Genomic DNA, 256,771 nt, shown 5'->3' on the forward strand with positions numbered 1-256,771 from the left:
CACTGCTAGTGGGAGTGCAAAATGGTCCAACCACTATGGAAAGCTGTATGGAAATTCCTCAACCTGCTAAAGATGGAGCTTCCATATGATGCAGCAATTTCACTCCTAGGTATTTACCCAAAGGGCACAGAAACATTAATTCCAAAGGGCACCTGCACCCCTATGTTTATAGCAGCACTATTTACAATAGCTAAGCTATGGAAACAACCCAAATGCCCAAAAACAGATGAGTGAATCAAGAAAATGTGGTACATATACACCATGGAATATTACTCAGCAATCAAAAAAGATAAACTCATGCAATTTGCAGCAACATGGATGGAGCTGGAAGGGATCATGCTCAGCGAAATAAGTCAGAAAGAAAAAGAGAAATACCAGATGGTCTCACTCATAGAAGGAATTTAGAAAACTTAAATAAGGGACCAGGAAAAAGACTAATAATAAAGTAAAAATATAAATCATAATAAAGTAAATTATAATAAAGTAATTATAATTAAATTAAATTATAATAAAGTAAAAATCAAAATCAACAAGCAACTATAAACCACAGACACACTATGGGGGCGGGAGGGAGGAAGGATTAGGGTCAAAATAAGGGGGTTGGGAATTGTATGGGGAATATAACCAAGATGAAAATGCATACATTGTGCAAAAATTAAAAATGATGTTAAAAATATATAAAATAAAAAACAAAATGAAAAAAATCAGAATATTGAAAGAAAGGAGTTTTGAATATAGGATTTTATTTCAAGCCAAGCTAGCAGCTAAGTGTAACAATGAGATAAAAATTTCACAGGCTTATAAGGTCATAAGAAGTTATCATAAATCAACTTTGAAAAAAACTCTTGAAAAATATACTCCAACATAGTAAGGATCCAAGAAGAAACAATGAAGCATGAGAAGGCTAAGGCAAAATGTAATTTATTGCCATCTAATACATAATAGATAGAAAGGTATATCCATAAAACCTAAAGCTAAAATTCTAAGCAATAATAATAAGATAATGAAGTTTGAGGGTAGGTACCAGAGGAAGGTGAGAATTTGGAATGTCCTAATGTTCTTGTCCTATTCATTGAAAAAGGCATACCTATTGTTAAACTCTCTTGCTATTTGACAAGGAAAAATTAGCACAAAAGAATCAGGGTACACAATCCTACAAACTCTATTTTGACTTTCCCTGTCCACCTCTATCTGAAAACAGAACTCCCCCACACGCATACTTTCCAATTAAATAGGAAAGTAAATTCTCTTTTCTTTCGATATATTTTTAATTGTGACATTTTTATTAAGATGACTTTGGTTTTCTTTTCTTTTTTAAAGATTTATTTATGCATACAAGATCTGGGGCACAGGATAGAGGTGTGGGGGTGAGAGGACTCACCAGAGACAGAGTGGGGAACAGAACAGGAAGATTGACCAAAGTACACTGCTGAGGGGGTTAGCGGGTAAGTCAGGAGAGGTCTGCTGCGCCATGTGGGTTGCTCCCTGGCCAGCAGGCTGGGGGATTGAACTCAGGCTGTGGGATTGAACTCAGGCTGCAGAGGCTGAGGAAGCTTCATAGGTTGCGTCTTAATCCCTTGCACCACCAGGGAGGCCCTGATTTTCAACACTATATGTGATTTAGAGGAAGAGATTCATATTCCTTCAGAAGTAGGTTACCATACCATCAAAGCCCCAATAATATACCATAGTCCATAGGGCCACTTCTTCCTTGTTCTCTCTCCCTTCCACCATTCCTTCTGCTTAAGTCATTTGTGTGAGGTTTTTTTAACTTTCACCCAAAAGCTCTGATAATGTGACTCTTACTCCCATAGCTCATGAAAATTGCTTTAAAAGCAATTCCAGAAGAGATACTGAGAAATATTTTGAACCATGAAAGTATAATTGAAATGAAATTTTCCGAACATAATGTGATATGTCAATTATACCTCAATAAAAAAAAAAACACATTTTTTTAAATATTTTAAAATCTCCCAAAGTGATTACAATGGAAAGAGATATTTATATAGAAAGAATCTTACATAATTGGTAAAATGGCAGTTTCTGTTCAACGTTAATTCACATTTTAGAAATTCTAGATCACATACTCCTCTTGCTGCAACTTGAATTATATGCCCATCCTTGTAACAAGGTGATAGGCAGGATTACCAGAAGAGGGATAAAATGAGTGTCTAGGCAGATAAAAGTAATAGTCACTATAATTACCTTTAAACAAGCCTGAACATTGTAAGAAAACATTTTAGTTTTTCACCATTCATCGGGTCATAAAAAAAATTTTTAAAGGGTCTGTACTGTATAGCAAATTTTAATGTAGACTCCATCAATTATTACAGGATTCAGATTGTAAAACTGGATAATATGCAAAACGTGTGTGCTTGACCATATGGAGATTTGGAGAAAGGAAAACCATAGTTTTTATTAGGTTTTCGGAATAGACCATAATGCAAGAAATGATTAGGAATAATAATTTGCAGGTTGTGAGATGGTTCTGATGCCTAATGAATATGTTCCAAGGAAGTATATCCAACTTTTGAAATGACGCAAGATGGAACAGACAGAATAGACAAAAAGGCGAACAGTGCTCATTTCTGGTGATAGGATAAGGTCTAATTTCTCTTCTTTGTACTTTGTCTGCATAGTCCATGATACATATGAATTATGTCAGCAGGTTAAATGTTAATTTAAGAAAAAGGAAACATCTACCTATATCCCCAGGTCTACCATAAAATTCCCAGGTCCAACATAGCAATTAAGCCATTTCAATATTTAAATCAATGGGAAGTATCAGAATAAAGCATCAAAATTCAAAAGGCATTCAAAACTCACTCCATATAATCAGAAAATCCCATATTCTCTGAACTAAAATTTTGCAATTCTCTCAAACTTACTAATTGCCTAAACATTCAAGAAAGAAAAAAGTGAGGGAAATGTGAACCACCACTCCTAAATCAATCCTGCTATCCAATTCTATTCTCATTCAAATGCTCCCCCAAGAGCTTTAAAACCTCAGTGGTGAGCAGTGTCCTCCAATAAAGTGCACCACTGCGCTCAGTGCCAAAAGATTAATAAAACTTAACCAAGATAATTACTTAAAAGTAGTCTCCATTGAGTGAGTCGGGGTGGGAAAAGACTCATTCCTGCTAGTAATAATTATCCCCAGGTAAATTATTTCCTAACTATGCTCTCCCAAAGGTGCCTTCTTCCAAAGAGCTCTTACAGAGAAACCAATAGCCTGCTAGGGTTTATATTAAGGCCATAATCCACTTGCTAGCCTATGTCAACCGAACAGTCTTTCTGTCCATCTTCCTTTTTTCCCCAACTGTTCTAGAATGCTTTCTTCAGGCCTCTCCTCCAACTAAAAAAATAACAGCAGTAACGACAAGTAGCACTAATGCAGTACTTCGTATAATGTCCAACATAGAGAAAGGGCTTTATAGTTATTCATTCATTTATTCATTGTTTTATTCACTCAACAAATATTTATTGAGTACCCACTACTTGCCAAGCATCTTAGCACATTCTTAGTGTACATTAGTGACAAAAATAGATAAAGACCCTGCTCGTATGGAGTTTTCATTTCACTAGGAAATGGGCCATAAAGGAGAAACATAATAAGTAAATTATATAGTATGTAAGACAGTGATAATAAAAAGTAAAGCAGGGTTAGGGGTTGGGAGTGCCATAGGAAGGTGTGCTTGTGCAGAGAACATTGTTAGATGGGGTGGTAACCAAGACTTTGTTGAGAAAGTAAAATTCGAACAAAGACTTGAAGGTAAGTCGGTTAGGCATGAAAACATCTAAAGGAAGAACATTCTAGGCAAAGAAAATTATTAGTACAAAAGCTTTAAGTGAAAGTAGAAATAACCCGTTCAAGGAAGAAGGCTGCACAGACTTCAGGGTTAAACAGGAAGAGAACAATGGAGAAGCAGCCAGGAAGGTAAAGTGATTGCAGGTTGTATCCAGCCTCGCAAACTGTGTAAGGACTTCAGTTTTCTTTTTTTTTTTTTTTTAATTTATTCATGCATACAAGAACCGGCGTACAGGCAGACATGTGGGAAGGTGAGAGGGTTCACCAGAGACAGAGTGGGGAACAGAACAGGCAGATTAACCAAAAGGCACTGCTGAGGGGAGCAGCAGGCAAGACAGAAAAGGTCTGCCGAGCCATGTGGGCAGCTCCCTGGCCGGCTGGGATAGATCCCACACTGCAGAGGCTGCAGACAGACTCACAGCACTGCGCTCAACCCGCTGAGCCACCAGGGAGGCCAGGACTTCAGTTTTCTGAGGGGAAAAAAAAAGAAATCCATTGGACAGCACCAGAAGAGTTGGACCTGACTTCCATTCTCAAGTATCCTTCTAGTAAGCACAACCTATACTAAGAGACTACAGAGGGCACTGCTAGAAACAGTGTAGGAGCTGAACTAAGCTGGGAACAGTATCAGCAGAAGTGATGAGCAGAGGCTGGCTCAGGATATTCTTTGCAGGCAAAGAGAAGTGGATGTGAAGTCTGAAAGTACGAGAATAAGGATGATTTCAAAGGTTTTGACCTTGACGACTGGATCGAATTGACATCAGAGAGATGGGAAAGTCTGAGTAAAACAGGTATGAGTGGGAAGTTAAGGATTTTGGTTTGGGATATCACTAGCTGGAAATAAATATTAGCCATACAAATGGAAATGTCCAATAAGTGGGAGGATATATGGGTCTGAAGTTAGGGAGAAAGGCCTGTATTAGAGACCTTGATAATAGTATTTATCAGCATATGAATTACATTTAAAGCTTGAGGCTGGCTCATGGGGAGAGGACAGAGAGCAGGGGGGAGAGAGGAAGGTCAGAGAAGGGGAGGGGACGGAAGGGGATAAAATAAAGCATAACAAAATCCAAGCCATTAAGACACTCCAATGTTAAAAGCCCAGGGAGGCTGTAAAAAAATCAGTAAAAACACGAAGGATGAGAGATCTGTGGAACAGGAGAAAAAACACCACAGTATTTAACCCATGTAGTAACCAAATACCATTATTATTTCCCATTTTACAGACGAAAAAAACAAGGCACAGAAAACCTAAACAAGGGACCAGGAAAAAGACTAATTATAATAAAGTAAAAATCAACAAGCAACTATAAACCACTATGGGGGGGGGGCGGTGCTGGAGTGGGGAGAAGGAAGTAGGATCAAAAAGAGGGAGGTGGGAACTGCATGGGGACTATAACCAAGATGAAAATGCATACATTGTGCAAAAATGAAAAAAGATGTGAAAAATATACAAAATTTTAAAATAACAATAATTTTTTTAAAATTAAAAAAAAAACAAAATGCACATCAAAGTTACGCGGCCCGGGGTCATCCAGCTCTCTAGCCTGGATCTGACTCCAGTTTTGTCTGATTATGCAGTACATGCTCTAATCCAGAGTGCTAAACTGCTACCTACCTAGTCTTCAAGGCATGAAGTCATTCCTAAAAATATTGCTCTTTAATGTACCTCCCAAATGCTCATTTTCCAGCAGTGCCTGTAGTTTAAAGTTAAAACATTTGGATATAATTCTCCAGCCTCCCACTACTGTTTAAGGATCTTTTTTGCTCTTTCCACCCTCACTTACAAAAATGTGCCTTCATTTCTAGGTACAACCCCATAACTCTGGACAGCCCTCCCTGTTATTATCATCTACTGGCATCCAAATCACTTCTCAAAATCCATTAAGGACTTTGGAAGTTAACAGTAGCAGTGCAAATGACTACCCAAAGTTCCCTTTCTCCTGCAGAGACCTGATTCAGCCTAAGCACCCAAGACTCTGATATTCTCTTCTACCCGAGCAGACTCCTGGATGTCCACACAGCCCTCACCCTCACTCCCACTAACGGTCAGCTTCTTCCAGTTCTCCAATCCCTGACCCTTAATTTTCCTCATTTCTCCAGATGCTCTGACTTCTCTTGCTCCCCTGTGGAATTGCAGCTCCCGTCACAATTCAGCCTTGTGGCCTGGAGTCCTGCTCTTCTCTTACATCTCAACTGCTAAGGATTGTTGGGGGAATCACCCCCAAAATGAATTCAACTGCATTTATATCCACTCCTCATGCTTTAGAGGAAGAGATATAGCTTTTCTCATCTAGAATTAACCACTCTGCCTAGGTGCTGGGTCCCATCACATCTTACCTCTTCCCAAGCAATACTTAATTAGCGATGTTGTCTGGCTCCCATGTCTTCATTCAGCCTTTCTTTCTCCCCTAGCTCCTACCTGCAGGAAACAGACATACTCAAGTGCATTAAGACAAAATAGTATATGGGGACTTCTGACACTCTTTGAATCAGGAGCGCTTTTTCTTCTGTCATTCTATTGAAACCCTCCCTCACAAGCTTGGCTCAAATATTCCTTGGCTCTGTGATCACCTCCAGCTGGAACATATCTTACTATTTGAATTCCCACAGGATTTCCTGCTACCATTCTTAGATCATATATCTGATATATTATTTTTTGCTTGTTTTTCCCCACTATCATCCGTTACAGCCCCTTATCCCTTTTTCGCTACCCCTCCCTCTTAACATCGGAATCCTCACTTCATTTCTGAGTGTCCACTAGTTCTTTGTATATATTTTACCTTATCAAATCATCCACTATGTGAATGTCCAGTATTTGCCTTTGTCATTCTGACTTGCTTTATCACACATAATTCTCTTGAACTCCCTTTTTGATGTAAAGGACAGTATTTCACCTTTCCCTAAGACTGAATTTTATTCCATTCTTATCCAATCTATCCATGGGCATTTAGGCTGTTTTTGTGCTCTAGCTATTGTAAATCTATCTACCATAAACACTGTGGAGTGTATAGGTTTTTGCATTGATGGTTTCACATTCTTTGGATATATGCCCAAGAGTGGGGTACCTGGGTCATGTGGTATTTCTAGTTTTAGTATCTTAAGGAAAATCTAGATCACTTTCCATAATGACAGCCCCAGCTTACATTCCCACCAACAGTGTATTAGGGATTCTCCACATCTCCAGCACGTCTTGCGCCACTCTCACAGGTATGAGATGGTCTCTCCTTGTGGCTTTAACTGCCTCTCTTATTGAAAGCAATGTTGTTTCTTATAGATTACTGATCTTCTGGGTATCCCCTTTGGTGAATTTTCTGATCATTAACTGCTGCCTATTTATTAATTGGCTTGTTGTTTTTTCATTGTAGAACTGTAAAAAATTTTTATATATCTCGGATATTAACCCCTTGTCAATTATAAATTATGTGACTATTTTCTCCCATTAAAGGATGGCCCTTTAATCTCCTTATCTTTCTTTCCACCATGTAAAAGCTTTCGAACTTGAGGTAATCCCAATTGTTTATCTTTACATGTATGTGTCTTGCCATAGGGGTGGAGTCTCCAAAAATATCTGTCAGTGATGGAACCTGTTGCCAATGTTTTCTTCTACGTGTTTTATTGTTGCAGGTCTTATATCTAAATCTTTAATCCATTTGGATGTTATTTTTATATATGGGATAAGAGAGTGATCCAACTTCATTATTTTAGCTGTGGTCTTCCAGTTTCCCCAGAACAATTTATTAAAGATAATCTCCTACCACTACTCCATGGTTATAGCTGCTATATCATGGAATCATTTCTGGGATTTTGACTCAGTTCCATTGATACATGTATTTATTTTTCTGCCAATACCATATTGTTTTCAGTACTGTTACTTTATAGTACAGCTTAAGCTCAAGTAACATGACATTACTGTTTCTTTTTACCTCAGGATTGCTTCTGCTATTTGAGACCTTTTGTGGTTCCACATAAATTTCAATTTTCTGCTCAATTCCTATGAAAAATATTGTTGGTATTTTGATGGGGATTGTGTTAAATTTACATATAACTTTAGGCAGAATAGTCATTTTGATTATGTAGTCTTCTTTTCCATATACATGGTATGGCCTTCCATCTCCTTCCATGATCTTAATGGGAAAACTTTGGTTTTTGCCATTAAGTATTATATTGATTGTTGGTTTGTAATATAAGGCCTTTATTGTATTAATAGGCTCCTTTTATTCCCATCTTAGAGTTTTAATCATAAATGGATGCTGAATCTTATCAAATGCTTTCTATGTATCTACTGATATTATCATATGGTTTTTATCTTTACTTTTGTTGATATGATGTATTTCATTGATTGATTTTCCAAATATTAAACCACCCTTGCATCCCTGGGGTAAATCTCACTTCATCGTGATGTATAATTCTTGTGACATATTTCTGAATTCAGTCTACAATTATTTTGTTGAAAACTTTTGCATCAGTATTCATCAGGGATGTTGTTCAAGTCCTTTCAGTAGGTCAAAGAAAAGCTGGTGTTCCCTTCAGCATTGCAAGAGACATGTTTACTGCTAAACGAGGTAACTGATTTGTATCTTATAAGACAATGATGTAATTTTAAATCCCAGAATCATTTCATCTGGTGAGATCCTCACACAATGAGAGGCAGGTGGAAACTCTAAACTGAAATCAGCCTACAAAACTATTCCTGTTTCCTAATCACATCACTTTCAGCATATGCTTAGCCAGTGGAGTAGCAGGTAAACTTGCCGAAATTCTTTGTCCTACAAAATTTCATTGAATCTGAAGATGTTAACTATAACACATGTGATTTTATATCCCATTAAGAAACTTTGAATGATGCCAATTAAACTATATCATGCCATCAACTATACAAAATTTTGGAAATGCTAAAATGCATATCCTAGAATAAGTACAGTATTATTCTTAAGATAAACTATAAGATTCTCAAGTTCAAGGAAATTTATTTTGTGTACCCTACAGAGCCTTGTATACAGTAGACAATAATCTTTTATTGACTTGAATCAACTATATGTAAAAGCCAGTTAAAACTTTCCCGGTGGGTTAGGGATCCTCTTTCAATCTATGAAAAGACACAATAAATTGGTGTTTTATAATGTCACTAAAATAAATTGGGAGGAAATTTCAAGAAAGCATGTAAGCAGATTCCTCTTTATTAGAAGCATAAAATCCAAAGATAAAGCATTTTGATCCCTAGCACCCTTTTACAAGTGTAATCGTATTAGATAAATCCTAAGAACAGTCTGCAATGATAGGCATCAGGTTCCTTGAGAATTGAAGGTAGAAGCAAGAAGATAATCAGTTGACTAAATTTAGCATGTTTACTATTTAAATATGAACTGCTGGGGTTATGGGTATTTCTACTTCACTCCTTGTATTTTTGTTTCTGCCTATGCTTTCACCATCACGCACTTCCTTATTATCCGAATTCCACTTCCCCACACCATTCCTCAGGGGCCAACTGAAAAATAAAATGCTCCAGGTGATTAGTCAGAGTCTGCAACTGACCCTGGATCCATTTCACAAGTAGACAGGATTACCATCACAAAATTAGAGACCTTAATTCCTCATAACTGGGTGAGTCGGATTGGGACCTCCCTGTGGTCAACCAGCAGGTATGAGGGAATGGAAATGTCCTATTAAATTTCCAAGCCCATGTCCTATGTGTCATCATTTGTTAATCAGGAACATAAGTCAAATTATTATTTTCTATTTAAAAGTACTTCTTTGTGTCTGTGATCCGCCTTTTGAAAATTCTAGAAAAGAAAAAGAAATGAGAGGGATCCAGCAATAGAACCCCATCCAAAACCATTAAAATGAACCCCTCACCCCATCCCCACAGCTACCCCTACCACTCTAGCATTACCAGACAGTTCTAAAGCTCCAGGTCAACATCCACTTAATCTGGGTGCCCAACCCCACTTCCTTCCTCCTCCATCCAATTGTTATGCATGGGAAGACTGGAAAAAATTCTCTAGGATTAACATATTATGGGAACAACCTTGACCTTCACACACAGAAAGTAAGTGAGAAATAAGCCTCAGCACCAAAGAAATTTAATGACCTTAAAGAAACTTCACAGATGCTTCAAAGATGGATGGATGAATAGACTGAATAATTAATCAATCATTCAATCAAGAGATAGAAATTTGTGGTGAAGGAAGAAAAGTTTTAAAAAGTCATGGAACTATTCAAAAAATATTCCTTTTCAATGGGTAAAGGTTGATGTCAAATATTATTGTTCTAAGTCTGAGACTTCTTTGTCAACTTTGCTATATATCATTAACTCTATATCATAATATGCTGAGATAAAATTTAAATGAAGCATGTTATATTACTTTAATAAATACAGGATTTCAATTTCCCTAGGCACCTGGGATTTTAGAGTCAGAAAGGACACTAGTGATCATTAAATTCACCCCAAACTTAAACAGACATGGAAGCCAAAACTGAAGGATGGTCCATGAGTTGCCTAGTACATTTAGCTACAGTTGCATTAGGTAAATATGATTTTACAAAAGAACCTCAGGCACAGAATCTGATGCTCAGAGTTAAGAAATAGAATGAAAAAGACAAATTTTGCTCTTTAGTTATTTGTGTGATGGGAGGGTGTATAGGAGGAGAATGAGAAAAAGCACAGAACACAGACAAATGGAATGTTAGCAGGGACACTTGAAACGCTGCCCAAAGAAACACTCCAGGAGGTTGGGAGACCCACGTAGTTATTGTTTAATAAAAATCAGTTTGATATTTCAATATAAAAGCAAGAATGGCTGAAAAATGATCAAGCATCTCATTAAAAACCACTCTTAAATTCTATTTTTCAGGCTTCATCAGAATATCAAAGGAAAAGAACATTTTTTTCCTTTATAAGCTATAAGAATTTCTTTTATGGGCATGCTTGATTTATTCTGAAAGCCCCTAAGTATTTAAGTGCCAACTTTATCAGTTATGTGTCCATATTCTGCATCTTTAGATGCATACATTCAAAAATGTATTTAAATATACAAACTATTACCACAATTTTGCGTTTCAGGAACTCAATAAGTTGTATAATAATGCAAATTTTAATGTTTTTCTTTAATGCTGCTATGTTTGTATAGCTATACACACAAATTACATGGACTTATATTTCCAAAAAAAGAATTTTTAATCCCTCGCATACACTCCCCTTAACAGAATCAACTTAATTTCATTTGACATTGTCCTTTCCAGAACTGCAAATTCAATGAACGCAGCAGGTCCTGATCTTGGTTTTTAACAGATGGCCTCAACAATATGACTGTAATAGCATCTGACATGTGTTGTTTCAATGATCTCTTTTACTCTTGGAAAAGTATGGAAGCGTTAGATCCCGTGTGTTCCTTCAGATTGTTATTTCTGGCACGCTCTTCTTGGCATATGTTATGATGAACCATTCACAACAAATTAAATTTTCATTAAGGTAAAAAAAATCTTTATAATCCATAAGCCTACAATTTGTCTCAGTTCCCAAGGTAACATACTCTACTCAAAGGGGCTACAATCTAGTGTGGGGCCAGTTTAAATGTTTTTTAAGAATTAGTTTTTTTGCTAAAGGGGAGGGGGAAGAGGGTGGGACAAGTCTGGAATCTTAGGAATGGGAAAGAAAGGAGATGTCTCAAAGGTCTGTCCCCTTGCTCACAAAGGATAAGGACACAAAAATCAGAGGCTTTCCCCACCCCCCCAAACACATCAGAGGAAGCTGAGCCACATGATACCACTTGAATGGCACCACATGGGCTGGATATAAAGACCAGCTGGTGCAGAATTCCTGCACCTTTAAGGTAGAGCTCTAGAGCTGATTGTAGCTATAATTAACAGCTTCCTCTAACTGTGCAGTGGAATTTTCCTGAAGGACTCAGTGGTTTCACTTACTGGCAAATTTAGTAAAATGGGATTTCAGGCAGCACAGTGCTTTCAACTCAAAGTATCTAAATCTAGTTAAAGCAGAAACATCAATGATTTTCAGTGAGCGTGCATCATAGAAATGTCTGAGCATCATAAACCACTACTGATTGCTTCTTTCAGAAGCAAGCTGCAACTAAAACGGGGACCAGAGTAGGAGAGAAAGCTAGGCTAGGCCGCTCTTTTCCTGTGCTGGCACTTAAATCCCATATAATTTTGTCCTATAGTAATGTAGTCAGGCCTACTTAGTAACTGGTAGACCACTTTATTTTGTTTTCAATCCACACCAGAAATATTGATTACCATCTGGGAAAGAATTTGAATTTTATTCTTTACCTTGCCTGACCTTTAACGCAACCTTCACTCTGGTGGTATTTCAGAAATTGCAGAAGAGAGAATCCCTTCCTGCATGAATCTTTGGCTATAATGTACTTCATTAGACTCTTCAGTATTTTCTTTCTGATTAAAACTGAGTTCATCAACTTGCAGAAAGAATATAAAAATGGGGCCTCCCCGGTGGCGCAGCGGTTGAGCGCTGGGTTGCAAAGCTACCCGCAGCCTCTGCAGCACCAGTTCGATCCCCGGCCACTGGAGGAGGGTCCCGCATGGCACGCAGACCTCTCCTGCTGCCTGCTGCTCCCCTCAGCAGTGTACCTCGATCCTTCTGCCTGCTCTGCTCCCCGCTCTGACTCTGGTGAATTCTCTCACCCTCCTGCACTTCTGACTGTACCCAGTGCTTGTATAAACAAATCAACAACTAATCTTTAAAAAAAAGAATATAACAATGTGTAAAGTTCAAAATAGTGTAAAATAAGTGAAGATATTTGCTATTGAGTATCTTTTTATAATGAGTGCACTAAGATTACGTGGGCATACTTGTAAAATAAACTTTCTACTTTCCCAAGGAGTTTCATGTACAACCCTAAAGAGAAAAAACATGGAAAAAAATAGGTGACTACAATGATAAATTGGAGTTAGGTAAGTGTTCTTCGCTTGACCGCTTACAAAAAAAAGAAGGAAAAGGAGGTTAAAAGGGCCCATAAAAAGTGGTAGTAATAAGATTGCCACTCTATCAAAGAGCAGCTGCAAAATATTTCACAAGAAAGGAAAATTCCAAGAAATGTATGTGCATGAGATTCAGTACTTAATAGATTCTATCAAAGAACTCAGGGAAATGAGCATTTGTGAAGGAAAGAGAAGACGAAAGCATCTGAGGGAATCCAAGCAAGTACACACTTGAGAAGGGAGCGTCTGTGATGGAAAGAGCAGCATGTCCCTGGAACCAGCAGGCTCTGGAAGGCTCAGAACAGAGATGTGTTGTGAGACTCTGTGACACCCCCACCTTCAGTAGCTTAGGTCCCTTGAAAGAGGTCAAACTTCTTTGGACAAAGTCCAAAATGGAATTGCATTTTGTCCAAGTCAGATCTAAGTAAATGGTTCTCTAGCAAATTTTGACTGTATTCACCTGAAGACTCATAAGTGAAAAATAGTCTGACGTTATCTTCTCGTGAGATTAATTTTGTATTAAGTATTTTCACTGACAGAACAAATCAACCATTATTTTAAATAGAACAATAATTCTTCTTAAAGTCATTTGGATATGAAACTTTGATTGGTCTTCTGAGACATGGAAGTCTTTGTAAAATGAAATTGAGATAAAAATATGTACTTTTTCCAAAAGAACCAATTTTTATACTAAATACAAAAAAAAAGCTCAATGAATCTATGAAAGCAGAATCTGGACAGATTCCACTTTCTAAAAATAATGCAATAAAATAAGTCAATAACAAACCCAGACATACACAGATACTCTACAAAATTGGGTCAAAGAGGAAATGAAAAATAGACTATTGAAAGGAAATCATCAAAAAATAAAAATGACACTCTGAATGAGATGAAGACAGAAATACTACCAATATTAAAAGAAATAATAAATGAACTAATCATACAATTTAAGAAATTAGAGAAAGAACTTAAGCACAATTGATTCTACCTGAAACTTAACCCTTTATTCTTTTCATTATGCCCTAGATGACACCACCATCTACCCACAGCTTCAACACCAAGACTGTGGGACATCCTTGATCCTACCCCTTCTTGTTGGTTGGAATACAAATTATTCTTCTTCCATTGCCATCTCCCCATATCAAGGCCATCGCTCATGCAAATAACTGGCTTCACTCTTGCCTACCTAGAAACCACTCTTCACACAGTGGTCAGGAGTTTCCTTTAGAAATGTGAGAGTAGACCACTGCTACTAAAAACATTCCATGATTTACTACTGAATTCATATTAAAATCCAAATATTCTTCCAAGATCTTATCTCAAAAACTATGAAGTGGAACCTGTGAACAGAATTTGTCCCACAGACCTGTTTTGTTTATGCTGAAGTGCTTCAAAATTTCTTTAATTCATGGGTGATATTGAAAAAGGTAAAGTTGAAATTTTCTGAATTTTCTTGAAAATTTGAAAAATGTCAAAACTGAACCTCAGTTTCCATATGGTGAATAATAACTACAGTTTCTATCACCCCATCTAGTCTGGTTTCAGTGGTTCTTTATCATCAAGCACATACCATCTCCTCTTCATGTGATAGTCATAAATATTTTCCTATACATTTTACAACATGAAAAAAATGAAATCTGGAATAACAGAACCACTTATTTTTTACCCCGTTGACATTTTGTCTATTTATGATACCTATTCCAAAACTGGATTAAAATTGAAGGTCTGTATGTGTCTTAATAATATACCAATGTTCAAAAACATTTGGATATTTCTCACCACACAGAAAGAGAAAACTTCCATCATAAATGTTTTCAAATACTAAATATCTATATTTGTTTATATATAGCCCAAACAGTACTTCATTTTATAGTTTTATATTCTTAAATGCATAGTTTCGATTATGCAAGATAAATAATTTCTGAAAATCTATAACACTGTGCCTCTAATTAATAATACTATATTGTATAGTTAAAATGTTCATGGATGGTAGGTCTTATGTTAATGTTCTAAGCACACACATCATCATCATCAAGGAGGTAAGAGGAAACATTGGGAAGTCTATGATCTTGATAGTGGTAATAGTTTTATTATCCCTAACTCATGCAGTTTTATACATTAAATACTTTTCATGTGGCATTCATACCTCAGTGAAGTGATTGAATTTTTTTCATCTTAGTTAATAACTGCTTCGAAAAAGGGGAGACAGGGAGTGGAGAAGGAAGGAAGAAGCAAAGCATATAGCAAAACATAGAAACAAGAAAATGTAGACGGATAATGCAAGAGTACTTAAGACAAAATAACAATAAAATGAGATGTCCAAATATTATATACATATTAATAAATACTGACTTACATTTCTAAATGATGGTGCTGGGGAAGAAAATGGTCTGCCATCTACAGATTTCAAGCTCCTGGAGAATGGGAACCATATTATCCCTGACCCACCTGTTCGTTTGCGACATCTTTCAAAATCTCCCTGGATACAAAACAGAAAGAAATGGTAGTGACAATGCATGCATTGTCTCTAGAGACAATCCATTGTGAAACAGTTGGAAGAATCTTACAACAAAAAAATAACATGTATTCTTTTGTCTCCATGGGTAGGGAGATAAAACGCTTTCATCTGCAATTCAGAAGGATGAATAAAGGTGTTAAGTGACTTGTCCATGCTATGTTTCTGGCTAAATTTCAGATGACTCTCTATAATTATTTTGCTTTTCAGGTGCTTTGGAAATTTCCCCTCCTTTCTCCCAGCAGAGTGCTTCCATTGTCTGCCCTCTGCCGCAGCAGGGCTAACAGGTCTGTGATAGTAGGCTGCAAGGGTGTCATTAGCCTCTTCCCAGTCCATCAGTTCACCTCTCATCCAAAAAGAACTTAGAGTAGTTGTCTAGAAGTTTCCTCCTTGATTTTTTTCCTTTTTTTTAAACTTTATATACTCTGATCTTCCTGAACTAAGACTACACATAGAAAAATTCATCTGGAACCTGAAGGTACAATTTGATCCACTCAAGCATCCCATTTTGAGCACAAGTCAAATTTTCAGCTACCCTGATATACAGGAAACCAATGGTTCCAGGGTAAATTATGAGTCAATCCATGTTTTTAGCTCAATTGATATAGGAGAGGTATTGAAATTTTAGATTCTCTCCTTTTCAGTCAATTCATGCAAATAAAATTATAGTCATTCTCTTATATTGAAAATAGAATAAACCTAGAAGTCAAGAAGCCTGAATTTTAGACCCAGTTCTGCCATAACTTGCTATTTGATGAAATGGAAATAGCACTAACTATGCTGACACAGAGGAGGTTACTTAACTTCTCAGTCATCTGTATAATAAAAATAATACTGTTTAATTCAAAGGGGATGTATAAGCATCAGATGCATTTGCTTTCAAAAAGCAATTAACAGGTGGTATTTAATAACATTAGTCTCCTTTCCTGTAACATGAAGGAGTTAAATTAGGTGAGCATTAAGTTCTCTTCTGGTAGTAACATTTTATATTTGTACTTTGTTTCCAGGCAGCATAAACTGTATACCAGCTTGGTCCCCTCTCCCAGCTTCCAAACTGCACAGCTACCAATAAACTCAAAATAACTCCAGGCTCTGAGACTTATGACCAAACATCCACAGTGTACCCTCATTCAAGAACTGAGTTGCTGCCTGATTTCCTGCTTTATACCCTAATCCTATAGGACTTTAATCCCATCTGTTTCTTCCCCATCCCTCTGGTGAGATCAGGCCAGTGCCTGAGCCCTATTTGCATGGCATGGTCAGTCTACCTGCTCTAAGTACTCCCTGCACTCACCACCTGCCTTCTTGGACATGTACTGCCTACCTGCTGCCAGTGTAAGAGCCCTAACCCACCAGCCAGGACATCTGCTTGCAGACCACTGCCAGGCCTCCTAGATACCAGCTACCCACCTTCTGGCCTGCCTCAGAGTGCTCATTTTCCAAAAGCTAACCCTGTTCTCTCTTGCCCAGCTGAGCTAACCCACTTGTGGGTCTTGTATTATCAGTCAAAACCTGGACAAAACATAGACTTGGACACTGATATTAACATAAGGATATAAATTATTTTTTCTAAAAAGCATGTTCCTTACACATTTGAGATGAACTCTCTTAAGCTATATATTAACCTATTTTTTAGGCTGCTTGTTGTCACCCATTTTGTTCTTTTCATTAATTTATACTTTCATGGAGATGAAACACATATTCAGAAAAGTAACATCACCAAGCAAACACACCCATGAAGTCAGCAGCCAGAGCAAGGAATAAAATGCCAGCCTCAGAGAACACCCCACATGACCGTTTCAATCTCTTTACTTCTCAACCTAGACTACTACCTTGACTTCTAAACCCATAGTTTGGTTTTACCTGTTTTTGAATTTTATGTAAGTGTAATAAGACATTAGGTATTCTCTTTAATCTCCCTTCTTTTTTATGTCCTGTTTTATTAGTCTGCCTGTTTTATTAGTCTTTTGCTCAGCTTCAGATTTGTAAGATTAATCCATGTTTATTTGTGTGGCTGTAGTTCATTCATTTGCATCATTATTATAAAAAATTCCATTATAGGGCCTCCCCTGGTGACGCAGGCCGTTGAGTGCAGCGCTGTGAAGCTGTCCGCAGCCTCTGCAATGCCAGTTCGATCTCGGCTGGCCAGCGAAGGTCTCACATGGCACGGCACACCTCTCGTGTCTTGCCCACTGCTCCCCTCAGCAGTGTATTTCGTCAGTCTGCCTGTTCTGTTCCCCACTCTGTCTCTGGTAAATCCTCTCACCCTCCCATGCATCTGGCCTGTACCCCAGCTCTTGTATGGATAAATAAATCTTTGAAAGAGAAAAAAATTCCATTATATGAACCTACCACGATACACACATTCATTCTACACTGGTGGTTACTTGGAGTTCTTGATCTACACTATAATTAATAGTACTGCTGTGAACATTCTTAGGCATGACATTTAGACCACATATGCTTGTATTTTTGTTTGGAAAATACTGAGTTAGAGGATATGCATAGCCTCAGCTTTAAAAGAAAATACCAAACTGATTTTCAAAGAGTTTGAACTAACATGCCCACAGCAGTGTGTGAGGATTTCTGTTGCTCCATATCATCACCATTAAGTGAGTTGAAGCTTAATATTCTAGTAAAAGAATACTACAGTCTGATGGTTTTAATTTGCATTTCTTGATTACTAATCATCTACGTAGCTTTTCCTATCTTCACTAGTCATTTATATGTGCTTCTTTTAAAGTGCCTGGCAAATTTTTCTAGTATTTCCCTCCCTTTATCTTGTCCTTCTCTTCTGTGTAGTTCTTTTTATAATCTGACCAAGACAGTGGATTTTCTGTACTGAAAATATCTTCTTCTACTCTGGGCCTTCATGTCTCATCTTATAAATGGTGCCTTTTGATGAACAAAAAATATAAATTGACTTTGATGTAATCCAACTTATTATACTCTCTTTTTTAGTTGCTATATTTGTGTCCTGTATAAGGACTCTTTCCTTATTTCAAGGTTATCAAGATCATGTCCACTTATACACTCCAGAATTGAACTGTGTGTTACAATAGACGCTAGCAACATGTGGCCATTTAAATGTAAATTTATATCATCTGAAATTTTAAAGAAGTAAACATTAATTTCTCAGTCAGACTTAAAACATTTCAAGGGCTCAGAAGGCACATGGGTCTAGTGGCTACTATAATGGAGAGTACAGTTATAGAATATTTCTGTCATCACAGAAAAGTCTATTGAATAGCCCTCTTCTAGAAGCTTTATTATTTATTGTTTTGTTTTTCATATTTACACCTATAACTCATGTAGAATGGACATTTGTGAGATACAGTATATTGTTTTCCATATGGATAGACAATGGACTCAGCACATTGAGAAACTATCCATTCCATACTCCTCTGTAATGAAATTGTTGTCATAAATAAAAATATATAAAATATATATAAGTATATTTTAAATATAAGTATACATTTCATATGTACCTTGTTTTTATTTATGACAACTATTGAATAAAATGAGTCCACCTATGTCTTGCTCTTCAAAGAAGACTTGGCTATTCCTGATAATTTGCCTTTCCACATAAACTTTAAAATCAACTTGATACTTTTCACTAAAGAAAAAATTTCATTTTTAACAGGTATTTTATTGACCCTCTAAAGAAATTTGGAAAGAGTTTTTGTATTACACTGAATCTTTCAATCCATGAATATGGCATAGCCATCAAAATATTTTGGACCTCTTTAATTTCTCTCAATATTTTATGTCTTTCTGTGAAGAGTTTTTATACATTTGTCAGGTTTACTCTAGGTTGGTTAATACTGTTTAATGCAACTGTATTTTCTGCTCTTTTATTGCTGTTTCATAGAAACAATTTGGAAATTTTTGATGATATGCTGAATGACTTATTTTTTAATTCTACAGATGTGATCATGTCATTGCAAATACTTATCTCAGCTTTTATTACTATTTCAGCATTTCCTGAATTAGTTAATACCTACAGTACATGAGTTTGGGGGGTTTTCAAGAGCCCTTATAGGTTTTGTGTGTTACAGGGAGGACTTACAGCAGGCAACATTTAGTCATATGGAGTTATTACAAGAAGCAGAAAGCAAACTCAACAAAGGGGACAGGTACAAGGAGTGAATTGTGGAAGAAAGGAGGGCAAGTTTCCAAATGTCCTCTCCCAGTGGGGTCAGGCAGGACAAGCTTAATTCCTCTAGCACTGAATTGTGACAACTCATGTGAAGTGTTGTCTGTCCAGAAAAGCTCATTAGAGTCCCGGTGTCCAGTATTTTTACTGGCGGCTGGTCACATAGGCACTCTAGCATATACTAAAATTCTAGGTTTCTAAAAGACGAACAAGAGGTGTTCAGCATAAACCATATTGTTTGTGCAAACAGTTGAGGCCAAGCAAGTCCCTTTGATCAGTTAGGGAACCATGGGAATACTCCTGAAATCCAAGTTTCCAGATGCCAGCCAAGGACCAACCAGGCTTCTCTAAAGCTAGCAGTCTCAGACCTTGTGTGTTTCCTCTTGCACACTGACTGACACAGACCACTAAATTTCCTTTGCAACATTGTCAGGACTTACTATTCTTATATATTCTCTTTTATCTAAGTGAGTATATATAAAATAAACATTTATTATTATTTTTGATTTAAAAAAAACTAGTGAAATCATTTGAACTGGAGTTTTATTTGCGGGCAAGCTTTCAATGGTGGACTTAATTTTTTAATAAGGATAGGACTCTTCAGATTTTATATTTTTAATGTTGGTTTTAGTGAGATTTGTTGTAGGATTTGGGGGATTATCATCCTCATGCCATTTATAGATTAATAAAATGAGGCAAATAATTTGCCCAAAATTGCATGGTTATAAATTAGTATAACTGGAATTCCAGCTCATAAATCCTATGTCTACAGCACAGGTAAAACACCATTATACCACATATTTTCTTTATAGCATGTTATATATACAGCAGCTTCACTGTAAATCCATAAATCCATATATTTAAATAATCAGACTCCCGTAGGGCCTGGTGTTCTCTAGATGAAAGTGTGATGTATTTGAACATACTTCATAACATCATAGAAATGTAGACAATTTGGAAATATTTTAAAATTAGTACATTACGAACTTAACAAGCCATTTTGAGGTATTTTTGTCAAATATACATATTACAGGGTTCTAGCTGATCTAGTCAATCAAAATATCTGGAGACAGAGTCCATAAATCTGAAATTTTTTAAAATCTCTCTGCTACTATAGGCTACCAGACTTATAAAGCATGTTCCAAAACGAATGAAACCGGAAGTCAAGAATACTTAGTTCATATGATCAGAGTATCAGGTATAATGAACATGTTCTTGTTCTGATGGACAAAATATCTCTCTCTGACCAGTGTGACTCCCCACATACATGTAGCTACTCACATGAAAAATCAAGTGAGAATAGAGATTACTTGATCCAAACTCATCACCAATAAAGTTCTATATCACTTCCTATTCTTCCAGGGGCAATAGCCCTATCAGATTAGCATCTTCCTCTTAAGACCTCTTTTACCCTTAATTAATTCCATGAGCCCCATCTCCAAATATAGTCACAGTGGGAGTTAAAACTTTAACATAAGAATGGGAGCAGGGGTGGACATGATTCTGTCTATAACAGTTGCAATAAAAACAATATCATCAATTACACAAAAGTAACAAGAGTTATGCTGTGGCAGGCTCTATATCTAGATGGATGGATAGTAGATGGACACAGATATGACAATGCCAAGTACTTTGTTTGCAATATCTCATTTAATCATCTGACATCCTATCAGTTACTACATTAATTACCCACTTCTTACATGTAAGATCCCCAAAGAGATTAAGTAAAAACCAGAACACTCTCCTGGTTAAATTTTCTACTGCCTTCCTATTATTCATAAGTTATATCAGACTCTTTGCCACGGTGTCCATGTCCTTCCTCAACTGGCCCTGCCATGCTCCCTTTGTACCCCCAAACAGGAGGCCTCTCTATCCCAAGCCACACACTGTTTCCCTCAAGGCCTTTTTCTATCTCATTCTTCACAAATTTCTGCATGTTTGGCTACTTTGTCATTTAAGTCTTAAATGAAATACATCTTCTCAAAGTATCTAGTGCTGCCCCTCCCTTCCCCACAACACAATGACCTTTTTTTTGGCTTTCTTTACAACAGCATTTCAAATTATTTTATCTGATTATTTAGTTATGTGTTCTATTTCTGGTTGCTGAACATGTCTTATTAGAAAGTATCAGATGAATAAAGGCCTTGACTTTCTCCTCCACCTATTTATTCCCAATACTTAGCACCAGGTCCATAATGGCACAGATTCCATTGAATAAATGTGAGCAGATGAATGCATAAATAAATCACTTGTCCATGATCCTGTAGTTAAGTCAGTGGTAAAACCTAAACTCAAACAATTCCTTCTCATTTCAAACACTACAAAGTATTTTTATAAGAATTTTTTTCAAAAGGACTCCCTGGTAGCGCAAGGGGTAAAGACAAAACCTATGAAGTACAACAGCATGAGTTCGATCCCCAGTCAGGGAGCAACCCACATGGCGCAGCAGACCTCTCCTGACTCGACCACTGCTTCCCTCAGCAGTGTATTTCAGTCGATCTTCCTGTTCTGTTCCCCGCTCTGTCTCTAGTGTATCTTCTCACCTCCCACACCTCTGGCCTATACCCCAGTTCTTGTATGCATAATCTTTTTTTTTTAAAGCATTTTTTTCAAAATTATACATCAAACTTAAAAATAAGGAATAGCTTCATTCCCAGAAGTTGCTTCAGTAAGAATTATAAATACCATTCACTAAGGGCTAACCCTGTGCCACACACACTGATAAGTGCTTTGCAAGTATACATTTAACCATCAAAAACACTCTGCAAAGTTGCTGTTATTAGCCTTATTTTTGCACTGTGGAAACTGAAGGTCACAGAGGTTGAATAATTTACCCAGGACACACCTAATAGGTGATCGAGCTAAGATCTGTCTATCTCCAGAATTTAAACTAATACACTCTACCATAAAATTTGAGTGATTTCAAATAACGTGTCACGTTACATATATTTCCTGATCTAAATATGTAGTTACTTGATACTTCACAAATAAATTTAAAACTATCATCACTCCTGACATTGTTCTCATTTTGAATACTTATCCTCCATAGAGAAGCAAGATGTTACTTCATGGTGAATTTTTCCCAGCACTAAAATCTAATATGTTATATAGAAGGGCAGTTCCACTAGATAGAAATTATAGATGGCAGATGTCCAGGGTTAATTCATTGCCTTTTAAATGAAATAGCAAGAATGTCTTTGAAGGGACATTTATACCACCTAATAAGTTATCTTCCAAAGCGTAATGTGTTCGTGATTATTAGCCAGCACAAACTGCTGAGGTTAATGAATAATGCTAATCTGAATCCATCTGCATAAACTTCTACTCAGGAATTGTTTTTAACTAGTTTTATCTCGAGGTGACTATTTACAAACTAAAGTAGGAATTGGAGACTTGCCAAGAGGGATCAGACACCTACATCCTTTAAACATCTACAGGTACAGAATGCCAAAGATGAGAAAAACAAATATTGAACAGTCTCATGACTGTTTCTTATCCAAGAGTCTGTCTCTAACAGGCCTAGAAACCAGCTTTCAACAGAAGCAGATGAGTTGTGATCTGTTAAAGAATTCTACAGAGCAAAGGAAAAATTACATGCACACACAGTGAGACAACCTGCCTAAGTCATTCAGAAAAGATGGCAAGAAAGCAAGTCAATATGAGTTGCTAAACAGGACAATAAAGTGAATAAAACAAAGATGACTTAATGCTCCTAAAAAGATGGAGGGGTGGGGGGACTTTAAGCACTTCCACCAGCAGCATATATTATCAACAGCCTCTACCATCACAACACTGCTGAATCAGCACACAAATCCAGCGCACCTGATCCCAAGAACCTCAGGGCATCGGGTGGCACCATCCAAATGGATTTCTCTTCACACACCTTTTCTAAATAATAACTGTTAATCATTCTGTCCAGGGTTTTCGCTTCTCTATGTCTCATGACGGAGGGATCAAATTCAGTCCTCCAAAAGTCTTTCTGATTCTCCAGAAGAAATCTACGGCTTAGATCCAATACTACCTTATTACATACCTCTTTAATGCATAAACAACATAAAAATCCACCAAAGACAAGAGGACAATGGAAAACTGACCTGAGTCTTAGCTTTCATTTGCATGTGTTGGGTATTTTCCAAATGGGCACACTGATGTCCTAGCTCAAGTCAATTCCCCCTTCCTTACTGCAACGGCAGGAAGTGACGGAGCAGGATCTCTATGATCCGAGCAGACAGGTGAAGGAGGACAGTTCTGGAGCCCTTGGTGCCTTTTGCAGGCTTTTATTTGGGATTTACCAGGTATACAGCAGGCAGGGCTACTGGGGGGCCGGGATGCTGGCAGGCCTCCCAGCCCCCAGCAAGTCTTCACTCTGTCTGGGCTCTCCAGCGTTCTCTGGTGATCTCTGCCTCTCTGCTCTCTGCTCTCGTGGTTCTGCTGGTGTCCCGTGATGCTGCCCTTATAAGCCCAGTCTCTCAGCACAGGTGTACCCACCATACATACCCACACCCTACTCCAGGTGCCCGCCATCAGGCATGCATTCAGGACCGCAGGGATGCATCATCAATCCTCATGGTGGGAGGGCAGAAAAGCCTGATATCATTTTCACTTACCCTACACTTACCCATCATGCTGACCAACATTAAAGGAGATTATTCTCTGCTTAAACTCAAAACATCCTATCTTCTCCCTGCCTGTACCCTCTGAAGATATTTATTTGCCACAGAATAAAATTCAATTTCTCCAGTGTGGTTCTTCCAGCCCTCTCCAATTTGGCAATTTCCTACCTCTACAAGCAAAAACGTACCATGTTTCAGCCAGTTATATTCAGTCCCCCTCAATGAACTCCAGACTTAATTTATCTAGGCCAACATTTTTCAGACCAGTGCTCCAATGAACTTCCCAGAAGCTGTTTAGGAAATAACATGCTGGCCTTGGCCCTGGTGTTCCCTCTGCCTGGATGCCCTCTTACTCCACATCCCCAAAAATCCATCCTTCTACCAAGGACCTCCTTAAGTATACCTCCCCCGACACTTACGGAGAATATTGAAGCTCTGTTTCATCGCTTCATCAAGGACACAGGGATGCCCGGATTTGGAAGCTGGTGTTATGCCACTTTATTTGTACAAGTGTAACAGGGTAGTACCCAGGAAAGGAGGAGGTTCCAGGTTTCCTGCCCCACCCAAAAGAAGGGTGGAGCTGAGCAGAGAGAGAAGCTGCAGAGGAGACTGAGGAAGGAAGGAAGCAGCATGGAGAGCCAGAAGGAGACCTGGAGGAGGCACGTGGAGCAGAAAGACACTTGAAGAAACTGCGCTTGCCTTTTTGGTCGTGGACTGGTTGACACAGATGCGGGTGAGAGACCCGTGGGGAGGTGACAATGGCCGTTTTTGTCTTGATATTGATTTTGCTCTTTTCCTTCCAGACTTGTCTGGTTGTTTCTGATCCTTTTCTGTGGGACCCCACGGGAAGGTGCTTTAGACTTGTGGCAGGCTTTGGGGCCTTGCTCTGGGCCAATCCTGCGTGGATGGACTTTTACCCACGAGGAGACGGGTAACTTTGGGTGTTTGATTTAGAAACCAGATTCTTTGCCTTTCCTGTATTGTTTCCTAATTGTATTAAAGTTCCCTTTCATTAAAGTCTCATATGTTTTGTGTTGGTGAGGTGGTTGGCAGATATTTAGAGCAGGCAAGTTTGTGGGGCCTGCGGTGCCCCTCTCCCTGCCCTGTAACACAAGGACTCACATCCTTACCTGTTTTCACTAATGGAAAGAAAGAGAAAGAGGAGTCTCAGGTTTCTGGCAAAGCCAGAAGTGAAATACCACCCAGCATTTGGTTTGTGGCTGCTGTTAAAGAGGCAACATGCAACCTGTGCCCCTTAGTGCAAGCTGTTGTGTTGTCACATCGTTCAGCACTTACTGTGTGTTAGTGTTAGCTTAGGTTTAATATGCTGTTTGGTATAGTTTGGCAGATTACTTTGATGTCTGAGAATAATCAAAAAATTTCCCATATCAATTAATGGTAATTGCTTCTTTGCTTTATGCCATTTCATCATAAGGAACGTTTTGCAGAACAATCTACTGTTAAATATTACAGGAATCCTGTATCAAAACAATGTTTTAGATTTTACAAAACACTTTTGCATATATTATCTATTTAAATTTTTACAAAAGTCCTGTGTTTTCAGAACTATTTTCTTGGGGAAAGAGGAAGTGATTTCTAGAAACTCAGACAAATTACATCTATCTGAACTACATTTTTATATCTAAAATAGAAATAATAATATAATTAAGGAATCACTGAGATATTGCTATTATGGAAACAAGGTACTTATCCCAAAGGACCTTAATACTTCTCACACAGAGAAAAATTTCTGATAGACTGCAAATGAAATTTGACTAGCACACATGCCAAGTTTGCTCTGCACAGTATTTTTTTAGTTTAACCAACATTTGAAAATTAGTAATTCATGATGGGTGAGATGATGGTGGGTGTGTAACAGGGTGGTCCCAGGGAAAAGGGGAGGTTCCAAGCTCCTGCCCCACCCAAAGGAGGGAAGAAAGAAAGCTATAGAAGAGACTGAGGAAGGAAGGAAGCAGGATGGAGCCAGAAGGAGACCTGGAGGAGGCACAATGAACAGAAAGACACATGAAGAAATTGTGCTTGCTTCTTGTTCCTGGACTGGTTGAAACAGATGTGTGTGAGAGACCCGTGGGGAGAATAACAATGGTATCTTTAATCTTGATTTTGATTTTGCTCTTTACCTCCCAGACTTGTCTGAGTGTTTCTGACCCTTTTCTATGGGTCCCCACTGGAAAGTGCTTTAAACTTGGGGCAGGCTTTCAGGCCTTACTTTGGGCCAACCCTGTTTGGGTGGACTTTTACCCACGAAGGGACAGGCAACTTCGGATACTTGATTTGGAAACTATATCCTTTGTCTTTCCTGTATTGCACACTAATTGTATTAAAGTTCCTTTCCATTAGAGGTCTATACGTTTTGTCTTGATGTCAGAATCTATTTAGAGCAAGGGGCTCTGGGGTGCCCTTCTCCCTGCCTTTCACTACTTGATGGGGGTATCCCATTATTACCTCAATTAAAAATAAATAAAATATATATTTTTTAAGTAGTGAAGGGGGGGAATTAGGAGTTCATATAAAATCCAAATCAGTTCTCGAACTTCTTCCTCTCCTAGAAGGGGTAGGGGGAGAAAGAAACAGGTGGGGAGGGTTGGAGTGGGTGAGAGGGGGTGAGGAAATGATTTGACATTCCTATAGAACAATGCCCTGCTGTTCCCTTTGGAGAGGGCATGTATCTGCAGTATGTTACAGTTCCCATCTGTCCCTATTGCCTCCTTCACACTAAAACCAAGAATTAGTGCCCATTTATCATCAAGTATTCACATGAGAGAAATATGTCCCAAATGTGTATCTATTAAAATTGGCTAAGGGGAGGATATCCAAGAGGAGCTCATGTTTCAAGAAAACCAAGAATCAGCGCAAGCTCTATGGACATAAAAACTAATTTTATACACCTTTGTTAGAGAAAAGTGAGTCCATGTCTTATACCTGGTATCTAATTTTTATGTCGGTGTCCTCCCAAAATTCATATGTTGAGGTAGAGCCTTTGGAAGGTGATAAGTTTATGAAGGTGGAACACTCATTAATGGGATTATTGCCCTTAAAAGTGGCCCCAGAGACCCTGCTTGCCCTTCTGCCATGTGAGGTTAGAGTGAAACAATGACTGTGAGTGAGGAAGTGGCTGCACCAGACTCTGAATCTGCCAGTGCCTTGATCTTGGACTTGCCAGCCCCCAAAATGTTGTGAAATAAATGTTTGTTGTTTATAAGCTATCAGGTCCATGATATTTTATTATATAGCAGCCTGAATAGACCAAAATACCCTAGCTGCTTGCTCCACTCATTTACATTACCAGCCTAGTCCTAGGAGTCATTGGGTTTTCCAACCTCAGATGTAGACTGTGAACTCCATAGGTTGGTTTTACAGAAGTTTCCACAAAGTGAGGTGAGAGGTTTGCAGGGGTTGGCTGGACACCCAAGCTCACAAAAACTCAGGTTCCAACTTATAACAAAAGCAGCAGTAAGAAAGACAAATGCCATGTGGTATCATTTGAATGTGGATTCTAAGAGGGAAAAGTCAAACTCACAGAAAGAGTAGTATGGTAGTTGTCAGGAGCTAGAGTGGGAGATATAGGGTAAATGGAAATTGTCAGGATTTTCCGCCCTCCCTCCATTATTATTAATGATAGACCCCTGCGGTCCTACACGTGTGCTGATGGTGGACACCTGCAGTAGGGTGTGGGCATGCACAGGCGGGTGCACCTGGGCTGAGAGACTGGGCTTATAAGGGCAGCATCATGGGGACGCCAGTAGTAGTAGAAATAGCAGAGAAGCAGAGAGAGCAGAAAAGAGCCAGCAAGAGAATACTAGAGTATCAGAAAGAGTGAAGACTCACCAGGGGCTGCGAGGCCTGCTAGCCTCCTGGTCCCCTGGTCCCCTGGTCCCCTCGCCAGGTGTGTACCTGGTTGCCACACTATATACATAAAAAGCTCAACAAAAAAGCCTGAAAAGGCCACTGAGGTCTCCAGGACTCTCCTTTACCTGTCTGCCCGATCATAGAGCTCCTGCTCTGTGCCTAGCTGGCACTACAGGAACATGGGGAGATGTTGGTCAGAGGGTACAAACCTTCCCTTGTTAGATGAATGTGTTCTGAGCATGCTGTACAGCAAGGTGGCTAGAGTTAATAACACGATGCTGTATATTTGAAATTTACAGAGAAAGTAGGTCTTAAGATTAAACATATACACTAATTATATGAGGTAAAGGATCTGCTGATTTACTTGATTGGGTAATCATTTCACAATATATATGTATATTAAATAATATGTTGTATACTTTAAATACATATGATTTTATTTGTCAATTATGCTGGTCAAATAGTCAAATTTACATCAGATAGATTAGTAGGGAAAAAAACTAATTTAGTAGTGAACATTTAGGGAATCCTCATTGAAAGACCAATGAAGAAAAATGGGGGTACATCTCCTGAGCTAAGGAATGGGGTAGGAGTCTGGTGCTTCAAGGAGAGAGGAGAATGCCTGTTGACTCATATGAAGAGTAGATGGTCTATAATTAGATATTTACCCTGCCATAGACAGGTTTCTTCAGTAGACAAGGGATTTCTGGCAAAAAGCCTAATTCTGGGTAATACCTCAATTTTCACTCTTCTAGATAGTTAAAGAAGAGGTAAAAGTTTCTCATAAATCTATAAGGCCTCAATTTACCTCCACTCTGAAATAATCTCATGCCAAAGTGACACGTCGTGGGAAGGCCTGTTCTGAGCAACATGGGGAGGCCTACCTAAACACCTGAGGGACATCTCTTCTTCAGAGCAAATAGCAAATTAAAATCCCTCGGCATATCCTCAGTCTAAGTCTCTTTTTCTTTCCAACACAATTTCAGCAATTATGTTTATCACTTAAATGCCTCCTCTTGTCCATAACTTTGATGATTCTCACATAACTTTGATGATTCTCACATGGGCTGTAGATTGTTTACTCTAATTGTGTTCTTATTAACATTCCCATTTTAAATAGCTAAAAATAAGACTTTGACCTTCCAAAGAGAATGCCTGCTTACAGTGCTTCCTCTGGGAGAAATTAACTGGAAATATCTGCAAAGTCTGTCCAGAGTGATATGTCTGATCATTTTTCTTCCTGATTGTTTCTATAGGGTAAAGTATCCTATCTTCTTTCCAGAAGAGACATGGGCACAAAGGACCGCTGAGCCCCAAATAAAATATCACAAGATACTAGTGACAAATGGAAAAGGTATCTGTAGAAAAATGCTGGAGTGACTATTCTTGCTGAACGACCCACAAACAATCGCTTTCAGTTTTGGGGAAAAAGTTTCTCAATAGATGCCAGTTATTAAAAATGATACTATTTAGGGGCCTCCCTGGTGGTGCAGGGGTTAAGATACAGCCTATGAAGCTGTCCACAGCCACTGCAGCATAAGTTCAATCCCCGGCCAGGGAGAAACCCACATGGTGCAGCAGACCTCTCCTGACTCACCCACTGCTCCCCTCAGCAGTGTATTTCAGTCAATCTGCCTGTTCTGTTCCCTACTCTGTCTCTGGTGAATCATCTCACCCTCCCGCACCTCTGGCCTGTACCCCAGTTCTTGTATCCATAAATAAATAAATCTTTAAAAAAACAAATAAATAAATAAAGTGATACTATTTAAATTCAATTTTTTTGCATAAGGAAAAGCCATCATTTGATCCTTTCAGAGGAAAAAATTAAGCATTCCTACCAAAAAAAAAATGTCCTTTAAGACATAAAATGTGAGATAGTGAGGATTTTTTTCTGTACAGAACTGGAGATTACAATATGAATTTTATAACAGACTGTGGAAAATAGAGTGGTTATGAAGAAGGGGAATACATGGTAGTGTATTGGCACAAGAGGGAAATGGGAGGGGAAGTGAGGAGCAGTGCCTTGTCTCTGAAGTGTCAACACCCTCCACTCCTGCCTCAAGAGGAAGAACACAGCTCATCTGATACTTGAGGGAAGAGCTGTAGTAAAGCAGCTGTAGGGGAAGAGAGGCAATTTCTTACTCTTCTGGGTTCTAGAGCTTTGGTGATGAGTGAAGTACATGCACAAGTTGAGAAGAAGTTATGCTCCCCAAATTATGTAGTTATGTAAATTAATGTATGGGGGGGGCAATTTCCCCACCTTGCTTGGCTTCTTCTAAAGCTGACAAAGAATTAACATCAGAGTAGTAGGAGAAAAGTTCCAAACTTAATAGAGATATATATTTATAGCTGGAAAATTTACATGGTTGTAAATTCTAAAGAATAACTGGATGGATCAGAAATATTAATCCTGCATGTAGGGACTGGAGCATCCAAGAGGGTCAGGGGGACAGTTCGTGAAAGATAATAAGGGGTTACCTTATCCTGACTCTGAAAGTTAAGATGAGATTCTTAGAGGACATGTTTACAGATAAACCTGCACCTAGATAAGACCCTCCCCCAAAGTATATTCTAGGTCATAAAAGGGAGAGCAATAATGCTTCTCCAGTGAGGAAAGGGGCAGAAGTTTATCACAGGATCATCTCTTCTTCCACTGGAGAAAGGTGAAGGACTAAAGCAAGGATAGAAACTTCTCCTCAGATTCAAGGGATTTCATTGCTTTTCACTCAAAACACTCTGCATGCCAGAGCAGGGCATCTTGAACAAACCAATTCTGAGCATCTCAAGGTAGTTTCATTGTGGCAAAACAATACAATTTGATTTTAAAATATATGAATTTTTAAACATTTACATATAAATGTTTCATAGGTCAAAGGTCAAAAGAGATATCTATAAAGACGATGAAATCCTAACCCAACATATCCCCTGTGCCTTTATAAATGTGTGTGATAAGTGGCAAGTGTCAATGTCAAATAATAATTCTATACATTGTATTAATAATTGTTTTCAGGCTGACATATGGAAGGAAACATAATGGTTGCAGGGGATTGCAGCAATATATTTCGTTCCTTTAAACCTCTACTTCAATCACCTTTCATAAAGTAAAAGAAATGAAAAGAACTTTGTAAGATATACAAAAGAAACTAAACTTAATGATATATGCTATGAGACCCAAACCAATTCCTTTCATCCAGACACACATAATTCTTACTGCAGACCAGGCTCTATTTTTTGGATGAGTAGTCACTCCCTCCCATGAGGATGGGGAAGAATGACTATCTCTGATCATGTATCACTATCATTAAAACTAAGGAAATATGCCCACCCTCCCCTTGCATATGAAAGGCAAGAAAAGTAAAAAATAATCATCATCAGCTTCCAAGTGCCGACTTTTTATGTCTTTTACAGGGATCCATGAATCTTCCAAAATTAATGACAATGGATAAGCTTCCTCAAAGATTTTGCAGAATGCTGCTGGCACATTTTCTGCCAGGTAAAGCGATTTACTTTGCCCTCGGAGGAGGGAAAAAAGGGAGGGCTTAAAAATAAACTAGCTTGAACATAAAATTATAAAGCTGAAGAAATAACATAGGAAAGAAACATCCCACCAATTCTCAATTTTAATCATCTCAAAACCTAAAGGAAAGTAAACTTATTTATTTCCCCAACCAAAGCCATTTTTGCTGAAATTACAGAATCAGTCATTTTACGAAAGAAAGGAAATAATAAAGATTTCCTGTTGTCCAAAGCGAGTACTAAGGATTAAAGGAGACAAAGTAAGGATGAAAATGAAACTCAGTTGAAAACAAGTAATTTCAATGAATATTTTCTGCTGTGTATTTTAATAATAATCCATTGAGATCAAATTATAAACATTTTCTGACAAATTAATTCCTAAAACCATGCCTGCTTCTGGAGATTATAAAATATTAACAATTTTCTAAGGTAGTCACTGGTAAGTATTCACAATTATGCAAAGAATGATCTTTCTGGCCATTTTTTGCTAAATACTAATGAAACAGTAAAATTCATTCAATTATTCTATAATTCAAAATATATTTATTGAAGATCTACTACATGCCAAAACAGTGGGGGGAAGGGTGGAATAGCAAGCAGAGAGGGGAAAATCTCAGCTAGAAGGATAAAAGAATAGTGCTTTTATTCTAATAAAGAAAGCCAAAAAATAAATTGAAAATATATGCAGTGCTAAGTATTATGGCAACATAAGCCAGGACAGGGTGATGGGCAGTACTGAGGGTAGCAAAATTTGGGAAGCAGTGGGGGTCAGAAAACTGAATAATCAAGGCTTCTCTAAGAAGGTAGCATTGGTGCAAAAACCTGAAGAAAGTAAGAGAGCAACACATAATGATATCTAGAGGAAAAGCATTTCAGGCAGAGGAAACCACAGGTGCAAAGGGCCTGAGGCAGGGGTACGGTTAACATTTTCAGAGTCATTTTAATATCAAGGGGTACAGCAAATGTGTCAGGATGAAGTAAAGATGATATCATAACAGAAAGTCATAGGTTCAATATAAGGTAATTTCTTTAAGCCCATTACTAAAATTTTGAAGACTTGCAAAGGATTTGAAAAGAATGACAAGACCTGATTTACATTTTAACAAGATCACTCTGGTGGTCATATGAAAAAAACCATAGAGAGGGACAGCCGCAGATAGATCAGCTAGAAGACTAAATCAATTATTCAACTATATTCAATTATTCTTTAATTCATAATATATTTATTGAAGATCTACCATATGCCAAAACACTAGGGGAGGGGACAGTAAAGAGGGGGAAATCTCAGCTAGAAGAATAAAAGAATAGTGCTTTTATTCTAATAAGGAAAGCCAAAAAATAAATTGGGTGGCTGGGACCGGAGTGTTAGCAATGAAAGTAATAATAAATAATCAGAATTTAGATGTATTTTGAAGGTGGAATCAACAGGATTTACTAATTAGATGTAGGGGAGGGGTAATGTGAGAAAGAGGAGTCAAATACGACACCGAAGATTTTAAAGATTTAGTCTTTATTTATTTATGCATATAAGAGTTGGGGAATAGGCCAGAGGTGCAGGAAGGTGAGAAGATTCACCAGAGACCGAGTGGGAAGCAGAATGGGTGAGACAGGAGAGGTCTGCTGCACCATGTGGGTCACCTCCCTGAATGGGGATCAAACTCATGCCACAGTGGCTGCCAATAGCTTCATAGTGCTGAGACTTAAGCCCTTGTGCCACCAGGAAGGCCCATTATGATTTTAGCTGAGTGTGGTCAATCAAATTATTGATACTGATTCTTCATGTGTCCTTTGAATGAACTCAATGTGGGCAGCACCTGTTTCCCAAACCCATAGGTTCAACCACAGACTTAACTTTGGCCAATGACACGTGTGTAGGAGTGACTATGTGTAGCTTCTAAGCCATAGGAGACCTTGGACTTTTTTTTTTTTTTTGTCCTCTTAGGTATCTGCCATTAGCATGAGAATATGCCCTACCCTACCTGCTTGTTCTGGGGATAAGAAACAAGTTGAATAGAGCTGCTGGGGACAACAGACCTGCAGTGGGAAGCAGAAGTGCATTAGCCTCTGAAGCCTGCAACAGGTGCCAAGTCAAGAGAAGTCTAGACTATTTGATCTCAAATCACCCTTCAGCCATGTGAATAACAAAATGTAAATTATTGTTTTATTTAAGCTGTTGAGTATAGGATCACTTTTTATAAAGTAATAGCTAGCTAAACAACTTAAAGGAAGGAGTTGTGTTTACTAAAAGAAGGAAGGAAGCCTACTTCCTTTGGGGAAGTTTGGGGAAGAAAATAAAATCAGGATCTTAGTCTTCAATGTAATAAGTTTCCCATTTAACTTGAAAGTTGAAATCAAATAGGAATTGCACATACCAGGGGCTGATGTAAGAGTCATCGTTATCTAGATGGTATCTGAAGAAATAAGATTAAACTCTCTAAACAAATGAGTGTAAAGAATCAATGAAATCCAAGCCTTGGGGGCCTCCTCTGGTGGCGCAGCAGTTGAGCGCTGGGCTGCGAGGCTGCCCGCAGCCTCCACAGCGCCGGTTCGTTCCCCGGCCACTGGTGAGGGTCCCACAAAAAAAAAATAATAATAATAATAAAATAGGGCCTCCCCGGTGGCGCAGCGGTTGAGCGCTGGGTTGCGAAGCTGCCGGCGACCTCTGCGGCGCCGGTTCGATCCCCGGCTGCTCCCCGGCCACCGGAGGAGGGTCCCACATGGCGCGCAGACCTCTCCTGCCGCCCGCTGCGCCCCTCAGCAGTGTACTTCGGTCCTTCTGCCTGCTCTGCTCCCCGCTCTGGCTCTGGTGAATTCTCTCACCCTCCCGCGCTTCTGACTGTACCCAGTGCATGTGTAAACAAAACAAACAAACAAACAAATAAATAAATAAATAAAACATGCCTCTATTAAAAAAAAATAATAATAATAATAATAATAAAATAGAAAAAAATCCAAGCCTTGGGACACTTCTGTGTGAAGAGGTTGAGGAAATGAAAAAGAACCAGTGAAGGAGATCCAGAGATCTAAGAGGAGGCCCCAAAGATGGTGTTGCTGGAAGACTAGTGGATAAAGCAGTCTACAGAATCATGGGACCAAGTGCCATCCCTAATGAAGTTGGATGAAGACTCAAATGTTCATTAGCTATAGTAATGTAAAAATCTGGTGATTTTACTCTTTGGTAGAGAGTGGTAAGGATAAAAGCTTGATTGGAATGATTTCAAGAGACTGAAAAGAGGGAGAGTCAGTATATATAGATTTCTCTTTATATATAAATTTCTCTTTAAATTTTGTTTAAAGAGGAACAGAGGAGTGGTAAAATAACTAGAAGAAATGAGTTTAAAAGAAGTTGTTTTGGGGCCTCCCTGGTGGTGCAGGGATTAAAATCTCAACGCTCTCAAGCTTTCACCAACCACTGCAGCATGAGTTCCATCCCCTACCAGAGAGCTAACGTGCATGGAGCAGCAGCATGGAGCAGTGGTGTATTTCTACCTGTTCTGCTCCCCACTCTGTCTCTGGTGAATCCTCTCACCCCACCCCACACCTCTGGCCTACACTCAGTTCCTGTATGCATAAATAAATAAAAATAAATCTTTTTAAATAAATAAATGAGTTGTTTTTATGATGGGAGAATAACTTTTCTCTTTCATATACTGGTGAGAATGACTCAGGAGATGAGGGAAACTTCATGAAAGAGATACAGATAAATATTATAAGGCAAGTAATTTTGGATGGGAACTTTTAGGAACTATTTTGACTGTTTTTATTTTTCCTCAATATAATAGAAACCAAGGTTAGCTAACAGGGAAGGTAAGGCAGGAAAAAGTGCGAGTTTAGAGAGGAGAAAATATAAAACAATCTAAGAGTTGGATCAATGGACTACATAAAACTGGGCTGCACAAACAACCAAAGGAGAGGAAAAGTGGGGGATGAAGGTATCACACTTCCAGACTTCAAACTATATTATGAGGCCACAGTGCTCAAAATGGTATGGTATTAGACTAAAGATAAACACCAGGTTAGTGGAACAGAATTGAAAGCCCAGAAATAAGCCTACGTTTTGGACAGTAAATCTCCAACAAAGGAGCCAACGGTATGCAATATAGAAAAGAACATCTCTTCAACGGTTGGTGTTGGGGAAAACTAGTTAAAAACATGCAGAACAATAAAACTAGAATGCTCTCTCACACCGTACACACAAAAATAATTCAAAATGTATTAAAGACTTAGATGGAAGGCCATAATCCATTAAATACATAGAAGAAAACATATGCAAAATACTGGATCAAAGGAATCTCAGAGTTGAAGTTACCAAAGGGACCTGCAAAGTTCAGGTGTTGGGGGCAGGAGTAGCTGTCTGAACAGAACTTACAAAGAGGTTGCAGTTATCAACAAAATTGGGATATGACTTTGAGAAGAAAAAACTGCAGAAAGATTGAGGACAACCTGTGTGGAGAATGGGGAGGTGAAGGAGATGAGAAGTCATTATATTGGAAGATGTGTGGGGGCTTGGATATTGAAATTGCCGAGAATTACATCAGCAGGCGTGTTAGAGAGAATGCTACTGGATTAAATGATAAAATCTTCTAGAAAGTCAAATCAATGAATTACAGTTGTGCTTGGATGCAGGAGGTGATGCAGAACTCTAATCAGGGTGCCCTTACTATAAATGAAGAAGGCAGATCTATCGACATATATTGGTGAATGAATATAAATGTGTATGTTTGGAGAATACGTAAGATCTTTAAGCTGTCTTTTCAAACTAATTTTCTGTTTTAACCAACTTTTTCAACAAACCATTTTAAATACTGACGTGATTGCCTCAGATTAAGGGGCTCTTTCTGATGTTAGTTTAAACCAGATCAGATTTTAGAAAAGCAAACCACAGAGATCAAATGATTCATTCCTAAAGAAAGGTTTTTATAAACATGGAGGCAAATTACCTGGTGGACCTGGGCAGTGACTTTGATTTTGTTGTTATCTGTGTAGTTTTATCATTATTGGCAAGATGCTCCTGAATCATTATTGAAGGCAAGATGCTCCTGAATTCCTAAATAAATGAGAATCTCTGTATTGAAGTTTCCTTTTGATTCTTTTCATAACAGAATAAGAGTTTTGCTGTAATAAATGATGTTTTAACTTTGTATTCATCATTCACTAATGTAGGCTGCATGAATGTGGTTATGAAGTTGGTAAATAATTAAACTCACCTGACTTTATTTCTGTACCTTTTCTCCTCAATAAACTTTTTCTTTCTCTAAACATATATAAATAAACAAACTGACCTGCTCAAATCCTTAAGGTTCTGTATCAGCATGAAAGAAGAAATCTAACAGTGATTATGTTACTGCACATTTTGACCTAGTATTTCTGCCAAATATAGATCATTAAATGAAACCACCATAACCAGGCAGTGCACCAAATGGAGACTCTACCCAGGACCCCAAAAAAACAAGGAGAACATCGCTACTAGTAAGAACAGATGAGAAGTATTTATCCTGGTAAAAGAAGAAAATAGTCTCTTTTTTGAACACTATGATGGACTCTATATTTTAAGAAGCAGAAGGAAACTTAAAATTTGCTGCAAATAGTAAGAAATGTCCTGTTCAAAGGAAACAGCATTCTAAAGTAGAACAAGAACACCATGAGACACACAGAAAAGGATCCAAATAAAAAAATTGGACAGCACAAGAGAAACAGGAACCAAACTGTTTGCTTAATCACATTTCGCTAAAGTCTTTACTCACTCTTTTGTGAGGATAAATTGAAATTCTGGTCTCATTATCCCCATTAAAGTTTATCATATATAATTCTATTTAGGTTGACCAAATACTAACTCTCTATGGTTTTCATTAAATAGCATTAATTCAGTCAAAATTAAAGTTCAAAGTTAAAGAACTCTTCCAGGTATGGTAGGAGCAGGATTCAAGAGTGAGTGGGAACCCTATTAACAACAGCACATAAAATTCTAGTACCATGGCTAATGTCATCTCGTTCACAACTTAGTGGAATATATCAGGTACTGTAAATTTTTCACACCTATGTACCAAGCAATATGACATGTAGGAATTTAGCTTAGAGAAATGGAGGGTGAACATTTATACACAAAGACTTAAAAACAACCCAAATTAACAACATTAGTGAAACTGTCACATTATGGTTTTTATTTAATGCTAGTGTTGGACTTCAATGGGAACAGGGCAGTTGCACTGGGGCACTCTGTATGTGTACAGGAGAGGAGATCTGTTATTTTGAGAGTTGGGCACTGAGTTCTTAATAAGATAGAACTGTTTCTGCAGGCGAGAGAAGCAGCAAGTTCAAGTGTTTAAAAGAGTCAGGCAAGAGTCATAATGAAGGGGAAGGTCCAGGTCTAGAAGATAACATGGAAAAGCAGTTTGAGGAAGTGGTTCACTGCAGAGCACTTGCTCATTTGCAAAGACAACCAACATTCCCCTCCTTCTGCTTATGTCAGCGCTGGCATCTCTTCTAGTCTTTTTTTTTCCCCCCATATAGGAGCTACCCACCAGCATTTTCTATGCTTTTCATGTAATGGCCAACACTGTCAAAGCCTGCTGGTAACCAAGGGCTTTCAGGGTTTATGTTGTCATTACTGTTATTGTTGTTGTTGCATTTGACTGAGAGCTCAGAATAAATGTGTGTGTGTGTGTGTGTGTGTGTGTGTGTCAGGGTAACTCCCTTAGATAGCCTAGATAAGCTGGGACTAGTCAACGGATAGCTAGCTAAAGTACCCTGAATAAAAAAAAAAAAACTCTAATTTAAGAGTGGGTAGAAATTAGAAAAAGGGAGAGGAGGAGAAAGAAAAAGTCAAATAATATATAGACATGGAGGGAGCAAGGAATTATGATATAGAATTTTAAATATCCAATTCTTTGGGGCTACTGCAAACCTTCAGTAAAGCATGCTAAGCACAGTAATTCAGGTTTCACTTAAACTAACATAGAGGCCATTAACAGGAAGACTCTCGTGCATTTCCAAAGTTGGAAAAGCTTCAAAACACACCAAAATGAAGCAAAGATAAGAAAACATTGTCTTAAAAAGAAATGAAGAGAATATATGTTATCGCTGTTTGTTCAATTACTAGTAGCATTCTTTATCGGTGTTCTTGAACTTTATGGACGTTCTTTCAATAAAGGTCCCTTTTTGCTTGAGCCAATTTGAGTGTCTATTACTTACAGACATAAAAGCCTCTAACTGGGCCTCCCCGGTGGCACAGTGGTTGAGCGCTGGGCTGGGAAGCAACCCATGGCCTCTGCAGCGCCGGTTCCATCCCCGGCCTGAGGGTCCTACATGGCGTGCAGACCTCTCCTGCCGCCCGCAGCTCCCCTCAGCAGTGTACTTCGTCAGTCTGTCTGTTCTGCTCCCCACTCTGACTCTGGTGAATTCTCTCACCCTCCCGCGCTTCGGACTGTACCCAGTGCTTGTATGAAAAATAAATAAATAAATCTTTAAAAAAAAAAAAAAAGCCTTTACTTAAGACAGAGCACAAATGAGAGCAAGAAATACACCTAAATATCAAAAAATGCTGTGTTTATGAGGCAGGTGTACATAACCATAACTTTTTTTTTTTTTGTGGGACCTTCGCCGGTGGCCGGGGATGGCACTGGTGCTGCAGAGGCTGCGGGCAGCCTCGCAACCCAGCACTCAACCGCTGCGCCACCAGGGGAGGCCCATACATAACTTTTTATCTACTTTTTATTTTTTAATTTCTTAAACATCTTATAATGGAGATGCTTTAACAGCTGAAAATTAAACTTCAGGTAGATAATGGACAACTGTAGTATGTACAATGCAATACACCTGATGCCTTATGTTAACCAATGTTTCCTCAATTAAAAAAAATTTTTAAGAAAAGACATGACTTTTCTAATAGGGGAAAGGTTTTAGTGAAAAAGTATCAAGTACAAGGGGTAAAACAGAAAAACAGCCCTTCTAATAGAATTCTCCCTTAGCCATACTCCTTGTCTGAGTGTACCAGACATTACAGATAAAGTGATTAGAGGGAATTGCAATTAGGGATGAGCTAAAGAAGGGAAAGGATTGATATGATATGGTGGGAGGACACTGAGAAATGTTCAAGAGTGCTAATGTACCTTCTATCAGTTTCATCCATTCTGGAGACCTTGACGGAGGGTAGGTAGGTTTTTTGGAATCTGGGAAAAATCTGGCCTCTATATATTGGCACAGAAACAGAATCACAGAATGATGTTACAGGAATTGGGGAAAGGCAAGTGTCTTAGAAATTATATAGTCCAATCCTTCCTTTTTCAATTTGCTTTTATTTTAAACTAATTTATTATAATCAATGAACAAAAGTGCACACATTTAATGGATATGATTTGTTTAGTTTGGACATATGCAAACAACTGTGAAACACAGTCAAAAATTTCCGTATGCCCCCCCTTTTTTTCAGATAAAACATGTTTAATGAAATCTACACTCTTAACGAAATTTTTCAGTGCACAACTCAGTATTGTTAAATATGGGCAGATGTCTAGAATTTATTCTTTCATAACTGAAACTGTATACCCACCAAACAACCACAATTTCCCCCTTCCTCCAGTCTCTGGAAATCTCTGCTTCTATGAGTTTGATTATTTTAGATAGTTAATAAAAGGAAAATCATGCAATATTTGTCCTTGCAGTATATGTCACATTTTCTTTCTTTATTCATCCTCTGAAGGGCATTTAGGTTGATTCCATATCTTGGTTATGGGAAATAATGTTGCAACAAACATAAGCATGTAAATATATCTTCAAGAATTTGATTTCAATTATTTTGGATGTACACTCAGTATTGGATTGCTAGATCATATCATCATTCTTTTTTTAATTTTTATAGAAATACCTATACTGTTCCCATATAGGTAGAAATATCTCAATTAATATTTTGAGTGAGCAAATTCAATGAACTTTACCCTTGACTCGTAATGAAATAGTCCATGGAGGCTACACTATTTTATATCCCCACAACAGACCATAAGGGTTCCAATTTCTGCACATCCTCTCCAACTTCTAATCCTTTCTCTACATAAAGGGAAACTGTGGCTCAGTGAGATAAAGCAAGTTAACCAAAGCAGCTAATGTCACAGCCAATACAAGGACACAGTTCTCCAAATAAGCAGGTTTCCCTAAAAGTGTAATTTCTGGATACAACTCCATGCTGTTCTAAAAGTAAACTCTAGGGGAAAAAAACTGTTGCCTCTGGATAGCACAAAAACCAAAATTATACTAAACCCAGCCAAACGGGGGTATTAATGTTGACCAAGAAGGAGACATTTTAAGCCTCAAAGGCCCACGTCTTTGGGAGAAAAGCACCTTTTTCAGAATCTTGGTAGCTAACTAAGCACCATGAAAACCCCAAGAAATTGTCCCAAACAAAGTCCCTTCATCTACCTGGGAATGAAAAGGAGCCCCTTCAAGACCCTAGAAAAAGTCTTGTTCCTTCAGTGGGAATTATAGACCAGTCTCAACCAACCTTAATAAAAATGGGAAGGATAGTAATATCACTTAAAATTATTGAGCACTTACTACATGACATGTACTATGTCAAGGTTTTCACACATATTATCTCATTTAATCCTCACAGTCGTCCTGTAAAGTAGAAAATAACATTATCTCCATTTTATACACAAGGAAATTGAGACACAGGGAGGTTAAGTAACTTGTCAAGAGATATTTAGCTAACATAGAGTTAGAATGAGAACCAAGACAAATATATAATTCCAGAGCTAGACTGTGGCCAGGCTCAGACATAGCTCTTATTAGACAATGAACTACATGGGGTCACGAATCAGGTCTTAATCTTTGCATTTCCAGCATGTGAAATAGTTTCAGCACAAATAGGAAAGAATAGCAAAGAAATTCAGAGAAGGGCGATTATTAGGGAGAAGGGCAACTTAGAGAAGGGCAATTATTATTAGGGAGCCAGATACTCCAAGTTTTAAGACACTAATGCCCAACATGACCTTAGGAAGTTATTTACTTTCTCTGAATTTCAGATTATTTATCCGAAAACAAGTAGAACAAAGATATCTACCTCATAAGGTTGTTGTGAAGATTGAGATAGCACATTTAAATGGCTTAGCCTAGTACCTGAATATGATAAGCAGTAAGTCAGACTCTGCACAACTGGGAGTTGTTTTTGTCATCTTACTTTGCCTTTCAAAATTATTTTTTCAATGTACCAAAAGCCTGTTCAAATTCCCTTTCAAGTATGGTGAAAAGTCCACTTACAGACAACTAAAGAAACTTTTTATTACAAGTCAAAAAAAAAATCATTCAAAAGAGTTTGACTTTTTTTAAGCCCAAAAAGGAAGTAAAGCTATAATTTGGCAAAACTGGGAGTGACAGTGAAAAAGAACTCAGAAAATACAGAGTTTTGTGAATGTCTATAGTAGTGCATTAAGTTGGGTAATCGACAGAAATCACTCAGATGGTGGAAGACAATTCTCCTACCCACCAGTGGATATTCTTTTGTGTAAATCTCCCTCTTCCTCTTGCTCATATGCCTCTAGTTTCCAGAAAATGCTTTATTCTGACCTACCGTCAAAAAATATTATTGAAATCCAAGTTGTATTTGCATTAAAATTAGCATAAATTGAAAGAGTAAAAGTGTCTCTATACAAATATGGTGTGGAAGGACTAAGAGATTGTGAGAGGACCAAAATCTCCCTAAATCACAGGTTGACAATTGAATTTATAAAGGACAGTGATGGGTGGGGGAAAAAGGGGGGGAATGTTCCTATTTTGCTCTTTACTCTTTTCTTTCCCAATTAAAAATAATGTACCAATATGTTTATTGTATAATAAAAATTAAGATAGACCCATACACATAAAAAAAAGAACAATGTGTAGAATAATCATAGCTCACATTTATTGGATATTTATAAATGCCATGTGCCAGGTAATGGGTCAAATGCTTTTCATGTATTATTCTACTCAGAAAAACCCCATGAGTTATGTGATAGATGCTACTCTATGTGCTTTAAATATATCATCTCTTTTAATGTTCATAGTCACACTGAGATCAGTACTATTACTAGTTCCCACTTCACAGGTAAAATAGAGTTATTAAGCCAATTGTCCTAGTTAATAACAGAACTTGGTACTTAATGGGTTATCTGACCCCATCTTCTACACACTGAGCCACTCCATCATAAAGAAAAGAAATCAACACAACTGCTAGGTCTAAACAAACCTATCTTCTCAGCCATACTTAAAGAATAAATTTCGACCTGATTCAGGAAAAAATATATATATAAGGAAAATTAGTCTGTAAAACAAAAGAGAGCCAAGTTTACATTTTTGTGTGCCTCTAAAAAAATAGGGCAATGTGATGCTATATTCAGACAAATCCGCCACTACTTTCTCTTTGACTTCTCATCTTATATATAGCAATTATACTAAAAATAATGGACATTAAAGTAATTGTGGCAAAGCAAGTTAATTAATATTAGTGTACAGTTATTTGATTTTCCCTGGTCTGAAAGAGGTAATTCTAAGCAACAAACTATGATGAACTAGTAATTCAATTTTTTTAAATGCTACAATCTCATGAGAGAGAATAAATCTATAAATATATTTAAAAATCAAATGTGGTCACTCAAAAACATTTTTAGTATAGGTAGAGGCATCTATTCTGATGCATTAGTGAAAGTGATGAGTCAACTTCCAAGATTAAAGGAGGCACTGCACAGTCCTCTGAGACTTGAGCTTCGCCCTTTTTGTCTAGGTTATACAACCCCAGACCAGCACAACTACAAGGTCACAGCACACTAATGGGAGATATCCTGAAAAGTCTAAGATAGAAAAAAGGGAACAGGATCAAACTTTCCCATGGTAGCTATCACAAGGCTCTCCATTTGTGACACCTTCATAGCCCAATGAGATTTGATCTGCTATGTAAGCCTTCCTTGCAAGTAGCAACTTAAAAGAAACTAGGTCACAATAAAATTTACTTTGCTTTTCAAAGACAAAAAATAGCACTCCCACCATGAGGCAGGAATCCCTGTGGGACCACATAGTCCACATGCATGAGACTTGTCTGGTTTTGCTTGTGATTGCATCCAGTAGAGGTGCTCCATCTACACCTCTGAAGGGGTGAAGGTGGGGAGCTCAGCTCTTTGGAACCTACAGCTCCACAACTCTTAAAGCTCCATGTCGACTTCAGGGACCATTGCGCAAGGTAATCAAGAGAACATGACCACAGGTGGGCCCCAGAGCTAAATCCAAGCACCCAGAGGTTCCTCGTCTCCTTCCCTCACAATGAGTGTTACAGTCTGGCCCCTTGGAATGTACCTTATAACCTCACCTCTTGGTATGGGTGATCTCAGAATCTGCTCCAAGGATTCAGTCTGTTTTTTTTTAAAAAAAAAAAAAAAAAGATTTATTTATTTATTTATTTATTTATTTATACAAGCACTGGGTACAGTCAGAAGCACGGGAGGGTGAGAGAATTCACCAGAGCCAGAGGGTAGAGCAGAGCGCAGACCGATGAAGTACACTGCTGAGGGGAGCAGCGGGCAGCAGGAGAGGTCTACACGCCATTTGGGACCCTCGCCCGGGGCCAGGGATCGAACCGGTGCTGCAGAGGCTGCGGGAAGTTTCCCAGCCCAGCGCTCAACCGCTGTGCTACCAGGGAGGCCCCCAAGGATTCAGTCTTGAGAAAAATGTGCAATGTGTTGTTTAGACTACCTAGACTAAATGTGAGTGAACATAGTAAAAGCCTCTATACAAATTTTTGATATTGATAGGGGAGGATGTTAAAGGGGGCAGAGATCTACCCATTGGGTTGCCACTTAACATATAGCCTCTCCAGCAAGCCCCTTTGGTTTTAAAAACCAACACCTCCAAACCCAATTTAGAGTCTTCTGCCTTTTTCTCCCATCTCTCCTTACCCTCAGTCAAGGGTGCAGAGATGGAGCAGTAGGGGGGGTGGAGTGGAGGGGGAGAGGAGGTTCTTACACCTGAGACACTCCTAAGGTTGTGACCTAAAAGGGACCCCACATTCCTGACCCTCCTATCTCCCTTGATGCTCCTCCCACTTCTACTGTCCATCCTCTCTGCCCACCACTTTCTCTCAAAATCTCCCAAGGTGCCTTGCATAGAGATGACATCAGGCACCCCACAAGGAGAGGAGGTAGGATAGACTGGCCACAGGCAGTGTTTACCACCAGCATGAGCTCACTTCACCCACTTCAACAAACTCTGACACTTGTATAAGAAGCCAGTGAATCCAAAAAAGGGTAATAAAAATGAGATATGAGATAAAGGCCCACACCAATTCTGATCATTTAGGATCTAAGGACAAGCCCCATTAAGCACAATGATTTTTAAAATGGGGCAATAGTTGTAGTCCGGACTATAAATCCTACTTGGGTTTTTGCCAGTCCATCTTCTTCCTGAATTGCCTCCCCACCAAAAAGAGGTCCTCTACAGTGATGTTTAATCCACCTCACCCCTCTGTTCTGACTGCTGTCAAGTGGACAAGGAATGAACACACTGGATCAATCAGATTCTCTTTCCCAAGAATCTGAGATTTGAATTTGGAGGAAATAAGTCTGTCTTTGGCTAAAACTATAACAAATTAAACTCAGGCATTGTGGTGTCACCAAATTCTGCCATAAAGTAAGATAAATAGAAAAGGCCTATCTACAGAGGAAAAAAGAAAAGCAAACCCCAGATAGTACAAAGAAAGAGACCTGCAGAGAAGGCAGAAATGAAAACAGAAAATTCTGATGTCTTCTCAGTTACCATCTTGAGTCCCTTTTGGAGGCACGAGTCCTCTCTTGGCTTCCATGTGTCATATGTCATAAAGTTCCCCCCCCCCATTCACCAAGCTGACCCAAATTATATGAATAATACAGAAATTAAGGTCAGCAAAGAAAATGCTTAGGAATGGAAAATAAAGCTAATGGTTGATGGATCTTTGACTATGATCCCTATTAAGATGAAAAATTAGGTTTTGTGGAAGTTCTCCATGCCTAACCTAGCCACTCATACAAAGGTTAAGCCACAAGAGAGACTGCGTTGCGTCCAGGCCCATGGTTAGAATTCACACTGCAGTCAAAGTTGTTTCCTCTACAACAAAGACAAAAGGAGGAAAGAGCAAGCTTCAAAGTAAAATTCAATACAGCTACTATTCCTCTCCCCATATTTGAATATTTTTTAAAACTGAATTCTCAGGCCTCCCCGGTGGTGCAGGGCTTAAAGACAGTGCTATCAAGCTACTGCCAGCCACTGCAGCATGAGTTCAATCCCTGGCTGGCCAGGGAGCAACCCACATGGTGCAGCAGACCTCTCCAGTCTTGCCCGCAGCTCCCCTCAGCAGTGTGTTTCAGTCAATCTGCCTCTTCCATTCCCCACTCTATCCCTGGTGGATCCTCTCATCCCCTGCACCCCTGGCCTGTACCCCAGCTCTTGTATGCATAAATAAATAAATCTTAAAAAAATTTTAAAAAATTGAATTCTCCAGGGAAGAGGACATCAGAGGAAACAGATGGTTATTTTAAGGCAAGTAGGAGACACTCCATGTTGGCTTTCCCTCCCTCCCTCCTTTAACAGGAAGGATTTGAGCAGTTATGGTTATTCCTACCATACATTTCAGTCATCCTGTTTATGCAATGCAATAGATAGACAGATAATTGTACTATTGCACTACAAAACAAGCAGCTGAAATGTGGAACAGAACTTAAAAATGGAAACCTTGTCAGTTAGTGTTAGTGAATCATCACATGAAACAAATTGTTCACTTTTTGTTCAGTCCATTAACAACAAGGATGAAAAGAATTGCTCTTCCAACACACGACATTCCAATTTCCTATTTTCACTTAGTACCTCCCTTTTCAGCTCTGCAAATAAAGGCACTTATATTCTTTACTTAATTTGTTCCCTCTGACCAGGACTTTATTTCCATCAGAAACAACCATAAACAATTGTTCTTAGAAATGGAGCATTGGGAATGAGTCCCTCTGACACAGGGGGGTTGGTCTGGCCTGCCTTTAGCAGACGGACTGTGGCCACTGGGACCAACTCCCCAACACACTGCCCTCTACTTCAGTTTTTCTGAGATAGACAGTTGGGGAATGATTCAGAGCCAGCTTTGTTCCCCCAAAGTTCCAACCTTTATATTGTTTCCTTCTTTTGAATAGATTTTTATATTTTTTATTCCCATTTCATGTGTATAAATTTTGAGAGAGAAATGCAAAACATTGCTAAGGTCACTGAATCGGTTAGTATCGATTGCTTTTGAATTTCCAGGTAGTGATTTAAAGCCATCATGCAAATGACCACAAGCCTGCAGATTCACATCCAAATGAGATTCAGTCAGTTGTAGTAAAATCTGCTCAAATAAAAGTATGAAACTCACAGAAATAAAAACAATGACCCATAACTGGTGTAGTGTTTTTTGGGCCATTAAGGTACAATGATTTCATCATCTAAAAGTGCAGGGGAAACAAGATGCTTAAGGGCTGGTAGGTTTCAAAACAAAAAGAGAAGGAAATTAGCTTTTGGTAAGTATTTCTTAAGGTTAGACATAGATAATTTAATTTTCCTGATAATTCTGTAAATGAGATATACCTATTTACAGAAAATGAAGCTGATACTTAGAAAATATCAGTAAGTCTGTAGGGATCACCCAGCTAGTAAGTGAAACATGAAAATGTAAGTCTCTGTTGACTTGATTCCAAAGTCTGTACTCTATTTACTATACTCTGGGAAGGAATTTTTGTTTAAAGTTACCCAGTTCTAATGAAAGCCAGATCCTCTTAAGAGTTCAGTAAAAAATCGAAGGCAGCAAAAAGTCTTATCCAGTTATCTTAAGTTTAATTTGCCTTGACAGTCTCTGCCCATGGAACAGATCAATGGCCTACAGACTGAATCTCAAGTTGTCACCTGAAATCCAGTTAAACACTTCTTTTGAGCAATTTTGCTAGCCACATGTCAGTGGAAAAAGTCACACTGTTCCCAGCACTAGGATAAACAGATCAGGCATCTCCTATTTCTATGGCACAGATTAAACCAAAAGGACATAAACAGTATTTCTTCACAAAGTTGTGATTTCCAAAACCAAAAGGAAAAATGTGAAAAGGGCAAATCTAAAATGCCCTGCCACTTCTCTTGCACTTTTATCCTGGGTGTTAACACTTTTTTAGTGCCAGCAACAGCAGCAGGAAAATTAGAGCAGGGGAGGAAGAGCCATTTATTAGCTGACAGACCTGGAAAGTCCAAAGGTCTACCTCACTTCAGGCATAGCTAAATTCATGAGCTTGACAATGTCATTCAGATATTCCCCATCTCCCACTCTTGGCCCTACATTCCTCCATCTGTGGTGACCCCCATACCACAAACTTTCTATTACAAAAGACAATAGCATAACTTCTTTCCAATGGTTCCAGAGCAGGTTGGGGTTTGGCCTTAACTCACTCACCCCAGAGCCTAGCCCCACTCTCTCCCAATCTTGACCACCAGGGCAGTATAATATCTCATTGACCAAGTCTTAGCCATCGTCCACTCCTGGAATAATATCTACGCAGATACTAGACAAGGTATGGATTCTGAACAGTCAACAGCTGCCAGGATAAGCAGAGAGACAAGACCCTCAAAGTCATTATTTCCAACATGGAAACAATACCTTTATCCAGGCTAGGTAGGAGTCACAAGGATTTTTCCTCTGTTCCCAGGCAGAAGCTCAAGAGGCAACTCAGCCTAGCAATTAGCTGTCAGCTGATCACCAATTCAAATGTGCTGGAGTGGGCCGTGCTGATGATCTGTACTTGCGGTAATCATTTGGCTGGGTGAATCAAATTATACTTTCCAATGCCACTTCAAATCAGGATTGCTATGTCTGCACTCGTTTTCAGCAGTAAGTATTACCCTGCATGTTATTTTCTTTGATATTGACTATATGTGGGCAAGGGAGGAATTTAGGGTGCTTTTAAGTTCTGCTCAACATGAACGACCAAAAGTTTTCAAGATTTCTGAGGAGGCTAATTAGGATCCATTCCAACTTAATGGCTCGGCTTCCACACTGAAATGAATAGGGGAACATGTTCTGCCCTTGCAAGGTGGAGATTTTTCTTCCAGGTAACTATCTGATTTGGGGACCTCATTCTTTCATAATGCCGTGTGCAGAGATCAATCCGATGTAATGATCAAATGGAAGTTTGCCTCAATCAATCCCAATAAACAAATAAATGCTATAGTGGCAAACCTAATGTGTTCTTCACTTCAAATTCACTTGCCAATAATTGGCCTCATTAACGTCTGTGAAGTTAGCTGTTCACTAAAATTGGGCAAGCTGTACATTAGATGTGTTCAGTGGTTTGCAAACCTTTGGGAATAATAGACCTACTGAATCAGCATCTTGCTAGTTCCATGGAAATTAACAAGCTAAGGAGTAAGGAGAATGCAAGGGATCTGGAAGGAGTCAGAGAGAGACCAGGAAATTCCTACCACCTTCCTATAATTAATATTATCTTTCTCAACCTATAAAATGTGGGCTAGCTTTGCATCTTTTTTAAAGATTTAATTTTGACAGAAAATGAATTTGATTTCTTTGTGCCATCTAGCTTTCAAATTACCCTGCCCACATCTGTCAGATGTGTTCGTTGTTCAATTATAAAAACTGTATCCAGACTGGATTATGAGAATGCTGTTTGCAGGCACCATAACCACAGATGCCCGTGGGTTGAACATCAGGCTTACTACAATCTTCCCAAAGAAGGAAATATACTTCCAGCTGCTACACCAGACCCATCCTTCTTGGAAAGAGAAGAAAATCACAGCAGTGAACCTTTCTGAGGTCTCTGAAATGTACATTAGGGGAGATGGGAGGCAGCAAATAGAATAGACATAGCTAATTCTGTTGCATTTATATGGCCTCTTCCTACAGAAATTTCCAGAGTGGACAGTGAATACAACTATTCAGTGTGCCCGGAGGTGAGTGAGCTTTTTGGTTCTGATTTATCCAATGTCAGTACCACTAGCATAGGCCACAAAGCCCATTCTCTACATATTCGCTTATGCAAATAGTATCTCTGAGTCACCAAAAAAAGGAATAATTGCATTTGCCTTCTAGTCTGGCTTTCTGCCCTTTAAAGCTAACCAGGGAAAGTTTCATATGATGTTGTTTTGCAAAAAGTAAGTTTTAAATATTTGTGAAGATCACAGAATATCATTGGATGTCTGCTTCTCTAGCCAAATAATAATCAACCCACAACCAGTTATTGTCATTTCCCCTAGTGTTTCATCCGCTACTTCTGATGCACCCACTCAACTTTGTAACTTATTTAATTACAACTATTATTACTAAGGTCCCACATGATCCAGTAAGACATTGGCTTTGCAGATCCTCAGTATGGCAATGGCTTCCTACTTGGTTTTGTCACTTCTTTTAACTCTTGTCCCCATCCCCAATTTCCAGCTCACCTAGCAATTTCCAAACAGTACCCTGAGAAAACTCTTAAAAACATAAATTTGATCATGTCACTGTCTTGGTTACAGTCCTCCAGTCTTCCTGCTGCAACTCTTTCTACTCCAACGCTATACTATCTCATCCCATGCTGTCTTCTTACCTTCTCTCCAGTCCACCAACAATCTAGCTCTTCCCCAAGCACATCAACTCCTTTTCTGCCTTAAAGCCTTCAATCTTGCTAGCCCCTCTCCTGGAAACTGTCTTCTTCCCGCAGCTGTCTTCATGCCTCCTCCTCACCCCATGGCACTTTATCCGATGCCATCTGCTCAGAAAGGCCTCACTGGCCACCTGTACTCCCTCCCTCATTGTTCTTTATCACCACAATGATGCTTTTCATCTAATTTGCCATGACCTCCAACAACCTGGTTTTGTGTCTGTATCTCTCCACTAGAATGTTAGTTCCAAGTGGCCTTAAATTTCCTGTCCTGTCCACCACCATACCCTTGGTGTTGATATACCCTGATAAGATGCAAACCACTTAATGAATATTTTGAGACCCCCAAGTTACATTATATAGAATCACCATCTCAGGTTCCAGAACTAGTTTATTTTGCACACACACAAATCCCAAATTAGAAGTAGTAGTATCCCGCTATTAATTCCCTTGACTCTTTCCGGATTATGGCAATCTACGTAAGAATCATTTCCTAAAATAAAAGCATGTCTATCGAACTTGAAAAAGAAAAAACCCAGACACATTGAAAAACTCTGGGAGGGTTTTTTTTTTTTTTTTTCATTATAAGTAAGACAAGGTTCATGAGAGTAAGCATCAGCGCTTGATTCTTTAGAAGTTGAAAATTAGATCAAATGAATTGGAGGACAACTACATCTTGTGTTAATGTTTTCCTCCTCGAATGAAGAAAATGAGATGATGTGAGCCATGACTCCATTTGAAAATGAAACTTTGTATTTCTATTTGCTTCCTCGTTAAAGCACACTGTTTTTCATTTTAGACTTTCATGTTGGTAAATGTTGCAATACTTTACATTCATTAGACTCAGGCCCATTTACTATGTGCAAGCAAGACAAGCACAGATATATCATCCCATAAAGCATCATTTCTAAATTACACAGTAAATAAATGAGACTAAGCCAGAAACCCAAGTTTTGCAACCCCTACCACTGATGTAAAAAAAAAAAATGTTTTTACCACCTTGTGTAAAAAGTTCCTTACTCTTAAAAAGCTTGATTTATGAACAATCTGTTATATTCTTACTAGGCCAAATAAATTGATCATCCAAGAATACACTGGATGCTGACCCTAACTCATAACAGACAAAAATGCTTCAAAAAGAAAACTGGACTAATTAGATTCTGCCTGTCTTTGCAAAGTGTGATGCATAAGAAACCTGGTCTTACTAGGAACCTTGTGCTGATTTTTGATTAGCTTATTACAGAAGTCAGCAGTAAAGCCAAAATAAAGTCGTGATTCACAATGAGATGACAATGAGCAAGTGTCTTTAAATTTATAATTGCCCTTGGATCTATTTAATTTAGCTTGAAGTCATGAAACATAATTAAGATAAATGGTTACACTAAGCAGGTATCAGATATGACAAGAAGCTGGCTGTGATTATTTTGCTGTAATATTTCCATTTGGGGACTTTTTCTGCCAACACATTTCCTATGATGGCTATTAAATTTTATAGGATTTTTTCCAGCATTAGTTGTAATGGCATTTGCATGTTAAATGCTCACGACAAATGAAAACCATGATTGCATTGTTTTGCACGGTGAAAACCATGGTTACTGCTATTCTGAATGGATAAAAAAAATGTAAAAAGAATCAAGTAATTCTTCCTCATCGTATGATACCTACATAAGCTCTGCGGGAAAGCCTATTTACCCTGCAACTCTTCTATTTTTGAATCAACATAGATTTTGCACATGTAAGAAAACTGCACAGGCCACAGTAAGTCAATCAGAAGACAGCTCAAATGTTATTTTTGTTGAAGGAAATTTGTCCCTTCAATAAAAGGGGACAGAAGGAAGAGAAAAGCTCAATTACTACTTATAGGTGTTTTTTATAATGTCATCTACAGCAACACCAAATTAGAGAAACAACACAGAGAGCAGACATTAAAAGAATTTCTTAGTCAATTTTCTTCTCTGAGCAGATTCAGCAACTAGTTCTCAAAATTTTCTGATTATTGACCTTAGTCTCTTGTTACTGTTTATTGGAAATTTCTGGATTTATTGTTCTGGTTATTATTCTGAATTAGTATTTTATGAGTAAATAATTAGTGTCATCTAGATCTGATAAAGCAAGAAACAATAAACTATGCCTCTATATAAGTATTAAAACATACAGCCACTAGATAGATCATTATAGAGTCTTCTAATTTGATTCATTCAGCTTGCTCATCATTTCTCTGTACCAATCAGTTTTGAAGGCACTTTCACCTAGAATAGCTTTTAAATTGTATGACTATCACATTTTATCCACCAGATCCCTTCTTCAAAGTTCAGTTGGAGGTTTCAGTTCAAGAGGGTAACATGGAAAGAGCCTAAACTCACGTCCTACCACAGACACAATGAATCTACACATACACATAGAGCAATTTCTTCCCTTAAAAAAAAAAAAAAAAAAAAAACCTAATGCTAGAAAAAGTCTACACACAATCTCAACATAATGTTCACTCCTACCACGACAACACATAATTGAGAGGGAACTCAAAATATGGAGCTTCTGCCTGAGGAATGAAGGATTCAAACTCCACATCAGACACCCAAAATTTTAACACCTGTACCTGAGTGATGAGTTCCCAAAACATCTAGCTTTGAAAAGCAATGGGGGGCCTCCCCGGTGGCGCAGCGGTTGAACGCTGGCTTGCAAAACTGCCAGCAGCCTCTGCAGCGCCGGTTCGATCCCCGACCAGGTTCGATCCCCGACCAGCGGGCGAGGGTCCCACATGGTGCACAGACCCCTCCTGCCGCCCGCTGCTCCCCTCAGCAGTGTACCTCGTCACTCTGCCTGTTCTGCTCTCCGCTCTGGTGAATTCTCTCACCCTCCCGCACCTCTGACTGTACCCAGTGCTTGTATAAAATAAAATAAATAAATCTTTTTAAAAAAAGACAATATCTCTATTAAAAAAAAGAAAAGCAATGGGGTTCATGTCCACAAGACCCACAAGATGGTAGCAAAAGAGAAGTCACTCTTAAGCAGACATTCTCACCCCAGGGCCTAGCATGGAAGCTGCTATTTGAAAAGCCTGCAGACTTCATGTGAAAATTCAATTGCTAATATGAATGCACCAACCAAATGGGTCAGGGGCCTGCTAGGCTAATGTCCCTCTTTATTTATTTTTTTTTTTAGTTTATAATTGAAGTTTTTTTAATATTTTATTTTATATAATTCTTACATCATTTTTCATTTTTGCACAATGTATGCATTTTCATTTTGGTTATATTCCCCATACAATTCCCACCCCCCCCCTTATTTTGGCCCTAGTCCCTCCTTTCCTCCCCCTCTCCCCCTGTAGTGTGTCTCTGGTTTATAGCTACTTGTTGATTCTTATTTTTTCTTTATTATAATTAGTCTTCTTCCTGGTTCCTTATTTAGGTTTTTTAACTCTACTTTGGCTAGTCCTCTTCCTTGCTAAAGCCTGTGAGCATCATTTTTCTTTCCCTTAGATTTTTTTTCTTGATCATCTCAATAGATACAGGAAAAACATTTGACAAAATTCAGCATCTATTTATGATTAAAACTCTCTCAAAGTGGGTATGGAAAGAATGTACCTTAACATAATAAAAGTCATATAAATAAGCCCACAGTTAGCATCAAACTCAATGGTGAAAAGCTGAAATAATTTTCTCTAAGATCAGAAACTGTCATTCTTTGCAGATGACATGACATTATACATACAAAACACTATAGCACCAAAAAACACAATAGGACAAATGAATTCAGTAAGTTACAGGATACAAAATCAATATCCAAAAATCTTTTACATATACACTATAATAAACTGTCAAAAAGAAAAATTTAGAGTTCTCCCCTGGTGGCGCAGCGGTTGAGTGCTGGGCGGTGAAGCTGCCCGCAGCCTCCGCAGCGCCAGTTCCATCCCCGGCCGCCGACGAGGGTCTCACATGGCGCGCAGACCTCTCCTGCCACTGGCTGCTCCCTTCAACAGTGTATTTCGTCAGTCTGCCTGTTCTGTTCCCTACTCTGGCTCTGGTGAATTCGCTCACCCTCCCATGCTTCTAACTGTACCCAGTGCTTGTATAAATAAATAAATAAATCTTTAAAAAAATAAAATAAAATATCAGTAGAACATCTAGATATTTTTCCAAAGAAGGCACAGATATGGCAAGTGGGTACTATTATCAAAAAAACACAAAATAGTGTTTGTGAAGATGTGGAAAAAAGGAAAACCTCATGTGCTATTGGTGGAAATAGACATTGGTACAACCATTATGTGCAATCAAATGGTAGTTCCTCAAAAAAAATAAATAAATAAAGATAGAACTACCATATGAGCCAGCAATTCCATTTATGGGTATTCAAAGTAAATGAAAACACTAATTGTTCACTACAGCATTATTTTCATTAGCCAAGATATGGAAACAACTATATTATCCATACATGGCTGAGTTGATTGAAAAAAATTGTGACAAATGATAGATAGATAGGTAGATAGAGAGATAGATAGGCACATACACAATGGGATATTATTCGAACAAGAAAAATTATGAAATCCCTCCATTTGTGATAACATAGATGGACCTTGAAGACATAACGCTGAGTGAAGTAAGTCAGACAGAGAAAGGCAAATACCATATGTGAAATCTTTAGGTAGAAAAAAAAGAGCACATAGATACAGAGAACATATCACCAGATTGGTTGCTGTCAGAGGCAGTGGTTTGGGAATTAGTTAAAAGGGAGGTCAAAAGCTACTAAGTACCAGATAAGAAATAAATCATGGCAATGTATGTTATGTGTCGCATAGTGACTATAGCTTATAATACTACATTGCAAAACTGAAATTTGCTAAGAGATTAAATCTTGAAAGCTTTCATCACAAGAAAAAAATATTTTGTATGATGATGGAGGTTACTAGACCTATTGTGGTGGTCATGTTGCAATATATACAAATGTTGAATTATGTTGTCTTCTAAAACTAACAATAAAAAAATAAATAATAAAAATTCAGTACTGTGAATCTTTCAGAAATGAAAGGTCTTCAGGAGATTAGATATCCAATAGATAAATCTCTGAATTTAACCTCTGATATATATTTTAAGCTGTTTCTTATGTTCTTCCTAAATATACTTAGTCCAAAAATTTCTGACTCATAAAGGGTCCATGTAATAGTAAAAATTAGTTTGAAATTCTGAGTAATTTTTTATTAAAAGAACTTCCTCAGAAATTGCTCAAGTACATATTTGAGAATTGTTAACGTAAAAGTCATTTCATCCTCATTTTCTTCCCTACTTCTCATCTGCCCTTTCATCCATTCGGTATTCTACCAGAGCAGAATTAGAGGACCAGTGGTAGCATTTGGTGAAGGAATCAGAAGATGAAATTCATGAAATTCAATCAGAAGATGAAATTCATTCAATATTTTTATTTGTCCATTTAATTACCTGAATACACCTCTTACGGCACAAAAGAAAAGTTGAAATCTGGTGTAACACTATTGTTTTCCCAAATTGACCCAAACTAAGGAGACAAAATCCTAGAAATCTGGTGTTGTTTGGGATGATGAAAGAGACATCCACATTGTTGGCAACCCTTGGGCACAAACCAAGGCTGATTTAGTGTTATACATTACTTTTGACAATTGTTAGTTTCCCCTCTCTGACTACACATAAATACATGTATATACCACATGGAGCTTCTCAGCAATTCAGAAAAGCAAGGTGCAATGGGCTGTACGTTGGTGTGCAGCTAACTGTGCTACTTTTGGCAAATCACTTAACCTCTTGAGATTCAATCTCTGCACTTTTTAAGTCAAAGTTCTTGATTTTGTTGTTCTCTAAAAGAAACAGGTTAAACACCTGCAAAAGATAATTCACTTTATTCCAGCATAAAATCCATAGTCCCGAGATTTATTCCCCATGGTTTAGTCATTTCTAATGTCCTTCCTAAACGTTATTTCTTCCAAAATAATTTGAGAAGTGTGCCACAACTCAGTTTATGCAAGGTCAATGAACCTATATATTCTGCTTGTTAAAAGTTCTCTTTCCTTACATTGTATAAAGTCTCAGCCTAAAAGCCACTGCAACTGTTGTGTTCAACATTTTCAATATCTGAAAGAGAATGCTGAATCTTTTGTTCATGTGAAATTTCATACAACTCTGGGTTTATCTCAAAAAATGCTGTGAAAACACTGATACTGCAGGAAAAAGAAACAGCTTCACTGCTATTTTCATTTTATCTAATGAACACAGAGGAAAGGCTCAGATCGAAGAGAAAAGGTCATAAGCTAGAATTATAAGAGTACTATTTGTTACACACTTTAAATAGATACAGCTTGGTTAAGGACACTGGGCAGAAATGTTAAATCTATTTAAAACATTGAAATGTGTTACAGTCTTTCATACAATGAGCAGTGATGTGTCATGGGGTTTCACATATTAACACAGTAAGTTACATAGGTCAAGATACACAGAGTTGCATGCTTCCTAGCCAAGGCAGGGCACAGAAAGTTATTGGTGTTCTATGACATTGACTGAATTGCTGCTAAGCCCCAAAAAGATTGTGCTGGCATCAACACTGTTCCCAGGTATCAGATCCCCAGATACTGGTTCATTTTGTTCAAGGCATCACACACTGTGTTCAAATCACTGCGGAGGTCCTGCACCACGTTTTCAATACTCCTGGTGTCTTTCAGAATTTCAATACTCTGAGTGTAGGGATTGAAGTATACTGAGAAGGGACGAGTAATTGACTTTGCAAAGTCCCTGCAAAATAAACAGAAATGGAAGGAGATGCCATCAACTCCCTCTGGCAAGAGAAAGAGAAAGAGAGAGAGGGGGAGGGAGAGAGAGAGAGAGAGAGAGAGAGAGAGAGAGAGAGAGAGAGAGAGAGAGAGAGAGAGGAGAAACAGAGGCAGAACAATAAAAAAGTTATTTTCTCTAGAGGAAAGAGCAAGTTTACCTCATCTTTTCTTTAGCTTCTTCAAAACTTTCTGAAACAAAGTAGGCTTCCTGGAAGGTAGTGATAAGGCATTCCTGTAAGCAAGTTGTCTTTGGGTCAAAGGCTTTCACACATGCCTTGTCAGAAAGAGCGTGCTGCAAAACACACCGCAAAGCCGTTAAACTCCGTCGTGCACAGGCCAGAGCGCTATGACGTCATGTTCCGACAGCACATCAATAATTCACCAGGACTACTCAGTTTCTGGTCTGCCATGAAGTACAAAACTGTCCCAATATGCAGGGTAAATGGAGTGTTAGGTTTTAGGTTTTCTTTCTTTCTTTTTTAGTCCATTAGGTAATGAGGCAGAAATGAGATTATGTCATTATTTTATTTATTATCAGCCAGATTCGTACTGAAGGACAGTTCAGAGCTGTGTCCCAACAGAAATGGAATTTTAAATTTATACTATGAATAGAAGCAGGGAGTGCATAAATATGGCCCTAAATTTATTGCTATAAGCAAAGTACTGAAATTTCATTTAAATGGCAGAAGTAATAATTACCTGCGTGGAGAGGTAATTGGGACTCTGACTGAACTATTTGTGGACTCATTGCTAGACATTTTGAGGCCAAGTACCGTGGCTCAACAGAGTCTGGAGTGGGCCTGTGTATTTGAGGTTACTTGCAAAGTATTCATTTACCTTCCACTTTCATGGCAGAGCAATATACAGCAGATAAATATTGCCAGGTAGGGGGAAAAAGAGCTAATATTAATAGCTATAGTTATGCCCAGACCAGTCATTAGAAAAATGAATGAAATTACTCTTTGCACCATTATTATCTCTGTTCAGCTCACTCCATGACTAGCACTAAGAGAAGCAAGAAACAATGAATGGTTGTATTGATGGTTGAATTTATCAATGAATGATAAATTCATTCAAATGATGTTAAGGAGGACTCCCTGGTGGTGCAGTGGTTAAGTCTCAGTGCTGTCACACTATCACCATTACAGCCTGAGTTTGATCCCCGGCCAGGGAGCTATCCTACATGGCACAGCAGACCTCTCCTGTCTCACCCACTGCTCCCCTCAGCAGTGTATTTCAGTAGATCCACCTGTTCTGCTCCCCACTGCATCTCTGGTGAATCCTTTCACCCCGCGAACCTTGGCCTCACCCTAGATCCTCTACACAAAAATAAAATTAAAAAAAAATGTTTAATTAAAAAAATGATGTTAAAAAGTTAGTGGTCACTCCCTGTCACATGCCACTTGCCCATTTATGCACCCTGGACTCTCAAGCATAAAGCACAGAAGGATCACTAAGGATCTTCTGGAAAATGCAGATACCCAGGCCTCAATTTTAATTGGGAGGTCGAGGTGAATCCCAGATATGCACTTTAAAGGCATCCAAAGTGATTCAGACATAACTGGCTGTGACTATATTTTGAGAAATACTCCTCTAGATTCTGTCTTTTTCTTTAAAGGGGTTCTATCCTTAATTTAAGGGTAAGTTTGCTGGAAGAGAAAGGCAGAGAAGAAAAATGACAGCAGAAACTACCTTAAACTGGGATCTAGGAGACTTGGGCTCCAGTCTGACCAGGACAAACTGGCATATTATTTCACTTCTCTGTGCCTCCACTTTCTCAACTGTAAATGAGAAGGTGGGGTTTGGTGATTTCTTAAGACACTCTATTCCAGCCTCTGGATGCTACCTAAAACACTTTTCTACTTTCTCAGTCTCTAACAGCTAAGTTTCCTGGAGAAATGCTGAAAAATCGTTCCTGTTCAATATTCTTGGTGCCTTTCCCCAGCAATTTCAAAATGCAGGGAATGATTTGCAGTCTTCCATGAAGAAGGTTGCAGTTCTCTACATTTGAAAATACAAATGCAAACCAATGGCCGATGCGCAAGAGAAAGGGCATATGGGCCCTACCCTGAGGGTGATTTGCTTTCCCACAAAGTTGCGTTGTCCAGATCAATGCATATATGAATCAGGAATGCAGAGGGCCTCTGAGAGTGAACTCATTTTTTTGGCCCACAGAACAACTTCATTATAAGCAGAAGGTCACTACACCTGCAAATGCATTTGTGCTGCATTCAATACACTGCAGTGAACATCAGGGGATTTTGGTTCCACATGACTAATAATTCTGTCCACATTTTAAAAACAACTTCACAGTTTCAAGAAACAAAATGTCCTTTTATGAGAGCTGTTGCCCCTCTGCAAAGAACAGGCCTGCTATTATCTAGCTGTGGTTTTCAGAATTAGAAGTTGCTTTCTTTGCAGCCATATACTATGTGTACATTTCATCCATCTACCAATACATATGAAAGAAAGGACATTACTTAGTGACTAACTCAGAGTCCTTGATCTATTTTCTCATTATTACATTCAGGATCACAGCATAATGGTAGCAAAAGAGGCTATAAGAACTTTAAGCCTTGGAGCATTCCTGCTGAGTCAAATACTTTTCACTGGGTCAAGGACAAGCACAAGTGGGAATGAAATTCATAAGCTTGGATCTGCAATGCTGTTATAGCACATGAGCAACCTTAGTAGTCACTTTGTGTACAGGAAACCTGCAAATATGTGTATGCAATGCCAGAGACTTTGATCAGTATAGTTTTAGAAAAATCCAATGTGTGACCATTCTATTGAATAATCAAGTGAGTAATTTAGTCACTTTGAATGGTAAAGGGGATGAGAATAGACCAAGGAAAAGCCCAGAGGGCAAAGTCTTATGCTCCAGACTTCAAGAAAAGTCAGAGCAGTCACAACACATAGTTTGAGGCAAAGACCATTAGGCAGTACACATCACACTTGTCTGATATACTATTTAAAGAAAAAAAAGAAGCTGATGTTGAGGGTAGGGAGAAAAAGGGACCTTCTTATACACTGTTGGTGGGGAAATAGACTGTTCAGGCTCTCTAGAAAGCAGTACGGAGGTTTCTCAAAAGAATAAAAATGGATCTGCTATATGACTCAGAAATTCTGCTCCTAGGTATCTACCCAAAGAATACAAAAACAGTAAATCAAAAGAAAACTTGTATTCCCATGTTTATTTACAATAGCCAAGATATGAAAACAACCCAAGAGCCCAAAAACAGATGAGTGGATCAAAAATAGGTGGTATGCTAGAGCCTAAACTACCTATATACACAAGGAGAGCTAGAATACTATTCAATGATCAAAAAAAGAAAAACTCATTCTATTGGCAGCAACATGGATGGAGCTGGAAGGGATAATACTAAGTGAAATAAGTCAGAAGGAAAAAGATAAATACTGGATGTTGTCACTTACATGTGGAATATAGAGAAACCAAACAGGATTTTAAAGACAAACTTTAAAGTCAACCTTGAAAGCGGGCCACAGAACTGACGCATCCAAAAGGGGAGGGGAGGGATAGGAGGGAGGGTTAAGAACAGCATAGGGAGAGAGAACATGGACTGTGGTAGAGGTGTTTCAGTGGTTGGTGTGCTATGGTGACTACATCTGAGGGAAAAATCCTATACTTCCCATACTTACAAGGATGTAAACCAATGGCCCTTCAATTAGGAAAAAAATAAAGTTTAGAACACTCTCAACAATGTAGTCTATCCTTAGGAGCCTGCTGTGTCTGCTAGGAGTTCTACATCCATGGAAAATGGTACCAGTGCTATTCCTTAGCTATTATGAATATGGGGATAAGATGCCCAAAGTTTAGCCCAGAGAATGACAGGATCCTGAAGTTGAGGGAGCAGTCAGTGAGTGAGACCAACAAATGCAATGATGATCACACCTATAAACAGTCTCAGCTACCAAATGGGGGGCTCTCCTGTGTGATAACTGCAAGCAACGGCCATGTAGCCATGAAGTCCCCTATTCCTGAATACTAGACCACGGGCAAATGATTATAAAATAACATAAATGGGGCCTCCCCAGGTGGTGCAGCAGTTGAGCTCTGGGTTGCAAAGCTGCCTGCAGCCTCTGTAGTGCCAGTTCGATCCCCGGCCACTGGCGAGGGTCCCACATGGCGCACAGACCTCTCCTGCCATGCTCGCTGCTCCCCTCAGCAGTGTACTTTGTCTGTCTGCCTGTTCTGTTCCCCACTATGGCTCTGGTGAATTCTCTCACCCTCTCACGCTTCTGACTGTACCCAGTGCTTGTATAAATAAATAAATAAATAAATAAATAAATAAAATCTTTTATAAAATAAAATAAAATAACATAACATAAATGTCTGTTGATTTCAAAGTCTTTGCCTAACAGAATGAAGTCCTGCTGAGTTTGCAACTCAAGTCCTATTCATGCCTCTTTCTTGGTTTTGGAGACCAGTTACCATGCACTGTTGTCCAGGGTGGATTCTCCTCTATGTCCAGAGTGGATTCGCTGTAAACACTGAGTCAAACTCTGTGATTCTCAGGCAACTCTATGGCCAATCCTTCCTGAAGTATTAACATTCTGAAGTGTCCTTAGGTCTGCAAGAATCTGGCTAACAGTCTTTTACTATCAAGCTATTTTTAAAATGTCGGAATACTTGAGAGTCATTTTCTCTCATCTAAACACTCTCTAAAAGGACAATTTTTGGTTTGTCCATGGTGCTAACAAAATTACATAGCACTGGGAGCCAGGAGACCTGGATTCTAAATGTAGTTGTCCCATGGTATGATATCAAACAAGTGAAACTTTCCCACGGTGGGATGCAGTTTCTCCTTTGGTAAGCTGTAAAGACTGATCTACATGAATGTTAAATCTCTTCTTGCAATACAATTTTAATGGAAGCCTGAAAATATACAGCACTCATACCATCATCCCCTCCCCTCCCTTATTTTAAAAACTAAAATAAGACTTAATTGACCAGCGCACCCTACCCTTCTCAGCAGAGATGGTCATTACCAATTAATTAGCTTTCATGCATACCTTTAGACAATTGCTGTCTCAGACTTTTAAATATAAACATCTCTTCTCAACATCAAAATTTTCCCAGACCCCAATTGCTAGTAGGCAGATAGCTAAAAGGTAATTAGAGTACAACTTTTTTAATTAGGGAAACTGAGGTTCAAATCTGGCTCCATAACTCCCTAAAGTTCTTACGTGACTTTGGCAAGTTCCTCTCTCTCTCTAAATTTATCTCAGTACTCATCTGCAAAATGGAGATATTAATAGTATCTACAACCTAAGGGGATAGGAATTAAGCGAGGTAAGGCATACAGAGTGTCTGGCATATGGGAAATGTTTAACATATTTAGTTACCATCGCTTATTCAATCTCAAAATGACCTTTAGCACGCTTTAGTCATGCCTTCCACTGATGGTGTAGCTGAACCCATAGAGAGAGAAACATGGCCCTAGACCTGGGGAATGCTGGTCCTGGACTGCAACAATTCCTGCCCTAAATTCATCAGTTTTAAATCTCCCTCCCTCATCAACCCAAATGCCCCCAAACAGATGAGTGAATCAAAAAGTTGTGGTACAGATACACAATGGAATAATACTCAACAATCAAAAAAGATAAACTCATGACATTTGTGGCAACATGGATGGAGCTGGAAGAGATTGTGCCAAGCAAAATAAGTCAGAAGGAAAAAGATAAATATCAAATGGTTTCACTTATATGTGGAATATAGAGAAAACTAACAAGGGGTTAGTAAAAAGACAAAACTTGCAAGCTGACCATAGATCTACGGCATACAGCAGGGGAACGGGGAGAGAGGTGTCAAATCAGAGGAGGGAAGAGCACAAGGGACTATGGTGATGGTTCATGGGTGCTATGGTGGTGGGAGAACTTACAGGGACCACACCTGAGATGAGAAATCAATACTGTACAGAAATTAACAATAATGTAAGAAAATAAATTAATTTTAAAAATAAAAATATATAAAATTGTAATTTAAAAAAAACTAAAATATCTTCCTCCTAGCCACCTGCCTTGACAATGACACAGAGTTATTATCTCAGCTATTGTAGATACAAACACTGTGATCTTCACTCTCTATATTAGGACTGGTTAAAGTCAGGAAAAAACTCAAGTGTGAAGTCAGGCTTAAAGGTAGTTTAGACCCTAGTTTCTGAAGAACTTGCAAACACTCCACATTCAAACGACAATCACCTTTTCCCACATCAGAATAATAAGCACATACATACGTATATGTATACATGTAGGTAGGTATATATTTTTTGAACCTCCCTCAGACGTTCTTCCTAATAACCAAGCACAACGGGGTGTCAATATCTCTAGTGCCAAATTGAACAATGATGGCATAATAGTTGTTTTTTTTTAAATCAGTAATGTTGAAAGTTTCATCAGCTTAAATAAGGTGCAGAGGTGAAGGAACAATTTCCAAGCAATCTTTTCACAAGACTGAAGCTCCTTTTCTAGCTTCCAGTGGTGCAGCATTTGCTGTCACTACTAACAATGCTAGTTGAGGAAAGGCAAGGAGACGAGGCATAAGCCACCTGAGCAGAGTACAGGTGTGTGAGCTCCGAGCAGCGAGCCCTAACTCCAGTCACACTGTGGGCATTCTGGATGACCCCAGAGAACCCACAGGCACCTTGAGCCTCTTTTCCACCACCTGGCAGTAATTCTGACCACTTCACAGAGTTGCTGCAAGTGGCAGTAAATACAAATGACTGTAATAAATATAAAACTCTTTTCTGAATGCTGATGAACAGCTATATAAAAGTGGCACAATAAAATTTAACATGCAAGTATATACTAAACTAAAAGCCCCCAAAGAATAATAATTAGATTTTTTAATTGTCGGCTTTGTTAAAACCAAAAAAAGCAGAACCGATGTATTTATATCTAATATCCCAGCAACTACTGCAGGGCAGGTGCTAAGGCCATTTTTGAAAAAAATAAAAGTCTAATCTTTGTCCTAAGGATGTAAAGACCTAGACTTTTCCTCTACATACAATAAATGAGAAATTGCCTTTTCATTCTGAGATGAATTAACATTTTAGGACAGACTAAGTCAATTCATCAGTTATCATTTCCTTACCACCTAATGTGATCAAACTTCACTGTTTGCTTCTCCAAGCAAATTGTATTCAATAAAAACCCATATCACTCACTTTCTTAGAATGTCTCTGTAGGAGCCTTGAAGTTCCTTAAAATACGGAGTCCTCAATGTTGGGCTTATAGAATGAAATGATTGGATGAGTAAATAATATTTTTTTAATGAGAAGTGTATACAGTTGGGTCAAATCTGAGATCGAAAGGGAAAAAATATAAAAGGAAGGACAGGCTAGACTGCTGGTGAAGGGAAATTAATTGTCCTATTTTACAATCTTTTTCTAAAATCAGTTTTCCAGATGATTTATCTCATTATTAACTGTTCTTCATAGTGATGAGAGCATGGAAAGGACCAGACACATCTTTGGAATTCCTAAAAATATATCACAGAACAGATACTTAGAACAGAAGAGAATGATCTCTGGTGCAGTTTTTCAAAAAGTTCATGGGTATCAGATTTATCTCAGTTTTACGTGCCTTACATTTCTTTTGTTTCTGTCTTCAAAGAAAAAATGAACACTGTCAAAAAAATAAGCATTGTCATTGTCCAAACGCAGGGGGACATGAACGTCATCCTGCAAACTGGGGATACAGCACTTGGACAACTTGTCCAGCTCTGAAGAGCAACTCAAGGGACAGGAAAATTCAGTCTCTTTTAAAATGTGTTTAGTTGAGAGAAGCTGGTGCTAAGAAGGGGGTGTGGAGGGGGCGGAGCAACATGGCGGCGAGGAGACGCTGCGAGTAAGATCTCCCATTAAAAAAAAGTGAATAGGGAGGAAAAGCGGCAGGTCCCAGTGAGAACTGGGACACGGAAGATAAACGGGTGATGCCAGCGAACTGCCCGAAGAAGAAAGTGGCCATAAAAGAGGACCAGAAGGGAGGGAAGCGCAGAACCCTGCTCCCCTCCCCCGCCCACAGAGGCGGCACTCTCCGACCAGCAGAGAGGAGGAAACAACAAACCAAAACGACCCACAAGAACAAACGACGCAGCAAGCGGGACCGTGAGTGGAAAGGAACTATTGCAGCCACCACACCCCGTGAACGGGAGCTGAGGCGAACCCTGCAGGATCCGCCGCGGCGGTGAGCGAACGGCTCCGGGCGCCATTAGAGAAGAACAAAGACCCCGGGAGACGCGCACACAGCCCGGGCTGCCGGTAAGCTGGCGCGGAAACGCGGCGCGCTCAGGGAGCTTGAAAAGCAAGTGCAGACCTGGATCGCGGCTGCCCAGGTCCCCGCGCCTGCGACCTAGGCTTGCGGGGAGACGCGCGGAGGTCCTCACTGAGGTGAAGGTCCCTCCCTGAGTGAGCAGGAACCAGGCGCCCAGGCACGGGAGCTGTGCAAAAGGCGCCATTCCCGTGCCACTGAACTGGGCTACAGCCCGCATCCTGGAACTGAGGGCTTTGAACTGAGACCCGGGGCACGAAAATTCGGGGCGTGGTTTCTCCACGACGGTGGGGCACAAGGCAGACACAGCACCCCAAAGCTGTTGAGGTGTACCCTACCATTCCCGCTCTGTTCTCTGTCCCACGGGGTGGGGGGAGGCGAAAAACAGCCCCCCAAGGACAATAGGAGAGATCTCTGGCGCCACCTAGCGACCAGGAAAAAAAAAGTCACTAACACCCTATAAAACAGGACATTTCTTAAGACTGCTTGAAAAGGGCAGAAGGTTTCTGGAGGACCCAGTGGCCAGCCGGGAAGTTATTCCACGCCAGGCCCCTTCCGACCAGCAGTCTGAGCCCACAGAGGGAGCAGGCACCCACGTCCGGGGCAGACCGGGTGCGCAGAAGAGTGTGCCTGAAACCGGAGGCGCAGGGACTGCATCCCGCTTCGCCATTTGAGAACAGGGACATTTCTTCAGTAAAAACTGCCTAAAACCAGCAGAAAGCTCCCCCAGAAGACAGAGATGGCTCCTGGAAGAGCCAGAGGGGAGCGGAGAAGTTCACCCAAGATGTCAGTCAGTCCGAGCAACACAGTGTCCCAACGCATACGACAAATTAGAAAACAGACAGTAGGGAGTAGAAGAACCACACGCAACCTAAAAACTCCTCAGGAAAGAAGCACACCACAAAAAGAAAACCACTCCCCAGATTGCAACGACAGCAACTTGGAAGAACTTCTGAGCCTTCCAGAAAGAGAATTTAAAATTGCCATGATTAAAAAAGTGATAGATCAGAAGAAGGAAATTGAGTCCCTAAAGAGGGAAGTAAGAGAAATGCAGGAGATCAAAGAATTAATGGAGGAACTAAAGAACTCTGGGAAAAGCAATGAAAGCAGAATAGATGAAATGGAAGAACGAATAAGTAATCTTGAAGACATAGAAATAAAAAGAACCAAAACAGAAAAGGAAAGAGAAGTACGAAGGAAAAAGAATGAAGAAAGACTTCGGGAACTATCTGACTCCATGAGGAAAGGAAATATAAGAGTTATAGGAATTCCAGAAGGAGAGGAGAGAGATGTAGGAACAGAGAAAATATTCATGGATATAATTGAAGAGAACTTCCCAAATGAGAAGAAGGAGCTGAAAATTGATATACAAGAAGCAAGAAGAACACCAAACTTCCACGACGAAAGGAAAAACACAGCAAGACACATAATAGTAAAGCTCCCAAGAATCCAGGACAAGGAAAAAATAATGAAGCTGACAAGAGGAAGAAACAGATAACATTCAAAGGAAAACCAATCAGGCTGACATCAGACTTCTCTGAAGAAACACTACGGGCAAGGAGAGAGTGGAGGGACATAGTCAACAGACTCCAAGAAAACAGATGCCAACCAAGAATACTCTATCCCGCAAAGCTCTCTTTCCTCCATGAAGAAAGAATATGGACCTTCCCAGACAAAGAGAAACTCCGGAATTTCATTGCAACTAAACCCCCACTCCAAAAAATACTACAAGGAATCCTAAAGCCAGAACCTCAGAGGGACGAATAACAACGAAAGAAGACCAAAAAAAAAAAAAAAGTTATTAAAAGAATAAATAAATAAAATCAAAGGAAAGACAAACATAATGGCAAATACAGATGCTAACATATCAATATTAACTCTAAATGTAAATGGACTAAACTCTTCAATAAAAAGACACAGAGTTGCAGCCTGGATTAAGAAACAAAACCCAACCTTTTGCTGTCTCCAGGAAACACATTTAGCTACAAAAGATAAAAATAGGCTCAAAGTCAAAGGATGGAAAACAATCCTACAAGCAAATGGGCCAAAAAGAAAGCAGGAACAGCTATACTTATATCAGATAAAACAGACTTCAAACTCAAAAAAATAAAAAGAGACCCCAATGGTCACTACATTATGATTAAGGGGACAATACTTCAAGAAGAAATAACACTCATTAACATATACTCACCAAACGAAAGAGCACCAAAATATATCAGACAACTGTTGTCCTCTCTGAAAACAGACATCAGAGAAAACACATATGTAGTGGGAGACTTCAACACACCACTATCAACAATGGATAGATCAACAAGACAAAAAATAAGTAAAGAAACTAAAGCTCTAAATAAGGACCTAGAGCATTTGGGCTTAACAGACATCTATAGAACACTAAACCCCAAAAAAACGGAGTACACATTTTTCTCAAGCGCACATGGATCATTCTCCAGGATCGATCACATACTGGGGCACAAGACAAACATCAACAGATACACCAAGATTGAAATCATACCAACCATCTTTTCTGACCACGAAGGCATCAAACTAGAAATAAATCATAAAAAGAAGACAAGGAACTATCCTACCTCATGGAGATTAAAAGCCACATTACTGGAAGACCACTGGACTAACGAGGAGATCAAAGAAGAAATTAAAAAATTCATTGAATTGAATGACAAGGAGGACACCAATATCCTAAATGTATGGGATGCAGCAAAAGCAGTAATAAGAGGAAAATATATAGCAATAGAAGCTCACATCAAAAACAAGAAAGAACTCAAAGAAACAACCTAATCTCGAAGCTCAAAGATCTAGAAAAAGAACAACAAAAAAACCCCAGAACCAGTAGAAGAAAAGAAATAATAAAAACCAAAGCAGAAATAAATGAAATTGAAACTAAAAAAACAATCCAAAAGATCAATGAAACCAAGAGCTGGTTCTTTGAAAAAATAAATAAAATAGACAAACCCCTAGCCAGGCTCACAAAGGAAAAAAGGGAGAAAGCACAAATACACAGAATCATAAATGAAAGAGGAGAAATCACAACGGACACAGCAGAAATAAAAAGAATAATCAGCAACTACTATGAACAGTTATATGGAAACAAGTTCAACAATCTAGAGGAGATGGACAAATTCCTACAACTCTACAATCACCCAAAGCTAGATAAAGAAGAAATAGAACACCTAAACAGACCAATTACAAGCAGCGAAATTGAAATGGTAATTAAAAACCTCCCCAAAAACAAAAGCCCAGGACCTGATGGATTTACAAATGAATTCTACCAAACATTCAGAGACGAATTAGTGCCTATCCTTCACAAACTCTTCCAAAAATTGAGAAGGAAGGGACAATACCAAACACGTTCTATGAAGCCAATATTACACTAATACCAAAACCGAATAAGGACAACACAAAAAAGGAAAACTATAGGCCAATCTCCCTAATGAACACTGATGCAAAAATCCTCAATAAAATTTTAGCTATCAGAATCCAACAATGTATCCATAAGATAATTCACCACGACCAAGTTGGATTCATTCCAGGGGCACAAGGATGGTTTAACATCCGAAAATCAATCAACGTTATCCAACACATCAACAAAAAGAAATATAAAAACCATATGATAATATCAATAGATGCTGAGAAAGCTTTCGACAAAGTGCAACACCCATTCATGATAAAAGCCCTTGAAATTCTTGGGATACAAGGAACATACCTCAACATCATAAAGGCCATCTATGAGAAGCCAACAGCCAGTATCATTCTCAATGGTGAAAAGCTGAAAGCAATTCCATTAAGATCTGGAACAAGACAAGGATGTCCACTCTCACCACTGCTTTTCAATATAATACTGGAAGTCCTAGCCAGAGCAATAAGACAAGAGAAAGACATCCAAGGAATCCAAATAGGAAAAGAAGAAGTCAAACTATCACTATTTGCAGATGATATGATAATATACATAGAGAACCCCAAAATCTCCACAGAAAAACTAATTCAACTCATCAATCAATTCAGTAAAGTGGCAGGATACAAAATCAACACGCAAAAGTCAGTAGCCTTCCTATACACAAACAATAAATCTGAAGAAGAAGAAATAAAAAAACCACCCCTTTTATTATCGAAACAAAAAAATCAAATATTTGGGAATAAATCTAACAAAAGAGGTAAAGGACCTATACAAAGAAAACTATAAAACACTGTTAAAAGAAATAGAAGAAGACACAAAGAAATGGAAAGACATCCCCTGCTCATGGATTGGAAGAATAAACATTATTAAAATGGCCATCCTACCAAAAGCAATATACAGATTCAATGCTATTCCAATCAAAATCTCAATGGCATTCTTCAAAGAAATAGAACAATTATTGATGAAATTCATATGGAATCACCAAAAACCCCGAATAGCCAAAGCTCTACTGAAAAAAAAAGAAGGAAATGGAGGCATCACACTCCCAGACTTCAAACTATACTACAAAGCCATAATCATCAAAACTGCATGGTATTGGAACAAGAACAGACATACAGACCAATGGAATCGAATAGAAAATCCAGAAATAAACCCACAGATTTATGGTCAACTAATCTTTGACAAAGGAGCAAAGACTATGCATTGGAGCAAAGAAAGTTTGTTCAATAAATGGTGCTGGGAAAACTGGGTCGCTACATGCAAAAGAATGAAGCTTGACCACTACCTCACACCATACACAAAAATCAACTCAAAATGGATTAAAGAACTAGACATAAGACCTGAAACCATAAAATACATAGAAGGAAATATAGGCGAAACACTACGGGATTTGCACATCAAAGACATCTTTACAGACACATCACCCAAAGCAGTGATAGTGAAGAGAAAGATAAACAGCTGGGACTACATCAAATTAAAGAGCTTCTGCACAGCAAAAGAGACAATAACAAAAACAAAGAGAAACCCCACCAACTGGGAGAACATTTTTGCACCCAACACTAATGATAAAGGACTGATCACAAAAATCTGCAAAGAGCTGATGAGACTCAGCAACAACAAAGAAAATAATCCAGTCAAAAAATGGGCAGAAGAGCTAAAAAGAAACTTCTCTGAAGAGGAAATGCAAATGGCCAACAGACATATGAAAAAATGTTCAACATCACTCGTAATCAGGGAAATGCAAATCAAAACTACCATGAGATACCATCTCACACCAGTGAGAATGGCACATATTAAAAAAACTAGCAACAACAAATGTTGGCGAGGATGTGGAGAAAAAGGAACTCTCCTGCACTGTTGGTGGGAGTGCAAACTGGTCCAACCACTATGGAGAGCTGTGTGGAGATTTCTGGACCTACTAAACATAGAGCTTCCATATGATCCAGCAATTCCACTCCTAGGTATTTACCCAAAGGACACAGAAACATCAATTCCAAAGAGCACCTGCACTCCTATGTTTATAGCAGCACTGTTTACAATAGCTAAGCTTTGGAAACAGCCCAAATGCCCAAAAATAGATGACTGGATCAAGAAGATGTGGTACATATATACCATGGAATATTACTCAGCATTCAAAAAAGATAAACACATGCAATTTGCAGCAACATGGATGGCACTGGAAGGGATCATGCTCAGCGAAATAAGCCAAAAAGAAAAAGAAAAATACCGGATGGTCTCACTCATAGCAGGAATCTAGAAAACTTAAATAAGGGACCAGGAAAATGAATATAAGAAAGTGAAAATCAAAATCAACAAAAAACTATGAACCAGAGACACTTTTTGGGGGTGGGGGGCGGGAGGGGAAGGATTGGGGTCAGAATGGGGCGTTTGCAATTGTATGGGGGAACATAAAAATAAAATTTAATATTTAAAAAAAAAAAATATAAAAAAAAAAAAATAAAATGTGTTTAGTTCAAGGAAAGAAGATAAATTATAGCTACTTACATAAAGGTTATAATGACTACACTTAAACCTCCAACAACTTAGTTGGGACCTACATAAGGGCTACAAATGGAAGCACAAAAAATATTTGAGCATAAACGCTAACTGCATAACTGCATTCAAAATTGTAAGCATGTTTACATAGGAATTTTATAATGCTACTAATAAAATTATTCTTATCTGAATCCAGGACTATCATTTGTTAATTCAAATAAAAGCTGAAAGTATTCAGAAGCCAAGAAGGGGCCTCTGGATGCTTACAGTCGGGCGGGGTGAGGAAAGGGGTGCTGAGGAGAGCATCTCATATTATCTATTCTCTGTGAACAATCAGAAGATATTTCTATAGAAGTAATTTCTGAATTATAACAATGGCCCAAAGTAGCAATCACAGACATGTTAAAGTGTTGAAATTTGAGAATGGAAGAATGCTAATGACTAGAGCTGATGGACCAGAACAAGAAGATTCATGGCAGACAATGCCCTTCGCTGTACATATTTCTGGTGATTTCCATTTCCAGATGATTCTATTCACACCAACAGGAACAAAAACAGCAGATTCACCCCAATGCTGCCTACCCATGCCTCATTAACCACCAGAGTAGCCTGTCGAAAGTTGGGGCAATAAGAGATTTGTTTCTTTTGTTTCTTGTATAATTTATAAGTCCTCTCAGGAAAATGTAAATAGATGTAGCTCAAGAGCCCTCTCTTTTTCTGACTATTTTGAGGACCTCAAGAAGCAAACTCTCTAAGGAAGGTGTGGGTCTTACAGGGACATTACATCATGCTATTTCTGTGAGCTTTGGCCACTGCAATGAGTTTAATCCTAAATAGGTTTTTTTGTTGTTGAGAATTTAGCAAAATTATCTTACCTCATTCCATCAGCCTTATGTGATGTTAAATATCCTCTATTCCAGTCTTGTCAAGACTTGGCAGCTCCCTAAAGGGGCCAGGGCTTGACAAGAGCACATACACTGCCCTTGGCTGATGGGTCTGTGCCTCTCAGCCTCTGCTTAGTCAGCCTTCCCAGTTCTCAAGAATCAGCTTGGGCAGCAAGGCCCTCATCTGAAAACCTTCCCAGGCATGGCCTGATAAGTGCCAGGCATTTTTGTCACTGTGTATTATCTCCTGTACTGGAATGTAAATTCCTTGATAACAGGGATCCCAAGCAGTAGAACCTGGTGGTTAAGAACTCAAATCCTCATGTTCAGTGAAATAAGCCAGAAAGAAAAAGAAAAATATCGGATGGTCTCACTTACAGAAGGAATGTAGAATATCCAACTAAGGGATCAGTCAAAAAAAAAAGTAACTATAATAAAGCAAAAATTAAAATCAACAGGCAGGGCCTCCCCAGTGGCGCAGCAGTTGAGCGCTGGGTTGCGAAGCTGCCCGCGGCCTCTGCAGCGCCAGTTAGATCCCCGGCTGCTCCCCGGCCACCGGAGGAGGGTCCCACATGGCGCGCAGACCTCTCCTGCCCCCGCTGCTCCCCTCAGCAGTATACTTCGGTCCTTCTGCCTGCTCTGCTCCCTGCTCTGGCTCTGGTGAATTCTCTCACCCTCCTGCGCTTCTGACTGTACCCAGTGCTTGTATGTATAAATAAATAAATAAAATCTTTTAAAAATAAATAAATAAATAAAATAAAATCAACAGGCAACTATAAACCAGAGACGTTCTGCAGAGGGGAGAAGGGAGTAGGATCAAAACAGGGATGGGAAGAGCACAAGGGACCATGGTGATAGTTCATGGGTGAATGGGTGGTGGGAATTGCACAGGGACTATAACCTAGATGAAAATACATACATTCTACAAAAGTGAAAAATTACGTAAAAAATATATAAAATAATATTTTTTTTAAAAAACTCAGATCCTGGAGTCAAGACCACCTGGACTTTGGATCTGGCTCCAACACTTATTAGCTATGTGACTTTGGATCAATTCTATAATGTCTTTATGCCATAATTTTCTCATCTATGATAATAATATTGCTTATCTCATTGAGTTATTATGAGAATTAAGTGAATTAATGCCCAAAGCAGCCAAAATACTAAGTTCTATTGAAATTTTCACTGAGATAGTTATCTTCTTCATACTTTTAGTACCTATCATTATTTGTATTTGTAGAGTGCCTGGCACAGTACATGGAACCTAGTAGGTACTTAGCCAAATATCTGAGGAATGAAAGAAAGAATGAGTGCAGTCATAAAGAAGACTCAAACCAGAGCTAAACCATAAAGCTTTCAAGAATTAAAAACCAAGGTGTCTCAACAATCATATATGTCCCAATTATACTGTGTAAGAATAATCAACATTCAGGGGTCTTCCTGGTGGTGCAGGCGGTTGAGCACAGCGTTGTGAAGCTGTCCGCAGCCTCAGCAGTGCTGGTTCGATCCCCGCAGGCCTCGGAGCAACCCACATGGTGAGCAGACCTCTCCTGTCTCGCCCTGCTGTTCCCCTCAGCAGTGTATTTCATCAGTCTGCGTGTTCTGTTTCCCGCTCTGTCTCTGGTGAGTCCTCTCACCCTCCCGTGCATCTGGCCTGTACCCCTGCTCTTGTACAAATAAAATAAATCTTTAAAAAAAAAAAAAAAAGAATCAATGTGCAAAATAAAAACCCTACAAAAGTCCATAATTCTTATCTTAGTCTGAATAATCAAAGAAAGATTAAATAATTTTCAGTAACATTTCCAGATTATATATTAAATTAATTCTAAATTCATCAAAACTTGCTATCCTCCAGTGGTAGAGATAACCATTCTTAAGCAGCCAGAGTATTTGAATTATCAGAATGCCCTGGGCCCAAACATTTCTGAATAAATCATCATTTTGCTGTATTTTGGGGCCAAAAAATAGCATTCCTTAGGCATCACTACATATAGATACCTCTCTGAACATATGCTCATTTATTTCCTTGTTCTCAAATTGTATAGATCCACAAATGTTGTAATATATTAACTTTAAAGAGACTACAACAACTTCAAATTTCCCTCTGGGAAGTAAATGCTGGGGAGTCCATGGGAGGGGTGGGGTGGTGAAAGAAATGAGAGTAGCCGACCCACACTTAAAGGGGAATTATAATCAGTGGGATCGCTGCTAGCTCACTGCCCACTTTTCAGCACAAATTTAGGCCAGTCATTTGTTACCCAACATTTGAGCACACATTTGTCATTCCTCTTGATTGTCCACATGCCTGCTATCCATTTGAGTCACACCACAGGCCCAGAAAGACATGACCCATTTTCAGAAGTGCAAAAAGTTAGGTCAGCACCCACATCTAAGGTGCCAAATCCTCTGTATTAAATATTTATAGGATATCTGCGAGAAAAAGTGCTCAGACAAACAAATCAATATTTCCCATGACCTTGAACCAGTTTGCTTCGGAAGGATATTTTCATTCACAGCTTCATACCTTTAATTCTCCAATGGAAGAAAGCAGTCCTGCTCCATATGCCCGCAGTTGCCCTTCTTGCTTACAAAGGCCAAACTCAATTGTGAAGAAATAGCACTGAAAAAAAAAATGGATACATATCCAATGAACCAGTGAACTCCCCTATAGTGTTTTATGGTACCCAAAATAAAAAGGTATACTGTGCATAATTTTTTCGACACTCTCAATGTAAATACATTTTTATTCATTAACTATATTTAAATACAGGCAGAAAATTAATTGAAATCTATTCTCTTGTTTAATAATCCCTCCTTTGCTGAAAAGTATATGGAAAAGGTCTAAACAACTAAGAGTTTTATGCTTCCTCGATTCAGAAATTGCATGAGTTATAACATATCCTCTGCAATAATTTTAAAAATCAGAAAACTCAAATTTAGAAATGAATTCATATGTTACAATGCTAACACTATAAGAATATGCTACTATATTTACCAAGTTGTGTTTCAGAGACATAAATAAGTTCATGCAAATGTGGAAATATAATTTGGAATGCAGTAATCCCAAAATGCTTTTTCTGTAGTTTGTTTATTCAACAAACATTTGTCGTGTACCTACTAGGTGCCAATACTTGTTAAAAACAATGGTGGTAAAGAAACAAGAGAGAGACCAAAAAAGCAAGTATATAACTACTAAATTACCAAAACTAAAATTTTAGTATGAGCCATTTCAGTGAAACCTTAAGTACATATCTGTGTTAAGCACACACACACAGAGATATACTTACATATGTGTAAGTATATATGTATGTGTGCATAGATACATATATATATGTAAATACATATATAGTAAGAACCATTTCACTCTCTTGAGTTTTACCAACATCAATTACTATAGCTTCCCTAAGACACCAAAACCTACAAGTGTTTCCATTGAGTTTAGGAACTCAATCTAGGCAAAGAGAAGTCACTATACAACGACAACCCAAAAAAACCTCACAGTGCTCTTAAGAAAGGCTAAAATCACACTGTTTTTGCTCTGAGAGAAAAGTGAGAGGCTGACAATGAGCAATAAAAATTGCATCGAATTAACAACTGTCCTACATTAGTGACGACAGAGCACTGAAGGTGTCGAGAAAGAGAATTTAAACATCCCTGAAAAGGAACAAAAATAAATATTATTCCCAACCTTTGGCAGTATGCTCTATTTTTATTTGGAGGTTATATCCCTTGGACCTAAGTACTAGTCCTTCCAGATCATGGAGCTGAAACTCTTGAAGCAACACTTTCTTTCCTGATTCACCTCCTCAAAAGGCTAAAATCACTGTCCAACCTACTCCCATCACCACGCACAGTGCCCACCAGTACAGACTTACTCTGTTCTGACTCATCTTTCTTTTCCATCATGCCACTTTTTGAACATGGTTTTAATTTCTTTCTGTATGAAATTACTGCTTGTCATCTGCCTCCCCATATAGCCTATAAACTCCATGAGGGCAGCTACCTCTGTATGTTCGTCTAGAACTGGGTTTCCCAACTGCAGCATTATTGACAATTTGGATGCAACAATCCCTTGCTGGGGTAGGGAGCTGTCCTACACACCATGGGATGTTAATAGCATCCCTGACCTCTACCCGATAGATGCCTGTAGCATTCCCACCCCCCAGCAGTAACAAAAATGTCTCCAGCCACTGAAAAATGTTTCCAGGGCAGAGGGAACAGGACCCCTGCTTGAGAGCCATGGATACTGAATATAAGTGAAACATAACCAGAACTCAATAAATATTTGGTGGCTAAATAGATAAACAGTGAAGAATGATCTCTACAATTGGTCTGTTGTATGGCAGCATTACCTGGAAGAAAGAAGTGCATGAGGAAGCTTAACTTCTGGCCTCAGTTCTGCTTCTCATTAGCTATGTGATATTCACCCATTTATTCATTCATTTATTCTATAAACACTCCTTCAAGCATCTTATATATGCCACCCTGTGCTCTAACCTTTAAGGATATACAATGAACAAGACAACAAATTCCTTGGTTTCATGAAGCACATATGCTACTGAGATAAGACTGGCAATAATGGCTTTTTTTGGTAAAGATATATTTATTTATGCATACAAGAACCAGGGTACAGGCCAGAGGCACGGGAGGGTGAGAGGATTTACCAGAGACAGAGTGGGGAGCAGAACGGGAAGATCTACTGAAATACACTGCTGAGGGGAGCAGTGGGCGAGACAGGAGAGGTCTGCCACGCCATATGGGATTCGCGCTGGCTGGCCGGGATCGAACCTGCACTGCAGAAGCTGTGGACATCTTCACAGCGCTGCGCTCAACTGCCCGAGTCACCAGGGGAGGCCTGTAATAATGGCTTCTGTTCTTGTTGACAACAAACAAAAGTCAATATATTTTTGGATACTAGGTATCCAAACATCAGGATAATATCAACTGGAATATGCTGTATAAGTCATCAAACCATATTAAGCAGAGGTCATGACTGTTTCAGATGGCAAGATCAGGGAAGGCTTCTCTGGGGGTATTTAAACTGCAGCCTGCTGAAAAATCAACATATCATTAAGAAATAAAAAGGCCAATTCTGCAAAGATTTAGGGTAAAGAGTATTCTCAACACGGGAAATAGCAAGAGCAAAGGCCATTAGCATGAATGGATTTGTATTACCAAGAGCAACCTGAGGTTACTGGAAGGTTTTAAGCAGGAGAGGGACATATTCTGGTTGGTTTGATTATTTTTTTGAAGATATTTTGCTTGTGTTTTAACTCTAACTTTCAATTTATTTTTTATTTTTTAATGAAATATGATTGCTTTACATTCTTGTTAAGTTGGTTTTTTTGGCTTTTTGGCAGTACAGGATTTCTCCCCTCAGGCGTGATCACCATAGCTCTCCCACTACAAAAGCATCCGTCATCTTCCACTGTAGTCCACTGTGGAGAGACAGTTTCTGGTGTAGTTTCAAAAGACCACACTGGTGCTGGTGCTGAGTAAAGAATCAATTGAAGTGGAACAAGAGTGAGAGCAGAGAGATTCATTAGAAGGCAGCAGCAGCCAAGAGATGAGTGGTGAGTGGAAGGGGATTGGGTGAAGTCAGTTTCTTAGGAGCCATATGAAAATAGCCAAAAAAAAATAACAGCTATGTCTTTGAACTGAAATATTAAAATACAGGCCTCAAGTTTATCCTCCCAAAAAAAGTTTCCACAATCCTGGCCACAATGAACAGAAGTGATCATATAGTCAGAACAAGAGGCCTAAAAGTTCAACCTCCTATTTTACTAAAAGGAAAATTCCAGTTCAAGGAAACGAAGTGATTTACCCAGGACCAGTTTAGATGATGACATTTAAGAGATCTAGAGCTCAGTATTTTAAAGAGCTCAACATCTGTCACAGTTTAAACTTTCTAGGTAAAAGAGCAATAGATGCATGAGTTTCCCTTACAAGCAGAAAAATGGGGAAATGAAATTCTAAAAAAGAGTAAAACTAGAATTACATGACATCTTAGTGGGTCTGGCTGATTTCCCAAATTTATATTGAATTTATAGTATATAATGTGAAAGTCTTGGAGCCTTACTTAAATACTGAAGAGTTAGATGGGGTGGTGGGGGGAAACGTTCAATAGTCTTCAAAATATACATACAGAGGCAGCTACAGCCAGGTTAATCTATTAAGTGCCTTTTTTATTTTCCTTACACTGTTTCTATGCACACATAAATCATGGTCATGGTTATAATCCAAATCAAAACAGGCTGAAAGTGTCCCTAAGAAATTCTGGTGTGTCCTACACACAGTGTTCACGTAGATCTGGCATCCCATTCTATTCTGAGACAGGCATTGAAAGGCCCATATCAATGAGACTAAAGATTTGAAGTTACATCTACCAGTATACCTGTGGTTCCATGTGATTCCAGATTCAAGGAAAAGAGCCACTGAGTGTCTTTCTTCCCATCACGCGGAGTGCTCTCTGGCCCATACCTCACCTGGGAGTCCTTCCAGAAACTCTGACCTTACACAGCTCCATCTGTTCACCCCCTTTGGTTTCCTGCTGTCCTTAACCAAGGAAAGTGCCTAGATGCTGCTTCCACAGTCCACTCTACTAGAGAATTAGACCTTTTGCTGAATGGTATAAAATAGAACAGAATGCCAAATCTATGTGAGCACCCTGCATACAACACACCAACTTTCCATGTGCAGCTCCATGTGTGCACATCGAGAAACAGCAAAATGCACCTGAACCTTGGGTGTTAGCAAAGTTTGAATCACAGACATGCTCAAAATAATTTTTCTCTTTTGTCAGGACTGATGAAGACCTCAAATGTAGAGCTCTCTGGGGCATGAGAAGAGGAGGAGGATACAACTGCATATTTCTTCCATCTGGTTTTAAATGCAAAGTCTCCTTAATGTTGGGCTCTGTAGGGGCCTCCCTGGTGGCACAAGGGGTTAAGTCTCTGCACTGTGAAGCAGAACTCGCTGTAGCACGAGTTCAATCCCCGGCCAGGGAGGTGACACAATGGGGCAGCAGACCTCTCCTGTCTCGCCCGCTGCTCCCCTCAGCAGTGTATTTCAGTCAGTCTGCCTGTTCTGTTCCTCACTCTGTCTCTGGGGAATCCTCTCAGCCCCGTACCGCTGGCCTGTACCACAGTTCTTGTATGCATAAATAAATGAACCTTGAAAAAAAAAGATGGGCTCTGTGACCCCCTTGAAGACCTTTGAGAATTCAAAAAATTAATTGCTTCTTGAAACTTTAAGAAAATAGCACCTGCTTTCCTCAGAACACTCTCCAGATGTGGGTCTATAATATATTCCTTAGAGACTTAACAAATAATGATCTACCTATTAACAAAATCTAACAGAAAAAAAAAAAAAAAAAAAAAACCTTACCTGAGCTTTGGAAGAACATGTATAAAGAGAACAGCAGAGTCTTGGCCACTAATGTTTTTTAAACAGAAACAAATAATAATAGTAGGAATAACACCTCCCAAATTGAAGGGTACCTTTCATTAAAGCTGATGCTCATGAATTCCAAATTTTACACACCACTAATTAAAGGTAATTATTTATAAATATTTTATTTGAATATAATTACATATAATCATTAACTGAAAACCAAAACAGCAATGATAGATGGATCTCTCCAACGGAAGAAAAGCAGAGTCATTTACTTATATACAGTCATTAAGCAGAAGAAAGTCTGAATGACAACCTGAAATCCAAACACTGCTGTGGAGCAGCAGTGGGATGTACTACTGTGGGCCTGGGCTTAGGAAAATGAGATAGGGCGCCCAATGCTGCCATCTTCAGGTCACTGCTGGAAGAACATCATTCTGGCAAAACTTCTGGTCTAGCCAAATGGCAATAGTGAAAGTTTAAGAGAACCAAGACTACCCGCACTGAACACACCAAAACATATACTGGTCCCACATGATGATTTTAAAAAAGCATATGCCGTAACATCCTTCCTGAGTTTGATTTCAGCTGCTTGGCACATACTCCAACTAAAGAGAGGTACTTTTTCCAAGAATTCTTCATAGAAAAGAAATTTACTATTCTAATTTCCCTCTTGAATGGTCCTTTTGCCTCCCACTTCCCCACTTCCCCTCTCCCTGTGTCACTTGAAATAATTATAGAACCTCTTTCTGGGAGACATTCTATATTCTTAAATTGCATTAAAGTGGTACTTAGAAACTTCCAACAAGTAGCCCAAGGGCCCTACTTATTTCACTTTCACCAAGAAAGTAGCTCACATGTCATTTATTAAATGTTTGAGTAAGTAACTGAGTGAGTGAGTGAGTGAGTGAGTGAGTGAGTGAGAGTGAGCAAGTGAGTGCATCAGTATTTTCTCTACCACCTTCACTAAAAACTTGATCTTTGCATACTGGTAGAATATATTTTAAAATAATCATATGTATCATTCCACATCTAGAATTCCAAATATCCAGGGAAGGCAAGAAATAAGAAGTCAGCAAATATTATTAAAAATCCCTAATTGAGATGTGATAAATTTGATTTATACTACAAATAAAAGAATCCTTCGGGTCCTTATTCAGAGCTACTTATTTTTACACCATTCAAACAAACTTTACTTACGGAACTTCCAAGGACATAACTAAACATTGGAGGGGAACAAGGAAAACATACAATAAGCACACCCAACAATTTAAAAAGCAGAAAAACATGTATTTGATGTATTGGTAAAGAATCCTAAGTACTTCCTTAACTGAGGTTATCACTAAAGGACAGAATTCAACTCTGAATTAATACCAAGGTAATAAGGAAATTGAGCCAGATTTCCTAGTTTAAGTCTTTCACATATGTTACATATTACTATCGTGAGATAGAGCAGTTACTATTATTTCCATTTTGTAGATGTGAAAACTGAGACTCAATGTTCAAGTGATTTGCCCAGCTTCCATGATGCATGGCTGACAGCACTAGGGGTCAAGTTCAAGAGTCCAGACTTCAAATCACATGTTCTTTCTGCATCAATGAGCACACTTACTGGTGCAGGGCCACAATCGCCTGTCACACTGGCTGTCACAGCAGTTCCTGTGAAATACTTTCAGAATGGATATAAACAATATTACTCAGCCCTCCTCATGTCCCATCTCCCCTCCACCAGGCTGCCCAGCCCCCTCCCGTCTCATCTCCCCATTCGTCCCACCAGCATTCCATGATAGAGCAAATAAAGAGTTAATGCCTACAAAACTGGGACCTCCAGAGCCTGCTCCCACATGTCTAACAAGCTTGTGTTCTATTTGGGGCTGTGTCATAACAAATGGAAGAATGGCACTCAGGATGTTCTAATCTTGGGGGACTGCACCTCTGCTAAGTGCAGATAAAAACGCATAAAAGAGCCTCTGTCTCACAGCCTTGCTTTCACAGTGTTTCCTCTAACATCTTTCCACCTTAGTTTGAACAACTAGTATGTCAAAGTATACACCTGAGCAATTGTTGAAGAGGTGAAGATGGTTCAAGGTCCCCTCCCCTTCACCCCATTACCACTCAGTCCCAGACACTAGAATTTAACTCTCAGCTACATCAAATTTCAGTTTACAAACAGCAAGCAGTTTCTCACCTTTGCCCAAAATTCCCTTAATCTTGATTAAATTGCAAAGACTAATAAAATTGAAAGAGAAATGGACTGGATTATCCCGGACAGGATTATCCAGGAATAAATATGGTTGGAACGGGAATGAGGCTTCAGGATAGAAATGTCAAGGCAAGACAAATCACTGTGGGGAAGGAAAATGAAAAAGGAGACTGTTGCTTAAGCCACGGTGATGTCATTATCCCCTTCCCTTCATTCATTCAAACATCATAAGGTGCTTCCCACCACACATGAAGTTTTGTTGGGTTGTTTTTTTTTTTTTAACCATTAAACTGCAAATAATGCCAAGAGTCTCAAATAAACCAAATTAGGGTGCAGGGACTACTATCCTAATGCTGCTTGCAGACAAGTGTTTCTCCACCAGGGAATGGAATGGCTCTCAGACTGGCTTTCAAGAGATAGCAGGAAGGAGATTTTGCATGCATGCATCATTGATTTTGCCCCAGGCTAATCCTTTGTAAAATAAGAGCTTAAGAAATGGTACAAACTTAGCAGTCCTGAGGTTACAACTGCTCCATAACCACTTGAACCTACTCTTGACAAAAGGAAGCCACTCTTCACACACATAGATTTTGGCACCAGTTGCTATATAGACTCCAGGTACCACTCTGTGATGCCATGTGGGGCTGTAGTTCTACCTACATTTTTATCCTCCTATTTTACCATTAGCATTTAAATGAAAATCACCATAGCTCTCAGCAGGTCACATCTTAATCAAAATACATTTTTATTATACTTATTAAATTCTACTGTACCAAGTTCTTGTAAAGATTATGAAAGTACCAAAGTTTATCAAGAAAATGGACAATACAAATAGGAAGACAAAACTATATTAAAACCAAAAAATAACACTTTTTATCCCACTTCAAGCTTCTCCCTCTACCTTGAAATTGCAGTATGCTTATCTGTCTCAGAATATAAAGAATATGAAGTGTTGTGTTGGTCTTTGAAGTATGGATGGGATCTTAGAAAGTTTTCAGGAAGAGGGGAAGTTACTGGAAAGAATACTATGGAGGGGTTGGAGAGCAGTAAAGTATGGGAAACCAAAATGAGCACCACAGGGAGGGAGACAAGTTAAAGGATGGAATGTCGCAGTCTCTACTGGGAGTGGAGAGACTGCCTCTTTTGCCAGTCATTATCCTAAAACCACAACAGACAAAAACAAATAGAGAAACAGAAAGTTGGGATTTCAGTAACTCTTGTCAGCTAGGAAAAAACCGATGACCTGAATTGTGAAAACAGCATATATTGTCTTAGGTTAAGAACAGCCATTGAATGAATTAAAATGTAAAAACCAAAGCTCTGAGGAGACATTATGGCAAACCTTGTGGAAAATTGATCATCAAATATAAGAGGAACATCCGTTGGAGAAAAAAAGTATCAGCAGAGAACAACTTTTATTGAAGAATATATCGACATAGGCGATTTTCAGCAACACGGTTTTAGTGGGGATTTTTCTTGTGTGTTTCTTAACTACTGTTTCCTGGATCTTTTTTGGTTGCTTTCAAAAATAAATGGGTGATTTTATTCAAGTGGCCTCTGGTCGTTTCCTTTTTATTGTCCTTCTTCAGCTTATCTGAGAGCATTTCAACTGCAGAGAAGGCCACCTGACTTTTTGCCTTTAACTGTTACTAGCTCTTACATTAGGCTTTAACAGTAAATTTTTTAATAAAAAATAAAAGAAAGGAAAGAGCTCTCATCCTCCTCCTCCCACCCTGAGACTACCAGAAGTGCCATGAATTCACTTAGCAAGTGCAAACCAAACAGTTGCTCCACCCCAAGATCCCTGACAAGATCCTTGACAAGGAACTCAGTGTCAGGCCACAGTAGCCACGGGGTGGCCCTTTTACAAGCCTGCACAGTCCCACTTAAAGGTTCATACTTCTTCATATAGCAGAAACGACCCTCCAAGACCAGCCCCTGCCTCCTCCAGCCTCATCTCTCAAACTCTTCCTCCCTGTAACTCACCCCACAGGGAATTATTTGCAGCTACACAGAATGACCCTCTTCCCATCCAATCCTCTGCACACCCTTTCCCTCTGCCTGACTCCTCTTCCAATGCCCAGTCGTTGCCTAATTCCTGCTTGTCTGGAATTAGGCCAGAGTCTCACGCTGCGGAGAACCACACAGAAATGCCTGTCTTCTTGCCTAAGATCAGGAACAGGATCCGACTCATTTTGTGGTGGTGGTGGTTTTAATGTCTGGTCTCAAGTATCCTGCCTGCCATGGAGCAGGTGCTCTGCAAATATTGACAGAAGGGGAGGAAGTGCTTCAGCAAGATGAGTTTCCCAATGGGCCAAGGCACCAGGGTCTAGTGCCAATCTTCCAGATCAGTAACTGCTACCCTCAGCAAATTCTCCAATATTACAGGCTTTAAAAAAAATGACAGTCCCTCTACTATAAGCCATCAAATCGGTTATCCTTACAGCCTAGGGAATAGACGCCATTGTTTCGTCTGCTCCGGACCCCCCCTTCAACAACAGCCACAGGCTCTCCAGGGCAGGCAGAAGGGGAGGTGCCTGGCTCCTCTCAGGCTCTCATGGACGAGGATGGAGCATGATTGGCAGGTATCTCCCTCGGAAGCTCAGCAGTCTCTTGGTTAAGTGGCTTTTGGCCTCCTTCATTACAAGCTGAAAGGCAGAAAACCCACTAATTCCGACATCTGGATCGTCATCGGAAAATGCAGGGGGTGCTCGAGGGAGTTTTTCAGTTTGCTGTTTCTAAAGGTTTCAGCCAACTGGAGACCAGCCAGGAAAAATGCTAAGTGTACTTGGTCTGGGGATGGAGGGGTTTGTCTGTGAGCAATCCAGGCAGAGAATTGCCTTCCGACTCAGACTGCTCAGAATTAGCAGCTACAAGGAATTTCAATTGGCATCTCTGCCTAGACCTTCATTTAGCAGATGATGACACACACGATCAAACAGATGCTATTTTCTCCTAGAGATGAATTTGTGAGATGACCATCCATTCAATTCTCTGTTCCCAAAATTCCATGGCTCTATAAAAAGAGTATTATGAATACAAATAGGCTTCCTTTTAATGAGTTTTGGACCTGCCGGTATTTCGAGTTTCATAAATCAAAAACTGGTTTCATATTCAGTAGTATTACTCCTTGGACCCTAGATATAGTGCCTGAGTCTCAATGCAACATCTCCATAACAAAGAGATTCACATAGTTTGGCTCTTCTTTTAAAGCAATTCCATCTTTTTCCAAACGACCCCTTGCTGAACTTATTCTATAACTAGCTACTTTGAAATGGCTAAACTTGACTCTGAGGACACACAAGCACACACACACACACGCACACACATGCACACATGCATCATTTTCATACCAGGTGCATGGATCAGCATTCCATTTATATATGTGCTTAATCTACTTTGCACAGAAGACCTACTTAAGCAAATGCTATAGGTCTGGAAATGCCCAAGAACTGACTTTCATAACCTAAGCAATTCTGAGCTCCTTGAAGGAGAAGAAAACTGATGAGCACATTCGCAGCCATTCATCCTCTGGCATGCCCTAAAATGTTCTGCATCAAATCACACATTCTCCCCAGATGTGGTGATTTTAAAGGTCAGCTCTCGAATGCTAGTACAAAAAATGAGATTTTTACTGACTCCCAAGTGAGCTGTGGTTAGCCAGGACTGCCTTTGGAGGGTCGTTTTATTTTTATCCCTGCATTACTAAAGGCGGACCCTTCTGGACATTAGGGCTAAAAGGCTTGCACTTTCTCACCTATTTCTTTGCAGGCAAGACCAGGACTCCTGGAAGATGATTATATTTCTGAAAATTGACAAGAAAGGTATGTTTAGCAGGGAAAGTCATTCTTGCTGCTCCAATGCACTGAGCACTCTTCTATTTTTAAGTTTTTATTAATGAAGTCATGTTTCTTTTCTAGTCACTAACCATCACTGCTACCATCATCATCGCTCACACTCAAGAGTTGACACTAACCATCTACATGTGCAAATGGGGCTGAGAAGATTTACCTGTGAATTGAGGTCCCTGTCACAGTTAGGATCTATAGGTAATTGAACCTCTGGATAGTATTTCAGTTCAGCTGAGCTCCCGATCCCTAATAACATTCACTGACAGCTACTGAAACCTAGTCTCCCAGTGCTAAGCACTTAACATCACACTCACAACCACCCCTAGAGACAGGAACTGTGAAAGGAATACAATATGGCAATTCGAGTACACTGACTTTGGAGGACACCCAACTTTCACCGATAGACTCTGCCATGAACTTGACCATAGGAAAGTTACTTAGTCTTTCTGAGTCTTAGGGTCTTTGTCTGCATAATGGAGAAAGTAAAATAAAAATTTTTTTTAATTCTTACCATGTGCCCCACTTCACATCTGGGGAAACTGAAACTTAGGCAACATTGGCTAGTGTAGGGTTGATATGGCTTGAGTGGAATCGGTTATGCCAGATCCCCGAAGTCCATATTGCTTGTACTATAGCACACTATCCACCCTCTGTTTCCAGAGTGACTCAACACTGTAGGTCCCTGAAATTGATGTTTATGTCCTTGACAGTTGAGCTTGGTGTGTGACAGGAAAAACAGGGGTGTCTCTAGCTTGCCTGCAGCCACACTTCTGTGACTTGTGTGAAAGTAATGTCTTGATCGCTTTTGTGGCCCCTGGATCAGCCAAGTAACATAACACAGGTCTGGCAGGAACCAGCGCAAATACCATAAGCCAGTCATGAAAAAGACAATAAGTTTTCTGGGTCTTATCAGTGAGAAGCAACACTGCAATTAGCCCAGTAGGGGAAAGCTGACTGCTACAGATGAGCCCGGGTTAGAAATTTAATACATCATGTTTATGCTAAGAAGTTACAACCCAAAGAACAAAACTAAATACTACATAGGATTGCTTTAAACGACAACAATCTGCTTAGACCAGATAAATATACATGATCTGATGGGCACAAATAAAAGATTTGAGAAAAGATAGTGATAACTTATGAGACAGTAAAAAACATGTGACTTGAAATATTTCTGGTCTGAGGACAAGTTGTTTTGCCAAAGTTACTCTCTGACTCTGTTTGCTAAGAGAACAGTGGTAAGTCCGCTGCTGCCTAGCATCCCAGTCCCTCTGCTCCCTCTCCCCTCCCCTTGTCAGTAGAGGAGGGACAGGCAGGTGACTTTCCAATTCAGGATCATGTACCCATCTAATGAGGCAGCAACTCAGCTCTGTCCAATTATCTCCTTGGGTAAAGGCAGTCTGACTGCCAAGAAGTCGGGTCTTTTGAAGAGACACTAGGAATATGGGGGTTCATGTAACAGGCATGTAAATTTTTTTTTAATTTAAGCAAGTGTAGGTTAAAAATTTTTGTTTCACAGATATTAGGTCAACCAAAGGATGCTGACTGCAACCCTTTAGACGACAGCATGATTTAAGGAGCACGAACACCACTTCTATCATCAAAACTTGCTTCCAGGACACTGAGCATGTTTGTCTACTACCTCACCTGGTCACAACTTGCCCTGACACCCCAAGCTCCAGAAAAACAGTTTGGTGCACTGGATCAGGACTCAGAAAATCAAATTTCTCAGCTCCTGCCATTATTTTACTTGTTAGTCTACTGTGTAGACAAGTCATTTCACTTGCTGAGCCTCCCTTTATTCATCTATAAAACAGGAATTCTCATACACTGCTGATGGGAATGTATAAAAAAACGATATGGATGTTTTCAAAATATTAAAAATAGATCTATCCCATTACCCAACAATTCTGCTCTTATTTATCGAAGAATGCAAAAACACGAATGTGAAGGGATAAACACACTCCTAATGTCATTGCATCATTATTTACAATAGCTGACATATGGAAACAAGCCAAGTGCCCAAGAACAGATGTGTGAATTACAAAGATACCTGAAATATATATGTGTGTGCATACACAGTGGAATACTATGCAGCTATAAAAAAGATCGACTGTTGCCATTCACAACAGCATGAATGGAATTGGAGGGGATTATATAAGTGAAATAATTCAGAAGGAGAAGGAAATACCAGATGGTTTTACTCATGTGAAATATAGAGAAACAAAACAAAGGACAGGGGAAAAAACCCTAGAAATCTGATTACAGAACTGAGGCTATCAAATGGGAAGGGGGAAGGTGGAGAGCAAAATTTCAAAGGGGCAAACAAAACTATGGTAGAGGACTATGTGTACCTTGCTGGTGGGTGTGGTGTGGTAAGATTCATTTGAAGGGGTGTCAACCTTTTCCTCTGAATCATATGCTGTGCTATAAATCAATGCTACTTCAATTAAAAAGAAAAAAGAAAAAATGCTTTAAAATATAAAACAAAAACAAATTAATTAATTAAATGGGGGTTACTTTTTCTCACCAAATTGTTATCGGGTGTTAATTGTATGTACAGCATGCTGTGGACAGCAAGGACTGTGTTAGGGATAATATGAGACCTGCCTATATTGAAGTGCCTTGTGAGATTCAAATGAGTAACACAAGTCAAAAGCTAAATCAATTTAAGAACTGTAACTTAGGTGAAACTTCCTGCTCTGAGGTGATTAACACCACAGATACCTTTGAGACAGACTCTACATAGAAATTACCTTCTGAGTGGGAGACTATGGGCTTAATTACAGGTCATCAGTTCCTGAACCCCAATATAAGGAACTTTCAAATATGCAGAAATCCCAATGGGATGCAAAAGTTATTAGTAAGCAGATATAACCAGTTTGACTGCTGACCTAAGCACCTAAGCACCTTTTCCCCATCTTCCTATTTATTAAGTTATATTAAACCCTTGCTCACTTACCTGACTCCTCACTACACTGTAAGTCCCCAAGAAACAAGACTATGTCTACCTGTGTCACAGTAATTCCCAATCTCAGATACATAGTAGATGCTTACTAAATACCAATCAAATGAATACATAAATAGGCCATAATTAGTTCTATAACAACAATGAAAATACATATTTCTAAGAATCCAACAGTGATGCATTTGCTAGAACACGTTTGCAAAGAAGTGAAAGCCAGTGCCCTCTTTCTCACTGATTACAGTATTGACCTTTATTTTGGAAGAACTCAGCCTTCTTAGGTAGATTTGAAGGAAGAAAAGGCAAACCCAAGAAAAAAATATTTTTGTGTGTCCTAACATTTAATGTTTCTAAAGTATGCGGTCTTAAGATATCTCCCTTGTTTTATTACAAAGGATTTTTAAACCTTGCTAATTGGACACTAACATAGGACCCTTGTGTACAAACATGGAGACCCATCTAAAATGCATCAAAACTACAACAAACACATTTGGAACTCTTTCAATAGCTTCTTTGCATACTTTTATGTTAATGCAGCTGTCTTACAGCCAAACTGTAAACACCTGGCTTGAATTCTCAGAAACCTGAAGTCATAAGGAAGAGCAGCCAAGATTTGCAACCCCAAATGTATTGCTTTCTTTAGCTATTAAGGGACTGTCGCATGTATCAATGAACAGCATCATTCCTAATCTGCCTGCGAAGTTTAGGCAGGAATTCATATTTCATGTGCTTTCACAGGCACACACAGTATTTTCCCAAGCTGTTTCCTTCCACTTGCTTTTCTTTCCCTTCACTGGGGGGAGGTGTGCTATTAACTCAGTAGAGGCCTCCTCTATCTCCAAGGAGAAGCTTGACATCTTTTAGAAGAGGCTTTATCTTTATTATTTATGGCTAAAACACTTTAGGTTGCAAAGTAGCATGCTGTCTCTGTCTGAAATCCCTTTGTAATATAAACTGCATAGTCTGCATTTAGAAGGCAAAACCTGAGTTGTTGAATTTAGGGAACTATCGAAGGTCACACAAAAGAATGGAAATTCTCCCCAGGAGATTTTCCAGGAGTCTTACTGATGTGGTCACCTAGATTATCTAAGAGTACAATCATGTCAAATAGACTAGCTGGCATTTACTGAACAATGAGCCCTGGACTAAGTGTTATAACACGTTATCCCATGAGTCCTCACCAGCTCCACAACATTCCATTGTAAGATTATTCTCATTTTAAAGATGAAGAAACTAAGGCACAGAGAGAAAATGTACCCAAGGCTACCCCATCAGTAAGTGATAGCGTCCAGATGTAAACCCAGGGAATGTGACGCCTGCATTGTGGGTTTTCCTCTGCACCACACTGCCTGGATAGCAGGTCCTAACGGGCTCAGGTTCAAGGACATCCTATATTGTCATATGCAGTAGGGACCCTACTATTTTATTCCAGCTTTCCTTTTACTCCCTTGCACAATGATTATCTGAGATCAAGTGTTCTGGCGAAGCTTTAGAATACATTTGTTACTGAAGGATATTTATGACTTTATTCGAGAAGAGACCCATAGAAGAGGTGAATATTGATTAGATAAAGGTAGCACTCACTAGGAGACTAGACTAAGGTCAAATTTGAAAATTAAAGATTGAAATGTGTATGAAAAGCACTTTTCTAATTTAAAATATGGTATCTGTTAACTTTTTTCACAAAAAAAAAAAAAGGACGGAAAGCAAACAAAACTCATTAACTGCATATGATCACTAAAACCCTTTACAACTTGTCTGAGTGAAAAGTCATAAACCCGATATTTCTAGAGTACTTGCAATTTATTCTTTCTTCTGTAGATGTAAAAGATAGTCCCTCTGACAGCACAAGTGTTTGATAAATGGATCAACACCTCATTGCTCCTTTTTCCAAAGCCAAGACTCCCTTTTACTAAATTCTTATTTGACGTGGCAAAATGACTTTTCAGAAAAACTAGGCTATAAACCAAAATGTTAACAGTGCTTATCAGTGCTGTGATGTTACAAATGATCTTTATATTTTTTTCCTCACTTATCCATTTTTTTCAATTTTCTATAATGAATATGTGCCACTTTTGCAATAAGAAAGAAAAAACAAAGATTTTGTAAAGACTCTTTAGTTACGGAGTCCCTAAGTCACCCACATCTGCCTTTCCTTCATTGCTGGGGAATGATATTTTATGGACACTATAAAGGACAGACTTTCAGACGATGAGAAGAATGATGAAGTCCCTTCCCCCATCCTACCTCCCACCACCCAGGGTGATTTATTCTTCCAAATCCTAACACCATTGCTTACTTACACCTGCTCTGGATTTAAACCCTCAAATGACAGCATTTGTATTTTCTGGGAGACTTTCCCCCAGTATGAAATCCACCCATCAGAAATATACCAGAAATGCTTGTCCTTATATGACAAGCATATAAAAATCTAAGCAAATTACAATATGTTTAAGAAGGGAACAAAGAGATTTTTAATCACTGTGTGTTCAATTTCAAGTCGTGTTTCTTATTGTACTTTCATTCATTGTGGTGGCTTATAATGTACAGTAATACATTTTATATCTACTAAATGTATTCTGGGTTTTTATATCACAGTTCAGAAGAATGGCTTCGGAAATCCTTTTGACTCCTTTATTTGAAAACTACATTTGTGGAATGGGGTAATTAAATTCCTATAGTTCGATATAACATTACCTCTGCTATTCTAACTCACAAAAAAAAAAAAAAAAAATCCCAACCATCTTCTCTCAGCTTTTGCTAGAAATGGAATTATACCACAGATATTTCTGTTAATACCAGTCTATGATTTTGAGAGCCTACTCCATTGTGGTTAACAGAAAACTCCTTCTTTTGTATGTCTTTATGGAAATTAAAATGACTGCAGAAATCTGTGCTTGCTAAATGCATTTAGCTTACTCTGAGGAAAGAACAAGAGGGACTCCATGCCAGGGCATTTGAATCATGGGGTAAGTTAATGCTGGATAAAAAACTGGAGAACGCGGGCCTTGAAATGACTTTAAAATTATTCAATGAGGGACCTCCCTGGTGGCGCAAGGGGTTAAGCCCAGCACTATGAAGCTGTCCGCAGCCTCTGCAGCATGAGTTCAATCCCCGGACGGCCAGGGAGCTGACCCACATGGTGCAGCAGATCTCTCCTGTCTCGGCTCCTGCTCCCCTCCGCAGTGTACTTCGGTCAATCTGCCTGTTCTGTTCCCCACTCTGTCTCTGGTGAATCCGCTCATCCCCCCACACCTCAGCCTATACCCCAGTTCTTGTATGCATAAATAAATCAATCTTTAAAAATATAAATAAATAAAATAAAATAATTCAATCAACAATATACCTCCTTTGAAGCAGTATTTGGGGGGTAATGGTGAGATCGAGTATTCTCACACCTGGGTAGAGGAGACTTAATGGCACAGCACACGCCACAAACACACTTCATCTCATTTCCTCCTTGTTCAGCACAGAGTATCACTACTTTTTAAAAAAGCATTTGAGGGCCTCCCCAGTGGCACAGCGGTTGAGCGCTGGCTTGCGAAGCTGCCCGCGGCCTCTGCGGCGCCGGTTCGATCCCCGGCTGCTCCCTGGCCACCGGAGGAGGGTCCCACATGGCGTGCAGACCTCTCCTGCCGCCCGCTGCTCCCCTCAGCAGTGTACTTCGGTCCTTCTGCCTGCTCTGCTCCCTGCTCTGGCTCTGGTGAATTCTCTCACCCTCCCGTGATTCTGACTATACCCAGTGCATGTATAAAGAAAACAAACAAACAAACCAATAAATAAATAAATAAAACATGCCTAAAAAAAAAAAAAAAGATATAAAAAAAAAGCATTTGAAGCACAAAGAGGTAATGTAATTTGTGCCTGAATGCAAGGTTAGGAAGTCATAAAGGTGGTGTTGGTATCAAAAAGACAGGAGAAAACAAGTCTTGATGGAGATCTGGAGAAAGGGGACTCTTGCATTGTTGGTGAGAATGCATCTTCGTGCAGCCACCAGAAAACAGTGTGGAGCATCCTCCAAATTTTACAATAGAATTAGCACCATAGGACCCAGGAATTCTACTTTGGGTACTTATTCAAAGAAAATGAAAATAGGTTCTCAAAGAGATAATCTGCACTCCCACGTTTACTACGGCAAATAGCCAGTAAAATAGCCAAACTATGGAAACAAGTATCCCTCAGGGGGTGAATGGATAAAGATGTGGTACATGTATATTTCAATAGAATATTATTCAGCCCTGAGGGGGGAAAAAATGATCCTGGAAATACATGAGTGGACCTTCAGAGTATTATGCAAAATGAAACAAATCAAACAAATACTGTATGATCTCACTTATACACGGAATCTAAAAAAGCCAAACTCAAAGAAACAGAGACTAGAATTTTGGTTACCAGGGGCTTAAGGGCGGGGGCAATGGGTAGATGTTGGTCAAAGGGTGTTTGTACATCCAGTTATAAAACGAATAAGTTCTGCAGAGCTAATGTAAAGTAGGGGGATAATAGCTATTAATACTATTATATACTTGAACGTTACTAAGACATTCTTACCACAAAAAAAAGATGCAGGTGTTAGCTAATACTACAGTAGTAACAACTTTGCAACATATAAGTATATCAAATCAACACTTTATACACCTAAAACTTACACAATCTTACATGTCATTTATATCTCAGTAAAATTTTGGGGGTCAGGGGATGCTGACCCTGGAAACTTGCTGGGGTGACTTCAGCTTCAGACCCTTTCCACCCCATTGCAGAACACCACATATTGCTCATCAAAAATTGGACTAGAGGGCCCCCCTGGTGGCACAGCGGTTGAGCGCTGGGTTGCGAAGCTGCCTGCAGTCTCTGCAGCGCCTGTTCGATCCCCGGTTGCTCCCCAGCCACCCCTCTCCTGCTGCCCGCTGCTCCCCTCAGCAGTGTACTTCGGTTCTTCTGCCTGCTCTGCTCCCCGCTCTGGCTCTGGTAAATTCTCTCATCCTCCTGTGCTTCTGACTGTACCCAGTGCTTGTATGTATAAATAAATAAATAAATCTTTAAAAAAAAAAAAAAAAGATAGGTTAAAAAAAAAATTGCACTAGAATCTGGCACAGCAACTGCTGACTGGTAGTGCTACTTTGTGGATAAAAGGAGGTGAACACAGAGTTCACTCAGCACTGAAGGGAGAAGAAACAGTTACCCAAGCTGCCCTACTTTTATAAGTGTATTAATTAGGTTTGGGGGGAGGGGGTTCTCATCTGAATTGTATGATGGTTCTCTGAGACAGAACTTTGTACACTTACAAATGACAAAGAAAGATTTGAGTTGCAAAAACAAACAGCTACTCCAGATTGCAAATGGATTTCTTTCTAAAGAAATGGACAATGTAGAGCTCACTTTTTAATTCCAAATAGTGATGGTGTTCCCATCATAACAGAAAGAGATGCTAAACATCTCATAATGGTCACAATGAATATCATAAGTGAAATACACAAACAGAACAAAATAGTCTCAGCCCCAATATCAAGGTTCTCAGAAGAGAGTTTTAGTCCACAGGAAGTGTGGTCTTGGGAGCACCTAAGTAGAAAAAGACAAGGGAAGTGGTGGTGAAAATAATGAAAAAGGACACAAGTTAATCCCTATGGAGCTAGTTAAAGAAATATAGTGTTCCTTCCAAGAACGTACTATTTTTCTCCATGCACATAAAAGTAAAAATAATGAGTTAGGATAGATATTACTAAGTTTTAATTAAGTTACTCTTGGAAATAATATACAAAATGATCACTCACCAAAACATCTCAATTAAGAATGTATAAAAGTGCATTCCTTCCAGCCTTTTGTCAGCTTTGAATCAAATGATCCAAAAAGCTGAACTAGTTCAAAGACTCTACATGGAATAAACAAGCCTGGGGCTTATTTCAAGCTTTCTGTTGAGACACTAAATAGTGAATTTTAATGTCGGCCATCTTCAGAGAGAACTAGAGTTGGACATAGTATATGCAAGTTCCCTACCCCCAGCCAGGTAGGCAGAGATATAAGAGATGAGCAAACAAGCTAATATTCTTCCTCAGCAGGCAGGAAAATATTAATTAGCAATTCATAAACTGAGGTTACTTCTACAATTATACTTGTAATGTGAATTATTAGCTTAAGACTGACTGTACAGTTCATTACCACTCTCAGCATGAGAAAGCACCGGTTGTACCTGAATATTCAAACTCGCTTGATTCAGAGCCATCAAAAGCCTCCAATCACTGCAAACTCCTTTACTTGGAACAAATAAATTATTTGCTTTGATAAAATACAAACAGAACCCCATATTATTAATTCCCTAGCAATTATTCCCTGCAAAAAAATATATATTTTTTTAAGCTGGTGATCAGATACCTGTTCACAATGGTTTCCAGCCTTTCAAAAGCCTTTCACATTTATTTCTCCTAAGCTGTGCTCCTTAAATATAAATAGCTTAGGATGCCAATATTCATTCCTTATATAGAGACTTGTGTGACCATATTAGGATTTTCTTAACTTTCAAGTTCACTTTTATCACATTTTTAATAGCTCCAAAATAGAGCTTCATCTTACAAATAATATCAAAACATTTTGCTAGCTAAGTCTTTTTTCCTCCTAAAAAAAATGTTGTTAAACTAAGGATATGTTTTACAATCAGTGGCACCTTAAAATGGAGGAAACATGGTAAGTTTGGAAAAATAATTTTTTATCACTTATGTAGATTCACTCTGCACATTATCTTATCAAAGTCTCCTGATAAGTCCTACACTTTAAAAAGCCAACCTCTCTATTTTTTTTTTTAAGATTTATTTATTCATGCATACAAGATCTGAGGTACAGGCCAAAGGTGTGGGGATGAGAAGACTCACCAAAGACAGAGTGGGGAGCACATCAGGCAGATCTACTGAAATACACTGCTGAGGAGAGCAGTAGGCAAGTCAGGAGAGGTCTGCTGCGCCATGTGGGTTGCTCCCTGGCCGGCCGGGGATTAAACTCGTGCTGCAGAGGCTGCAGATTGCTTCATAGTGTGGTGCTTAACCCCTTGTGCCACCAGGGAGGCCCCAAATTGCTCAACTCTATTTAACCCACTGTTTCCCAAATTTATTTGCCCCTGGATCCTTCCTTGTACAGAACTCATAGTAACATTTCATGAGACTAACATTCTGGGAACACATTTAGGAAAAGACTGTTTTTCCTTCATTACCCTTGGCCAAGACATTTCTCTTCAGCATTATCAAGAGCCATGACAGAATCCCTTCAATCAAAAGAGGAAGGTAAACATGTTGGGGGGTCAACAGAATTGAATGGATGACCTAACACACTTGGTAGAGGGAAAATTCCAACTGGGCCAGAGGCCGATTTATTCTGCTTGGGAAACATCTGTGGTGTATTCATACTGATTGCTTTTCCCTACAAATGATGCACAGCTTTGTCTGTTTCAAATGCCTTTATGATGTGAGAAATGAATAGATTGAATTGAAGCCATCTGCATCGTAGGATGGGATGCACCATTTGGTGAAAGGCATCCCTTTACATTTTCTAACATTCAGGGGAAGAGAAATCAATATTTCTAGGACTAGTTCCTAAATTTATCTGATCAGCAAATTTCTGTTTGTGCATTTCTGTGAAATTGAATAATATGTGTCATATGGGAAAAAAACAGGAAGCAGGAGAGTGTCAGAGCAGGCACACAAAACAGGACATTTACATAGACAAGGGCCCATTTTCAGGTTCAGAATGATCCTAAATAAACTCATCTCACACTGCACAATATTTATCTGGTAACATTGTTATGTTGTTTTTATAAAAAGGATTGAAAGATGGAAATAAGGCTAAAAGACTGCTATGTGCCTTTGAAAGACATAGTCACCACTGTCCAACAGGCCCACCTAACACCTGTCACCTGCTACTCTTGCACCAGCAGCATCAAAGTTACCTGCAATCTTGTCAAAAATGCTAATACTCTATGCTCAGTGAAATAAGCCAGAAGGAAAAAGAAAACTATCGATGGTTTCACTTATAGCAGAAATATAGGGAACTCAATAAGACATCGGTGTAAAAAAATAGTAACAGTACAAAACACAACAAAGCAAAAACAGACAATTATAAATCAGAGACATCCTGCAGGGGAGGAGGAGGGAGAGGGATCAGAGGGAGGGAGGAGCACAGGGGGCTGAGGTGATGATGCACGGGTGCCTTGGTGAAGGAAACTCTATAGGGACTACACCTGAGGGGGTGGGGGGAAACAAATATTGTTTAAAAATGAACAATGACGTAAAAAAATAACAAAAATTAATTTAAAAAATGCTAATTCTCAGGTCCCAATCCAGACCTGCTGGACCAGAATCTGTATTTTAACCAGATTCCTGGATTATCAAATATGCATTACAGTTTGAAAAGCACTGACCTAAAAGATACAACCTTTGCCTCACTTCCTATTTACTATCGATTGGGGTGCTGTAAAGTTAGGTGTTTACTTGTGAAGATTAATAAGTTGTGCTATTTTTGTCCACTGGACATGCAAAAAGGTTATGGTTGTTTTTGGTTTTTTGCCCTGGAGAAGATAAAACATTTTTCACCTTATTTTAGGATTCTTCTTTTCAGTGATTCTATAGTCTCAGTCCCTCAAATTCTTCCTTGAAGTAGATCCCCATTCTGCATTTCCCTCACAACGAATTAAATAAATCCTTAACAGGGCCTCCCTGGTGGCTCAAGGGGTTAAGCACCACACTATGAAGCAACCTGCAGCCTCTGCAGCACGAATTCGATCCCTGGCCAGCCAGGGAACAACCCACATGGAGAGCAGACCTCTCCTGTCTCACCCACTGCTCCCCTCAGCAGTGTACTTCGGTCAATCTGCCTATTCTGTTTCCCACTCTGTCTCTGCTGAATCCTCTCATCCACCCACATCTCTGGCCTATACCCCAGCTCTTGTATGCATAAATAAATAAATCTTTTAAAAAATAAATAAATCCTTAACACATGCTCTGTGCATACAATGTGCAATGAATGACAATCATGCTTGCAACTATTTAAAGTTATAATTCAAAACCACTCACCCCTCAACTTCAGTAGGATACTCATCTCCAGCAAACACTGAGAGCCATCTTTTCTGGGAAAAATAGTCAGTTGTCCAGCAAACATTAATTGAGAACATCAGCTATGATGCAAATATGCATCTAGGAGAGACTGGTCCCTCAAGGATGATTTAGGCTAAGATATAATCTAACTTTTGATACTAGGGCTGCCAATGAGAGCCTACAATTCTCTTTCAGTTTGCAAACATGATTTTTGGCCAGAGAAGATTTTGTTTTGCTCTAATTTTTGCATTTGGAGGCATCTAGATCTCCACAGGCTCCAAGAGCCCTTATTACCTTATATCAGGCTGTTTCACACACGTTTGCTACCTAGCTGGCCCCTGAAGGCATTGAAGTTTACAGCCCTCAAAGAAGACACTAATGTATTAAATCCAGTGAAGTCAAAACTACGGTGGGTAATGACTGGCCTAAAAATTATAATAGACACTAAATGGCCCTTTTTGGGAATTTTTGGCCTATCTGTCATGGGCAGAATCTGGACAGCTAGGATTAGTATGGAAAGAGTGCAGCTGCCAAAATCAATGGACTTATTCATTATCCACCAGAGGGCAAATTATTTACATGTACAACAATGCTCTTGAAATACATTTACCAAGCATCATCATCAATTTCCTGAGATACAAAAGAGTTTCATTTAAATGGTTCTCAGGGCGTAGAAACCAGAGCCCACAAAACATCAGAGATAGCTTCATTCTCAAAACTGAGCATTATTAAAATGTCAAAATAAATAAAATGCAGAAATATAGCCAGGAGAGGCAGTAGCTACAGGCTATAGCCTGGTCCTTCTGAGATCCGACCCCAATGTTCAAAATCGGCTTTCGACAAATAGAGTTTGGTGGTGCCAATTAGTCCTAGCAGAGGCTGTTTTCTTCCTTAGATGGATTTGTGAACAGCACATCACAGAAAGTTATTAAGTGTCTGTTTTCACTAGGCGTGACTCTCTTTTTCATAAGTGCTTAGATTCACTAAACACAGGAAAAGCAAGCACTATATAAGCAGAGTCATTAATAATATAAATCTCACCTAGGGTAAAAGAATAATATGGCCTGTCTCATTGTTCTGCATAAATAGTGATTTCTGTGCTTTTCCATTTGTCCTCTCTGTGGCTTTTTCTCCTTTGCTACATCTCATCTCTCATTTTATTCTAGTACTTCTTCAGGGGACTTAATGGGAACAACTTTGAGGAAATCAGCTAATAATACCCCCATTTCTCATCTGGACAGCTAAGAGGCCTAGCTAACCACCACTATCCCCCAGCTGCAGGGATCAGAGGCCTGTCAGTGAGGCCTTAGCTCTTAATCTCTTACTCATTGCCACTGGGTCGTTAAATTAGCCTTCAAGCTTCAGTCCTTAGCTTGAAGGTCATTAATATGCATGTCACCCATTAAGTTGTTTATTCCAGGGTTTACTTTGAAATTGCCTGGCTGGATGCTAACTCTGTCTTCTTTTAAGATCATTTTCCAGCAGTTTTCCATTCACTTTGTTTTTAACTGAGGCATGGGATGGGGTTCTAGAAGTCAACAGCAGTTTTAGTATCATTTCAGGAAAAATCTCCCCAACCTTCTCACACTGTGAGTCTACCTCCTCCATACTCTCCACATCACACAGAAGCAGCTTTTCAAATTTCTCTTTGGTCTGCAAAACACTTTTCAAAGGAAATATGCAGTCTACAAAATAGGAAAGAATGGGAACCGCAAGGCTTGTGAGGGACAGAAAATCAAAGGCTGTTGGTGGGGGGTTCAGGTGATATTGGGAAAAAAGAAACAAGATCAGACAAAACCAAAGTGATACCCACCCTTCCCACCTGCCCCCAATATGCCACTGCATTTGGAAGACAGCTGAAATCTTTTGAGCTGAAGTCTCTTGCAAGTTGACACTCTTTTAGTTACCTTTTTTTATTGTCAAGGCCACTGCAAAATTCCAGGAAGGTCAGCTCCCTTGGGGGACCCGTGATCCTCCCTAAACTTCCCTAGTTACTTCCTACATCAAGAAGCCCCCCTTTGCTTGGCTCCTACCCTAATTCAGAATCCTGCTCTCCAGTATTGAACTCAAAATCACATGCACTTGGGAGACTGGCCTTAAATCTACTTCTCCTACATATCCACTCATGGAATGAATAAAAACTGATGCTGGGCCTCCCCGGTGGCGCAGCAGTTGAGCGCTGGGTTGCAAAGCTGCCCACAGCCTCTGCAGCGCCGGTTCGATCCCCGGCTGCTCCCCGGCCACCGGAGGAGGGTCCCGCATGGTGCGCAGACCTATCCTGCCGCCCACTGTTCCCTCAGCAGTGTACCTCAGTCCTTCTGCCTGTTCTGTTCCCCACTCTGGCTCTGGTGAGTTCTCTCACCCTCCTGCGTTTCTGAATGTACCCAGTGCTTATATAAATAAATAAAAATAAATCTTTAAAAAAAAAAAAACTGATGCTAACTCTTTTTCTGTATTTTTGAGAACTAAATCGTAGGTATCATGAAGCAAGTACATTTGTCTTTTGTCTATCTCTACACTTCACAGTACCAAGGATTGTTCACCACTTAAAGAATATCTATTAACTTGAATTGGCTTTTACCAAAAAGCAGGTAGATTCCAGGGAAAGGACAATGAAAAATAAAGAGGGAAGGAGACCAAGAGAAACATGATTAATGTCCTAATGATCTGTAACAGCAGGAAATGGTTTTGGTGGTCGGAGCTAGGACAATCAATGGCCAAGGGTATTACAATCATGCTAGGGAATGCAAGTTCCTAAAGAAAACTTATTCATCCTACAAATTCACTGGCATTAGTAAAATAGGTTTCAAAGTTCCAGTATTAGTTTTTTTGCTTGCAAGTATAAAAACAGAAACAAAGAGTAATGATATCCCACACACAAAAATGCCCACACCTAATCTCCACAACTTGTGTCGATGTTACCTTTGCAAAGAGATTTAAGTAAGGGTCTGCACCTTGAGATGGGGAGACGGATGTGAAATTTCCAGAGGGGTTCAATCTAATGCCAAGTGTCCTTAAAAGCAAGAGAGCTTCCCCGGTTACACAGTCAGTTAAAGAGATGGGACAATGGAAGAAAGATCAGAGAAAGGCAAAGATGAAGGTGCCAGGAGCCATGACCTGCGTGCAGCCTCCAGAAGCTGCAAAAAGCAAAGATATAGGTTTCCTCTAGAGCCTCCAGAAAGGAGCATGGCCTACCAATACATGATGTTTTTTGTTTTTGTTTTTTGTTTTTTTTTGTTTTTTTTTTTTTATAGAGGCATGTGTTGTTTTTTTTTTTTATTTGTTTGTTTGTTTGTTTTTTTTTGTTTATACATGCACTGGGTACAGTCAGAAGCGCGGGAGGGTGAGAGAATTCACCAGAGCCAGAGTGGGGAGCAGAGCAGGCAGAAGGACCGAAGTACACTGCTGAGGGGAGCAGCGGGCGGCAGGAGAGGTCTGCGCGCCATGTGGGACCCTCCTCTGGTGGCCGGGGAGCAGCCGGGGATCGAACCGGCGCCGCAGAGGCCGCGGGCATCTTCGCAACCCAGTGCTCAACTGCTGCGCCACCGGGGAGGCCCTGTTTTTTGTTTTTTGTTGTTTTATTTTTTTTTAAGATTCATCTATTTATCTATACAAGCACTGGGCACAGTCAGAAGCACGGGAGGGTGAGAGAACTCACCAGAGCCAGAGCGGGGAGCAGAGCAGGCAGAAGGACCGAAGTACACTGCTGAGGGGAGCAGCGGGAGACAGGAGAGGTCTGCGCGCCATGTGGGACCCTCCTCTGGTGGCCGGGGAGCAGCCGGGGATCAAACCAGCGCTGCAGAGGCTGCAGGCAGCTTCACAATCCAGCGCTCAACTGCTATGCCACCAGGGAGGCCCCCAATACATGATGTTAGCCCACTGAGTACTACTGCACTTCGAACCTTATGAAACCACAATAAATTTATGCTGTTTTAAGCCACATGTAATTTGTATGGCAGCAATAGAAAACCAATACCAAAGGTGGCCTTTGCCATCAATATGTCCCTCACAACTGGTGAGCAGGTACTTCCTCCTGAAACTCAGTTCCAGGAAGATTTCTTATTACGACTGAAATCGTCCCTCTTTTCCCGCTTTGCAGCTTGACTGACTTTTTCTCATCTTTCAAGAATTAGCACTTTCTCGCCTCTGAAAAATGTAAGTTTTATCTATAAAAGCTATAAATTTATGAGAAGGATCATGTCATGTTCTTTACAAATATTAGTTTGGATGATGGAATTAATTGATCATGATTTGATGGAGTATAAAGGTAAGGGACAGTAAAACTGTTTTCTTGTCACTGTTTTTAAGAAAGGAGTAAGATTACTTGCTAAGGGCCTCCCCTGGTGGCGCAACGGTTGAGCGCTGGGCTGCAAAGCTGCCTGCAGCCTCTGCAGCACCAGTTCAATCCCAGCCACCGGCGAGGGTCCCACATGGTGCACAGACCTCTCCTGCTATGCCCGCTGTTCCTCTCAGCAGTGTGTTTCGTCAGTCTGCCTGTTCTGGCTCTGGTGAATTCTCTCACCCTCCCGCGCTTCTGACTGTACCCAGTGCTTGTATAAATAAATAAATCTTTAAAAAAAAAAAAAAGATTACTTGCTAAGATCCACCTACATTCACATTCATAAAGTACACCTTATTCTTTCTTTGGACACACACAGAGAGAGAGAGAGAGTCTGGCAAAGTTGTATCCCAGTCTGTGACTGTTCAGAGAGAAGAAAGCAATGCATTCATAGCTGATCAAAAGTACAAGTTGTAGGGGGTCAAAAGCTAAACCAGAAAATTTTAAGAGAAGTTTTAAAGGCCCAAAAAAGGTTCCAAAATATGGAGTTTAAAGCCAGAGCCAAAGTTTGAGAATTAAATAACAGAACTCATAGTGTGATGGTTTCAAAATATGTTTTCTGACTCTCCTTTCTCCAAAAATGAAGCCTAATTTCTCTCCTCTCGAGTGTGAGCTGAAGTGAGTCCCTTCTAATGAACAGTATGTGATCAAATAATGAAAGGCATCACAACTCCTCCTACATTCTCTCTCTCTTTCTTTCTCTCTCTCTCTCTCTCTCTCTCTCTCTCTCTCTCTCTCTCTCTCATCCACACATAATTTCCTCAGTTTGGGGGATTTTTTACGCAGTAATAGACAGCAAATAAATATGCAGGAGATAAAATCCCTAGGGCAGAGTTTACAAATCGGAAATCAAGATCCAGATTCAATCTACAAAAATATTTTCTCACTCATAATGGTAGCTTTTTATATGAGCCAAATTGAAAAAGTCATTAACTTAATTTAGAAATCTAGATTGCCCATCTCTCTCAAGAATTTGGAGATATGGCAACACCAAACCCTGAATCCCATCAGGCAACCATGAGTGGGAATTGAGGACCAACATTCCGCTGCTGAAAAGCATGCCCTTCCAAATTACCACAGTCCCCACTAACCCCTATCCATCACCACAGTGACACCAACAGCATGGCATTTGTATTGCTGTTACTCTTTTAATAGAGAAATATTTCTCAGTTCCCATAGATTTATCAAAAGCAGAAAACAAAAGATATTCTGAAAGAGCCATGTTTTTTAAGGAATCTAAGAGAAAACTTTTTTCTTGGTAGACATGAAGAATATTCCTACATGTGTAATATGCTATCAATGTGCATCTGTGTCAAATATATACAAGTAAAGACCCCATTATTTTTTTTCTCCAGTAACTTTGCTCATTTAGGATGATAGACTGGTCCCTGTAGATAAGTAAATTTGCTATACCTGCTCTTTCTTAACCTCTTTATGTTGGGTTTATTGAAAGGCACATGAGCTTGCTAGACCTAACTCCTCAGCATCTTGAACTGGAGCTACCCAACATTATATATTTCCTTTCATATTGCTTGTTTTGAGAAGAACCTTACTGAGATCACAGCATCTAGTAGGTTTTTTTTCCTGGTCTTTCACTTACAATAATTGTTTAGCCTGAACTTCTCATTGCTGATTCAAATTGTGTCTGACCACAGTCATATTGACTAACGCTCTGCTTTACCATAAAAGCATACTTTTTACAATATTACTAAAATTTCTAGGAAATTAACATTGAATTAAAATGAGAGTCAGCAAAATACAGCACAAGGGCCAGATCTGGCCCACCACCAGCTTTTGTAAATAAAGACATCTTTACAGACACATCACCTAAAGCAGTGATAGTGAAGGCAAAGATAAACAGCTGGGACTACATCAAATTAAAGAGCTTCTGCACAGGAAAAGAGACAATAACAAAAACAAAGAGAAACCCCACCAACTGGGAGAACATTTTTGCACCCAACACTAATGATAAAGGACTGATAACAAAAATCTGCAAAGAGCTGATGAGACTCAACAACAAAGAAAATAATCCAGTCAAAAAATGGGCAGAAGAGCTAAAAAGAAACTTCTCTGAAGAAGAAATGCAAATGGCCAACAGGCATATGAAAAAATGTTCAACATCATTGTAATCAGGGAAATGCAAATCAAAACTTACCATCTTACACCAGTGAGAATGGCACATATTAAAAAAACTAGCAACAACAAATGTTGGCGAGGGTGTGGAGAAAAAGGAACTCTCCTGCACTGCTGGTGGGAGTGCAAACTGGTCCAACCACTATGGAGAGCTGTGTGGAGATTTCTGTACCTACTAAACATAGAGCTTCCATATGATCCAGCAATTCCACTCCTAAGTATTTACCCAAAGGACACAGAAACATCAATTCCAAAGAGCACCTGCACCCCTATGTTTATAGCAGAACTATTTACAATAGCTAAGCTTTGGAAACAGCCCAAATGCCCAAAAATAGATGATTGGATCAAGAAGATGTGGTACATATACACCATGGAATATTACTCAGCATTCAAAAAAGATAAACACATGCAATTTGCAGCAACATGGATGGCGCTGGAAGGGATCATGCTCAGCGAAATAAGCCAAAAAGAAAAAAAAAAAAAAAAAAATACCGGATGGTCTCACTCATAGCAGGAATCTAGAAAACTTAAATAAGGGACCAAGAAAATGAATAACTATAAGAAAGTGAAAATCAGAATCAACAAAAAACTATGAAACAGAGACACTTTTGGGGGGGGGTGGGGGCGGGAGGGGAGGGATTGGGATCAGAATGGGGGGGTTGCAATTGTATGGGGAATATAAAAATAAAATTTATTATTTTAAAAAAAAATTTTAAAAGAATATAAATACTCAAAAAAAAAAAAAAAAGAAAGACAACCAAATTCATTCCTTTATATTTTGTTCATGGCTGCTTTTGCAACACAGCAGCTGAGCTGAATAGTTATCACAGACACCAATGACCTGCAAGCCTAAAATATTTTCTATCTCGTCCACCCTTGAATAAGAAGGACAAAATACAAATGGGGGAGGAGAGGTTAACAAAATAACAACACACTGCTTCGGAAGAGCACAACATGGGGAAAGGGAAAATCACTACTTCCTCTTGAGAACAGTTGCTTTGTAATTCAGTCAATAGCTCTAAAGCTTTCTTTACCTTACAAATAAATGGACATAAGTAGAAAGAGTTTTTTAAGCTGATAACAAACTCACTGTGGCTAGTTTCTGAACATCTTCATCTGATGCTCCCAGAGAGGCCAGGCCTATTTCTTGTGAAAATTGAGCAAATTTAGGATCCGCAAGTAGTGGAACATGTCCCAGGAGTTCGTGACATGTGTCCCTGACAAGAAAAAACATCACAAGGAAATGTTACACCAGAAGCTTTAAACCACCACTGGTAAAACAAAACTTCAAATCTTATATAGAACATTGTTACTATAATTACTGTTACCAAATTTTATCACTTTTAAGACTTTCAAGTACATTTTAACATGTCTGGAATCTGTATTACCTTACAATCAATGGTATACAATATTTTTAATATAATAATGATTACTATTTTCAAGTGCTTACTATATGCCAACTACATGAGAAGTATTTAACTATATATATTTATATATATATATAGATAGATATATATATATCTCTTTTAGTCCTAGGGAGAAACTTAGAGAATTAGTTTATTAGTGCAAGATCCTATAGATCAGGGGTGAGTAAACTAACGTACTATCCCAAATCTTTTCCACTGCCTCTCTTTGTACATAAGGTTTTATTGAACACAGTCATGCCTGGTCATTTATATATTATCTATGGCTCCTTTTGACTAAAACAGCAAAGTTGAGTAGTTGTGACTGAGACCACATGACCCACAAAAACCAAAATATTTACTTGCTAACACTTTCAGGAAAAAATTTGCTGGCTGTTGCTACAGATGGTGATAAAACCAAAATCTGAATTCAGCTTGTCATGATTTCTAAACTCTCGCTCCTAGCCCTGAATTGCACCTCACACGTGCTACATTTTACAGGCCCTGGGAAAAAGCAGAGAATTGTATTTTCATTATCAGAGTGGCTTCCCTGTTGACAATTTATCTGCCTATAACAAGGAATCCCATTGTGTCCATGGACTGGAAACCCTCCCCAGCCCTCTGCTTTGGTTGCCTGAATTTGGTAATAATAGAAACTCGGGACCTCACTCATTTGCCTGTTTTCCTCTAGAGCTGGATGGCCAGCTGAGAGTCACAATGAAGCAAGGCAGATGCCTTTCTGAGACATTGCCATGTATCATGCACTGTTGCCTGATACCAGGCTATAATGGAACGAATTCCCCTGTGGCTCTCTGGAAGTGGATCAAGAGGAAGCAATATTTTATTTTCTTGACAAAAACTAATTAGCTAAGTAGTAATTAAAAGATGTTTCCTGATTTCACCTGGGATCCTCTGAAGTGTATCACTTCAAATAGGTGCTAGAATATAAATGCCAGGTGTTACCACCATAATTAAAAGTATAGAAGAGGGTGGGTAGCCATGTGGTTGAAACAAGTGGATGGTCAAGGGCACAAGATTGATGGCCACATAAAACAGATGGTATTACTCAATCAAAAATCTTATTCTCACAGCTAAAACCACATTCCAAGTCTTGACCAGCCATTTCACAGACATATCAGGTTGAAAGAACAGTCAGCTGAGACTATGTGGACACAATAGTATTGGTAAAAGAAACTACAAATTCATTCCCTATAAACTGTGCCAATAGCTTGTTTTTTGAATATAAACTGAATTTCTGGAAAAGAATATGTTTGTTGGTTATTCTCTACTCACAGTATTTAAGACTGAGAATAGATTCACCAATTTTAGTGAATACAGGGAATTTAAATGTTATTCAAGCCCCTAATTTTTCATATGAAGAAATTAAAGCTAGGAGGAGAGGAAAAGAAAGCCTCCCTGGTGGCGCAAAGGGTTAAGACACAACCTACGAAGCTATCTGCAGCCACTGCAGCACAAGTTTGATCCCGGCCAGGGAGCTACCTACATGGCGCAGCAGACCTCTCCTGCCTCACCCGCTGCTCCCCTCAGCAGTGCATTTCAGTCAGTCTGCCTGTTCTGTTTCTCACTCTGTCTCTGGTGAATCCGCTCAAAACCTTCCCACATACCACCCACACCCACACACACCCCTCTGGCCTGTACTCCAGTTCTTGTATGCATAAATAAGTCTTTTTTTAAAAGACTAACATTGAGCACCCATTTCATGCAGGGAACTGTACTAAATAGTTTTTATCACCCTAACAATTTAATCTTTAAAGAAGTCTTTTAATTCCCACTTTACAAATGGGGGAACAAAAATTCAGTAAATTTAAGCATTTTTCCCCAGGATCACACTATTAATAAGACACAGAAACAAGATTTAGAATCAAATTCCTTTGCTCAAAGTTACTCTGTTGTTTTAACTTGCAAGTGTAGAGTAAATGAAAAGATGCAGTGAAGGAGGCACGCCTTCATTGTAGGGACAGATTTTTTAAAGATTTCTTTATGCATACAAGAACTGGGGTACAGGCCAGAGGTATGGGGTGGGGGGATGAGAGGATTCCCCAGAGACAGAGTGAGGGGCAGAACAGGCAGATGTACTGAAATACACTGCTGAGCGGGCAAGACAGGAGAGGTCTGCTGCGCCATGTGGGTCGGTGTAGCTGCAGGAAGGCCACAGAGCAGGTTTTCTATGATCCGGGCAGAGGGGTAAAGGAGAGGAGTCCTGGAGCCCTCAGTGGCTTTTGCAGGCTTTTATTGGGATTTACCAGGTACATGGCAGGCAGGGGTGATGGGGGAACACAGGCCTCCCAGCCTCCAGCAAATCTTCACTCTCTCTGGGCTCTCCGGCATTCTCTTGTGCCCTCTGCTTCTCTGCCCCTTTCACTCTTTCACTCTGCTGTTCCCTTCTTCTGCTGGTCTGGTCTCTTGCTCTGTTCTGCTGGCGTTCCCGTGATGCTGCCCTTATATGCCCAGTCTCAGCCCAGGTGCATCCATCTACATAGGCCCACACCCTACTCCAGGTGTTGCCATCAGGCATGCATTCAGGACCGCAGGGTCCATCATCTATCCTGATGGCGGGAGGGCAGAAAAGCTTGTTACTTTATCTTACCCTATAGTCGGCTCCCTGGCCGGGGATCGAACTCGTGTTGCAGTGACTGGCGCTAGCTTGATAGCCCTGTGTCTTTAACCCCTGCATCACTGGGGAGGCCCAAGCAGAAACAGATTTTAACCAAGTGGGTGGGCACAGTTTAAAATACTATGACTATGCCTTACATCCCTTTTCCTGACACTAATCCTCAATCTTCCAAATGACCTGAGGAGTCTTAAAGAAAAAATAATAATAAAAACAGTGGTTGGGCCCTTCTAAAAACCAATCTAATCAGATTCTTTGAGATGACCTGAGCATTTGTATTTTTTTTGAAAGGTCTCTAGGTGATAAGAAACAACTAAGGTGGCAACCTAATCATAACTGATGATGTCAGGCATTCTGCCAGCAGAGTTCAAGCGGACATAGTGCTTACTACCTAAAGCTGAATGAGGGATTTTGAGCTGCCCAAGTTTAAACCCCCTAGAATTATATCAAAAAGTGGTGATAAAAATTTCACTAGGCATCTGATTCAGTTACAGGCCTACCATGTTGTAGTGGTAGGATGGACAAGGAGCAGGTTCTGTATGATTCTAGCAGACAGGTGAAGGAGGAGTCCTGGAGCCCTCAGTAGCTTTTGCAGGCATTTATTGCATTTACAGGGTACGCAGCAGGCAGGGGTGCCGGGGGGTTGGGAGGCTGGCAGGCCTCCTTGCCCCCAGCGAATCTTGACTCTTTTCTAGGCTTTCCGGCCTTCTCTCGTAGCCTTGTTCTCTCTATTCTGCTACTCTGGCTTCTCTTTTACTCTGCTGTTCCTCCACTGGCGTCCCCATGGCGCTGCCCTTATAAATCCTGTCTCAGCCCAGGTGAACCCACCTACGTATACCCACACCTTACCCCAGGTGCTGCCATCAGGCATGCATTCAGAACCACAGGGTTCCATCATCAATCCTAATGGCGGGAGGGCAGAAAAGCCTGACAAACATTTACCTTACCCTACACATGTGTATGCCAGAGGGGACCTGTGACTCACTCACTCATTTGGTCAGTATTTTAAAAGGTCATGCAGTATGTGCCAGAGCCAGAATGAGGATCAAGTGGACTACCACGGTAACATGTAAACCCCAATTTAGCCTGCCATGGGAGCACTTAATTCCAAATTTGACGAGATGTCAAACTCTGGGGAAGTACTAGTGATAGTGTGTAGGGGCAAGCCCGCAGGCTGGCAAGGCAGGAGGCCTGGGGCTGTGAGGTTCGCAGGAACCCCAGCCTCCAAACCCCCCACAAGTCTTTACGCTCTTTCCCTGGGCTCTCTGGCATTGTCTCTCTGGTCTTGCCTCTTCGTAGTCACTCATCCACTCATAGCAGTCTTCCTACAGCTGCCTGAGTGATGCCGCCCTTATATCCCTGGCCTCTAGGCTCAGGTGTGCAAAATTATGCATGTGTGAGCACCCATGCTCCAGGTGTCCACAATCAGGCATGTGTGACCCGTGCCCACACTCCCAAGTGCCTCCTGCATCAACATGACCAAAGCCACAGCTGATAGCCACAGAGGCTAGTGGCGCAAATGCCTGACCAATTCATTTACCCTACATGGTGAACTTTAGTTCATAGTATAGGTAAACAAGATAAGCAGAAACTAAAATAATGATTATTGTGGACAGTTATAAAGTGCTTCAAACAACAAAGATTTCTAACATTACTAATAAAAGCAATTTGTTTACTTTGAAAGTTGACATTTTCTTTAGTTGCTTTGAGTCCAAGGGACTTAGAAGCAGGTTGTTTACCATTATTTGGGGCTAAAAGAGGTTCCAGGCTATGGGGAGTCTGAGAAAGACGGCTGAGCTTCCTCTCCAACCTTTGTATCCATTTAAGTTCTGTTGGGCTGAAATCACGCTATTGCACCCTATTTTATGAAGTGCAACAGCTACTGTGTTCACATGTAAAATAGTTCATGATCCACACACTGGCTCCTGGGTATCTAATTACGAACAGGTTTCCCGTGTGAGTCCACACCATTGCCTTATCTCACCAGACTGCTCTTAAAAGATTCAATTATTTGGCTATAATTGCACCTGTCAGCACATGCTTCCCTCCAATCTTCACATTGGCAAACTTTTCTCTCTTTAACTTCCATCCCTTTGATGCATTTTCGCCTGAATAATGCTTTTCAGAAACCTTTTCACAAAAGCACACTGTTCACTGGAAATGTAGGATCTTTCAAAACTTAACACTGTAAAACATCATGTCTCTCTTTGAAAAAAAAAAAGAAAGAAAAGCTAGAACTGATATCAGACACTAAACTTTGGCTGCTCTAAATTGGAATCTTCTCTGATAAGCCCTGTTAGGAGGATTCTAAAGCCTGCAGATATGGGGCTACAAAGGGGTGTCTGGGCATAATGCCTCCAGGGAATTCTTAAATCATTCTAAGAAAGTTGTGATCATTTTGTTGCAGGGAGAAATAAAGGTCCTGGTTGTTAAGTTCAAATTCAAAATGGGTCTGGCATTTTTCTCCTCTTATCAGTTTTCAAAGCTGACGCCGTGTATTACATGTTGAACGACTCCTTTTTATTTTTTGCAGTAAATTAAAGTCTTTAAAAAGCAATGAGTGAGCATCCAACATTTGCTTCCCATCCCGAATCACCGCATCTGTCTTTTAAAGAATATTTCTATAGGTTTTGTTTGTTCCAAATGACACAGAAACCAACACTTAAGCTAAATCATGAAGGAAAGGACAGGAAGATGAGTAGGAGGAGGAGAGAGTTTGCATTGATGAAAAGAAGCAGGAAGATGAGCTGGATCCAAAATAGGGTATTTTTTTCCGTTTTCACACAACATTTGGTGGGGAAGAGCAAGTAATCTGGGATATCACATGGGGACACATTGAAAGGAGAATAACTTGGTTTGTTTTCACTGCACTAAGTAGACGATAACGAGCATTAATTTGGAATTGAGGCAACTTTTTTTTTTCCAGAAGCTTACTGTTGAGCCATATAAGGAATTTCTTTAGACTGAAAATAGCATACTACAAAATCTGGCCCAGATAAGATTTTAGGCCGCTCTTGTGATCACTCACTCTTCTATCTCTGTCACAGGATTAATACACGTGTCCCTCTTTATATGAAGTCAAGCACCTGGATATTGCCCTGGAGGAAATCACCTTTCCATTTTCCCTGCTAGGAATCATCAGGAAGGCCACTGATGATATTTTCCTTCCCTACAAATCTTTTGAGACTGGCAAAATGTATTGTAATTATCTTTTTTAAAATTTAGTTCAAGAAGGATTTATTGTGTGCCTACCTGTACCAGGTACAATGTTAGAAACTGAGGCCTAAAAGAAAATCATCCTAGAGTAATTCTCAGCAAAAGTCACCCTATGGTTCCATAAAATGGCCATCAAACAGCAAGTACTAACTTTCCTGATCCAAGAAGAGACAGATTCCCAGTTCTTATCAGTACCCCAAAAGGGCTCCAAGGGAAGCTCTGTCACTATGTCTCCAGTTCCTTACCACCTCAGGTAGTTCTTATTTCTGGACATAATAGTCACATCTCTACCACTGCAAAGATTGTTTTCTCATCTATAAAATGGAGACCCTGGGGCTCTTATCTCAAGGAGTTTTTTTTTAAGATTTATCTATTTTTATACAAGAGCTGGGGTACAGGCCAGATGCACAGGAGGGTGAGAGGATTCACCAGAGACACAGCAGGGAGCAGAACAGGCAGACGGACTGAAATACACTGCTGAGGGGAGCAGTGGGCGTGACAGGAGAGGTCTGTCCCGCCATGTGGGAAGCTCCCTGACCAACTGGGAATCGAACCCGCACTCCAGAGGCTGCAGACAGCTTCACAGTGCAGCACTCAACCCACTGCGCCACTTGGGAGGCCCTCAAGGAGTTCTTAAACAATGAAATAATGCACTGAAAACATAAGTTCCCACAAGTTACATATTAATAGTCACATTACACTAAATTATACTTAACACCTATGTCTATTATACTTCAATAAGGTGTGCTCCTTTGGAAGGTATTTTATCAATTAAACAAGAAGCAGATGGGCCTCCCCTGGTGGCACAGGTGGTTGAGCACCACGCTGTGAAGCTGTCCGCAGCCTCTGCAGCACACGTTCGATCCTGGCTGGCCGGCGAGGGTCCCACATGGCACAGCAGACCTCTCCTGTCTCACCTGCTGCTCCCCTCAGCAGTGTATTTCATCAGTCTGCCTGTTCTGTTCCCCGCTCTGTCGCTGGTGAATCCTCTCACCCTCCCACGCATCTGGCCTATACCCTGGTTCTTGTATAAAATAAATGAATAGAGCTTTAAAAAAAACAAAGAAAACCAAGAAGCAGTAAGCTTCTCCAGGACAGAGGTCGTGCCATTTTCATCTTTGGGTTCCCAGGGTTTAGGAATATCTGGCACATAATAGATGCTCAGTAACTGTTTTATTAACTCAAATGACTAGAGCAGTGATGACTGGGTGCTGTTGCTCCATACACAGGTAAAGCCAAGTGAATCCCAAGTCCCGATCTCTTAATTTCCAATGTAGCACAAGTACTCTTGACGATAGATCTTGGCTTCGCTATTTCCAAGTTGTTATAACCATAGGGAAATTACCTGACTCCTTGCAACCTTGGCATTGACATCTGTAAAATGGTGAGTGGAATGATGTTGGACAAACAATGTCTGTGGGAAACGTCAGATCCCTTTCTCCTTCTCTCTCAGGGTGCCTGTCAATAGATGTCATGCTCTACACAGCAGTGAAGAGCTATGAATAGAGTTACTTTTTCCTTGCCTAAAATCCAATCATTTTGAATTTCTTCTTTTGCATTTGCAATTTTAAAATGCAAATACTCCTAGAAAAAAATACTTCTCCCAGCTCATCTCAGTCTCCACACCTAGCGGCACATAAGTGAGCTTCTCCCTGAGGGAATCTGAATGTTGAATTCAGGTGCAGGTTCTAATTTGGGATCTTGGCACCACATGAGGAAGGCAAGCCTGCAGAGGGGTGGGGTGTGAAAAGGGAATCCTGCTTTACATCTGCACCTATACCTACATATGCAGCCAAAAGATTTACCCCAAGTCACTACAAATAGCAGCCCACATGAACAAAACAGGGCTCTGGCTGGTACTTAAACACAAATTTGGTTTCCAAATGCACAGGTTTAAAATAATATATAGGTTTTGTGTGTGTGTGTGTATGTGTGTGTGTATGATGGCTATTGTTACAGAGCTTAGAGGGCTGGAGAGAAAAGCTCTATAAAAAGGGCTTCGGGGTTATTTTTGCTTTTAAGCACCACACAAAATGAGACACAATATTATGATTGAAAACTTGGGAGTCCAGTCTAGGAACATGGCCTTGTAACTAAGGAGGTTTTGGAATTTTAAAAGGCACACCAACTTCCACACGAAGTTAAAACATGCCAAGAAAGAATAGGTCTTTTTGGTGTTTCTATAAAGCTTTTTTTCTTGGCCAAGATCAAAGCATTATTCATCATCCCTCACAAAGGGAGGTTAAGTGGCTTGCCTAGAGTCACACTGAGAACTGATCCAGGATTTTGGGCAGCAGCCTCCTCTGCCGTGAAGCACTTTCCCTTCTTTTTCCAAGTGAAATAGGGGGTGCCTCCTCATGACAAATGGGAAGCTAACAGTGGCCTGTGATGATCAGAGAGGGTGGGCTTCTAACAAGTCTGGTAGTGGAGTCAAAGTCTAGATGTCAGGGCCTCCCTGGTGGTGCAGGGGTTAAAGACAGCGCTATCAAGCTTTTGCCAGCCACTGCAGCATGAGTTCGATCTCTGGCCTCCTGGGAGCAACTCACATGGTGCACTAGACCTCTCCTATCTCACCCGCTGCTCCCCTCAACAGTGTATTTCAGTAGATCTGCCTGTTCTGCTCCCCACTGTTCTTTGGTGATCCTCTCACCCCCCGCACCTCTAGCTTACACCCCAATTCTAGAATGCATGAATAAATCTTTAAAAAAAAAAAAAAGCCCAGATGTCAGAGCACAGGAGACCACCCAATAGGCCCGTAGGGTACTTGGGCTTCTGGCAAAGCAGTGCCACCAAACTGAAGGAAGATAGTGTCACTTTCATCTATCTTATACAAAACTTAAAACTGGAAAGCCCAGAAATTAGTCAACTTCAGCACACATGTAAGCTTTGAGTGTTTCTGTTTCTTGTCTAACATGGAATTGTGGTTAATCCACAGGGGTTGACTCTACTTTCTGAGTTTTTTTTTTAAGATTTATTTATTCATTTACACAAGAACTGGGGCACAGGCCAGATGCGAGGGAGGGTGAGAGGATTCACCAGAGACAGAGAGGGGAACAGAACAGGCAGACTGACAAAATACACTACTGAGGGGAGCAGTGGGCTAGACAGGAAAGTTCTGTCATGCCATTTGGGACCCTTGCCGGCCAGCCGGGATCAAACCTGCACTGCAGAGGCTGCGGACAGCCTCACAGCGTGGCGCTCAACCGCCTGCGCCACCAGGAGAGGCCCTACTTTCTGAGTTTAAATCCTGACTCCTGTGAGTCAGGAGTTTAAATCCTGACCTGGGACAAGTTACTTAACCTTTCTGTGCCTCAGTTTCCACTATCCAAAAACTCAGAATAATTATAGCAACAATTCAGGGAATTGTTCTATTTAAAGAACTCACCCATAAACAACACTTGAAACTTTATGTGTCAAATAGTCGATACACACATTTATACTACTAATAGTAAAAACTATTACTCTTGCTACTGCTGCTGATGTTAACGTGTTGTATGTTGGAAGATGGAAGGAATAACAGTATTTTCAATTGTTAGGGCCTTTGGTGTCTTCCTGGGCCCTGGGGGCCCACACCTCCTAAGGGAGAAGACAGCTGCTAACCTGGAGGTGTGAGCTCTGGTTTCAAAACCAGGAAAAGGAGCAGCCTATGCTATCAGTCCTCTGAGAACCTGCCATTTTCTGAGAAACCCTGAGCATAATGCAGCTTTGCTATCCTGAAGAGCAAAGTGATAACAGCGCTGTGGAAGAAGCCAGTGGGCTGGGCAGGAAGCTGGGCCCACATGAGGGTATCCTGTGGGAATGAGAAGTTTAAGCCAACAAGAGCTCATGGAGTGAAGGTTTTACTCTATAAAGCTCTGACTTATCTTCCTGGCTTGGCAGTAAGACCTTGCCCAGACTTGACTTCAACAAGGCCCAATATCAAAAACACCCACGGAAGCCAGGGCTTATTGAGTCAGACAAGTTCAGCATTTCTCAGATGGCAGCAGGGAGGGAAAGCTGAGAAGGGAGAGATCCTACTTCTCCTCTCATTAGAGACCTAGTGAGAGGCATCTGTTCGATCAAGAGAGGCGCCTCCAACCTTATAAATTTAAGAGCCTGCTTCTTTACCTGCTGTTATCATTACTTAACAAATCAGGATTTATGTCTAAACCACAAGAAAAGGAAATAAATGTCATTTTCTGCCAGTATGGACAAGGGTTCTGTTTTAATAAGCAAAGGCGAAGCAGACAATTCATTTAGTTTACTTAGAAATGGATGAAAACTGTAGTCAGAAATAATTCACCTTTATTTTACTTGTAAAATTGAAACACAGTGGCAATTCTAAGAATAATCACCTAACTATAGAGGCTTTTATAAACTTAAACCGAGTTGTATTTTAAAATATCATTCATCACCCCTAAAATCTTCAACTGCAACAAGATTTCCTTAACACAAATTTGGTTGTATTATGGCAAGAAATGCTGCCATATTATTCAGTGGTGTCGTGAATTATCTCCTAATGGTGAAAGTTTACTCTTCGATTTGAAAAGTGACACAGGAGGAAAGAGCCAAAGACTATACCCCCACATCAGTATATGCCGACAAATCCCTCATCCCAGTGCAGCCAGAGCTGGAACTCCTGAAGGAATACATTTATACTCTGTTGTGCCAAGTATATTTCTGTGACTAGTCTGTTAGGCACAACATCTGAAAAATAAAAGAGGATGAATATTTTTAAATGTTTTCATGAAAGCATTTTGAGAGGGATTTCTGGTACAAAATTGCATTTTTCTTTGGCAAGACTAGGTCTTCTGGAAAGACAGATATTATTCTGGCTTGATGTCAGGGAATTGATGTCAGAGAAGATACATTTATATTTAAAATTCCTGGGTGCCTCCTCCAGAGCAATGGACAAGGGGTTGTGTGATTGTGCTGTGGATGTTTTTCAGCGCTACTCTGGGTAATGTTTTATGTTCCATAAGTACCTGGTACAGAATCACGAGGAATCTGGTCACCTCTGGTCTCCAACTAGAAATCTGTATCAGGGGGCCTCCCTGGTGGCACAAGAGGTTAAGATGCAGCACAATGAAGCTATCCACAGCTACTGAAGCATGAGTTCGATTCCTGGCCAGGATGCTGATCCACACGGCGCAGCAGACCTCTCCTGTCTCATCTGCTACTCCCCTCAGCAGTGTATTTCAGTAGATCTACCTGTTCTGTTCCCCACTCTGTCTTTGATGAATTCTCTCACCCCCCACCCCCACACCTCTGGCCTATACCCCAGCTCTTGTATGCATAAATAATTTTTTTTTTAAATCTATATGGTGGGGGAGGGGAGGGTTTGGCCTCTCTTGAAATGAAAAAGACTAGTTTGTCATCAAATAGATGATGGATGGATGATACCATAAAAAATAGGATCTTCATACCCTACTCTCCTTCATTTCTGAGACCTCAGTAAGTCCATACAGCTTCTGAAGAACATGGAATTTGGCTGCAGGAGAATATAGTTTTATCAAACTTTATTCTTATTAAAGAGCTCTGCAATTTTAAGATACCACTGGCCATCAGACCACAGATATAATTCAAATCATATATACATATACATGTGTACCTGGCACAAAACACATTCAAGGAGTCTAGGAACTATAAAGAAGAGAGGCCACAGATTCCCTAGCAAGAAGTGTCCAAGCAAGAAAAGTCAAACACACTAAAGCAGAACTAAAAGGAGTTGGAAACAGACTATATTTGCAAGTCCACAGCACCCCCTGCACACCAGGAGCCTGATTCAGAGGCCAAGCCGGGCCAAACCAGTTAGGGAGCAAGATCACTTCTTTCTCTTACCAGCATTCCCTAAACTGTATCACTGCCACCAACCCTCTCCAGCAAGAAGCACCCAGAGACCTAGCCAGAGATGTTCCAACCTCTCTCACCCACTCTCCTCCCTGGAGGAGAAACACCTACCAACTCAGGCCCGTACCCACATGCCAGTCCTTAGAGACCTGCACCAATGCTTGGCAGAAGTTGCCAGCCTGATGGAATATCCTCTCAATAAAATACTTCCAATAGTTCAAATATAACTTAGGACACATCACAGCATGGCATTATTTTTTTTAAATGGAGCAATGAGGGCCTCTCTGGTGGCACAAGGGGTTAAGCACCGCACTATGAAGCAATTCACGGCCTCTGCAGCACGAGTTCAATCCCCGGCCAGGGAGCAACCCACATGGCACAGCAGACCTCTCCTGTCTTACCTGCTGCTCCCCTCAGCAGTGTATTTCATCAGTCTGCCTGTTCTGTTCCCCACTCTGTCTCTGGTGAATCCTCACACACACACATACTCCCCCATATTTCTGACTTGTACCCCAGCTCTTGTATGCATAAATAAATAAATCTTTAAAAAAAAAAAAAGATGGGGTAATGAACTCTCTGGTCTTTTGGTAGGACAATATTCAAGGTTAGTTTTTCAAGGGAGAGGAAATATGCTTTTTTTTAGTACTGGGTGAAGTGTCATTGGGGCTCTCTCTTCTCTCTTCTCTCTCTCTGTCTCATCTTAATGAGGAGAAAGTTAGGATATCCTCCACATTTCCTTTCATTCCTCTCTTTGGCTCACAGTAAATAGCCACATTTTTATTCTGAAACTATCTTTATATCAAAAACAACATAAGTGAGTAGAACAGCTCAATCTGGATGTGATTTGAAAAGAAGGTTATTCTGGGCAAATTCACCTAGCCTCATTGCTTCAATTGGTGTCAACAGTCCACCATTAAAGGTTCATGATTTTGCCTGAAGATTGAATGTGTAAAAAAACCTCATTCAAAGAATGTATCCAGCATCAGTTCCTGCAATCAGAGTGATGCTGTTGGGATGAAGACACTCCCCAAGACAGGGCTGGTGCCCTCAGAAGATCCCTCTACCTCCCAGGGCTTCCCCTGTGTTCCCTCACCCCACAGGTCATAGATCTGGCCTGGAATTCCAAGTATATACAGGACCTTGAACCTGGTTAACTGCTGTTCATGCGCTTCAGTACACTCAGTACACTCATTTTTCACTTTACAAGACAAATGGACTCTGAATCGTCTTGTTCATATATTGCCTTTGCCAACAGGTCCTAAGTTAATGACAGTCTTCTGAAGGACTCTGATGCATGAATAAATGGTTGCTACGCAGTGTCATAAATGCTAAAGGTGAAGCAAGCTTAAATGCAGCAGGAACATAAACCTCTGACTGGAAAAGTCTTCACAGACAGAGTAATGACTAAGATTTAATTCTCGAGAATTAAAGGATTTTGCCAGCAAATTCGACAAAATGAGTCACCTGTGCAAAGGGATAGAGGCAGGAAGCAGACTCACAGGGAGAGTGAGAAGTCCAGTGTGACTGAAGCATAGGATTGGCGAGTGGGGTGAGGAGGGAAAGAAAAAGGAAGATGTGGTTTGATGAGATCAGACATTTTCCCCTATGCGTAATTGCAAACCAGCAGAAGTTTAACAAGGAAATGCTATACTATACTCAGATTTGAGTTTTAGGTAGAAAACAAAATCTGCAGATTGCTTCTAAGAAAAAAAGAACACAATAGTTGGCAGACAAAGCCACAATGTTAGCATGACTCGTCAAACTTCTGATTCTAGAACAGTGATTCTCACTTGAGGACCGTGTTGCCTCCCCCCACCAGGACACTTGGTACTGCCCACAGACATCTCTGCTTATCACATCTGGCAGGGGTGAGAGGGCATCTAGCAGATTCAGGCCAGAGATGCTGTAAATGTACAAGACAGCTTCCCACAAGAAAGAATTCTTTGGTACAAAATAGCCATAATGCCAAGATTGAAAAGCCCTGTTCTAAAAGAACAGGTGGCCAGAGGGTGCAATATAATATAGCTTCCCTAAGAGGCAAACACAGGCACAAAAGGTAAGTTGAGCTTCTCCGGTTTTTGTCCTGCCTCTGTCGATACATGGAATGTTGCTCTCACACCAGTGCAACTTGGAACTTCGCTGAGTGAAAGGATGCTGTTGGTGGAATAACCTAGAATTTGACCCAATTGACTTTTTAAAGGAAATCATTTGCAAGCTTCAATACTCAATTAGTGGCAAAGTTTCTTCTGATCAAAGCATGCAGCTAGGCAACAACAAAGTACAGTGTCACTGCCCCAGGCACTGCTCAAAAAGAGAAAGAGTGAGAAAATTCCCCACTTCTAGCAGAAACAGTGACATTTCAAGAAACATAAAGCAACTCCTCCCACCAAGAAAACCAGGGATGGGCCTCTCTCGTGGTGCAAGGGGTTAAGACACAATCTATGAAGATATCCTCAGCCTCTGTAGCACAAGTTTGATCCCCAGCCAGGGAGCTACCCACATGGTGCAGCAGACCTCTCCTGTCTCGCTCGCTGCTCCCCTCAGCAGTGTACTTCGGTTGATCTGCCTATTCTGTTCCCCACTCTGTTTCTGGTGCATCCTCTCACCCCCCCCCGCATCTCTGGCCTGTACCCCAGCTCTTGTATGCATAAATAAATAAATCTTTAAAAAAAAATGGGCAGAAGAGCTAAATAGGCACTTCTCCAAAAAAGACATAGTGATGGCCAACAGGCACACGAAAAAATGTTCATTTATCATGAGGGAAATGCAAATAAAACCATAATGAGATACCACCTCACACCTGTGAGAATGGCCCATACGGAAAAAAGCAGAAACAAGTGTTGGTGAGCACATGGAGAAAAAGGAGTCTTCTACACTATGGTGGAAAAAGCATGAAAGTTTCTCAAAACATCAGAAATATATCTACCAGATGATCCAGCAATCCATCTCCTATATATCTATCTGAAGAATGCAAAAACACTAATTCAAAGGGATATATGAACTCCTATGTTCATTGTAGCACTATTTACAATAACCAAGCTATGGAAACTAAGTGGCAACAACAGATAACTGGAGGAAAAAAGATGTGTTATACAGACAAAATACTACTACTCAGTCATTTTTAAAGTGATTTCTTACCATTTGCAACAACATGGATGGAACTGGAGGGGATTATGCTAAGTGGAATGAGTCAGAAGAAAAAAAGGCAACTGGATGATTTCACTCATGTGGAATATGGAGAAAACAAAAGAACAGACAAAACCAAGCGAAACTAACACTACAAATCTGACTGTAGAACTGAGACTACCGGAAGGCAAGGGAGGGAGAGAGGGAGCAAAGTAAAGAGGAGGCCCAAGGGACTGCAGTGGAGGATCCTGGGGCTGTGGTGGTGGGCATGGTGTAATGTACATGTGCAGAGGTGTGATCCTACCCCCTAAAATATAACCAGTGCTGTAAGTCAATGTTACCTCAATAAACCTCAATGAACATAATTTCTAAAAAATTTAAAATAACTAAATTCCCATTCTCTGAGCAGAGGTAGAAAGCCCAGAGTCTTTATCATGTAAAATGTTCAAACAAGCCAAAGACATGTTTAAAACCCAGTGTGTGTTCAAAGACGTGATATCAAAATACATTTTCCCTGTGCTGAAAACGAAAATACAAGTCTTTTTCAGATAATGCCTTTTTGCTGCTTTCATTCTCATTTCTACCTGCATCTTCAAGGCTCACCTTGGTCTCATTAGCGCTGCCTCCACTGCAACTGTTCAGCAATTGAAGGCAGTTATTTGGAAGCAAAGTACAAACACCAAACACAGGAGCCAAGTTGAACTTCACAAATTGGAGAATCTGCCCTTTCATTGGTTTTCAATTGAGGATAGGGATTTCATTACAAAGACAATACCTGTGAAAGTACTTGGGCAGAGAACAGCAGTACCAGTAGATTTAAACTATGTGTCTGGGAGGGGACTTAGGATTTTGCAATACATAAGGATCAAAGGGATCTTTGCAGAGAATTTTGTCGGCATAATGTACGTCTAGAAGAATACAATGGGAACTTGTAGCAATGGTCACCTCTGGGCAAAATAAAGTGGATGTCCAGGCAGCAGTGATGGGAAATGAAGTCACTGATGACAGCATATCCTTTCCCATGCTCTGAATTCTGAATTACATGTGTGTTATCAACCACAGAAAAAATAATAATATAGAAAACAAATGAATGACATAAACCCACACACACAAAAGCAGCCTGTAAAAACACTCCAAAATTGGGCCTCCCTGGTGGCGCAGCATTTGAGCACTGCGCTGCGAAGCTGTCCGCAGCCTCTACAGCGCCGGTTCGATTCCCTACCAGCCAAGGAGAACCCCACATGGCGCAGCAGACCTCTCCTACCTTGCCCGCTGCTCCCCTCAGCAGTGTCTTCGGTCTGTCTGCCTGTTCTGCTCCCTGCTCTGGCTTTGGTGAATTCTCTCACCCTCCTGAGCTTCTGACCTGTACCCCAGTTCTTGTATAAATAAATAAATCTTTAAAAAAAAAAAAAAACTCTCCCAAATTAGCATCCTGACTTAGCCTTCTCTTATCATGTAGTTATAGGAGTGTGAAATAAGAAAACACTCAAATCTACAGTGAGAGTTTGAATTCACCTCTGATTTCCCAGCAGTTATTTCCAATACCAGGGGCTGGCCCCCCATGGGTACCACAAAGACATCATGCCCCAGACCCAAATTCCTCTTCTCTCCCTTTCCCTCTTTCCTCTAAGCCTGATCCTCCTCCAGTATTCTCAATCATTATTAGAAAGTGTTACAGGGAAAACCCCGATATAAAATGGGGTTGCCTGACTGTGGGTCCTCACCCACATGCTTAAAGGGGACTTATTAATGCTAAATTGCTGACAGACACAAAAGGTTTATAAAAGGTTTATTTACACGGGAAGGAGAAATGGGAAATGAATAACTCAGGGAGAAAAGAGGGAGATAAGTTCATAAACGCGTCCTACCCATTCCACTGACCTGGAATCCCAATGACCCGCCGAGCTGGCAAAAACCTAGCACACCTGTGGCCAAGCCAGCAACCCCCGCCCCCTCCCCCAAACGTGGCCCATTAATTACCCAAAAACAGAGCCTAGTCGCTTAACTCCACCCTCAGGTCCTCGCAACCTTCCCTTCGGTGATCATGGGATTTGTAGTTCCCAGTATCGTGGGGGTGGAGTCCACAAAGCCTGTATGGAGTTTGCTCAGGACATCCTTTCCCCTTTTAAAACAACCACCCATTCCTCTTCCAGTGAAAAACCTCAGCATTATCTTAGGGAGCCTCCCCTCTACTCACTCTCAACAGAGTCACCAAATATTATCGAAATGATACTCTTCATACCATGCCCTCTGGTCTTTATCCTGCTGACCTTCTCTAGCTCAGCATCTGATAAATGAGGTCCCTTCACTGAAATGTGAGCCCTCTGGCTGCTAGTCCCAACTAGCTCACTCTCCACATTTTCCCAGCCTCCCTCCCCCATCACCTTTCTCTAACACAATTATCTGATCATACTTAAGAAACTTCATAGCTCCCTGGCAGGCCAGGGAATGAACTCATGCTGTAGAGGTTTGTGGATAGCTTCACAGTGCTGTGCTTAACCCCTTGCACCACCAGGGAGATACCCACATGGTGTTATAGGACAGGGAGAGGGGCAGCCCAAACCCCGCAAACCTGCCTATTCTAAATGGGTTCTGCCATCCGCCGCATCAACACAAAACATATGAGACTTTAATGGGAAGGAACTTTAATAAAACTAGGAAACAATACAGGTAAGGCAAAGAGTCTAGTTTCTAAATGAAGCACCCAAAGTTACCCGTCCCCTCGTGGGTAAAAGTCCATCCAAATGGGATTGGCCCAGAGCAAAGCCCCAAAGCCTGCCACAAGTCTAAAGCATCTTCCAGTGGGGACCCACAGCAAAGGGTCAGAAATAACCAGACAAGACCGGAAGGAAAAGAGCAAAATCAACATCAAGATAAAAACTGCCATTGTCACCTCCCCATGGGTCTCACCCACATCTGTGTCACCCCATCCACGACCAAAAGACAAGCGCAGTTTCTTCACGTGTCTCTAGGCTCCATGTGCCTCCTCCAGGGCTCCTGGCTCCATCCTGCTTCCTTCCTCAGTCTCTTCTTCTGCTTCTCCTCTTCCTGCTCAGCTCCACCCTCCCTTGGGTGGGGCAGGGAACCTCCCCCTTTCCTGGGGACCACCCTGTTACAATGGCACAGCAGACCTCTCTTATCTCGCCCACTGCGCCCCTCCGCAGTGTTTACAGTCAGTCTGCCTGTTCTGTTCCCCACTCTGTCTCTGGTGGATTCTCTCACCCTCCCACACCTCTGGCCTGTACCCCAGTTCTTGTATGCATAAATAAATAAATCTTTAAAAAAAAACAAAAACCTTCATAGCTTCCTATTGCCTACTGAATTAAAGCCCAAATGTCCTACTTTGAGAAATCACCGTTTACATTGCAGACAGAAGAAACATTTCATCCCTCACTCATGACCCTTGCTCTGTCCACTCCAGTGGACAGTAAGCCTTGCTCCATTACGCCCCTGGCGAGGCTCCACAAGTTTGCAATTGCTGTTTTCTTGTCTTAAAAGCCTTCCCTTCCCTCTCCACCCTGCTTTGTTCCACAGAAAAATTCCTACTTAGCCTTCTAGATCCCCCACTCAATTTATACTTTCTCTGAAAAGCCTTTCAGGATTGCCCCCTCCTCTGTGTTCCTCTCACCCTGTTATAGCCCTGACCACATAATTATTTATGTTTCTATCTCTCCTGCCAGACACTGTGAGCTAATTTTAAAAAAGCGCTGCTATGTTTTATTCATCTTTGAATCCGCTGCACCCCCTGCTACCATTGCACATAAATGTTTGCTGAATGAATTGGCTGAAAGTACTTTCGTAAAAATGTAACACATTATCCCAAAATTTTATAGATCTCTGTGGCTAAAATCTCATTTCTTCGCCCTTGCTCTCTGCATACCTATTGGCATGCCATCACAGATCTCAGGAGGGCCAGTTATTCAATGGAAACTAACAAAGTGCCTGCTATTTGTAAACAGGGCCATTTGTAACCCCTCTGGGCTAGATTTAGAGATTGCCTTTCTAACTCTGACAATGCTCCTTTGAGCACTCACTCCACTCTAAGCATTTCTTTTCCAAATGTCTTGAGTCCTATAAGTAACCTTTGTTTACTCAGAAAACACTTTCGGGAAAGCTGAAAGTAGCTAAAAAAAACAATATAGTGACCCCTCAGAGACCCACCTGTCAGTGGACCCCAGGCCTGCAAGAAGAGGAAGGGTCTCAGGAGAGTCCACTCCAATCCCTGCCCACTTCCGCCACCATCAGCTAAACTGCCTGAATGTCCCAGGGCTCACTGCTCCCAGCGCAGACCGTGACTGTCTATCAATCTCCAGACTGTTCAAGTGAAACGGTATCATAAGCAAAGTGATAACCCTGGTGGCCTGAAGAACTGTGCTCCTTTGGATTCCTAGAGCCAATTTCTATGGAGGAGGGGTTTCCCCACAACTAGGAGCAATTCTTTGACACCAGCTGGGTAGCCACAATTTAAATCAATCCTGACACCATTACACGTTGATATCATCAGATTCCACCAGTGGATGGCTCAGGCCTGCAAGACTGCCCTCCCCCACCCACTTCAGATACCTGTCGCAGGTATTACCAGTACCTCTGATCAAGTGGTTATAAACCCAAATTCCTCAAACCTCTCTTTAGATTCCACTAATTTGCTAAAGCTGCTCACAGAACTCAGGGAAACATTTTACTTACTGGATTACTGGTTCATTATGAAAAGATACACATGAACATCCAGATGAAAGAGACACACAGGGAAGGTGTGGGGAAGAGGGCAGGATCTTCCATTCTTTGAATTCAAGCCACTCACCCTGATTCTCCACTTGCTCACCAACCCAGATCTCCCAATCCTGTCCTTTAGGGCTTTATGAAGACTTTTTACACTGGTGTGGTTGATCGCTACAAACAATCACCACTTCCCCTCCCAGGAAGCTAACAAGATAAAAGCCCCATCCTTAGGAGGCCGAGGGGCATTCCAAAAGTCACCTCGTTAACATAACAAAAGATGTTACCTCTCACCACTCAGGAAATTCCAAAAGTTTAGAACTTCTGCTAGAAATGGGAGTAAAAACTAAATCTGTTTTTCTTATTCTCAATCACGATATCACAAGTGAGTTAGTACATTAAGGTAACATTAGGTCTAGGCACTCATTTGAATGGAGCCGAAGGGACCAGATATACAGAGACAGCTCCCAGCTGTTGCTCCTCTCTCTCTACCTGGAATGCTCTACCCAGAGATATGCTCATCCAGGCAGGCCTCTGCTTACTCATCACACTTCATCTCCTGACTTTGCAGCATTTGACTTCACAGCACTTTGAGCACAATACAGCCCATGCACCTGATACATACCACCTACCTGACCATCATTGTTGCATCCCCTATTCATCAAGGAGAACAGGGACCTTCAATATGCTTGTTCTGTTACCCACTCTGTCTATGGAGAATCCTCTCAACCCCCCGCACCTCTGGCCTGTACCCCGGTTCTTGTATGCATAAATAAATAACTCTTTAGGTTTTTTTTTTTAAAGATTTTTATTTATTTATTTATACAAGAACCAGGGTACAGGCCAGATGCACGGGAGGCTGAGAGGATTCACCAGAGACAGAGCCGGGAACAGAACAGGCAGACTGACGAAATACACTGCTGAGAGGAGCAGCGGGCGAGACAGGAGAGGTCTGCTGCGCCATGTGGGACCCTTGCTAGCCGACCAGGATCGAACCGGCGCTGCAGAGGCTGTGGACAGCTCCACAGTGCTGTGCTCAACCACCTGCGCCACCAGGGGAGGCCCTAAATAAATAAATCTTTAAAAAAAAAAAAAAGGAGAACAGGGACCTTGTCTTATTCCCAGACAAGCCAAGTACATAGTTGTCTCCCAATAAAGGTTTGTTCATTTTTTTAAAGCACACAAGGAAAGGGCCTCCCTTGGTGGCGCAGCAGTTGAGCGCTGGGCTGCGAAGCTGCCCGCGGCCTCTGCAGCGCCGGTTCGATCCCCAGCCACCGGCGAGGGTCCCACATGGCGCACAGACCTCTCCTGCCGCCCGCTGCTCCCCTCAGCAGTGTACTTCGTCACTCTGCCTGTTCTGCTCTCCTCTCTGGCTCTGGTGAATTCTCTCACCCTCCTGCGCTTCTGACTGTACCCAGAATAAAATAAAATAAATAATAATAAATAAATAAATAAATAAATAAATAAATCTAAAGCACACAAGGAAATATAACACAGGGCACTGCTCTCAAGTAGTTTACCCTTTCAGAGAAGGTGCAGGACACAAGTTTAAAATGTTTAGTCACTTTTGGGGCCTCCCTGGTGTACAGGGGTTCTCAGTATTATCAAGCTAGCCAGCCACTGCCCAAGAGTTCGATCCCTGGCCAGAAAGCTAACCCACATGGTGCAGCAGACCTCTCCTACCTCTTTGCAGCTCCCTTCTGCAGTGTTTCAGTAGATCCACCTATTCGGCTCCTCGCTCTGTATCTGGTGAATCCTCTCACCCCTCCCCACCTCTGGCCTACACCCCAGTTCTTATATGCATAAGTAAATTTGAAATAAATAAAAATGTTTAGTCATGTTAAGCCAATGGTAGGTGACTTGCTTCTGAGTATCCAAAAAGGCATGCCCATCCTTCGCCCATGCAATGCACATTCGTAGGGAACCTGGGGCCAAAAAGTTAAAAGCTAGCAAGGTCAAATACAGGCAAAGGTGGATTCTGAGGAAAGTAAATGACAGAGACTGAGGAAAGAGTGATTGTGCAGGGGTTGGCGAGCATGTTCCCAGAGAGAACAGAACCTTTGTTGGCCTTGAAAGCAGTGGAAAATTTGGTAAATTTTGGTGGTTCACACTGGGAGATTTTGCATATGCATGTGTCATGCAGCCAAATTATTAACACTCGGGGATCCACATTTAACCCTGCTTCCCATCTGTGACAGCAGTATGACACAGTACACTGCTTCCCGTTGCTCTCCTAACAAGCCCACTGGCCAAGAGGAAAAGGATAAAAGTCCCAACAGAGATTCACTTAAAAGTGATAAAGTCAAAGAAGGATTGTTGCAGAAATAAATTCTATCCTTCTACCAAGGCAGAGGAAGAACAAGCCTTCAGGAATGGTGAGGTCAGGAGAAGCTTTATTACACATGCATGAGGTCCCAGACCTGGGTAGCCCCATAAGGTCTGAGCACCAGTCTAGGGACAAAGGGTTTCTTTTATACATTGATAACATCGGTCAGTAAGCACAAAAGTTTGTGAAAAAAGACAGGTATTTGAGGATGCCCTGGGAGATCAATCAGCCTGGCCGGCTGTCTGGCCTTATTAAAATGTAACCTCATTTAGGTAATCTCATCTAGATAGGTTTTAGAGAAGCAAAACTTGTTGTTTACATTTACTTTGCATTAGATACTGCACCAGACCTATGACTCTTTTAGCAGGAACAGGAGAGATTTCGTTTGCTTAGCGGTTCCCTTTCAAGATCACAAACCGTGTATAAATCTAGAGGTGGTGGGTAGGATTGGTGGAATGCGCAGAAAACTAAGGTAGCTGGGAGAGCACAGCACAGAGCTCTGAGTTGGAGGGTGATGAAAAAGGCTGAAGGAGAAAGGAGCCCCAATAAGAGTGTAACAGGGTGGTCCCCAGGGAAAGGGAAGGTTCCAGGTTCCCTGCCCCACCAAGGAAGGGTGGAGCTGAGCTAGGAGGAGGGAAATCTAGAGAGGAGACTGAGAGTAGGAAGGAAGCAGGAAAGAGAGCCAGAAGGAGACTTGGAGAAGGCACAGGGAGCGGAGACATGTGAGGAAGCTGTGCTTGCTTTTCGGCCTTGGACTTGTACCAGGAACTTAGGGGACGTGGAAGGAGACACTTGAAACAGACATGGATGAGAGACCTGTGGGGAGGTTAACAATGACAGCCTTTATCTTGATTTTGTTCTTTTCCTTCCAGACTTGTCTGGCCCCTTCTGCCCCTTTCCTAAGGATACCTACCAGGAGGTGCCTTAGACTTGTGGCAGGCTTTCAGGCCTCAGTGGTCCTGCTTTGGGCCAACCCCGTTTGGCTGGACATTTACCCACAAGGAGATGGGTAACTATATTTGATTTGAAAACTATATTCTTTGTCTTTGCCTTCTCATTTATTTATTGCACACTAATTGTATTAAAATTCCTTTCCATTAAAGGTCTTACACAATAGAGTGTGTTTTACTTTGATGCGGCGGACGAAAGAACCTATTTAAAGCAGGCTGATTTAGGGGTTCTGGGGTGCCCCTCACCCTGCCCTATAACAAATACTGTGGTGTGTGTTCATGAACTTCCTTAATATGAGAGGCACCTTCTGTGGGACAGGCACATGCATCAGTGTTTACTACTCTATGCCTTCATCTCCTCCTCAATAAAAATGGAGATAAAAACAGCACCTAACGATAGGGTTGCTGTGGAGATGAGATTGTAACAGGGTGGTCCCCAGGAAAGGGGGAGGTTCCCTGCCCCACCCAAGGGAGGGTGGAGCTGAGCAGGAGGAGGAGAAGCTGCAGAAGAGACTGAGGAAGGAGCAGGATGGAGCCAGGAGACCTGGAGGAGGCGCATGGAGCCTAGAGACACGTGAAGAAACTCTGCTTGTCTTTTGGTCGTGGACTGGGTGACACAGATGTGGGTGAGACCCGTGGAGAGGTGACCATGGCAGCTTTTATCTTGATGTTGATTTTGTTATTTTCCTTCCGGGCTTGTCTGGTTGTTTCTGACCCTTTTCTGTGGGTCTCCACTGGAAGATGCTTTAGACTTGTAGCAGGCTTTGGGGCCTTGTTCTGGGCCAATCCCATTTGGATGGACTTTTACCCACGAGGGGACGGGTAACTCTGGATGCTTCATTTAGAAACTAGACTCTTTGCCTTACCTGTATTGTTTCCTAGTTTAATTAAAGTTCCTTCCCATTAAAGTCTCATATGTTTTGTGTTGATGCGGCGGATGACAGAACCCATTTAGAATAGGCAGGTTTGCAGGGTTTGGGCTGCCCCTCTCCCTGTCCTATAACAAAATGAGTTACTGTCTAGCATGTAAGATTATATTCATTATGAGGATTTCTGGGTGAAGCCTATTTTTTTCAATGCTACTTTGTCCTACTGGCCTATGTGGATCACAGTTTTATAAATTCAGGGTTTAAGATTTTATGTCATCAACAGACAGGCCAAAAGAGAAGGTTCAGTGTTGGGAAAAAGTTAGACAAGTTATTACGAGACTATCAGAGGCCCTACGCACCCAGCTGAGCACTCTGGTCTTTCACTTGTCCCTCATGTCTGCAGTCAAGTACTGTGGCTCTCACTGACTGGAAAGATGAAATTACTCTGAGGTAAAAGAAACCTAAGTGACTTTCAATGAACACCTTACCGTGTGCAGGTCTCCGACTAGCCTAGGCTTGCAGTGGGGGTACTCACGGTTCTGGGGTGTAGAGGGGATCAGACCCATGCCGGATGTACTGAGTACAGTGGAACACTCTGTAGGCCAATCCTGCCAGGAAGTCTCTCGGACTCAGATATCCAGCCACTGGCCTCACCGTGAAGCCAGACCTTTCTAAAGAAGCAACAGAAAGAGTAAACTGAGTATTAACCTGATTGAGGGCTTGAGGGCTCAAGGAGGGCTTCCTATTTACACAGATGTTCTAGAAATAAAGTAATCTAGATCTCAAAACTAGAGACAATTGAATGACATATGCTGTTAACAGCTATCACGTTGCTGGCTTCTGATGACTAAAATATACTCTGAAATGATGGTTTCCAGGGAAATGAGACATACATTAAAATGGAAAGAAAGGTGGAAAAAAATGTAAGGATTTAAATTTAGAACCCAAATTAGGATAAGAAACCACAGATCCACAGGAGATTACAATCTAAAGCAACACTCTTTCTGAAAGACACAGGTAGGGATTCCCTTTGCATATCTGTGGTCAGTAACTAGGCAGTTAATCCACTTCCTTCACTAGCATTTTGGAATCAGTTCATATTATAGCTTGTTATGATACATACCACCTAGCTGCTTTCTATGCTGTTGTTTTCTGTGATATTATGAAAACAATCATATTAATCATGGCAATTGGAAGAGGCACACTAAAGCTCCATCTCTATGCTCTGTTAGTTTTTGGAAGAAGAACCAAAATAAGCAGAACACCACAAAATCTACGCAATCAGCTTACACTGCCAACTCAAGTATGTTGTAAGTCCTCAGTGTTTCAGTTCAAGAGCTACCTGATGCTTCATTCTCCTGAAGACTTGAAAATTTTACAACAGGAAAGCTGGTCTTCTCTCTGGCACCAGCATTTAAAGTTTCCTATTCTGAAATCTCAAGTCATGAGGAGAGTACCTCAGAATGGTTCGAAATGGTTTTTAAAGACAAAAAGTAATTAAGATTATAATACAAGTCCATCCTGGGATTTCTGGAGTCTCCACTGATCAGTAATTCTAACAGTATTGTGTTCATTCTTGAAACTTCCACTTTCTATCATTCCCCATTCAATATAGAATAGCCAAGTGTGTTTTCTTCTTTTTCTATCTTATATTTGTCAAGTTAGTATATCCCACATGTGGGACATAGAGGTAGTATACTATTAAAATGTTTCATTTTAATGGTTATGAAATTTTATATAATTTTCTAAAATATGCAACTATCATGTCAAGAACTTTGAATTTGTGGATAGCATTGTTTAAAATTTTCCCTTTTTTAAATAAGTTAGGTATTTTTAAGTGAATCATTTAAGAAAAATAAGAACACATACATTCACATTGTGTTCGCTAAGTGCCAGTAATGAGGCAAACACATCCCCTGGCATCCGGTCACCAAGGATTACGAAAACAACAGCAACAATAATCATTAAAACTAAGGCTCTGGGCCTCCCCAGTGGCACAGCGGTTGAGCGCTGGGCTGCAAAGCTGCCTGCAGCCTTTGCAGCACCAGTTCGATCCCCAGCCTCTGGCAAGGGTCCCACATGGCACACAGACCTCTCCTGCTGCACTCACTGCTCCCCTCAGCAGTGTACTTTGTCAGTCTGCCTGTTCTGCTCCCAGCTCTGGCTCTGGTGAATTCTCTCACCCTCCTGCACTTCTGACTGTACCCAGTGCTTGTATAAATAAATAAATAAACCTTTAAAAAAATTAAAAAAATAAATAAAACTAAGGCTCTATTGTGCTTCAAGTGGATTGAGCAATAACCAGAGCTATGAGACAGAGTATTCATTTTACTCCCAACCACTTTGTGAGGTACATAAAATTATCTTCCTCAGAAGAAACTGAGGCACAGAGAGTTTAAGGCAACAAGTCTCATGACACACAACTAGGAATTGGGGGTCCTCCTTGATGGTGCAAGTGGTTAAACACAGCACTATGAAGCTATCCACGGCCTCTGCAACACAAGTTCAATCCCTGGCCAGGGAGATACCTACATGGCACAGCAGACCTCTTCTGCCTCACCTGCTGCTCCCCTCAGCAGTGTATTTCAGTCAGTCTGCCTGTTCTGTTTCCTACCGTCTCTGGTGAATCCTCTCACCCCCTGCACCTCTGGCCTGTACCCCAGTTTTTGCATGCATAAATAAATCTTTAAGAAAAAAAAAAACTAGGAACTAGAAGAATGGGGACTCAACCCAGACATTTTGCAACTAGAGTTAGTGCTGTATCATACCACTGACTCTAGTTGACAAATATGGCAAAAATTGTGAGGTGGTAGTCTAATTACTGGGACTTGAGAAACAACGCAGTAAAAATGCTATCCCCATACACAAGCAATCAAGTCCACCATAAAGATGGAATATGCATAGAAGCCCATGGGCATCAAGAGGGTAAGTCGAGGTAGAGCCATGAGGGAGAATATAATCCAGTTTACCAACAAGAAGGCAATGCAGTTTGTAATTAGGTGCTAATTAAAGGATGCTGATCAGAGATTCTCAACCTCTTTCCATCACAAATACTGAGGATGCTGTTCACCACAGGGACCCTCCTACCACAACAGGCAAGGTCCTCAGGGTAAGACCATGCCTCATTGCCTCCTGGTATATACATGATCTGGAATGAAGTCAGAGATGGCAGAGGTCATGCTGGCTATGCTGATTGGGATTCACAGAGAAGAAAGGACAGGACTTGTTCTGAATCTTGAAGACTAGGTAGAATTTCAGTAGGTGGAGAAGGGATAACTTTTCTAGCAAAAGACATGGCCTAAATAAAGGCCCAGAGAGCCCACAGCTAACTAAAGCAGAGGCTTTCTGGGCACGGGAGAAAAACTTGGAAAGTTACATGGGTCATTAGTGTTCAACATTGTCCGTGATATTTTTAACAAAGCAAGTAAAGTCAGCTTACCTATGTAGCTTACCTATGCAGCATCAGAAAAAACTCAAAACCTGAACTTGCAAATAAGCATTGGGGTTTTACCATATGTGACCTACCAAGTCCCAGAGCTACATAAACAACTGAGTCTATCTCTGCTTGCTGCAGTGGCCCTGGTAGTTATTGATTCAATGCTCCTCTTTTTTTTTTTAAGATTTATTTATTTATGCATACAATAGCTGGGGTGCAGGCCAGAGATGCAAGGGGTGAGAGGATTCTCCAGAGACAGAGTGGGGAATAGAACAGGCAGATTGACTGAAATACACTGCTGAGGGGAGCAGCAGGCGAGGCAGGAGAGGTCTGCTGCACCATGTGGGTCAGCTCCCTGGTTGGGGATTGAGCTCGTGCTGCAGTGGCAGCAGATAGCTTCATAGTGCTGATGCTTAACCACTTGCACCACCAGTGAGGCCCCAATGCTCCTCTTTTGAAATCAAAAGTTTTTCCCCTTTTGGGAAAAGGGCCTTTGCTGCAACATGAATCTTTAGAAAACAAATGAGGATGTTGGCTGGGAAGAGACAGCCTGTAGCCCTTACCTTTCAGAAACACAGACACATCTTCAAGTTGAGGTACATTGTCCTCCCTGTAGCCACAGTATTTAGTCAGCAGAGGGAAGTTTTTCAAATACTCCCGGCAAGCGTGCGTGGGGTAGAGTTTGGAGAGCTCCCGGAACACAACACCCCAAGTTTTCGTTTCTTCCTCGGTATACTCCACCCTGGGGATGGGCTGACCACTGGGCAGGAGAGAAGATAAATGAGAGCAGCTCGCTTCAGATCAAGGAGTTAAGAGTGTTCTCATCCTTGTACTTATCAAAGTCAGATTTCTGTAATGAGGGACACCTGAGTGTCTGAGAGGTTCCCATTTGACATTTTTTTTAAGATTTTGTAAATTTTTATTTATATATATAAGAGCCGGGGTACAGGCCAGAGGCATGGGAGGGTGAGAGGATTCACCAGAGACAGAACAGGGATCAGAACAGGCAGATGGACCGAAAGCACTGCTGAGGGGAGCAGCAGGCAAGACAGGAGAGGTCTGCCACGCCATGTGGGTCTCTCCCTGGCTGGCCGGGAATCGAACCTGCACTACAGAGGCTGCAGACAGCCTCACAGCACGTGGTCAACCCGCTGTGCCACCGGGGAGGCCGATATTTTTTTTAAAGTTAATGCTAGAGTCTCCCCTTGTGGCACAGATGGTTGAGCACAGTGCGGTGAAGCTGTCTGCAGCCTCTGCAGCACGGGTTCGATCCCCACCAGCCGGCGAGGGTCCCACATGGCGCAGCAGACCTCTCCTGTCTCACCCACTGGTCCCCTCAGCAGTGTATTTCGTCAGTCTGCCTGTTCTGTTCCCTGCTCTGTCTCTAGTGAATCCTCTCACCCTCCCGCACACCTGGCCTGTACCCCGTTCTTGTATAAATAAATCTTTAAAATAAAAAATAAAAAAATAAAGTTAATGCTAACCTTGTAATTTTATGTGTGTGTGTGCATGCGTGTGTGTATATTTGGACTTCCACGTAAGTGCTCTGATTATGTTCCATCTTGGCATATCCTTATGGAATTTGATAAGATTTATGTTCTTGAACTGAGATCCACAGTTGGGAAAAGTTCTGGGTTGGGAGGATTTAGCTTAGGATCAAAGCTGAGTTCCCAAGGCCTGTTCTGCATCCGCATGTGGACAGTAAGTCCTCCCCTAACGTTGTGGATAGGTGCCTGGAAACTAATTTTAAGAAAATGATGTATAATGAAAGCAGGTCCTCAAATAACGCCACTTCTTTCGACGTGGCTGGGATTTTATTTTTCCAATCGATATTATAATGAAACAACATTGCATGAAACAACATTGAGGAGCAGCTGTAAATGGATGTCTTTTGACAATAAAACTGCCTGTAGGCTCTCTCTGTCCCTAGTGGGGAGCTCACCCCAATCTACAAGTGTAATTTTAGGTTATTTGCTCAATGAGCATAATGTCTGGCAAATATTAAAAGCCTATGCTAAATGCAAAAGTGAGAGTTTTGCAAATCATGAAACAGAAGCATTTATTACACACCCTGCTGATAAGAGCTCACATGGAGCCCTTTCTGTTTAGGAGAAGAGTCAGCAAAACTGTTCTGGAAAGGTGCAGAAAGTAAACATTTTGGGCTTGCATGCCATCCAGTCTCTGTCGCAACCATTCCATGGTGTCTGGAAGGCAGCCATAAACGCTGTGTAAACAAGTGAATGTAGCTGTGTCCTAATAAAACTTTCTTCACAAAAACAGGTGGTGGATTGGAGTTGGCACACAAAAGGCATAGTCTGCTCATGCCTGCTTGAGAATATTGGGAGGTGAGCCTGGACTGCCATGTTCTGGGCAAGCTTCCTGGAGCCTGGTTGACCAGGTAGGAATTGCAGGTTCCCTGCCAGAGAGATAGTGAGGAGAAATGCTGTTCAAACAGCAGCCTGCTGCCATAAGCAGGAAACACAACACTTTCTACCAGCGGGGGGGCTGTAACAGAAGGGGGGTGTAGACATTTGTTTCTGCAAGCTAGTGCCCAAAGGCCAGGATCTGCCCCCATGGAGATGCTTATCTGAAAGTGAAATCAGGGTTTGAGAGAACCTCTCATAATATACTCAGCAGCCACCTGCAGTTCTCTCCCACTGCCCACTCTGACCACTTGTCTGAAATTCTGCCCCTGCAGGGAGCAAATAGACACACACAATATTTGGAGGTTCAAGTCTATACTTTCAAATGAAGCTCTGCCCTTGTTGTCTACACAGTCGAGCCCATAGCCCGCAGCCTTTGCAGGAGTCCACATGTAAGCAGTATCCATCACTCAAGTTGCCGCCACTGCAGGACCCCTGGAACAGGTAGGGGTCATTCTGGAGCACCATCAGAGGTAATAAAAAAGGGAGGACATTAACAAGAGAGGCTAACAGATACCCTGGCCCCTAGCTATCTGTAGTTTTCAGAGAGTTCTTACCAAATGCTTTGTTTAAATTTAAGTTGAAATGCATTTTCTACTGTCCCAAAATGTTTTTATTTTTTAAAAAATTACAGTCCATGAGGGAATGAGAGAATACACAATGAAGAAAGAACCAGAAATTAACATTTGCTTTCTCTAAGTACCAAGACTAGGGCTTACAGGAGCCAAATTAGAACAAGATTAGCCTTGTTTAAATTTGGCTGTTGATAACAAATAAAAAATTACAACCTGGCAAATATTTGCTGAGAAGATCAAGACTGCTAAGATTTAGCATCTGTGAGGAATTTAGAATGAAAGCTTGAAGTGGGAATATAAAAATAGAAAGGATATAGGAACATAAATATATAAATGCTCTACCTCCAGTTCCAGAAAATTCAACAAAATCAATTTGAGTTGGGTAAGCCAATAAAGCTAATAAGGGTTGTGCACAATCAGAAGGTAGGGAAGCAGTGAAGCCGAAACAATAAATGAAATATTGAGGAGCTATTTGAAAAGAATCGTTAGGTCAAACTTTTCCCTTCAATATCAATCTGCAAACATGCTGCCTTTCAAAGAGGAGCTGAATAAGCCAACAGGAAGCAGCAGAAGGAAAATAAAGTGGAAAGGAAAATAAGGTGAGTTAGGGTGGGCAGCAAGATCTGCTACTTAATAATGACTTTTCTGCTTTGCAACCCTGAGACTGTGGATGGCTCCATATATTCTCAATGTTTGAGCTTGGCTGTCCTGCCTGGAGAACTAACTAGCCTGATCTTTGAGTCAAAAAAATGGCGGGCGCTGGGTACTGCAGCCACCCTAGTCTACGGTAAGTCTGACTAGAGCAAATCAAGAAATTTCTCACAGAAACAACCTGCTCTAACCCCTTAGTAACTCCCAGTATCTAAGGTAGATATTTAAAAATCAACTTCATTACAAAGTAAAAACTAGTTTCAACCATTCAATTTCTATCAAAAATATCTAATTATAGAAAAATACAAAATTTTTCATTTTTCTATGTAATTCCTATGTACTGATTAATTTTATGTAATTAATATGTAACAGGTCATTTTTTTTTTTTTAAGATTTTTTTTTTTAATAGAGGCATGTTTTTTTATTTATTTATTTGTTTGTTTGTTTGTTTTGTTTATACATGCACTGGGTACAGTCAGAAGCGCAGGAGGGTGAAAGAATTCACCAGAGCCAGAGTGGGGAGCAGAGCAGGCAGAAGGACCAAAGTACACTGCTGAGGGGAGCAGCGGGCGGCAGGAGAGGTCTGCGCGCCATGTGGGACCCTCCTCCGGTGGCTGGGGAGCAGCCGGGGATCGAACCAGCGCCACAGAGGCCGCGGGCAGCTTCACAACCCAGCGCTCTACCGCTGCGCCACCTGGGAGGCCCGTAACAGGTCATTTTTGAGACATATGTCACTTTGTGAAGCCTCAGTGTTTTTTTATGAGTTAAGGCATATGATTCTCCACACAACTCCATGAGGTAGATACTATTATTATCCCCATTTTAAGATTAAGAAGTTGAGGTTCAGAGAGATTGTGCTATTTGCCCCAAATCATGGAGGCAGTCATAAAGTCCAATCAGACGGAGTCAAGACTGTCTTCATAGATTAACATACACCAATGAAATAAAAGTTTCATTCCAGATACCAACTTATTTTCACATAAAAGCTGAAATAAGGTATTTGTTAGACCACATCAAGCATTTTCTATTTATTCATTCATGTATTCTTGTCAATAATTCCGGGAGGTGGTTCTGGGTTCCCCACAAAAATAAACCTGTGCTTGGAAACAAGGAATGCTGGAGCAGTTGCATAATTTTTTAAACTCTGAAATTTGACATTTAGAAAAATAAAAGTTGTAATCATGGAGGAAAATCAAAATGTGTTGGACTTCTCTGTGCTTGCTATGTGCTGCTGAGTTTTGTCAATTGTCTATGAAAAGGAGGACAGAGGGATGTCCTGACGTTTTAAGGGTCTATGCTATGTATCCATATACCAGAGGCCTCTACCCATGGGTACTCGTTATAATCTGTATGTAACAAACATCATGTTTCTGCATCCTGAAACTCTACTCTGACCCAAAACTTAAGTCACCTGAGTTTTTGGCATTCTAGAGAAAGACCTCAGCAGTTGGAGCCCCCCCCAAAAAATGACCTTACCATCCACAAACTCCTCTTCTGTTACTTCTTAGGAACTGGGCTCAAGAAGGGGGAAGAAAAGGTATCTCAGAACTAGAATACCCTCAGACACACACACCCACAGAGCTATATACATACACAAACCCACATATACTTTAACATGTACACATTCACATAGTACACATGTATACATACAAACGTGTGTATATACAATAGGCATGTATTTACATGCACACACGCTCGCACATATGCACATTCACACAGTATACCCACATACCCACAAAACACATGGATACACACAATTTACATGCACACATACACACATGTACACATACTTCCAAATAACTGTAGGAGATACACTTGGAAACAAGTTTGCAATTAATCTTTTTTCAGATGAATGGACCTTGGTATTAAATAGCCAAAAGAGACTATACTAATAATTGAAAATAACAGGAAATTAGATGTTGCTAAGGAACTTGCTTCCTGGCAGGGAAGAAAAGATTCAACACAATACGGTAGAAAGCAATGAGTGGGGAAAAATAAAGCCATTTATGTTGGAATAAACCCCAACAAGATGAGATGCTCCACAAACTAATACATGTAAGTATTATAATTAGACCTCTGGGGAGTCTCTCTATGTATATGGAATTAGTTGGGATTCCAGAATCCTCAACTACCAAAATCATTGTTCACAGATTCCTAATTCACTGGAGAAAAAAAAAAACCAGATATGACTTGTAGTCATTGGCATTCACTGAAGATTCTGCCCTTTTACCAAAGAACAGCAAATTAAGACTATAAACATGCTAGAGAACCAATGTTAGTGAAAATAAGGAAAAGGGTTAAAATGGTTACCAGGGGGCTTTACGCTCCACAGCAGGAAAATGCCCTGATACAATATATTACTCAGAGATGACTAAGAACTCTCTGGGGAAATATTGCCAGCTGTGGGAGGCATCTCTCTGCCTCTAAAGTAAATCCCATTTTTTCCTAGACATTAAAGGGATGGTTTGAAAAGCCTGTCTTGTCCCTGCAGAAAGGAGAGAGTAGAAAGTATATGACAAAACTAATTGGGGGCAGGTACTGATGTAGTTAGTCTAAGTAAGTCCTGAGCTTGTTAGAGTAAAGTTGTTTAACAAATACAATTTGACACTGAAATCCAGGACGTGTACCCCACTGAGGCTGAAATCGTGGGAGTTCTTTCTGTAGTCAGATGAATAAGTAACAATACTTTCGTTTCATTTAACTATTTATTTGATCTTCTCCTCTAGCAAGTCCAACAGCAAGCTATTTTTCTTACACATTTTTTTTTTAATTTGGGGAATCAGAAAACATTTGATTATAAGGGTACATCCTGACTGCCTCCTGGAGTCCTTGCTGCTAGAATTCCTACCGTGAGATGCCGTTTCTCTGCTTGTGTTATCTTTAGAGGAAGCAATTCACTTATTCACTGGAGGAAGATGTGACAGGCTGCAATTGATAGTATTTACATCAAGATGGTAAAACTGGCTGGAACACAACTCAGATTGTGTTCTTTGAAAACAGTTGGATTTCCTCAGTGGCAAGTACCAAACAGCGCGGAAGGTAAACAGAGAATTGGTTAAGGGGATGGGTGAATCTGATAGAAGCAGTTTGGAATGAACTCATTTTCTATTTTATTCATTTACATGTTCCTCCGGGCAGGAGATGCCTCACTTATTCAAGAGCTGTTTATCTGCCTGGAAAAGACTGTCCCTCTCATCTCTGCCTTATCTTTTCTCTCCTTCCCCACCTAAGGCATTTCTCTCTTGATTGACACTTCCACCTGGGGGTTGCAGAAGGGAAATGAAATGAGGTGAAATGTAAAAATCCATCAACTCTGCAGTTCATTAGCAATTAGCAGCTCCTCTAAGGGTTTGGATGGGGCCTTAGGAGAAAGATTATAGGAATGCAAAGGTAAGAGGTCTTTTTCTTTGTTCCTCTGGACTTAGAGATGCATATGCTGCCCTCATCAATGAGCATATTCTGAGTTCTGCATAGCTTCCAGGGAGCTATCTGTAATTCATCCTCTTCCTTCCCCTCCAAGAAAGTACACAAGCGTACAGAAGAATGAGATTGACATGACTCTAACATTATTATTAGAATAATGATTTTGACCTAATGCAGTTTTTTAAATTCACCATTCACAAAACTTACTAATAATTATCACCAAGCACTTCTTATATTCCTCACAGTGAAGTGACACTCCAGTGGGTAGATGTTTCAATCAGTACGTGATGACATTCTCTATACAGTCAATACCACAATATCACCTAGCACTATATTGGTGAGTGCCACCTTCAAGAAATAATGCCACCTACTGCCAGCTGTGTCCAGAGTCATACAGTCAATGAATGTTCAAACAAAAGTTGACTTTCACCTGAGACAAAAAAAAATGTGGCCACAAGGCAGAATAAAAGAATTATCCTAAGAGGAGTGGATGAATTCCATTCAAGTTTAACTAGAAAGCAAATGCCACTTTTACCACTGATTTCCAAAAATCTGAGAGAAAATCTGAGGCTCCTGCATGTGATAAAATTACAGAATTTCAGAATTTATATCATAAATATTCAACAACTTTATGATAAAATACTATCCATGTTACACAGGGAGGGAAACAAGAGGAAAATATCCAAAACTAGAGCCCTCTAAATCTGTTCCCCCACCCCATTAGAATGCATGCTCTTTCTAGACAGGGGTTTTTATTTACTTTGTTCATATTTGTATCCCTGCCATCCAGTGTGGAGGCTGGAATATACAGGTTTTCAGTAAGTATTTGTTGAACAAGTAAATCAACTAATGAGCCAAAACAAACCACGAATTTCTTGGTTGAGAAAAATTATAGTCATGTATCAGATCATCTGGTAGATCTGTATCTGTCTTACCTCCTCCCTGCCTCAGATATTTTAATTGCTATGGAAACAACAACTCCAAAGACTTTGCTATTATAATAAGTTTTCAGGTAGCTATCAGTTATCCTTATGTACACTTACTTTACATGTAATGGTTTCTTCTTTCTAATTTTCTCAACTCAGGTTTCCTAGGCATTATCACCCATCACGCTTGTAATCAAAATTTTCACCAGGAAGGAAAGCATCATTAAACCCAAAGGGGCCATACAAACCCAAAGTCAAGTAAACACAGAAGGTTTCCTTGGCTGGAGATTTTAAGAAATGAACTTTCAAAGATCTTTTCAAAACCCTAGGGCACAATGATTTAATGCTATTTTTGAAAATGGAAACTCTCCCATCAGTACAGTGACTTACCAACCATCTGAGTTATACCAAGATTTCAAGCACTCAAGTGATCTGAACTCCCTTGGCTTCATGGCGGCTCTTCCAGTGAGGTCACTGGGCAGCCTCTGGCTGCTAAGCTGCACCACAGAGCAAGCATGAAGGCACAAAGGCATTTCCCTTAGGCCAGTCAGGTAAAGAGCATTTGTGATCACATATTTTATTTGCTTTTGCAAATGAGTTTTGCGAACATGAATTTTCGTAAATGAGCGTATGGGCCCTAAGGAACTTTCAGATGGTAGCAAACAAAAACGTTAGTTTGTTTTGTTCACATTGTTAATATTGGTGCTGCCTTTACAAGAGACATAATGAAAATAAACTACTGCACCTAAGGAGCCTCGGGGAGAGTGAAGATTTAACTCCTGGAAATTATTTGTTTTTATTTGTCCTGTGCACCCCAGGATAGGGCTTCCCACCGTTTTCTCCCATTGCAAAAGGCCCTCTCCACATTCTAGAGACGTGATTTTCATCTGCCAAAACTACCATGAAATTAAATATTAACAGCAGCAACAATTGGTCTAACATCCATTGATATGTGCACACCGAACAGACAGAAGTTGAGTGCAAAGAACACAATAGAGAAAAGAGCTCCAATTCTGAGCCACCATCAATCTCAACAGGTCATTGGGATGAAGAGGCCAAGGCTAAGGAGTCCAAGGGCTCCAAATTCAATCAGACATCTTGATCTTGACCGATAGGAACCCAATGTTGCTAACCCCTGGACGCAACGTTGCTAACAACTCAATTATAGAGATAATTGAGGGAATGTGGACCCTTTACAGTTCATGGTCCTCGGGAAATCAATAACACACCCATTCATTCATTCATTCAACTGTAACAATAACAATAATATAGTAGCCAGTGACATGGATCCAGTCACATAATGCCCACTTTATAGAGTGGTTAAATGACTGTTAATACCCCCATCTTTTAAGTGAGGAAACTGAGGCTTTAACAACATAGTCACCTACCCACAATCAAACTTCTGTCGATAGTAAGTAGCACAGTGGGGTGCCAGGATGGTTCCCTCTAGAGACCCATTGTGACCCAAAAGAGTAAAGGTAGTAAGATCCTAATATGCATCCAGCATTGAGTTTGGACTCTGTTTCCTCATTTGAAACTGAGGGAAATAAAGCAACTACACAACACGGAGAGGATCAAACAGGACGGTATCTGTAAAGTGCCTGAGTCCACGCCTAGTGCTGAAATGGTACTCAATACACTTGGTTCCTTGCCTCCAGGTGAGCAATATTAAAGAAAGTATCACTTCCCTGTGGGGTTGGGAACAGGTTTAGAGATGACCAAACAGCACTCCTTAGGATAAATCCATTCACCTCTCAGACAGGACTTGTGCAAGTAATTTTAATCCTTCACATCTGTGGAAATCATTTTAAACTAAAAAAAGACGCATGCCTCATTGTCTAGCAACACATTAGAATTTGGTGCAACTCTGTCCCTGTGAGTGAGTGATCCCTGGCCCTACTGTGGTAATGTTTTCCACAGCTGGGGGAGCCATGCTATAATCAGACAACATCCTACTGGGGCATTCACACGCATCTAAAAAACCCACCAAGCCCACGAAATGAAAAGGAGAAACCTTTTCCAAATCAATTTTCTCTTTTGTCTTTCTTTGCAAGTCTTAGACTCCCTTCCTTGCAGCCATTGAGCTGAACTTCAGGTAGAGAGAAACATTTGGCATGAAAATGATTCTCCCATGAAGCCTGACGTCTTTTAAATACTTAACAAGAATGGTACATTTCAAATATACTAAGAATTCTATAAAGAGCAGAATAACTTTTTAAAACCCAAGTCATTTAATTTGGTTGCTCTTGTTTTCAACTTGCATGTGATATCACCTACATGAAATGAAGTTGCTCCTGCTCCTGCAGATTTTTTTTAAAGGAAAAAAGGTGTGGCTTCTTGAGCAAAAAAGATACTTAGATTCCACGATAGAGACTCTCTTTAAACCGCTAATGTGACCTTCCTCAGAAACTACTCTACTCATCTGGGAAATGACCCCAGTACCACAATATTTGGTTTTGCTCTACTTTTCAATTTACCGCTCCATTTCAGAGAAATTAAAGCATCAACAACTGGTGTTTATGCAGGAGCCACAAAGTACCCCAACAGCCGCATACATCTCAGTTTCATTCAAAACCTGGGAAAGCAAATCAATGGAGGATAATGGAATGGGATAAAATTAGCTCAGTCAGAGAGAAAACATATTTGTCTGCTAAGGTGGCTCTTCTCGAAAAGGTAGAGGGAAAAAAATTAAAGCTTGGTCCCATATTATAATAGATGCCACAATTCATCAAGGTGACCGTCTGCCAAGGAAACAGATGAGAAAAACGTCACTAAAGATAAACATTTGCACTTCCCCAATTAAGGTTTTACCCCTGTTAAGAAAGTATAACTTTCATTCTTCCTCTACCTCCTATTTGTTATATTTCCAATTAAGATTCACCTATCTCAAAGTAGGTAACATGGTGCTCATGACTCCTGTTAGTAATGTATTCCTTTAAGCCACATTCTGAAACCAAGCAGGATCCATAAATCATGCCTCGTCTCGCATGAAATAAGAAATGCTAAGGTCAACTGAAATTTCAAGAAAGGTGGAGTGGTGGAGTCACCCCGGTTATTTTTCTGCAAGTTGCAATAATTGCAAATGCCTCCCAGAAAAAAAAATCAGCATCAGTAACCCCAGCTCAAAGATGAAGCTGAATCATGACAGCTTCTCCTGAGTAGAGGAAACTCAATTGCACAGCATGGCCACCCGGAGGTAAAGGCAGGCAGCAAAACAGCTCTCCCCAACATCTGCCCAACAGCTCTTCCCAGGCCCAGAGCCCACCGTGTTTGTCTCTAACCATCCATTTCCTTTTCTCTGCAGACCTCTGGCTCACTCCTGTTGAGCCATCTAACGAAAGAAGAAGCTGAAAAGACCTCCTGAGAAGTAAGATGCAGACTTGGAATCCCAAAATTTTCACTCCAAGCCACAGGCATTCCATAATTATCTACCCATTTAATATTTGCAAATGTGTGGCCTGCTACTGAATCTCAGTCCCAGAGGGTTTTGTTTTGAAATGTGGTATTTGGGATTGTGTTGGGAAGGGGGTGCGCAGAGGAGGAGGATATGATCAAAAGAGCCCTTCTCTGCTCTGATGAGGTGAGGAGGTTAGCACATCACCGTTCCATGTTGAACCAGAGCATTCGCCCTCTCTCTCTAATGGAGTTGAGTAGAATAATCACAAGCTCACCCAAATTGAATGTGCCTGCTGGGCTGGTGATTGCACTTTTCAAATATGCCAGTTCCTATTTGGGGTTGTTTTGTTTTAGAGTCTCTGTTTAGCTGTGTACTTACACTCAGAGCAAACGAATCACAAAGAGTGCAATTTTGCAGATCAAAAAATCAAGAAATAAATAGGCTAGCAACTAGAAAAAGCCAGAGAGCAACAAATCCCTGGCCATTGTTTTTCAAGGCCCAGCCCAGCTGTGTTTATTTCCATCCATTATGTATCCCATGAGGGTCAGGCTTCGGGTTGAAGGTGGAGAGCATGGGCCTGAGAGCACAGGGCTAGGACGTAGTTCAGTCAAGCAGTGCCAGGCAGATGTCCCAAGCACCCTGCAAGAGACAGCGTAGCCTTGCAGGCAGACAGGCTGGTTTGAGTCCTGACTCCATAAAGCCTTCAGTGTCTTAAATGCATACCAGAATTGTGCCTTTCAGATATGCTGAGAATTCTGTAAAAAGAGGAATGACTTTTAAAAATGCCAAGTCACTTAGCTCCATCACTGATATTTTCAACTTGTAGAGGATACCATCTATGTTAAGTGGAAGTGCCCCTGCCGCTTTCAAACAAAAAGGAAGAGAGAGTGAGGGAGGAAGGGAGAGAAAAGGGCAGGGAGGGAGAGAATTCTATAAGAGAAGGCCCCTGGTCATCTTGGAAATAACCATAGACTGTAAGCATCTGCTTTCATTTTACTTTTCAGTCCATGGCTTCATTTCAGAGAAATTAAGCATCAACACTGGTGTGACTGGTGTCACTAGGCAGTGACACAATCAGCTGTGTCATCTTTAGTGAGTTCGTTAGCTCCTTCATCTTCAAAATGAATATAATAATTGGACCTGTTTCAAAGGCTTATTGTGCAGTTAAATGAGATAACACAGCAATGTATTTGATATGGTGCCTGGTAACTGAAGAAATTTGATGGCAGCTGCCTGACCATGGCAGCTGAGAGGCCACCTGTAGGGACTCCCACCATCAATCATTTAGGGAGGGGCCCAACACATTTACCCAAGCTGTTTACCTTTTAGCCTTGACTGAGACTCACTGGCCTGGGAAGATCTTGGAGTGGGTCAAGTTTTCATATTAAAGAAGCAAACTGTGTGCATATGCTACATGAAATTGAAAGGTGTGCATGCACATGCACACACACACACACAACACACACTTTTTGAAAACCACCATTAACTCAGCCCACCATAGATCCTAAATTCCTTAATTCAATCACTCTTTAAGGTCCTTTATTTGTGGTCAATGAGCTTAACAATTGATTATATAGAATCGAAGGACCATTAGCTACTTAACACAGGATAATGACGATAGGCATATTTATCATAGATTCAATGCCACCCTCACCCAGTGGGACCTGTAATCATTAACAATACTCCAAACTGTGCAAGGTAGAATCCACACCCATTTTAGGATGAGGATACTGAGATTCAGAGACTAGACCAGTGCTCCCAGCTATAGTTCGTAAGTGGAGGAAGAGAGATTTGAACCTAGTCTGCCCAGCTCCAAAACCTATGCATTCTGCCACTGCCTCTGCTTTCATGACCCTCAGTTCCCCAGATAAAGCTTTACAACTACTGTGGAAACACAGTTTGAGAGAGTCTTGAAGAAATAAAATTGAACATGAGTAAAGTGGTGGTGGCCAACCTCCAAGATGGCCCCCAGTGAGCCTGGATTTCATGCCCCTGTGTTGTCCCTTACCCCGCCCCCCACAATAGGCAAGGGCTATGAAGCCAATAAAATACACCATGAGTGGCAGCACCTCACTTTTGAGGCTAGATTACTAGAGGCATAGTGGATTCTGCTTTGTCTACCCTTGGATCATGTAGTTTGGAGGAAGTCAGCTGCCATATCTTAAGGACACTGAGGCAACCACGCAGAGAGTTACCTGTGGCAAGAAACAGCCATGTGGGTGGCCAGAGTGAGATCAGGTCCTCCTGCCCAGTCACGCCTCCAGGGGCCTGCTTCCTTGACCAGCATTTTAATCCCAGTCTCGTGAGAGACTTTGAGAAACCACCAACCCAGCTGCTTCCTAATTCCTGACCCTCAGGTATGTTTGTTGTTTCAGGCTGCAGCATTTTGTTATACAGCAATTAAAACTAATATAGAAAATCAGACAGAAGTGAGGACTTAAAGGAAGTCTTAGCCAAAGGGAATGGAGAACACTGGTAACCAAAAGGAAATTAAAAAAAAAAAAATTGAAGCACAAGGGTAGACAAAAAGAAGAGGTCAGTTGATGTGGGGAAAATATTATAACAATACCAGCAAATTCTTACATAGCACTTCCTGGTTAGTGCACTAAGTGTCATAAATATATTAGCTCATTTAATTATCATAATTATCCAATAAAACAGTAGTAGAATCATCCCATTTTATAGATAAGAAAACTGAGGGGCCTCCCTGGTGGTGCAAGGGGTTAAGCACCGCACTATGAAGAGGTCCACAGCCTTTGCAGCACGAGTTTGATCCCCGGCCAGCCAGGGAGCAACACACATGGCGAGGCAGACCTCTCCTGACTCGCCTGCTTCTTCCCTCTGCAGTGTGTTTCACTCAGTCTGCCTGTTCTGCTCCCCACTCTGTCTCTGGTGAATCCTCTCACCCCCTGCATCTCTGGCCTGTGCCCAGCTCTCGTGTTCATAAATAAATAAATCTTAAAAACAATAAAAAATTTATTTATTAAAAAAAAAAGAAGAAGAAAACTGAGGCACCAGATGACACATAACTTGCTGGGATCACTCCATTGGTATGTGGTAAACTGGGAACTCACCCCAGGCAGGTCAACTTCAGCTTTCCCAATGTTAGCCACTCCACTAATTGCCCCTGAGGTCCAAAGAGAAACTGAGGAAAGCAACCAAGGCCCTCCAAGAGGTCAGGAGTGCCAGCAAATCCTTGGCTGTTGGTCTAAGTTCTTTGGTTATCACTTTGATAGGGAAAGGAATAAAGTACATTGCAGCTGTGCGAGGCATACGGGCCTTTCAGTTGGTGATAGGCCACATGTACAACTGTGGGTACTCTGCTAGACTAGGTGTGTAGTAAACTGAACATTTGGGTTTGTGTTAGCACACTGACAAAAGCAGCTAGTAACACATTTCTCAGAACATATGTTTATCATTACTGATGACTATAGAGCAAGCAAATTCAATCCTTAAAATAGTTCCAGGAGAGGGACAGAGGAGTTACTACTATCTCCATTTTACAGAGAAGAAAACTGAGCTTGAGAGGTATGAAGGAACCCCTTGAGTCCCTGAATTTGAAATCAATGTGTTCACTTGGTAAATGAGGGAATTTTCCAAATTCAGCAAATTTGAAATGTTGGAATTGCCTTGTTTACCTTTTCCATTGACATTTGCATTTGCCTATTTACATTTCAGATGCCAATGACTGAAAGAAAGCCATCAATCAAAGAGGAAGCAGCTCCATGAGAAGAACATGAGGTTCATGTACCACCTTCATTTCTACCGGGAGAAAGTACATTCATAACAAAACACAATCACTGTAATATTCAAAATCAATTTAAGCAAACGAGTGGCATAATTAAAGTCAGAGCTCGGGGCCTCTCTCCAAGAGAGTATGATGGATTGAAATGACTATCAACACCCCCACCAAAATATAATTAAATTAAATATGCATGCATATTGTTGAGGAATAATCATTATAATAGCCCCCAAAGAAAAATTTGTTTATTTCTAGACAATTGAAAAAATGTAGCGCTGATTTTTCTTCCCCAACAATACAGCAGTTGGAAAACCCAAGAAACACAGCCAAACTAATGCCAAGGTTAAAATATGAAGGTGCCAATGACAGAAAACAAGATCGTTTCAGACAAACCTAACAGCTACAACATCACAGTCATAATTTTCTCTTCCTCCACATGCCATCTGCCCCCACCACCACCACCACACACTTCCATTTCCTCCCAACTGCAAGTCTCTGTGTACTTCATATTATCTAATCCTGGGGTGCTTCTTTTTTCTTTTTCTGTTTACACTAGAATTCCTTTCATTTGGGTGGGGGAGGACCGGGTGTGATTGGCAGGTTAGACATTCTCTCACGGATAATTTTAGAAGCAGCGACCTCTCAATCCAGAACGTCATTCTCAGGTCTTCTATGGAGAATAAGATTTGCACTAACGAATGTTTCCTCTGCTATTATTGGTGAGGCAATTAGGCCTTCCCGACACTCATAGCCACTGGCTCGGGCAGGTCTGCAGGCGGCTGCAGACCTCTGGGTAATCCATCATGTTTCTCGGCTGCACTGTCAATCAGAAGTGTGCCTGAGTGGCACCTGCCGACAGTTCTCAGCAGGCTGACCTGCTCCTCTTTGGGGTTCACGGTAAGACTGACTTTCAGCCCGCTGGTTTTTCATCATAGAGAGGAATTTTTTCATTTTTCTCTGCTTGTGTTGATTTTTCCCCCCCTGCATTATCCTTTCAAGACTATCATAAAAAATATAGTTTTCAACACAAATCCCCCAGAGGGCTTCTTGGCTGGTTTCAATATATATTATTCTGTATTTCATTTCTTTTCCTTCCCCTTACCTTTAGACACCTGTAAGCCTTATACCAACCCCAAAACATCTACCTCCTCTTCACCTGTAGTTCTGACCATGCAGCTGCTTTCTCCTAGGTGTCCAGAAAGCCTAGACTGAATTATCAAGAGGGAATTGAATTGTCCTCCCCATGTCAGGATGCACCCTGATTTTATCACCAAACTGTATTTGCAAGGACTGCACTTGGTGGATTTCTCAGGATCACCCCCATTTCAGATAATCTGCTACTCAGACCAGTGGTTCCAAGCTTTGGCTTGGAAAATCAGATCATAGCCTGCTGCCAGAAGTCACTCAAATGAGCTTATTTTAGGTAATTATTGTATTGACATCTATCTTCCTTTGCTCACTCAAAGCCATCGGCACTAGAAAAAATATCTATTGCAATTAGAAGCTGCATCTTCAGTTTCTGTAAACTAAAAGAAAACCTTAGGTGCTGTACAAACTGGAGAAAAAGGGTAGGTGCACCAGGATTTGTGGGTACCTGTGCCCCACCCCAACAGCATCATGGCAGGAGCTTGCCCCCAACCCCAGTGTTTGTGCAAACACTGTCATGCTCACACACTCACTGGCCAGCCCTGTCCATCCTCAAATTCAGAGAAACCACATCAGTGACAGCTGGAGGAATGGTAAGAAATGAAGTTTTTCACCAATATCCCCAAGACCTGAGTTTGTGTTTTCCAGATTTAACCACCCCTAAGTGCTACCTCCCTAATGCCATCCTCTACAAGAAGCATTCAAGGTAACTTGTGTTCTGTTATCAGTACTTCGGCACCTATACACACACATACATGATGGCAATATAATTGCTTTTTATGAAATCTCTTCATTAAGAAAGATGTTGGTCAGCATGAAAAGCATGAGTATATACAACAGTCTTTGAAAAAGAAATAAATAAAGATTTATTTATGCATAGAGGGATGAGGGTGTAGGCCAGAGGTGCAGGTGGTGAGAGGATTCACCAGAGACAGAGTAGGGAACAGAATTGGCAGATCTGCTGAAATACACTGCTGAGGGGAGCAGCAGGAGGGACAGAAGAGGTCAGCTGTGCCACGTGGGTCACCTCCCTGGCCAGGGATGGAACTCAGGCCGCTGCAGTGATAGCTTGATAGTGCTGAGACTTAACCCCTAAGCCACCAGAGAGGCCCCTACAACAGTCTTTAAATGAGAAACTAAAGGAGTTTTCTCCCAAGGATTACTCCTTAGGCATATTTGAGCTACAGTATTTAAGATGGTTTTAACATAGTCAACAATATGGAATCTGAACATAGCCTGTGGCAGCGGGTAGGGCCTGGGGGAGAAGAGGGGAATGATTATCACTGAGTGGCCATAACCACATGCCAGGCATTGTGCTCAGGACAACACATGCACTCTCTTGTAATCCACTGCCATCCCATGAGATATACATTACGTTTAGACACATTTCCTAGATGAAGAAACTGAGGCACAGAGATGTTGATCATTCAGAGATCTTATTCTAGTGTCCCACTTAGTTATTCTATGTCATCAGTCTGGACTCAGTACTGTCCAAGGGAGAAGCTTAGCATGTCCCTGGATTCCAAACTCTCTTAGTAAACAACCTATGCTTTGACTTTTTTTTTTAAAGATTTATTTATTTATGCATACAAGAACTGGGATGTATGCCAGAGGTGCTGTGGGGGCAGGGGTGAGAAGATGCACCAGAAAGAGAGAGCGGGGAGCAGAACAGGTAGATTTACTGAAATACACTGCTGAGGGGAGCAGCAGATGAGACAGGAGAGGTTTGCTGCACCATGTGGGTTGCTTCCTGGCCGGCCCAGGGATTGAATTAGAGTTTGTGCTATCGTGGTCAACAGTGGCTTGATAGTACTGTCTTTAACCCCTGCACCACCAGGGAGGTCCTGCTTTGACTTTCTATCTACCAAAAAACCTTCAGCTTATAATTTGGTCTCTTTGTTATCATGACAAAGAGAGTTTGGTGAGTAGTTTCTTCCCATAAAGGCAGTGGATTGATGGCTTCCCGCGTATGTCAGCCTGATGAACACTCAGTTACCAAGACTCAGGCCCCTTGAGCCTGAACACACCCAGCCTCCAGCATGGGACCAGACTCTGGAATGCTCCAGCTCCATCCCACACTGCTGGTCTCCACCATTTCCAACCTTCCATTTGTACTTTCGTTTTCCATAGATACCATGCCTCAATTTTACTCTTTAGCTAAAAAGGAAGTTGGCAAATGCAAACTTTTACTAACACTTTGAAAGCCTCACCCTCCATCATTTTGACTCTATACTCTTTTTCTCTCCTTTCCATATAAATTTTTTCTTTAAAAAAAAAAACCAGAAGACACCCCATTATCGATGCTTTCTTGGAACTGGTTGACTCATTCAAGTGTGGCAGTTTTATTAGTGTTACCACCAGAGCAGCTTGTCTTTGTCCACCCTCTGGGCTCTATCAAGAGTAAGTGACATTTCAGCTACTCCCTTAATCACTGTTCCTTTTGGTTCCTGGATCTAATTTCCAATGTGGAGAGGGGGTTCTCTATACCTACAACAAACAATTCTCTGGATACCAGTTGAGTGTCCAGAATTCAACTCAATTCTGACCCTATCTACCCAGAGATAGCATCAGGTTCAACATGTAAAGGACTCAGTCCTATCAGACAGTGCCTCTGGCCCCTCACTTCAAGCACAGGTTGATACCTATGCTTCTGATCAAACCCCCTCCTTGGGTTCAATTGCTAGAACAGCTCACAGAACACAGAGATACTTGTACCTAACAAATTACCCATTTATTTTACAAGGTCATAACTCAGGGACAGCCAGATGGAAGAGATGCAGTAAAGAAGGTATGGAGAAAGTCTGTGGAGACCCCACAGACTGGTGGGTGTCTGTGGAGACACCTGGGAGTGCTATTCTCCAGGTGTGCTATTCTCCTGGGAGTGCTATTCTCCAGGTGTCCCCATGTCTTCACCAACCCACAGGTTCTCTGAATTCCATCCTTTGAAATTTTTATGGGGGCTTTATTACATAGTCATGATTGATTAAGTTTTTGGCCACTGACAATTGATTCAAACTCCAGCCTCATCGCTCCCTGGTATTTCAACCTCTAATCACATAGTGGCTCTTCTGGCAACCTGCCTCCATCCTCAGTGCAGTTCAAAAGTCGACTCATTAGCCTAACGAAAGACACCTTGACTGTTCTCATTGCTTAGGAAATTTCAAGGGTTTTGGGAGCTCTCTGATCGGGTAGAAGATCAAATATATATTTCTTACTATAACTTACAACACCATAACTATGCTAATGAAATTCTCTATGTGTATGTACACATGTACATGTGCCATTCTCGTATAGATAGAAATTCATTACTTATAGTATCTACATATAAAATACATTTTCTCTGTTTTATCTACAGGAAAAGATCCAGTGTCAAGCATGAAATGTTACCATGTTTTAGGTGCAATCCAAAACTCCCCAGGCGCCTGTCCACTTACACTGCTTTTGAAGATCCGCCTATACAGGCATGACCTGACTCCACAGGAGGCTCTGTGAGCCAAGGGGAGCCAATCTTAAGACTCACAAACCTTATATGGGCCTAACGAGAAAAGTGAATTTGGCCCATTGGAGTCCTCTCCTTGAGTTTGCCTGGGGAACACTGGGAAGCGGCCTTGTGAGTGATGGTGCTGGGGGTAAAAAGAAGTTGTACATGTGATCAGGCTTAAGCCAGGACACGCCATGTGCATGCTGGCTTTGGGAGGAAGCAGAAAGTCACAGTGGTCTAAAGAGGGTCAAGAAGCTTCTAGAAACAGAGGAGGCGAAAATGGACTAGATATCCTGGTGTTCATGGTGATAAATGGGATAAATGAGAAAGAGGGAAGGAGCTGGGGCCTTGGGAGGAGGAAGGGAAAAGAACCAGAGCATCAAGGAAAGTTAGAAATGAGCAAATGACTGGTTCAATCAGAGATATGAAATAGAATCCTCTCACTTTGCTTCAAGCATCTGAGTGTCATATCCCTTACAAAAAATAAGCACTGAAACCCTCTGGGGCCTCCCTGGTGGCACAAGGGGTTAAGGCGCAACCTATGGGGCTGTCTGCAGCCACCACAGCGTGAGTTTGATCCCTGGCCAGGGAGCTACCCACATGGCACAGCAGACCTCTCCTGTCTCGCCCGCTGCTCCTCTCAGCAGTGTACCTCAGTCAGTCTCCCTGTTCTGCTCCCCACTCTGTCTCTGGTGAGTCCTCTCACCCCCCACATCTCTGGCCTGTACCCCAGTTCTTGTATGCATAAATAAATCTTAAAAAAAGAAAAAAGAAAAAGAAACCCTCTGTAACATCATAACACCCTAAATTCTCACTAATGACAACCTTGCCCAGCAGGACTGTCAAGCCTCTCCCCGGGTCTCGAGTAAGGAAGACCCTTCCTTTAACAGGTACAGATTTACATTTGTTCTAATAGCGTGTAGCTGACCACATACCAGACAAGGGTCAAGATAGTGCCGTGATAATTTATAAACTTTATTAGTGTGAGTGGAATAAACAGAGGCCCAGGGTCCACGCCGCTTTTCTCGACCTGGCCGGCAATGAACAGACTCCATTATTGCCAGTTGCAGTTACGCTGCCACTTAGCCTCAGGTATCATATATAGTCCTCACCCCCATCCTGAGGCTCTCCAATGTCATCCCAACCCTGATATGTGATTGGGTAGGAAACTTTTCTATAAACATTTTAAGTTACAGAACCCTTCCCTCTCTACGTAAAACAAACATGTTTCTATTTTAGTTGAATATGTGAATCTTTTCTATCATTGTTGCTCAATTCTCTATTTTTCAGAGAAGCTGGGCAGTAAGGGGGGTTACTGAGAAGTCAAGTCAAAATTAACATTAAAACACATTTTCCCAGGTCCTGAAGCACGTAAAGAAATGACTCCTTGACTTAATGGAGCTGCGAACACAATGGGGGAAATGTAGCACTTGGCAGGTGGCCTGCAGGGCTCATTATTTTACAATTATACCCAGATGTCAAACATCAGTGTTGGCATTTAAAGCCTACAGAGTGGGTGAGTGTTTAAAATGGTTCATGTGTCCCTTCTGCAAAAGTTAAAGTGAAGAGAAGACAGGTTTGTTTTACACAGCATGCGTTTTTCCTAACTAGCCAGTGACAAGTTGCAGAAAAGAGTTATACAGGTACTTACTATTTATAACCCATGGCCACATCCACAAAATACTTTCTTCTCTGTCGATAGACATTGTCCTTAAATCCCTTGAACAGAAAAGAGATTAAGTTATTTAACGGGGTGCCAAAAAATTAGCTGCAGAAGACCTAAAAGAAAATCACCGTGGCATTTGAGTGTCGAATTCAAATGTAAATTCTATCCTTGGATGACTGTCTTGATGACACACGCAGAAGCGAATTGTGCTTACAGTAAAACCTCATTAAATTTGGGCTGTACTAATTTGGGATGTATGGGAATTCTGGTTAAAGTTTACTTTTCTACTAAGTAGGCAGAATGGCTTAGTTAAACAAATTGGTACTGTGAACGGTATCCTTTGCTTTTCAAGTATCATTTACATGTAATTGATCTTAATCACAAACTAATCTTATCCTGTTCATTAAAACAGGTCTCTTTAACATGGTTACTTGGTCAGTTAGCCTGAATTTAATTGGTTTATGTAAATGACCAATAAATGTACATTTATTAAAAATTCTATTATTCAGAATAATCATCAAATCCCCAAATTAGTATGAATTAAAGAGGCTTTGCTGTATTTGATGAGTACAGCCACAGAATGCAAAATCAATTAGAAAGGATTCATGCACAAGACTGCAGGTTAGCTCTATTCCACCTGAGTTTATATGATTCTGATGAGTCTTTAGCCAGCTTGAGACTTACGCCCATCATCATGCACTGGGGAAATTAAACATCCTATCTGTCACTCTTCAGTCAAGTGGAATCCTTCTGAGAGGACCTCTACGTTTACTCAACAATCTCTCCTGTTGTCAACAGACTTTCTAGTTTCCTTTCCTTCAGGTACTTTCATACAATCAATTCTTTCTGGGGTTGTTTCTTCAAACTGCTGGAAGCCCAGAAGGAATTGTTTCAATTTAGTTTTTTACCTCTGCCAGCCTTGCAAGCTCGAAGGACACAGCCAGCAGGGCCCGCTCTGAGAATGGAGGCTAGGTGAGAGGACAGGCCACCAGGAGGCTGAGCTCTCAGCAGAGAACGTGCAGGGTCCACAGGGGTCTCAGCACATCTGCTGCCACCAAGCCAGCCCTGCATGGGGAGTGGTTCAAATGGAAGCTCAAACTCACTAGAAAATTGCCTCATTCTCTAGTCTAGCTGAAGGAGCATCGTCCCTGAGGACAGGAATCCTCACAGGACCCAGTTGGACACACATGAAAGCCTTCCATTGCCAACAGCCTCTCTCAGGAAAGACAAGAGAATTCCTAATAAATGAGAGCATGAGTGCCCTGAGATCACCCTATGATGTGTCGAAATTTAAAATGCCCGGTGCCTCCCTGGTGGCACATAGGGTTAAATCTCGGTACTATGAAGCTATCTGCAGTCACTGCAGCATGATTTTGATCCCTGGCCAGGAACCCGGCCCACATGGAGCAGCAGGCCTCTCCTGACTCACCTGCTGCTCCCTTCAGCAATGTGTTTCAGTGGATCTGCCTGTTCTGCTCCCTGCTCTGTCTCTGGTGAATCCACCCCCCCCCACCACTTCTGGCCTACACCCCAGCTATTGTATGCATAAATTAAAATCTTAAAAAAAAAAGAAATTTAAAATGCCATCCTAGAAGCTAGCACTTTTTTCTGTTATGAATTTGGCAGTTTTTAAATTGGGAGTCATAGGCAAGCTTGTGAAGTCTTAAAAGGCATACATACAAAATGTTGTGACCATGGTGACCACATTCGTAAATGGGAAAAGGACCTAAAAAAGATCTCCTGCTGTAGAGGATCCACAAGACTGTCTCAGCACCCATGAGGAGGACCAGACAATCTTAGGATGATGAGAGTTCTAAGCATCTTTATGGTTAAAAACAAAAACAAAAACAAACAAAAAAATAAAACCAGAAAAAAGCAGGCCCTGATGACAGGAAAGGAGTAGTATGAGAAGCTCAGCATCTGTTTCCCAGCTCCTGCCAAATTGGACACCATGGAAACAACATCGTAATCGGCTGGGTTTCCTGAAGAATCTCGAATGGTTGTCCTCAGCAAACACCTGCACCTTTTCCTGGCGTGCAAGAGAGTGATTTGCTCATCATGCCTCATTAGTTGAGTGCGGTGGTGATTATGCAAATGTCATGGGCAATCCGGAACTTCCAGGACTGAGCCAAGGACTGGCAAAATACAGTAGGGAGGCCAGCTAGCCTCGTGATTAGAGACATAGCATCCCTTGGCCAACCTTTCTGAACTGAAGCCAGGGAATAACGTTACCAAATAAAATAGGGTTACCAAATAAAACATGCAATAACGGGGGCATACACAAACTAAAAAAATGGTTGCTGTTTATCTGAAATTCAAGTTTGACTGAGTATTCTATATATTTATTTGCTAAATCTGGCAACCGTAAGGCCCAGAGAGTATCCACCGTATTCCCACCCTTCCGCTCTCAGTTTAGGTCAAGGGAATTTAAGCCCCAATCCACACTCTCAAGTGCTCAGCTACACATACGTTGGCACTTTACACTGGTGAAATATTAGAATTATCTGGGGAGTTTGAAATACCGTAAGCCGAGCCACATTCTCGGAGTTCAGATTTAAGCACTCTGAGGTGAGACCTTGGCCCCAAAGATTGCTTGAGTGGAAAGTTTGGGTCAGGAATCATTAAGATATTAATTTTCAAACTTTAGAATGCTTCAGAATCTCCTGCAAACCCTTTTACATGCAGACTCCAGGGACTATCTAGGAACGTTCTGATTCAGTGGGCTTCAGGGGAGCCTCAAGATAGTGCATCTGTAACAAGCTTCTAATGGATGGACTTGAACTACACATTGAAAGACATTCCCAGTCTAGATTCTTGCTACTTAAAGTGCGGTCCCCACACACATCCAGAAGCATCCAGAGGGAGATCCCTCAAGCCCCTCATGTCTGCATTTTGAAAGAGCTGCCAAGTGATTTATTTGTCCATTAAAGTTTGAGAGGTACCCACCTAGATATTGAACTCGTTCTAAAAAACCTCAGCAGCCCAGTCATATATCTGAAGTTCCTTCTAATCCAACCTAGCACAGGGTGAGTAGGGTAAATGACGTTGATCAGGCTTTTTATGCCATTGGCCTCTATGGCTATCACCCATGGCCTTGATCTTATTAACATAGAAGGCATGTGGGTGTGGGACAAAAGTGCCTGATTATGAACACCTGAGCATGTGTGTGTGTGCGTGCATGTGCAAGTGTGCACACCTGTGCCTAGGAGGAAGGGGCTAAAAGAGCGACATCACCCTGGGGAAGGGGGCTTGAGTTGTTATCTCCCTGCTGCTTATTTCCCCGCTTACCATTAAAACCTGTGAAGATGGGGCCTTCCTGTGGGGGTTAAGTCTCAGCACTATCACCACTGCTGCCTGAGTTCGATCCCAGGCCAGGTTACTAACCCACATGGCACAGCAGACCCCTCCTGTCTCTCCACTGTTCCCCTGAGCAGTGTATTTCAGTAGATTTACCTGTCTGCTCCCCACTCTGTCTCTGGTGAATACCTCTCACCCCTCCGATCCCCCACATACACCTCTGGCCTAAACCCCAGTTCTTTTACACAAAAAAATAAATAAATAAGGCAATTTTAAAAACAAAACAAAAAAAAAAACTGTGAAAATGATGCCAAGGGCTCCAAAATTTCTTTCAAATTGCTGGAACCGATGGTGAAACTTCCAAGCCTGGGATGGTTGCAAAACAGGGTGCTACCCTAAAGCAATAATCCCTGCCTCAGGACTGAAATTATCCCAGGCAAATAAGAAAGCCCTTAAACAACTCTTTCCATCCTCATTAGATAATAACTGATTAAAAACACGCATTTACCAATATCAAATTTTGCAAAATGAACATTTGGTGTGCTTATAAAAAAATTTAGGTGCTTTAAAATATGACAAATGATGTAGGAGATTGTTAAGTACTTGCAATTATTTCAAGTGGTTGCACAGAAAATAGGAGAAGGTATCATAAGGTGGGAATAATTAGGAGTAATGGAACAAAATTAAGCACAGGAAAATTTACACTGGGTATCAGAATAAATTTTTCACAGCAAGGTCAGTGGTTCCTGTCGTTGTTCCATTAAAATGGCTGACTCCCTTTCTCCAGGTTGAGTAATTTTCAAACTAGGCTAAGGGGAGCACTGGAAATAGGAGGTTGGCAAGAAATTCTTTACTGTCCAGGCATCGATCTGGATGATTTAACACAGTGTCTCCATTCCTGGAATGAAACATTTACTCTTGCCAAAATTCTTTCTAGTTGTTTTATTAACTAGGGTTTTTAAATGTCCCTTGGAGGTCAGTAAGAATTTTATTTCCTACTTTTTAACAGAGAATTTGAAGTGCAGAGGTAGAGGGACTTGTCCAAGGTCATCTTGCCTGTTAGCAGCTGTTTTCTGGGTAGTTCTATTATTTCAAAGCTCTCAAATCAGGCTTCTGTGCTACTCTGACTCCTCTGGATGTAGGGGAGAGGAAGATAATAAATGGATGATTATTAAAGGCACGTGAGTATTTTTCTAGTATTTAGGAACTTTACATGTGAATGACTGTGAATTATTCTGAAATTTTAGGCTATGGTGGCAAACATAACACACTGTCCTTGAGTGAATTCAGCTTTAGAAATGAATACAGTTGAATTAGATCTACTTGGCCAGTTCCCTGAATGGCAAATATTGAATTGGTCTGAATTGGTATATTATATCAAATGACCAGTTTGATTGAAAAGTTCTCTCTTGAAGTTGTCAGTTTCCTTTCAAGCAATGGTCCTCAAACTTAAGTGTGGGCTTAAGTGTGAAAAGAAGTTCCAGGGCCTCCCTGGTGGCGCAAGGGGTTAAGCACCTCACTATGGAGCAATCCGCAGCCTCTGCAGCACGAGTTCCGATACCCGGCCAGCCAGGGAGCAACCCACATGGCACCGCAGACCTCTCCTGTCTTGCCCGCTGCTCCCCTCAGCAGTGTACTTCAATCTGCCTGTTCTGTTCCCCACTCTGTCTCTGGTGAATCCTCTCACCCCCCACATCTCTGGCCTGTACCCCAGCTATTGTATGCATAAATAAATAAATCTTTAAAAAAAAAAAAAAGATGTCCCAGGTGATTCTGACATGGCAGGTCCTAGGAACACACTGGGAGAACCAATACATTGGGTACTCAGCTTTTCCAAGTTCCTTCATTTACATAAAAAGAATGGGGGCCCCTCTGGTGGTGTAAGGGGTTAAGACACAACTTATGAAGCTCACCACAGCCACTGCAGCACAAGTTCAATCCTGGACCAGGGAGGTAACACACATGGCGCAGCAGACCTCCCCTCAGCAGTGTATTTCAGTCAGTCTGCCTGTTCTGTTCCCCACTCTGTCTCTGGTGAATCCTCTCATCCCCCAAAACTCTGGCCTATACCCCAGTTCTTGTATGTATAAATAAATCTTTAAAAAAAATAAAACTTGATTTTAAAAAATAAGCAAATAAATAGAATGTCTATAAACCATTACCCTCAGACCAAGGGCCTCCTCTTAAGCACAACCAATTTGCTTGGGTTTCACCCTTTCAACTGCCTATTTTTAGATAAGAGGCACCGAGAAAAAAAAAATGCTCATAAGAAATGAGTATATTTCTTACCTCTAGCAGACTATTAACTATACTTCATTCTGACCATGAAGAAGCTCCAAGTCTCTTGCCTTAAATAAAAACTGATGTAAAGTGGGAGGGAGGGGAGAAAAGGAAGTGCTCACCTAAGTAAGTAAGTGCTTACCCAAGTGCTTATCTAAGTAGCATATGTCTTTCAAGGTGGTTGGGTTTTACTAGAGTAGTGGGGAAATGGTGGCAGATTCCGACTAGAGGTGGGAAGAGATGCATGCATCGCAGTCTCATTCTAAAACTCTCTGCCTTTCCATTAAGACTGAAGTCCGCCCCATCACTCTACTCCTAACTACTTCCAGTAAAGGAAAATAGCAAGGCAAGTTTTATTCTCTCACTGAGAGAGAAGAGGCCACAGTGCCTGGGCCCCCCGAGTTTCCCAAAAGGGTGATCCACTTCAGTTCACTGTTTTTTCTGGGGTTGCCATCTGGGAGTATATTTCGGCCTGAATAATTCTGCAGAAATACTCTCCAAGGTGGGCCTCCCTGGTGGCGCAAGGGGTTAACTCATAGCACTTGAAGCTATCGGCAGCCTCTGCAGCACAGATTCTATCCCAGTCAGCCAGGGAGCTACCCACATGGTGCAGCAGACCTTGCCTGTCTCGCCCACTGCTCCCCTCAGCCATGTACTTCAGTCAGTCTGCCTGTTCTGTTCCCCACTCTGTCTCTAGTGAGCCCTCTCACCCCCTGCACCTCTGGCCTGTACCCCAGTTCTTATATGCATGAATAAATAAATCTTAAAAAAAAGAGAGAAAGAAATACTCTTGAGGTTTAGAATCTCCTCCTCTATCCAACCCTTTTAAAAATAAACAGCGTCCTTCTAACATGTATCCAGCCGATGCACATGTACAGGGAAGCTCTATCATTTGAAGATTTGCTCTCACTGATGTGACAAAATACTAAATTGCTCTACGATGAAGCATTACAGCACATAACATGGCGCATTGCCTGGGACAGGTAGAGCCGGAAGAGCACGTGTGGAATGGGTGTTACTGGACACTTACTGGGTGATCGGCATCAAGCTCAGAGCCATACATGAGGACTCTGTGAGAGCATTTGTCTAACTCAGAGATCTTCCGGGGGAACCAGGGCACATCCTCTAGCTCTGTTGAAAACATAGTGCAGGTTCAAAATTATTAACTCACAGATTGTGTTTTCCCCTTTGCAACATTCCTCAGACTGCAAAATCACCCAACAAGCAAAAACAGGCCTTGCCTTCTTCCTCAGTCCAAATGTTCTCCGGAGGGTTCAGAGTCACAATTGTGGTTTGAAATTTCAGCAACTGAATGAGCTCATTGAATTCTGTTTTGCCACATTCACAATCCACAAAGATTTCTACCTCCGAACTTCTTCGCCGGGATTTCCTGGACTCGATATGAACCATGTTAACATGTTTTTCCTGAGGAAACATAAGCGACGTCTCTAAATCACTTTTAAGCCACGAGGAAAGAAAGGCTGGTTCAACTCTTAATAAGCTACTAAGTACCCGCAAAGGAAGAAAAGTCATTCTAACCCTTTGGTTGACTAAAACACGGAAATGTTTCCAACCGTTGTCTCTATTAATAGGAATAAAAATTGTGTTTGGGTTTTCCTGTCTCAAAAAAAGAGGGGATATTTAGGTATATAAAGGACCCTATATGCACAGCGCATTGGTGAAGGAAATTCTATGGGGACTACACCTAAGGGGGTCTGGGAAAGCAACTATTTTTTAAAAATGAACAATAATGTAAAATTAATTAATTAATTAAAAATAAAATCATTATGTCATATTATTGAAACCAATGTAATATTATATATCAAATATACCTAAATAAAAAATTTAAGGGCCTCCCTGGTGGTGCAGGCAGTTGAGCGCCACACTATGAAGCTGTCCACAGCCTCTGCAGCACTGGTTCGATCCCCGTCAGCCGGTGAGTGTCCCACATGGCGTGCAGACCTCTCCTGTCGCACCCGCTGCTCCCCTCAGCAATGTGTTTCAGTCAGTCTGCCTGTTCTGCTCCCCGCTCTGTCTCTGGTGAATCCTCTCACCCTCCTGCGAATCTGGCCTGTGCCCCGGTTCTTGTATAAATAAATAAATAAATCTTTAAAAATAAATTAATTAAATAAAAATAAAATTGTAAATAGTAAAAATAATAATAATAATAATAAAGGACCCTATAAATGTACTATAATTATAAAGGGCCCTATAAAATGTATCAATTCCCAGAGGTGTCCAAATCCCACTGGTGGCCTGCATGATTACTTGGGGTTAGCTTAAAATATCACATAATCCCAGACATATTTTTTATATTTGTTTCCCCAAAACATAACTACAACTCAAACCCCTGACTTTAGAGTGGTATAAAGTTTCCTTTTTGAATAATTTAAAGTTCAAAAATAAAATATTCTTTTGAAAAAATAAGTAGTCTAAATGGCAGGCAAATGAGGTCATAAATGGGAAGGTGACATGAAAATGACTGCTATTTGGGAAACACTGGCCAAAGAGTGCCCAACTTGCAGGAAAAGAAAAGGGAGCAAGAAAGATAGGCAAGAGAGGATGGCTGAAGGAAAAAATAAAACACCTCTAAATGGAACCACTTAGAAATTGGTCTAGGCTCGCTTCAACTGGCGTGTGTGTAATCTACCCCATGATGGATTTCAGGGGTGAAAGTCTTCTTGCTTAAAGATGTTCAAGGGAGCGCAGCAATTTAATATAACAAATCTTATTTCTTTTTTTTTTTGTGGGACCCTCGCGGGCGACCCGAGAATGAACCAGCGCTGCAGAGGCTGCGGGCAGCCTCACAGCCCAGTGCTCAACCACTGCACCACCAGGGGAGGCCCAATATAACAAATCATATTTAACTAACCAAGGTATGGTAGTCTTCTTTTCCCCTTAGTTAACTGAAAACTAAGTTCTCCTCTCCACTGTAACCTCCCCCTAAAGGAGCAGACACATCCCCCTCCCTGCAGATGGTGCATTCTGTCAGCTCAGTTCCTAATACAATCCTGGATGAGCTCAGAATTTTCAGCACAGGATCATGATAGGGCCTTCCCAGCACCAGAGTAAGATCAAATCAAACAGCATCCTACTCTGGGTGAAAAAACTTTAGTCCTGTGACCAGGAAACTAAATGCTCTATTTCTGCCTTTACTAGCCTTTGCACTAATGCCACATTTCCTAAATTGGCTGATCATAAAGGTAAGACTCATAATAAGTTCAAGAGTCTTCACACACATTGTATCACTTTGATGAAACAGGATAGATATTTTTAGATGAAGGAACCAAGGTCCAGAGGGGTCAAGTGACTTAGCTAAGACCCCATGACTATCTGATGGCTAAGTGAAAATTAGGAGCTGCTAACTACTTCTCCAGGGATCTTTCCATGGCACCCAGCTGGCTACTTGAATTGGCCTGCCTTTGGGCCCTTTATGGAATAGCATTGAATGATATAATTATGTGTAAAATATTTCTCCAGATTTCCATTACCACTGTTTACGGTGCCTGATCCTTTCTTCAAGGTCAAAAGAGAACAAGGAAATATTTGCCAAATCAGGCTGCTCATTTCCCTCTCTTGTCATCAAGGAGACATCATAATAATGTCTCATATCTACACTTTGTAAAGTACTTTCACTCAGGTTGTTCCATCACAACAACCTTGTTAGGTAGAAATTATTATTGTTGTGTTACAAATGAAGACAATGAACACAGGAAGCAACTAGTCATTAGCCAAAGCAGGACACCAGCTTACATCCTCTCACTGCAATTACAACCAGCTCTCTCCTGGGCCAGCCGCCCACAGCCCCACGCAGAGCTAGGCTCCATCTTGCAATTCTAATCATCAGCCAGTGCCCCCAAATTGAATGCATTTTAAATAAGGGTGTTTGCTGCAGGGTGGGGGAGACAACAGGTGTACTGGCAAGCAGACGATGTTTGTGTGGGGCTTTTCTAACCTTGTCTCAACCAAGCTCTTTCTCGAGGATTCAAACCAACGATTTGGATATAGAAAAGACTAACACATTTTTATAAGATTAAGAGAGTTAGCCCTAGATTTCATATATGAAAAATGACTCAAGACACACCAGGTTCGTGAAACAATGAGGCTAGAGGGAATACTGAGCGCCTATATTGAAGCATCTTGTTGTATGCAATAAATGTGTTCCTAGAACAATTCAAATGTTAACAAATCAAATCAGGCTGCAGGCTCTTGATATTTAAAGATACTCTGTTGACTCCTTTTGTGTTTGCATTTCCAGGTGTGAGCCTCACACTTTTTAATTAGTGACTTCCTCACCTGGCAACTGTCTGCAGCGTCACTAATAGGCTAACTCTGAATTATTAAAAAAAAAAATAGTTCGCAAAGCTGCTTATTGCATTGTTTGGCACACTCCCCTTGTGAAATCTCATAGAGTTTGTTTTCTTTGAAACTTTCAAACATATTTTCCGGAAATTGACTCAGTAATGTTTCACAACAGATGACAGGTTTGTAACCAGGCACACAGTCACTTTTAAAATAATGTAATGATATTTTACATTCACCTGAAAGAGCTTCAGCGCTTTTACCAATCCACCAACTTCATTTTTCAAGGAGAATACAACTGCTGTCTTGCCACTTTCAGTAGCAGTTTCACTTTTGCTGCTTCCCTTGTTGCCTTTTTTATCATCATTTCTGCCAGAGTTAGCTTTATTGAGCTTAAAAATGGTAGAAACACACACACATGCGTTAGTTAGGATTCCAGAGCTTTCTACAACTAGGTGTGTTTGGGGTTTTGTTTGTTTTTTCAGATATTCCACTCATATGCTGGAAGCCCCAGGAATCATCCAGACTCAAGGAAAATTTGCTATTTCACTCATAAGTTTCAATCATAAATATTGGTCTAATGTACCTTGGATACTATTTTCCAGTGCCCTAAGAGATCATCAGGTTGACGTTATTGGAGTTGAAATTAAGGGGGGATCAGTTTTGTTTCACTCTAACGGCAACGAAAATCTGATCATCATAAAATATAGTCTCATTTATGAATAATTCCTGCCTTCTGTTCTAGGTTCACTTTACAGCATGAAATTTGATCTGGCAGACGAGTTGAATCATAGGAAACAAAATTCATTACAAATGTACCAAAAATAAAACGAAACATATTTTTCACAGCAATAATCTTACTTTCAGTGATCTTAAAAACAAAATATTCATTTCATTCTGCTTTCAGGACATGCACTGAAATTAATAACCTCACTTTCCGCAATTAGATCCACATTGTCAATGTGACTCTGTCTGCAGAAATTCAGCACAAAAGAGTATATTCGACTGAGGTCATCTATGAAAAGAGATGATATCTTAAAAGTGGGTATTAAAATTCAGCCACAAGAGGCAAAGGTGAAAAAGAGAGAGAGAGAGAGAGATAACCAGGGTATCATTAGAAGCAGGGAGAATTTGAGAAACTAAAAAATTTTAACATGTCATTAGTCATTCAAGACACTATAATACATGATTAAATAATGACGATTAGTCCTACTGGTTAAAGGTAAAAAATGACAGATTCCAGATCCTCAGATCATACTGCCAGAAATGTGAATTTAAAAGCTGGAAGCTTTTATTTGACAGAGAAATCAAAATTAGTATGTACTTTTTTCTGTTCTTTACATGCCAAGGAATAACTGAGAAAACAGAGAAATATCTCCCTGACAAATAGTGATATAATACAACCAACACTGGTACTTCCTCATGAAATTGAGAAATGTACATTTGATATGGAACCCAACAAATAGTGACTTGCCACTGTGTTCTCTGATTTCTCTACTGGTTTTATTTTCACATGTTAGTATTTCACTCACTAGAGCTATATATCACAGAAATGAATATTTTATTATGTATGACTTGAGGGAGAGAATTTTATACAGGCATTGGCATTTGACCTAGTAAGTCTCCACATCTGCCCCTTCCTCATATAACACAAAGCTCTTATATATTTCAGTAGCATTTTTTACATGAAAGGGTCACACATTAATCATAACACTAGTTTCTCTTTGTTTTCCTTTTAGCAATTCATTATGACTTCAAAATTCCTCAATATTAATATCTCATCCAAAGTTCATGGTATTTAAGTATTAGAAAATCTACTTATATTTTTGTCTCACTTTTTCAAATTGACTTAGTTTACAGAACTTGCTCTGATTAGTTTTCAAAATTTTAGCAGCAGTAATCTACCAATACAGTATAACACTCTGGCATATATTTGGAAGTACATTATTAACACAGATTTTTTTTCTATGAATCAGACTGAATTGATAAATTCTGATAGCACAATAATGAAATATCATTTAATATTTTTATTGAGTAGGAATCTGGCTACATTTTTCTTTCACTGTCTTTTATTAAATCCATGATTTTACCTTTTAAAATGCTGGAAAATACTACTTTTTAATTTGTTGATATTTAACCACACAAACTGCCTTAATATTGAAATAAGTGTATTGCTTTCATTACTCCATAAATTAAATTGAAAAAAAATGAAGTACTGAGGAAAGCAGGAAACTTTTTGAAAAGAAGTCAATCTTTCTTTTATTCCAATGACCATCATTTATGTACAAGAATAGAAAACATTATTTCTGTTTAAAGACCAGGCTTTTCAGATGGAAGAGGATATAGCAGACAAAATATATCTATTATAAATAAATATGGAGCCATAGAAATCCATTTAATTTCTTCTCCCTGCTCATACTCAAATAGGAACTTCTCAAAAGTTCTAAACACTATTTTTGGTAGTGTAGAAAAGACATTCGCTTATCCAACCTCTCCTTCTTGATGTTCAGGAACTTGTTTTTTTTTTTTTCCTACTTAAAAACTTTGAGGTAAGGAAGTTTAGCATTAAGGATCAAGGAAGAGAGAAGGAGGCAAGGTAAAAAAGATACTAGAGAAAGAAGTTAGACGTATATGCTTACTCTACACCAGGTGTCCTTACGGTGAGGCTATGATCACTACCTCAGAAAATACTCCTCTAGAGAGTGCTAGCTACTCAGTACTCACTGTTAAGTTGCCAAGTAGCTGATGCTCTTCCGGCACCGCAGAATCCAAGGAAAACCCTCTCCTTGCCCAGTATTTACTGGAAAACATCATCATTGCTGGCTGCATGGATCCCGGTGTAATTTTCTTTCTCTGCAGTAGGGGGACTAGAGGGGCAATAGCAGGGCTGCTTGGCTTTAGAGAGGAAGGGGCATGCAAACAGCAGCCCTCCCAGGGCGCTGTCCAGAGCCCTGGTGCTGAAGAAAAAGCAATGAGAATCCTCCCCTCCCCAAGCTCCTTTATATGAGTGACTGGGGACTGATTGAAGGCTGATTAGAAAGAAACTCATTTCTGGCTGCCGATGGCCACAGTCAGATTACAGACCTGAAGCCTCGGGTTATCTGTGCACATGGTGCGATTTGTTTCATAGGTCGAGTAGCCATTTGGGCGTGGGAGTTGAAAAACAATACAGAATGGGGTGTTATTTGAAAAAGGGAACATCTCTCCCCTGACGTTAGCTCTCATCTCTCAAACCTTCTCCTGGCAAGTTAACCTCATCCTTTAGGTGACTACAAATTCAAAGGTTTTGTGCTTTATTTCCAAAAGGAGGAAAACAATTTAAGAAAGATCAGCACTGCTGAATCCCAAGTGTTTTTATTTTGTTAATAATATTTTTCTGATCTGATGTGTTATTATTGTGTACATGCACATGTATGAGAGAAAAATAGACATGGCTTTCATAAAAGGCGCTGCTCCTTGAATCGTGTGATACTGCTACGTGGTAATGTTCAGGCAACTGTATTGCAAACACAATGTTAGGCTCTGATTTAATCACATATAGATATAGCTGAGACAGTAACCCTAGAAACTTCCTGTCTACATGTGAAGGCAAAGGAAACTAAATGCTTGTGTATCAGTCATTCCTTTGATGCTATTGATAGTTACAGGATTTTTTTTCCTCTTCACTTAAAGCTTGATCAAATCCAACAATTTGAAATGCATAGAACCATTGATATATACTTACTATTCAAACTTTAGTAAGTCATAAAATTCACCACATCTAGGAAAATGTTACCAACCTCCTAAAGGATGGAAGAAAGACTCTCAACCAAATATGCTTGCTTAACCATAAAATTGAACAAAGACTGGGGCTGACACTGTCCATATAGAAAACAAGATAAAAATTTTTCAAAACAGGACTAAATGAACTTATATAATTAGACTTACTTAACTGGAGTTTTGAGGGGGTATAATTATTATTTGATCCAATTTTGAAAATATTATTAGGCTCACATTATTATATCGAAAGCTCCAAAATGTTAATGGGAAAGTCAAGCTTTAAAATATGGACTAAATTAATGACAGAAATGATAGATAATATTACTAAGTACTTAGCACTATCCTACTTCTATTCCTAAGCACGTTTTTAGGTAAAAACATGGCTCATTTTCATAAAAACACAAGGCCATGGCATTAAGGACGTAATGAAAATAACAAGAGACTTTAAGGGATAAAATTCATAGGACAATATCCCTACTGGATAGGGTAGAGCAGGAAAAAAGATGCCAGAATAACCCCCAAATTTCTGACTTGGGGTTTTGGGTAGACAATAGTACCATTCATTGAAGTAGACCACACCTAAATAATAGCTAACTCAGAGAAAATACTTAATTTACATTTTTATACATATCACATGTTAACGGTCAAAAAAGATCTCCAATAAGCACTTGAATATATGGTTTAACACTTGAAATGAGGCCTAAATTTGATAGAGAGACTTATGATTGTCAAATAATTGAATCTATATGAATATAGCTTCACTCACAGAGAATATGTTGTTTGAGAGCTGAGAACAGAATACTGGGGAACACTAAATTTAAGAAGAAATTTAAACTAAAAGAACCAAAACACAAAAATAAGAAAGAGAAAAGTTCAGAGAGATGGGAAAGAGAAAGCCAAAAGAAAACAAGTTTCTAGAGACAAATATAAAACTTGAAAGATAGGATTAAGGATTGGTTATTTGGAAATTTGAGTCCCAGGATAAATTTTTTTTCTTTTAAAAGGAAGCATTTATCATCTTTACATTGGGACTAAAGCATCATGAAAATGATATCTTAAAAGGATTTTTCTGATAACAGTGTGCAGTATGGTGTAAGAGGAACACAAACTGCTCTTAGAGGGAAGAGAACAGATAAAATCTTGAACTAGAGTGATGGCAGTTATGAATTTTAAAAAAAGTCATCAAAATAAGAATCAACAGGGAATTGGTGACTCATTGAATATTGCTTCTAGTAAAGAAGGTAAAATCACATATAAGAAGACAAACTATCAAGTCCTACTAGTGGCAATTTCACTATCTCCAAAGAAAGAGTAAGTTTTGGGAAAAGAAGAAGAGTATTGGGAGTTTACCACAGTACTATCAAGTCACAGTAAATGGTAGGCAATTATAAATGTGAAACTAAAGTTTGGGAAATAGATTAGAACTGGAAATAGAAACTTCAGTGTAGTTAGGTGATGCAACAGATGTACTCTCCAACTGAAATAATACAGAGATGGAGGAGAAACAAGAAGTAGAACCCAAGTGCACTGTGAAATGATGCAAACACTGTGGAAAACATAGCAGTTGTTCAAGAAAGTAAAAGTAGAGGGCCTCCCCTGGTGGCGCAGCGGTTGAGCGCTGGGCTGCGAAGCTGCCTGCAGCCTCTGCAGCGCAGGTTTTATCCCCAGCCACCGGCAAGGGTCCCACATGGCGCGCAGACCTCTCGTGCCGCACCCACTGCTCCCCTCAGCAGTGTATTTCGTCCATCTGCCTGTTCTGCTCCCCGCTCTGGCTCTGGTGAATTCTCTCACCCTCCAGCGCTTCTGACTGTACCCAGCGCTTGTATAAATAAATAAATCTTTAAAAAAAAAAAGTAAAAGTAGAATTGCCATATGATCCAGCAATTCCACTCTGAGTATATATCTAAAGGATCAAAAGTAGGATCTCAAAAGAGATATTTATACAGCTATGTTCATAGCAGCATTATTCACAATAGCCAAAATGTAGAAGCAACCCAAGTACCCATGTATGGATGAATAAACAAAATATAGCTTGTACTTACAGTGGAATATTATTCAGTCATAAAAAGGAAAGCAATTTGACACATACAACATGGATGAACTTGAGAATATTATGCTAAGTGAAATAAGTCAAATACTAGAAGACAAATACAAGAAGACAAATAGAGTATAATTCTACATATTGAGGTAACTAGAGTAGTCAAACTCATAGAAATAGAAAGTAGAATGGTGGTTGCCAGGGGTTGAGAAAAGAGAAAGTAGAAAAGGAAAGTTTTTTCATGGACACAGAGTCTCAGTTTTATAAGACTGAAAAGTTCTGGAGAACTTGCACAACAATATGAATGTATATAATACTATTGAACCACACTCTTCAAAATGGCTAAGATGGTAAATTTTATGTTAGTGCATTTCATCAGAATTAAAATAATAGATAATAAATCAATTTAAATACAAGGGAATGCAGGAGCTAAAGGCTTACAATTAGGAGAATTTTTTTAAAAAGGGCCTCCCCGGTGGTGCAGCAGGTTGAGCGCAGTGCTGTGAAGCTGTCTGCAAGCCTTGCAGTGCCAGTTCGATTCCCAGCTGGGAAGGGAGATTCCCATACCGCGTGGCAGACCTCTCCTGTCGCACCCCCTGCTCTCCTCAGCCTGTTCAGTTGTCTTCCTGCTCTCCTCCCCGCTCTGTCTCTGTTGAATCCTCTCACCCTCCGGTGCCTCTGGCCTGTACCCCAGCTCTTGTATAAAAATAAATAAATCTTTAAAAAAAAAAATTAGGGCCTCCCCGGTGGTACAGCGGTTGAGCGCTGGGTTGCGAAGCTGCCCGCGGCCTCTGCAGCGCCGGTTCCATCCCAGGCTGCTCCCCGGCCACCAGAGGAGGGACCCGCATGGCGCGCAGACCTCTCTCCTGCCGCCCGCTGCTCCCCTCAGCAGTGTACTTCGGTCCTTCTGCCTGCTCTGCTCCCCGCTCTGGCTCTGGTGTCTCTCACCCTCCCGCACTTCTGACTGTACCCAGTGCTTGTATAAATAAATAAATCTTTAAAAAATAAATTAAAAAAAATAAAGAAAAATAAAGGTTAGAATCGGAGAAAAGCATGTCTCAGCTGTAAATAGCATTGACCTAATCAATATTATATCGACTATACTGAAATTGGAAAGATAAAGAAGCATGCATATGTACAATGGCGGCTCAGAAGAGGAGGCAAAAGAACTGAATCTCCATCTTCCATGATCGGCAGTCAATGGGTGATGTCTAAAACTAAAATTAAAGTAGTAGCAACACAGGCATTTTTACAGCATTGAGAGGTATGGAAGTAAATACCAAAAGAACTCAGCTGAAAGTCAGAAGTCTTGCCACTGGGGAAAAGGAATTGGAGGGTGGTGTGAAGCAAAGGGACAGTTTCTCATGACAACAAACCTTGTGGAAACCATGTGCATGTATGACATTGATTAAGATAAAAACTTGAAAAAAATAAATTGTACTGCATAAAAAGGCATTGGTTTTAAATAAACTTGACTTTAAATCTTAGCTCTGCTCAAACCTAGCTGAGTATGAGGACATGTTTTTCATGAGTCTCACCTTCCGTTTCTGTAACACAGTGTCATAATACCTACATCTTATAGAGCTGTTATGCAGATTAAATTGGGTTTGCATCAAGTGTTTATCATGGTTTCTGGCAGATAGTGGATGCTCAAAGTATTAGTTATCCCCCTATTCCTTATATATTCTGAAGCCAGAATGATATAAATTCAGGCATTAGTTTGCAGTCTTTGGCAGAAATTAAAGCAATGTGGACAACTAGAATTTGATGAGATGGCTGTTCTTTTTGTCTGTGATAAGCAGGTAGCCAACATTCATAAGATGAGCCAACAGAATTGGTATGGACCAAGTAGTTAAAGAGCCCAAGAGTCATAAAGTGGAAAATGGAGTGGGAAAGTATTAAGTGAAATATTGTCAGATGAAGGGCATATAATCATGAACAGTCATGGGGGAAAATAGCTGAGAGATGAGGCAGGGTCCACAAAATCAGGGAAGTAATATGTTAAGGATATCAGTGAGTCCCCAAAAGAGGCATTTGTCCTCATTGAAGACAGTTATGAAAACCAAAACTAAGCCCAATCCTTAAATTATCTGGAAAATGGAAGTGGCTCATTGGAGGATACAAACTCAGGACAAAGATATAGAAAAGGGGATACAAGCAAACTAAGAAGCCACGGAATATCCCAGATCCATGACTAGAGATGACCAAACTTCCCTCTTTACTCTCCTCACAATCCAACTTTCATTTTGTAGGCAAAAGGTGTAAAGCTCTGAAAACCTCAACTACTTCCTCCTCACCACTCACCGGCACCAATCTAGCCAAGTAAAAAGCCAACTGGGAATGCAACATCATCAAGCTTCAGAGATGCAAAGTAATGTGTTTGGCGGAAAGGAGAAAAATTAAAAAACTGAAAGCAAGAAATAATTTTTCTGGCCATTCCCCATGGAAGCAGTAGTGAAGTTATTAAAGGATAGATATGGGAGATGAGAGTATAGCCATATTTGGAAGAGAATTAACAGTGATTATTTTGAGACTGGGAATCAACAAAAGTCTGATATTTTTCCCTTAAATAACTTGTCTTTTTGGTTTTAAACCATGCTCCCAGACAATGAAATTTGTGTGACAGGATTGTGTTTTCTATGCTTAAACTCACACTGAATAAGGTAAGAAAAAAGGCTGAACTTTGTAACACAAAACCAACCAAATAGTGTGGTTGGATATTTTTTTCCCATTGACATTTGACTTTTATAACATAAATTTTAGGTTCTGTGGCAGAAACTGTTCACTTTACTGCTAGCCCACTCTTTATTCCTTCAACTTAACCACATGAATACCATACCAAAATAAATTTATACCATTTCTAAGGTATTTCCTTGATTTAGTGGCATAATTTATCAAGAAAAGGAGATGAAATAAGCCTACCATGACTTAAGAAACTCAAGCAAGCTCCTACACAATATCATTTTCTTTTTAAGGTATTCACAAACCAACATCATGAACATAGCTAGTGAAGCAGCCATCTATCCCAGTATAGCTACAAATGGATTTAAAAAGTAATAAGGCAGCAGTATGGGGGGAGAGGGGAAATCATAGGCTCACCTGAGAACTCCCACTCTTTGAATGGAAAGCCCTCAAAAAACTGTCAAGTCTTGATAGTTGCCCACATGAGCAAACTTTCCAAACTATACCATATGTTATGTGGCCTCCACCACTACAACCCATATTACAAGAGATGAAGTGTTTATGACACAATGTGAGCTACCCCTAAATAGTACAGAAACTATAGTCTTGGGGGCAGAGGGAAGTATAAACGAAGATAATGAAAATGTAAAGTTAAATTTTGCAAAGAAGTGTGTCAACCAGCCAGATATCTGCAATATAACTTAAAATTAAATCATGAAGTATAATTTGATATTAGAATCTGACTGTATAGACTAATGTTGAAGCATAAAAAAAATAGCTGCCCACAGCCTTAAGCATCAATATTCACTACTGTCAAATAAACAAGACAATTTTCCATACTACTGAAAAGGCTTCATGTAGACCTGCCTTGTGAATTTTTTTTCAATTATTTGCTATATTGACCAAGAAGATTTACTTGAAAATTATCAGACTTCACTAATAAGCAAAGTATGAGATTTATGTTGCACTTGTAGTCTCACTGTTTTTTAACAACTGTCCTAAAGGGAGACTGATGAAAGGCAAGCACATTTAAGCCCAATTTGAAGAGGATAAAACTGAAGTACAAGGGGATAATGATTTATTTTGGGGTCAGTGAGCAGTAACTCAGATAAAACCAGAATGTAAGTCGACAGAAATTCATTCCAAGTGACCTACCTCAGTCAACAGGAAACAAACCAGATGGTGCCCAAAGGTTGTAGCTGCAGGACACTGTTTTGGGAAGGAAAAGCCAATCACACAGCTTTATGATGAAAAGGATGGCCTGTGGTGGTCATCTCTTTGGTTGCCATCAGATAATAATGATAGCATTTATTAATGTCTAATCATGCCAGGCACTGTTTTAAACATTTTTTTTATTAATTTATACAAGCACTGGGATCAGTCAGAAGTGTGGGAAGGTGAGAGGATTCACCAGAGCCAGAGCGGGGAACAGAACAGGCAGATGGCCAGAAGTACACTGCTGAGGGGAGCAGCAGGCAGCAGGAGAGGTCTGCGCGCCATGTGGGACCCTTGCTGGCGGCCGGGGATCGAACCAGCACTGCAGAGGCTGCGGGCAGCTTCGCAGCCTAGCGCTCAACCACTGTGCCACCAGGGGAGGCCCTGTTTTAAACAATTTGCATGTACTCCATTTATTCCTCACAACTGGGCTACGTGCTATCCTGACTTAGATGAGAAACTTAGGGCCCAGAGACAATAGTTATGGTCACAACATGAAGAAGCATCTGAGGCAGGCTTCAAATCCAACCTAACTCAGAAAACTGTGCTCTTTCCCAAATAGCTTAACTTTCCTGTTTCACATTCCTAAGTACAGTGGGCATTTTCTAGTTCGAAAAATTCAATCAGTTTGACTGAATTTTGTCTGATATCTGACTCCCAGGTCTTACAGGATACACTTTATGGCCATGAAAAGATGACAAAGCATTTTACAAGGTTACCCAAGCATTTGCACACCACCCTGAGCCACCTTGGTCTGACCAAGAAAACAAATGCCTTAGCAAGCTGCATTACTTGTCCAGACGTACCACCAATCAGCACAACTCGCCACTGTGAAGCTATCAAATGAAACACTCAAAATTATGAGTCCTCTCACAAATTAAAGCCCCACCCTTCTAGAATTCTGAACTACAGAATAGAGGTAAAACTCAATAATGTAGATATGTGCAGAGCATTGCAAAATCAAATTCAAGTGACCAAAAGAAATGGAAATTTCTGGAGTAAAGAATCTCATTCTCTACCACAGTTTGTTGAAAGGGAGAGATGGACTCTCATCTCCAGAATGATTCAGTTGTTAGGACCAAGAAGTACATTAGGAAAAAGGATTCTGCTCAGACTTAGTATTCTGCCCTTGAATTCGATCCACTGGGTCTCAGTTGTTGCATTCTTATTCTTTACATTCCTTCCTAAGAGAAGATGTGCCTCTACAAAGACTAAGTCGTCTGCTCTGTAAGTTGTAGTTTATGAAGCTAGGCTTTCTTTTGTTACCCTTCTTAGGTATAAAATGTCAGTGAAAAGGATTCTTCTTTCCTCTTTCACCAATCAAAACTTTGTGGGAAGTCATACTAAACAAAAAGCTTAAAGACTAGTTCAGAAACACTGTTAATAAAATGTGAAGAAGTGACAGCTCTGAGTCTGGGTTTCTCTTCCCTTGGGGAAGCTCATTAGCTTTTAGTCAGCATCCTTACAAACTCTGTAGACTAAGAACAAACATTTGTCCCAAAGTTATTCACAAGTTGAGGTTAAATTAAGCAATTTAACAAAATTCAGTTTTAGAATTAACTTTTTACTTCTTACATGTGTAAAGAATTTCTACTGCAGCGAAAGCACAAGAAGTAAAAGTACTTAAATAATTTCACTCAGAAAGCTTAAGTCTTAACTTTTTCTAGTTGGGATAGATGCTGTTATCTCCTAAAATGACTTCCTAATCAGCAAATATTCTATTTGGTTCATTTATCATTTGATTCAGGGCCTCCCAGGTGGTATAAGCAGTTAAGATGCAACAAATGAAGCTATGCACAGCTACTGCAGCACGAGTTCGATCCCCGGCAAGGGAGATACCCACATGGCACAGCAAACCTCTCCTGTCTTGCCCGCTGCTCCCCTCAGCAGTGTATTTCAGTCAATCTGCCTGTTCTGTTTCCCACTCTGTCTCTGGTGAATCCTCTCTCACACACACACCCCCCCACACCTCTGGCCTGTACCCCAGTTCTTTTTTTCTTTTGAAGATTTATTTTATTTATTTATGCATACGAGAACTGGGATATAGGCCAGACGTGCAGTATGGTGAGAGGATTCACCATAGACAGAGTGGGGAGCAGAACAGACAGATCTACTGAAATACCCTGCTGAGGGGAGCAGCGGGCGAGGCAGGAGAGGTCTGCTGCACCATGTGGGTTGCTCCCTGGCCAGCCAGGAATCGAACTCGCGCTGCAGAGGCTTCATTTTGTTTCATAGGCTGCTTCTTAAACCCTTGTGTCACCAGGGAGGCCCTGTACCCCAGTTCTTGTATACATAAATAAACCTTAAAAAAAATCAAAACATATTTAGAAAAAAAAAAAAAATTTGATTTGGTTAACAAAAATATGTGGTCCAAATCTGCTTTGAGTGTTCTACATATATGAGGCAGTGTCCAACAGTATACGTAGCAAGCCATGTAAATGATGAGCACTCAGAGGTACCTAGATGTCCTCTCCGCTGGAGAGCACTTTGCTGTACAAAGTAAGCCTGTTATACCCATGGAAGAGATTGTAGTTCTTTGTACAAATCGGCCCATACTACATCTAAAGCAATCTGAAAACAGCACTATTTGTCTTTTTAAAGTCTGGGGATCTTGCTCCTGACCAGTTTGGTGATAGAAACATTGACTGTCCTAGCAAAAACCCATTTCTGATGTTAGTGTTGTCTTAATTTACAAAGCTGAACCAAAACTAGACTGCTCCCTGATGACAAGTTGGAATTTTTTTCCTTGTCATTCTTTTGCAGGTATGTGCAAAGCAACATTTTTGAGGAAGAAGTATGTTCAGTAACTTACCTTCTATCATTCTAATATTCTAATTTTAGTGATTGACTTATATTAGGCAAATGATTTTCCTGATTTCAGATAATTTTTAGACTTTGGTTTTAATCAGCTTTTCTTTACAGTGCATTTGTAAACTGTGATTTCCCATGAGCTGAAAGGGGTGCTTCGGATATCCAAATAGTTATAGAAGTATGTCAAGTCTAAATGTCCCATCCCACCTACACTTTTAAGGCTGACATTGTTGTTTCCCTGTGTCAACACAGTCTGATAAAAACAGGAATCTACTTACATAACAGTGAGAAAAATAACTATAATCCGAAATCAAAGCAGCTTATAATACAACTATGTGACTTTTCCTCCAAAATATGTGTGAATGCATGCAAGACTTCTACAATTTAAAATCCCCATGTTAAGGATCTGAGTGGAGAATAGGTCAAAATACGTTGCATCATTCAAATGGCAATATATTTACATTAAAAGTACAAATAGGTGCAGATGTTTAGTATAAAGCAATGATATTAGATACTGATGGAAACTTTCAGATTCATTTCTAATTTAATTCTGGTTCATATTCAAAAGTAAAGTGACACTAAAAGTGTTTTCAAAAGCTAAAAAAGGGCCTCCCCAGTGGCGCAGAGGTTGAGCACTGGGTTGCGAAGCTGCCCGCGGCCTCTGCAGCGCCGGTTCCATCCCAGGCTGCTCCCCGGCCACCAGAGGAGGGTCCCACATGGCGCACAGACCTCTCCTGCCGCCCGCTGCTCCCCTCAGCAGTGTACTTCGGTCCTTCTGCCTGCTCTGCTCCCCGCTCTGGCTCTGGTGAATTCTCTCACCCTCCTGCGCTTCTGACTGTACCCAGTGCATGTATAAACAAAACAAACAAATAAATAAAACATGCCTCTATATAAAAAAAAAAAAGCTAAAAAAAATCTGCATAGACTAAGATGAGTATTGTCATTTTTACTACAAATGGTGACCAGATCTAGGGCAAATTCACCTCAGAAAATCAAGAAGCTATTTTCTTAAATTTTGATACTTACCTACCAGATTATAGGTCAAAATGTTAACCTATGAAACATAATACATGATGGCTAATTCTCTTAATTTCAAGGAGGCCCAAGAACCACCTGCATTTTTATTAAAATGCAAATTTGTTGACATCACTTTCTAAGATTCTGATTTTGTAGTTCTAAATAAGTAAGAGCTGGCACCTGTATTTTGTTAATAGTAACCAAGGATTTGGAAATGAGTGCTCTGAAGATATTTTAATTAACAAAGATTTGGCACATAAAATCATCAACATGGGGTCACAGATTGTCATTCTCATAGTAAATAATTTATAACAACAGTTCTCAACTTTTGGGAGAAATCAGAGCAGCTTATAATACAACTATGTGACCTCTCTTCCAAAATACGTGTGTATGCATGCAAAACTTCATATACACTAAGAGGTTCATGAACCCTCTGAAAACCCCAAGCAAAGAAGTCCAAGCTAGGATAATGTTACCTTGTTAAGAGTTACACACAAATCATATGAAGTTTTAAATTCTTCAATAAACACTTTGAGTAACTTAATACAAACTATAATGGGCATAAATACATGAATTCCCATAAGAATTAGTTGGTCCCCATAAAAGCCCTTCAAAATGTGAAATACAGTAAGAATCACTATTTCAACAGGCCGTTTTGCTTTTACTGAATAAAAACTTTTAGTCATCACCAAGACTAAAATTCTTAACATTTACAGAGATGAAGAATCCTAGTCACATGAAAAGATCAAAATAGGAAGGTTCTTAAATGCAAAAAGGTTTCCCATGGACTCACATCACAATTGAAAAAACTTTTTATAGTCAGAAATTACTTGGATTTTAAACACTTTATCATATAATATGGCACATATTTTCAGTCATCAGGGATAGAGCATCTTGTGAACTGAAACAATCTTTAAAAAGTTAGACTAAAATTTACCTGAACTATCTATCTTAGCAATCTCAATTGCTTAAGTTTACATACTATTTGCTAAATGGATTTTGTGAACTCTGATTAAGACTTTATCTAACATTGTATTATTATCACTTTCATATCAAAAATGTGATAGAAATGCAGATTGTTTAGCAAAACAATTCTAACAAATAGTCTTATAGTAACACTTAACAAAAGTTCAGCTTACTAAATGTACAAAGATTTTTTTTTAAATTCTGAAGTAGATATTACATTACGTATAGGAAACTCACCCCCCAAAAGCCACCGTCCTGAAAGAACAAGAAGAACATCAAGATGGTCTGGGCAATTTCCTGAAGTGCAGGAAATGAAAGGCTGGAGATGCTGAGTTTTTGATCAGCTTACTTTTTTTCTGAATAGGCTTACTTATTATTAACTGATAAAAGATAACACATAATATTAAAAAACTAAAGTCTAATGGTTCTACCGTCATGATTTTCAGTTAATGCTCAAATAGGGAAAACTTCATTTAATTCCCTAGTTTTATGAGAAAAAAAATCTCTACTGGACAATTTTTACAACTGCGTAACTTTTAGTTTACATAATTACTATGAATTACTATGCATTGTAGGAAGTTGCTTTACTGAATCAGATAACTATATCCCAAGGCAACACTACGATCAATTTCATGCTGATGGAAAAAATTTTTTAGTTACAAAAGGGTCTTCTTACTTTCTCATTTCCACACCTAATTCAAATAAGTGTTTTAAACACATAAAAATAAGAGAAGTACTGAGGTACATGTTGGGTCTTTTTCTTCTGATGAAATACTAACAGACTATAAGTATAATTTAACTGAAAACACTACTTCAACTTCAAATTTATTTTAATAATATGTACAGGTTTAACAAATTACAGTTAAAATGAAATCAGTTATGTTAATTCCACATAACTTAAAATCATGCAACACTGCATGGTAAAAACAATAGCTTCGTTCATATACAAAAAAGTATTGAGACTCATGATATCTTGAAATTTCTGACAAGCGTTTTGCAAAGAGTATTTTATAAAAATTTGAAGACCTGATTAATCAGTTAATGCATTATTAGGAAAGATAATAAACATTATTAGTAAAGTGAGGTTACAAGCAATTAATTTTAAAATTATACCAGGTACAGGGTTGAATGTAGTCTCATGAAATAAATGTTTGGTTAAGAAAATAGTTTTGAAAAAGATTTCATATTGAAGATATGTATTAATTTCATCAAATCAGGTTATATAAATCAAGTCAAGTTTATTCAGTTAAAGAAAATATGGCTATTCTTTCTTATACTCATAAATACGTACTTATATAGCTTTATACACAAGTGAAGAAAAGTTCAGTGTAAAAAATATACTGCCAATCCACTTAGTATGGTTGAAATAGCTTGTTATCTACACATTCAACTGCATTGATGAAAATGTCCAATTTAAATCATATTGAACCAGCATAAATATTTCAGCTGAGTATTGTTGTAAACAACAGGAAAAAAATATTTTATTTCGTCACTGGGTAACAATCTACTTCTCAGCTTAGAATGCTATAGAAAGGCTCAACATTTAATTTAATCAATTCAAAACCCACTCAACTGAGAGTAAACAATGTGAATGTTTTTCAAAGTGCATAATTTTCAGCTCATCCACTTGCAATATTTGTCCAATTCCAGTTCATCAGCAAGAAAGTAACATGTACTTGGCTATAAAAATACTAAGGAATGTTATTGAAAAGGAAAGGCTATTTGGTAGAAGTAACTACAAAAATAATTAGTTTAAATCTTTGTAAAGCTTTAATGCAAGGACATCAGTACACTTTCTTTCCATAAACCTTAAAGCATGATCAATACCAAGATTTCAAATTTCCACCTTTCAAGTACTTAAAAATGAGTTGCAACAGAGTGTCTCTTCAAAAATTAAGCAAGAAGAATGATCATGCAGGTGTTAATCTGCTGACATTTGGGGACACTGATATCTGTGTTGGGTTGTCATCTCTGGTTCCACTGGCAGCATGTACAGGCAAGGAATTACTCTGGAACACAGACGTAGGACAACTAATCATGCCAACATTTTCATCTTCCCCAGTGTCTGAATCTGGTGTTGTAACTTCACTGTCTTGAAGTCCTAGGATCTCACAAACTGCTTGTGGTAATTCCTGAATATGGAAAAGCAAAAGCAAAATCATCATTCACTACAGAAAAAAAGTAATCACAGGGTAACACTTCTATTTAAGACTATATGATTCCAGAATCTAAACCATTCGTCCAGCTGTATAATTGTTGTGCACGCTCTCAAACTTCACATCTCCCTTCCAAATGAAATCTCAACCACTTTCAATTAAATCTTTCGTAAGTGGCTCCCTGATCTATTCTGAATTCGTCACTCTTCTACAACACTGTACCATTCCCATAAATACTATTTTCTAATGTTTAGCACTGATTCCATTCTTGTTATTACATCTTCTTTATACCACCTTTCTCCAGTAATACTTCTTATAGGTAAGAAGTATCTCGCTCACATGTACTGAACAGAAGCTCTCAAATAAAAGATCTACACCAAAATAAGTGTTTTGAACAAATGACACAACGACCAAATAAGAATTGTCATAAAAATGTGAAAGCCAAAATATATCAACCATATGATTTGGTTTGAATTCAGATCATAATACATATCTGCCTCATTCTTTTGAAATAAGAATTTGACTGATACAAATGTAATAACTTAGACTAAATGCTATTCATTTAATTAATTCTGATTAGAAACTGTCTTTATTTGAGGGTATTACATATTTACTTTGAGGTCCTATTCTGTATTCACCAACTCAGTTGGATAATGTATCAATGCTTAATTTCTACAGTCTCTTTAGTTGTAGAAATGTTTTCATTACTTTTGCCATTTTGTCTCATGTTTCCTATCTAGCATAATAAGTCAATTGCTTTCAAAACATTGTATACCTTGCATTTTACCATCTGTAGAGAAATTGCTTCTGCTTTGCATAGCACATCTTCCACATCAATTTTCATGGACAATTCATTGATATGCTAAAATGAATCAATAAAATAAAATGATAAAACTGAAAGCATTACTGGGCCTCCCTGGTGGCGCAAGGGATTAAGACACAACCTAAGAAGCTAACCGCAGCCACTGCAGCACGAGTTCGAACCCCGGCCAGGGAGCAACCCACACTGTCTCTTGTGAGTCCTCTCACCCCACCCTCCACACCTCTGGCCTATACCCCAGATCTTGTATGCACAAATAAATGTCTTTAAAAAAGGGGTCTATGGGTCTATGGTGGCACAGGCGGTGAGTGCGGCACTGTGAAGCTGTCTTCAGCCTCTGCAGCGCGGGTGCGATTCCAGCCGGCCAGCGAGAATCCCACATGGCATGGCAGACCTCTCCTGTCTCGCCCGCTGCTCCCCTCAGCAGTATATTTCGTCAGTCTGCCTGTTCTGTTCCCCACTCTTTCTCTTGTGAATCCTCTCACCCTCCCACGCATCTGGCCTGTACCCTGGTTCTTGTATAAATAAATAAATCTTTAAAAAGGAAAAAAATATAAATAAATAATAAAAATAAAGAGTCTACATTAAAGCAATAACTACCTTCAGTATTTCATTAAAGCCATAATGCTTTTCCATTATTTGCTGCTTTTCTGATTCCAGAATAGCACAACAGAGAAGAAGATGAAAGTTTTTACATGGTAGATCAGTCCACATTACCTACAAAAACAGAACAACCATTTAGTGAACTATATCATTTCTAAACTCTTTTCCTCCACAGATACAGTGATGAACTCTGAATGACTTCCATGCAAAGCAGAAGATGCTTAGATGAAATAGTCTGCCATTTTTCTAGTTATAAAATGATGGACAGGAGAAAGGAAGTCTTACTTTTTACCTACAAAACAACAACAAATTTAGCACTGTATACCTCAGATTAATTTCAATACGATTCTTTAGTAACTACAGTAAGCAAATCAGTGAGCCTAATCAATATGATAAATTGTATTTAGAAGCCACAGTCATCAAGTTAAGTTTAAGGTGAAAAGAGTTAGAGAAAAGTGCTACAGGCATTTTCATATTTTTTTTAACTTTCAGTTTCTCATTTTTAAATTATCTTCAGTCCCTGAAGTTTAAAAAAAAAAAATATATAAGTCTTGAAATAAAAAGGCCTCAGTTACACAGTACATAGAATCAAAAACTAGAGATAGCTTTACATTATAAGCATCATATTATTTAATTTAGAGTATCACTGACTGTAACAAAAGCTTAATCAACTACCCAAAATTCACACCCAAGCATATAAATTAACATTTACTCAAAAGCTGCATTTCTTTCAAATTATCAGTAATTCTTTCAAATGTTGAAAGGTCCTAATTTTCCTCTAGTTAATATTCCTAGTATCTTTTTTGAAAGATAAAAAGACCCCATGGACAATACAATACTATTAAAGCATACTTAAAATGTTTTTATTTCTTTCACCAGAAGTAAATCGAGTTGAATAATTTTCAGACTAAATCCAATTTTTGAAAGCTTAATTACAATGCAATTAACCTCAAAAATTTCATTAAACATTATGATTTATTTGATAAACACAGATTGAGGGATTACATAGCTTGTGGTGAAAGTATTCCCAACTCACCCTTTAAAATAGAAGTTGAGATACTAATTTAAAATTGATAAACATATTCCATGTCAAGAACATGTAGATTTTACTCCCCATTTCTCAAACACAGAGCTGCCCGCAGCCTCTGCAGCGCCGGTTCCATCCCAGGCCACCGGCGAGGGTCCCACATGGCATGCAGACCTCTCCTGCCACCCACTGCTCCCCTCAGCAGTGTACTTCAGTCCTTCTGCCTGTTCTGCTCCCTGCTCTGGCTCTGGTGAATTCTCTCACCCTCCCGCGCTTCTGACTATACCTAGTGCTTGTATAAATAAATCTTTAAAAAAAAAAAAAAAAAGACTAGGTAACAAACAATCATTATATAAATGTTCCATTTTAAAAGGACATAGCCCTGTTAATAATTAACAGATATCTGAGAAGAAAACAATTGTTTTCTATTTTTCATGAAGAGTTATCCTGGGTACAAAATGAAATAAAAAGGATATGTATCAAAAGCATGACCCTGGGGCCTCCCTGGTGGCGCACGGGTTAAGATGCAGTCTGTGAAGCTGTCTGCAGCCTCTGCAGCACAAGTTCGATCCTCGGCCGGTCAGGGAGCTACCCACATGGCGCAGCAGACCTCTCCTGGCTTGCCCACTGCTCCCCTCAGCAGTGTACTTCAGTCAATCTGCCTATTCTGTTCCGTGCTCTGTCTCTGGTGAATCCTCTCACCACCCACACCTCTGGCTTGTACCCTAGCTCTTGCATATATAACTAAATAAAAATCTTAAAAAAAAAAAAAATGACCATGAATATCCTCTACAACAGGGACAAAGAAATGGGACTTGGAGCAGTAATTACCAACACTAGCTATATCTTTTTTTTTATTTCTTGGAGCAAGAGAAAAAAGAAGTAAATTTGGCAAAATTCCATATTTGTTTGCTCTATCAGTCTTAATATTTTATTCCAACTTAAATTTTTTTAATAAAAAGCAAAATGAGGGCCTCCCCTGGTGGCACAGCGGTTGAGCGCTGGGCTGCGAAGCTGCCCGCAGCCTCGTAGCGCCGGTTCGATCCCCGGCCACCGGTGAGGGTCCCACTTGGTGCAACAGACCTATCCTGCCACGCCCGCTGCTCCCCTCAGCAGTGTATTTCGTCAGTCTGCCTGTTCTGTTCCCCGCTCTGGCTCTGGTGAATTCTCTCACCCTCCCACGCTTCTGACTGTACCCAGTGCTTGTATGAATAAATAAATCTTTAAAAAAAAAGAAGAAGAAGAAAGAAAAATGAATGTCAGTTCTCTCCCAAAACCTTTGACTACAAAAAAGTCATCTCAACTGAATGGTGTAGCAAAGCTTCCTTGAACTCTGTATAAACCTGTATTAGAACATAGCAAAAGTCTCACATAAAGTCAAGTCTCCCAGGAAAGAACACAAACAGTCTAGAGAGAGAAATGGTTCTGGGAAACCTACTGGCCCCAAATCTCATAAAACTATGATAAATAGAAAAAAGTTCCAAAGACCAGCCATCCAGTTCAAGATGATTAATTTTTAAGAGGACACTACAAAACCATCAGAATTTTGTAACTTACTTGCCTTTAGGAATTTCAGACTATTACAATTCATTTATACCCCACAATGAATGTTTTCATTCCATGATCAATATAATAATGTAAGAACTTACCTCCCATAATCGAAGAATATCCAGAAAACTAAATTCCCTTTTAAATCTGATTAAAAGCCATCTGAAGCAAAAATAAAGGTATCCGGAGTCCTGAGATTCTATACAGAAGAAATATACATGGCTTACTCTTAAGTTAATTATTTCAGACCTACTTCAAACTCAAATTATTCTTTGCATCTTAGACTATTAGAAGTCCTGTATCTTTAACTGCCTTCTACTAAATCAAAAAACAATACAAATTTGCAGGCTAACTTCTTCAAAAGAAAAATAACCAATAACAACAAATAATTCATTTTATGAATACTGCTTTTTAAGGCAGAATTATACAAAGACAATCTGCTTGGTTCTACACTTTCATTCCTCAAAGGAACCCAGTCAACAGCAGTAAAGTTGTATGTCTTTAAAATGTATGTCTTTATATTTTTTCTGTGTATTATCCTAAATTCTGCTGGGTATTGTTTCGATATACTAAACGTACCTAAGTAGCTGCAAAATCCACTGTCCAACAATCGAAGCAAGGTACTTAGCTGAATTAGTTGGGTCTTCATGCCCTGCATTTGTTCTTCAAAATTTTGATGCTTTAAAAGGAAATGAATATTATCACATAAGCAATTGTTATCAATATTTTGTAGTATAGTACATAGTCGCTGATAACTAAAACACGAGTCTAAGGACAAATGCTGGACTTATACCACATTAGTTATGCTTTTTTAAAAATCTCAACTAATTAAAAAGCTAAAGCAACATTAAAAAGGAATGGATAAAAAAAACCCTTGGTATCAAACTAAGGATTACTTTTTCCCTCTTATCATTTGGTTTAGATAAAGAATACATAGACAGCAGCAGCAGACTGACTGATAGGGTATACTTATGTCTTTATATCAAATAAGAGACAGGACCACACATCTGGAAAATAAACTTTTATCAAATCACTTTCCATTGTTAAATATTTCTTCAAATTATCATATGCAACAAAACTAATTATAACTTGAACATGTGACTCATTTTAAAGAATTAACTATTTCTTAGATTTGATGACATTAGGGATCCTGTAAAATCAAAGCCATTCTCATTACAATATTAAAACATCATCCGCATTTTACACTTTAAATTTTCCACAAGTGTAAAAGGCTATGATATGTGATATTACAAGAGACTTTGAAGGCTTCTTGGATGATTATAATCTCTTTAACACATATGTCCCAACCCCTCTAGGGTGACCTACTGCCCAAACACTTGTGCAAAGATTAGGAACAGCATCTCCTTCACACTTCTTTTTTAGTTTTAGAGATCTTAACAGTGCTTGATTAGAAAATCTATCAGATTAGAAAGCAATATGCTTGGTAAAAGAATATATATTTATATAATAGTAAATATATTTAAAGGCTATGATTCTTAATAAACTGGTTTCAATGATTTAAAGCAACAATTTAACAGATTAATGCAAGCTACCGGGATACAGTTTCTGCATATCTACCAGATGAACTTGTAGGGAAAGGCAGAATTAACTCTGATTAACAGCATAGTTCTCACTGTGACACAGACAAAGGCCTGAGTTGGTTTGGGAGCACCAACATGGCATAGCCCTTACTAGCCACCCTGCTATAAAAAGAAACACTCCCAAAATAACGGAAGCCAACTTCAGAAAAGTAGCTAGTCCTAGCAAAGGGGAAATAAGATCAACAATGGATATACAAAGGCTTCAGCTATATCTGTAAATAAATATATATGAACATAATGGGGAGGGGAGTGAGGAGAAGAGAGGGACTAGACTATATGGCAAAATGGATGGCAGATATAAGAAAGTTCATTAGATCATTTTGCAAATATTTCCATAATAACAAAGTCTTTGCCTAAACCTACACCAGATGTTAGTAAATATCAACAAAAATAAATCTATGAACATTAGGTTCAGCCATCACAAAAGAGGTGAAAACTTACATGAAATAAAGCTGTGAAACAAAAAGTAGTCAAACAGCAGCAGCCCAGATTTAAGGACACCAAAACAATAGCTATGCAGTGAAAAGTAACCATACAGATTATTTTCACTATGACGTATTACCCTTTCTTTCAACTGTTATGAAAAAAAGATTTTAGTAGACAAATACACTATATTAAGAGATCTTTTTAGAATAAAGACCAGAAAAATCCCCAGACCATCTCAATGGAAAAGGCAAACACAGAAAACATTTACTGTGAAAAACACAAAGAACTTGAACCTTCATACACAAAAATGACAGATATTACAGATATTCAGAAAGTTTTTTTTAGATTTGAGTTAAATGCATGCACATATATGCATGTATACATGCATGTATGTATATATTTGGCATAATAAAACAATGTATTTGAACATACTAATATTGGTTCAGTTTTATGAAAACAAATATTGTAAAAAGCTAATTCTGTATGTTTATGTCAATTCTTTTGGAATCTACACCACAAGCAGAGATCTAAACTAAGCTCTGGGGAAATATCCATGTGTTTATTCTAGAAAAATCTGTTGAACAAAAACCTCATGTCAGGCAATAGGAAAATTCTGGAAGCATACTAGAGAACTAGCTAAACAGACATGATCCCTTTGTCAAGAAACATTAGCTCTATTGAAAAGAGGAGAAACAACAAAATCACAATGAAAGCAGACAACAGTTTTTAAAAAATTAGTATCAGTTGTACAGACCTTTATAACAAATGCCTCAGGTTTCTAGAGCACTTGGGAGTAATTGGAACTAAGAAGGCAGGTAAAATCAATCAAAAAGGTAAAAAAGATAAACTATGATATTACCAGATTACTGTATTTAATAATCCTTCCAAATAACCCAAATACACTAATTCAGGTAAAGGACAAAGAAACTTGAATATTTATTAATTTTATAGTTAAAAGAACATTTAAAAACTTTTAAATCTTATCAGATATGTATTTGGAAAAGGACTAGGAGAAGTGAGGATGAGTTAGAACTATGGATAGGAGATAAAAGTGAGAAAAATTGAAAGAAGAAAGAAAAATAGGCAAGCAAGGGATAAACAAAAAAGAGAAGGGTACCAACCACTTGCAAATTTCAGGTTGTTACTGAGTAAAAACATATACTACAGGGAAACATTTTACATGATTACATATTCAAAATCTTTATCCCTTGCAAGAATGCTACTTCAATATCCAGCACCAAAGGCTGAGCATCAAGTATATTAGCAGGTTTATTTTTAAACAGTTTCAGTGACCTATTAGGTCAGGTCTCTGGATTTCATATGCTTTTATCTACACTTAGACCCTCTGCTATTTTTTTCTTTTGCAAAAGATTACTTGAGAAGACTGTTCTATTTTATTTCCCTGCTAATAGTCTCTCTATATTATTGTATTAGAATTGTTTAGAAAATGTATCAGTGATAAGATAAAATGTACTTCATACTAATATGTATATATAGAAAGAGTTCAACTCTAATAATCACATGCTTCAGAAAAAAATAATAGCAAATTACTAAGAAAGTGTCAGCATTACAAATCATTACACATCTGGAGAAAAATCAGTTACTATAATGACAAAATCCAAAATGTTCACAAAAGGTAAGGATATTACTCTGCATGACTAAGCTTTATCTCTGAAACAGATATGAAAGTTCAACTACTTCACAAGAACTGAATTCATCTATTTCATCACTATTCTTTAATGACTCATGGCTCTTTGGCAGAACATAAGCATTTACCAATATTAAATCCTTATTATTCCAGCTCTACAAATATTTACTAACTACTTTTTGTATTAAAAATAATGCCAGTATCTCTCAGTTTCTTGAAAAGGCTATTTTTAAAAAGAAATAAACAAGAGACTTGAGTCAATTTTTTTAAGTTCTATCATAAATAACTAAATATAAATATCATTCTTATATAAATAAGATAAAATACAATTACAAATTTCAAATTCAGTTGATTAAAGGGAGGAACTCCTGTTCTTACCATTTGGTCCATATAGGAGGCAAAACACCAAAAGGCATCCACTTCATTTTCCATCACATACAAAAGAGGGGAAAGCAAGTCACTCATTCCTTGTACATATCCTAAGAAAAGGGGGGAAAAGAATCATGTCTCTGAAAACCGAAACTTTACATATTCTCTTTGTGCATATCACCAGCATTTCACTTAAATTCTATCTTTTTTTAATGTTTGTTTGTTTATGCATATAAGAGCTAGGGTTCAGGCCAGAGGTGCAGGGGGTAGGGGTGCGGTGAGAGGATTCACCAGAGTGGGGAGCAGAACAGGCAGATTGACTGAAATACACTGCTGAGGGGAGCAGCGGGCAAGACAGGAGAGGTCTGCTGTGCCATCTGGGTCACCTCCCTGAGGGAATCGAACTTGTGCTGCAGTGGGTGCTAAGACTTAATCCCTCACTCCACCAGGGAGGTCCCAAAATTCTGTCTTTTCTTTGGTGTCAAAATGGATAGGGGGGCCTCCCTAGTGGCGCAGGGGGTTGAGACGCAGCACTGTGAAGCTGTCCGCAGCCACTGCAGCACAAGTTCAATCCCCAGCCAGGGAGGTGACCCACATGGTGCAGACCTCTCCTGACTCGCCTGCTGCTCCCCTCAGCAGTATATTTCAGTCAATCTGCCTGTTCTGTTCCTGATGGATCCTCTCACCACCGGCACCTGTGGCCTGCACCCCAGTTCTTGTATGCATAAATAATCTTTAAAAAAAAGGGGGGGATAGATATTGATATTCACCAAGAAAAGAATGATGAGTTATTTTAAATGAAACTGAAGCAAATACACAGCCGCTAGTATGTCTCAGTGTAGACATCACTATTAGGAGTGGGTAATATTATTTTAAAATGATGTGCAAGAAATCAAAACCATAATGAAATATCATCTCACTCCAGTGAGAATGGTCCATTATCAAAAGACCAGAAACAGAAGTGTTGGCAAAAATGTAGAGAAAAAGGAACCCTCATTCAATGATGGTAGGAGTGTAGAGTAGTCCAGCCTCAATGGAAAATAGTATAAAGATTTCTCAAAATATTAAAAGTATACATCTATCATATGATCCAACAACTCCACTCCTAGGTATCAACCTCCACCCCTGGGTACCTACCTTGGCATTCTACCAAGAATGTAAAAACACCAATTAAAGGAATATGTGCAATTCTTTATTCAAAGCAACACTATTTACAATAGCCAAGTTTTGTAAACAACCTAAGTGTCCAATTCCAGGTGAGTGGAATAGGAAGATGTGGTGTATACACAGATAATGGAATACTAGTCAGCTACAAAAAAAGATAAATTCTTGCCATTCTGGACAACATGGAAGGAACTGGAGAGGATTACACTGTTAAGTCAGAAGGAGAAATGGTGTCACTTATGTGTTGAATATTGAGAAACAAAGCAAAGGTCAGGTAAAGTCAAACCATTCACAAATCCTAGAAACCTGATTGTAGAACTGAGGCTACCAGAAGTGGACGGGGGAGAGCAGAGTATGGTGGGCACCCAACGGACTATGGTGGAGAACTATAGGTGTCTTGTTGGTTGGGTGTGGTTTGGTAATGAAAAATAATAATGTGCAAGAACTTCATGAAAAAGAGCGGTGAAGAAAAAAACTCAGAGGAACATCAAATATAAAAGCACAAACTCAAGGGAAGAGCATGCTGTGAAAGTAAAGGGAAAGAAAGCTGCAAGTACAGAGTAGTATACCATGCCAAGCCGCATCAAAGTCAAGTAAAATAAGAACTACATAGGGTCCAGCAGTTTCGCAACCAAATCAGTGATAATCTAAACAAAAAGAGTCACAAGACAATTATGTGCCTCTTTTAAATAGTCGTATCTATATTCCCTTTTCTTTTTTTATTACTCTATACCCAGTCAAAGTTAACAAATGGGTTTAATCAAATCAATATTTTGTATCTATAAACTGCCATTTTAACCACCTTTCTCTTATTGGTCTTGTAATTTCCCAGTCATGACACTAATTACAACCCTTGATTTAAAAAAAAAAAATTGTACAGGGGCCTTCCTGGTGGCGCAAGGGGTTAAGATGTAACTATGGGGCTGTCCGCAGCCACTGCAGCATGAGTTCGATCCCCGGCCAGGGAGCTACCCACATGGCTCAGTAGACCGCTCCTGACTCACCCACTGCTACCCTCAGCATATATTTCAGTAAATCTGCCTGTTCTGTTCTCCACTCTGTCTCTGGTGATCCTCTTACTTCCCCGCATCTCAGGCCTGTACCCCAGTTCTTGTATGCACAAATAAATAAAACTTTTTTTTTAAATGTACAGATCTAAAGCAAATGCTCTTATCACTCCTCCAAATCTGTGTGCACTAAAGACATTTAAAGAGCATATATTTAAATGGTGCTGGGAAAACTGGGTCGCTACATGCAAAAGAATGAAGCTTGACCACTACCTCACACCATACACAAAAATCAACTCAAAATGGATTAAAGAACTACACATAAGACCTGAAACCATAAAATACATAGAAGGAAATATAGGTGAAACAGACACATCACCCAAAGCAGTGATAGTGAAGGCAAAGATAAACAGCTGGGACTACATCAAATTAAAGAGCTTCTGCACAGCAAAAGAGACAATAACAAAAACAAAGAGAAACCCCACCAACTGGGAGAACATTTTTGCACCCAACACTAATGATAAAGGACTGATCACAAAAATCTGCAAAGAGCTGATGAGACTCAACAACAAAGAAAATAATCCAGTCAAAAAATGGGCAGAAGAGCTAAAAAGAAACTTCTCTGAAGAAGAAATGCAAATGGCCAACAGGCATATGAAAAAATGTTCAACATCACTTGTAATCAGGGAAATGCAAATCAAAACTACCATGAGATACCATCTTACACCAGTGAGAATGGCACATATTAAAAAAACTAGCAACAACAAATGTTGGCAAGGATGTGGAGAAAAAGGAACTCTCCTGCACTGTTGGTGGGAGTGGCAAACTGGTCCAACCACTATGAAGAGCTGTGTGGAGATTTCTGGACCTACTAAACATAGAGTTTTCATATGATCCAGCAATTCCACTCCTAGGTATTTACCCAAAGGACACAGAAACATCCATTCCAAAGAGCACCTGCACCCCTATGTTTATAGCAGCACTGTTTACAATAGCTAAGCTTTGGAAACAACCCAAATGCCCAAAATTAGATGACTGGATCAAGAAGATGTGGTACATATACACCATGGAATATTACTCAGCATTCAAAAAAGATAAACACATGCAATTTGCAGCAACATGGATGGCGCTGGAAGGGATCATGCTCAGTGAAATAAGCCAGAAAGAACAAGAAAAATACCGGATGGTCTCACTCATAGCAGGAAACTAGAAAACTTAAACAAGGGACCAGGAAAATGAATAACTATAAGAAAGTGAAAATCAAAATCAACAAACAACTATGAACCAGAGACACACTATGGGGGGTGGAGGGCAGGGAGGGGAGGGATTGGGGTCAAAATAAGGGGGTTGCAATTATATGGGGAATATAAAAATAAAATTTATTTTAAAAAAATAAATAAAGAGTATATATTTAAAGCGGGAGGGTGATTTCTGCTAGAAATGATGTACAATATGCCATCATTCTTCCTACTTTGGAAGAAAACTTTAAAAACTACCCCACAGAGCATGTAAGCCAAAGTTTCTTGAGAAAATTCAGATTAAATGTATAATAGAGGGAGGCATTTAGATCACCTCACAACTGCCTTATAAATAAAAATTTTGCTCAATCTGCTGAGCCTCTGCCCTGCCTTCTACCATTATGCCTATTACAAACTGACCCTGCCTACACTATACATTCTATGGGAAAATATAACTCTACCCACAGTAGCACAAGGAGACACTTGGGTTCCTATACCCAGCATCTTATCATTGCAGTAACAGACAATGGAGAGACCAACACATTTAGAGAAAAGTGCCAGGAAAAAAATGGCATGTAACATGATTATCTAAGTGCCAGCTTCTCTATGAATGCTGTTGTCATTTCCCAGTCATGACAATAATTACAACCTTTGATTAAAAAAAAGAAAATAATCATTAATTTTGTATTAACCTATCACAGGCTGCCCAGATGTCTGCTTAAACATTATTTCTGGGCTTGTCTGTGAAGGTGTTTCTGGAAGATTTGTACTTGAATTGATGAAATGAATAAAGCAGAATGTCCTCCCCAATGTGGGTGGGCATCATCCAATCTGCTGAGGAACTAAAGAGAATCAAAAAGTAGAGGAAAGTAGAAATTGCTCTCTGCCAAACTTTAACAGTTCTATTTACCTGGAGACCCTAATGAATACAACACTTCACACCAAAATAAAGAGACTGGAAGAAGACTAAATGTTATCATCAGAACTTCCCTACATGGCATTAACACAGTGAAAACAATGACAAATATAAAGGTTAACACTAAAATGCAAAGGAAATTTGACAAGAGTTCAACCAAGAGCAAAAGAGTATTACTTTGTGGGCCTGATTACATAGTAGCACTTTTCCTCTGGGGGGAAAAAAGTGCTTTATTATAAAGACAGAATGAGTAAAAATTTCCAAGAAGTTAATCCTTTAGGGTCTTCTTCATATGGGATCACTACCATATTTCCTCTACAAGTCTTAGTTGAAGCAAGTAGTCAAATTAATCTTCATATTCGGGCTGCTTTTAATCTGTTTTATTTTATACATGATGTTCTTTGGGGTATGTCATGAGTTGTGGGGGTGGAATTAATGTACAAATTCCTTTTAATTAAAAAAAGATTAAAGCTGTTTAACTTAGCATTCAGTGACACTCAGACTCCATGCTGGTGCTGACGGATGAACATCTTAATCAGCACTACTGCAATTTCTAAAGCACTTCCCTAAAATTATTTTCATAGCAAATTTGTTTCAGTGGGGAGGTGTAAGAAATGAGCTCTTTATCATCCTAGTGTACACCTTTTTAAACTGGAAAGAAAAATTTCATCTACATGTAGGTCAATTTTCCAGGTTAACTGAAGCTTATCCCTGGAATACCAAAGAAAAATCTTAGGGGTTAGAAAGCGTCTTTTTTAATAGACACTGCCTTTCATTCTTACAATATTGTACCTTTAATTTAAAGGTATTTAATTTAAAGGTATTAATTCAAAGGTTAATAACTTAACCTTTTACTGGTTATTAAGGATCATCATTATGAACAATACACTGTAAAAAAAGATACCTCCCATATAAACATATAGTGTCTTTGCATAAACGAAAAATTATTCTTCCTTGAATTCAGTCCACTTCTAAAACCTTTTGTCTCCTTCCTATTAATGAGATATAACTTCATCAGAAGGGATGTGACAATCTAGTGTTGAAACCCTGAACTACTTCAGCTAGGCATCAGAACAATGTCCTACATGTGTCACCACTCTTTCCTTCAAAAATTAGAAATAGGGCCTCCATGATAGTGTAGGGATTAAAGTCTCAGCACTATCAAGCTATCACCAACCACTGCAGCATGAGGTCAATCCCCAGCCTGGGAGTGAACCCACATGGCACAGCAGAGCTCCCGTCTCGCCCAGTGTTCCCCTCAGCAGTGTATCTCAATACATCCGCCTGTTCTACTCCCCACGTTGTCTCTGGTGAATCCTCTCACCCCCCTGCACCTCTGGCTTACACCCCATTTCTTGTATGCATAAAAATAAATCTTAAAAAAAAAAAACCTGGAAATATTCTGTGTTGCCACCATGAGTTAGCTGCTGCAACCCAGTGCTCCTAGGCACACAATTTGGAAACCATATCCTTGTAAGTCTCCAGGCCATGGGAAACAACCCAACAAAAACTGGGTCACAGAGTTATTACATATGTCTAACATGTTAGTAAGTTTAAATTCTAAAATAAATACCTACAATCTTTTAAAATTAAATTTTAGAGGAGAACTTACCTAAATCAAAATCATACATACAGTAAGTCATCAAAATATCATGAAGCAAAATCAGCCCTGGATTATCTTGGCCTTCATAAAACTTGTTTGTTCGATCTGTTCTGTTAACATCTTTTTCTGAGGACAGAAAGCATCACATATTTGAAAACCTTTCAAAGAACAATTTTTATAAAGTTCAAATCATACAAATACAAAATTATCTTTTTTGCTATTAATTTTACTATCTTGCCAAGTTTTACTTAAAAAAAAAATCATCAAATTTCCATTTCAGATATGCAATAAAGTAGCATTCTGGAGTGTTTTTTAGAACCTTAAAAAAATAAACCTTTAAAAAAATAAAATAAGAATTAGACCACCTCCCAATGGGAATATTTTTAAATATTTTTTTCAATTTTTATCTAAACATAGAATTCCTTTAATTGAATAACAGGAAACATTTTCATTAATAAAAAGCAACACTAACTATATGCAGTGTTACCTGAAAACAGTAATGAAAAAGGCTACTATGTAAACAAGTATAATCAGAGAGATTTGTTTCACTCTTAATTGCTTCATTCATTATGAGAAGTATTACCACTTTCTTTGTTGTATTCCATAATCATCTTCAGGACAAATTACTCCCTTATTCTTATATATACATTACTTAGTTTATATATTATTGTAAATAATTTATTTTCATTTGAAAAAATGAAAGCCCGTATTTTACTGGAAATGATTTCAATGACTTTAAAAACAGACTTAGAAACATGAACACAAATGTATCCCAACTTGTACTGATAATTCAATTTGCAGGCACTGATGTCTAGTAAATGTATCTTGTCATAAAAGACTTTATAAGGCACTCCCCAAACTTGAATCCTTCAGTAAATTAGGAAAAAATAATGTAAAGAAATTCAAAATGACTCATTTAAACAGTTCTGTTCAAAAATTGTAATCGTCTTCTTCCTCACAAAATCCCTACCGTTAAGTGGAATAATTTGAAAACATTCTCAATACTTGTTGCAAAGAAATGGAGATTATTTTACATAGCATATGATCTAATTAGAGAAGATAACATGAGCTTAGATTCTGTATGGACATTCAAAAAATTTATTAGAATAGTCTAGATTTCTGTTAAAATATACTATATTTGATTTAATAAAAGCAGACATATTTAAAATTGAGAATAATTTTTCAAACAAATAATTAAAAGCAATACCAAAAAAAACATGCAGTACATGTAAAATTTCAACTAAAAATGTTAGTCTCATAACATTCTCATTTTCATATCAGAGTTGGTAAAAGTACATTAATTTTTTTGTTCACTCAAGTACTATTTACAGTCATAATGTCAATATAGAATATCTGTCTTAATAGGTGCAGTTAACATGATAAACAGTTTTTTGTACCCTTATGAACTAGCTGCATTTCTTTCCTGTCACACTGATATTTAGTATTGACAAGCCAGACTGAAAAAAAATGGGGGTGGGGGGAGGGATCAAAAATGACATATGAAAGTGGTATTTTATAAGGGCAGTATTTCTCAAAAAAGAAAAAACCTGAAGTTTCAAAAGCCCTCGTTAAATCCAATTTCTCCATCTAACTTGATATACTTCAAAGAGTAAACAAAAACACAACCATGATTGCTGACCCCATTTTATGTATACCACCACTAGCCTAAAGAGGACCTGTCAATCATACTCTATTTTCCATATCCATTCTCTCTCCTTATTCATATAACTATTTTGTATCTTCTCTGGTCAAGCCTACAACATGTTTTCTTTCCTGACATCCTAGCTTTTCAGATAAGCCTCTTGCTTCCTATTTTAACCACATTTTTATGTCTTTGTATCCATATACTCTCTCTTCTCTCCTATTGCTATAAATGAGCTTCCATGATCATTGCTAAGACCAGGCCTTCTTGTGTACATGAGCCCCACCCGCTAATGGCTACCCAAAGACACAACTCTAGTAATTCTTTTCTCCCTCTCTAATTTAATCCATTTTCCTCTCTACATAACCATTCCCATCTAATATCAATCATACTCATGATCATAAAAACCTTTAACTTCAGCTTTCCCTCTAACTGCTGACCAATTTTTCCATTTAGAGCAAAACTTTTTGAACAAATTGTATATACCATCTTCAAGTCCTCTCCTCCCATTCTCTCTTGAATTCACTCCAATCAGACTCATATTCACCACAACTACATCAAAACTCCTCCTTATCAGAATCTTCAAAGAGATAGTCATTATTCTACACAATGGTCAATTCAAGTCTTCTTACTTGACATCCCAGTCACTCCTTGAAATACTTTCTTCTGGGACATCAAATCAAATACTTGACTTCTAAGACATGAAACTCAGGTTTTTCATCTTTTTTCCTCTGTTCCTGTTCTCAGTCCCTTTAGCTGATTTCTCCTAACTTTTTAGGTATCAGTGCTTCAGGGTTCAGTTCTTAGAACTCTTCTTTTCAAAATACATTCTCTTCCTTGGCAATTTCATCTAGTCTCTTACCACTCATATATTGACGACCCCTAAATTTCAATCTCCAGCCTTTCTCATCACTAAATTCCAACCCTTTTCTACCACACATATTAATTTATAGATATCCAATAGGAATTCTCAAACTTAACATGTCCAAAATGAAATCCCAGGTATTTCCTTCCAAACTTGCTTCTCTAATAGCTTCCCTGTCTTAATTTAAAGCAATTTTAAAAAGGCAACTCAAGCCCTCCAGTTGCCAGTTTAAAATTCATTAAATCATCCTTGTTTCTTTTGAATGACAATAATTTATCAATTATACTTTCAAAATACATGTAAGACCAACATGAGAACTCTAACCCATTTACTCCATTCACCACCCCAACTCATACCACTCTAGCCACACTGGTCTCCTAATTCTTCTCCAAACACATATAAGTCCTGCAGCAAGTCTAACCAAGCTAGCTATTCCTCTTATCCATAATGCACAGATGACTGCATGTCATGCAGCCTCTGTTTCATCAAATCTCACCCACTAAACAAGTAGGCCCATGAACCAAGAAACCATCATGTCTTACCTGAATTAAAGCAAAGGCCTCAAATGGCCTAATCCCATCCTAGATCCCTACAGCTATTCTCAACAGTAGTCAGTGTGATTTTTCAGATCATGTCATTCTGTTCAAACTCCTCCAGTAGCTTCTCATCAGTGTAAAAGCTTAAGTCTTTACAATGGGGCCTCCCTGGTGGTGCAAGGGGTTAAGATGCAATCTATGAAGCTATCTGCAGCCACTGAAGCACAAGTTCTATCCCTGGCCAGGGAGGTGACCAACATGGCGCAGCAGACCTCTCCTGACTCACCTGCTGCTTCCCCCACCAGTGTATTTTGGTCAATCTGACTGTTCTGTTCCCCACTATGTCTCTGGTGAATCCTCTCACCCCCATACCTCTGGTCTGTACCCCAGTTCTTGTATGCATAAATAAATAAATCTTTTATTAAAAAAAAGTCTTTACAATGATTTAACAAGGCTTTGTGTGATCTAAACCTACTCCTCCAACTTTTCTTGTCTGATATAATCAGTCCCTACACTTACCCCTAAACCACTCCAGCCACACTCACCTTCTGCTATACATCAAATAAGCAGAGTTCCTGGGTGAAAAAACAAGTCTAATCCTTTAATCTAATTTTTCTTTTTGCTTGCAATACCCTTTACCTATATCCGCATAGCTTACCCATTCCCTTTTTCAAGTTCCTCCACAAATATCACCTCAGAAATGCCTTCCGTGATCACCCAAGTTAAAGCTACATTACATTAGAAAGCTACATTAGAAAATTCCTAACACTCTTCTCTGCTTTATTTCTCTATTTAGTATTTAACACTAACATATCACATGCTACTTGCTTACTATCTGTTCTTTCCCACAGGAAGAGCTCCTTAAGGACAGGAATTTTGTCTGTTTCATTCACTGATGAATTCTAATGCCTAGAGGAAAGTCTAGTATAATAGGTACTACATAATTATTTAATGGATAAATGAATGTTTATAATAATCAATGTGATATTCTAAAAGATACCAGGTAGTTCTAACGTGCAGCCAACACAGGAACCACTGTCTTAAAACACTGGAGTTCCCGGGTCTTTTTATCCCCTCCCCGTTTTTCTCTATGTGATATCGTCTATTCCCATGGTTGTTTATACTGATTACACCCAAATTTATTTTTTTTAGTAGCAATTTATTTTTTTAGATGCCTCACTTTCCAGTTTATTTACTATCAGTATGCATAGTCAAAGTGTGTAGATTGTTCAAGTGCAATGCAACATCTATTTTGTTTAAATATTTCTCTCCATAATGAATTGTTTTTTATATTCCCCAAACAATTGCAACCCCCTGATTTTGACTCCAATCCCTCCTTTCCCTACCCCACCCCCCATAGTGTGTCTCTGGTTCATAGTTGTTTGTTGATTTTGATTTTTTCTTTCTTATAGTTATTCTTTTTCCTGGTCCCTTATTTAGGTTTTCTAGATTCCTGCTATCAGTGAGACCATCTGGTATTTTCTTTCTGGCTTATTTCGCTGAGCATGATCCCTTCCAGCTCCATCCATGTTGCTGCAAATTGCATGTTTATCTTTTTTGATTGCTGAGTAATATTCCATTGTGTATATGTACCACATCTTCCTGATCCAGTCATCTGTTTCTGGGCATTTGGGTTGTTTCCAAAGCTTAGCTATTGCAAATAGTGCTGCTATAAACATAGGGGTGCAGGTGACCTTTGGAATTAATGTTTCTGTGTCCTTTGGGTAAATAACCTAAGAGTGGAATTGCTGGATCATATGGACGCTCTATCTTTAGTAGGTTGAGGAATCTCCACACAGCTTTCCATAATGGCTGGACCAGTTTGCACTCCCACTAGCAGTGCAGGAGAGTTCCATTTTCTCCACAACCTTGCCAACATTTGCTGTTGCTAGGTTTTTTAATGTGTGCCATTCTCACTGGTGTGAGATGGTACCTCATTGTAGTTTTGATTTGCATTTCCCTGATTACAAGTGATGTTGAACATTTTTTCATATGTCTGTTGGCCATTTGCATTTCCTCTTCAGAGAAGTTTCTTTTTAGCTCTTCTGCCCATTTTTTGACTGGATTATTTTCTTTGTTGTTGTTGAGTCTCATCAGCTCTTTGCAGATTTTTGTGATCAGTCCTTTATCATTAGTGTGTGCAAAAATGTTCTCCCAGTCAGTAGGGTTTCTCTTTGTTTTTGTTATTGTCTCTTTTTCTGTGCAGAAGCTCTTTAATTTGATGTAGACCCAGCTGTTTATCTTTGCCTTCACTATCACTGCTTTGGGTGATGTGTCTGTAAAGATGTCTTTGAGGATTACACCCAAATTTAAATCCCCTACCCACACTACTCCATATTATTCAACTACCCAATTGACATTTCATTGGTATGTCTTACCTAGAAGTATATTTATCTAAGATTTAATACAATTTCACCATATTCCATTCTCCTCATCTCATTAATGGCAGCAACACCAACTGCCCAATTTCTCAAGAAATGTAGTCCATTCCTTGATTATTTTTTCCCCTTGATACCTCACATTTAATACACCAGAAACTCTTACCAAGTTTATCGCAAAATATAATTCCATGTACTTCTCTGTATCTTTGATACCATCAACTCTTGCTTGGAGTCACTTACAATAATTGGTCTCCCTGTTCCTACTCTTACCTGGATTCATTCTTCAAACAGCAGAAAAAAATGACTTTAAAATATAAATGAGGGGCCTCCCTGAGGAAAGTCTCAACTCTGTCAAGCAATCACCAGCCATTGCAGCATGAGTTAAATCCCCCGCATGAGTCTGCTCCTGCCAGGGAGCTAACCCACAAGGTGCAGCAGATCTTTCCTGTCTCACCTGCTGCTCCCCTCAGCAGTGTATTTCAGTAGATCCACCTGCTCTCCACTCTGTCTCTGATAAATTCTCAAAACCCCCACATATCTGGCCTATACCCCAGTTATTGTATGCATAAAATAAATCTTTAGTATAAAATATAAATGAGATGGACCTACTTAAAATGCGCCTTCATATTTATTTACTTAAGAAGCTTTTCTTCATTCTTAAAATACAACTTTCTGACCAGTCTACAAGGCCTATACCTTACGTGTGTGTGCACACGCGCGCACTTAATAGAATGAATTTATATTTAAAAACTTTGGATAATCTTCCAAATAATACCTTTTTTAAAAAATGATTTTTCTTTTAAAAAAAAAAGATTTATTTTTTTATTTATACAAGAACTGGGGTACAGGTCAGAGGTGCGGGAGTGTGAGAGAATTCACCAGAGACAGAGCAGGGTGCAGAACAGGTAGACCACTGAAATACACTGCTGAGGGGAGCAGTGGGCGAGCCAGGAGAGGTCTGCCACACCACGTGGGTCTCTCCCTGGCTGGCCGGGAATCGAACCCCCACTGAAGAGGCTGCAGACAGCTTCACAGCGCGGCGCTCCACCCACTGCGCCACCAGGGAGGACCCCCAAATAATATTTTTGGGGAAAAGTACTATAAAAAACAATGCTCTGAAATCAACTTGTTATATATATTTCTACTGGTAGAAAGCGTGGTATAGCTGAAAGGCCAATTAAGAATTAAATGTGGGGCCTCCCTGCCGGTGCAGGGGTTAAGACGCAACCTATGAAGCTGTCCGCAGCCTCTACAGCACGAATTCCATCCCCTGGCTGGCCAGGGAGCAACTCACATGGCGCAGCAGACCTCTCCTGATCTGCCCGCTGCTCCCCTCAGCAGTGTACTTCAGTCAATCTTCCTATTCCGTTTCCCACTCTGTCTCTGGTGAATCCTTTCACACACACCCCCCACACCTCTGGCCTGTACCCCAGCTCTTGTATGCATAAATAAATCTTTTTAAAAAAAGAATTAAATCTGATTATGAATGAGTCAAGAGTATGGAAATTAACAAGGTAGATGGAAGGCTTAAAACAATTTAGTCATCTTTTCTGGTTTTTTTCATTTTTATCTTTTAAAAATAAGAAAACAGGACTGAAGTGTTTCTTCATTCAGATTATACCATGGGAGACTTAAAACATCTAAACTTCCCTCCAATTTCCTAGAAAAAGTGAGACCTTTATCACAGAGTCATCATTGCTATTGCTTGATAAAAAATGAAGAGGAAACAGATTGTGGAAAGAAAATACAAGTTAATTGATCTCTAAGATCCCTTCTAGTTCAAATACCTTGTGTTCACATAGGGAAAAATTCTATTTTCATTTTCCCTACTGAAACAAAACAGCACTAGGTTTCAGTTGGAAAGTTCAGATAACTCTGTGCCTCAAAATCCCCAACCTATTTGCCTTAACCAGAGGAAGGACACATTTTATTCTGGTATAATCTATTTTTCAGAAAAATAAAAATTTTCTTTTTCAATAAAATTACTATCTTTTTAATAGGTTTTATTTATTTCTGTATAGAAGAACTGGGGTGTAGGCCAGAGGTGTGGGAAGTGAGAGGATTCACCAGAATAGAGTCGGGAGCAGAACAGGCAGCTCTACTGAAATACACTGCTAAGGGGAGACTTGGACAAAACAGGAGAGGTCTGCTACACCATGTGGGTTAGCTCCCTGGCCGGGAATCAAACCCAGGATGGTACAGTGGGCCTTCACTGTGGTAGTGTTGAGACTTAATCCTTAGGCCACCAGGGAGGCCCCCATCAGTAAAATTCCTATTGCCAAAAAGATCTCAGCATCTTTTATCATGTATGCAAAAACAACCAAATTAGTCTGTCATGTTAAGCTTTCCAATTATAATTTAGAAAATGTTTTTCTCCATGAAATGGTGATGATGACTGTGATGATAAAAGACATCCCTCTATCTTTATTTATGAAGCTATAGATACAGGAATCTAAATACAATATAATAATATTAAGACATTCCACTACTATCCAAAGCTTCCGTAAATTATAGAGGCTACGTAACAAGAAAGTTAAGAGCACTAAAAATGGGTACTGCCCTTATCAACCATGTAACCCTGAACAAGTCATTTATGCCCTCAATTCTTTAAATTTCTTATCATTAAGATGGAAACTATAAACTGAAATTTGTTGGGTAGACCATGTACAGCAACAGCTTACACATTTCTCCAATAACTTATACCATCTGGTCTCTATCCTAAAAGTCAGATCACTCAGTACATACTTCTTATAAATAAGTATAATTATTTTAATGTAAAATTCTATCAAGCATCTCTTTGAAGAAGAATAGCTATTCCCAGATGAACAGTTATTCAATCTTCAAATACAAAAACTTACTAACTGGAGTCATTTAATTAAAAAAAGAAATAGATGCATATTTAGTGAAGATATGGAGGCTATAAACCAAGCCTACTAACCATAATTACCTCTGCATAGCAGAAAAAAACTTTTATTGTCTTCCCTTTAGTCATATGGTTACTAATTACTCTATAATAAACACAAACTTATTGTAATGAGGAAGAAAATGTTTTTAAATGAAATTAATTCAACAGGCAAATAAAGTTAAACACTTTTTAAAGTTCACATTTTGGAAATAAAAATGAAATCTATCACTACTTATAGTGACTGAACTCATATTTCTATTGCAAGAGGAAAAACCAAGAACATAAAATGTACATTCTATTGTACTCTCCAATTCTGATTTCTCTTTGAACCCTAACTCTAGCATGTATCCTCACTTCTGAACTCTTTGATGACTTCAAGGCAAACTCTTCTATTGCATTTCCAAAATTATTAAGAAAAATTACCAATCAGGCTTCTATAATCTCGTAATCTCGAATTTCTCTTCTCTTGTTCCTCACTGACAGATTTCCACTGTAGTTTCATCCTGAAGTATTCATCACTGTAGAAAACAATTTTACATTGAAGATGTTTGAAATTTTTATTTAAAAATTTTTGAGTTTTTCAACACATAATACATAAAAGCATTTATGATGCCAGTGGGATTAAGTTTATAAATATGATAGCAAAGGACCACAGGCTGAACTCGGGATCTGACAAGATACCAGGCTGCCAGGCAGGATTATCAGGGAAACCCAGTGTTTGCTGGGAGAACCAATCCCCAGCATTTAAGCAGAACCAGATGAAAGCAACATCCATTATTTTCAAATGGTCAATGCTGACCCCCTAGGCTTCCCTCTCTAAGGATGGGATTTTTAACCTGAACTATTCCGTCCAGATGAATACCCAGGAACAGCCCCTAAAGTATGTTTCATTACCAAAATTTATCATCCTAACATAGACAAATTGGAAAGAACATGTTTAGATATTATAAAAGGTCAGTGGTGTCCAGTACTGCAGGTCTGCACAGTTCTGCTATCAATCCAGACTCTGTTAAGTGCTCCAAATCCAGATGATCCATTAGCAGCAAATGATATAGCAGAGCAGAGGAAGACTAACGAAGTTCAAGTCATAGAAACAGCTTGCGCACAGACTAGGTTATATGCCATGAATATTTACATCAATATCATCAAGTGTGCAACACTTCTGTTCTGCCAAGTCTTCTCCCTTTTTTGTTTGCCATTAATGGACACAGTCTTAAGAGACATTACAGACTAAAAGCCCAGGTATCTTCAATCCTTTGGTGAGTAAATGCACTTTTGCAAATCTATGTCTTCTCCCGATTCACTGCTATAAATGAGCAGAGGCCAGTAGTAGTATCTGGATTATAGCAAAACATTTAAAAACACTGGTCCCTCTTTGCTTTTATTCATTCCCCCAATTATGGTGTAAGTATGAAACATACTGTGAATGCAGTTGTCTGGGGTAGCTTCAGGAGTATATTATTTTACTGTTTTTTTGAGGGGGGAATAGTTTTAATTTTAAGAGTTCCTTTCCCCCTTTTTAAGGTGATCTAATTGCAGTGGTTAAAAGCAGTTAACCAGTTATTGAGACTATCCTCTCTAGCTAAAATTAACTTTATTCAGACACGATAAATGGAAAGACACTCTAAATGATTGTTTGAACCAAAATAGGAACTTTAAATAAACATCATAGCCCTCACTATTAACATGATTTTGTGGTCAAATGTAGACTCCTCCTTTCAAAAAAAGTTTATGACTATTTTGCATGACTTGTCTAGAAACTTCAGTAAATTTAACATAAAATTAATAAAATGTTTAGTTATTCTTAATAAATATACTACTGAAAAGTTTAAAGTAAAATAAAAAAAAACCCAATAACCTATATATGTCACAAACTTTGTTTAAACTAATAGAATAATTTTAGATATGATTTTCAGGAAATATTTAACTCAATCCTTAATATCATACCAACAATTACTCTAGTCATTAAATATTTTTGCTGAAATTTCTAAATGATTACACATACACATATACATCTACAATTTTTCTTAACGTGACATGAGTTCCATTTACCAATCCATGTAATACTTAGAAATCTGTGACAACCTCTTAGAAGGAATGGTGAACATATCTAAAAAAAGATATAATTATCTCAAAGTCTGAATAGGCAGCACATAATGTTTGAGAGTGAACTTTAAATCAAAGGCAAGAATGAAAATTGGGAATAACGGTATCTGAAAAGATGGTATGTGAAAATTTTCAAATCTGAGAAATTATTAAAAAGTAGAAACCCTCTCCTGGGGGCCTCCCCGGTGGCACAGTGGTTGAGCGCTGGGTTGCGAAGCTGCCCGCAGCCTCTGTAGCCCCGGTTCAATCCCCGGCCTCCAGGGGAGGGTCCCACATGGCGCGCAGACCTCTCCTGCCCGCTGCTCCCCTTAGCAGTGTACTTCGTCAGTCTGCCTGCTCTGCTCTCCGCTCTGGCTCTGGTGAATTCTCTCACCCTCCTGCACTTCTGACTTTACCCGGTGCTTGTATAAATAAATAAATAAATCTTAAAAAAAAAAAAAAAATGGAAACCCTCTCCCCCCTCCACAAAAGCAAAACAAAACAAAACAAAAACCAGTCTATTTTACAAGCGCACCCAAGGTAATTAATCTAAACAGTGAATATACTCCTTATGGACAATTTTTATAGTTTCATAATAAAATATAAAAAACTAAGTCAAGGTGAATGAGAGATTAAAAAACTGCTATCTAATTAGTTATCTTTTAAGTATGCAAAATGTTTATATGGGCCTCCCTGATGGTGCAAGGGGTTAAGCACCCCACTATGAAGCAATCCGCAGCCTCTGCAGCATGAGTTCGATCCCTGGCCAGCCAGGGAGCAACCCACATGGCACAGCAGACCTCTCCTGTCTCGCCCGCTGTTCCCCTCAGCAGTGTATTTCAGTCAGTCTGCCTGTTCTGTTCCCCACTCTGTCTCTGGTGAATCCTCTCACCCACTGCATCTCTGGCCTGTACCCCAGCTCTGGTATGGATATATAAATAAATCTTTAAAAAAAATGTTTATGCAAGTGGACTGGAGTTTTTTTTAACCATTTTTTAATAAATTCTCCAACATAACTGCAATGAGGTCCTTCTTAGAAGTGTTTGTTTTGAAATAACTATAATTTGTAAATTGAAATGATGAAAATAAAATTACTTTCCCATATTCTACTCTATTCCAACTCCTCCATACTAATTTGTATGTAGGGTGAGTTATTTGAATTTCTTTGAAGTACACCAAAAAAGACTATTACTTACGTTTTTTGTTTTTGTAACTGAGTTCTTTCCTCCTTGGTACTGTCCCAAGGAAAATAACCAAGAAGAAATTTCCATGCTTGCTTTCTCAATGCATGACTAAGTCCCTAAAGAAAACATGCATGTTAAATACACTGACAAAGAATGCAAAAATTTCATATAAATAAACAGGGAGACTAATATTTAGAAGATAGATTGATAGATAAAAATAGCTCAAGTCAATGAATACTACATTGTTTTTGACTTCAAGATTCTGAAAACTTTAGTTGACAAAAGCTTAATCTGTATACAGTGTATACTGTAGACTGTATAATACAGACAGCAGGGCTGATTGGTCTTTCTAAATCCAGTCCTTACTATCCAAGGATATATGCCTCTTGCAAATAACCCACAAAAACTTCAAGTAGGAAAGAAAAACTTCCATAGGCTTAATGATCTCTGCCCACTCAATCCTCTGAGATCTCACAAGAGTATCACTTTGTCCAATTTTAAGTTATCAGTCATCAAAATTCATTTCTCTCTGCCCCCTAAAAAATGTAAAAGGGGGAAAACTGCATATCATCAAGTTAAAATGTAATACATATTCAAAGAACTTACCCCTCTAAATATCATCTGCTTCATATTCTCCACATTTAAAATTCTTCCTTCGGCATCAATGTTCTTATTCCATTCTTCCAGTGATACTGGTTCTCTCCTTTGGACAACAGGTCGTTCTCCCAAATCAATCTAAAAAAGAAAATAATAAGGAGTACATGGGGACCCAGTGAAATGAAATCAAGGTATATAAAAACAAACTAAAATATTGTTACTCAGACACGAATTCTAACACTTCTAAAATCTTCCTTATTTTTATTTTTTTTTAAGATTTATTTATTTATGCATACAAGAACTGGGATACAGGCCAGAGGTGTGTGGGCGGGTGGGAGGGGTTTGAGGATTCACCACAGAGTAGCAGCACAGGCTGTGACTGAAATACACTGCTGAGGGGAGCAGTGGGCAAGACAGGAGAGGTCTGCTGTGCCATGTGGGTTAGCTCCCTGGCTGCCCAGGGATTGGCCTCATGCTGCAGTGGCTGCGGATTGTTTCATAATGCTGTGATTTAACCTACTGCACCATCAGGGAGACGCCTTCCTTATTTTTCATTGTTTTGCTACTTTGGATTTCAGTTACATAAGTACAGAACATTCAATATGTAAATTCTGAGACACTTTCAATCTAAATAATACTTAATACTTAAAAAAGGTATTAAAATTATTGTTAAAAGAGTATGATTCCATTAATCATATTCTAAATTTAGCTTTTTCACCACACTAAAATTTGTAGTTCTCAGAATTGATTCATGACCCACTAACTCTATTTGGCATTTTCTACGGTTTCTTAATTCAATTAACAGATGTTGGTAATTTAAAAATATCATTTGCAAGATAAGATCTTTAATTTACTACAATTAGATATTTATAATTTTCCAACTATGTGCAGCCTAGAATTAAAACAAATTAAAAAATTTGTTGATCATATATAAAGATTTGCCATGATTCAGAACCAAAATCAATCTTACTTTTTTTTTTTAAAGATTTATTTATTTATTTATACAAGAACTGGGGTTCAGTCCAGATGCGCGGGAGGGTGAGAGGATTCACCAGAGACAGAGTGGGGACCAGAACAGGCAGACTGACGAAAACACTGCTGATAGGGGAGCAGCAGCGGGCGACACAGGAGAGGTCTGCTGCGCCATGTGGGACCCTCCCCAGCCAGCCGGGATCAAACCGGCGCTGCAGAGGTTGTGGACAGCTTCACAGCGCAGCCCTCAAAAGCCTGCACCACCAGGGGAGGCCCCAATCTTACTTTAAAAAGAAAAGATTCAGGGTCTCCCCTAGTGGCGCAGCGGTTGAGCGCTGGGCTGCGAGGCTGCCTCTGCAGCACCGGTTTGTTCTCCAGCCACCAGCGAGGGTCCCACCAAAAAAAAAAAAGAAAAGATTCACATGAGAACAAAAGACCTAGAGTAGTGTCCTGATTAGCTGCCTTTAGTACCTACAGAAAAACATAAATTAGAAACAGAACCTGGGGCAATATGCAAAGCTCACTATTCATTCACTTCTCAGCACTCATTGAAACAAGCAAATTTATTATCAAAAGGTGATAATCAAAGAGAAGTGATCCAACTTTAATGAACAAAAAATGTAAGTCATGATCAATGGAGAACAAACCAAGAATTTGGTGGCAGGACAAGTATTAGTTGTTAGAGATATTAGTCAGCCACAAATTTTAAGAAAGAATTATGAGAGAAAGGCAAATACAATCAAAACTGAGTTTCTGTTTCTATAGCATTTGGTATACATTTAAAGAGAATTTCTTCTGTTAAAATATAAGAGCTACTTTAATGTAAATTTCTACTCACTCTTGTGATGACTTCAAACCCTGGTTCTTCTTGTTGATTTATCTTTAAACCTGGAATAGCATCATTAAGAAAATCTGCCATTTCTGAAGGTGGTCGTTGATGTGTAGAGGGATCATTGCCTCTCAAACTATCAAAAATGTAGTTTGTGACTTTGGAAAATCCTGACATGGTTGCTGTATAAGGATCCTTTTTAATTTTCTATGTTGTAGGAAGAAAAAAATATTAGCATTATTAACTCAAAGAATAAAAATATCTCATGATGAAAAAGACATGGCAAAGTTTTCTAAAAGGGGATGGGGGAAATCAGAACTAAAACAGTATTCTAAGATTATCTCAATTTTTTTACTGAAAAGAGAAATTTAAATTTTCTAAGCCAATCTTTTAATCTGTTAATGCTACTACTGATTGAATTGCAGATAAACATGATTTGCAGGCTTCATTCAATCTGCATACATTAGAAATATATGCAGCGCTTACTTTCCATTGGTGAATGGCCCACAACAGCTTTCTTCTGTCTAGCAGTCCTGCCTTCACAAAAAAAAAATATTTCTTGAAGGATGCAGTGCCACCCTTCTCTAACACAAAATATTTGATAGCTAAATTTAAAAGCTCATGATATTTAAAAACTAACATTTTAATCTAATTACATTACTAGCAAATCATCATGACAAAAGTAACCTGTTCTGGGTAGTGCTGTTCTGAAAACCAACAAAAGACTATTCCATGGCTAGGGCTACTTAAGTCCCCAAGTGCATTCTTACTCAATTTTAGCAAAAACAGTTACTTCTTAATGGACTATTTTTTAAATTTTCACAATTAGAAAAACTGTTCCCTCACTTTTTATTTTAATTAGTGTTTAGTTTCCTGTCCTCCTTCCTTCAAAATTCCTTCTTTCTTGGTTATCTTCAGAACCAACAGAAAGCATATGGAATAGTCATCACTCAAACATTTGTTGCATGGGTAAATGAATAAGCAATCATTTCATCAGCTAACATAGAAATCTGAATGAAAAATAACTATTTCTGCCTGCATTAAATCTACATTTTTAGTCAAATATAAGAATATTCTCAAACACTTAGAAGGAAATTATATAATCGTGACCCCAGGAAACCTATTTAAATGGAAAATTAAAAGTCAAACCATATTTATGCCCACGTTTATCATCAATGAATACAAAATAGCTTATCTAGTGACCTTTCACCTACTTGAAGAAAGCTATAATAAATGTCCAATTTCAGTATTATGATAAAGGAAAAAATTACTGTCAGAACAATTAAGAACCAAGGAAGCTTTTAAGTCTTAGAAATAATATGAAACATTATGATATCCAAAGCTTACACAAAATAGTTTCATAAAGTTTACACACAGAGACAGTTGCCTCATTCAGTATAATCTCTGAGGTTAAGTGAGATGTAGAGGGATATAAAATAAGAGTCAGAGTAATTGATTAATACAAAGTAGGTTTAAGAAACATACTTGTATTAAACCATATGCTGGTTCATCAAGAAGATTTTCAAAAGACTGTGAGAGACTCTTATTCTGACAATTCACAAGAAGTATTCTTTTATCCTGTGGAGATCTGTAATAAAAAGAAGAGATTTATAGAAAAGTCTAGCAAGTACATCAATTACTACCTGAATACTCACTCATGCAATTATTTTTTCTTACCAAAACAAAAAAATAAAACTTAAATGTCCAGTAATTGAATCGTTTCCAATTAATACTAGCTAACACTTAGTAACTATATTAAGTGATTTCTACAACTGTATGAAATATAAAATACTAAATGAGCATAAATAAGAGTTGAACTACAGTTTTATTCTAGGTAAAGTCAAGGGGACTAAATTATAATCAACCCAAATTCTCGTTTAGAATTATAGTACAAAAATCATGGGCCTCCTCGGTGGCGCAGCGGTTAAACGCTGGGTTGCGAAGCTGCCCGCAGCCTCTGCGGCGCCGGTTCGATCCCCGGCTGCTCCCCAGCCACCGGAGGAGGGTCCCACTTGGCGCGCAGACCTCTCCTGCTGCCCACTGCTCCCCTCAACAGTGTACTTTGGTCCTTCTGCCTGCTCTGCTCCCCGCTCTGGCTCTGGTGAATTCTCTTACCCTCCTGCGCTTCTGACTGTACCCAGTGCATGTATAAATAAAACAAAAACAAACAAACAAATAAATAAATAAATAAAATACCTGCCTCTTTAAAAAAAAAATAGAATTATAGTACAAAAATCATACAAATAGATCTTTCATTATCATAAAAATTAAAATCAAAACACACTTTATGATTCATCAGTGTAATATGTACAATACAGAAAAATGTCCCATTTTGAAATGATTACCAGCTTCATTCCACAGCTTGGTAGTACTGCAATATAAAATGTTAAAAACACAAGACACAAAGACATTAATTATTTGTTAAAGATTACTAATCATGTTGACCATAACTATAAACTATATATGAATATATTTAACAAAATTATAATATACAATTTCAGATAGCAGAATGCTTTTAGTTGTTATTAAGTTCTGGAAACCAATTTTTCCTAACATTTCTTAATAACTACAGAATAAGTAAAATGTATTCAAAATAGATATCTAATTTCAAATAATCAGATGAATTATTTTCTATTCAGTAAGTTTTATAACTTAGTAAATCAACTGTAATAAATCCACAACTTTTCTGTGTTTAAAATAAAAATTAAATGTGTTATTTTGCTACTATCTACCTCTAGTTTATTATAAATGCTTGAGATAAGAACTTTAATAACAGTTATCGCTTCTCAATTCTAAAGTATCACGATGCAACACCAAAGCTAGGGGGGAATATGAATTCCAAAACAGGATCTCATTCTTACAAAGTCAGAAACAGCAGTTGTCTCCAGAGACAATAGTAGCTTACTATTCCCCTTGGCTTCTTAGAGGGAGCTGAAGTTGAGTCATTTGAAGAAGAAAAACAGTAACTTTTTAAAACGTTTAATTTTCATCAAACACGTTTCTGAACACTTTGGGGGGTCATGCATACTGTGACGATTTACAGACTCTCACAAGGCATTTTTTTTTTAAATATTTATTTATTTATACAAGACCTGGGGTATAGGTCAGAGGCACGGAAGGGTGAGATAATTCACCAGAAGACAGACCAGGGAGCAGAACAGGCAGACGGGCCAAAGATACTGCTGAGGGGAGCAGCGGGTAAGGAAGGAGCGGTCTGCCATGCAGACCTCATTTGGGATTCTAGCCGGCTGGCCAGCAGGGAATCAAACCTGCGCTGCAGAGGCTGCAGACAGCTTCACAGTGTGATGCTCCACCTACTGCACCACCAGGAAGGCCCTCACAAGGCATTTTTTTTTCTGCTTTATGTTTTCTCCATATTTTTTAAAAATATTTTATTTTATATAATTCTTACATCATTTTTCATTTTTGCACAAGGTATGCATTTTCATTTTGGTTATATTCCCCATACAATTGCACCCCCCCTTATTTTGATCCTAATCCTTCCTCTCCCCGCCCATACCCACCCCCCTGCCCCGTAGTGTGTCTCTGGTTTATAGTTGCTTGTTGATTTTGATTTTTACTTTGTATTAATTAGTCTTTTTCCTGGTCCCTTATTTAGGTTTTCTAAATTCCTGCTCTGAGTGAGACCATCCGGTATTTTTCTTTTTCTTTCTGGCTTATTTCGCTGAGCATGATCCCTTCTAGCGCCATCCATGTTGCTGCAAACTGCATGTGTTTATCTTTTTTGATTGCTGAGCAATATTTCATTGTGTATATGTACCACATCTGCTTGATCCAGTCATCTATTTCTGGGCATTTGGGTTGTTTCCAAAGCTTAGCTATTGTAAATAGTGCTGCTATAAACATAGGGGTGCAGGTGCCCTTTGGAATTAACGTTTCTGTGTCCTTTGGGTAAATACCTAGGAGTGGAATTGCTGGATCATATGGAAGCTCTATGTTTAGTAGTTCAAAAAATCTCCACACAGCTCTCCATAGTGGTTGGACCAGTTTGCACTCCCACCAGCAGTGCAGGAGAGTTCCTTTTTCTCCACATCCTTGCCAACATTTGTTGTTGCTAGTTTTTTTAATATGTGCCACTCTCACTGCTGTAAGATGTATCTCATTGTAGTTTTGGTCAAATTTTAAAAGTAACACCAGAAAAAGAAAAGAAACTAATATTGGAACAATTTTTTTTCCCTGACACATTGCTGCTGGTGCTGTGGTGCTTATTTTGTTTCTAACAACGAATTCTGAGTAAAATTATTTCTTTAAAATCAAAATAAAAAATAGAAATGTTAAAATATTGACTACACATGTAGAAGGAAAACAAATATGTAAATTTCAGCTTTCTGGGTGAATTTTTTTTTAAGATTTATTTTTTTATGCACACAAGAACCGAGGACAGGCCAGAGATGTGGGGGGTGAGAGGATTCACCTATCTGGGTGAATTATTATGGTTCCAGATTTAACAACAACATCACTAAACTAGAGATGGGAAGAAGAAATATCTGTCCAACCAACAAGCAACCACAGATAAAAAGGAAGTATTTCGTGTTTTATACTCAAAGCTTTGTGCAGACAGGCTGAGGGGAACTCTAGGAGGAAGTGAGATAAAAGAAATTTGAGCTTTGGTAATCCCTAAGGAAATCAACAAACATTTCAAGCACCAGTCAAAGGACAAGCATCAGCCAAAAAGCGAATCAAAGGGCAAGTATTGCTAGGCAGCTCCCAAGCTCATCAGAAAGAGGATGGCATTCTAGGATATTGTTACAGTAAGTTTCTACCTGCCAGGTTACGACACATTTAATTTGGGAAATTAAATATTTTAAACATCCTATTTATGGAATTCTGGGAAGTTGATCTCTCAAGACTTTCAAATTAATGTAAGTTAACAATGCTATTAGATCTTATGAAAGGACTTCACTAAAACCATAGTCTAGTATCACCACTACAGGTGCATATCTACTGACAATTCAGAAGTACTTCCCAGGCTTCAGAGTAAGCCTCTCCCGAAGACCTCAGAATAAATTCATAAATTATAATCATTAAACAATGTCTGTATGCTGTGATGTAGCAGTTAGCTATTTTATAGTGAGACTGCAAATGACCAATATGGAAAGTTTAAGAATAAATATAATTGCAAGAAACAGCAATCAAAAGGTGAACAAAAAACTGAAAAGTACAAAATATTTACAATAAAAGTATACACACACACACACAACTACATACATGCATGCATATCTATATATAAATGGTTGGTGTTATACATTAACAGAACCAATATAACTTGGGGGTGGTATTTCACTTTTTGGATATTTATGTATTAATGTAAAAACTACCCAATATACAATTTTAACGTAACTATAACCTTCATTCACATCCCAGCAATCAACTTAGTTTCAGAAAGGTAACAAGAATGTATTTGTGGCTCATTCTTTCACCCTCAAGAGAGTATCATGTTTTAGAGAAGTCAAAGAATACTAACAAACATCAATGAATTCAATAATCTGTTTTCCCTAATAGATAAGAAAATCATCTGAGAAAAAATAAGCCTCAAAAAGCCTCACATTTTGTGCTGACTGATCCAGTTGAGAGAAGGAACTGTGCATGGCTAGCCAACCTCTTCCTCGCTCTTGTAAGACTGCCCAACTCCTACACATTCAGTTTCTGTTCATCAAGATAGTTAAGGTGTTAATTCACTCGTTGGATGTGTCAGGAAGATAAGATGGCTGCTGATCAAGCCACATTCTTCAATTTCAGTTAATTAGAGAAAAACATAACATGGTCTGACTCTTATTAGATTTGAACTCAGAAGAAGATTAGAGGATGACACTGGCATAGACAGGCTGACGTCACCATGAGGTTGTTGAAACCAAGATTTTCCTGTGGTCCCTAGAACAATCTCTGACCATAGGAACATGACTCTGGAAACATCATTTTGTTCAGAATAACTGCTCCAGGAACAGCAAATGAAACCCCTATGGCTACACCTAGTAGGATACAAAATTGGAGATATTTGGGACTTTCTTTTCTATAGATATTGGGAATTCCATTTATTTGGATCAATGCTAGTAAGAACTAATAAATTCCATTTATTTGGAACAATACTAATGGGCTTTAATAGCTCCGTAAGTATTTGATAATGAGTGACAGCTTACACAAAGTTGGGGATTTTTTTTTTTTGGTGATTTTATTTGGAGTATTTATATTCTATCATGCGGTCTCAATGTATTATTTCTGGTTAGCTATTATAACTGGGCATAATTTATGATGGCAAAAAGAGCTGAGGATATAGAGGGGCCTTGGAGATAAAATATTTGATATACTATTTCACATTTCAGATAATTTTAGGAAAAAAGTAAACTGGTCTCTGGTGTCATGGGAATACACAAAGGAAAAAGAGCTGATAATAGGGGTGCAGTCTTTGATGACTCACTTTACACAGCTGTCTCCTCCCCCCCAAGACAGCCACATCCCTGGCTGACCATAAACTTAAAGACATACAGTCCAAGGAGAAGAGACAACAAGTTTAGGACAGTCAGTCACCTCTGCTAGGTTTCTCTCTTTGACCAAGTCATTCATCTCTTATGCTCATATCTTTTCCCATTTTATCCTCTCCTTAAGATCTCATTTTCTTAGAGCTTCAATGCTACTGTCATACAAAAAACGTTATTATCCTATAATATGCTCTCACAGAACTCTCTTATTCAAAGTATTTGTTACAGCTAAAATCTAACATTTATTTACATAAGCTATTTGTCTTTCCCACAACAGTACAAACTAGGAACACAGGGACCATATATTTCTTGGTGACTATACTCTTCCAGCACTTTGCACAGTGTCCCAAGAAGGATCATTATTGCCATGACTTCATGTTTCCAAATAGAACTACGCACTTACAGTAAAGACACTGTGCTTCACACAGAGATAGGGATGATTCTGATTATTAAGATTGGGAAACAGTAAGAAGCATGCGGCATAAGCCCTTCCAGGCTCTCTTCACTCTCAGGTCTGCCTGTCTACAGAAAACAGCTTTCTGGTTTGCTCTTATTTCACATCATAAATAGGGCATTCTCACTAGGGAAACCTTTGGTTGTGCAAAAAGATTACTGGGTGACTCAAAATTAAGTTGAGGTGAATTATGATGTCGCATATCTAAGCCTCACCAATAGTTATTTTTATCACCATCTTTCTGATTTTTATCTTCACTTCATATAGAGAAGGAAACAGTTTCACTTGCAACCCTCATTAAAACACCAATACACATTCAAGACACACAATCTTTTAAGTACTGAACCCATCCAGGATAGAAAACTCTGCATCTCGAGCTGAAACTTGTGTACTTATTGCTAGGTCGAGTCATAGAAAACAAGTCTAGGGCCTCCCTGGTGGCCTATGGGTTAAAGCTCAGCACTACCACCACTGCAGCCCGAGTTCAATCCCTGGCCAGGGAGCAAACCCACATAACGCAGCAGACCTCTCCTGTCTTGCCCACTGTTCCCCTCAGCAGTGTATTTCAGGAAATTTGCCTGTTTCTACTCCCCACTTTGTCTCTGGTGAATCCTCTCACCCCCGCACCTCTGGTCTAGATCTCAGTTCTTCAATAAATAAATAAATAAATAAATAAATAAATAAATAAAAATTTTGTTAAAAGAAAACAAATCTACATCATATTTCTTATAACAACCTTTTCAAAATTTGTCCAATTGCCATTTATTTATCCAACAAAGGCATACTGCACAAGTATTATGTGCCAGGCACTCTGACTAGGGATTTAGGAGAAAACATAAGCAAGAGAGAAGCAATCTCTGCCTTTATGGTTTATACTCTAGAGTAGAACATTAAAAAAAAGTAAATAGATAAAATTACTTTCTTCTGGTTAAGGGCCCTGAAAGAAGCATGAACTAGCATGAACTACAAAAAGGAATGAGGGTGGGAACCTGCCTTAGATGGGAAGGGGTACATGCAGAAAAGCCACTCTGGGATGTGTGTGTGGTAGAAAATAGAAGAGGTGAGGTTTAAGAAAGAAACAGAGCCAAAAGAGGGCAGGCCCCCATAGAACATAGTCATGGTTATTACACCCTTCAATCCCTTTCATAATATCAGTCTTGTCTTCCATGTATAGCTAGTCTAACATTTAAAATGAACAATGGTAGAAAAAAAAAAAAAACCTGAATAATAAAATGCTTTGCCTAAAATGAAGCCTCATTCTTGAAAGTATAATCTTATCACAATAAAGAATAGAGCTGGAATGGGCCTCCCCGGTGGCGCAGCGGTTGAGCGCTGGGTTGCGAAGCTGCCCGCAGCCTCTGCAGCGCCGGTTCGATCCCCGGCTGCTCCCCGGCCACCGCAGGAGGGTCCCACATGGCGCGCAGACCTCTCCTGCCGCCCGCTGCTCCCCTCAGCAGTGTCCTTCGGTCCTTCTGCCTGCTCTGCTCCCCGCTCTGGCTCTGGTGAATTCTCTCACCCTCCCGCGCTTCTGACTGTACCCAGTACTTGTATAAATAAATAAATAAAATCTTAAGAGAAAAAAAAAAAAAGAATAGAGCTGGACTAACACTTCTGAGACTTTATATGAGTTACATCACAACACTGATTGATATTGAGCTTACTATGGTGCTGAAACTCCCAAGTCTTTAACACCTGCTATCCAAAAGTCAAACCTTCTGCCCAATCATAACAATGGCCCCCCGCCCCGAAATAGACTTAACCCTCAAGTGGTAGCCTACTCATAGCTTTTCACTTCAAAATCCAAAACCCACATACTGGCAGTCTGGACTGACTTTCCTATGGTTACTGGTACTGAGCAGCATGCCTAGTGCCAATCAGAGGTAGTCAACATGACAGGGGAGAGTACTTAATGCCAAAAAAAAACCACAGTCGAAACCTTCTAGCTTTTGGATCACTCCTAGTTTTATATGATCTAAATTTAAGCATGAGAACATTAATGAAATTAACAATCATCCCCATAGTTTCCCAAGCTAAAAATTGCAACTTCTCTCTTCTCAACACTTCAACTTATCTAATCAATGAAAAATCTAACCCAAATATATCTCCAATACTTCTATTTTCCCTGTCACTCTCCTAGTTCATGGCACTGTAATCTGTAAGCCAACATTACTTCAATACTAAATTTTTTTTTTTTAAAGATTTATTTTTATTTATTTATACAAGCACTGAGTACAGTCAGAAGTGCAGGAGGGTGAGAGAATTCACCAGAGGCAGAGCAGGGAGCAGAGCAGGCAGAAGGACCGAAGTACACTGCTGAGGGGAGCAGCGTGCGGCAGGAGAGGTCTGCGCACCATGTGGGACCCTCCTCCGGTGGCCGGGGAGCAGCTGGGGATCGAACCGGCGCTGCAGAGGCTGCGGGCAGCTTCGCAACCCAGCGCTCAACCGCTGCGCCACCGGGGAGGCCCCTCAATACTAAATTTTTTAAAAAAATCATGCTTTGGTCTTTACTCAGTTCCTTGGTCTCATGTTTAAATTTGCTTCCTTTCCCACACTGTAAAGACCTGTGAGATTGAACTACTCTGCTCTGTGAGTATATCATGTTTTGAGTTCCTCTATCTTAAAACAGCTTTCCCTCTAAATATTTCATTCCCTTTAATACTAGTGTTCACTTATTCATTAGGTTTCAATTTTAACATTGTTTCCTCCATAAAGTCTTCCCTAACTTTTACTCAACACCCAGTTTAAATGAGGTACCCTTCTGATTATGCTCAGTGAAATAAATCAGAAGGAGAAAGAAAAATATCGGATGGTTTCACTTATAGGAGGAACACAGGAAAGCTATACAAGGAATCAGGGGGAGAAAAAGGCAAAAGTAGTAAACTAGAAAGTGGAGACATTCTTCAGGGGTCAGGGCAGGGAAAAAGATCAAAACGGGAGGGAAGAGCACAAGAGTCTATTATGATGGTTGATGGGTGTCTTGGTAGTGGTAATTTTATGGGACAACACCTTCAAGGATAAACCAAACACTACAAAAATGAACAACAATGTAAAAATAAATAAAATTTTTTTAAAAAATGAGGTACCTCTCCTTCCTTTCCTGGGAGCTTCCTAAGCACCTCATACTTCCTCCAGTTTAGTACTTGCATTTCATTACCATTTACTGGCTGGCATCTTCCATAGGGCCATAAATGCTCAGAGCCAGTAACATGCCTGTTTTATTCACTACTAAACATCAAGCAATGATAAAAATCAGAGACATTTATCAGGGCACAGGGAAGGAAAGGGATCAAAACAGGAGGGAAGAGCACAAGAGTCCGTTGTGATGGTTCATGGGTGATGGCACAATGTTCAGAACACATATAGCCAAAATATATTTGCTGAGAGTTATGTGTGTACAAATGTGCATAAGTGAATAAGCATAAGATTTGTGCAAAGTGAGAAGGCCCTGTCTTCCACACTTAAAATTTCATAAAGGACTTAGGCTTGCCTGACTTAAATTGTAACATTACAAATAAACCCGTGTCTAAAAGGAACTATCTAATAAAAGGTAAGTTACGTAAACCTATCATTTATATGCTACTGATACATCATCATTCATTTGAGTGTATATAAAAAAAAAAACTGGACTCTTTTCTTTAAAACAGTAAAAGATAAGTTGCAGATACAAATGACTAAAGTGGCAAAATTTACTCAGCTATTGATTTAGAAAAACAGTCAGAAAGACATGAGCTACCTGAGCCCTCATATGCACATAGGTCACTGATGCCAAATAACAAGTAAAAATAGTTTGCCTTGGGACCAACACAACAATCTCATTTCAATAAGTAGAAAATAATTTGATACTTACTCATACAATACCACATATTTTTCAAGAGAGTCAATCAGTAGTTTGCTATCTCCTTGATGAAAGTGTAGAGCAGGAAGAACGACGTCATCCTTTAGACAGAATACCAAATATGACCAGCCCATCCCCTCTTTGTTTTGCTTGATTGATTTCAGGTCTGTCAAACTGAACAGGAATGACCATTTGCTTTTCCCATTTCTATGACTTGGAGCATCTTAAAAACAAGAGAGTGGGGCAAAACAGTTTTGTTCACCTTTTTAAAAGGTTCTGATAGCGCGCTTCATGACTGCTTGAGAGAAACCCACTGAATCGAGGGAATCGGCATTCACATTACTAGGCTTCCACCTGTACTAGACATAATACATACATTTTCTTAAAATGAGAATAGTTTTCTAAGTAATTGCCCTACTGCATACAATTTGAAAAAAAAATCATCTTTACTTAAAATACGAGCTTTGCCCAAAATAACCATGGTTTGGGAGAAGGCAGGCTGGACTGAAACTACTAACTAAATAAGCTGGGCAAATAATTGAATACCTCTGACCTGGATCTTCTTCATCTGTATAATGGAGATAATTATACTTACCTCCCAATGTTATTTTAAGAATTAAAAGAGACAATGCTTGTTAACTAACTAGAAGAGTGCCAAGTACATAGCAAATAATCAATAAGTGTTCATTTTTTCCACTCCCCCCAAATATGAATGATAAGATCTCTTGGAATTATTTAAAAATACATATATTTATTTCCTCATTTGTTTGCAATTATCTTTCTAAACTACAATGAATAAAGGCAAGCATATTTGTATAAAAATAACAAAGGAATGAATATACCACAAACATTTTATTTGCAAAAACCTAAAGGACAGTTGGGTACTTAGGATGAAAAGATAACTAAGTTGTGAATGCTTTAGAGAATGAATACATTCAATCTTCCCGCTAAATCTTCTACTAGGTAAGACAATTTAAGCCAAACTATAGCTATGTAAACTAGAGCATTGAGTTTGTGGGTTATTTAAATATAAAAAGCTTAAAATTCTAGATTCATGAACAATATCATAGTAACAAGAAATTTGAAGATTATCAAGTTACATAAAAGAAAAAAGTTATCTTTCTTGTCACTTGACAATTTCAAATATAAAAATAATGTTTTAACACTTTAAAGGCATAAGCATACCATGCTTCTGAAATTTTAAAAAGCTTTTCTCTAATGTTATTTCCTAAGAAGTGTCATACTATACTTTTCTGTAAGATCATCATTAATTCCACCCCCCACTATCAATTCTGCAAAGATAAACTGCATAAAAGATATATGTTTACAGAACCTGGAAGGACAGATCAACAGGTATATTGATCTGCATATATGTCACCTTCCTCTACAGTCAGGAAGACTATACCACCATGACCTCCAATAAGGTCTCCTAAACTGACACAGGGAAATCTACAGCTTTCAGAACGCAGGCACTATCATTTCATGAAAATTTTATCATTTGAAAGGCTATCCAGAAAGGCTAAAGCAATTTATCTATACACTGACTAGCCTCGTTCCCACACCTGCTTGGATGGTGAATCCAGACCTAAGGCTGGTACCAGATTAAGTGCCATGTGCTCAGTTTATTATTACAGAGCACATTACACTATAAGCTAATAATAAAGTGAGAACAATTTCAGAATCCCAACATCTCCATAATCATTTAAGTGTGAATATACTTGAAGAACAACCTAAAATGAATATATACCAGATCATTTACAAAGACCAAAAATATCTTCCCAGCAAAGAGCAATGAAGAACTAATACAATTTTTAAATCCTTAAATTGCACAAAAATAGCTAATCCAAATTAAAGAAACAAAATCATATGATTTATAGTACATGCAGTCTATATGAATTATCAGAAGTTTTACATATTCAGAAGTAAAAATTTCCCCTAATGGAAAAGACACTCATTACTTATCAAATACAATGAAAAATGCCTCACAAATTTTCTCACTTAAAACTACGATAAAGGGGCCTCCCTGGTGGCACAAGGGGTTAAATCTCAGCACTATGACGCTATGGGCAGCCACTGCAGCACAAGTTGGATCCCCGGCCAGGGAGCTAACCCACATGGCACAGGAGATTTTTCCTGTCGCTCCTCTCAGCAGCGTATTTCAGTCAATTGCCGGTTCTGCTCCCCACGCTGTCTCTCGCGAATCTTCTCTCACACACACCCCCACCATACCTGGGGCCTACATCCCAGTTCTTATATGCATAAATAAATAAAATAAATCTTAAAAAAAAAAAGCAAAACTCTGATAAAGGATGAGATATTACAAAGCAAATTTACAAGTCACTTACTGGAATATAAGTTTTATAAAAACAAAACTATATTTTATTCAGAGATGTATTCCTAGGGCCTAGAAAAAATGACTTGCAGTTTGAGGAGGTTCTGAGAGATGTGCTGAATAAATAGCTAATAATCCAGTAAAGTCAACATTAATCTGCAATTTCGTCTACCATCAATAACTCACCAGAAATAGAAATGGTTACAAAGAAAACAAACAGAATCTACATGGTAACTAAAATTTTCTCTCTTTAAAGAAAGGCAAATTAAACTAATTCTGATGAACTTACTATGTCACCAAATATATAAAGAATAAAGTCCTCACTTAACATCCTAATAGATTCTTAGAAACTACAACTTTAAACTGACAACATATAATGATACTAGGTTCTCAAATAAGGCCTGTATTTCTTTTCTCTCATCAACATTAAACAAAAGAATGTTATTTGGGGACCTGTTCTATCTCCAAAACAATGACATGGGAAATTGATCAGAATAGCACAACAGTAGAACAAAACAATTCAGTAAGTCTCTACATGTCTTGAATAGAATTAATATCAAGAATTTTACCTGAGAGGGCCTCCCTGGTAGCGCAGCGGTTAAAGTCTCCCCGCTATCAAGCTATCCCCAGTCAGGGAGCTAAGCAACAAGGCACAGCAGACCTCTGCAGTCTCGCCTACTGCTCCCCTTAGCAGTTTATTTCAGTAAATCTGCCTGATCTACTCCCCACTCTGTCTCTGGTGAATCCTCTCACCCTCTGCACCTCTGGATTACACCCCAATTCGTCTATGCATAAATAAAATAAATCTTTAAAAAAAAGAATTTTACCTGAATGATTACCAGAACATGTCAGTCTGCTGTTCTGGGAAGATAAATTTTCAAAACATTTGATCTGGTATATAAACACAAAGACCAGCAGTAGAAATTCATGAAAAATATAAAGTTAAATTAAGTCTTCTGAGGGCCTCCCCGGTGGCGCAGCAGTTGAGCGCTGGGTTGCGAAGCTGCCTGCAGCCTCTGCAGCGCCGGTTCCATCCCCAATGAGGGTCCCACATAGTGCGCAGACCTCTCCTGCCGCCCGCTGCTCCCTTCAGCAGTGTACTTCAGTCTGCCTGCTCTGCTCCCCACTCTGGCTCTGGTGAATTCTGTCACCCTCTCGCACTTCTGACTATACCCAGTGCTTGTATAAATAAATAAAAATAAATCTTAAAAAAAAAAAAATTAAGTCTTCTGATAGTCAATTTTCTAAAAATCTGCCCCTAGTTTCCTATGTGAATTATGAAAAAAAAGGTAAAAAGTAAAAAAAGTGAATGTTGTAATAAATACCATTTAAAATACCATTTAAAAAATTTTAAGTATTTCTTAATAGCAGAAATTTGAATTCTACAAGCTCAAGCTTAGAAAATGTCTCCTGAATTTTTAATAATTATTAAAGGTTTTCTGTAATCACAATGCATGGCTAAGCCACATAAAGCAACATTTACATCTGTTTTTTTCTAAGTTACGCAGCTACACAAAGCTTCTTATTAAAATAGGCAGGAGACTGTCTGAAAAATACAGAGACTTATTTAATTTGTTGGGCTAAAACCCAATGCTGTATTTTTTTTTTAAAGCCTAACCTCTCCAGGTGATTTCAGTACACTATGTTGAAAAGCACTAGTCTAAAAAAATCTTTATTGTCAGATTATGATTTTCTCATGCATGTAATGCTTCTTTCTTTTATGAAATTCTGAAACTTATTCCTTTTCCTCATTCTTATATCATGTCATTTTCTATTTTTTTTTTTGACTTATTTATTTATTTATATAAGCACTGGGTACAGTCAGAAACACGCCATACAGGACCCTCCTCCGGTGGCCAGGGAGCAGCCGGGGATCGAACCGGCGCTACAGAAACTGCGGGCAGTTTCGCAACCCAGTGCTCAACCACTGCGCCACCGGGGAGGCCCCATTTTCTATTTTTTAAAAAAAAGATTTATTAAAAAAATTTTTAAAAAAACATTTATTTAAGTCAGCCCTCGACACAAGGGTTTGTAAAAAAAAAAAAAATAAAAAAAAAAAAAAGAGAAAATAAAAAAAAGAAGAAAAAAAAATTAAAAAAAAAAAAAAAAAAAAAAAAAAACATTTATTTATTGGGCCTCCCCGGTGGCGCAGCGGTTGAGCGCTGGGTTGCAAAGCTGCCTGCAGCATCTGCAGCACCGGTTCGATCCCCGGCTGCTCCCTGGCCACCGGAGGAGGGTCCCGCATGGCGCACAGACTTCTCCTGCCACCCGCTGCTCCCCTCAGCAGTGTACTTCGGTTCTTCTGCCTGCTCTGCTCCCCGCTATGGCTCTGGTGAATTCACTCACCCTCCCGCGCTTCTGGCTGTACCCAGTGCTTGTATAAATAAATAAATATTTTTTTTTTAAAAAATCTCATAAAAAAAAAAACATTTATTTATTTATGCATATAAGAGCTGGGGTACAGGGCAGCGGTGTGGGGGGGTGAGAGCATTCACCAGAGACAGAGAGAACAGAACAGGCAGACTGACTGAAATACACTGCTGAGGGGAGCAGTGGGCGAGACAGGAGAGGTCTGCTGCGCCATATGGGTTGCTCCCTGGCTGGCTGGGAATCAAACTCATGCTGCAGAGGCTGCGGATTGCTTCACAGTGTGGTGCTTAACCCCTTGCACCACCAGGGAGACCCCCATGTCATTTTCATTTTCAAGGATTTAACAATGTTAGGCCACAACAAAAAATAACAATTCACATAAACCAATCCTGAAGATCTACAGAAAAGTCACCTCACATACCAAATATAATAAAATCCTGAGATTTTAATCTTTAATATTTTGTTTTATTTGGTAAGTATCTTCCCTTTCAGTAAAAAGGGAATGTTAAAACAAAAAACCAAACACACACACACACGCAGAAAGTGTTATCAAAAGTTCATGATTTATTTAATTGCCACTATTTCCAAGAACTGATAAAATACAAAGTATAAACTACTGTATATGAGAATGATTCCCCAGGCCATATATGAAAATCAATTTTTATTAGTAATTGTGCTCTGTAAATTCAGCAACACAAATTTTAGTAAATTTTGACCAATCTTTTTTAATATGATAAATGTGGATAAATTCTAATTCAGATCCACATCATTAAGAGGTAAAATAACCTTTTCCTAAGTTTTTTTTAAAGATTTATTTTATTTATTTGTGCATACAAAAGCTGGGGTGTAAGCTAGAGTTGTAGGGGGTGAGAGGATTCACCAGAGACAGAGTTGAGAGCAGAACAGGCAGATCTATTGAAATACACTGCTGAGGGGAGCAGCGGGCAAGACAGGAGAGGTCTGCTGTGCCATGTGGGTCACCTCCCTGGCCAGGGATCAAACTCATGCTGCTGTGGCTATGAGTTTCATACAGCTGAGACTGAACCCCTTGAGCCACCAGGGAGGCCCAAGTAAAAAAGTTTTAACTCTATATAAGTACTTAGATTTTTCCCTAAATTTGTTTATTGAGGTAAAACAGGTTTACATCCTTGCCTCTGCTTTGGCGAAGTGTTCAGTGTTTAAAAGAGATCACAAACAGACTACTCACATGATAGACGAACTAGCGAGCGAGATCATGCTGGGGTAGTACGTGTGTTATATCTAGCAATTAATTAGCTTTACTCTTTCTTGTTATCTATATGTAAGTAATCACTCCAAAGCAAACACTGATTGAAAGATATATATATATATATATACACACACACACACACATACAGATACACAATATACAGAAAGGAAAATAAGATACTGCAATAAGCTATGAAGATCCTGGTATACTCCATCTCCCCCTGGTGCTTTAGGAAGAAATAACATGACTTTCTTAATTCCAGTAGATCAAAAATATGTGCATGAGAGACAACCAAAGCAAATTTTTTAAGTATTTCTATTTTCTGCCATTAATAATTATAATACAGAACAAGTATTTTAAAGTCTTTTTTTTTAAAGTCACAACCAACAAAACAGAGATAAAAAAGAACTATAAAATATGAGCTTTATATATATTAATCAAAGTATCAAATCATCCTTTGGAGGAACATTAAAGAATTTTCTTAGCCCTTTCGTATATATCATATTGTATCAAATCAGTATATAATTTCAAAAAGTTAACTCATACCTCCATTGGTATGTGGTTTCTTTTTAAACGCAACGGTATTAACCATGTCCCACTCCGCTTCGTAACTATTCAGGGACTCCAGTCCTCGGTGAGCTCTTTCTCTGGGGGCCTGGGTCCATTCTACAACCGAACTGGAGTCCTAAAATAATTGCAACAATAAAATATTTAGGAACTGAAGTAGAATTTACTTTCATTTGATAATATCTCAGTTTCTAAGTAAATTAAGTATGTGAGTTAGAGTAGACATCACTGATGTGAAAACTGAACACGCCTTCCCATACTTTTCTCCCCCGCTTACTTTTACCAAAAAGACAAGAAAAGTTTGTCCAGACTCCCTTGCACTTATGGTTGCCATTAATTTCACCTTTAAAAGCAGACGTCAAAAGCAGGGCTCATGGAAATGCTTTTGCTTTCCTAATGAAAGCCTTATCTCTTTCCCCTTTCACCTATTTTGAATGCAATTGCGAAACCTAAAAATACGGCAGTCATCTTATGACCATAAAGAGAAAAAGGAAGGAACCACTGAAATAGCTGCAAACCTTCAGATTTCTAGTTGAGGGAAATAGCCAATGGTGGCTACTTACTTAAGTCACCACTGGTTTCATATTCTCTTGTCAAAATTAGCAAAAAACCACAAATAAGATATATATATATATATATATATATATATATATATATGTCTCAAGAACTCTCTATCTGAAAATAATAAAACTGAAAGTCTAAAATGCAATATTAACAAATATACTAAATCAAGTTTAACTTCTATACAATAAAAGATATCACATATACATTAACGATAAACAAGGGTGATAAGATAAAGGTAAGACTGGGTGAAAATGTTTCCAAAAGCATATGTAGATAACAGAAAAACTTTTAAAATACAGAAACTCCTACCAATTTACTTAGATTAACAGACATCAAAACAGAAAAACAAGGAAACAGTTGAACAAACAAGTCAAAGATATGAACTGACAAACGTAGGAAGAAGTCCAACTTCAAAAACAATCAGAAATAAAGTTTAAATGAATTTCAACTTTTGCCCCAATCAAAAATGATATTAGTAATTAAGAATGAGGAAATACTATCTTACTTATGATAATGCTAATTAGCACAGACTCCTAAAGATAATGTAGTCCTATTTATTAAAATTAAAAGAGTGTCCCAGGTAGCTCACGGGGATGAGTCTCAGCACTATGAAGCTATGTTCCCCTCAGCAGTGTATTTTAGTCAGTCTGCCTGTGCTGCTCCCCACCCTGTCTGTGGTGAATCCTCTCACCTCCCCACACACCTCTGGCCTACACTCCATCTCTTGAATGCATTAAATATATATAATAAATCTAAAAAATATAAATACAATGCATTAGACGAACAATAAGAGAAACTAGATAAGCCCGAGACAATAACTTAAAAATATGTGGGAAAATTTATTTTTAAACTGTAATTCTATGACAACTAAGCTCTATTAATTCAGAAAGGATAAAAAGCCCAGAAAAGGAAATGTTTTTGCATCCATGCAATCTTTTTCTCAGGAAGCATTAGAGTTGCAGCAAAACAAGAGTGTAAATCAAAATAGAACATGGCATAGTATATGGGAACAGAGGGACTAAAATATGGGAAAGAGGCAAAAAGAACCCCCCGGATAACTGCAGCATCGTAAACCAAAAGAACAACCAGTTCAGAATAACCTTTTAAGAAGGCTCTGGGAGAAAGTCTCAAAGAAGAGGAACTTAGAAGATCATCTATATGAAGTGTTTAAATACTTAAAGAAGAAAAGTGGACAAGTAACATATGTACTGGTCTAGTTTCAAAGTGAATTAGAGATGAGACAGAATTATATCTATTTCCACAGTGAAAAGTCAAAACATGGTAAAAATGTTAAAGATTATCACATAACAGGATTTTACTCCTGGGTTTACAAGAAAAAAAAAAAAAAACCCACACTTGAATATGAATGTTCACAGCAGCAATGTTTTTATCGGTCTTAAAGTAAAATCAATCCAAATGCCCATCAAGTGATGAATGAATAAAAAAAAGTGGCAAAATCATAAATGCAGTATTATTCCTTCTTAAAAGCTTATGAAAAAGGAAAAGTACTGTATATTAGTGCTATCAAATGGACAAACCTTGAAACATGGTAAGTGAAAGATCAAGTCACAAAGATCACATTTCCTATGATCCATGTATATGAAATATCCCTAATAGATACGGATGACAGTTGCACGACTCTGTAAATATACTAAAACCACTCAATTATACACTTTCAAAGGGTGAGGACTACGGTATAGGAATTAGCTCAGTAAAACTACTGTTTTTAAATATCACTCCTTTAGTCATACTTTTTTTTCATATATACCTTTTTAGCATAGAGAATACTAGAAGAATCTAATGCATCATCCAATGGTCTCCAGTCCACCATTACTTCAGCATCCTAGAGAGAGAGATTATAAATTATTAACTATTCAGCAATATCTTACACATTCTTAGTCACCCACTTTTTTTTTTTTTTTTTTTTTTTTATTTTTTTTTTTTATAGAGGCATGCTTTATTTATTTGTTTGCTGGTTTCTTTGTTTGTTTTGTTTATACATGCACTGGGTACAGTCAGAAGCGCGGGAGGGCGAGAGAATTCACCAGAGCCAGAGCGGGGAGCAGAGCAGGCAGAAGGACCGAAGTACACTGCTGAGGGGAGCAGCGGGCGGCAGGAGAGGTCTGCGCGCCATGTGGGACCCTCCTCTGGTGGCCGGGGAGCAGCCGGGGATCGAACCGGCGCCGCAGAGGCCGCGCGCAGCTTCGCAACCCAGCGCTCAACCGCTGCGCCACCGGGGAGGCCCTCACCCACTTTTTAAGGCTTGAACTCAAAATAAAACTTTTAACACCCTAAATATTAGCACTTTAAACATGCAACAGCATATGTAAACCACTATTTGACAACAAACACTATGAATAATTTTTATTGTTTACTTTTCATTATAAAAATTTGCGCTTGTGAAAGTTTTAATAAATATGTTTTTAAATATGCCAAGCCAACATAAATGAAACTGGAGGAAATAATGCTAATGAGCAAAATAAGCCAGAAGAAAAATATCATATAGTTTCACTCATATGTGGAATATAGAGAAACAAAACAAAGGCTCACACAACCCAAACCAAAAACAAACCTAGAAATCTGACTGTAGAACTGAGAATAGCAGAGGGGGTAGTGGAAACCCCCTCTCTAGGAAAAGGAAGAGGAGATCCATGGAGGACTATGGGTGCTTTGCTAATGGGTGTGCTGTGGTAACACACATCTGAAAAGCTATGATTCTATGCTTCTAAATCATACATAGTGTCATAAACCAATGTTACCTCAATTAAAAAAAAAAATTTTTCACTAAAATAAGAATAAAAAGATTTTCCATGCCATTTTATTGGCTCATTTGAAGTATTTTGTGTCTAACATCATTCCAAAGTACGATGCACAGCCACTTTTCAAGTACATAATTTCATTTTACACATGAAGTTCAAACTTACTGATAATGCTGCAAAGATGAACTACAACCATAAACAAATAAAATCATTACTAGAAACATACCTTTTCTAAAACACGCAGTATTCCTGCAATCAAGCTGTCTTGGTCATTGGTTTTTCCACAAGATGAGTGAATATAGACCCCTTCCTGTTCATATATAATCTGAAAGAGCAAAAATAAGATTAATTTTACCATTTTTATTCTGGACTCTTCAACATTTATTAAAATGTAAAGAGATGCTTTTTTATAAAACCTAAGTAAATTTCTGACTATTTCATAAATGAAAGTATTATTTCAAAAATACCACTCAGACTTATTAGAACTACAAACAAAAAATAAACAAAGGACATTTGCTTTAGTATTCACACAAATTTGCTATTTTAGTGATAGCCACAATCTCAACTTTTTCCATGAGCAAAGATGTCAGGCTAACTGCTATGTGTCTCAATATACAAATTTCACATATCCTTGAGCTGATGATATTGGCAGATAACACATAAAACTCTTCTGATGACCATTTCCCAAAAACTATGCAGTGTGAATAGGTACTACATAGGGAGGAGAGACCAGTGGTAAATATGGTACACAGTATTAAACCAAGTCAGGTTTATTAATTTCCAGATACCTAAGCTGTTAATATCTTAAAGTGATTCTCCATAAAATTCACCTATAGTATAGAGGATTTTTCAAATTCTTTTAACTTCATAACGCTTCTTTCTTGTAGATGTTGTATAAGTTCAGTTTTGCACATACTTTGGAACTTTCTGCTGTTTGGGACTAGATGTATATTCAGGCAATCTTATTTTCTATAGACATAATACTATAAATTAAAATTCCATTCCCAGGACCTATTTCAAACCATTAGAAAAATTTTTTCATTATGAAAATAAGTACTAGGGAAATAAAATAGTCACTTCTAGAACTAAGTACTTTTGACATAATGTAAGTCAGGAACACAGTATACAGTCCATTTAGGTGGACTTTTTCATTAATGTAATCATATGTCTCTTCAGAATAGTATGGAGAACAAGGCAAGACAACCATCACCAGAACCCATCACCATTACCTCCTCCTTAATATAAATGTTCACGTAGCCTCCCATTTATGGAACATTATGCACCAGTAACTCCAAATGTAATAGCTTAATCCTTTACCTATATCCTACTACATCATGGGGATGAAGAGCCCATTTGAATAAATGAGAAATCTGGGCGAGAGGTTAAATAAATTGCTGTGGTTAATGACACAAATAGTAAGAGGTAGTTAAGTAATAGTGGCTGAAATTGAATCCCAGGCAGACATTAGAAAACATGCTCTTAGCCACTACATTATAAAGCTTTTACATTGTTTTTACTGCCTCTCCTGTGTTTGTGTAGAGATGAAAAAATCATAAAGCAGAGATATATTTACGTGAATGCACAAAGAAATGCACGAGAATATGCACAGTGGAATTATTTATAACATCAGAGGAGAGGAGGCAGGGAGGAAAGGGAAAGTGTATCCTGGGCTATTCGTTTCTAGTGGGAATTATTATTCAGGAGTTAATACACAATGAAGTACATTTAGTGGACAGACGTGGAAAAAACTGCCAACTACATATAGTATGAACACATATAACTATACATCTGTAAAATACACAGAAGTTTTGGAAAGATATTACTTTAAATTAACAGATGTTACTTCTGGAAGAGAGAATGGGATGGAGAAAGGTCAAAAGAGAACATTTTAGGTTAATCCTAACATAATTCAATATTTGAAAATGAAAATATAGCTATATTTTGCCTCATTAAAAAATAATTTTAATGAGTAAAAAAAAAAGGGAATTTCAAAAGTATTAAATATAACCCTTCTGGACTTTCAATTTATCAATTTGTAAAACAGGAGGTCAAATTAGATAATTATATCTCAGACCACAAGATGGTCTAACATCAGGTGAGACCAGAGGCGTGGGAGTAAAAGAATTCCCCAGAGAAAGTGAAGAATAGAAAAGGCAGATTTATTGAAATACCCTGCAAAAGAGCAGTGGGTGAGACGGGAGATATAATCTGCATGGGAAGGATATGGGGTTCCCTTTTATAACCTGTTTTAGGGGACTTTTTCATGAGTGGGGGAGTTGGTTGCTATCTGCTGGAGCATCAGGACCTTCCGCAGAGGAGGTGTCATGCCTGGTTTTATTTGCCCTGTTTCCGAATTCCTTGGATTTTCCCTTATTGGTCATGAGGACCCATGGCCAGGTTTCCATAGCAACTCTATCAGTTTCCCTTTTCTATTTTATGTCCCCCAGCATTTTTCAGCTGAGCAAAGTGCAGAGACTAAGTTTTAACTCCATTAAATGATACCCAGACAGTTATGGAAAAGAAATCCTTAAAAAACACAATTTACTAGGTCAAATACATCAGAGACTACATTTCAGCTATTTTCACCTAAGACCCAGCTACTAAAATAATCAAGAATTTCACAGTTCACATAGTAGAAAAGGGAGTATTTATTTGCCAGGAAAAGTTTGGTATCATATAACAGTACTTCTAAGATTCTGTGATACTATTGTTACTAAAGACATTATGGAAACTTAAATGAAGTGATAATGAAAAGAAACACTTAAAACTGAAGCACATTAAGCAATGCTCTTCTTTACCATACATACGTTGGTCAAGTGCTGCCCGTTCTCTTTTTCATTTAAGAAGTGAGTTTCCTAAGTAATTTGGAGAAGTATCTTAAAAGTATTAAAGTACCAGATAACTTACGAAAAGTTAAAGTTGCACTCATCCTGAGTTCTGTGTTCCTTGGTTCTTTAGCATTTTTTAAATTTTTTTATTTTTAATTTATTTTTATATCATTTTTCATTGTTCTTTAACATTTTTTGAGGAATAAATCATGTTAAAAAAAAAAAATCACAATTCCAAACCCAGACTTCTCCTGTCTATAGAAAGCAGTTATGCTCAGCTTTCCAACTTGAAGGTGTGATGTTAAGCAATACAAATTAGCATTTCTGGGTCAGAAATGGCACATAAAATGAAATTAATCTTATCAATTTCACCATCACACACTAAATCTTACAGTCTTGTAAGAGTTAAAGGAATGGGGAAAAAAACAGTGTAACATTAATACATAATTTACTTCAAATATAAAATAACTTAATAATAAACAGTTTTAACTAGATAGCATCTTATTTTCAAAGCAGTCTGACCAAAGTACTCATTTAATCATCCTAATGAATAGGAAAAGAACTTATTATCTCCACCTATATGTAAATAAACTGAAATTCAGAGATCCAGTTACTGTCAATTACATATAGTATAACATACATGTAAGACCTCATGCATATCAAGGAAGTAGTGGACTTCAAATTTCCTGACACCTCCCATCATTAAATTGAAACTTACTGCCTCAAGAAACTATACAAAAAATTCTACAGGGTTTCCGTAAGGACAAAAAAAAAATAATTGTTTCAGGACAAAAAAAAATAATTTTTAGGGACTTCCCAGTGGCTTAAGGGGTTAAGCACAGCACTATGAAGCATCCATAGCCTCTGCAGCACCAAGTTCAATCCCCAGCCAGCCAGGGAGCTACCCACATGGCACAGAAGACCTCTCTTGTCTCACGCACTGCTCCCCTCAGCAGTGTGTTTCAGTTGGTCTGCCTGTTCTTTTCCCCACTGTTCTCTGTCTGTGGTGAATCCTCTTACCCCTTGCACCTCTGGCCTATACCCCAGCTCTTGTATGCATATGTAAATACATCTTTTAAAAATAATAATAATAATTTTTAATGTGGTTAACTTATAAATCAATGTAGAAACTTATGATTGAACAATTTGGTCTTAAAAAAAAGAAAGCTTAAAATCTCCCATACAAAATCCTAAACACACCACTGAAAAAGCTTGTTCTCTTTCATATCATCCCAGTTTGAATCATTCATTTTAATATTATTAGTCATTCACTCTATTTTTTTAAAGGGAATGATTTACAGCTTGTCTGTTCATCACACCAATTTCTAGGGACATGTGTATAATAAAAATACAACTCTACAAGTATCAACTGTTTAAAATAACTCAAAATACAAAAACAGAAGTTCATTAAAAATTTGATGGTATATAACAGTACAAAGATGTATTTCTTCTTCATTAGACTCTGCAGTGGATTAATTCCAGAGGAGCATCATTCTGCCACAGGTCATTCTGCTTCTGCGTTTATCAATGGTAGTAATTAATATTTGAAAAGATCTCTCTAAGCTTGTTTGATATGAAAAATTACTTTGCCACGAGGAACAATTACGATGTCAGAAATTTCATCTGAGATAACTTTTAATAAAACAGGCTCTCAAGTTCTTTACTCTGATTTTATTCATAATCTTTACTGCAAAATAAAAAGTTTCAAATACTATCTATCAGTCAGGTAATATTTCTATTAAGCATTATTTTACAAAATATTTTTATACTATCATATTTGATTCTCACAACTCAGTAAGATATTTGTTATCATCTCACTTTGCAACTAAGAAAAAATTCAAGAACATTACATGATTTGATCAAGGTTTTTCCACTACTCTTGGGTTGAGATTCAGTCTTTTTCAGGCAAGTTTTATTTGTCCTAAGTACATAGTGAAAAAGGCAATCAATTTAAGGCTCAGCATATATGGACACTGACAAAATTGTTCCAGCATCCAGTGTGTTTGTATTCCAATCTGGGGTAGTCACCAATTACCAATGTTGTGAACATGAGTAGGTTATCTGTGCAACAGGAAGCAAAGAGAAGGCATCAACAACGCCTCTCTTTCTACCACCTAAGATTTGAGAGAATATGAAGATCCATAGGCATAATAAAAATATGTGTAAGCAAGAAAAAAAAGACAAAAAATACAAGCCACTCCTTAACAAAATAAACTACAGGAAAGAAATGACTATTAACAAAAATTCTGGAATATAAAGAATATCTCAGAATTACAGGGCTTCCCTGGGTGGTGGAAAGGTTGAGTTTCAGCCCTAGCACGCTATGGTCTGAGCTTGAGCCCTGGCCTCAGAGCTGACCCACATATGGCACAGCAGACCTCTCCTGCCTCACCCTTAGCAGTATATTTCAGTAGATCAGCCTGTTCTACTCCCTACTCTGTCTCAGTGAATCCTTTCACGCCCTGCACTTCTGGCCTACACTAGTTTTTCTATGCATAAATAAATAAAAATAAATCTTTAAAAAAAAAAGGAATATCTCAGAATTAAGAAAAGCAAAGGAAAAAATTGGCACAAAATTAAATATCCAGTCTGGGCTTGAAAAATAGAGATATACGAAAGTGTTTTTGTTTTTCGGGTCTCCCTGGTGGAGCAGGGGGTTGAGCACCGCACTGTGAAGCTGCCCGCAGCCTCTGTAGTGCAGGTTCGATGCCCGCCAGCAGGAGAGAATCCCACGTGTCAGGGCAGACCTCTCCTGCCTCACCCACTGCTCCCCTCAGCAGTGTATTTCTTCAGTCTTCCTGTTCTGCTCCCCACTCTGTCTCCGGTGAATCCTCTCACCCTCCTGCACATCTGGCCTGTACCCTGGTTCTTGTATAAATATAAATAAATCTTTTTTTAAAAAAAGTGCTTTTGTTTTTCAAAAATAGAAAAGGAAAAAAAAAAACCCTGTAAAAAGTTATATTGCCAGCTAAAATAAAGTGACAGAAACTGGATTTAATCTTCAACCAGAAAAAAAAAAAAAAAAAACAACCCCGAGTAAGTCTATCAAACTGATATTCTTTGAACCAAGAAGGGGAGTGACTACCAAGTGAAAGGAAACAAATGAGCTGAGTCCTAAATTGCCCTGCTTACAGTCTGGAGAGTTTCCCACTGTGGCAATGATAGAAAAAAAAAAAAAAAAAACAAGAAAGTGCTTCTGGATTGAGGTAATAAAGTTGGGAATCAAGGAAGGCCAAGAGAGCAAGAGTTCACAGGACAGAGTGCCAGAGAAATGAGTAGTGTACAGATAGAGAATTCAAGAGATCCACAGAGGTCCCTGAATATTCAGCAGAGTAGTGAATGGTGCATGCGTATGAGTAAACTACCCAAAGCAACTAGAAAGCCACTTGAAATTGTAGAAAGGATCTGCAGGTTCAGAAAGAGCTGATCCCACCAAAGTGGGAAATTTCAAAATTCACAGAGTATTGGGCAGAGTACTAACTGCCTGCTCTGCTCCCCACTCTGTCTCTGATGAATCCTCTTACCCCCCACATCTCCGGCCTACACCCCAATTCTTGTATGCATAAATAAAATACGGCCTCCCTGATGGCTCAAGGGGCTAAGCACAGCACTATGAAGCTATCTGCAGCCTCTGCAGCACGAGTTTGATCTCCGGCCAGTCAGGGAGCTACCCACATGGTGCAGCAGACCTCTCCTCTCTCACCTATTGCTCCCCTCAGCAGTGTATTTCAGTCAGTCTGCTTGTTCTGGTCCCCACTCTGTCTCCAGTGAGCCTCTCAACCCCTGCACCTATGGTCTATACCCTAGACCTTTTACACACAAGTTTAAAAAAAAGCTGTAGCATGCCATGTAGAGACTTTCCTTTTCTAAGCTAACACACTGATCGCAAAGCAAAGACTGTACAGCTACAGTAATCTAAGGAGGGAGATTCATGGTGACTTAAACTAAGGCATTGACACTGGTGATGAGGAAAAGTAAATGGCGTACAAACATATTTAGAAGGCTGAAATAATAGGACTTCATGACTAATTAGATATAGAAGAGAAAGGGGGGAAGAGTCAAGGACAAAACTGAATGGATGAGGTTATTCACCGAGATGGGGAATTCCGAAAAACAAAGGAAAACAGAAGGAAGAAAGTAAACAATGAGTTTTAATTGGGACATGCTAAACAGTAATGATTAGAAGGAAGGAAATGTAATACATAGGTGGTTTTAAGTGTAACATCATAGAAATTCTGAGAATGAACATATAGAGATAGTGAGATACAGAGAACCTCAATGAAGAACTGGCACTAGAACTATTAATACTTCTTAAGGACATCAGTATACCAAACAAGGTCAAACAAGAGGGCAGGAATAACTGAGCAATCTGGGGAGGTACAACTGGGACTAAATGAATGAATTCTCTTATGCCAAAGACTACAAACACATTATAGTACAATACAATAGATTTCATTCCATCAAAAACAGCACCTACCTTAAGAAGTTGAAACTCAACTTACACTCATTTTTTATTTAGCTAAGGTAAAGGGATCATTGCTAGGGAATGTTTTCCTACTGAAGAATTGAGACCTATAAGCTCCAAGCAAAGGGGCTACTTGATATATCCCAAACGCTGGTATAGTACCTGAAACAAAGTAGATACTTAACACTTGTTGAATAAACGAGTGAAAGTAAACTACAACCATCAGGGTACACTGATATAAGATCAAACTCTATTTCAGGGCCTCCCTGGTGGAGCAAGGGGTTAAGTCTCAGCACTACGAAGCTATCAGCAGTCACAGTAGCACAAGTTCAATCCTCGGCCAGAGAACTAACCCACATGGCAGAGCAGACCTCTCCTGTCTTACCTGTTGCTCCCCTCTGCAGTGTATTTCAGTAGATCTGCCTGTTCTGCTCCCCACTCTGTCTATGGTGAACCCCTCTCTCTCTCTCTCACACACACACACACACCACACCTCCGGCCTACACTGCAGCTCTTGTATGCATTAAATAAATTTTAAAAAATCTTTTAAAAAAATCTATTTCAGGTTACTCTCATCCCCAATAAACAAAATGAACTCTTTCCATTAATTCATCTCTTTTCACCTGTTAGAGAAGAAGCAGGATGACCTTCATGGGGAGTGTCCGTATTTCTCCCCTCATAGCACAAAAAGGATGTTACTCTCTCCCAATTCAGTTGGCTGATAAAGTATGTTTCTACACATATAAAGTAATAAAGAACAGCTGAAATCCAAGAACTAATCAGAATTTTTTTAAGATTTATTTTTATTTATTTATGCATACAAGAACTGGGGTGTAGGCCAGAGGTGTGAGGGGTGAGAGGATTCATCAGAGACAGAGCAGGGAGCAGCACAGGCACATCTACTGAAATACACTGCTGAGGGGAGCAGCAGGCGGGCAAAACAGGAGAGGTCTGCTACACCATGTGGGTTAGCTCCCTGGCTGGGGATCGAACTCGTGCTGCAGTGGCTGGCAATAGCCTGACAGCACTGAGACTTTAACCCCTGCACCACCAGAGGCCCTAATCAGAATTGATGATCAAATTCAAACTCACTTTCAAAAACTCAGCTAAGAAAAACAATATATAGGCAAAAGGGAATTCATTCATCTACACTCTTAGAAACCTATCTTTGAATTCAGTTATCAGAGAATTGTACTTGTATTTACTGAAACCATCAGCATACTGAGATGCATTTTAGGTGCCCCCCCCTTTCTTTTTAATAAAAAGGACCCAATATATCATATAATCAGATTCATTATATTGCATAGCATGAAGAAACCACAGGAGACTACTATCCTGGTCTAATCTCAAGAAATAGGTTTTTTTAGGTCTTTGTTTTACCTTGGATCCTATAATTCTTTTAAATAATCAGGTTACCCTCTTTACTGTGGCTGCTAGAAAACTTACAGCCAAACTGTACCCCGTTAAAGCATTCAGCTTATTTAATAATCACTATTTTAAGTCTACCTACCTTTTCTACCTCTATTTTACTTCCCTTTTCTCTCCACTCCGTGACTGGAGGATAAATGAGATGAAGTAGTTACAAAGTAAAAGACTAAGTCAGAACATGAAAGATAGTGGCTAGAAGGGATGGGTGGAAAAAATCTCACATTTCACAATTCCATCATCATTGTGGTTCCTTCAAAACCAATCCAAATCTGAAGTAGGGAAATAAAATTCAAAAGGAAAGGATACCTTCTTGGAAAATCCGAGATTGGATCAATCCAGATGGAAAATCAAACAGAATAACTTTCAAATATATAATGAGTCAAATAGAAAAACAGCATTCACTATGAAGAAAGAAACTGATAAGACAACCAAGGAGGAATGGTAATATAAAAACGATGAAAACCCTATCATTTTTTTGATATATATATATATATTCAAAAGGGCAGGTTTATTATAAAAAGGGAGAGGGGAGCAAAGTACACTTTAGGGGCAGTTCTTTCTGCCAGACACAAGCAGGCAGAAAGAACAGCCCGGAAAGAGACAGGTTTGCTAAAAGAGAGGCCTGAATAGTCACAGACAGGCAGGCTTGGGAGGAGAACTGTCTCTGATGCTTTGCAAAGGGAGAAGTTCCTGATAGTCACAGGAGGGCAGGAGAGCTGCTGCCCTGCAAAGGGAGAAAGTTGGCAACAAGACCTGTGTAGGCACAGGCCCACAGAAAAGCTGTGGGCCCATGATAAATAGTCTCTATATATTTACATATGTAGTACTTCTCTAAGGCTTTTATTATTTCATGTAATCTACAACGCCAACAGAAGAAACAATGACTGACATCACCTTCATTCTGGAGATAAAGAATATGAAGGACAGAAAAGTCACGCTTGCTCAACTTGCCAAGGTCACACTACAGAGTAACATCGAAGCCAATACTAGATTTGTTATTCTGCCGCCCAGCCTACTAGTCCATACACCAAACCATAAATAATGTCAGGTAATTCAAAATAGGATGGGGAGAGCAGCAACAAGAAAATTAGTGAAACTCAAGGAAGAGATGGAGCGATCTGGGACAAGCAAACAGTCCTAATGTGTTGGAAGGGGTCATTACCAGACCCAACTGTTAACGAAATAACTCTAGAAATGCGACATGCTGCCAGTGGCATGTCACGATTGTCCTAAACACAAAGCATGAAGACATTCCCTCCAAAGATGCCCTAGGAACAGGCGCTACACGACGAAATCTCCTTCGCACCTATGCTGGCCCCTAACAAAGAAGGGGTCATTACCACTTCGATAAGACAACACCACAGAGATGTCTAGGAAATAAATACCTCCACTAACGCCTTCCTTGACAACAGTAAGTGTAACAGGGTGGTCCCCAGGAAAGGGGGAGGTTCCAGGTTTCCTGATGCGGCAGATGGCAGAACCTCTTTATATTTAGAGCAGGCAGCTTTGCGGAGTCTGGGGTGCCCCCCTCCCTGCCCTATAACATAAGTAGGATGGTGTAAATCTCCCGCTCCTTGGCTGGAAACTTGCCCTGCTGTTCAAAACCACCAACCAACTCGGCAATCTGGTAAAATGCATCAATTCACTCCTTTCCTCTAAGAGCACAGCTGCACAGCACCTGTTTTCAGCTACTCCCCAAGAGGACAAAGATGCCTTTACCACACAGTAAAGCAGAGGAATGCAAGGCCACAGCACCTTAAAAAGTAAGCCTGAAAAAGAAAAGACCCAGGCAACCACCTGTATCTCAGAAAAGGTAATGTAAATACAGTCTCCTCCCCCAGGGGCAAAGCCGATCGGAACAGCACCGAGGCCTAGCTGGCCTTGGAGCAGAAGCCGGGTCTCCAGCTCCCAGGTTAGCCGGCGTTCTCCAGAAAACAGCTGACACCACCAAGTCCGCTTCTCCTACATCCGCCACACGCTGTCCACGGGCCATAAAGACCCTCAGGTCCGTCCCCGGCCCTCCGCCAAGCAGCGCAAACATTCCCACCCCGGAGAAAACGCAGGAGAGTTCCGCAGGGCCGTTACTTACCCTCCCGCTCACAACACCCACCGCCGCCATGTTTCCTGCGCGTGCCTGTGATGACGTAGCAGTGTCTCACGTGTCTCTGAGACACAACAACATCCGGCAAAACTCGGCTGATATCCGGGCGGGAAAGGGGCGGGCAGTGGCGGGAACGCCGAGGCGTGTGGTGGGAGGGGCTGGGAGAGGCGTCTGGCGCATGCGTGCTGAAGAGGACGCGGCGGTCTCTTGGGTGGAGTCTCTGGCGCGTAGTGCGCATGTGCCAATTTATTTTCCCAGCAGGGAATCTGTAGTAGCGTTTTCTTGGGTTTTGCTTGGGATGGAGACGCTAAACCGTCCCTAGAGCATTTCAGTTTGACGTGATGCAAAAAAAAACAGTGTATTGGGAGCCAGCAAACAGTATACTGGCTTTGTGACTACTGTAGGCAAGTCACTTAGGCTTCAGTTTCTCATCTGTAAAACTGGGATACTAGGCTTGTGGTAAAGACAGCCGTCTAAGATACAGAAACTTTTCTCCTTTGAGGTTTCTTGTTTGAGTCTGGTCACTGTCATGACCTTGAACAAAATCCTGTGATAGGAACTGCGATACTGCCACGCCCCTTTGCTCTAGATTCCAGCATGCTTACCTCATAGCTCTTTCACAGTTCCTTAACTGTGTGACCCGAAACAAGTTTATAACTTCCCTCCAAGTTTCAAGATACAGAATTTTTTTTTTAATAATGAAGGACTAAGAGCTGCTTTTTTCTTTAAGATTTATTTACTTATGTATACAAGAACTGGGGTACAGGCCAGAGGTGTGGGGATGAGAGGATTCACCAGAGACAGAGTAGGGAACAGAACAGGCAGATTGACTGAAGTACACTGCTGAGGGGAGCAGCAGGCAAATCAGGAGAGGTCTGCTGCACCATGTGGGTTGCTCCCTGGCTGGCCGGCAATCTAACTCATGCAGCAGAGACTGGACAGCTTCACAGCGCTCTGCCCAACCCCTTGCACCACCAGGGAGGCCCTCAAGCTAGAAAATTAGATTACGCATTGAGTAGTTGGAGGGACCTCATGGAACAATGCATGTATGGTAAGATGATTTAAGATATTGAGATATTGGAGGCGCCGAGTATTAAGCATTAGCACTATGAAGAAATCCACAGCTACTGCAGCAATAGTTGATCCCCGGCCAGGGAGGTGACCCACATGGCACAGCAGATCGCTCCTGTCTTGCCCGCTGCTCCCCTTAGGAGTGTATTTCAGTAGATCTGCCTGTTGTGTTCCCTACTCTGTCTCTGGTGAATCTGTTGTAGAGCAACCCCGATACAAAACGGGGTGCCTGACTGTGGGTCCTCACCCGCACGCTTAAAAGGACTTATCAATGCTCTACTGCAGGCACACGTGAAAGGTTAATAAAAGGTTTATTTACAAGGGAAGGGGAAATGAGGAAATGTACAGCTCTGGGAGAAAAGTGGGAGACAAAGTTTTAAATGAGTCCTACCCGATCCGCCGATCAGGAATCCCAAAATGGTGCTCTGAGAGCTGGCCGCCAGCCAGGAGCGGTGAAGCCAGGAGGCGAGCGATCGCGAGCCAGAGAGTGCAAGGCCCCCGTGTTTGTTTTTTTTATATCCAACCTGGCTGCCCAACTCCACCCTCAGGTCCCAGCCACCCTCCCTTGGTGGTGATGGGATTTGTCTTTCCCAGAGTCTTGATGGCTTTAATCTGGAGTGGGGGTGGAGTCCACAAAGCCTGTATGGGATTAACTCAGGACATCACTTCCCCCTAACAAATCCTCTCACCCCCTGCATCTCTGGCCTGTACCCTAGTTCTTATATGCATAAGTAAATAAATCTTTTTTAAAAAGATATTGAGATATTAATTTTTCTTCTTGGTGATGTGAAAGGATATCAGAGAATGATTGGATACTACCTCATAGGTGTGGCATCAAATATGGGACTTTCCTTGCCCCAGGACACAGTATAAGGTCCCATTATAACAAAACACCTTTCCCATTGAGGGACTTCTCTCTTCACGCAATGGAAAGAGTTCAAGGCTTTTGAGCGTGGTTGAATAAGTGGCAACCAAAAGGCATAACGGTAAAGGAGGATTGCGGGTTCTGTGTCTATTGGAACCTAAAGGGCATGAGAGGGAGCATGACCTTAGATGAGAATGCATGTGTAGCAGCATCAGGGAGGCTGTACAGTAGGCTGTACAATTGGCTGTCCAACCACCATGATTTCACATCCCAACTTGGCATTCAATTAGCAAAGTAACTCACTAGCAAATAATAAATGAACTGAAGGAAATGAGCATATTGGTAGGCAACATTGAGTGATGACTTGAAGACCTTCACCAAATAAAACCCCAGAACTTTTATACAACCCTGTGTGTGATGGGTAGGCTCCTAATAATGGTCCAGATTAAATTTTCACCAGCTCAGAGGAATGTGATTAAAGAAAAATTTTAATATAATATTTCTTACATCCTGTTCATTATTGAAAACTTGAACCACTTAATACAATGCCAAGAAGAGGGTCCCTCCCTGGTGGCGCAAGGGGTTAAGACACAACCTGTGAAGATATCCACAGCCACTGCAGCACGAGAACCATGCCCAGCCAGGCAGTTATCAACATGGTGCAGCAGACCTCTCCTGTCTTGCCCACTGCTCCCCTCAGCAGTGTATTTCAGTCAATCCAACTGTTCTGTTCCCCACTCTGTCTCTGGTGGATCCTCTCATGCCAAATACCTCTGCCCTATACCCCAGTGCTTGTATGCATAAATAAATAAATCTTAAAAAATACAATGCCAAGAATAGAATATTCAAATGGTACTTGTCATTCATTTAATTTTGAGAATTAAAGTCTTCTTGTTGAAAATTTGGCATCCTAGGTTCAACTGCTACTTCTTGACATTAAGCCTCATCTTCCAACCACCTCTTCAATGTTGATGCTCCGCCATGGACTATTGGATTTTTTAAACTTTTTTCCAAATACTTTTCCAGAGACATTATCTTATTCTGCTCTCAGTACCTCCTTTCCACTTCAAGTCTCTCTTTTTTAAAGTCCAGAGCCTTCACCTAGTGCCTTCTGTACCTTTTTACTTCAATAACCAAGTCATCTTCTCTTGACCCACTCCCCAAAAATAGCTATACTTTGCTACTCTAACTATATTCTTCAGACCAGCAGCACCTGGGGGTTTGTAAGCCATTAGAACCTCCCTTCCCACTGCAGGACTAATGAATCTGCATTTCATTTTTTTTTCTTTTGAGTATGAGTTTATTGCTTCAATTTTTTTTAAATAATAGATTTTATTTTTATATTCCCCATACAATTGCAACCCCCCCATTCTGACCCAATCCCTCCCCTCCCGCCCCCCACCCCCCAAAAAGTGTCTCTGGTTCATAGCTTTTTATTGATTTTGATTTTCACTTTCTTATAGTTATTCATTTTCCTGGTCCCTTATTTAAGTTTTCTAGATTCCTGCTATGAGTGAGACCATCCGGTATTTTTCTTTTTCTTTCTGGCTTATTTCGCTGAGCATGATTCCTTCCAGCGCCATCCATGTTGCTGCAAATTGCATGTATTTATCTTTTTTGAATGCTGAGTAATATTCCATGGTATATATGTACCACATCTTCTTGATCCAGTCATCTATTTTTGGGCATTTGGGTTGTTTCCAAAGCTTAGCTATTGTAAATAGTGCTGCTATAAACATAGGGGTGCAGGTGCTCTTTGGAATGGATGTTTCTGTGTCCTTTGAGTAAATACCTAGGAGTGGAATTGCTGGATCATATGGAAGCTCTATGTTTAGTAGGTCCAGAAATCTCCACACAGCTCTCCATAGTGGTTGGACCAGTTTGCATTCCCACCAACAGTGCAGAAGAGTTCCTTTTTCTCCACACCCTCGCCAACATTTGTTGTTGCTAGTTTTTTTAATATGTGCCATTCTCACTGGTGTAAGATGGTATCTCATGGTAGTTTTGATTTGCATTTCCCTGATGACAAGTGATGTTGAACATTTTTTCATATGCCTGTTGGCCATTTGCATTTCCTCTTCAGAGAAGTTTCTTTTTAGCTCTTCTGCCCATTTTTTGACTGGATTATTTTCTTTGTTGTTGTTGAGTCTCATCAGCTCTTTGCAGTGAATCTGCGTTTTAATAAGCTCTGCCTGGTTAGTTGTATGCACATTAAATTTTGAGAAAGCCTTAAATGAAACTTGAATTTTACTTTATTTGCTGAAAAGTACTACCATTTGCTGAGATGCACTCAGAACACAATTTCTCCAGGAAAAGCATTGCTTCATATTACCCCCTTTTTTTTTTTAAAGATTTATTTATTTATTCATACAAGCACTGGGTACAGTCAGAAGCACGGGAGGGTGAGAGAATTCACCAGAGCCAGAGCGGGGAACAGAACAGGCAGACTGACGAAATACACTGCTAAGGGGAGCAGCAGGTGCGGCAGGAGAGGTCTGTGAGCCATGTGGGACCCTCAGTGGAGGCCAGGGACCTAACCAGTGCTGCAGAGGCTGAGGGCAGCTTCGTAGCCCAGTGCCCAACTGCTGCGCCACCAGGGGCGGCCCTTCATATTACCCCCTTTTTAATGTGCCTTCTGGAAAGATCATGGAACACATCCCTACATTTCTTTTCCCTGTTCTCATTAAGACATCCATAATTCAGATCTGTCATTATCTCTGGTTTACACAACTACTGTGCTGTCTTAATTCAGCCTCCACTTGGGGTGGAGATATTTGGAAGTAATGATACTAGAATAAGGTTATGTCCAGGAATAGTGTTTGGGAAAAAAGTTAATTTTGATTCTCATAACCTCTAGTTTAGACAACTACAATGGTATCTTAATTCATTCCCTTGCTTTCTAGTTATTTTTCTCCTTCTTTATTCTAGCCCATCATTTACATCCCTACCAAATTCATCTTTCTAAAGCATGACAGCGATCATATAAACTACCTGCCTAAAACTCCTTAATAGTTACCCATGTCTTCAAGAAAATGTCTAAATTCTCTAAACTAGCATACAAGGTCCTTCATAAACTGATTCTGTCTATGATTTTAGCTTTATCTCCCAATTTTTCCTAGTTATTCCAATTGTCTAACCATAGCCAAATATTTACTCTTCCCTGAATGTACCATACCTTGTCCCGAGATTACTTCTGATTATAGTTGGTTGGGATCATCTTTGACCTGGTCACTGTAGTCCAAAGTAGGTCATGTTCTGATTGGCCAGATTTGAATTATATGTCCATAGCTCCACTGAAAGCACATGGCATGAGAGAAGGGGTCAGTCAGTTCCAGGGAAAAAATCCAGGCACCATTCCATTCCTGGGCAAGCAGACATCAAATTCAGAGACTCCATTTCTGTACTTCCAGGGCATCACACTGAAATACTCAGTGGTTTACTAAGCCACCTCTCTTTCCCTGCTAGGCTATGAACTTTTGGAAATCAGGGACTCTGCTTTTCATTTCTGTGACCACCACATCTGGCACAAATGCCTGACTTATAGAAGACACTGAATAAGTTATTTGTTAACAAATTAAATCAATCCCCTATTTATTTCTTTTTTTTAAAGATTTATTTATTTATTTATACAAGCACTGGGTACAGTCAGAAGTGCAGGAGGGTGAGAGAATTCACCAGAGCCAGAGTGGGGAGCAGAGCAGGTAGAAGGACCGGACCGTAGTACACTGCTGAGGGGAGCAGCGGGCGGCAGGAGAGGTCTGCGCGCCACGTGGGACCCTCCTCTGTTGCCCGGGGAGCAGCCGCAGAGGCTGCGGGGCAGCTTTGCAACCCAGCGCTCAACCGCTGCGCCACCGGGGAGGCCCAATTCCCCATTTAGTAACAGCCCAGTTACACCTTACATCTAAGAGGAAAAGACCTATCTTTCTTCTTCAATGATATCTTCAATCTCCATGCAAAGGGAAGAAACAAGGTCAGGATTTCAGTGTACTTTGTTTCATATTTTAGTCTTTTAGTACATTAGAAGGGACAAATCCTGGTATACTTACATACAACAAGTGGACAGGGCTTTTTTTTAAAGATGCATGAGTATAAATTTAATATAAATGAAGTCGTTGAGTTCCCTATAACTTTAAAAAATTATGTAATTTATAGTTCATAAATGGGAGTAATTTATAGTTCATAAATTCACTCCCATGGATATATAGTCATGCACTAATTATAACATCACTCAAAAAAATCATATGATGCAATTCAATCTTAATAAGTACCTTAAAGAAACTTTAGGCTGGGCAGACCTTTAGGATCATTTTCCCAGGTTTCTCTGTTGAAGAAATTTAGTCCCTTAATGATTAATGACTTGCCAAAGTCACAAGTTGCTTTATGACCGAATAGAGCCTTCATTATAGATGCATGTCTTAGTTAACTGTGCTACACTTTCAGCTGAAAGTGCTCACTCCCTCTCTAAACTACAGCATTTAATTACCTCTTCAATTTGACTTTCACCTCAGTTTCTTACTGACCTATATGTCTTTCAGGGCTTATCCCATATCATACAACATTAAGATTCCACAATTTCGCCACCATTCACTGTTAAAGTTCTACCTTTCCTGAACTTTAACAACACTCAGACTTTAACAGTCAGACTAAAAACTTTTAGTACTTAACTATGTAAGGTACTACTATGAAGAGAGCATAGAGAGAATAAAAGGTATATGGGCCCTCCATCTACATTTCCTTTAGCAAATGTCCAAAATACATATGTACATGGAATATTTTTTAATTCTGTTACATATTTCACATCTGTATCAGTTAAGACACCTTTGGATGAAAATAGCAGACAATCCTAATAAAAGTGTTTTAAACATTCGGCCTCCCTGGTAGCCTGGGGTTGAGTTTCAGCCCCTGTTCTCCTCTCCACTCTATCTCTGGTGAGTATTCTCATCCCCTGCAACTCTAGTCTACACCCCAGTTCTTCTACACATACACACAAAGAAATTGAGGGGGTTCCCTGGTGGCACAAGGGTTTAAGTTTCAGCACTATGAAGCTATCTGCCACCACTGCAGCATGAGTTTGATTCCCAGCCAGGGAGCTACCCACATGGCACAGCAGACCTCTCCGGTCTCATCCACTGCTTCCCTCAGCAGTTTATTTCAGTGGATCTGCTTGTTCTGCTCCCCACTCTGTCTCTGGTGAATCCTTCTCGAACCCCGCACCTCTGGCCTGCACCCTAGTTTTTGTATGTATAAATAAACAAAATAAATATTTTTTTTAATTTTAAAAAAAGATTCAGAGTTTGGAGCAATTCTGGGCTGTTCCCATGATCCCCACCCTTTATATCCCATCTCCTGCAAAACTTGATACTCAAAATGATTTCAAACTGTTAAACTCTACAATGTTTCTTCCTTTGCTTATGAGGTCACTTAAGCCTGGCATGCCCTTGCTTTTCATGCCCAAACCCATTTGTTTCAACTAGCAAATGACTCCTCATCCTAGACATCAAATCTGTCTTTGGAAGGATTCTACATAATTCTTCATTATAGCAATGATATGCAAAAGAGTCTCCACTAATAGAATTGTAAGAGTAGCGGAAAAGCAATAAAGAGCTATTGAAAAACAAATAAAAACTTCAAACCCAAGGCAGAATTATATGTGGGGAATTTCTGAATATCAATTGTGTTTCAGTGACAGCCTGTATGCACCATTTTTTTTTTCCCTGATGTTATGATGGCTTGGAAATGAAAGACCTGTTAAGCAAATAATAAAAAAGAGCTTCCCAGGGGCCTCCCTGGTGGCTCAGCGGGTTGAGCACAGTGCTGTGGGGCCATCCACAGCCTCTGCAGTGTGGGTTCAGTTCCCATCCAGCCAGGGAGATATCCACATGGCGCGGCAGACCTCTTCTGTCTTGCCTGCTGCTCCCCTTAGCAGTGCTTTCTGTCTGCCTGCCTGTTCTGCTCCCCACTCTGTCTCTGGTGAATTCTCTCACCCTTCCATGCCTCTGGCCCGTACCCCAGCTCTAATATAAATAAATAAATCTTTTAAAAAAATAGCTTCCCAAACTGCTGATTATTCATAAATTTTCCATTTATTTCTGAATCAAAACATAGCTAACTATTGAGAAACAGAGTTACTATCAAAGCCTAATGAGGTATTTTTGTTTTCTTCTATCAAGGCACATATTACCCAGTATCAAATGTTTCCTTCTTAGCCTCATTGCTTACCCACTCACAATTTTCTCTAATATACTGTGAAGGTTTGTTAAATTTTTTAAAACTATTTATAGAATGAAGAATGAAACAGGAAATCTATTAGATTTTTGTAGAGGAAAAGGAATATCAATGTAATTGTCATTTAAAATTATAATGGCACAAATTACAGCACTTCTCTTTCATCCTCTGATGAAGCTAATGGAAAACAAAAATAACAAATTCAAACAGCCTCATAATGTGAATCTTGAAAATAAGTTGTTGCAGACTTGCCACTTATTCCAAAGTTTGAAGACGTATGTTTCTCTACAAAAGCTATTTAAGCATTATATATGAATGTTCCTTACATAACAGCTTGTGCATGCATAATTGGTATACTCACCCTGTCCCACATCCCTGTCATGAGTTAATATTAAACATAAGAAAAACACAGAGTATTCATGGAATCTGACCCAATTAGCTGACAGATTCAGGAATCATGCCTATAATTCTGTTCCTGGAATTTGAGAGCTTTGGGACCAACTAAAGTGAACTTTTTGACGTCCTTACCTGTTAAGCACATAAAAGAAAAAATGCAAAAACTCTAAGGCTAGTACACATTCTATACCAAAAACCAACTCTTTAGAATGTAAAAGGAATTCCACTCTCTACTTCAGAATTTGTATTGTCTGAAATTTTTAACGAGCAGTCTTTATTGCCTTTTTTGCCCCATTGTTAGAAAATTCTTATATATACTGAAATTGGTTTTCTTACTGGCAGTGGAGAACGGTAAAGAGTGAGTGTAACATCTGAAGAAATCTTGAGTAAATCCTTACCAGCATATGACCTGGGCAAGTGATTTAATCTGGAATTTGTTCCCTCAGTCCTCAGTGGATTAATCTTCAACTGAGACAGTAGTATACAAGTTCCTGGATTTATATTTTTTTGAGATTTTTTTAAAATTTATTTATGCATACAAGAACTGGAGTGTAGGCCGGAGGTGCGAGGGGTGAGAGGATTTACCAGAGACAGAGTGACTGACCCTATATTTTCTAAGTGTCTTCTATGGCAATACACTGTGTTATAACTATAGAAAGGATAACACCTGCAAGAAGGCCTGCAGAGGAAAAACTATCATTTAAAAAAATGAATGAGGGCCTCCCCGGTGGTGCAGCGGTTGAGCGCTGGGTTGCAAAGCTGCCCGCGGCCTCTGGCGCCGGTTCGATCCCCGGCTGCTCCCCGGCCACCGGAGGAGGGTCCCACATGGCGCACAGACCTCTCCTGCCGCCCGCTGCTCCCCTCAGCAGTGTACTTTGGTCCTTCTGCCTGCTCTGCTCCCTGCTCTGGCTCTGGTGGGTTCTCTCATCCTCCCGCGCTTCTGACTGTACCCAGTGCTTGTATAAATAAGTAAATAAATAAATCTTAAAAAAAAAAAATAAAAATCACTTTAAAAAAAAAATTAAAAAAAAAATTAAAAAATAAAAAAATGAATGAGGGCTTCCCTGGTGGTGCAAGGGGGTAAGATGCAACCTATGGGGCCTCCCTGGTGGCGCAGTGGTTGAGCGCTGAGCTGCGAAGCTGCCCGCAGCCTCTGCAGCGCCAGTTCGATCCCCGGCCACCGGTGAGGGTCCCACATGGTGTGGCAGACCTCTCCTCCCGTGCTCGCTGCTCCCCTCAGCAGTGTACTTCATCAGTCTGCCTGTTCTCCTTCCTGCTCTGGCTCTGGTGAATTCTCTCACCCTCCCACGCTTCTGACTATATCCAGTGCTTGAATAAATAAATAAATAAATCTTAAAAAAAAAGATGCAACCTATGAAGCCATCCACAACCACTGCAGCACAAGTTCAAATCCCAGCCAGGGAGGTTACCCACAGGGCGCAGCAGACCTTCCTGACTGGCCAGCGGCTCCTCTCAGCAGTGTATTTCATTCAATCTGCCTGTTCTGTTCCCTGCTCTGTATCTGGTGAATCCTCTCAGCCCCCACACACACCTCTGGCCTGAACCCCAGTTCTTATATGCATAAATAAATAAATCTTTAAAAAAAAATAAAAAACACATAGAAATGAATGAGTGATAAAGATGTTTCCAGAAAAGCCAAAGCAAAGGGTGTTCATGAACACAGATCTCACAAGAAATGCTAAAAGGAAGTTCTTCAAAATGAAATCAAAGGATGTTGCTAAACTGCAACACCGTAGCATAAGAAAATATGAAACTCAATGAAGTTAAATATACAGAAAATTGAGATACTATATGAGGATAATTGTACTTATTTTAGTATAAGAATTAAAAGACAAAAGTGAGGGCCTCCCCAGTGGTGCAAGGGGTTAAGATGCAACCTATGAAGCTATCCACAGCCACTGCAGCTTGAGGTCAATCCCCAGCCAGGGAGCTACCCACATGGTGCAGCAGACCTCTCCTGACACACCTACTGTGCCCCTCAGTGGTGTACTTCAGTCACTCTTCCTCTTCTATTCCCCACCCTGTCTCTGGTGAATTCTCTCACCCCCCACACTTCCAGCCTGTACCCCACTTCTTGTATGCATAAACAAATCATTAAAAAAAAAAAGACAAGGGCCTCCCCTGGTGGCGCAGAGGTTGAGCGCTGGGCTACGAAGCTGCCCGCAGCCTCTGCAGCACTGGTTCTATCCCCAGCTTCAGCAAGGGTCCCACATGGTGCGCAGACCTCTCCTGCCGTGCCTGCTGCTCCCCTTAGCATTGTATTTCAGTCAGTCTGCCTGTTTTGCTCCCCACTCTGTTGCTGATGAATCCTCTCATCTCCTGCACCTCTGGCCCGTACCCCAGTTCTTATATGCATAAATAAACAAATCTTGGGCCTCCCTGGTGGCACAAGGGGTTAAGACACAACCTATGAAGCTATCTGCAGCCACTGCAGCACGAGTTCCATCCCCTGCCAGGGAGCTACCCATATGGCACAGCAGACCTCTCCTGACTCGCCCGCTGCTCCCCTCAGCAGTGTATTTCAGTCAATCTGCCTATTCTGTTCCCCACTCTGTCTCTGTTAAATCCAATCTTCTGCCATACCTCTGGCCTGTACCCCAGTTCTTGTATGCATAAATAAATCTTTAAGAAAAATAAATAACACTGCCTATTTTCAACTTAAAAAATTATAATGTTTATGGGGCCTCCCTGGTGGAGCAAGGGAGCTATCCCATAGCCACTGTGGCATGTCTTCAATCCTGGCTAGGGAGCTAACCCACATGGCGCAGCAGACCTCTCCTGTCTGCTCCCCTCAGCAGTGTATTTCAGTCAGTCCACCTGCTCTGGTCCTCACCCTGTCTCTGGTGAACCCTCTCACCTTGCACCTCTGGCCTGTACCCCAGCTCTTGTATTCATAAATAAATCTTTTTTAGAAATTATAATGTTTTGTTTAAAAATGTTTCCAAAAGATGCATGTCTCATTTTTGTACTGCTAGAAAATTGTAGTCTTTTTGTGTCCTTTCATCCTTAAATGAATCCTCTTTACTGTCTTGCCATCTCCTCTTTTCATTTGTTAAGAAATAATTTTCTTGCTATTATAATAGGAGGAACAATACTTGTTTCCTGGTTTGTTACAAGATTGTATTTCCATTCACAAATTTGTCATGGTATATTAAAACACAAATGAGGTAGCTATAATCAATGGCAGTAGAACTCTAAAATACAATTACAGTGCTTCACAATCTGACTGGAAATGACAGATTGTAATTTGGATTACAATGTATTGTAATTAATGCTGAATTGCCAGCAGCGGATATATTTAAGCCCCCTTCACACTTGTAATCAGTCAAGCATGAGATAATGCATATCAGGAACCACAAATCATTATAAAATAAAAAAGTACAGACACTTGCAAAAGAAATAATGCAATATCCATTTCTATTAAAGTCAACTTTCATTTAATGCTTTTGTTTTGGAATTTGAAGGGCAGTTCTTGTGGTAAACCATTTCATCAAATTTACTCACAAGAACCATTTAATTTAAAGAGAAAAAACTTCCAAGACATGTTATGAAAATAGCTTACTCTTAAGGAACTATTATAGCATGTCCTTCTGTACATGGAGAGATTTCCTGTAATTGAAAACAAGTTACCTGAAACCAAAATTATGTAATCTTTGATTAACCATACTTATCTGATAATCAGTCAAATGTGGTTAAGTTGTTAGCATGCGTCAGGTACTGCCAGTAGCATATATTTATCCTGAGTCTATATTGAATCACAGGGTATTAGAAATTTCCCTTAGGAATAACATTACTACACCATGAAACTCATATACTCACTTTCCAAGATACGGAGTCTCACTTTATGAATTTGAAATTGCATTCTAAGAACCAATTTTTCTCTATATTGAATTGCATCTGTTGTAAAGGTTATCATTCTACATGCAATTATCCAGAATGGCTCAATATGCAACCTCGAAACAAGGATTAAATCAGCCTCTTTGTGGTGAAAAATGAACAACAGGGTGCCATTTAATAAGAATTAATCTATAGTAGAACCACAATCTCTTAATAGAATTCATGCTCCTCTTTCTAATTCACTCTCAGTAAGTAATTTAAGGGTTGAAAGAACTGGTTCATAATTAACCTTTTAGAAAGCTTCAAGAAAGGAGGATTTTAATTTTTTTTTTAATTTTTTTAAGTTGCTATTAATGTCCCATAAACTAACCATTAAATATTTGGTCTTGCTTTTGTGTCTGTCCAAGTGTCTGGATCCAATTATAGTCATGGCTACAAAGAACCAACAACAGGGACTGCCTATGGCCCAGTATTACCAAAAAGTTCTTTGAGCAACAGTTGAGGAAGTTTTGCCTTTCAACAGACTTAACTCCCATCTTCCCTTGTAGCCTGCCCCATTTCTCAAGGATTTCCTGTTTCAGTGGTTCTCAACACTGGCTGTACAATAAAATCATCTGAAGACTTTAAACATGTATCAGTGCTCACTCCCAGACCTGACCAATATTTCTGAGAGTGAGGTCTAGATATAAGTATAGAAATTCCCCCAAGTTATTCAAATGGGCACTCAGGGTTGAGAACTGTATCCTCTCTTTCTTTTTATATATACATATATCTTTCTTATGTCTTTGGTCTAAAACTACCATGTTTAAACTTGTTTTAGCAGCTGAACTATTTTTAAGGAATCCTAATAATACAAGCTAAAGAGATAATGTGGAGGTACCCAGACAAAACAATGTTTATGGGTGTGTCTGTTAGGATGGTTCTAGATGAGATTAGCAATTGAACTGATGGAGTCAGTAGATTGTCCTCTCCAACGTGGTTAGACATCATCGACTTGGTTAAGGCTTTAAAAGGAATATACAGTAGAGAAATGAGAAATTTGTCCCTTTTTCCTGCTTCACTGCTTGAACTGGGAGAAGATCTTCTGCCCTGGGACAAGAATTTCATAATAGGCTCCCCTAGTTCTCAGGCCAGGGAAACCTGAAACACACCTCTGGCTTTTCTGGGACTCCAATTTGCAGATAGCAGATTGTGAACTTTTTCACCTTCTATAATTGCATGAGCCAATTCCTCATAATAAAAATGGTAGGTCAAGAGATAGTTAAGAGGCAGAAGGGGAGTAAGGGAAGGAAGGAGGGAAATAGATAACCTATTAATTCTGTTTCTCTGGAGAACACTAATAGTTTCTATAGGCAACTTGAATCTCGATTATTTGCAAAATCCTACTATCAGCTCATTGGAGCTAGGGTTGCAGAATAGAATTTTAAAACCACCTTTTCAAGCCTTATGGTATCATTCAGAAGCATTTGCGAAAATACTAGCACCATAGTGCTGCTCCTTGCATTTGTCATAGTGACATTTACCCGTAAGTCAGGTTCTGAGCTAACACGGGTAATAAAGAGGTGAAAACATGACTCCTACCTTCAAAGGAATGCCTAGTCTAATGCAGAAGACAGGAAAAAATATCACAATTAAGAGTTCAACATATATTTAGTGAGTGCCTGTTTTCCAGCATCATTCTAGGCGCTAGGAATACAGCAAAAAAAACAAACAAAATCCCTGTCCTCCATCACTTTACATCATATCCCAGAAAAACAGGGGTAAACAAAATAAATAAGGAAAAATTCTACTATGTTAGACAGGACAGAAGTGTTGAAATAATTATAATTTTAAATTGAATGGGTAGTAATGGAATACAATCAGAAAACACAGAAGCATCTTGAAAATAGCTGTACTTTATCTTGGTAAAAGTTAACTGTGGAGAAATTGGGCCAGATAGAAGATTACAGTGGTTGAAGTGTCAAGAGAAAATAAATAGGGTATCAGTATGTACTTTTAACATATTTGACTATAGGGGAGACCATATGCCCATAATTAAGGATGAATTTTGTGCTGAGTGAGACTTGATCATGTTTGTAATTCTAGGTCAAGGTCAGTGAAAAGAATGTCTTTCAATACATTGTGGGGAGAATTGGATCATATATAAAAAAAGATCACCAGGTCAGGTGTGTGATACTGTTAGGAGAGTGCATGCTCGTGGGTCCGGGTATGTATGCTCACTGAAGAATAACAGCCATCACACCAAACGTGAGAGCAAGTGTGGATTTATTGAAACAAGAGGAAAGAACTCCTGACAGCAGGAGGGGTCCCAGGGAGGATGCCCGTTTATTCCAGCCCTGTGACTACATCCTGTCAGACTTCCTGTTGCCCAATATGCCAGACTATTGATTAGGTACTAGGTGGTCCGGAAGTTTTGTGGCAGTTGTCTTTCTGTAAGCTAATTATCCTGTAACCGGACTTTACTCTAGGTGGTGGCTAGCTCAGCAACATTTCAGTAGAACAATTCTGTTTTCCTGGGGGCTGTTTTGTTCTTTCTGTTCCTATATTGTTTAAAATCACTGTCCTGGGCCTCCCCAGCGATGCAGCAGGTTGAGCACAGCGCTGTGAAGCTGTCCATAGCCTCTGCAGCACGGGTTCCAGTCCCAGCCTGCCAGCGAGATACCCACATGGCATGGCAGACCTCTCCTGTCTCCCCCGCTGCTCCCCTCAGCAGTATATTTCAGTCAGTCTGCCTGTTCTGTTCCCTGCTCTGTCTCTGGTGAATCCTCTCACCCTCCTGTGCCTCTGGCCAGTACCCCAGTTTTTGTATAAATAAATCTTTAAATAAATAAATAAAATAAAATCACTGTCCTGAGTCTCAGCCATTCCTGTTCCCCAAGTTCTCCTTGGTCTCAGTTTCTCTCAATACAAGTGATACAAATGTAAATCTTAGATGAAAGGATGATACAAGTAAAAGCTTAAACTTACTATGTGCCAGTGTTCTAAGCACTTTATATTTAATATTCTCAGCAACCTTCTCTGGTCTATTCTATTATTGTCCCCATGCTATAAGAGGAATCTGGGGCTCAGAAAATCAAGTACATTGCCCAAGTCACACAGAGAAATGCAAAGCAAAATTTCAAGCCCAGGATTCTGGCCTTGAAGATTTCAGTTTCAAAACCTATCCCATAACAGTTAAGTGTGAAAGAAGGAGAGCAGGGGCAACAGTTTTGAGTAATTACTTGGATGTTTTTGAGAAGATAGCTAAGGATGGGCAAAGTGTTAGGAGTTTGTTGGTTTTTTTTTAAGGTTTATTTATTTATGCATACCAGAACTGGGGTACAGGCCAGAGGAGCATGAGGTGAGAAGATTCACCAGAGACAGAGTCAGGAACAGAACAGGCAGAGTGACTGAAATACACTGCCAAGGGGAGCAGCAGGCGAGACAGGAGAGGTCTGCTGTGCCATGTGGGTCACCTCCCTGGCCAGTGATCAAACTCAAGCCACAGTAGCTGGCTATAGTTTGGATAGCTTGATAGTACCTGTGCACCACCAGGCAGGCCCCCTGCACTAAATTCTTTTATCTGGCTCTATGTTTTTATTTTATTTTTTTAAAGATCTATTTATATATACAAGAACTGGGGTACAGGCCAGATGCGCGGAAGGGTGAGAGGATTCACCAGAAACAGAGTGAGGAACAGAACAGGCAGACTGGCAAAATGCACTGCTGAGGGGAGCAGCGGGCGAGACAGGAGAGGTCTGCTGTGCCAGACGGCGGGGATGGAACCCGTGCTAGAGAGGCTGCGGTCAGCTTCACAATGCAGCACTCAACAGCCTAGCACCACCAGGGAGGCCCTGGCTCTATTTTTTTTAAAGATTTATTTATTTATGCATACAAGAGCTGGGGTACAGGCTAGAGATGTGGGGTGGGGGGGTTGAGAGGATTCACCAGATACAGAGTGGGGAACAGAACAGGCAGACTGACTGAAATGCACTGCTGAGGGGAACAGTAGGCGAGTCAGGAGAGGTCTGCTTCTCCATGTGGGCTGCTCCCTGGCTGGCCGGGGATCTAACTCGTGCTGCAGAGGCTGCGGATTGCTTCATAGTGCAGTCCTTAACCCCTTGCATCACCAAGGAGGCCCCTGGCTCAATTTATGACCTTTCCATTCTGTTCTAGTGATCTGTCTCGTCATGTGCCAGAATGTCTCTCTTTAATTATTGGAGTTTTCTATTTTATTATTTCATTAGTCTGTTTTCAGAGCATTCCTGGTCAGTCTCACTTCTTTTTCACATTACTTCACAATCAGCTTTCTGGTTTTTGAAAATTCTCTTATTTTTATGGAATTGCATTAAATTTAGACTCATTGAGAACTGGTACGTACCTTACTAAGTCCTCCTGTCCAACATTACATATGTTTTAGCTTTCTTTTCAGGAAAAATACAGTTTTATTTTTGTGGCCTTCCATATTAAGATTTTTTTTTAATTTTATTTAAGATTTTTAAAAAAAATTTTATCTGGGATGTAAGCCAGAGGTGCAAATGGTGAGAGAATTCACCAGAGACAGAGTGGGGAGCAGAACAGGCAGATCTACTGAAAAACACTGCTGAGGGGAGCAGTGG

At 39.6% G+C, this 256,771-nt stretch overlaps 2 protein-coding genes and 1 pseudogene across 3 annotated transcripts; 1 reads left to right on the plus strand and 2 right to left on the minus strand.

The window, feature by feature from the left end:
* Positions 1-55,347: 55,347 nt before the first annotated feature.
* On the minus strand, positions 55,348-166,694 carry TPH2 (tryptophan hydroxylase 2). The gene is made up of 11 exons (XM_037515247.2): positions 166,445-166,694; positions 163,960-164,112; positions 160,660-160,843; positions 160,449-160,549; positions 153,827-153,894; positions 132,975-133,171; positions 129,511-129,646; positions 104,999-105,125; positions 74,479-74,574; positions 57,032-57,165; positions 55,348-56,835 (listed from the first exon to the last, which is right to left on the minus strand). Exons 1-11 carry the CDS (start codon positions 166,547-166,549, stop codon positions 56,661-56,663), a joined length of 1,476 nt encoding a protein of 491 aa, XP_037371144.1. The 5' UTR covers positions 166,550-166,694; the 3' UTR covers positions 55,348-56,660.
* A 12,324-nt stretch (positions 166,695-179,018) lies between these two features.
* TBC1D15 (TBC1 domain family member 15) lies at positions 179,019-239,822 on the minus strand. 2 transcript variants are annotated; one of them, XM_037513976.2, is made up of 18 exons: positions 239,747-239,822; positions 229,163-229,261; positions 227,946-228,020; positions 225,593-225,731; positions 219,129-219,339; positions 209,816-209,918; positions 208,817-208,867; positions 208,340-208,537; positions 206,539-206,667; positions 205,945-206,048; positions 203,087-203,181; positions 194,344-194,460; positions 188,416-188,516; positions 184,942-185,041; positions 184,464-184,561; positions 181,785-181,901; positions 181,140-181,226; positions 179,019-180,340 (listed from the first exon to the last, which is right to left on the minus strand). In XM_037513976.2, the coding sequence occupies exons 1-18, from the start codon at positions 239,774-239,776 to the stop codon at positions 180,119-180,121; spliced, it is 2,076 nt and encodes a 691-aa protein (XP_037369873.1). In that variant the 5' UTR covers positions 239,777-239,822; the 3' UTR covers positions 179,019-180,118. The 2 variants fall into 2 exon arrangements, with proteins under 2 accessions (XP_037369873.1, XP_037369875.1); XM_037513978.2 differs by lacking the exon at positions 208,817-208,867.
* Positions 203,273-203,897, plus strand: LOC119248140 (ubiquitin-conjugating enzyme E2 N-like; annotated as a pseudogene).
* Positions 239,823-256,771: the final 16,949 nt, after the last annotated feature.

The sequence above is a fragment of the Talpa occidentalis genome, unplaced genomic scaffold (genome assembly GCF_014898055.3).
Source record: "Talpa occidentalis isolate TD23 unplaced genomic scaffold, MPIMG_talOcc4v2.1 talOcc4.16, whole genome shotgun sequence".
Lineage (NCBI taxonomy): Eukaryota > Metazoa > Chordata > Mammalia > Eulipotyphla > Talpidae > Talpa > Talpa occidentalis.

Coding starts and splice junctions, on each gene's coding strand:
- TPH2 (XM_037515247.2), bottom strand. CDS start 166,549: ATGCAGCCAGCAATGATGATGTTTTCCAGTAAATACTGGGCAAGGAGA. Junction 164,113..166,444: donor AGCTACTTGGCAACTTAACA/GTGAGTACTGAG, acceptor ACCATTTTTAAG/CTCAATAAAGCTAACTCTGG. Junction 129,647..132,974: donor TGTGTCTGTGTTTCTGAAAG/GTAAGGGCTACA, acceptor TTGCTTCTTTAG/AAAGGTCTGGCTTCACGGTG.
- TBC1D15 (XM_037513976.2), bottom strand. CDS start 239,776: ATGGCGGCGGTGGGTGTTGTGAGCGGGAGG. Junction 181,902..184,463: donor ATATTCTTCGATTATGGGAG/GTAAGTTCTTAC, acceptor CTGTTTTTGTAG/GTAATGTGGACTGATCTACC. Junction 180,341..181,139: donor TACAGATGGTAAAATGCAAG/GTATACAATGTT, acceptor TTCCATATTCAG/GAATTACCACAAGCAGTTTG.